General features: G+C 37.1%; 1 protein-coding gene across 9 annotated transcripts; it reads left to right on the top strand.

Annotated features, from left to right (window-relative positions):
* The first annotated feature begins 498 nt into the window (after positions 1-498).
* Positions 499-128,867, top strand: BTBD9 (BTB domain containing 9). 9 transcript variants are annotated; one of them, XM_034428028.3, is made up of 12 exons: positions 499-709; positions 3,247-3,362; positions 7,192-7,403; positions 8,485-8,848; positions 9,690-9,954; positions 11,374-11,593; positions 13,086-13,205; positions 68,949-69,058; positions 80,679-80,868; positions 87,451-87,558; positions 114,862-114,940; positions 127,103-128,867. In XM_034428028.3, the coding sequence occupies exons 3-12, from the start codon at positions 7,219-7,221 to the stop codon at positions 127,268-127,270; spliced, it is 1,809 nt and encodes a 602-aa protein (XP_034283919.1). In that variant the 5' UTR covers positions 499-709; positions 3,247-3,362; positions 7,192-7,218; the 3' UTR covers positions 127,271-128,867. The 9 variants fall into 9 exon arrangements, 8 of the variants coding, with proteins under 8 accessions (XP_034283919.1, XP_034283921.1, XP_087739220.1 ...); XR_015731481.1 differs by lacking the exon at positions 3,247-3,362 and adding an exon at positions 84,028-84,077 and having other exon boundaries at positions 588-709; XM_060692443.2 differs by lacking the exon at positions 499-709 and adding an exon at positions 714-1,020.
* Positions 128,868-220,257: the final 91,390 nt, after the last annotated feature.

The raw sequence follows: 220,257 nt of genomic DNA, 5'->3' as shown, positions 1-220,257 counted from the left end.
AAGGCTGATGATCAGAAAAATATTTTTTCTCTTAACTCCGTACTAATCTGGACCTTTAAGACCGTACCTATGTATTTTAAGGCCAGTGTGACCCTCACTACTCTATATGTTGTGAAAGAAACTCCTTTGAGGGTTGTCTCAAAAAAGAAAGAAAAAGAAAGCGCAACTGATCTTTGTTAGCAGCAATGAGCTAGTTCCGAAAACGGATAGCATAAACTATCGGTAGCATAAGCTACAGCTTAAGTTTTTTTTTTTTTTTAAATGAAATATTGAAATGAATCTCTGTTTCTTTTTCTTAATTTTCGTGGCAGTTGAAACAGGAAGATTTAGGTTTTGACCGCCCACGCAGGCGCCCGTCCGCCTGGCTTGAATTTCAGCTTTGCAATTATTTCTCCATTGATTTTAAAGAGGAAATATTTCCATGAGGAGAGAGGTTAAACACGGTGTGGCTTTCTCCTCCCCCCCCCTCCCTCCTCATTTCTTTCTCTGGAGATTACAGGACCGGCGCCAAAAAAGGAACAATCCCCACCTCTACAAAATGTGCATCTTGTAATGGCAAAGACTCTCGCTTTCGTTACCGTCGCGATGACGTCGGCGCGCCGAGCGCCGGCGTTGCCAGGGTGACGTCAGTGCTCGCGGCGACGCCTGAACGCCACGGCCGGCGGAGGAGGAAGGGGAGGGGGGGTGTCCTGCTCCAGCGCTCCAGCCGGTAAGTCTGGCGGCGAAAGGACTTGGGGGGGGGGAGGGGGGGAGTTTCCTCGGTGTTTCCCCCCCACACACGCGCTCGCGCGTAAGGCCGGCGCGCAGGCGGCAAGCAGCCATGGCCGTTAACATCGGTTCGCCGTTCCCTGCCGGGCAACCCCCGCGGCCCTGAGCATTTCTTAGCCACTCGGCGAGGTTATTTCATGGCAGGCAAAAGGGCATCCGATGGGTATCGCCAAGGAGTCGTCGCGAGCTTTTTTTCTTTTTTCTTTTTTTTTTTCCCTCCCCTCGAGGGCTCCGCCTCGAGATGTGCAGCAGGTTTCGCGTCCGTTTTTTCCTGGGGGTTGCAAAGTGGCGATGGGGCTTGGCTCATCCCATAATGAAAGCGAACGTCTGGAAATTGAGGTCTTGGTAGAAAAGGGGTGGGTGGGTGGGCGTTGTGTGCAATTGACGCCCTTTACGTACCTGGGCCTTTTAAGCCTTTTATGCTTTTGGAATGTAAACTCCCGGTTTTTTAGTTATTACTTATTGGGTTTGCGTGCAACTCTTGGTAAAAATAAAATAAAAGCTAAGCTGCAACATAAGGCCGTTCGTGTGCCAGGGCCGTATGTTTAATTAAATTTACCAGCACATAATTACAATTCCCGCCCCAAAACAACCTTAGGAAAACTATTCTAAATCAAGTAGTTAGTGATGTTGAAATTGCATTGCTCTTGTCCCCAAAATTTCTGGTCAGTCTTAGATTCTTAGACTGCAACTCTCATCCATCTCATTTAATTCAGTTGGGTTTCTAAATGAGTACATACACTATAGAAATCCACTCTTAATGCTGTTTGTATTGTACATGGTATATATAAACTCTAATCTTTGTCTCTTGTTTTCTTTTTTAAAAAAATATATGCTAAAGTTTGCTCCAATTGTACCCATAGCAGATTGATGTAATGATTGAATTCAGATCCGCCTTTAAATACTCACCCAACTATGATGCTCCCTGGCATAAGCATGTGGTACAAAATGCAGTGATGAAAAAGTGACAACAGGTACCTCACACTGTCATAATGCAAACTCAGGTCTTTCAAATTTGTTACTCAATGTTTGATGACACTGGATTTGCGTTGTGACATTACAAAACATGTTTCAGTCCTTTGCTCTCGGTAAATGAGGATAACTCATAATCAACCAAAAAGTCAAAAGTATGAGGTATTTAAAAGGGAAGCTCTTTTGATAGAACCTTTTGAATAGATTCCTCTACTTTTTGCTTTTCAGTCAGCTTAATCTATCTCATAGCGTTATGAGAAAAGATTACAGGGGAGCCGCATGTAGTATTTTGACTTCCCACATGAGAGTAGGAAATTTACTAAAGCAGTTTTTTCCCCATACAAATTATCATCTATTGTCTGTGGTCAGAGATTCTGGCTTTGGAATGTAAATGTAAATGTAAATACATTGCTGTTTACTGTTACACTCAATAAGGCATGGAGATATAGACCATACAAATTACATTTTCTTTTTTTAAGACCATGCTGTGCTTATCAATTTGTGCTCTTTTCAGAATAATTCTTGTGGTTCCCTGCTATAGGTAGTAAAAGACAACATACATGAAATAAGTAAAATAAAAATAAAGAAGACATGTTACCTAGGGAATTCTGGAGTTCACATCAACATATCTTAAGGTTACTGGTTGAAAAACACTGTTTAAGACAGTTGCCAACAGGTACTGTGTAATGGTCTCACATGATCCAGAGCATCTTTTCCCCTTTGGATCTCACTTCCCCCACCCTAAAACATTATATTCTATATTAAATGTCTATATGACATTTGCAGATATCATTTTTGTAAGAAATAAAGGTTGGGATTAAAGTTATTTTTATTCTCATCGTAATCCTGTATGATTGATTAGGCTGAAAATTATTATTAGGATATGGCAATCCAATAAGAGATGGAGAACTTGGATTTGCTGACCCATCTGAGGTAGCAAAAATGTCTTGGATCAGCCCTTTCTGTCTGTATATCTGTTTTTCCCCCCTCACAATATGCTTGAGACAATGAGTGGCCTCTTTACATCTCTTTCAAGAATTGATTATTATATATAGACAGATATCTGTGTATGTTTGTGAAAATTTGTTTGCTAAACCTATGGCCCAAATGTAAAATGTGTTTTGCACTAACTACAAGATGAAGCAAATATTTTTATAATTTTATTTTCTCTATGTATTTATTATCTCTGTATCTTCCTTCTGGAGAGCTTAAACTAGAAGGCAGCTTTCCTGAAGCCATCCTATTTTACCTTAAAGCAGATCTCTATGTGCAAATTTCAGAGAAACAGTTGGTTTCAGTTTCATGATTGAGGAAGATTTTGAATTCAAGGCTCTGATCTAGAATTAATCATATGGTTCACTCTTTCAGTTCAGAACTACTGTGTTATGTGGTTTTTGGTTTGCTTAAAAATTGTTTGCCTTATTTAAGAAGGATGCCTTGAGAACTGGGTAGATGAATATTTGTAAAATTATGGTTTTAATAAGTTATTATTTATCAAATTTACAGCCAATTGCCTAAATTTGAATTAACTGCAGACTCTGTGAGATCTTCAAAGTCAGCTCCATGTACACCACATTGCAGTAATCTAAGGGAAATCACTGTAGCAAAGTCCTCCTGCCCAGGTAGGTCCACAATGGTGTACCAGCCAAAGTTGGAAAGTGCCCTCTTGGCAGTGGCTTTTATCTGCTTTTTTAGTAGAACCCAGGAAAGGATCTTCCAGGACAGCTTGGCAATCAGTACAGCAATAGGCTATCTAGCTTTCCATATGGCCCAAGAACTCACAGCCTGCCCACTGAAAGAGCAGCCCTGCACTGACTGATAAGTGTCCCAATAAATCAGTGCCATTACCCCCTCCGATGTCACTGGCCTCAAGGCTTGATGCAGGAACTTAGACCCAGCTGAGCAGACTTCATTCTCACTTTCACTCAGCCAAATCTCAATAATAACATCAGGCCTGTCTGTTCACATACCAACAAACCATGAATTTATATGTTCTTACATTAGACAGACCAGGCATTTAATAGCAGCACCTAAGTCAGATTCATCAACCATCTGGGAGAACAGACTACCTGGTTTCCTTTGCTACATCTCCTATGGCTATGACTCTTGCATATGAGGTAATGGCATCACAGGAAATCCTTGTTGGCTTGCACTGAACACTTTGTAGCTTTTCAGGTTTTACACAGAGTTTCAGCTCCTAAAAAAAAAAAGGTTGTGGTCCACTGTTGACAGGCCATTTTCTTGGGAAATCTCTGACTGGCTCAGATAGAGAAAAGTTAATTGTTGATTTTAGGAAAACAAAAAAAATATTTTCCATCTCCATTGTACGAAAATGGCAGCCCATGACTTTCATTGAAGAAGCCTTCGTCTTGGAGTAGAGTGATTCACATAGATATTAATAAAAGCAGTTTGCTTTTATTTATTTATTATTTGATTTACTATGAGTCTGAATGGATTCAGTAGTATACAGATCTAAAGGCGAAAACCGAAATTACTCAGATTAATTTTTTAAAAACCAGCAAAATAGAAACCAGCTGAAGTACCAGGGATCTGCTCTTAAGGAAGTCTTCTGCAACTACATAGATTTAACCAAAGGAAGGATAGAATTAATGTGTAGAGTAAGTTGTTTGAAAACTCAATCACGCTGTAGATTATGCTGAAATTTAGAAGTACTTTTATTTAAGATATAGATAGTTTAATAAATAGGACATTGTATCTTAAATCCATAATATCAAATACTCTACTTTAAATTCAATCTAGAAGCCATCTAGAGACAAATAGAACCAATTTACTATTGGAATCCCATATCTCAATATTTTATAATTTATTCTAATCTAGTTTCTGAAAATTCTTAAAAGGAGCATAATACAATAAATTGAATTGCCATGGATGGCATGAAAATATATTAATAGAATAGAATTATTTTACTCATTCCTTTCCCTTTGCAGCTTCTGTTCTCCCTTCTGCTCCAAAGAGTAGTCCAACATCCAGAGCAGGTTTTGAGGACATTGAAGGGGCTGCAGAAGGAAAAATTGGTAATCTAGTTGACTGCTCTGCTGTCTGAGTCATTTAATGTTGTTTCATATATTTAACAAAATACACAATAGCAGAGTTGGAAGGGACCTTAGAGGTCTTCTAGTCCAACCCTCTGCTCAAGCAGGAGAAAACCTATATTTTACCATTTGAGATAAGTGGTTGTCCATTGTCTTCTTAAAAACCTCCAGTCATGGAGCACCCACAACTTCTGACAGCAAGCCATTCCACTGATCTAACTGAAGAAATTTCTTCCTATTTCTAGGTTGGTTTCTCCTTGATTAGTTTCCATCCATTGCTGCTGCTTCTGCCTTCAGGTGCTTTGGAGAATAGCTTGACTCCCTATATAACCCCCTATTTAACACTTGGCTCTCTCTTCCTTGTCCATAGAAAATAGGCAGAATTTGTCTATGACCTGCATTACAGCTTCATAAAAAAGTTGTGAAACAGCTATAAAAGTTATCAATGTTTTTTTGAAGATCGAAAGGATTTTAAAAACCATGTTTTGATCGAATACCTTTTTTGTTGCTGGCTTTTTGTTTGTTTTGCATTTTGTGTCACACAGAATGAACTACTTTTCAGAAAACAACATTTCACTCTACTTTGGCTTAACCAACCTTCATGTTTCTTATGAACATATTGTTCTGTATAAATGTGGACAAAGATTAAAGAACGAGCTATTTTTAAGTGGCTAAAACTCTTAGCTTTATTATCTATCATTTGTATTTTAGTTTGAAGTAATGTAAGTTAAGGTCTTATATCAAGTTAAGATCTTATATTAAATATAAGTAAAGATTTAAGAGTTGCATAAATATTTGCTCTTTGTACAACAAAATATGATTTGATTATGTAACCATAAGATATCAATATAATTGTGCATGCCTAAAATAATAGAATGGATATTCTATAGTTTTATCCTTGTGTAGATAAGAAACACTTATTGAAAATACAAATTGTTTATAAATGCGCACAAAGCCTTATTTTTTCCCCAAAATAGGAGTTTGTGGGGGGGAAGTAACTTCAAGCTACATACTGTATGATAACATGAATGGAAAAAAAGGGCAAAAGTGTATGTTTTGCAAATGTCCTGTAATGGACATAGTCCTTGAGTTATGATATTCATTAACAACAGATCAAGGTTATGACAGTGCTGAAAAAAGTGACTTACGATCTGTCCTAGAAGTTATGACCATCATACCAGACCATGGTCATGTGATTGGGATTTAGACACTTGGCAGCTGGCTTACATTTACAGCAGTTGCAATATCCTGCAGACACATGAACATGATTTGCTGCTTTCCCAGCTGGCTTCCGACAAGCAAAATCAGTAGAGAAAGACAGATTTATTTAATGGCCATGCTTTTGATGACTAGTGTAAAAATGCTTGTAAAATTGCGTTTGATTACTTGATGAATCACTTAAGATCACATTGCTTAATGACCAGAATTCCTATCCCAATTGTTATAGTAAATCAAGGGCTACCTACATTCTTTTCAAAGGTTTGTTAGAATATAAATAGTTGAGATTTCACTTTCTGTGAATGCTCTATCCTCTGAGATTGGATTCAACTAGAGCTTTACAGGAAGTGAATAGTTAATTTTGCCTTGATTAAACTTATTTCTTAGGAAAATCTTCTAATATTAATAATTAAAAATCACTCTTATCTCCGTTTCAGATAATTAATTAGACTCTGGGGAGAAGAGTTCATAAATATTCATATTCTAGCTAATTATGCATGAAAGGTTATGTTACAGCTTTCACTATTTGATTTGAGCACTCCTACATAGGGCCTAACTGATCTGCTGTGGTTACAGAATCAGTTTTAACTTGTAGAGAGTATACAATTAAGCAAGCACTATAACATAATTATTTGGTTTATTTTAATTTTTAGAAGGGCCTCTTTATATATCAACATAACAGTTGTAGTAATGATTTGATGAAAATATTGCTGCATTTTGTTTATATCTGTTATGTATGAAATTACATTGAAAAAATGATTGAAATATTTGTTTTCCCAGGCCTTAGGATAGGGCAATTAAGTTTAGTTTTTTTACTGCTACTAAGTTAATGAGTTTTGGCTTTTTCTATACAGGTTGCTTCTTTCTTAATTGTAAGTCTCTCTGAGTTGCTAAGAAATAGGGCAGCCTCAAAATTAAATTAAATTAATTAAATAATACTCTGCTTTTTTTCTAGTGGTACTTTCTACATGCATATATTTTCTCGATTTCTTTTCCCATAAGAACATTGTGAAATAGGTTGAGTTGTAAGAAAATGAGTGGTCTAAGGTCACCCAGTTAGCTTCCTTGGCAAGTCCGTGAACTTAATTCTGGGGCCTAATCCAGTACCTTTACATTTATGTTACACTCAATTTAACATTTATAATGGTTTTCTTCAATATTCTTATGCTGTATTTTTTAGGTGTAACATAAACATTTCTTGTGCAACATGAGCAACAGTCATCCACTCCGACCTTACACAGCAGTAGGTGAAATAGACCACGTTCACATTCTATCCGATCATGTTGGTGTTCTGATGAATGGGGAGGAATACAGTGATGTTACCTTTATAGTGGAAAAGAAACGTTTTCCTGCACACCGAGTGATTTTGGCTGCGAGGTGTCAGTATTTCAGGTGAAGTATAGTGTTCTATCAGATATACTTTGAATTTCTGGGTAAGCAAGATGAAATAAAAAGCCATTAAGAAATAACCTGATACTATCTGTCCAACAATGCCTTTTTTTTAATGTAAAAAAATAAAAGTACATTGCTCTGTTATACTTGACTTTCATTACATCAGTATCTCAAACTAATAGGCTACATTTAATGAGGATTGAAATTCAGAATTCTTTCCAGCAGAAATGGCTTTAACAAAACAGGAGTTAATGCTGTGAAGCAGATTATGAAATTTCCCATGTTACCTATTTGTCCCCAACTCTTTGAAATGCAAGAATCCTATAAAATTCGTTTCTGGTTGAGATCTGGTATTAAAAACTGAAAAGGAAGGCAGTTTGGTATTAATGTTTCCTTTCCTAATTCTGTTATTTTTTCTTCTTATTTAGAGTATTTTTTTTTTCTTTTTAAGTATATAGTTTTTTATGGATCAATTTATTTTTTCTTGCAGCATATATAACTTTCTATAATATCTATTATGTTGTCTAGTGTGTAACATTTTTGAAGAAAATACAATAGATTTCAGAATTTGTAAAAATGACTCCCCAAATTAATCCCCAAATCTAGAGCAATCCATTTGATTGTCTGTGATGGGTAATTTTACTCATTTCCAAGGAATTTAATTTTTTCCTCAACCTCCCAGACTACTCCATTTTTATTTGGGAAACTCCTTCAAACCTTTGAATAACTATTCCTCAAAGGCCACACACCTTCAGGGGAAGGAGGGAACATAGAGGACAAATACTGAGAAGTTCCTTTCACTAGCATAGTGTTCAGCCTTGTCTCTTGTTTTTAATGCAAAACCTGCTGCATATAGTCTCTGTATGTTAAAGCAACATATAGCTGTGCCCAGGAATCAATTGCAAGTAATTTTTAACTGCTTGATACAAGCTTCAATAGCTTCAAATCCAAACACTTGTCTTAAGAACTAAGTGTGATGATTTTACAGTGATAAAAATATCACTCTTTTTGTTTTAGAGTTTGCATGATTTTATCAAATGCAAATTTTCCTCACTTTTCTTCTTTCTCTGTGTTTGAACAGAGCGTTATTATATGGTGGAATGCGTGAATCTCAGCCTGAAGCAGAAATCCCTCTCCATGATACCACCGCAGAAGCCTTTACAATGTTATTGAAATATATTTATACAGGTCGTGCCACATTAAGAGATGAGAAAGAAGAAGTCCTGTTAGATTTTTTGAGTTTAGCACATAAATATGGGTTTCCAGAACTGGAGGATTCCACCTCTGAATACCTTTGCACCATTCTTAACATTCAAAATGTTTGCATGACCTATGATGTTGCTAATCTCTACTCACTACCTAAATTGACATGTATGTGCTTCATATTTATGGACAGAAATGCTCAAGAGGTACTCTCCAGTGAAGGCTTTCTGTCTCTTTCTAAGGTATGTCAACTATTTAGGGTTTTTTTAAAGTTACTTTTTTTAATATATTTGGAAATATTGTTGAAATGGTTGAAATAGAATTTAAAACTATTATCCAGATGTTTATTTTTCAGTGGACCAGATGGTATTCAACAATGATTTTGCTTTCCTTTTCCTGCATAAGCCCTTTCAATAATCAGTCATTCCTGGAATGTGTTCTACCTGAATAATCATTGTTCCATTTTTCAATCACAATTATTCCTCAATTCTTAATCTTCTCTGAAATGTGTTGAAACTAGGAAGATGCTTCTTGAAAAGGCTCTGTGTTCAGAAGGTTAATGTTTCTGCGCTTGCATGCAATTCTGTAATAGTTGATTAAAAGTATCAATATGTAATTAGAGTCTGCCCCAATCCAGAAGGATTCTGGATAGAGTAAAGCAAAAACAATAATAGAAACAAAACCAAAAAGAATCCACATTCTAATACAAAGCATCTTCACAAAACCAAAATAAGTTTCATTAATGGACCAGGGGAACAGTTTTGCTGCAAGTTAATTTTATTTATTAATTTTATTAATAGGATTGTATTGAACTATATGATTATATAATAGAAATGAATAATCTCATCTAGCTTCAGATACCTGAATGGTTAGTAAGGAACTGCTGCTAATATTGCTTTTATGTAGGAAGGGTAATGTTTTTATGTGGATATATGGGATGTTGGTATTATAAGCAAAAGTTTATTGCCAACAGAATTTATTAGCTCACAATGAAGAGCTTGTACTGTAGAATTCAAATAGTATAGTTTTACTTGGAGCTGACTGAGCAGTGTTATATTACTGCCATTTCTTTTTACTTTTTAGCCAGCACTTCTCAGTATTGTACTGAGGGATTCATTTGCAGCTCCTGAGAAGGACATTTTTCAAGCATTGATGAACTGGTGCAAGCACAATCCTAAGGAAAGTCATGCTGAAATCATGAAGGCAGTGCGCTTGCCGTTGATGAGCTTGACAGAACTTTTAAATGTCGTAAGACCTTCGGGATTGTTATCTCCTGATGCTATTTTGGATGCCATCAAAGTTCGATCTGAAAGTCGGGACATGGACCTCAACTATAGGGGCATGTTAAGTAAGCATTTTGATACTTGCAAAGGAAGATTTTATACATTTTTTATTACTTTTAATTTAATTTCTTTTTAATTAAAATATTTTAATTAAAAATGTTGTTATTATTGCTGCTAAACAACCGTTAACCAGCAGAAATATGTAGCCTCTGATAACTGATTGTAAATCCTAATTATATTGCCTGATCCTAATTCATCTAATCCTCAGTGAAATAGCAAAAGCTTTTTCGTTGTATTTTGGTATTTAAAGGTTGAGTCAATGAAAAACTATTCTTGTAATTAATGCTATTCTTAAGTGGGTTGGGAGTGCTACTGCATGGCGTATGTGTCACTGGAATTAGGGGAATGTTTTGTTTTCTTTTTATGGTATAACTTGAGGAAGTTGTCTTAAGGTTACAAGGAAATGGGTGGCAAGGGAAATATTAATTCTTTGACTGATTTTCTATTTATGGAATTTTGAGATATAGCCATCATTTTTTTCCAAAAATTCAAACAGTGAATTCATGTTCAATATTTCTTAATTCTAAATTTCATTAAATTAAATAACTGTAAATTTTTATGTTTGTTTTTTTTTCTGTTCCATATTCCATGTTCCTTTACTAGAATAGTGTTTTTATAAAGAGGCTGTTTTTATTCAAAAAGTAATTTCTAATTATTGATCAAATTTGATTGATTTCTCAGGAATTTGCATTTTACGCATTTTATAATTATTCAAAATATTAGAGGTTTTTAACATGATCAAAAATTATTATCAAATGTATTTGCACCTATCTTATAATGGAGCTACTCTACAACAATAAAAAACAAGGAAATAAAAAGGAAATTTAAACAAAGTGAAAATAAAATAATAGAACAATAAAATAAACAATGAAAAAGTAAAAGATAATATATCAGTATGACTAGTAAAAAAGATGAGCAAGTGAGAAGCAGAGGGCAAGCAAGAGCACTTTGACTTATACACTGTATCACAATGCTTTACAGCCCTCTCTAAGCAATTTACAGAGTCAGCATATTCCCCCCAACAGTCTCAGTCCTCATTTTACCGACCTTGGAAGGATGGAAGGATGAGTCAACTTTGAACTGCTCAGAATTGAACTCCTGGAGTGAGCAGTGAGTTAGCCTGCAATACTGCATTCTAACCACTGTGCCACAGCAAGGGAGAGAAGGTGGTGTCTGCGGTCAATCTAGCAGCCACCTCCACAATCGAATTCTCCCACTGGGTCCCCCAAACCAACTTGCAGAGCCAAGTCTTAATCAGTGGGGCTTTGTTGTCGTGACTATCTTATTGCTTTCTTGATTAGATTATGGAACTTCTTTCACTGTTCTGACAAAAGTCACAGGGTAGAGGTAGTGTATCTTACCAATCAATTGGAAATGTGCTAGAAAGAAAAAAATAAATTACTTTTCATTGCTGTTCTTTCCAGTACCAGGTGAGAACATTGCTACTATGAAATATGGAGCCCAAGTGGTTAAAGGGGAATTGAAATCTGCCTTATTAGATGGAGACACACAGAACTATGATCTAGACCATGGATTTTCCCGACATCCTATCGATGATGACTGCCGTTCTGGTATTGAAATTAAATTGGGTCAGCCATCAATAATCAATCACATACGAATACTATTATGGGATCGAGATAGCAGGTAGGTTCTAAGTCTTTTTGTTTTTCATTCTCGGCCATAAAAAAATGATTTGAGCTTGAGAACATGACCATTTTATTGTCTTCAGACTCTGAGAAATTCAGCTGGCACTAAGAAATTCAATTGAAGAAAATTTATCTGAATGGGAGTGATCTCAAGTACATAAAATCATTAAAATGAAATAACATTGTAGAATAATGAAATATAAAGACATGGTAAAAATAAGTGGGAATATTCAGTTATTTTAAAAAATGATATTAATATTTTGTTACACAGGTTCTAGTAGTTGATTGAAAGTTTCTACTTTTAAGAGTGCTTTAATTATGTTGGTCTTTGACCATAATAAAGATTGGATTTGAGAGTTCTTTAAATGCCTAATTTCACTGCTACTTTTATAAAAATATTGTTTTAAATATTTTTATTACTACTTTAATAATTCCCTATTTCGTTTTATGAACACCAGTTTGGTGTAGTAGTTAAGGTACCACATTAAAAACAGGGAGACTGTGAGTTCTACCTTAGTGGGTTTCAAAACCCATTGCTAGCAGTTCGCTATCAGTAGTGCGTGGGCATGCGCGGTGCTTCTGTGCATGCGCAGATCATTTTTGATGATGTCTGGGCAGAGCCTCCTGCCGCCGCCACTATTGGTTCGCCCAAACCGGGAGCAACCCACCACTGGAGTTCTAGTTCCGTTTTAGGCACAAAGCCAGCTGGATGAGCTTTTCTCTCTCAGCCCTAGGAAGAGGCAGTGTAAACCACTTCTGAAAAATACTGTGAAAAAACTTGCAGGAACCAGTCAGGATAGTCGCCACAAGTTAATACTGCCTTAAAAGGGTACCAAAGAGGGGGAAAGGTTTTATACTTGTAGTTTTGTGTGTCTTCTGAACTGTTTATAGAAGACAAATAGTAAATAAATGTTTTAAGAAGATAAGGATATTGATAAAATATAGTAATGTATTTGATAATGTGAGTAAGAGTAAACATTACTGTAGTAGAAGATAAACATCAAATAAAAATTATGGAAAAAGGGCTTAAAACACATCCACATGATCAAGCTGTTTAATGATGTCTATGAGCTACTAAATATTTTCAGGTTCCTATTGATTTTTTTTAATGTACAACTTCTCTGGTTAAGTTTAAATTTTAAAAACTAAAAACACAGAGAATACTTTCTTTTATATCTTAAGTGTATTAAATATTTGCATTTACCTGAAAGTGAGGTGGATTTGTTGTATGCTTAACTATCTTGCCTCATAAAATTGATGGGTTAATCAAATTGTTCATCCCTGCATTCTCAGAACTGTTGAATATATTTTGGATCTTTGTAAGAGATTACACAGACAGAAGGAAGCAAGATTAGCTCATTTGGCCTAAATATAGATTTCCCCCCCGTCTAACATTGAATGTAACATAGTGATCCCCAGAGTGTATAAAATATTGTGTGAAATTTTTAGATAGATAACGGCAATATTTTTAATTTATTTGATCTTTAAAGGTCATATTCGTATTATATTGAGGTATCCATGGATGAACTAGACTGGATTCGTGTAATTGATCACTCAAAATATCTATGTCGATCTTGGCAGAAACTGTATTTTCCTGCCCGTGTCTGCAGGTTAGTGTGATCCTACTGTTTTGATTCCATAGTATTTTAATATTGAAATAAATTGTTTTACTTTAATTGATTAGAATTAGATACAATGGTTAGTTCAGTACATATTAGAACAAACCAAACTAACATTTGAGTAGATATATTGAAATAACTTTAAGTAAGTGGTTCAAGCTGCTGATATCCTGAAATGTTAATAAAAGTAGCTTTTAGAAACATCTTATAAAATAAGGTAACTAATTGTTGCATTTGGTATCTTATAAATTAAATATTATAAAAAAATAAAAAATCACCATTATCTAGTACAGTAGTTTAAAAGCAGAAATTTTTCTCTTTAATTGTCTCCTTAATTTTCAGTCTTTGAAGAGATAGATAGTAGATAGATAGATAGATAGATAGATAGATAGATAGATAGATAGATAGAGAGGTTTCATTGCACAGTCTCTTTTCTTCAGTGTTACAATCCAGTCAAAATTAGTTACAGTGAAACCTCAGTTATATGGAACAGAACAGTCTTCCATATTGGTTAACAAGATTGTGTAATGACATCATTATGAAAATACCACCAATTGTGTACTGATGTACAGTCACTGTAGATAATATACCACTACAGGTAATAACATTCTGTGATTAAATAATAATATACACATCTACCCTTTTTAAACACATTCCAGTTAGTCCATTAAAATGCTGTTTCACTTCATATTGGTTTACATTTTGCTACTTAGGGAAAGGAAGGAGAAAGTAATGGAGAAAAATCCTGAGATGTTATGAATGGGGTTAATGAATTCTCAACGACATGAAGTTGATTTATGTGTCAGATATAAATGTGGGACCTCTGGTGGGAAAAAGGGAGTTGAAATCTATTTCTTGATCTAAACTTGGAATATGATTGTTCATATTTCTTGTGGCATTTGATATTTAAAATATGGGGAAAGGATAGGAAGCAATAAATGAGTCTAACTGAACGTAGATTTATATACTGCTTCATAGTGTTTTTTCAGCCCTCTCTAAGCGGTTTACAGAATCAGCATATTGCCCCCAACAATCTGGGTCCTCATTTTACCGACCTTGGAAGGATCTTGACTATGTGTCTGAATGATCATCCATTTGGCAACTTCAAATTTTGATTAATAAATGCTCTATCTTACATATTGGTAAATGTAATCAGAATATCAAGTATAAACTAGGTGGTATTGATCTTGCAGATGACCCTCACTTTGTTAAGGGTTAGGGTTAGGTGTACTTATCTCTGATGATCTATGCTCCAAAGTTCACTGTAACAGGGTTGCTAAAAAAGCACTAAGAGTTGTAAACTTAATTCTGCGAAGCTTCTTTTCTGGAAACATTGTATTGCTAACTAGAGCTTATAAAATTTATGCTAGACCAATCAGAGTACTGTTCAACTGTTTGGAATCCCTACCGTATATCTGACAGTACAATTGAGTGGGTTCAGAAGTATTTTACGAGAAAAGTTTTGCACTCTTCTGTACATAATAGAATTCCCTATGCTACTAGGCTCATAATTCTTGGTTTGGATAACTAGGAACTATGTCGCTTGCAGTCAGACTTAGGTATTGCATACAAAATTGTACGTAGTAATGTTTTACCTGTAAATAGTTTTTTCTGTTTTAATCGCAATAATAAGCATACGAACAACTGTCTTAAACTCAATGTAAATCGTTCTAAACTTGACTATAAAAAAATACGATTTTTGTAAAAGAGTTGTTGAAGTCTGGAATGCTCTATCTGATTCAGTTGTCTCAGCTACAAATTTTCACAGTTTTAGTTCATAAATTGACTTCTGTGGACCTCACTTCATACTTAAGAGGTCCGTTGGGGGGTCGTGCATAAGTGCACTAATGTGCCTCTCGTCCCTGTCATTGTATTTTTATATTATTCCTGTTTTTGTTTTTGTTTGACAAATTATAATAAATAAATTAAATAAATATCTGTGATAGAAGCTATGCAAAAGGATGTTAGGATAGTTTAGAAGGAATAAAGGAGAATGGACAGATAGAATAGAAAAGAATTTGTAAGATATTTATGTTCATTTATATCTGTTTTCTCTTTTAAATACGTCAAAACTATATTTGATATTGGGAAGGTATTATTTTTGTAGCATTGGAAATACTGATTGTTAAACAACATTAAAGAACTATTTGTAATCAAATGGACTATAAACTCATACATATTACTTAGCTAGAAAATTATTTATAACACTATTAAGAGGCTAATGATGTAGGTCAGTAAAAATATTCATTGAAACAGATAAAAATAGATTTATTTGTTGCATCTCAGTCTGCTCATTCTGCTGGATGGAATGCACTTGTTTGCCTGGAGTTCATGATGCTAGGTGAGAAGTTAATGCAAGGTTGCATTAAATTCTCACTACATATGACATCTTAATTTTTATGTAAATATGAGTCATATGTACTAAGAGACACTTAATCAAAGTAATCTCAGTACAGTATTCCTGAGGGTATCGTAATTAGTTCAATTTCATAGTGTCTTGGAAACAACAAAAAACTATTGCTTTTCCTTGATTTCCTTGAAGTTTCTTTGCTTTAGGCATTTGCTTTGTGTTCTTAGTACTTTTTTCTTTTCCTAACTTCTTCACTGAGTTTCCAATAATAAAATATCATTGTGATGCTAAAGAAATTCTACAAGATATTGTTTCACATAGTAACCAAATCGATAATTTATTAGTTTTTAAATGAACTCTAGAATATTTACGATAAACACAAACTGATTTAATCTGCTCAATAAATCATTTGCTGCATTATTTTGCAATATATTTTAACAGTGCAAAATTGATTTTTAATAGCATTTTGAGAAATCCAAATTAGTTTTCTAAGTTATTAATTCTGTTGTTATACTCTGTGTGGAATTTATTTTAGCAGAGGCTTGCAATAGACCAAGCTGTTTGCTTATACATGTGTTATATGTGTTTGTCATTTGCTAATAGTTATTGTATTGGGTTTCTTTTCTCCAAGTGCCAATGCACAGGACAAACTTATAGAAGGGACTACTATACTGTGCTCTAGTATTCTTTGATAAAAATGAAATTCAATCTCCAGATATTCTTCTTGTGCAAATGCAAATATGATATTTAATAAATGATATCTTACTTATATGGAAGAACCAGAATTTAAGATTGAATTTAACCTTACTCTCCCTTCTACATGTATATAAAAGGGAGATTAGACAGAAACAATAATTCAAACTATTATAATAGTTCCAGTAAATCTGTGCAGTTTTAAAGCTAATTTATTGGAGGAAAAATTTTCTTACATAGCACTTAGCAAACATTTGTGGAGCAACAGCAGGAACTATTTTTCTTGGGTTTTTAGTTTATGGATTTCTTTCAGCATGAATCATAAGAGTCTATTATGGGCAACTGTTTGGTTTATAGAAATTACTTATGCAGAAGAAACTGTGGGCAAGTATAGCATTCTTAAGGATTCACTAAAACATTCTCATTGGTGGTGTTTTAAATGGAATGTTAGAATTAGATAATTAGTTGGACCATTTTTGTATTTAAAATAGCAAGGTTCTATTTTTCTAAAAAAAATTCTCCATTTTACAGGATGACTCTGATGGTTGTATTCACAATTCAAAATGCTTGGGACCTTAAGATTGTTTCTTAAATTGAGATGCATGAAGTCAGCAGTGTAGTTGATAAACAGTGGTTTATAGCTTAATGTGATGTATGAACCCTGTCATAATTTTGGCTTCATGTACTTCCTTCTAAATATTATTATGATTAAATGCTATAGTCTTTTTAAAAACACTCTTGTATTTTCTGTTTATCTTATAGCAGAAAAAAAAAAAACCAGCAGAATTTTACCTGTCATTCATAAAACAGTAAATCAATCTCATAGTCAAATAGAACAATAATTTTCTTGTCAGAATTGGGAGGGAGAGAAAAACTGTTGCAAATCTAAATGTAAAGTAGCTGTAATAATAGTATCAATGATAATACTATTTTTTTCTCTGTGTAAAATGAGATAAATTGCTGGCATAGAAAAGCAAGTTAATATAGATGCTAGACAGATCTCAGTGTGCTAAAATTCTGGTGTTAATTATTTATATCACGGGTGTCAAACTTACCACGTCACATTGCAGTCATGTGATGTTTCACAACATTTTTCCAATTTTTGGAGCTGGGGTGGGCGTGGCCTGTGTGTGACACATCCAGCCTGCTGGCCGCCAGTTTGGCACCCCTGATTTATATCCTCCTGGATAAGCTTTTAAAATTAGTTGTTAGGTTTAGAGAATAAGTGCTAAATTAGTGATCAATATCCACATTCAATGTGACAATACAGGAAAATAAGCAAATTTGGACAAACTTCACTCTCTAATCCACTTTATTAGGTTTGATTATCAATTTATTAGTTGTGCTTCTTAAATTGTAAATCAGTGAGGTCTCTTTTCTTTCTGAATTATGTCTTTTTATGGAGTTTCATCTGTCCTACACAATGACAAGAAATTCAATTCAGCAGATAGCAAATTGGCATGTAGCCACATGGTGTCACTAAAATATAATTCAATCATCTAATGTTTTCTTTGCTATTTTGGGGGATATGCCTAATAAATTTACGAGACTCTTTATTATTATTGTTGTTGTTGTTTTATTTTTATCCCACTTTTCTCTCTCTCTCTCTCTCTTTCTCTCTCTCTCTCTCTCTTTCTTTCTCTCCCCGCCCCTTTAAATGATGTAAAACTATTTAGCACCACCAATGCTGCTACCTTTCAAAAAGACCTTGACTTTGTGTCAGAATGGTCAAAAAATTGGCAACTCAAAATTCTCTGTCTTACACATTGGCAAAAAGAATCAGAACACAAAATACAAGCTGAGTGGACCCGACCTTGTAGATGACCCTCACTCTGTCAAAGACCTTGGAGTACTCGTATCAAATGCCAAAGCCCACTGTAACAACATAGCCAAAAAGACATTAAGGTTTGTAAACCTAATCTTGTGTAACTTCTTCTCCACTAATATCACACTACTAACCAGAGCATACAAAACATTTGCTAGACCAATTCTTGAATACAGCTCATCTGTCTGGAACCCGCACTGCATATTGGACATTAATACAATTGAACGTGTCCAGAAATATTTCACAAGAAGAGTCCTTCACTCCTCCATTCACAACAAAATACCCTATGCCACTAGACTTGAAATGTTGGGCTTAGAAAATTTAGGACTACGCCACCTTCGGTATGACCTAAGCATAGCTCATAAAATCATCTGCTACAATGTCCTACCTGTCAATGACTATTACAGCTTCAACCACAACAATACACGAGCACACAATAGATACAAATTTAAAGTGAACCGCTCCAAACTTGATTGCAGAAAATATGACTTCAGCAACTCCTGGAATGCACTACCTGACTCTGTGGTTTCATCCCCCAAACCCCCCAAATTTTAACCTTAGATTGGCTACTGTTGACCTCACCTCTTACCTAAGAGGTCTGTAAGGGGCATGCATAAGAGCACCAGCGTGCCTACCGTCCCTCTCCTAATGTTCCCTTTAATTGTACTCATTTTATGTATTCAATTCATGCTTATACTTATATATATTATCTAATACGTACTCAACAAAATAAATAAACAAACAAACAATAAATAAATCTAATAGTCCTTCCCATTTCACCACAATAACAGCCCTATTAGATGGTTTGGGCTGTATCAGCCCTCCCAGAGGAACCAGACAGGAAACTCGGCTATATGAACTAATTATCAGAATAACAGAGTTGGAAGGGCATTGGAGGTCTTCTAGTCCAGCCTCCTATTTAGACAGGAAATCCTATACCATTTTAAACAAATGATGTTGGTGGTATCCTTTACTGTAAGGCTACAGTAACAGAATCTTGAAAGTTTGAAAGTAGAAATTTCCTGCTGCCACTTTTAATTTCCTAATTAATTATGGCAGATCCTTCCTAAATCTCTTCCTCTGATTGTTAATCCATTGGTGGGCTCCTCCCTTTTTTGCTTGATTTTTTCCTAGACAGCATCTCTTCTCTTTGTCCTCCAAGGTCATCCACAGATTTCATTACATCTATTGACTACAGATCACTCAAACTTTTGGTTAACAACATGGCCAAATAGTACACATTCACTTTCCCGTCAATCATCAGAAGCATTCCTTATACATTTATTCATAAATGCATTAAAGAACCATGGGGAAATCAGATATCTTTGTCTTCTTCCTGCTCCTTATTAAACTACTTGCTAAGCATTCAATTTATATCTCACTTATGCTTTATTTCTACCATATACTGCTGGTATGACATTCAGTGACAAAACTTTAACTCCATATTTGTGCAAACATTTCATAATTCAAACATTCCTCAGTGATTACTTCTCCTCCTCTTCATCATCATCATTTGTCACCATCATTTTTTTAGCATTCTTAGAGAAATCCATTAGTTTCTATTCCATTTTTTCATGCATCATTCCTTTATAGACACTCAAATATTATTTCCAGCATTCCCTTCGTCTATTTTCTTTCTATATTTCCTTAGTTTTATTTTGAATTCCATTCTTCCCTTTAGTCACTTCCCAAGTATTTTTTTATTTCCATTAACATTTTTCTACATTTTCTTTGCTTAATCTTAACCATTATTGTTCTTTTTGATCACATTCTTGCCAATTGTCCTTTTTCACTCTACAATATGTTTCATTCCCATTTTTCCAGCAGTCATTCTTTTTAATGTATTTTCATCTCACCAACAGTCTGTCTTGCTTCATCATACTACTAAACATCTTTTTAGAGGGGTTCTTAGTGGTTTTGGAGAGCTACAAATACTTCCTTTTATTGGCATCCTTTTGGAATCACCCATTTAAAATACTTCACATACTTGGCAACTCACAAAAGGAAAGTTTTGTTTGTTAAAGTTTACTCTTTAACAAACAGTTTCCATATCCTTTTTCCATTGGTCACTTTCACATTCATTTGAACAGATTAATTTTTTTCCTAATATTTTTTCCATTTGGCATTTACATTTTTTTTGTTCTGCAGCCATCAACGTTTATTTTTTGCTGTTGTTTTCTTTGATTTCACTTTTCTGACAGGACCCACATTTGACACTACTCAATAGTGATTGGTTCCACATTAACAGCTTCCTATCATACATCAAAATCTCTCTGCTACAGGTTGCTGACCATGGAGCTTGCAGAACGCTTCTGAAAGGAAGCAGTCACACTCTGATAGATTGTATCAGGAGAAAACAGCTAGTTAAGAAGACCAGCTGGGAAGGAAAAGAAAGGGGAGCTCAGATTCTTGGTTTTAAAAATCTAAGCCCCTGCCAAGGTACATTATGTGTAAGAGTTTAGAAGGAAAACCATATTGTGTGTGTAGAGGAAATGGAGTAAAAAATTTGTTACTCTTTACCATTACAGTGATTACAATACCCTGGTGGAATGCAGAGAGTTCACAAGCTGTAGGTTTTTGTACTTGTGCTTATGGTATCATGTAACAGCTCTTCTGCCAAAGCTATAGTTGCTAACACTAAGATTTCACAGCTTTGTACCTTTCATATTTCTGAAAGTCCAAACCTGCTATAAGTTTCAAGGAGAAAGAGGAGCAATGCCAAAAGAGACAAAAGCACTATTTCCAAGTGCTCTAATGCAGAATAGCACGTGTGTGTGTGTGTGTGTGTGTGTGTGTGTGTGTGTGTGTGTGTGTGTTAATGTTTAGGATTTGAGCCAATGAAATCTGATTTTTGAGAGGACTGGGAAATCAATAAGATACCTTCCCTCCTCCCCCAAGTTTCTTATTTTATTTTACAATATATCCATATCAATGTGTGAGCAGAGTGGCATCTGGGTATCATACATTTTGGTACAAATAAAAATAGTGCTATTAATCATATTTGTTACATTCCTCAAGCTTATGTAGTTCTAGTGTTAATATACCTATTTGTATTAAATTATAGACTTTCATTATTTAATTATTCAATGTTTCAATACGTTATTCCAATGCCAATCACAATATTGTTTAAACATGCATAATACCATCATTCAGTTTCTAATCTTCCCTCTTATTATTACTTTTATCTTATTGTATAAAAATGTGTATACTAATATTCCCCCTCTCTCTTACTTCTATCCCTATTCTAACTTTTAATCATGCCACCATTATATTTAAGAAAAAATCATTTCTAGCCTAAAGTCACTCCTCCAAAAGAATTCAGTGTTCACAATTTTTATATTCCATAGTTAATCAATCTGTTCCTTTAGATAATCCCAAAAGCTTTCCAGAACTTCCTTAAATCCCCTTTATGCATTCAATCTTGTATCATAGCATTCAGGGGTTTCTTTAATGAAAAAATCTTCCTTATATTCATATTTAAATCTCCAGTAGTCACATTGTAGGTGCATAAAACATATCTTTGTCAGAATTTTCCAGGATTTAAGAATATGTTATACTTTCCTTTCGTCAGCAGATGGCACTCCCAGTTTAGATTTCAATGTTAACCAGTTTAATAAATCAAAATATAGAAACAAAGTAACAAAGTATTTACCTAAAAAGTAAATAGTTCCAGTATTTTTAAAATGCCTTTCCAGAATAACACCTGCTCAGTTTAAAAGTCCAATTTTCTGTATTTTTAACAGTTTTTTATTTTTTTTTATTTGCTTTTTCCCTTTAATTCTTTTCTTTCAATTCTGAAGTTTTTCTCAAAATGCTTAGTTGCTGCTTTAGCAAACAGTTGTGAGCCTTTCTTTTCCTAGATTATTTCCTTTGGGGTTAGGTTTTATAAGAAAGAATCCTTTCACCCAGTTCCAGACAATGTTCACTAACTCCACTCCAGCACCAGTCTTAGGTGTTCCTTGGCTACCCCAGCTTTGTGGCAGCCATCTTTAGGCTGCCTCTTCTCGTCGTGGCTGAGAAGGGAAAAAAACCCTGGGGTCCAGCAGGAGAGTTGCAACTCTCTGCGGACTCACAGGGCACCCCTTTGCTTTGCCGCCCCTACAGGGCTTCTTTGGCTCCTTTTGGAGTCCACCAACGGTGAGAACTCGGCACAGGAGCACGGGGACCTGCTCCTCGTGTTCAATCTTGTTGCAACGTCAACCGGAAGTCCCGAAATCAATAAGATATCTGAAGCTGTTTCTCTTTGCTATCTCTCTTCCCCCCGCCGCCAGGAAAATACATAAAGAGTATACAGTTCTGTCTCCTGAGATTCAATTGTTTGAAAAAGCATCTTGAGATCTATAAGGTAATTAAAATGACTTTAAAGTACAAAGCAAAAATTTACTGAATGAGAAAAATATGTCCAATAAACCTGCCATGGAGACTGCAGAAACCACCCAGGTATAATCTAATGGTATAGATTAATTTTTCCTGATAGTGCTCGATTTACAAGTATAATTGAACCTGTTATTGAATTGTAAGTTATTAAGCCGATTATTACACAATCAATCTGATTTTATGACTTTTTTTAACAGCAGTCATTAAATGAATCACCATGGTCATTAAGCAAACATCACAGTCGTTAAGCGAACCCATTCTCTACAATGGGCGGGTTTTTTTGCCAGAAGCTGGTTTCCAGCAAAAAAAAAAAAAAAAGTAAATTGTGATCATAGATCATGGGATGTTGCAAACAGTTGTTAAATGTGGGCTGGTTACCATGCGATCACAAAATGTGATCACACGACCACAAAGGAGTGCAAAAAAAGTCTAACTTCAAATGGTCACTAAATAAGGAATTTAGTTGAGGAATTCTTATATTGTGAAAAATTGGGATCTGAAGTTAAAACAACAATAGTGTTTCATCAGCATGTTAACTCATACCGATGTTGCCTTGTGTTATAAAGTCCTCCAGCTGATTTGTAACAATGTTTTCTGACAAGGAAAAATAAGTTTTGAATCAACTGTTCAGTGTAACATTTGAAGTCTAATTATAAAGCTGCTTGAAGAATTAATTCACACATTGCAAATATTAATAATTCTGCAGTATGTCACAAGTTTGCAGATTTGTTATGCATTACACAAGGTTATAGAACTGATTGCTGGGTGTTGAGAGAGGTTTTTTTCCCATTTTCAAAGCCCCAACGTTATGTTTGCTGCCAGTTAGCTATACTAATCTGTCTAAATTTTTAATGGTCTAGTTTCGTTTTGGATTTGTCCATAACTTTTGAGTTTATTTTGGTATGTTTATCAGTGAATGCCATCTGTTGAATTAGTCTTTACAAAAAGAAATCCATGTATGCCCATATTTCTAAACAGATGACTATAGTTTGTTGATAGATTTTTGAAACAAACTGTATTCTGCTTAAATTCACACTTGAAGTGCAATATAGATAATGATACAATTTCTTGGTGATCATGCATATTCATACCTTTATGATAGAATAAAAGGAAAATTGATGCATATTTGTTACTTTCAGAAGCCAAATTTTTTCAAGCCAGCTGTCAGCTAGTATTATGTTTGCTTTAATTGTTGGCATGATTGAATAGCTATTAATTGTATATTGCCAGGAATAAATCTGGCTTTTTATGTTTCAGCTTGATTCTCGTGTATTTCAATGCAGATTCCTGTAAACATATTTTTTTAAACTATACATTCCAAATAGTTTGTGATACATACACTAAACATTGTATTTCTTTAGGGAAATAAATCTGGCATGCAACAGGAGAAATTTTACAGACATATTACAAATGCTTCTTTATTACCTATATTTTTTACCTTTTCTTATGGAATTCAAAGTGGCATATATGAGGACCTTTTATTTTATCCCCTCAACAACTGCAGTGTAGGTTTGACTACGGATGGTGACTGGACTTCCATAGATCTAGTGAATGTGTGAGGTGGGACAGTCCACAGACTCTGTCCAATCTTAACTACTACAATAGCTTACCAAATAAAGAGTATCCTAAATTGTATAAATATTTAAATTAATTAATATTAATTTAGTGTCAGTATGGAAATTATTATGAACTATACACATATTACTTTGTTCCTAGATTGGCATAACATTTATATTTATACTTCTGAATAATTTTGACTTCTGTCAAAAATAATATACAGTAGAAACAGTCACCATAAGTAAAACAAAAATGTCATGTTTTGGAATGTGCATTATACAATATAGGTTACTAAGGAGGTGTAAAGATTTTTTGTTAAGGCAAAAAAAATCCCTTCATCTATAAAAGTTAGTTAGCTATGGTACTGTAGTGGGATGAACATTTAAAGCTTGCAAAGACCAAGCATCCTCTATTTTGTTGTGCAACTTTTGAAGATGACTTTTTTTTCTTTTAGTTCAAGGCAAAACACTGCAGAAAGATTAATATTTCCTTGTTGCTTTCTTCTTCTTCTCTTCAGCATGGAGTCAAGATAAGTTTTTTTAAAAGGAGAGAGAGATTGGTGAGCAGAGGGAGAGTTTAGCTTTAGCACCTAATTGGATGGGGGGGCAGGAGATCAACAAGTCTCCCAGCTTTTTTTCTTTTTTTAAAGAAATGTGGCTTTCTGGGGGAGGGAGGCAGGAGGTTAAGAAAGGGGAAGGTTTTAGGAAGCCTGTCCTGAAGCTGCCTTTTATGCAGAGGCCAACTTCCCAAAGCCAGGCAAGAGCAGGAAGCTTTGCAACCTCCCAGTGGCCAGCTGATTAGCAGCCAGCTGATAGGCACAGAAAGCTCTGAAAGCAGCTGCCATTTTCACAAGAAATTGTTGGAACCCTGAAAAATGTGGCTGTTTCTAGGAGGCATGGGGAGCAGGAGAACCCTAACCCATTGAGAAAGGATGGGGGCAGAAGAGAGGCGGGGGTGGGGGTGGGTGGGCGCTGCAGCATCCCCATGGTCAATCATAAGAGCAAATGACAGTGGCTGTATAGCTTTTGTAATTTTGACACAGGGCTGTATATAGATTTTGGATATCAATCATAACTTTGAATCATTGTTAAATGTCCTGTCATTTCTCAAGAACTACCTGTAATCTGTCATGAATGCTTTCATTTGGTTTCCTGTGTTAAGCAAGAAATTGGCCTCAATATCCTTATTCAATTCTGTAATTCTATGAACATACTTTTTAAAAACTGTTTCCCCCCGCCCCCCATGTTTTGGGAAAAAAGTTTTCTTTATTAAATATTACACAAATTTTAGATGGTTAATTCATCATTTATATATTAATAAAATTCTCCTGTTTGTCTAATGTTCAATTGGGCAAAATAGTGTACCACAAGGCAACAATTTTTAAATCAATCTATCTCAAATGGGCTAACTTAAAGAATGTGTCCAAAAGATGAGACCCATTATTCCCATGGAATTGAAATTTGGCAAAGTTGTGACTGCTTCAATCAGCTTCAGTCATGTGATCATTTTCAACACTTTCTGCCAGTTCCCACAAGGAAATTAAATAAGGAAGTCTGAAGTTGTTCTCACTTCTACAGCTTTTTTGCCCATTGTAGTTTGTCTGTTAAAATAAGGAAATATTTATTTATTTTATTTTATTTTATTTTATTTTATTATTTTATTTTATTTTATTTTATTTTATTTTATTATTTTATTTTATTTTATTTTATTATTTTATTTTATTTTATTTTATTATTTTATTTTATTTTATTTTATTTTATTTTATTTTATTTTATTTATTTTATTTTATTTTATTATTTTATTTTATTTTATTTTATTTTATTTTATTTTATTTTATTTTATTTTATTTTATTAGATTTATATACCGCCCTACTCCCGAAGGACTCAGGGCGGCGAACAGCCAAGAGGTAAAACACACAGATTACAAAATTTAAAAACAGTATAAAAACCTAATTAAATAAATTTGGCCCGGAACAGATTAAAACACCACTAAAATTTTAAACAAATTTAAAATTTACAATTAAAAAGGAAGGTTAGGCCAGGCCAGCCTGTTGGAATAAAAAGGTCTTGAGGGCACAGCGGAAGGTGCGTAAATCCGGGATCCTCCGTATCTCCGGGGGGGGGAGCTCATTCCAGATAGCAGGTGCCCCCACAGAGAAGGCTCTTCCCTATCTCTGAAACAATAACCCATTGGGACATGGATTGAGTAGTATACTCTAAAAGTCTGCCTTTTCTCTATTGCCAATTCTGTTTGACATAGTTCTCAGATGCAGAAGTTCAGGATAATTAATGAGGTAGAATTTTACAATGAGACCAAAAAAATCGTGATGGCTTGAAATAAAGGAATGAAGGGTTCTAACCCATTTTCACCAAACTGGGGGAATAAGTGTTAAAATGACAAAGGCTGTTCAGCATGATTTTACAAAATGTTTAATTGCACCATGGCTTGCTAATTTCACATTGTAAACAATTAATTTCCACAAGACCCTCTTTGGAATAACAGCCTTAATACCATTTGTTCTTACTGTTTAATTATGAAGAATATAGCCTTGGGAAATGGCCACAGTTTCCCAAATAGGTACTGCACATGCAGAATATGCAGAAAAGGCTCAGTCATGGATATTTCTGAGTAGTGCTGGGAATGATTCTTGTCTTTGACCCATTGCAAGGCAGCATAAGTCATGGAACAGTTGTCTAACTAAAAAATAAAGGTTTGTTTATGCTTAACATTGTATGTAGAATTTTTCTAGCGTGTCTGTATTCCAAATTGTTCATGTTTACATCTTCTAATACAATCTTTATGGCACTTCATGTATATTTTAAATAGTTCATATTTCATGTTTCAGTTCCTGTATAATTGCAATGATGGATCAGAGGTTGTGTATATTTATATTCAGCTACAGTTGCTGAAAAAGGCCTCGCCTGCCCCATGAACAAAAATGTACTGCTCATTAAATCATTTTTTTAATAGTATATTGGAGGAATTGCTATTGATTTAATAAATTTAATAGTTCATATACAAGTCTGTGGCACAGAAGTAATGTTCTGCAGTTGAATAGCTGCAGATTAATCCTTTAGATAGTTTCTAGAAGTATCTGCAAAACTGGAAAAATCCTTTTATTGTCTTTTATTTGGGCTACATATATTTTCAGAATATTTCTGTTTATAGTCTATTTGAAATAAAATTAAGATGGCATGAACAAATTTAAAATAAATAGGGAAATAATATAACCTACCTAATGATTTAAACTAAATTCCACCTACCAATCTATATTATTTATCTTTGTAATATATAAAAATGGCTGCAGTGCTAAGGAATATATAGAAACCCACAGAACAAATAGTCATGCTATGTTATTGTATGTGAAGCTTTGCTTTAATGAGATAAAATTCACTAGAGAGGGAACTAATTACATTTAATACTTCGCTTTTTTTGGGGGGATTCTCATATTTTAAAAGATAGGTATCTGAGTTAGTTTGTTTTTATGTGTGCGCACACACGCAAACACAGTTCCTGGATTGTTAGCATGTGTTTCAAAAACAAAGATAAATATGTAGCGTGAATACATCAAAATAATTTAGAATAGAATAGAATAGAATTTTTTATTAGCCAAGTGTGATTGGACACACAAGGAATTTGTCTTGGTGCATACGCTCTCAGTGTACATAAAAGAAAAGATACATTCATCAAGAATCATAAGGTACAACACGTAATGATAGTCATAGGGTACAAATAAGCAATCAGGAAACAATATCAATATAAATCATAAGGGTACAAGCAACAAAGTTACAGTCATACAGTCATAAGTAGAAAGAGATGGGTGATGGGTGATGGGAACGATAAGATTAATAGTAGTGCAGATTTAGTAAATAGTTTGACAGTGTTGAGGGAATTATTTGTTTAGCAGATGATGGCCTTCGTGAAAAAACTGTTCTTGTGTCTAGTTGTTCTGGTGTGTAGTGCTCTATAGAGTCATTTTGCGGGTAGGAGTTGAAACAGTTTATGTCCAGGATGTGAGGGGTCTGTAAATATTTCCACAGCCCTCTTTTTGACTCGTGCAGTATACAGGTCCTCAATGGAAGGCAGGTTGATAGCAATTGTTTTCTCTGCAGTTCTAATTATCCTCTGAAGTCAGTGTCTGTCTTATTGGGTTGCAGAACCAAACCAGACAGTTATAGAGGTGCAGATGACAGACTCAATAATTCCTCTGTAGAACTGGATTAGCATCTCCTTGGGCAGTTTGAGCTTTCTGAGTTGGCGCAGAAAGAACATTCTTTGTTGTCCTTTTTTGATGACATTTTTGATGTTAGCTCCGTTTTAGATCTTGCAATATGGTAGAACCTAGAAATTTGAAGGTCTCTACTGTTGATACTGTGTTGTCTAGTATTGTAAGAGGTAGAAGTATGTAGGATTTCTCCTAAAGTCTACCACCATTTCCACGGTTTTAAGTGTGTTCAGTTCCAGATTGTTCCAGTCGCACCATGAGGCTAGTTGTTCAACCTCCCGTCTGTATGCGGATTCATCATTGTCTCGAATGAGACCGATCACTGTTGTGTCATCTGTGAACTTCAGTGGTTTAACAGATGGATCGTTAGAGATGCAGTCATTGGTATACAGAGAGAAGTGGGGAGAGCACACAGCCTTGGGGGACCCCTGTGCTAATTGTACAGGTATCTGAATCTATTATCTATATCTTGAATCTATTCCTATTCAAAATAATTTACTATAAGTTACATTTAATTCTTGAACTTGATACAGAGGAAAACAACGTGCTTGGATTCTGAATATCTTATATAGTTTAGTTGAATAATATCTCCATAAATAATAGTTTGTAGATGATAATGATCTTTACCTCTTTCGGGCTTTTTGCAGAATGAAAGAATCATAAGTTGGAAGAGACCATAGAATTGATTCAGTTGAGTCTCCCTACTCCCTGTTAGTGCTCTAGTGGATCCTATGTGGTGAATGCCATCCAGCCTCTCTATGAGAATCTCTAGTGAAGATTCACTGTGTCATGTGGAAGCTTGTTCTACTAGTTGATACAGTAGTTCATGCAGTCAGGAAGTTCCTCCTGAACTCTAAATTTATTACAGCTATTTCAAAAAGAAAAGAAAGATTTTGCATAGTAAAGGGCCTGCATTACTGGATTAGAATAAATTGGGGTTAGTATTTTTGACATAATCAATCCAGATACCACCTTTCCTGAATCAGGAATCCCTGTGCTCAGTCATTCAAACCATAGTCATGTCATGTTTGGACTGTTACAAAATGTGTCTATAAAGGATTACCCTTGAACATTCGGAAACTGCAGCTGGTGCAGAGTGTGATGGCGCGGGCAGTTTTTTGGGCCCCAAGAATGGCCCATATAACACCACTGTTTCGTGAACTGCACAGGCTGTAGTTTTGCTTCCACATGCAATTCAAGATGTTGGGAATTACCTTTAAAGCCCTTCATGGCATGGGTCCAGGATATTTGTGGGATCATCTCACCTCAGTGGGATTGGCCCATCCCACCTGTGCTAGCAGAGGAGGCAAGCTGAGGGGCCATCAGCCAGGGTATTCTGATGGGTGGTGTCCAAAAGAGCTTTCTCTGCCATTGCTCCTGTCCTTTGGAACATCTCCCCCCCCCCCAAATCAGATCAGCTCAAATCTTCCTGCAAGAGCTTAAAGATCTGGCTCAGCCACTTGACTGGGGCTCCAGTGGGGGCAGATCTTCACATTGGGGGTGATTGACAGACTAATAAGAGATCCTGCTCATCCTACTCCCTCCTTACCCATCTTTTGGTTAGTGTTGTATATTTATCTTTTTTATTATTTAGCTCCTATTGTGTATAGGGTTTGTAAAATTTTATTTTTTTGATGTTGCAAAACACCCAGAATTATATTGTGGTAACATGGGTGGTTACTAAATTTAATAAAAATAAATAATTTACATAATTAAATAGAGTGATATGCTTGATTTCCCAGAACTTGTGCAATGGACGTTTTCCAACATTATATCAATAATGTACATTTATTTCTTTTATGATGTTTTCATAAGGTATCTTAATAATTATTAGAATTCTGCTAGGATGGTTTGATGCACTAAATACAGCTTTTTGTAACCAGATTGTCAAAACAGAACAAGCAAAGCAGTTGTGTTTACTTCATTATATTTGTTTGTAAACTGATAAAACTCAAAGATTGTACAAGACAATAACATGGGAGTAGTTCATATTTTTCCCCACAGAGCCATTTTATGAGTGCACCATATTGTATAACTATAAATAAGGTAAGAATTTATAATGATATTTTTTTTAATGATAGTGCCAAACAAAGGAATCAGTTCTAAGATGTTCTTTTCTAATATACTGTATTTTTCGGAGTATAAGATGCACCTTAGTTTTTGGGGAGGAAAATAAGAAAAAAGCTAATTGGCAGGTGGATCGGCCTCCCGGAATACCCCCAATCAGCTGTTCCCAGAGGTGAATTTTAGCAACAGGAACTTTGGTTGTGAGCTCTGTGCCTTGCTATTTTTTTTTTTGTTTGCTTTTTTTTTCTGTCTCTGAAACATCTGAAACTCCGTTTTAGAAAAAACTTTTTCCCTGCCAATGAAAGCCTCTGAAACAGAGCTTCAGAAACAAAGCCTCTGAAGCTGTGCTTGGGAGTTTCTTTTCTGAAGCTTCGTTTCTGATGCTTTTTTTAGCCTCTGAAACCTCCGTTTGAGAAGCTGAGCAGGGCTATATTTGGAGTATAAGAAGGACCTAGATTTTCACCCTCTTTTTGGGGGGGGGGGAGGTGTGTCTTATACTCCAAAAAATACGGTAATTCTAGGGTTAGGGTTAGGGTTAGGGTTAACTGTATTTGTGTTGTTGCTATACAATATAATCATGTGACAGTGAAAAAGTTAAATGTTTTGCTTAAAGGATAGAAACATTCTAATAATAAAAAGGAAGAGTGAAAAATTAAATGGTATCTTTTTAGAAGACTTCCTTTTTGTTCCTTGTTTTACTCCTATGGGATTTTCTTCATAAGCACAGAATAACAAAGAACAAATACTTCTTTAAAAATCCAGATGAAATTGCTACCATGAATTCTCACGGTGTAAAAATGTTAATTTAGAAAAGGAAGGTTTTCTTGGCATGGATAAATTCAATTAATTCCAGTTGACAAGCTACGGGGTCCTCTGACATTCTTCTCCCTAATTCCTGCCCTTTTTCAATATGTGGAAAGTTATGATTTGTTACTGGTTTGCCTTTGGCTCTGGAGATCTCATTAAATGCTTAGGAAAATGTTGATATCTCTCACTTTGACACCTTTCTATTTTACCTCAACTTATGCATCATCTCATAGAAAAGAGCATAGGAAGTATGAGGATAAAAAACTATTGCATGATCAAAAATGGTGGTGGCATAATGTCTGAAATTATTTTAATTTTTTCTGGTACATTTTAAATTGCCACCAGTCAAAATAATAATGTTCTTAATTCATATGATTAAGAGTGCCCTTCTTAAGGCAGGCATGAAGAGGAGATGGCATTTGACAATTTACAGTAAGACTTCATTTGATCAGACCTGCTTTCTATAGATATTTTACATAGAAGATTTGAAAGAGTTGAATTGGCATTCTAGTGTAACTAATTACCCTACTGACTTTTATTCAGGATTAATAATAAATATGTTGATAGCATAGCATGTTGATAGTTTATATGCATTAATATACAATTAGCAAAAATATTGAGTTATTCTCTTGGTTAAATAATGCTCTTTAATATTTCTTTTTACAATTCAAAAGCACAAAAAAATATACAGTAGCAAATTACTCTGAATTGTGATTTTATCTAGCAAAATAGGATTTTAACTTCTGCCTGTACCACTGAGTTTAGAATTATAAAATGTTCTATTACTTTTAGGAAAGTTATTATAATTATGCTGAAAATAAAAATAGTATATGCCGAAAATATGATATATACCGAATGTCATGTTGTAGGGGGCATATCACCAGATTAAATAAAGTTATAGCACTTATGGCCCCTTAAATATTATTGGAGTCCATGTTTTAACTAATATGTATTAACAATAACTGCAAATGTGTGTGCACAGAGAAAAGAAAACAAAACAAAGGCATAGTCATTTGGAATTAGGAAATTAGACTGAAGATTGCTATTGCAGATATTTGCGGAGTTGTGCTGATGATGAATAATTAAACTTTATGACATTCAACAAGGAATAAGTCACAATAGTGAAAAACATACATACGATAGTTCAGAGTTGACAACAGGTACTGGGTTATGAGAATAATTGGAATTAGATTTTTTTGTCGTTATGTGGTTGTAAAGCAAGATGTCACATGAATGCATTGTTCAGCAACGGCAATGCTGGCAGTTCCTGTTGCCATCCTTAACTGAATTTCATTGATTGCAAGGCAGGGACCTAATCTGAACCATTCCCATGCATTGTTTAGCAACAGCAATGGAGGTGTTCCCAACTTGCCCCTTCCCCTTAGTCCCAAGCTTCGATTAGATAAGGTACTGCCTTTGGTGAACTCCCCCCACCTGCCTCTCCCTTCCCCCCAATTTCTGCCCTTTTGGCCACTCTGAACAACAGCATTACTTAGTAGCACTTCTCACAAAAGCACCACTAGAAAGCAGCATGCAGTTTGGTGATGCCCACAAATGATTTGCAAAAGGGTGGGCCCAGCCTTCTAGCAAGCTTTTGGAAGGCCTCAGAAACATCACGAGTGGCATCTTGAGAAGGCAGTGAATTATTTGGAGAAATGTGCATGAATGGCCTCACGAAGAAGGCCTGGCCACATCCAGCAGCTGTTTTGCATAGGGTGAACCTGGGCATGCTTCATCTGCAGCAGGTAGAAGATGGTGAAGGCCAGCCGAGGGTGGCAGGGCCTGTGGTGGGAGTGGCAGCAACTTTATGCTATGGTGCCAGGTGGCTGACAGCAGTCCAGGGTTGAGTTGTCATTCTGCAGTGGCATTGGAGCTGAAATAGAGGCCCAGGGATGGGTGCCTGTCATGCAGGACAGTCAAAAGGGCAGAGATAGAGAAGAGATTGGCAGATGGAGGAAGCTGAAATACTTCTGCAGTCATAAAAGGGGGAAAACTGTCAATTGCCCAAATTTTGATCATGTGATTGTGGTAGCAGTGCAATGATGGTAACTTTGGAGACCATTTGTTCAGTCCTTCCGTAAATTCAGTTATGGAATGAATGGTTGTTAAAGTTATTTTTAGTTGGATTCTTTGTGTTCTTGAAGGTGTTTCCTTGGGGCCTGTTCTTGTAATGAAACATTTGAAAGAAAATTACATTTTTACTACTGAGTAAAAGTAGTAAACTCAAAGATTTTCATTACACTATGAGATATGCCTTTTCCAGTATTGGAAACTTGCCTCCTTCTTATTTTTTATATTATTTTTATTTCTATTGAATGCTGCCCAGAATCACTTACTTTAGGATATACATGCCGTGTAAATAGGAATAAAAAATGAATAAATCATCATCACGGTTCCTATATTTGCAATAAGGATAACTATATGAGAACTATAACTGGCATGGGGGATTCAATTTAGCATGCTGCTCTAATTAATACAGATCAGAATTATTGAAATCAACTGTACCTGACTTAATCCTGTTGGATGTTTTTGTATATTCTTTAAGTTTGTTTGCTTTCTTTAAATGGACTGAACTATTATGAAAGTTATGTGTTATTTTCGGTTTAAATATAACAGGAGTGTCAAACTCCCGGCCCCCAAGCCGGATGCATCACATGCTGGCCACGCCCATGCCCGGTTTAGCAAAGGAAGAAAAAGTCCCGATACATCACGTGATGCCACAGTGACAACGCACGTTTGACACCCCTGAAATATAGAGTAACTGAAGCAGATCAAACTCAGCTGACTGCTGGCTATTTTCACTAATTGGGACCAGCCACGCACACAAAAATTCCTATAGTTTCTATAGTTTACCAAAATAACAAAAATATTAATATTCACCAGGTTCTCTAAAATTTCGTTTAGCAGAGATTAGTGTTTACCCAAATTCCTATCAGTGTGCATGTAATCATGAAGGATGCTGACAGCAAAAAAGGGAAGAATAATTCATACCTAACAGAGAATTTGTACCAGAGAAGAAGAAAAATTCCTATTAATAGAGTTGGTTCTTAATTTGCAAGCTGTACTTTGGAAAGAATAAGGAAACTTTTCTACTGATTATACAACTTGGAACTATAAGCTTATAAATAATTAAGCTGATAAATAACTTTATTTGATTTAATGGATTAATGGAAAAATAAGTATAGTTTCACACACATATATTAATGTGTAAACATAGGATTAGGATTTATATATATATACAGAAACTAACATTGTAAAGACTGGTTTTGCCATTAACAAACATTGAATGCAGTGGTGTTCATTGAATTCCATTAGTTGTGGGTTTACTCTATGTCTGGATGTACAAGAATTTCAACACAAAAGGCTTGTTATTGTATTTTTCACATTTGACCACTGGAGGGTGCTGTCTCTCTTCAACCTTTTTTTATTTTAAGGCTCAAATTCTTTCTTCTCTGTTCCCATTAAAGAGATAAAAGATTTATATTATATAATGTGAGACCAGTTTGCATATAACACAATTCTTAAATCTGGGTACTATTTTGAATAGCACTATAATGACCTTATAGAATATTAATTGAATATTTAATATTCAACATAAAATAATTTATGGAAGATATAAAAAACTACATGAAAATAATTTACAATAACATAATTATAGCTAATTCAGTTAAAATAGTAAACTTTTTTTCTCATTATGGTTTCATAATTAAGGTTCTTGGGTGCATAAACTAAAAGCATTTCATGCCATGAAGATTTTGTTAATTATACTTTTGTCTTATGCTCCCAATTATATACTATTTTAATTTATTTTGGTAAGTTGATTGTTTCCATTACAATGCAATTCCATTAGAGTTGTAATTTACCTTTCTTTTGGGGGTATTTATGGAAACCAAAGTTTATTTGATGGCAGATAAATTATTATTATCCAGTAAATATTAAAAAAACTGATTGAGTCAGTAATAGAAATTGCTGAATCCCATAGGATCGACATACAGTTTTGTCTGTTATTTGATGTAATAAATTCATACAGTAAAATTGCACATAATCATTCAATTCAGAATGAGTTTCTTGGAGATCACTTCTGAGTGGAAATTTATGTACCTGTTGGTAGTTAATAACAGTTGCCAATTAATAACAAAGATGTAAGTATTTCCATATTAAAATAGCTCATTTTCCCCTTTTGACGCACGATTACTACTCAAATGAATTCTGAGCTAGAAGATACAGAAATGTGCTTCAATGGAGAACTGATAATTTACAATGTTGCTCAAATAAATATTGTTCATTCTTCTCCTTTACTCCTTTACTTTATAAGGCAAGAATGTTATAGGTCTCTTTTTGAATATTTCTTAAAATGTATTCCTGCTTTAGATGCCTAATATTCACACAGTATTTCTGCAGTTTTCTTGTTTTTGATTATTTCCTTTGCAGGGGAGGGTGGAGCTGTAGAAGTTAGTAAAAATTTACCATCTTTCTGCTGACTCTTGGGGCTGATCTCCTTTAAGTTGTAGAATTCAGTCTATGTCCAGTCTAAGATTTATTGTTAAACTTTTGGCTCACTGATTATCAAAATCAGAGATTGTCAGCCTTACCAGGTAGACCAGACAGGAAATACATGGGCATGGTTTCTCATGTTGTCTGCATCCCGTGGATGGGGCTTTGCTTGTTTGCATGGCCTGGTTTCTGGCATTGGCCCAGTGCCGGTCCATGGACCGGGGGTTGGGGACTCCTACCTTAAGCAGCAACCTGTCTCTTAAAGTCTTTACCTCATACTATTACAGACATGTACAGAAGAAACCAGCCTTTTCAATTTCTGCTAGACCCTTCTGACTTAACACATTAATCTTCTAATCACATCTTGTGATTATTTTTCTTTGGTTTGGGATCCTCAACTGTTTTTCCAAATACCTTTACATACTCATTATTGTGCTCTATTTTCGTTTTTATTGATTATCTTCCATATTTAGTAGGAGTGTAATAAAGTCCCAAAACGTTGAAGTCTTTAGTGAAATGATAGCAATAACCATAGAATTAAATTCATACCAAAATTAGACTTATTATATATATTCGATGAAATAAAAAACTTACAAAGCAAAAAACTTACTACTTCATTTGCTTTTAGCATCAAAGTCATTATTGCCCAATAACTGAAATATGTGGAAATTCTTTCAGTTGAAAAAGAGTTTGCAAACTGAATATCCTTCAGGATGCTTAGAAAATGTACCTGATATAAGATTGCTTAATACAGTTATGTATAATGCAACATTAAAAAAACCCAGCAAATTATATTTGGTGCATATAGAAAGTATAGTATGACAAAGGAGAAAAGTCACAGCAATCAGTAACCCGGAATATATAGTCCATATGCAATTTATTGAACCAGTCCCATTGTCGTCACCTATGTCACCCATGAAATTTTTCAAAATCAGTTTTATGGTTATTATTGTAATGACAGAAAACAATCTTGAGGAAAACTTAACATATTATGGATAGATGGAAATATATGGAAAGCAGGAGAGATGATTAAAGAAAGTGCAAATATATAAAGAAATTGCTTCTATATTAGGGATGGAGTAATAGATGTGCCTGGATATATGTCCATTTCTAGTTGATCCTGCTATTTTCTGTTTCTTGCCACAGTGTTCTTTCAAGAGTTTCTTCTTAAATTATGCAGGTGCTTAATTTTGAATGTGAAGATGTTTTGAAAGCTATACCCATTAAAAGCTTTTTCTGATTTGAAGACTGAACTTTTAACAAGCTTGTTTGCATTGTTAATAAATCTGTGACCTTTACAAAAAACTTTGAGATCTATTAGACATGCCTTCCTATCTAAGGCCTGCATTTTAAAGTCTTAGTATATATTTACAAGATTTTTTTTCCTGATTGGACACGATGTGCATGGGATTTGGTTCTTACTTACATTTAGATGTTCTTAAAAATACCCTGCTATAATGCTTCTTTGGTGCATCCTCAGAAAAAAGAAAGTTTAAAAATATTGTTTGTGTATGTGTGCTTGATTCTAGACTTTGTTATTCTTGATATCTAATATTACCTGCCCAACTAGAAAGAATTTATGGATTATCTTTTCAAGAAATAAATTGAATTTAAAAAAAAAAAAATTGCATCAAGGAGTAGAGATGGAGGACTTCAATAAACTTGACATCTGTTGGAAGGCAGACTTTGCCAAACAGTCATCTCAAGAAATTCTGAAACTGTCTTTTTGGATTATTTTGTTTTCAGAAAATATGGTAAGGTAAAACGGGGCCAGTTATTCTTACTTGCTATTAATCAAAAACCTTGACATTTGAGAAAGAAGAAATACCACAACATTGGGGGAAATGATTATGAAAATTCTTAATTTTAAGGGAAACTCAATGTTGAAAAACTACATTTAAATCCTTTACACAAGATTATAGAATCATTTGTACAGGGAGAAGATATGCAGGACCTTGACCAGCTGTCAAGCAGGAAAATAAACAGGCACAAATAAAATGTCTACAGAACTATTTAAAATTGCAGGATAAGAGATGGTTAAAGCACCTTAAATTATATGTATACAGAAAAAAATATGGTTTAGAGATGGGAAAAAGCCACCTGTATAAAGAAGTTGCAAGAGAACTTGCAAATTATGGAAGAATTGCATCAATTCTTCATCAGATGTTTTGCCTAAAACATAAATAAAAGTTAATCTATGTAGAGAAATGTCAGGTATCTGAAAAAGACAAAATTAGATAGTTAATATGTGATAGATAATGGAGAAAAGATAATACAACAAAGAGTTTCTGCTTCATTGATTACAAAAGGCTTTGACTGTGTTGATCATGTCAGAATATGGAATTAAGGCTGATGGAAATGTCAGAACACCTGATTGTTTTCCTATGAAATTTTTGAAATAGAAAAGCTATTCTAACAATTAAATTGGAAGAAATAGAATCATTCAAAATATGGAAGGCAATGAAACAAGCATGTTTACTATCCCTATGTCTAGTTAGTATATATAGTGAATATATCATAAGAAAAGCATGATTGGAAAATATGGCAGGTGGTGTTAATAATTGGAGACTGAAACTCAGTTCAAGATATGCAAATGCCAATACTTTGTTACCTAAAACAAAACAAGGCTGAGAGTATCTCATTAAGAAAGTAAAACAAACAAAAGTGAAATCTGGGTTAAAGTTAAATATTAAGAGACAAAGCTAATATCATCTTTCATGCTTAGTGAAGTAATGCTTGATGGCAGATAAGTGAAAGTCATAGCTAATTTTGTTTTGTTACCCTGAGGAATAGATAAAGATGGACAGTGTGCTTGAAAAATAAAGAGGAGATTAATCTTGAGGAAAGCAAGGGCAAATTTAAACAAGATCATAAAGAAAAGGGTCATTTTTGATTTCTGAAATATATGCACACATACACTATTGGAATAGTTAAAGTATATTGGTAAGAGTGAGAGGAAGATGATAGATACCTTTAAAGTATGGATTTGGAATCAGTTAAGAGCACTATGCAGTGCAAAAAGCAAATGTACCAGATAAAGGTTGATTATTCCCTTAAAACACTTATCAGCAAATAAAAAGTTACTTTGATGTGAGAAGAAGATGAACTAGAAAAAGTACTATGTTTGACAAGATTGAGGGAATAAGAGGAAGAAATTGTATAAGGTGGATGGCAGAATCGAAGATGACCATGGAAGAGCATAAGACATGCTTCAGTTTGTCAATATTCTAACTAAAATATCATGCTCAGAACTGGACAAAATATTTTAAGTGTGATCTGACCAACATTGAATATAAAAGAAGGATAACATCCCAGGAGATTAGATAAGCTCTGTTGCTGAGGTGGTTTTTACAACTTGAGGTTTGTTATTTTAACCTTGCGTGGGTTTTAATCTTTGTGTGCTATCCAAAATCACTAGTGTGAGATGGGTGGCAATATAACTCAGACAGATAGATGGGGCGGGGGGAAGATGGATAGGATAGGATAGATAAGAATCATATTTTAAGATGGGTGATGAGAGCTCATATGTGGGCTCTTGCAGGAAAAGAAGTGAAATACAGCCTTTTGAATCATGCTTATATATTATTCAAACCAAAGCAAAATAAACTCTGATACATGCATATTCCAAAAGAAGTGCTAGTGCAATACTTCCTTGAGAATATTTTTTGGTTCCTTTAATAGCACTAATATTAAATTCTACTCTGTGTATAAGAGTAAGAAATAAATGCTTGATGCTATAAAATGTTTCCTAAATTACTGTCTCATCTAAAACTGCCCTTCAGAAATGATCTGTAGCTTTAATCAGAATCCTATTACATGTTTCCCAGATAATCAGATTAGGCTGTTCTTTTTTAAATTGGAAGTTGTAGGTTTCACATATCAGGATGCTGGTTTACATGGAAATTAAAACTATATTTGATATAAACATAATTCCTCTTTTATATTAAACAACATAAATATGCTAAGTTATTATCTGTAGCATAAATCAGCATCCGTATTAAATAGTGATAATGGAGAAACATGGTCCAGTATGGATGGTGGAGTAGTGGAGTACCAAGTTGGAGAAACTGGCTTATTTGTGTTCCAATTTGGTTATTAATATTCCAAAAGAAAAAAAGATGGCAAGATGTAGCAATCTGTACTTGGCCAAGATGGGGGAGATTCTTCACTCATCAAGAATCTTCTGTGTGAAGAAAGGAAGAATGAGGTTCAGAAGAAAAAAAGAGTATCTGAAAAAGAGAATGAATAATTCTTTCTATTTTAGGTCCCTGGCCCATTTTGTCCTACTGCATATTTCAGGTTCATCAATCATTGATATATTGCTCCAGTAAATTACCTCAAAGGGATTTTGATGCTAGTCTTAAAAAGGTTGTATTGATTCTGGTTTCATAGCAGCACCACATGATATTAAACAGAGGTATCTCTTTTTTATGTGATAGAATTGACTCTGAGAAGCACTTAAATCTCCATTATCATGGAGTTCACAGAAATACATGCTAGAATACCACATGAGAATTCAAGTACTGAGAACTCAATACATACCACTCATTTATTTTAGAAGCTAAACATTCATGATGCCAAAAATATTTGCTTTCTTTAAAGATAATAATGACTAAACTAGAATGAGATACATGACAAATCCCAAAAGAGCTGCTTCCTTTGGGAATCACTGTCTGAACCATATAGTTTGTATTTCAGGAATGCATTAATGTTCCCTTATTCACTTTACATGTGCTTTAATAAATCTGAATTGTGTTCTTTTCTGTCTTATCTATCGCTGGACATGGAAATTAGCTTGGTGAAAGCTAGTTTGAAGATTAGATTGCAACATACACATGTTTGTACTTTTCTCTTTGTTCCCTTATTGGTTACTGGTGGACATTGATTATGCCAATACACAAACATAAATTATTATCAGATCATATCAAAACAAGATTTCTTATTCCATTTAATTGAGGAAATGGACCTAAGGCATCTATGGATTTATAATCTCTTAAATGAAGAAGTAGATGAATTAAAAACATTGATGTGTAGCAATCTAAACATAGACCTACAGGAAAAAAATATAAGAATGGTGAATTACACATTTATAAATGCATTTTCATATAGGTTTTGTGAAGGAAATAACAAATCCAAAGCATCACTAATATATTTTCATTACTTTGGCTTCATTTCCAGACATTGGAAAGAACTTATGTGAATCAAAATATAATAAAAACTATTAGCAATGTTACTCAGGCCTTTTCCAAATTATAGAATAATACAAAGTGAATTGATTCAGAGATTCTGTAAGTATTTTTAAATTACCAGGAAGAGAGGCAATTGTAAGTAAATATAGGTGAACCTTTTCTGATTCATTTTGGATCAACATGTTACACTTCAAGTTAGGCAAACATTGCACAATCTACTTTAATACACAATGTTAAACCAGATCCTTTTAACCCTGGTTTTTTGAACAAAATATAATACCAAGTAAGGGATGCAGAACTGTCAGTTCAACTTGGTGTGATGCAAGTTTTGTGCATCATGCCACGGGCAATGTTTGTAAGAATAGGGGCATGTGTGTGTACTTTTTTGTTTATTTCATTTTTAAATGTTAATTTATATTTACATTTATTAACTTTATTATAATTTTTCATTTTGTTTTAATTTTTTAATATTGTGTAGATTTGGATTCTCTCTTTTAAACTCTTCCCAGCCATCCTTTTGTTCTCTGCTTCGGCTCCAGGGGGGAGGAAAGGGGAGCAGAAGAAGCGCTGGCTTGGATTGCAAAAGCTCGATCGCCTTCCTCTTGAAGAGGCTGCAGGGCAAACAGTAGATCTGGGGTTTGGGCGAGCTGCAGAATTCTCGCTTCTCCGCCTCCCCACCTGCCACTCCCCCTGCCACTCATGGGCTGAGATCGCCAAGCCTGATTTGGGGAGCTAAACATGCTGCTGCCACTCAGGAGGAGAACATCATCAGAAATGGGCTCTCGCAGCACCTCCTCTCTCTCTTCTCCCGAGTGGCAGTGATGCATCTGGCTCACCGAATCTAGCCTTCTGATCTCAGGCGGCAGCGGCTCTGACCTGATCCTCACTGGCAATGCTGCAGGCAAGAACCGGCCATGCAGATCCTGCTTCATGGCTACGCAGACAGCCCACACCAGCCACTGCTTGGAGCTCTGGCGCCAGTACCTGTCCCCCCAGGTCGACAGGGTTAGGGCTGGCAAGAGTTTGCGGCCACTCTTTACGGTCACCACTAAGAGAAGGGGCGCGCAAGCTACGATTTGTGGGACTGGCCTCCGCGAGGCCATTTCGGGTGGATGGCAGGTGCTTGTGGAGCATGTTCCCTCACCATTTGCCCCCCTCCTCAGCTCACCTCATGCTGTTTGCACGGGAAGCAAATTAAAACCTGCCACAATTGCTGGAGGCAGTGGCCTGGGCAGAAGTGGCAAAGCAGCTGGTTGGTGCTCCAGCACCAGTCCCCCTGCAGTGGGCCTATGTGTAGGAGCCTCCTGCACCTGAAAAATAATAAGACCCTCCTGATAATAAGGCCAATTATTATCTTAAAAAATAAGACCCTGTCTTATTTTCGGGGAAACACAGTAATACAATTAAGACTGCAACTCTTAAGTTCCCAAAGAGTGGACTAATCAGCTTGATTTGGAGAGATTCGGTTATTTTAATATGTTTCCCCAAAAATAAGACGATCTTATTTTTTTTTTTGAACCCTGATAAATAAGTGCTTGGCCTTATTATCGGGGGTCTTATTATTTCGGGGGTGCAGGAGGCCCTGGGCAGCCTATGCACTCAGAACCGGGAGTCTGGCAGAGAAAGGTTCCCTTTGCATGCCGCCATCAAGCTCCTTCCCTCCCATGGTGTGTGTGTGTGTGTGTAGAACGCGAGCGGCCCAAAGGCACCAAGACGCACAAGTGCCTGTCCCCACCCCCCATTCACACGCCTCCCAGGCCTCACCCAGGCTTCACCTTCGATGTAGGCGAAGCCGGTGAGCACCAGGTCCTTGAGCTCATAGCCAATGCCGCCAGCGCCCACCACCAGCATCCGCACAGAGGCCATGGCCTGTGCCAGCTCTCCCTGCAGGCTCCAGCTCCAGCCGTCACCACAGTGTGGGAGGCACATTCCTAGAGTGGCCGCTGCCCTGGCTGGGGTTTGGAAGCCGCAGAGGCAGAGTTTGGAGGAGAGAAAGAAAGGCTTCTGCTGCTTTCCTTGCATGTAGCCAAAAGCAGAAGCACCCTTGCATTGGGATGGGGTGGGACATGTTGGGCCACTCGGCAGGCATGAAGAACAGGGAGGGGAGGTGACGACAACGATGGGACATCCAGTCCCACGCTTGTTGCCTCCTGCACCCCCAAAATAAAAAGATCCCCCAATAATAAGGCCAAGACCTTATTTGGGGGGGGGTTCAAAAGAAAATAAGACCCCGTCTTATTTTTGGGGAAATACGGTACTCAGAAATGAATTGGGTGATTATTAGAAGCCAACATGGGTTTGTTAAGAACAAGTCATGCCAAACAAATCTTACATAAGTGATAAGTGTGCTGCAGCGGCCAATAAAGCTAATCCAGTCTTGCAGTTCTGCTTCCCACAATACAAAAAGGAAGCTGAGACCCTAGAAAGATTGCAGTGAAGAGCAACAATGATGATAAAAGGTTTGGAGGTTAAATCCTATGAAGAATGGCTAAAGGAACTAGGTAGACTTAATTAAATGGAGAGAATATTGAGGGGAGTCAGGATAGCAATCTTCCAATATATGAAAGGCTGCCACAGGGCAGAGAGCATTGATTTATTCTCCATAGCAACCTGAGGGTAGGACTACAAGCAATGGGCTGAAGCCCATCTCAGGGAGATCCAACCTGGAAATGAGGAATTTCTTGACAGAACTATTAAGCAGTGGAACAGCTTGCTTCCTGGAGTTGTGGGTGCTCCATTGCTGGAGGTTTTCAAGAGAAATTTGGACAACCATTTATCCAAGATGGTATGAGAACTCCTTCCTTGAGCAACAGGCTAGACTAGAAGATCTCCAAGGTCCTTTCCAATCCTATGATTCTATGATATGTAAAATAAACTAAACTGGGCAGGATTATGCAACCTGCTTAATTTATAGACAAGGCAGAATTCAGTGGGTTTTTTTGTTTTGTTTTTTTTGCTTGGAAAAAAACCATGAAATTTTAAATCAGAAAATGTTAGCCCATATTATTAATACGCCTACTTAGAATAAGTTTAAATCCAGACAACTGTTTCATGTACCTAAAATATAAGATATATTTAAGTAAGATATAATCAAATCTCTTTCTGAACAAAATGTATTTTAAACACTTCAGTAACAAATCATTAGCCGGGTTAGGTTCAAGTTTGTTTTAATTCTTATGTTTTGTGATAACTGCCTTGAGCCCTTTTGTTGAACTAGACAGTCTAGAAATAATTATCAAAATAAACAGATATTGCTCCCTTGAAACAAGTAGCAAATAAATGTTACAATTATGTCAGCTCTTTCATAAATTGGCTTTTAGCTTCCCTGTATTTAGTACCCTGATCTTCCCAATGTGTGCATACCCTCTACCTTTATACAGTTGCAAGAAAAAGTATGTGAACCCCTTGGGATTATGCATGAATTGGTCATAAAATGCGCTCTGAACTTCATCTAAGTCACAACAATAGAAAAACACAGTCTGCTTAAAATAATACTACACAAACATTAGATTTTGCCATGGTTTAATTGAACATAACATGAAAACATTCACAGTGCAGGGAGGAAAAAGTATGTTAGCCCCTAGCCTAATGACTTCTCCAAGAGCTAATTGGAGCCAGGAGTGAGCCAACCTTGACTCCCATCAGTATGATGATATTGGATTTGTTGCTGACAGCTGTCCTGCCCTTTAAAACACACACACCTGTTTTGGGTTTACTGGTTTCAAGAAGCACTGTCTGATGTGAACCATGCCTCGCAGAAAAGAGCTCTCAGAAGACCTACGATCAAGAATTGTTGATTTGCATGAAGCTGGAAAGGGTTACAAAAGTATCTCCAAAAGCCTTGATGTTCATGTGTCCACGGTAAGACAGACTGTCTACAAATGGAGAAAGTTTAGCACAGTTGCTACTCTCCCTAGGCGTGGTCGTCCTGTAAAAATGACTGCAAGAGCACAGCGCAGAATGCTTCATGAGGTAAAGAAGAATCCTAGACTGTCAGCTAAAGACCTACAGAAATCTCTGGCACATGCTAACATTTTTGTTGACACATCTACAATAAAGAAAACATTAAACAAGAATGGAGTACATGGGAGGACACGACGGAGGAAGCCATTGCTGTCCAAACAAAATATTGCAGCATGTTTGAAGTTTGCAAAAGAGCACCTGAATGTTCCACAGCACTACTGGCAAAATATACTGTGTACAGATGAAACCAAAATTGAGTTGTTTGGGAAGAACACACAACACTATGTGTGGAGAAAAAAAGGCACAGCACACCAACATCAAAACCTCATCCCCACTGTAAAACATGGCGGAGGGAGCGTCATGGTTTGGGGCTGCTTTGCTGCCTCAGGGCCTGGACAGATTGTTGTCATTGATGGGAAAATAAATTCCAGAGTTTATCAAGACATTTTGCAGGAAAACGTACGACCATCTGTCCACCAACTGAAGGATGGGTGATGCAACAGGACAATGACCCAAAGCATACAAGTAATTCAACAAAAGAATGGCTTCAACAGCACAGAATACGCCTTCTGGAGTGGCCCAATCAGAGTCCTAACCTCAACCCGATTGAAATGCTGTGGCATGACCTTAAGAGAGCAATTCACACCAGACATCCCAAGAATATTGCTACACTGAAACAGTTTTGTGAAGAGGAGTGGTCCAAAATTACTCCAGATCATTGTGCAGGTCTGATCTGCAACTACAGGAAATGTTTGGTTGAGGTTATTGCTGCCAAAGGAGGGTCAATCAGTTATTAAGTCCAAAGGTTCACATACTTTTTCCTCCCTGCACTGTGAATGTTTACATGTTATGTTCAATTAAGCCATGGCAACATATAATGTTTGTGTAGTATTATTTTAAGCAGACTGTGTTTTTCTATTGTTGTGACTTAGATGAAGTTCAGAGCACATTTTATGACCAATTCATGCAAAACTCCACTTAATCCCAAGGGGTTCACATACTTTTTCTTGCAACTGTACATTCTAATTTCATTTCTTTCAGGAAATTGCAATTTGTTATGATGACCCAGGTGAGCAAACTGTGATTTAATCAAGCCCACAATTCGTAATCCCTTCTTCAATAGTTATCTCTAATTTTGTTTTGTTTGTTAGTTATATCCCACCCTTCCTTCAGGCACTCAAAGTCGTATAAATAGCATTCTCCTCCCTTTTTTCCTCTATAAGACTCAAGACACCCAGTGAATTTTCTTGAATGAGATTGTCCTTGAATGACTGACTTCCATGGAGTCCAGCACTTAAATTATTAACATATGCTGGCTCTCTTTCGAAAGAGACATGTTAATACAAGCTACAATTTGACAGATGCAATACTCTTGCTTTAACCAAGCTCAAGTTTGGATACAAATATAACAAAACATACATCCAGGTAGCACTGTGAAATAACAGATTTGACCCAATGTTTTTTTGCTGATTGAGAAAAAAAATATTCTTTGCAATTTCCAAGGCTGACACTGAGAATGAAATCCCTTGTGAGGTTTTCTCAAGAAAACCCTTGGTCTCCCTAGTTGACCTCTGAGGAGGGAAAGTAAAGTGGGCGGGGGGGGGAGGGTAATCTTCAGACTTAACCAACATTCAGATTTAACCATTATTTCTCCCCTCCAAATATTACATTAAATCAATGTACTGGCATTACAACAAGCTATACCAAGCTTATATTCAAATAGCTAAAAATACATAGATATAAATGTACATGGAGAGATGTAAATTGAGAACTGCTTATTCCTGTTTCTATTTGTTTAAGCATTTCAAATAGAATTCAAGAATAATTTAGGGGTGGAATTAAATATATATGTATATATACTGGCTTAATCTAGGAACTTGTGCATTTAACTGCAGTGTTGGCTAAAGTACACTTTATATTCTCACAGGTCACAGACCTGACTACATTTCACTTTAGTGAACCAATGAATTATGATGAATTATTGGCTGTATGAACAGACAAAACCTTACAAGCTCAAACAATCCCAGATGGATTGTTGTTTTGTTTTGTAATAAAAACCAACTAACTCTATCATAGAAGTCACACTCAGCTTACTTTTCTATTTTATTCCTGATACAGTTTTGAAAACTACTTCCTATTCAATATAGGAATTACTGTTCACAAAAAAAATTGAGAACACTACAAGGCATGTGAAGCAAATTATAGGACTCTGAATAATGACCAGAATCAGAATGAAATGCTCTTCATAGCTATCAGTTCTACTCAAGATGAAAATTAACCCAGATAATTGTTTTCTCTTTAAATATATATGTTGTAATTATATATGAATAGAAACTGAAATTAAACAAACACAATTAGATCATCTATGTACTAATTCTTCAATATTATTTTAGAGTGTTACATTACCTTGAATACAGTTATATCATCCGAATAATACATTCTATAAAACAAGTTAACATGTCTTACCTCCTGGGTATAAAGTGAAAACTCAAATTTTCAACTGCTTACTTTTTAAAAAATAATTAAGTCACCGAGGAAAAACCATGACAGAAAGGTTGTCATTTGCTTTTATTAGCAACAGCAGAAAACAAGGTTCAAACACTATTAATCACGAATCATTGGCCACAGAATTCTAAAACTCTGTGGGATGCAAAAGAACATTTTTCAGATTTTTTTTTGTACCATTCCATAGGTCATGTCAAATTATTTTTTAAATATTCATATTTAATTCTAAGAAACTATACAATAGTTATTAGGAAATCAAATTTAAAATTCAGCTTTTGCTTTCACATAGATCTATATAGCTACTTCTTGCTTTGGAGTAAATATAGTAGTTCCACCTTAAATAGTCATGGAGTTATGTGCTAAATCAGTATTTATAGTTGATAATGAGATAGAATATAAATGATATCGTAATTTGTTTTCAGGCGAGTATGATGTATGGACATATTCATTATGGTTTGTACAAGAGAGATTACAGGTAGTCCTCAATTTACGACCACAATTGAGCCCAAAATTTATGTTGTTAAGCGAGACATTTGTTAAATGAGCTTTGCCCCAGTTTATGACCTTTTTTGCCACAATTGTTAAGTGAATCACTGCAGTTTTTTTTTTAATTTGATTTATATGCTTGTTAAGTTAGTAGTAGTTGTTAAGTTAGTAGTACAGTTGTTAAGTGAATCTGGCTTTCCCATTGACATTGCTTGTCAGAAGGCTGGGAAGAAGAGGCAGCAAGGGGAGCCACGTCTCGCTCCACGCGTCTTGCTTCTCCCCCGTCCCACCTGCCACCCCTCTCGATAAAGAGCCGGCGGGGAAGAGAAGCAGCCAGGCTGCTGTTGCCATTGGAGTGGAGTGGGACATGTTGGGCTGCTCAGCCGGCGTGAAGAACAGGGAGGGGAGGGCATGTCCCCCCCTTCCCCGCCTCTGGCCTCGCCTCCTCAACTTATTTTGGTTGCGCAGCAAGCAACCAGAGGAAATGGTGGGACTGGCTGCGCATGTGTGTAAGTAGTTGGTGCGGGGGCTTATTTTGCAGGGCTGGCTTATATTATCGCATGCGCTGAAAAGCCTGATTGGGCTTATTATCCGGACATGTCTTATTTTCAGGGAAATATGGTACTCATAAACACACTGCTTTTCCAGGATTTTGCAGGTATTGATGTGAAACTGATTGGTCTGTAGTTTTCTGGATTCACTTTTCCTCCTGGAGTAGCTCTACATTTCAAAGAAAATTCATTCTTAATTTCAACACAGCCAAATTATCTGGCACTGTCTCCATTTCTCCATCTAAAACTTCTGTTTTACTCCATTTTATTTCCATTTTACCATTACTTTGTTTTATATCTCCAGATTTGTTTACAAAGTTTTCCATCATCTCAAGTGGGTTTTTTTTAAAATTTTAAAGCTGTAAATTTAGTTTCAAGTGAGCCAGCTACTTTTATTGCCAAGTGGATCAAACCTTTTCTGAAGTTTATCTAATAGAATTGTTTCTGTGCAGACTGTTGTAACAACTCTTTTCTCTCCTGCAATAATGCAGCTTTGCAAGTTGTCATTGAGTTGCAGTCCAAAAGTGAAAGTCTCAAATGGGAAAAGGAAAAACAACACTCCCCTCTTTTCTTCTATTTTGTTGTGCCTTTAATACCGTAATTCTTGGCACATGACACATTTAGATCTTCATAGTTACAGTTAGTGGTCTAGTCTAGTCATGTTGCCCATATCATTTGTTTTATAGATTCCAACAACTGCCTATAGTCTTTAAAAGAAAGCAAAAAAACATTCCCACAGAATGTCTGAGTCAATTATCTAATTCAATTACAGTTTCTCCAATGTAGTTTAATAGAAAAAGTAATCTTTTAAAAATAGCAATCCCCTTTATCCGTTTTAAGCTTTCTTAGATAATCCCTTATTAAACCTTTTGCCAAATATTTTTTATATTTTAAATCTTTAAGTCATCTTTTAATTTTTTAGTCCTGAAAGAAATGAGACTCACTAAGAAGAATTCTTATCTGCTGTTAAAAAAAATGAAAATGACATTAATTCTTTCAGGAAATTGGGAATCACCAAAGTTGTTGCAAGTTGAGTGGTCATCAAAGTCAAATAAATAAAGAAGCCAGTCAACTTAGAAATTAGACACTAATAATTTCATATAATACTGTAGTTATATCCACCTTCTCCTTGCCAATATGTTACCTCCTTATCTATCTCAGATTACTGCATTTAATGAAATTAAAATATGGTAAGGACCCTCCAAAGAACTTAGAAATACCACAACACACAGTTCTAAAATCATAGACATAAATGGGATTTCAGATTAAAATTATTAAATTTTTAAATTTTTAATTAATATTAAAATTAAGATTAAATATTAAAAAGCATTAGCATTTAAAAATTGCTGCATTATTTGTCAATACATATGCATATTTTATGGTAGGACTATGATTTTCTAGGTAGAAAAAAAAATTAGAGAACCACTAGATATCAGCAAAGAGATAAAAATGTCTCTTAACTTGCTGTCCAGCAATTTCTGTAATTTAGATTTTGTCTTATTTCCTGAAGATAAAACTTTTATTATTTTTTTACTTGACATTTGTGTAGTATAAAGAATCATTAGGGTATAAAGAAAATTCCTTTATATTTATATTATGTATAAATATTTGAAGGCATGTTCTCCTTTATTTTCATTTTGTATCTGATAAAGCGTTTGAGAGATTGCCAAAGCACATTTCCTAATGCTAAAGTCTATTAAAAAAAACAAGTCGAGGAGAAAAACAATAAAGGATGAGCAACTTTATAGTACCATTTTCTTCCTTAATTTTAAATATAATCTTTATATTATACTTTCTATAACCTTGCCTTCTAGAAATCATGTTCACAATTCTTATAAACCTTAGAATTTTAAACAATAAAGAGTTGTTTTCTGCTATAATATGAAATATTATTTTATTTTATTTTTATTTTTTCCAATATATTTCAATTATTACAGCATTGTGGCTGATTTTTCATTTCAAGAAATTGTCACCTGTTTCTTCATCAATCAGCTCCTGTAATACAAGGTGAAAATTACAAGAAGGTAGTCCATCTACTTAACTTATTTTGTGTTTTAACTAACCAATTAATTTATAGAAAGATCAGTGCTGACTTACTAGAATCAAATGCCACCTTGGCATTTTCAAGCAATTAAATTCAGAGAAGTTCTTTAGTTCTTTGCTTATTTAAAGGGGCTTAATTCAGAATTAATGTGAATTGACACATATGTGAGAAAATGGTCCCCAGTGTGTAAAGAATGAGGAAGTATACCATATGTGATATTATATTCTGAATTTGTTTAAATTACACAGGTCAAGTGTGTAACACAGAAGGCTCAAGCGCCACATGCAGAGTTGAAAACTTGCAGCCTGCATATGACAACTGATTATCAACAGGAAGCTGCTGATAAACAATAATTTCTTCCATTTTCAATTAACAGCAGGAATGTAGTCTTCACTTAGACTTTGAAAAGCTTGAGATCTTAATATTGGAAGATACACTCAGGCTTAAATCCCTTTTTTCTTATAAATGACACAAAGGCATGTCAAACATTGCCCAATAACAGGTCTCCTCCACTGCAGACCTCGTCCCTCAAAATAATATTTTTAAAAGATTCAGAAACATCCCTCCTCCAGACATATATATTTTATGCCAGTGGCATCTTGTTAGGTTCTAAATAGATACTCTTCTTTTTAAAAAAATGATGGTAGTTAATTATTTAACAAACACATTTTGGGTTCTTTTAGAACTTCTGTATCTCTCAACAATCACATACGTGCCAAAAGATTGTTTCAAATTATATAAATTGTGAAATGCTGTATTATATTATTGCTGATATTTAAGTTATGTGTGATTATTTAACAAATTAATGCCAAATTTAGTAACAAATCCTGATTGTGCTGTTGAAGGATTATGAACATCAGCAAGGAATAATATAGTATTTAATTATGGAAGTTGTGCTTTGTTTTAGTTTAATTCTTAAAAAGAAAATTTGAAAGAATATTCAAAATGATTATTCCTGACCTAGTGTACCTCTTAGCATTTATAATTAGAAAATTCATATTAGTAATTTTCTATTTATTTTGAACATTCCCCTCATCTGTTGTTTCTTTTTTTCATCTGACACTTTTAGATTGTAAATTTTATTTAATAGTTTCCTCTGCTTTTAGACTTCAATTAAATTCCAAGGTATGCCATCAAGAGGCAGCTTTTTCTATTGGACATTTTTAAGCACCTGTCTTAAGAGGGATTCCTACCTTCAGAAATTGTAGAACTTTCTTTTTCTATAAATGAACATTTACCCTTCCCAAAGAATGAACATACACTTTAGCTGAGTTCCAGTTCAATCCAATTCAAATAGAGTAAATGATGTAATTGCTTCTTATGAATTGAACATCATACTACTTCATATGAAATTCATAGCTACCTTTAATTCTCTTGTCTCCCATAGTGCATTACTCATTTTTTAAATTTCTGATTTACTGATGGTTTTTTTGGGCACAAGTGCTCTTATAAGCCAGATGTCACGCTATATAGCTCTTCTGACTTGTCTCATTAACAATTTTTCTCTGCAGTAATCTGTTTCAACATTTTACTACAACATTTTCTTCAGTTCTTTCCCCTTTATTTTTTCAAATTCTTGAAACCTGTTTTTGTAGGATTGACGAGTTGGAATATAACACAGAGCAAGATCAACAATATCTCAGTAGGGGTGGGTCATTTTCTTCCTCTTTTTTGTACCAGTTCTGGATTAATTTGATGAAAGAGAATTGTTGTCAGCAATGTTAAATTCAATATTAAATCATGGTTTTTATGATATACAGAAGATAAATGGTGTAATAGATGAAAGAAAATACAGTGAAAATTTTACATTATTTTGTATAAAAACTTTACATTTCAAATTTTACCTGCTGAGCAAAATGACCAGGATGATTATAAAAGACAGACTGATAACATTGCTAAATGTTTCCAATCTCTAAAAATTGCAAAATATATGTTTGTGTGTGTGAGAGAGACAAAGAGAGAGATGAAAAGATATGTTTTGATACGTGTGTGTATAATTCCACCTCTTTTTTATTTCTCTAGCTTTCCTTATATCTATCTTAGAGTAAAAAAAACCCTAAAATTTTATGTTGTAATATTGTAAATATAAATCTACGTACAGCCATCTTAACAATTAATAGGATTTAATATAACTAAGTCTATTGCATGTAATGCTATTGGTTCTGGTGATTTGTCTACTGCTGATTAACAAGCCTTAAATATTGTATGCCATTTGTTGGCAATATAATGTTTTTTGTAAGTCAACAGTAATTAGCTGTTAGCTGCAGACTACATTGAAGATTTCAGGAATATTATGTATCTTAGTGAACTTCTGCTGAAAATAGGATAAATGATACTATAGTAAATATACATTTGGCTAGTCAAGATGAGTTGCTGAGTGTAGGAAATGGATTTTTTCCCCCTGACCAGATTCTGAAAATCAGCACTTTGAAAAGGATTGATTTTGTAGTATGTTACCTTGTACATTTTAAGGTTAAAGCTTACTTGACTTCTTTAGAATGGAGTTTTGTATTATAGTCAATGGCTCTTAGCTTTAGCTCATTCAGTGGATAATATGTCCTGCTTCTTGAGTATACTGTTCCAAGTAATGCATTTTAGCTCTTCCTTTCTCTACCTTAGAAGCAATTTATCTCCCCCCCCTTTTTCCAGGTCAACTTAAGTTGGTTCTTGATATGAAAGGAAAGCAATTTACAGGGGGGAGGGAATCATAGTGTATCTTCTTCCTAACTTACTTTCTTCTAAAGAAAAAAAAATATTTAAAAGCAAGAGGCTAATCTGTTTCTTTTTTCTGTAGAAAGAGAACATTTAAGAGCAACAGTCATCTCAATTGTTTCCATTTTCTATAGACACATAATGTATAACACGACAATTTATTTTCCATTTAAATGTAATGAATTTATGTTTCATTAGTGTGTGAAATGCCCAGTGAGGAGAAGGCCTCATTTCCCACATAATTTCTGTGTTGTGGCTGTAAATAGTAGTCTTTTCATCCCATATCTCATTTTTTGTCTATTAGCAAATAATAAAGCCTCATCATTCAATTTTAGTCAGCAAAAGTTCATTAAGAACTACCTCTATGTGTGTGTGTGTGTTTAAGTAAATCAATTACATATTCCTTTCATTGACTTTACTCAGCAATTTTCATTTTCTCTAAAAATACAAATATATCTCTTCTTCCCATATCTTATCTCGTGTGTACAAATTTTTAAAGTCTCATCATTCAAAATAAATCAGAAAAGGTTCTATTAAGAACTATCAGAAACAACAGCATATTGAAATTTAATCTGATCAGATAATATTCTACAAATTAATTTTTTATCATCATCTCTTCATCTCTACAGAAACTCCTTTGTAAGTTTAACACTTTCCTTCAATTTTAATGCTAGCTTATTGCTTTCTCTAAAAATAAAAAACATTCATTCATTCATTCATTCATTCATTCATTTATTTATGCATGCATGCTCGCTCCCCATCTCCCTTACATGGTGACTCTGGGCAGGATCCCATATCTTACCTATAAACAAATCTTTAAAGCCTCATCATTCAATCCTGGTCAAGAAAAAACCTATTAAAAGCTGCTAGAAAAAAAAGTATTCTAGTTTTTTTGTTGGTATTTTCCCCCCTAAAAGATGTCAATTTGTTTTTCAATTGAATTGTGCAGCATATGTGTTATATTAAAGATGGAAAAAAAATCTGAAGTGATTTATCGTGGTAGGATTTTTTTACATGTCAAATACCTCATTTTAACAAGGATGTATAGATTTTATATATCCACTGTATATTTTAATCTTGGTCAAATAAACAAACTTTATACCTGTTATTTTTACTTTTAAAAATCTTGATGTTTATTTCTTTTAAGTAGTATCTCAGAAACTTGATTTCTTTTCATTCTTTTCTCAGGAACTCCTTGATAGGTACAACACATCTCTTTTGTAAATCCAAAATAACAAACTTGTCCAAGACATTCTTCTTAGTTAAAATACACATGTCTAAATCACTCCTCTGATTTATTATTTGTGTGTCCATTTTAATTATTAAAATATTAACTGATTTCATTTGTAAATCTTGTATAACGTCTTTGTCAATATCATTCTTATATCCTGTCAATTTTAAATTCACATCCAAAACAACTTGATTTTCAGTTGTATCCTGTTTTATCTCTCCTTGTAAACCATTTTTATAGTAATGGACAATCTGAAAAGAAAGTTCTGTGTATGTTGTCAAATATCCTTGATTTTTTTCCAGAGTTAAAATACTTTTATCCATTCTGTATTAATGGACTTTCTTCTTTAATTATAATCTTTAGTTCTTTCTAGTTGCTTCTAAAAACTACCCTTCAAAGTCTTCTCTTACCTTGTTTTTTCTCTAATTCACAACATTTTCCCAGAGAAAGATTCCTTGCACTTAAATTCAAAATCTTCATATATTTTAATAAGATTTTAAACAAACCACAGATAGATTTATAATTATTTAAAAATATTATTTCAAGTCAATCTAGTCTGATAGTTTATTTAAAAACTTTCCAAAATCAATGTTCTAATATCTTTTCACTGCTTATTTTCAAATAAAAAAACTTTTCTTTAAGTTCTTAAACCTACACAAAACATCTTTTGCTGAGGATTGAAGGAAAATCACCATTATAATAAAACTTGTTATTCTGAAGGTTATTAGTATTTGAAAAGCAATCTACAAGCCATTTTCAGTGAAATCCTTAATCAAAGAAAGGAAGTTGGTGAACCCACTTTGTCTTTAAAGGCTATGAATTGTGGCTTGGACAAAGCTGACTCTCCCCGTGGCCAGAGCTTTAACATTTGCTGGAGACCACTGGTTTATGTTCCAGGAGTGGGAAACCTGAGAGCCCCTCTTTTTGCTGCGGTTATCAGTTCTGCTCTCACAGAGTCATCTTTAGTTCATTATGCTTTCATGGAATTAGAATTGAACTTGTTAATCTATTTCCATGAAGTATAATTTAGGATTGCTAAATTGTGTGACGACAGTGATTGGGGCATAAACCATGAATTATGGTTCAGTGTGTATGAACTGTGATTATTTAAGTGTGAAAATTTATTTTCTTCCCTTGAAAGAAAAAAAGGATTGTTGAATATTTAGAAGAATATTCTTTCCTCTAAACAGTTACAGGTGTTGGTCACCACCTTTAAAGCTCTCCATGGCATAGGAGCCGGGTACCTTCGAGACCGACTTCTGCCACCAATAGCCTCCCACCAGCCAGTTCGCTCCCACAGAGAGGGTCTCCTCAGGGTGTCATCGGCCAAGTTATGCCGGCTGGCGACACCCAGGGGGAGGGCCTTCTCTGTGGGAGCCCCAGCCCTGTGGAATGAACTGCCCCCAGAAGTGCGTAAGATCTCCGACCTCCGGGCATTACGCTGTGCACTCAAGACCCTGTTGTTCCGCCAGGCCGGGCTATCAACATAATAATTTTAAATTGGGTGTTTTAAATTTCTGGGGTTTTAAATTGAGCCGAATTATTTAATAATTTTAAATTATTTCAATTGATGTTTGTCTTGTGCTTTTAATAGGCTGTATACCGCCCTGAGTCCTTCGGGAGAAGGGCGGTATAGAAATAAAATTATTCTTATTCTTACAGCAGTGCTTTGTTATTTTGAATAAGTTTGGATCTTAAATTTAAAATTTAAATTTAAAATAAATGTTGGATTTATCTCTAAATGTCTGAAGAATGGGAACAAAAGTATTTAGTGGTATATTTTCTTGAAGTAAAAGCATACTGGTACAGTAATCCTCGCTTAATAACCCTAATTGGGGCTGGAATTTCTCTCGCTAAGCTAGGAAACATCTAGTGGCTGCAGTTCCAGTAGTCCCAGTTGTGATTATTAGGAGAGCATTGCGTCAGGCAAGTACCTCACATTTCTCCTGCCCTGCTATGCTCACCTCCACTTAAATCATCTATCTTCCCCCATATCTGTCTTTTTGGCCGCCCTACACTCTGCCACACTCTCCCTCTCCACTGGCCTCAGTTTACTTTCACTGTCCTCTTTCGCCAGCAGAGGCAGCTGCTGACCCATCCGTCATTCTTATGCCTTTCCTCTTAATTCTGTTTTTAGATCTTTGTTGCTTTAACTCCAGATTGCCATCATTTTTCCTATACATATATAACCTTTCTAAAAAACTGCTTCCATGAATATATAAACCATTTTAATTTTCAACAGTAACACACAGGCTTGTAGCTGAACATTATGAATGATTTGATAGTGAAAGAGGAATAAAGCATGACATGAAAGGTTCAGGAATTACTCAGGAATATAGCCCAGGGTAATTTTTTTAAAGTCCCTATTACATATAAAGGTCAGAAGTTTCAATGTTCAGTTTGTGAGTTCCTAACATTTACAAGGCAGAGATGTCCATTGCAATACAAAAAAGACTGTGTCTTTACTGAGAAGGACATTTCATTTAAATGGGTGTTTTTCTAATTAATATTTTTAATAATGATTCTGTTCTTTCACATATCATCCTTTCATGTATGTGTTGATTCAGCTGTGTGAGCTGTAAGAAATGTGCCCTTCATCTGGCAATAAATAGCAGCTTAGATGGTACTGAATAACACCATTTCCTTTTTTACGAAGAGACAATGAAGAATTGCCTTTTAATATCCTTGAGAGTTGGTCTGAACATGATGTAAATTGAAGAGCATTTCTCTTGCCTAAACAACTTTGTAAAGACAGTAATTACCAGATTGTGAATGTTGTTTGAGTCTAATTGTCTTAGGCATGTCAGCTCTGTATTGCTGGTAATAGCAATTGTAAAGTACCTCTGTAGAAAAGAAGATTGAAAAGAAATTTGGCCCTTTTATATCTTTGGGCCTATTGATCTGTGGTATATTTAAACAAAAACAAAATGAATAGCAAGATAAAATGAATGCTTGCCTTAATGGAGTGTACAGACAATTTTTTCCCCTCGTTTACTTTTACATTCTATTTCATAATGCAAAATGTATGTACAGTAAAAATTTCTGCATATTCTTATATATCCTCCCAATCACTGTACTTCAACTTCTATTTGTTACCAAATCTATGATGTTTATAATGTTGATATTCAGCTCCATTGTGCCTACTTTTTTAGAGTTAATACAACAGAGCTAATATAAAGGAAATTCAATTCTGAAATTCCTGTGACTACTCATGGGAAAATTATATTTTTCTTTTCCCATGCCACCCCATTAATTTATTCCGCAAGAAAATTAGAGTTTTTCCAAACAGGCAACTGATCATATGGCAAAACTTTTCTTGGTCTCTGTTGTTTTAGTAGAGATTTGCAGAAAACAGAAAAGTATTTTGCTTTCAGCTTGGGACTGAACTGCTCCACTGGGGAAACCTGTCAAAATAGCCTGAACATCATGCACCCTAAAGAATATAAATGTTCCACTATTGGGAAAATAATAGGAACTTAAAAACAAGCCGTACTGTTTTATTTATTTCACTAGGGCCACAAAAGGAATCTATTCTGAGATTTTTTTTCATTATATAACTTTTTTGTAGGGTGGGTGTGGGTTGTGAAATGGTAAGAAATTTAAATGTAAAAAAAAAAAGCTTTTAATTCTTATTCCTAAAAATGTACTGGAGTAGGAACAGGTTGCTGGACTGGTGGTTGTTGGTGCTGGGTATGAGATGGGAAGATCTTGCCCTTCTGTTCTCACTGGTTTTATGGCCCTGACCACTAATTGGCATTGTCTTCCTGTTTGGGCACAGTTGTTTATTATTTCACTGCCACCATCTGCCTTCTGGATGCTGTAGGGGTCCTCCCCTTTAAAAGTGGCATGTAAGGCAGATGGGGAATCTTACAACCTGAATGCCTGACTAGCCCAAACCTGGGAACTACCACCACCATCATCATCTGAATTCTCTTACATCATCTCATGTCCCTTGCAGTTTTGAGGTTATTGTCTATTAGTAATCTGCTATACCCCTTAGGTTGATATTAGGTTGACTTTTCTGAAAATAACTTCGATTAAAAATAAGATAAGATGTAAGAAGTCTGAAGCAAAAACAAACTCTGTAACATAGACTATCAGCCACACAATGTTTTACTGGCTTGTTCATTTTTTAAAATCTTAGATAAAGGAAGTTACTTTAAGTTACTTTAAAAAACCACAATTCATTTAGCAGACCCAGAGAACATAGAAACAATAAGTATGGAAACAAAAATCTCATAAACATTAATGCATTTAACTGATGGATACACATTAGAATAAAAGGACACCAAGTAATGGATGCTGTAGAGTTCTTGATCAGCCTCTTTATCTATATATGCTGGCTTTCAGTCATAATAAAGGTTGATTGATATTTACATATACCTCAGAAACTAATGGATTTTTGTCATAAAGATTCCTATTGTCTTTTCTAAATCTTCCAAATTCCCAAGTGGTTTTTAAATTTTAGTTGGATCAGTTCTTTCCTACTCCTGTTCACATTTCAGCGTGTTGCTTGACTCTGCTCCCCACAGAGGCCAGAACTTTTTTTCAATAAGACCTCTTTCCAGAAACATTAACACCATTGTTTCCTTAAGCTTACACATATTCAATTTGATGTTTGTGTGATCATAAATATTATGCGGCCTTGTAGATTGCAGAGGGGCAGAGTAAAGAAGCTTTATTACATCTCCTGTAATATACTGTAAGTATAATGTAGTATAAATATATGTCACAACTGTTAAATCAAAATGTTTCATTCAATAGTTTTGTTAACATTTGACACATTTTATCTAAGGAGTAAAGGTATTCTCTGCAAGAAGATACTCTCTGGAAAAATTGCATAAAAATGCAAAATTGATAACTGAATTGGCATTTTTGATTTAGTTATATTAAAGTCAAGTTTCAGAAACAGTAATATATATTTAGGCAAGATAAAAAAACCTCATTCTTAGAATTGTGGTCTATACTGCATAACATTGGGATCATAGTAAATAATTATAACCACTCCTATTACTTTATTATAGTAAGATTCCATTTGTAATGTTTATGAAAATCTGAATATATCTGCAAAGTCATTACTAATCCTCTGAAAATCTCCATTGCTTAATATTGTTTTTTATTATCACTCTAGATTTGTATAATTGAGCTTATCTTTTGGCTAAATAGACTCAACACTGATTGAATTTGTCATTCAAATATGGTTAGTTTGTTCATAACTAAAATATTCCAAGCATGGAATTTATTTGGTTCATTAGAAGATTAGGTTCTTATTGTCAGATATTGACTTTTGAAATTATTTTGTAGTATTGGCTGAATGAGAAGCTGGATTTAGTGTACTGTATGTCTGATTGAAAATTCAATTTATAAATGCAAGCATAACTGGTTAACATAGTTGACTTAATTATTTTTATAGAGAATACATTCTTTCCAAAGTATTTTCTTCTTTAAGTATACTTACATCTTGAAGACTTTTCAGTATTATAAAATATGCCAATCATTTGATTGAGAGAGCTCTTTACTATTTTTTCCAGGTGATTCTAGCTCTTTGAAACACTTTTTGATTTACAAAGATCTGTTTGGCAGCCCTATTTATCCTTCAAATAAACAGCAAATGTGATAATTAATTTAGAGTTGCAGTTAAGTACAAATAGTTATTTTGACTCCATGTCTGCAGGTTATGAGATGGCAATGCTGAGACAAAAGTGTTGATTAAATAGAGCATAGTAAATATAGTGAGGGAATATTTCTGCTGAGCTTTAGGTTAGTACTTTGTGCAACCAGCCTACTTTTTGTATTTTGTCTGGTTTTGGAGGGCAAGTCATTTTTATGAGGATTAGATTTTATATATCTTATTGAAAGCTGCAAGAGGAAATTCTTGCCACTTTGTTTTCTTCAAAAATGTAAATCTTTTTAAACAATCTTAAAGAAATTGGAAATGGGAAAACTGAATACATTATTGTTCCTTTTTTTTCTTTAAGCTTTGGGGATTGGCGTTACCTCTAATATTCAAGTATATCTATATAGCATGTAAGAGAAAGGAATCCAAGCAATCTCTTGATCCTCAGCAAATACTTGAGTTGGTAACCTAATGACTGGACCTAACAAAGAAGTTAAGATGTTGCCCTTTTTCCCAACCTAACAATCTCTTGGACGATTAAAATTAAATCCTCAGATAATCCAGAATGTAGCAGTGTAAGTAGGTACCAGTTTGCTAACCTTTAAGAGAGCATTAAAGATCTGGTTCTTCCAACAGGTACTGGCCTGAGAAGATGTGTGAAACTGCAGTTTGAGATGGAACTGTTTAATTTTTTGGGGGGAGGGGGTTCCTTGGTGTAGCTGTTTTCTTCCTTTTATTGTACTATTATTATCTGTTTTTAATTTAAGTCTTCCAGAATGTTGGTAAGTCAGCTGCCTTAGAAATTGAAAATATAAATAAGTGAATTTGGTGTACCAAGTTGATTTATTATTGATGTATAGTACAATAATAATTTAAATAAATTAAAGTATATATGTATACTATCAGAATTTGAGCTGGAAGACACATACTAAGAAATTAAGAATATAATATGAATATAACAATATTGTAGGATTAATGTATGAAAAGAAGCTATGGGAAGAGGCAAAAGAGAAAACTGAATTTGACTTTTTTTTGGTCTCTTGAAATGTCACAAAGAAAAGCTATCTTAGTGGCTTTTAAAAAAACTATCATGATACTCAAAGTCAGTGAAATCTTGGGCAACAAGAAGGATGGATGGTAAGTGTCAAACAAGAAAGGAAAGATTGAATGAACAAGAAGCTTCTAGAAGTACTTGATCCAGAAAAATATAGTGACACAAAAACAGAAATGGAGACAAAGAAGTATGTTTCTACATATGTTTGATTTGTATAGTGAATATTTATTTAAGAATGGCAGTCTAAAATATTTTTTTAAAAATTAAGGTACAGAAATGATTCATTTGGAAGAATTCATTGTGTAAATAAAAATAGAAAGTGAAAATTTTAAATTGACATTAAACAATATAAAGTCAGTAATAGTACCCAAGATTATTAATGAACTTGTGAAGATATGAAGATGCAAAATGTATTTCTGGCCACATACAAATGAAAAAATTACTGGAAACACAGAGAATAGTTTGAGGAACTATGGCTGTGACTATCAGGATCATAAAGATGCAGAGATTTATATGCCAGTAAAGATCAAAATGGTTAAGGGAATGTTTTTTCTGTTGGTAATTTCCAGTTCTGATAGCTGGATATTAAGAAAGAGTGGACAAAATAGATGCTGCTGAATTAATGGATTTGGAAATGGTTAATAATAGTATGAACAACAAAAAGTAGGAACAAATAAATCTTGGATAAAATTATGACTGGCTACTAATTTGAGATTAAGAGCTAGAGGTAACAATTTACAGAGTATGGGCATTTGATACAAATTGATAAATTGATTTTTTTGAGGGGGGCTTTGTAAATAGATGAGGAAAGGTAATAAGATGAACAGATAGGATCAAGGCAGTTCTTCTAAAAAATATCTTTAAGATTAGTGTTAATAACTGCTGGGGTAAGTTAATTGGATGTAGTTTTAAAAAATTAGGAAGTATTGAGCATTTTAATTGTTGGTATTATATTTATCTGAGTTAAATAATATCTGTGTTCATCCTTTTTACAACAGATGTATTTTTATTCTTACTGAAATTTTGATTCTCATCAAAGATAGGCAATCTGTTCAGTATCTGCCATCTCCAGCCATGTTTAAGGTTTAATTATCTTCCATCTGTTTAAGTTGTTTGGGTGGTCCTTGGAGAAAATAAAGTATATGCATACAGTTTCTCTCCATGGAATATCCCCCAAAGATGGATGTAAATTGCTTGTCTGCAGTGCCTTTTTTGATTTGGAATATCAGAATGCATTTGAAAATGCTATCTAAAAACCTCAATTTTCCATTCAGTTACACTATTTTAGATATAATATGCATCTCCAGGGACAGAAGGTTATAAACCAATTAGTTTTCTCACACTATTTCCCTTAACCATATGTTTGCCATTATAGCATTTTATTATTTGTTATCTGACAGAACTTTTTACAGATATTAACCTTCACTTTTTTTCCTCTTCACATTCCCTTCTCTCTAAGGGAGAAGGAATTTTTTGTCTTTGCCCAAATTTTTCAGTTCAGATCTTAATAAGGTTAGATATCATTTAATAGAACTTAACTAAACCATTGTAGACAGTAATCAGTAAATGAAATCTAATTGATTTTGTTTATAGTCATCTAGCCAACTAACAGTTGCTTGTATCTCTATGAATCTTGAGTTCTATTTCAGTTTGGTTTACATGTCATATATAATTCCCCACCATCCAGTCAGAGTTGAAGAAGCTTCTTGGAAGCGAAACATCTTTGAAGAAAAAACAGAAAGTTCAATTGCCTCTTGAAAAAAGCACCTTTGGGGCAAATATGACCTGGATGACTGAGAATCTCCATAGACATGTATAGTTTATAGTTGAGTAAAGAACAGTCATATGTGTGAAAGCATGTATTTTTGCCTAGTTGGAACTGTATATCTAATTGTCGTTATTTGTGCTTGAGCATGAAAGGCATACTATGTATCTTACTACCAATTTCTTAAAATATAGTTTGATTCCAATACTTTGGATGATATTGACCAAGTTTCAATTTTCTCTGAATATAGAAACTATGGAGCTTCAAAATGTTGGTTCACTTTCTCTTCTACAAAGCTTCCTTCTGAAGGGTTTTTAAGGTCTGGAAAATTCACAGGAGCGAAAAGAAAAGAACTTTGCAATTAAAGATATGTAACTATACAACTATTCCATGTAATTTTTGTAGTTTCTGAAGGAAAAAAGGAATAATTTTAAGAGAGAAAAATGTTCATTTTAAACGACAGAATAGTTAATGAAGTAGTTATAGCTTGGTGCAGAACAGAATCCACAGAGGAAAAAAGAAAAAGGAATGGAAGAAAATCACAGTATTCTTTAAATAAAGGAAGAATCCCACTGAAGCACAACTCTTGAAAAAAAATTGTGGTAAGCCTGTATTAGAAAAATTTTTTCCAAATATTCATAGAAATACAAGCATTAAAATATTAATGAAAATCTAATTTAAAGAACCTATTTTCAAAAATCTGTTCTTAATCTAAGCTTTTCAACATTAGTAGCATGGCAAATGGGCGTTGGTCTTACATGATACGCCCTTTCTGTGATAGGTGGCAACGGCAGTCACGCCTGGGAGTGACACTGCCTTGCTCCAAAGAGACCGAGTCTGCTGTAAAGTTCTTAAGTCCCGCCTCTTCCTGTGTGGTCCAGTTTTGAGACGAGGTAGATCAGCAGACTGTTGTGTCTGGAAAATTAGAACATACATGAGATTGACACCCACCCCCATGCCCGGGAACGGCCCAACAGGGAGGGGCTGACTGCCATGCCCACCTGTCACCGAAAGGGCATATCAGGTAAGACCAACGCCCATTCTCTTGACGGTGGGCACAGCAGTCACACCAAAGCCAATGTCCTATAGGGTGGGATCAGGCCGGACCCGGGAAGCAGTCTCCAGATGAACTCCTTGTAACACTCTCCTTCCAAATGTTGCATCAGCCGAGGCGTAAGTATCCAACCGGTAATACCGGATGAACGGAGTAGGAGAGGACCAGGTGGCCGCTCTGCAAACTTCCTCCAGGGGGGCCCTGGTGGACCAGGCCGCTGATGTGGCCGCGCTCCTTTGGAGTGTGCCGTAATATTCCGGGGAACTGGCAAGGCCTGGACTGAATACGCCATAGCTATGGTAGCCCTGATCCACTGTCCAATGGCCGAAGAAGACAGCTTGGCGCCCATGGAAGAGGGCTGGAAGGCGACAAACAGGGCTTCTGTGCGACGGAAAGAAGATGTGTGGGCAATGTAGATCTTAAGGGCTCTGCGAATGTCTAGAGTGTGCCACGTCCGTTCTAGTCGGTGCTGAGGAGAAGGGCAGAAATTGGGAAGAACAAGTTCCTGCGATCTGTGAAAGACAGAGTTGATTTTAGGAATAAATGCCGGATCCAGACGCAGGACCACCTTGTCCGCATGAAAAATACACAGATCTTGATGGACCGATAGGGCCACTAATTCTGAAATCTGGCGGGCTGAGGTTATGGCCACCAGGAAAGAGACTTTGAAAGACAGAAATTTGAGGTCCACCTCCCGAAGAAGTTCTAAAGGGTGCCTAGTGAGTGCTGACAATACCTTGGTAAGGTCCCAAGTATGAAACCTGTGTATGACTGGAGGCCTGAGGTTTGTAGCTCCACGTAAAAAACTGCGAATCAAAGGATCTTTAGACAGCGATACAGCTGATGAGTAAGACAGAATAGATGAAAGCGCTGATACCTGGCGTCGTAGAATATTCGGAGAGAGACCTGAAGAGAAACCGTCTTGTAGGAAACCAAGGATCTGAACAATTGATGCTGATGTGGGAACTAGTGCACTGCCTGCACCATTTGGAGAAAGCAGTCCATGTGGTGTCGTAAATACGAGTCGTAGATCCTCGTTGAGAGGCCTGAATGGTTGTGATGACATCCGGGGGAACTTGAGCCTCCGTCAAGAGGAACCGCTTCATCTCCAGACGGCTAGCTGGAAGGACTGTGGATCTGGATGAACTAGTCATCCTTGTAGTAGAGACACTTGACTGTCGGGAATCCTCCAGGGAGGGGCCACTGACAGGGACACTAGGTCCACGAACCAAGGATGGCGAGGCCAATGGGGGCCACCAGTACCATTTCTGCCCCCTCCCTGATGAGTTTCCGGACCACCTTGGCTACCAGAGGGAACGTAGAGAAGGATTCCCTTTGGCCACGGATTGCGTAAGGCATCTATTGTTTCCGCCCCCAGAGCTGGGAAACGTGAAAAGAAACGGGGTAGTTGATGGTTGACTGCTGAGGCGAACAGGTCCACCTGAGGATGGCCGAACCTTCTGGAAAGCTCCTGGAATAGATGAGGGTGTAGGCTCCACTCTGCCGGGTCGATTGGATTGCGGCTGAGGGAGTCCGCTTGAACATTGGACACCCCCAAAATGTGTTCTGCCCTGAGAGAAATTAGGTGGGATTTGGCCCAGAGCCCCAGCCAAAGAGACTCCTGGAGAAGAACTCGGGAACGGGTCCCTCCCTGCCTGTTTATGTGTGCTTTGGCAGTGTTGTTGTCCGTGAGGACTAGGACATCTCTGCCCTGGATCTGGGCCAGGAATCCCTGAAGAGCGAGGAAGATCGCCCTGAGTTCTAGGAGATTGATGTTGAGGTTGCATTCCGGAGGGACCACCTGCCTTGAATCATGTGTGTCTCCAGATGAGCTCCCCAACCTACTAGGCTGGCGTCCGTCGTTATGACTAACCATTGTGGTTCCAAGAATGAGCAAAAGCCTTTCTCGCTCCAGTTAGAGTCAATTAGAAATAACAAAAAATAAAATAAAATAAAATAAAAAAGCAGAGTAAATACTCTAAAAATAGTAGAGAAACTACAGACACGACTGTCCCAGAGAAGACCGTGTCAAAAAACTGGACCACACAGGAAGAGGCGGGACTTAAGAACTTTACAGCAGACTCGGTCTCATTGGAGCAGGGCAGTGTCACTCCCAGGCATGACTGCTATGCCCACCGTCAAGAGAATAGCGCTGAAGTTAAATTATATCATCTTCAAAGAATATGCAGCAAAATCCTAATTGTATTCTTAAAATGTAATTCCTTTTATATAGATAGCTGTTGATTTAATAACATGTATTTTCACTTTGGATGATAAGAAATTATATTCTAATAATTTTGTGATTTTTTAAAATTCCACTGAGATATTGTATATTACTTTGCTTGGGATTTTTCTGAACATTTATTAATAATCTAATTTCATTAATATCTGGACTCATTCTCCCATTAAGAACAAGAGGAGCATAATGATTCAAGGTTAATGCTTGTAGAAAGTTAAGTCCTGAGGGCAAAAGAGACTTCTTGTCTTGATTTCTGCAATGTGCTTCACATAAGGCTGCTCTTGAAGAGCATTTGAAAACTTCAAGGTGCAGAATGCAGCAGCACATGTAAATTGTATAAGTTATTCATTCCCCAAGCCCCTTAGTCTGCAGAAACCTGCTTCTGAGTTGCATTAGTAATTTAGGTTATAATGTTTCCTTCCTGCTTTTATTTATTTTTATTTTATTTTTTTCAATGCTTTTGATTGTTTTCATTTTATATTCATTCTGTTTCCACTCAAACACTTGTTAAGATGGATGGCCATATAAATTGAATACATACATACATAAAAAATTTAATGGGACATTATTTTCAAGAATTCCGTCTGGGTTTGCAGTGGTATCCGGGAGTTAAGTTCACAATATCTTTAGCTATATAACAATAATAAAAACCAAAGGTTTAGCAACAAATAATAGGGTTTTACACACATAAGCCTTTTGTTGGATCTCACATATAGCTAAAAATTTGCTAAATATTTGTGATTCTTCATGACAACTATGGCAGAGAGAGCTGCAGTTGAAAATTTAAAAAACAGCTTCTAGTAAAACTTTTAAACATACACAAAATACAGTGTGCCTATGTATATAGGAGGGGGGAGAAAAAGAGGGAGCATATTTATAGTATGGAATGAGAGTAGGGCCAGTTAAAAAGAGAAAGGTTTTTTCTTTAGGTGAGGAGGATTGATTTATTGTCTTTGTCTTTGATTTATGGAACCTTTCATTATGATGAAAAAGAGGTGAATAATAACATTTCTTTGTGTCTACAATGAAAAATGGAAGCATGCATCATTTTGTAGTTTGATACGAGTGTGTATAATGGGCATATTAAAGGGGTTGGGTTAAATTGCCTTTTCTCTGCTTGTTTTTTGGTTTATAAAATTCAATCTGGTAACAAGAACAAGAATAAATTAAGGTTTTATCTTTAAAAAACCTCTGCATCTTGCTGGCTTATATTTCTCTTACGAGTACGTCTTTAAGGTTTCTAGATACAATATGGAACATTATAAAGTAGAACATACATATATGCCTATCACACTGTATTTGTTGGAATAAGCAACAGTATACAGACAAAAAAAAGCTAATGGTGAAAGGTGAAGATAATTAAATAGAATTTATGCCAACAATGCCAACAAAATGTATTGTATTTCCCTTTTTCCTTACAAACCATCCATGCTTCCATTGGGTCCATAAACTGCTTCATATGTTGCCTTCTTTAAACTTCTCACCTCTGTCCATCCCACCACAAATGTCTTAGTCTTGTTCTTCTCAACCCATTCACTCTCTTCCCCACCTTATTTCATATCTAGATCATGGTTTCAACATTTTTCATGCCACAGGATACATTTCATGGGTGGGACATTTGAGTCATTAAACTGGAAGTCCCATGACATCAAAGTTCCTGGGACTTGGGAGGGGAAATGGAGTCAATCCACCCTGGTGATATCATAGAGGTGGGGTTCTGGCTGTGGATAACTTCCTCTCATTTGCTTTGGTTTGCTGATTTGGCACAGCCATAACCTTTTCATGGCACACAAATGTTCTATGGCATCATGGTTGATAACTGTTCTAGATGGTTAAAGCATCATTACAGCTTTTTTTAAATGAAATTCTAGAATATTCTGCTCTTCAATCCTTTACAAATTTAAATAGTATTTAAAGAATATTATCAATAATCCAATATTGCATATCATATAGAGTTAGTTTCTTTTCCTCGTACTGATTGGTGTGATGATATACTGAATTATAGTTTTACCTCATTCCTGGGGTAAGCAGCAGTCTCCTTTATTTTTTGATTTGCTTGCCTCATTGGTAACTAGAGTTTTTTTAAAAAATCTAAATTATTGACCTGCACTGGCTTACGTTTGATTCATCAGAGGCCTGAAATCAAGTCAGAGAAAATAAGCCTCCCCCATCTGATTGATAATAGACAATCTAATTGTTTTGCCCAATCTTCTGCATTTAGAAGAAAAAGAAAATCAAACCAACCTTTTCACTTTTTAAAAGGTCATTCTGCAATATACAAAGTTGTAGAATGTTCATTTTATGCAGATAAAATATCAAATATCAAAATCAGAATTTTGATATTGTAGAACAATAGGCTGAGCTGAAAAGCATAGCATTTTATTCATAAAAAGCAGTTACTCAGCTTGAAAACTCCAGTAACAATTTGCAAGAGATACGACAAATATTTGAAAGTAGGTAAAAATCTTCAGGGTGAAGTGGCTCTGTTTGTTTTAAATAAATCATTTAGTTATAAATATTCTTTATACACTAAATAGAGCAAGAACTTTGCTTCTCTAATATTATGTAATTGTTTTCTTTCTTTAATATTGTAAGTTTTGATTCATTTTTATTAAGGTTTTCCCTAAAATGTTTGTTGTGTTGCTGTTGCTGGAACAGTACAAAAAAATGGTTTTTGCCAAGTGCTGATATTATCCTCCTTACTAGATGGGATAGGGGTGTGGGTTGGAAAGGAGGAGATATTTCTCATATAGCTGGAATATTTATTTATGCACTTACTACAAGCCTGTTTTTTTTTTCATTCTCTTGGCACTTCAGTCTCTCAGTACAGAAATAAACTGATCCTTGCAGCATTAGTAAAGATCAGCGCTATGTTGCATATTTCATTCTGTTGATTTTTGTTTTGTTTTGTTTTGTTTTTACTTACAGGTATATCAGAATAGTTGGAACACACAACACAGTAAACAAAGTTTTCCATATTGTGGCTTTTGAATGCATGTTCACCAACAAAACCTTCACTCTTGACAGAGGACTAATAGGTAAGTGATATGAATGGGAATTATATTACCAATGATGCACTTTATCAATTGTTTAAAAAATGTACCCAAATCAAATTAACCTTTATTATTCCTTGTAACTCACCATCCTTATGGTGGTCTTTGACTTTTACTATAGTCAAAGACCAGCATAAGAAGGGTGAAGTATAAGGAATTTAAAAACATATAAAATACAAAAATGAAATTACTTAAGCTAAAAAAAATATTTTAAAAAACCTTTTAAAAATCTAACAGAACAGATAAAAGCAATGAATAGACCTAAAATATGACAAATTAAATCTTATCTAGTACAAATAGTACAATAAACCTAATATAAAACACTATAATAATGGTCTAGATCAGCGGCTCCCAATCTTTTGGGCACCAGGGACAGGAATTTTTTTCCCCATGGACTGGGAGGCGTGATTTCACATGTTACCTAGATATTGCACATGGGCAGATGAAGCTTTGCTAGCTTGCCCGGCCAAGTTCCTATTGGTCTGTGGCCCGGGGATTGGGGATCCCTGGTCTACATGGTTTTAAAACTGCTTTGTCATCTTCTGACATATTTTGAGTACTGCTATGGAGTACTCCTTAATGGTATCACGTTAGATAGCAAATCTTGCCTGAATTCAAAGGGCTGTTCAAAGGGCTGTTCATAGAGATCAATTGTTAACCAGTAACTGGTTTGCAATTGCAATGAACATTTGGCATAAAACCGAAAAAGAGAGATTTTGCCAATGCAAGAAGCCTGGAAGAATGTGCAGCACTGGCAAAACTAATATTTTTATAATCAAGCCATCTTACGTAAAATGGTTCTTCAACTTTTGCAATTTTCCAGAATCATTTTATCAATCAAAAGTTTCTTTTGTACTGATGCTTTTCCTTTTATTGTACTGGAAGGATGTTATTTTCTTCTAAATAATCTTGGATGTTGTCTGCTATAATGCCTGTGAGTATTTAAACCTTGTCAATGAAGATTCTCAGTCATCCAGCGAGAATTGTCTGGAAATTGAGTCGTGGCAACTGGACTTATTTTTCTGTTGATTCAAAATGTTTTGCTGCTTATCCAAGTAACTTCTTCAGTCTGAACAAGTTGGTTTGGGGGATTCCACATATGTCCTCCAGGGTGGTTTCATTTCTCACCTAATGAATAGGCTTGTTAGGTGAGTAGGCAGAGAGTTGTTGGAATGTAAATGTTCCAAATCCTAAATCCTTTCCTGTAAGTGGGTTGTTAAGTGTGGCCTCCATGGTGAACCTGTGAAATGGTCTTAATCTTCCTGAAGACTGATGAAAGAACAGCATAAACAAGGGGGGACCATGGCCTCTACCTCTATTGAGGGAAGGATTTTCCACTTTGGCATAAATGGATTCCTTCACTCCTCTCTTAAACTGTCTATCTTCCCTGTCCTAAATTTAGGAGTTGGAACATTTACATCCCAACAACTCTCTGCCTACTTACCTAAGAAGACTATTCAGATTAGGTAAGAAATGAAACCACTCTGAAGGAGTGGAAGGAATATATATGGGGTCCCCCTGCTAGTTTGCTCTGAAGAAGCTACTTGGATAAGCAGCAAAATGTTTTGAAACAAGAACATATTTAAACATTGTATATAAGCATGTTATGGCCTATAGTTTCCTAGTGTTGTCCCTTTGCTAGTTTTTTAAAACTAGATACATTTTGTCAATTATTAACCAACTGCTGGTATCTGCTTTATACAGTTCTTCATTAATCTGTTAGCTATCATTGGATGTAACTAGTTAGATTTTTGAGCCTAAAGCCATGCAATCAATTATTTCCAAGAGATACCCAGTTTTTAATCCCTTTCATTTGATTTTAACCCTTTCTGCTATTATTATTAGGTCTTCCATTAGATTTTTGCTACATTCATCTTCATCCAGCATTATTGTTATAGGCATATTGAGTTTCCCATCGATCTTTCCAAACTGGATTGTTTCCTTTTTGTTTGGTTTTCCATTTTCAGAATTTCTATTGCCATTTATATAGAATATAGAATCGCCACGGGTCTGTTTATTGTTGTTGTTGATATTCTACTATCTGGTGTATTATGATTTGATTGTGGTTGTAGCATTTTATATACCATCCAAACTGACTGCTGTGAGATGGACAGCTATGTAAATTGCTTAAAAGAACAAATGAATGAGATTATTTGCTCAGAAAAGATCTAAAGTTCAAAAAATGTACAGGTTTATTTTTTTGTATACAAAGATAATGAAAGGTATAGAAAAACATTATTTTATCCAGAAAAGAAAATTACTTTCTTAATATATTTATGTTTTGCATTCTGAATATCTATGATATGCTGAAGAATAACAACATTTACCAGATACATAGGCATGAAGAAGTGCTAGGAAAATATCTGAACTGAATAGCTAGGTAGACTAGGCGTTGCTGATGAAAACAGAATACAAAATAAAAGGTGAGGAGGAAAAAGGAATATGTTACATCTCTCCATTTCAGAAGACAAATTGAACAAATAAGAAAAGCAAAGGAATCTGGGCACGGAAATTGGGTTTAGATTCCAGACTACAGCAGAGATAAAATTTTTGATAAAAAAAACAACAACCCTCAACAATAGTTATATTGTATAACAATATAACAATACAGTTTCTTGTATAAGACCAATGGCAAGAAAGACAAAGAAATAATACTAAGCAGTGCTTCATCTTAGATCCAAAACTACACTTTTGAAGGAAGCTACGCATTCCCCGCCCCTCCCCCCCCAAAAAAACAGTTGCAGACACGTGTTATATTCACATCCTGAATGTGGTGAAGTATCTTTGGAGAATTTTATTCAAAGCACTGCAGAAACCTGCAAGAAAGGAGAAGGGTTCCGTGCATATAATATATGTAGCAATGTAAAGAAAACTATAAATGTATATAATACGAGCAAGGATGTTTTACAATAAAAAAAGCTATGGAGAGGAATACTGTAGTGTATGATGTTGGTGTAAATGAGTCCTCATCTTAAAAAACATATATACATATTTTATTTGGCTTATACTTTTTTTTACTCTTTCTGTACTCTATATAGCAATGTTTACTTTCAAAATTCTGGAAATCTCTTTTGTGGTTTCCTGTGGTCATAGCACAATAAAATGTGTGGCCTACAGATACTGGTTAGAAACTTTTCCACAAATTGGCAAATAATTTCATTCTGTTTTGTTTAAACTCTGCACACTCAGTTTGCTTTAGGGAAAAAAATAGGAACTTGTTAACTTTAAACAATTGAATAACTCTTTACCACATAAAAAGTTTGATACAGTGTTAAAAATACCATTTATCATTTGTTAGCTATTTTTGGAAGGCAAAGTTTAGGTTATATGGTTACAGGCACAACTGAAAATCTCTTATCTTTTCAGGTGCCCAAATTATAACCTCTTTTTATGTTAGTTCCATAGTACTCTGAGAGACAGAAGAGTGAATAATGGTTGCAGACCAAACAGTGGCTATAAAAAATGGAATGTCCTTGAACATCCTCTAGAGAAAGTTGTCTAGCACTTATGAATCACTAAGGCTTCATTTGCGTATCTTTTTGTGCCTGGGAGAAATGGTTTAAAATGTGGAAAAGGACAAAGTGAATAAATGCTCATTTCTCCCTTGCTCAGGAGTGGTTTTTATAGAAATCATTTAAATGTCCAACAGAAGGAAAAAGTCAAATCAATTTCTTAGTAGCATTACCTTGGTGTTGTAAAATATTGCTCTATCTTTCACTTAGTGAGGCATTCTTTGAGCAATTTAATGTCTTCTCTATATGAAGCTGTTGCCATTCAGTTCTCTTTTTTCCTTTTAAAGGTCTTTCCAGTCCATGGTTGCATTTTTTTTCTTACATAAGAGATTGATGGAGTGAGTTTGTTACTGACACATACTGTTGCATTCAGATAGTTATACACTAATCTTTTCCAAATTCTGGATTACACAGTCTTCTTCCAAGTTTGCTATCAAAGAGCTGATAATACTTGAATAGCATCTCCTACAACTTTTAATGGTGGATGCTTCATCTGTGTCTGATACTTTCACATTTGATTTATTTGCTGATTTATTACCTCTTGTACTTCTACTCTTCAGTGTTTCTCTAAATGTATAATCCTTTTTGTAAAGGGATTACATGTAGTCCAGGGGTGGGTTCTACTTACCTTTACTACCAGTTTGCAACGGGCTTGTGCGCGCTCGCTTCACTCGTGTGCATGCCTTGCTTCTGCACATATCACTTCAGATGAGGTCAGGGTCAGTGGACGGAGCCTCCTGCCGGTTTTACTACCGGTTCTATAGAACCGGTCTGAACTGGGGTCAACCCACCACTGATGTAGTCTTTCCTTCTGTCTTTACGTTCATTTGCCACTGTTTCCTTCTATAATTATTCTTGAGTATCCCTGCCTTAGCTGTAAATTTTTCCATAATTCTTCTAATCCAGGGGTTCCCAACCTTTTCTATACCCCGTACTCCTAGAACGCTTCTGATATATTCTCGCACCCCTTACAAAAGTCAATAATTATATGCATATAATTATGCTTATACACTATAATTTTGAAACTTCTAAACCCAAGTTTTCACACGCATACCCTGTAATATCATCTCGCACCTCCGGTTGGGAACCCCTGCTCTAATCTTTTTTTAAAAAAATATTTTTTAATTTTATTGTTATTTTTCTTTAATGGTTGACATCCTTGCTTGAGATAGCTTTCCATATCCTTCTTGCTTAAAACTGGAAGTCTTGATTCAGTGGCAAAATATGCTTTTTGTTTCTCAGCATATTCATCTTCTCTTTGTGTATGTGCATGTGCATGTGTGTTCATGCATATGCTATCATAGTAAACTGTTTTGAAAGCCAGTCAAATCTTTTTGTATCTGAATTAGGTTTAGGGTTTTATTTTCCTAGATCAGTTTTCATGAACTGTTGTAAGTCAAAGACTACCTGTACTTTATTACTACACCTACTCTCTTTAAACTTTAATCCGTGTATTTAACCCTAAGAGCCTAAGATCTCTTCATGCATCTGAAAATAGTAACTGGATTGCACTTTTCCTTTTATTTTGAATTATGCAATCTATTTGATTCCAGTCATATTGATTTCATGTGTAGAATCTGCGTTGATGTTGCATGAAGTATGTATTATTGGCAATAAAACCATCTTAGTAAAATTCAGTTAACCTATCTCCTATATTGTTGCATTTACCAAATCATTTTTTCCTATGCTTCTAGAATCCTCCACTTCTATTTAACAACTAAATTGAGCTCAGAAGAGGGAAGCTTTAAGCAGCAGTCTGAATTGCTGTGCCATATCAGCTTTCTTTTCCATTATCTTGTATTAGATAGTCAATCCCATGTTAGCTCATGTTAGAATGCTGTATCAATTTAATAATGATGTCTTCTCCATTGTAACAATTTCATTATCTCAGGGTGATTAGTGGTCTTCCTCTGTCAGTTCTTAAGAGTGATTATCTCTACTTTTTTCCATTTATTCTTCTATCCAATTACAACCAGTAGTATTGAATTGCCTCTGATTTAGCAGTTATCAATATTTCTTCAATTTCTGATTTCTGCCAATTCCATATAAAAGAATGTGCTAAAGGTTAATACAGTAATTATTTTTAGTTTTTAATTATATAACAAGAATGTCAATTGCTTTCTCATATACAGAAATAAACCTAAAATAGATATTGAGGGTAACAGCTTAGACTTTTATCATCATAAAATTGTCAGACATTGTGGGGAAACCCTGTGCTTTTCTGTTCACATGTAAAGCATAAAAGAAGGTTCAGAATGTGCACAGAACATTCGATAGCTTATGGAATTTATAGTTCAGCCATTGTCTAAAAAGTGTCCTTTCATTAGTATTTTCTTACTGTATTTATTTTATTTATTTATTTATTTATTCGATTTGTATACCGCCCTACTCCCGAAGGACTCAGGGCGGTGAACAGCCAAACAATAAAATAACATAGACATAAAAAATTTAAAAACCAGATAAAATCAAATTAAATTATTTTGGCCCAGACAGATTAAAACACCCCAATAATTTAAAAACAGATTAAAATTTACATATTTAAAAGGGAAGAGATTAGGCCAAGCCCGCCTGCTGGAATAAAAAGGTCTTCACAGCACGGCGGAAGGTGCGCAGATCCGGGATCCTCCGTATCTCCAGGGGGAGCTCATTCCAAACGGTAGGTGCCCCCACAGAGAAGGCTCTCCCCCTAGGGGTCGCCAGCCGACATTGTTTGGCTGACGGCACCCGGAGGAGTCCCTCTCTATGAGAGCGTACTGGCCGGTGGGAGGCTATTGGTGGTAGTAGGCGGTCCCGTAGATAACCAGGTCCTAAGCCATGGAGCGCTTTAAAGGTGGTAACCAAAACCTTGAAGCGCACCCGGAAGACCACCGGGAGCCAGTGCAGCTCGCGCAGGAGAGGTGTCACATGGGAGCGCCACGTCGCTCCCATTACCACCCGCACGGCCGCACTCTGCGCCAGTTGGAGCCTCCGGGTGCTCCTCAAGGGGAGCCCCATGTAGAGAGCATTACAATAGTCCAGGCGGGAGGTGACGAGGGCATGAGTGACCGTGCGTAACGAGTCCCGATCCAGAAAGGGACGCAACTGGCGAATCAGGCGAACCTGATGAAAAATCCTCCCGGTCACGGCCGTCAAGTGCTCTTCTAAAGACAGCCGTGAATCCAGGAGGACGCCCAAGTTGCGAGCCCTCTCCGTGGGGGCCAATGATTCGCCCCCAATAGTCAGTGATGGCGTCAACTGCCTATATCGGGACGTCGGAAACCACAGCCACTCGGTCTTGGATGGGTTGAGCCTGAGCCTGTTCCTCCCCATCCAGATCCGTACGGCCTCCAGGCACCGGGACATCACTTCAAGGGCATCGTTGGGGTGATCCGGGGTGGAGATGTACAGCTGGGTGTCGTCAGCGTACTGATGGTACTCCACCCCGAAACCACGGATGATCTCGCCCAGCGGCTTCACATAAATGTTGAACAGGAGAGGCGAGAGGACCGACCCTTGCGGCACCCCACATATGAGGGGCCTCGGGGTCGACCTCTGTCCCCCTGTCAACACAGACTGCGACCGGTCAGAGAGAAAGGAGGAGAACCACCGCAACACAGTGCCTCCCACCCCCAACTCTTCCAACCGGTGCAGCATGATACCATGGTCGATGGTATCAAAAGCCGCTGAGAGATCTAACAGGACCAGGACAGAGGAGCACCCCCTGTCCCGAGCCCTCCAGAGATCATCAACCAACGCGACCAATGCCGTTTCCGTGCTGTACCCGGGCCTGAAGCCCGACTGGAACGGATCCAGATACGTCGTTTCATCCAGGTGCTGGGGGAGCTGTTGCGCAATCACACTCTCAACAACCTTCGCCACAAAACGAAGGTTGGAGACCGGACGATAATTTACCAACATTGCCGGGTCCAGGGAAGGCTTCTTGAGGAGAGGCCTCACCACCGCCTCTTTCAAGGCGGCAGGAAAGACACCCTCACCCAACGAAGCATTTATAATCCCCTGGAACCAGCCTCGTGTCACCTCCCGAGAAGCCAGCACTAACCAGGAGGGACACGGGTCCAATAAACAGGTGGTCGCGTTCAGTCTACCCAGAATCCTGTCCACGTCCTCAGGGGTCACAGGATCAAACTCATCCCAGATAACATTCTCAAGACCTGCCCCAGTCCCTCCCCCTGAGACTACCCAGTCGGAGTCCAGATCTTCCCGAATCTGAGTGATTTTGTCATACAGATACTGAACAAAATCCTCGGCTCTACCCTCCAAGGGGTCCTCCCGCGCTTCCTGGTGGAGCAGGGAGCGGGTCACCCTAAACAGGGCGGCCGGGCGATTATCTGATGACGCAATAAAAGCAGCAAAATAGTTACATTTCGCTGCTTTTATTGCCACTAGGTAATTCCTAATATGAGATCTTACCAGTGTCCGGTCAGATTCAGAAAGACTGGCCCTCCAACTGCTCTCTAGGCATCTTTTCCGGCGCTTCAACTCCCTCAGCTCCTCAGTGAACCAAGGAGCTAAATGAGATCGGCGCTGGGTCAGAGGCCGCAAAGGCACGACTCGGTCCAGAGCTCCAGCGGCCGCCCTATCCCAGGCGGCCACTAGGTCTCCAGTCGAGGCGTGTGCCAGAGCCTCAGGGAATGGCCCAAGCTCCATCTGGAACCTGTCAGGTTCCATCAGGCGCCTGGGGCGGAACCATCTTACCGGCTCCGCCTCCCTGCGGCGGGGTGTAGTGGTTCGAAGGTCGAGACAAAGGAGAGAGTGATCAGACCATGACAAGGGCTTGATGACTATATCCCCTATCTCGAGATCACTCAACCACTGTCCAGAGACAAAAACCAGATCCAGCGTGTTTCCCCCCGTGTGGGTAGGGTCATGAATTAACTGGGTCAGGTCCATGGCTGTCATGGAAGCCATGAACTCCTGAGCCACCTCTGACGCCTCACCCACGGACGGCAGGTTGAAATCCCCCATGACCATAAACCTAGGGGTATCAACCGCCACCGCGGCGATGACGTTGAGTAGCTCAGGCAGGGCTGCTGCCACGTGGCAGGGAGCCAGGTACGTGATCAGCAAACCCCTCTGAACCCCGTGACCCCATTTCACAAGGAGGGATTCACAGCCGGCCGTCTGAGGAACAGTGGCCTCCCTCGGTCTCAGGCCTTCTTTAATGATAACCGCTACCCCCCGCCCCTCCCCTGTGACCTTGGCTGATGGAATGCGTGGAAACCTGGTGGGCACATTTCAACGAGGGGAACCCACCCCTCCTGGCCCAACCAGGTCTCCGTAATACCTGCCAGGTCCGCACCCCCCTCCTGAATAAGATCACAAATGAGGGGGGCTTTATTTACTACGGACCTGGCATTGCACAGCATCACACATTGCACAGTATTGAAATAAATATAAGAAATTTTAGTCAAATAAAATCCAATTATTGCAAAAAATTTCAGTAAATAATATTTTGACTTTTAAAAAAAAACGATTGTCAAATTAGAAAATAACTAAAAATATATGTCTGATTTTTTTTCCCTTTTGCTCATTTCTCATTAGGTATTACTGAAGATATATATTTATGTATACTTATATATATGTATGTGTGTTTGTGTGTGTATATATATTATATACATATTTATATTTTATTTATAATATATATATATATATATACACACATACATACATATATGTGTGTGTATATATGTGTGTGCGTATATATATAATTTTATACACACACACACACATAATTTTAAAGTCTTGTCTTGGAAATAACATTATTTTTAAATGTTACTGTGTCATAATATATTCAGTCTCTTGGCCACCTGTTGCCTGATACGGGCCAGAAAGAATAATATGAAATTTATCTACCTATTTTTATTATTTTGAAATTTTTATTTATTTATTTATTCAATTTCTATAACCGCCCAACTCAACCAAGTGACTCTGGGCAACTTATAATTCTAAAATTATAAAACAATTTTAAAAACATTTAAAATAAACATTTTGTTTCCTTCTATGGTGCATTTACATTAATATGGATTGTTTTCCATTCTAATGGTACATTCAATTTGTGAAGAAGTATGTTCTACAAAAACAATATATAATAAGATATAATTCATATTCTGTTTTCCATCTTATAACCTGTTACATATAATATTTAGTTGAAGGACAAAAAAAACCCTCTTAGAAGCAAGACAGTGTTGTTTCTGGTAGTGCATTTTTATAAACAAAGTGACACAGATTGAGACAGAAATACCATAGGGAAAAGCCAAGGGAACCAAAAACCCTGAAATGCTTCACGGAATGACATCCCTTCCAGATGGTGTTTTTAATACATTTATCAGATGGATATGAAAGACAATAATGAACATTCAAAATGGGGAGTGGCAATCCTCTCTTGGGAACTGAAACAGCAAGATACCTTCTGTGTGCTGAAATTATTTGATTAATCTCTAATATCCTATTGTATAAAATAGCGCAGCAAGTTTTTCCTGGCCATGTATTAAGAAACATCGTGGACAATATTACTCATAAATAGTCCAAAATAACATTTTTAATAAATATAGTTTGTTTTCATATAGACAAGAGACTAATTAAACAACAAAAGCAAGTTTTAGGAACACTTTAGAATCAAAACACCCCTCATCAAGTTTGATTGATTAAATTCATTTATGAGTGAAATCCTCTTAAGGTAAAAGCTGTTTGGAGTAATGGTTAAGGTCCCAGTCTAGAGCCCAGGAGACTGATGCTAGGCCACCTTAGGCATTCCCCAGTCAATCTCTCTCCATCAACTGACCTCACAGGGTTGCTGTTGTGAACAAAATAGGAGAAAATATTGATACGTTCCTCACCCTGTCTTATATATGCAAAAAAAGAGAGGATAATAAAAATAAAAAAAAATCTTCAGGTATATAACATCAGTTGAAAATGTGAGAAAAATGAGTTAATAGATGATTAATTATGCTACATCTTCTGATCTTGAATTTTGTTTCTAAAAACTGCACAAATAGGATGTATGTGTAACTGCATTAGAATTAGAACTGCAGAAAAAACAATTACTACCAACCTGCCTTCCATTGAGGACCTGTATACCGCACTAGTCAAAAAGAGGGCTGTGAAAATATTTACAGACCCCTCGCATCCTGGACATAAATTGTTTCAACTCCTACCCTCAAAACGACGCTATAGAGCACTGCGCACGAGAACAACTAGACACAAGGACAGTTTTTTTCCCAAATGCCATCACTTTTCTAAACAAATAATTCCTTCAACACTATCAAACTATTTACTAAGTCTGCACTACTATTAATCTTCTCATCGTTCCTATCATCCATCTCCTCCCATTTATGACTGCATGACTGTAATCTTGTTGCTGGTATCCTTATGATTTATATTGACTGTTTCTTAATATGATTTGATAGCTTATTTGTTCCCTATGACTATCATTAAGTGTTGTATCTTATGATTCTTGACGAATGTATCTTTTTTTTATGTACACTGAGAACGTATGTACCAAGAAAAATTCCTTGTGTGTCCAATCACACTTGGCCAATAAAGAATTCTATTCTATTCTATTCTATTCTATTCTATTCTATTCTATTCTATTCTATTCTATTCTATTCTATTCTATTCTATTCTATTCTAATGATACTTCAGATGCTTAGAAAGTAACAGAAGAAGGACTGCTTAACAACCACACTTACATTCGGGCTGTGTCTATTACCTGGCTGGTGTGATGGTTATTGGTCTCTTTAGTTCTCTCCTTGACAGCCTATTTAGCCTCATCTACTTCTTCGAAACAATTTTTGATTAAGGATTTTAAATGCATAATTCAAGTATGTTAATGACAGTAATTGTTACAATATGTCTAAATATTTGTTTGCTGAATGTTTTGTTGTATAACTAGTTTGAAGTTAAAAGATTTCTGGCCTTCACTGATACAATTCACTCATTGCTCATTCATTTTTAATCTTGCCTCTGAAATGTATCCATGTTTTCCTGTGTGTTAGCAACATTTTTGCTTATTTTTATTCTTCCCCAGATAGAGAAACTGATGGAACTGAGTTGCCTGTGCCTTCCTTTGATTTCTTTTGTATTTTAATTTTCAGTTCCCACTGAGAATGTTGCAACAGTTGCAGATTGCGCCAGCGTGATTGAGGGCGTGAGCCGTAGCCGCAATGCTTTGTTGAATGGAGACACAAAGAATTATGACTGGGATTCCGGGTATACATGCCATCAGCTAGGCAGTGGTGCTATTGTTGTACAGCTGGCACAGCCATACATGATTGGATCAATTCAGTAAGAAGATTTCTTTTTTCATGTTAAAATAGTTCAGTAATGCATGCCTCCTGATAGCTGCTGTGAAAAGTTCATATTTTCATGCACTGATAGTGTTCTTAAACCTAAGTTGGAGAGCAAACCAGTCTGTATATGCATATAGACACATTTGATATGAAAATAGTGACATAACTTGAGGGCAGCCAATTTATTTTGTGCTGAGAATAGCATCAGAATCAGAATGCCTCCAATTTGTTTTATTTTATATTGCTGTGTGATTTTTACATCTGCATAGCCTTGAGCTGATGAAATTTTTATTTATCTCCTCAAATTTATCTATGAGTCAGTGTGAACAAAATGAAATGTTAATGTGTTAAATGAGAAAAAAACCGTAGAATAAATTTCCTGGGTATCCATGAAGCTCAGTATATAATTTCTGACCAACTGCTACCTCCCTTCTAATTGTATTTTTTTTTCTTTTTTAGTTTTGATATGGGGCAGGTTGGAGGAGGATAATACTATTTGTGGGATAAGACCAAAGACAAATATGTGCATTGCTTAGAGGTCTTTGAGAAGGAAAAGGGAAAGTTTCTTAAAGATATGTGATAAAGGTTTGGAGACTACTGCAAAATATTCAACTCTAAAAAAGAATTTAGGATTTTTCTCTATGTTTAAGTCATTATAATCCTTTAAAAAACAAAATGGTTTCACCATAGTATATTTGTGATAGAGAGGCATAAAGAAAAAAATCCTTATGATAAAATAAAATGCAAGGAAAAATAAAATGCTTTCTTTGTTTTTAGTTTCTTATAGTTTGATATTAGAATGGTGAAGATACGAGAGGCACTTACATAAATGAAGGACAAAATAATGTTTATATTTCAAAATGCTTGACACTGAAAATATATTCATAAAGATGGCATCCTTCAGATGATTTGCTACACCTTTTTTTTTTTTTTTGTGACAGTGGTCATTGTACTGGCCACATTGACCTTCAGTGATCCCAGATTTGCTGTGTCTCTCAGCTCCTGGAAATGGTGCCAGATCTGCTTTTCTTACTGCACAAGATCAACCTTTTCACTTGGCAGTAATATCATTTATGCATTAATGATAAATAACATATTTGCTGAAAACAAAATACTGTATTCTAATAAAACAGTCTTAACCTAGTTGTAAAACATGATCGTGGAAATATTGTGGATTGGGACTGTTTTACAGCCTCAAAGCCTGGATGATTCATAATCACTGAGAAAACAATGGATTGTTGATTGTACCAACAAATCTATAAACAGAGATATTTTCCAAAGAATGGAATATACTATCAAGGTCTGAACTGATCTCAGGAATTTGGATTGGGGACAGTTCTTTTCTTAATTTAATTTACATTTTTCTGAAACAGCTGGATCATGACAAAGACTTCTACATTTGCTGTACTGACCATTATTACTAGAAAACTCCTCATTCCTACTGCTGCTAGAGGCCACATATGGCTTTCTATCAGAGTTCTTCCCTTCAAAACTGCCTACAAATCTGGAAGCGAACTTTATTGAACACAAATCAGCCCTGTAGCATTTTATCTATAGCTTCCAGCCACACTGAAAGCAAATTCCATTTTCTACTGCTCCTTCCTAATATACCTCCTTATGCAATTCTGCTCCACCATTTCCTCCCAAATTGAAGGAGAGAAACAGTTTGAAGTGGAGTATATTTCAGATTGTCAGTACAGGAAAGGCAAATTGGAATATCTGATTCATCAGAAAGGGTACCCAGGTACAGAATATTCATGGGAAATAGCAGATGATGTACATTCCTCTTCTCTATTTTGGCAGTTCCATTTTCAGTGCTCTCAGAAGCCTATATCACCTGGTGGACTGAACACTCAGAATTCATCTCCTGCCAACATTTCTGTCATTGACTGGGAAGAGGACATTGAAGGAGGAGACATTTGAACAACTACCAAGAGAGAGACAGTATCAGTGAGATGGAGACTCCTAGAATGGAAGAGAAAACCATGACAAAGAAATACAACAGAAGAAATATCCCTCCATTTCTGCTGACTTTATCTCTTCAGACAGAGAGAGAGGCAAAATGCCCAGAAAGGAAAGAGAGTTCATTAGCTTCAGCCAAAGAAGAAGAAACCAAAAGAGCAATATGCTGTCCATCTATCCATGATCAGATAGAAGCATCTGATGAAAGGAAAGGGGAGGAAACAACCTCTGGTGGCATAAAGTATGAAGTTAATAAAGCATGGACTAGTGATCTTCCAGCTAGACAGAATTTTTCTATAAAGACTAAGAAGCTCATCTCCTAATCTCAAGATCTAATTTCACACACTGGTAAAAGCAAGAAGAAAATAAACCTTGAATTCAAATTCTGGAGGGAACATATATAAAACTTGATTTCTGCACATATATGGTTTGTGTCCTGTCTGCAATAAAATAACTCACCTAGCATTGTCATGCTTGGGAACCACTGCTATAAGCAATGACCTGATTGCAAAATAAAACATCTGGAGAATCAAGATTTATTGCTGGGCCTGGTGTGAAGTCTGACACACTTTACTAAAGCACAATTAGCACATACAATTTCAGAAAGAATTTCAGTGGGAGATTAAAATGTTGCATTTTTATCTTTGATACAAAGAACCCTAGGGATTTTTATCATTATTCACAAAGGCAAGAAAATGCAGTTTTGAAAGTATATAATTTATCTTAAAGCAAAATTATTGAAAAGATTTATGTGCTTAAGTATTCAAGAAACATTATTGTAGGGTATTTTCTCAGCATCTCAACTTGCCTCTTCAGAATAATTAGAAAACATTCAACAGAAATAAAGAAACAGACAAACCTGCAAGACTACTGGTCCAAAAGCAAACATTTAAAAGCAGGACCTCTGACATGTGTAACATTTTAAAATGCAATCAGAAGGTAAATTGAGTCTAGCAGAATATTAGAAATTAGAAATTAGAATTGCCAAATTTCACTGATGAAAAATATCAATAATACAAACAGTCTTGCACAAACACACTCTTGGTCAATCACACATATATTTTAGGATGGGATAGAAATATTATGCTCAATAAGCCATAGTATAGAACTGGGATTATTAACCAAGGAAAATTAATTTTATGACTACTCTCATTTTTAAGGTATAGCTCTTGTGCTTGACTTTTTTTAACAGGTGTACATGTTTTCCCTTAAAGGAATAGGCTCAGAGAGGCTTTCTAAAATGTGAGTGGATGTTATCCCATTTTTATTAGAGTCATTGTTATTTATTTTAATTAATAAAATGTAAACAAGGTTGCTGTTACGAATGCAAATGTTTAATATTCTAGATATTGATGAAAGTGAGCTGTGCTGATAACAAAAGCTGATAACAAAAACCAGTACATTGTACCATTTCCGAATATATGTGGAAATACATCCTTCTGCCCCCTTTTATTTTCTTTTGACCTTAGCCTATCAGTCACATTATAAGTTTGCTTTTTCAAGCTCTTTATTACTGTAGATTGCTTTCCTTTGAAGTTTTAAGAAATTTAGCCACTGGATACAACAGTGTATATTGGAGAATATACAGTTACCTATAGTGATAGATTGAAAGGGCAAATAATGCATGTTAAATTGTGAGCTATCAAAGATGGTGGAATTATGTAGTGTTTTTGCTTCTTAATGAAATAACATTTTTTAAATGTAAAGCATCAGATGAATAGCCATGATAGTTTATTTTGCAAGAAAGAAAAAAAAAAGCTATACAAAGAGAATCTGAAGTTCTAAAATATTTAGCATGGCAAAAGCTGTTTATACCCTTTTCATTTATTAGCTGTATGTTCCATCTTTCCATCAAAACAAATGTTTGATGCTGAACATAATAAATAGATAGTATTATGCACATTGATCTTAATGAAGGAATAACATCATTCAGAAATTTGTAGAAAATAGTTTAATGTACCACAACATTCCTTTGAAAGATGCAGGTGTTCGTTTAATTTTTGAGCTTGTGAAAAGTTAATATATTTATTCAGCCTCTATTTAACATTTAATTGAATTGTGCCTGAGTTTAGGTTTTGCATTCTATTTTATTCATTTTATCTATTTATGTTTTACAAATTACTCATTGTTAACCATGTGTGGCGTCTTTTATTGCTCTCTGAGCTTAACCCATGCATATACACACCTGCCAACAAGGAAAACATTTCTTCTACTTCTTCTTCACAAAAATTTAAGCTATAATAAATCAGTAAGTTTTAACCTGTTACAAGACACTTTATACTCATCATGACATTTTGGAATAAATTGCATTTTTTACCTGACTGAATATTTATAGTCTTACCCAATTGGCATACTTACAAGAAACTAAAAATAGCTTAAAGCACTGCATACATTATCTATCATTTTGTTAACACTGGATAAATATTCTATCATGATCAACCATTCTGCTCTTTACATCAATGTTCCATATATGCCTAATCTTCTTGTTCTGAGACTGTCCCCTGCTAAGTTGGTTTTTAGTTAAGGTATTAAGCAGCAAAATGGTATTATCTACCGATGTTTAGTTCAAAATAATTGATTTTTTTTTTTTTTGTATAATACCTGTTACTCTGACAATTTGAATCAAGGAAACTGCAGAGTCGCCAGTTATAAAAAATGATTTCATTGGAAAATCTAATTAGATTATTTCCTTTTTTACATGTTTTTGTTTCAGTACTTGTAATTCTTCAAAAGATTTATCCCATAATTAAAACTTCTGCATTGATTTACAGCTATGTTTATAAGCTCAACACACATTCGAGATTCTGTCCTTAAATTGACAGATTTTTTAATAAGCAAGTTAGCTACAGTTTTGCTTAGAGCAATCAAAAGACATTTGTGCTAAACAAAAAGCCAGTGAGTGAGAAAGCAGAACTTTAGATAGCTGGATGTTTATTCTAACCAAATGTGGAATACTGCTTTGGGGAGTTTTAATGGAATCAGCTCTGAATTTTTAATTTGCAGAAACTCAGCATTAATGAGAACTAAAAGTCTCTTTTTTCAGAGTTCTTTTATTTTGGCTCTTAAAATTATTTATTAATAACACCCCAGGTTTATATAGAGGGTTCTACAGTAGATTTTGGAAATCTTGTTTGCCCAGTATATCAACCTAATCAATATTAAAAGATTTACAGTTCTGAAGAATGAAGCTTTTTCTTATTTTTATATCACATTTAATATTTTTATAAAATAAGCCCAGTTCGAAATCAGTGGTTATTTTCTTTCAAACAAATAAGTTTCTTTCCTTAAAAAAAAATAATGCACCAACTTTTACAACAATCCTTCAGCATTAAAACAAAGCATTTAAATAGCTAGTAGTGAAGAATGAAATGATTTTGTAGAAGCAATACTTTTTTCAGCAGTTGAAAACAAACATGGAGACTCTAATGGGGAGGAGGTGATTCATCATATAAAATATAAATAGTCTAAAAAGATTGTTATCCGCCAGTGCAAACAACAACTTTTTTCATAGGTTTTAATTGATATATGTTCATTAAACTTCAGGTGTCTGTTTATTCAAGCAATCATTGTGCTCTAAACTTAAAAAATAGGAAATTCCAGAAGATGAGGGAAAGATGTTCTAGCAGTCTAATGAATAAATTATGAAAGATACTATGGTTAATAATGCTGATAGCTTTAAAATTCATCTATTGCTATTTATATTTCCAAGATCTAGAGAAACATATATATATTCCAGTAGTCACAAAACTCATGCATCACAATCAATCTGTTAGCCACTCTTTCTTTCCTAGAAGAAAATTATCAAATTATTTACCTTTGGGGACTGGGAACATAACAGTATTTGGAATTCTGAGAAGATCTCAGGGCCATGTTCATAAAAATGCTGCCAAGAAACAAGCCGGCTTCATTTTAAAGCACCTCTTATTAATCCACATATATACAAAACAAATTGATAAATTCAGTGCACAGTAGTTGAAAGATTTTTTTCAGAATTACTGTGAGCTAGGAAATCTGAAGTGGAATAATTTTAGAAACCCAAATTATCAAAAACATATCCCTACTACAGGTAGTCCTCAACTTACAACAGTTCATTTAGTGACCATATAACAGCACTGAAAGAAGTGACCTATGACCATTTTCTACACTAATGACCGTTTCAGCATCCCCATGGTCACATGCTATACATTTGGATGCTTGACAACTGGTTCATATTTATGACGGTTGCAGTGACCCAGAGTCACTTGATCACCTTTTGCGACCTTCTGACAAGCAAAATCAATGGGGAAGCCAGATTCACTTAAGAACTATATTTCCAATTTAACAACTGCAATGATTCACTTAACAATTGTGGCAAGAAAAGTTGTAAAATGGGGAAAAACTCACTTAACAAATGTCTCACTTAACAACATAACAGTTGGGCTTAATTGTGGTCGTAAATTGAGGACTACTTGTATTTGAAAAGCTTACCTGTATATTTAAATTTTTGCTCTTGAAAATTTAAAGCTAAATAATACATGTTATTTATGACAAATATTCTGCAATTAATTTAAAAACTCAATTACTAATACAAAATTCCATATAGAGGTGACATTTGAATTATTTATCTGCCTTTCAGGTTACTCCTCTGGGATTGTGATGATAGGAGCTACAGTTATTACATTGAAGTTTCTACAAATCAGCAACAGTGGACCATGGTGGCTGACAGAACAAAAGTTTCTTGCAAGTGAGTTTCATTTAAATATCTCAATGCCTAGATCAGAAAACATATAAATAATAAATAAAATAGAAGCTTTTGTATTGTATTGTACTTAGGCCAAGATCAAAATTAAAAATTAAAATCTTGTGAAAGAGGTTTCATTGTTATTCTATAAGCATTCATCCTTTGAATCACAATAAAGAAGGACATTTCTGGTGAATCTAGTTTAAAAAGTAAAAATTTAAACAAGGAGTGTTTAGTTCTATGGGTTTTTTTAATGTACTTTAATGTGTGATTGAATAATGGTATTCTCCTTCCTTGCTGCTTCCTATTTGCTTAATCCAGCATTGATGAGCTAATCCTTTGTTTATGGAATTAGATTATAGTATAAAGAGTACCTGCAAAGTCCCAGCAGGAAAAATAAGACAACACCATTTTCAGCAAACCTCTTTGATCAGTGAAAGTGCCAAAGAAAATAATGAGAAACAATAGAGAAGAAAATGAAATTCAGTATACATGTCAGGAAATGCATTTGATAGTCTAGTCAAGTGTGAAAACTTGTTTTCAGGTCTGCATATGCTGCCTTTGGTTGGTTTAATTGTATTTTAATGTAGTATTTTTTGTGTAAATTAATTATTTAGAATCAGGGCCTGAAATGACAGGTTATTCTTAAAGCCCTCTACCTTTTTTACTAATTCTCAAAATGCTGGTGATGGAAATGTTGCTGTATTTATTATCTTCAGAGAGGAAGCTTGCTGTCTTCTTTAAATGGAAGCCAATTAATGCATATTGGCCTTGTAATTGTCATTTTAAATGCTGCATACAGGTTTAAAAAAAAGTCCCTTCTGGAAAAATTCTGTTTTCTCAACACAGCGTGACAGTAATGACATGGATTCATGTTCTCTTCTCTCTGAAAGGGCAAATATTTCTGATGTTTGGTTTCTTGGCTCTAATAAGAGAAATATGTGCTGCTAAAAAATTATAGAGGAAGATACTAAACCTATTTCATACAGGAAGAGTAAAGTAAATAAATAAATTTGAACAATAACAAACATAAAAATAATCTGAATCAGTAAAATCATTCTAAATCTGCCAACCCCAAAGGCTATAATAATGTCTGAAAATATCAGGATTGAAATTATGTTGACCTTCTTAGGACAGAAAGTGATCTTTCACGTGAGCAATGCACTGAAGTTGATAAATCAAGCTTTTAAATTTTCTTTGCCCGTTCTCAAACATACTCATGGTTGTCTGTAAACTTTCAGACTGTTCCTAATCTTTTTAAAAAATGCATTTTTTTTCTTCCATTCAGTTGTGTCCCGTTCACAGAGACTGCTTGGACTCCTTGTAGCTTTCTTGGCAAGGTTTTTTTAGAAGTGATCTGCCATTTCCCCCTTTCTAGGGCTCAGTTGGCTTTGTGCCTAAGATGATTCACAATCTCAGTTTGTGGCCTGATGCCTTAATCATGACACCAAACTGACTCTTATTGTAATTATATTATCTACATTAGATCAATCAAAATTATTCAACTGATCCTTTTGATGCCTGATTGTTTACTTCTGTAGAACTGGAGTGACAACTTTTTTTGTGTGACAGGGCTGCCTTTAAAAAAAAACTGCTGAGAGAGAAAATAGTGGGTTGATAACATTATCAAAGAGGATATCCAGCCCAATTAACTCTTTTCTTAGGCTTTGTTTAAAAATATAGGAAATGTTAATAGGTTCATCTAATCTGTGAGAGATTTAATGCAACTATATAACTTGTTTTGTTTTTCCCCAAATTTGAATGCAAATTTGATCCAGTTTTTTCAGTGGCTTTATTGTAAGTCTGACTGGGGAGAAAAGAACTGTGGACTATCAACTTTGCCCAAGTCTTTGTATACATTTATAGTCTATATTCAAGTATTTGGTTTTTCAGTTTTGCAGAGACTAAAATCTACCTCTGTTACATTGCAGTCTATCCAAGTGTACGACAAAATAATTTCCTTTTAAAATAGTCTAACATAGACTTAAGGATATTACTTGCTATTGTAACAGATGATTAGCACTGATGAAACCAAACCCCATACTGATGGATTACCTCCTCTAGTGGTTTCATGTAGAGGTTGAAAAGGAGAGGCAGAAGACTTGAGCTCTGGGGCACCCCCACATTGCAGGGGCCTAGGACTCAATCTTTCCTCTCCTACCAACACTGACTGGAGCTTGCCATGGAGTACAAATGATGACCATAATACAGTGCCTCCTATTCCCAACCTCCAAAGGCAATCCAGAAGGATACCATAGTCAAAAGCCGCTGAGAAATGCAGAGAGTCCATCTCTGTCCAGAGTCCTCCAAAGGACATTGATAATACAATCAATATGATTTCAGTTCTGTGCCCTATCATGACTGTGAAGGTCCAGATAATCCACTTCATCCAGGGCCCTTTGAAACTGTGAACCAACCACCCTCTCAGCAAATCTTAGAAGATTGGACACTGGACAAATATTATCCAATTTTGTGGATATTTCATTCCATGATCATGTTCCAGATCTGTGCTTAAAACTGAATATTCTGTGTATGGAATGTTAGAGCAGAAAAAGGTTTTCATGCCCCTAATAATAAAAGGCTATCTTCCAAATAGCAAACAGAATTGGCTTTTACTAGGAAGTCTGTAAACTGTGCTGAGTGTTGATTTCACAGAAATTATTATTGTTAGTACTTATTTTAGCTATTTGCTGTAAACCACTCAGAGCATTATGGCTATCGGGGCAGTTTACAGTTTTAATATAAATAAATAATTCTCTGTAGCAGAGTTCCCCAACCTTTCCAGCTTTGCAGACTGGCAGGGGAGGGGGGAGAGAGGGGATAGTTCTGTACGAGCGGCCAGCAAGCGCGCAAGCACAGTTCTATTTGTGCAAGCAGTGTGCACGCTCGCCCACAGTTCACACAAATGGAGTGCATATGCACATGTTCGCACATCACTTGCGCAAGTGTGGATGCGTATGCGCACGCTTGTCTGCAGTTTCCACAACCTGGTTGCAAACATTTCACGGCAGCCCAGAGGTTGGGGACCCTTGCTCTGTAAAACACCTTTTAAAAATGCACCTTACTTTTGTAGATAAATAAACATATTCTTTCTCTAGTTTTAATATCAGAATGCTGTAATGTTTATTTATTTATTATAATTTGTCAAACAAAAATGAGAACAAGAATAAAAGAAAAAAATACAATGACAGGGATGAAGTCATTGTCATTATTTCATACTTAAGTAGATTAAATCTACTTAAGTATGAAATAAGGTCCACGGAAGTCAATTTGCGACTGAAACTGTGAAAATTTGTAGCTGAGACAACTGGATCAGGTAGAGCATTCCAGACTTTACAACTCTTATTACAGAAATCATATTTTATACAGTCAAGTTTAGAACAATTTACATTGAGTTTAAAGCAGTTGTTCATGCGCGTATTATTACAATTAAAACAGAAAAAGTCATTTACAGGTAAAGCATTACTGTGTACAATTTTGTATGCAATACCTAGGTCTGACTGCAAGCAACGCAGTTCTAAGTTATCCAAACCAAGAATTTCGAGCCTAGCAGCATAGGGCAGTGGTCGGCAAACCACGGCTCATGAGCCACATGCGGCTTCGACACTCGTGATGCCCTGGCCGACTGTGGCTGAGTTGGGAGCATGTACACGCGCAGGGAGACCCTCCTCAAGCGAGCGCCAAAGCTCAGAAAAGGTACACCCAGGGTGGGCAGCGGCTTGCTTAAGGAGGGTCTCCCCACGTGTGCGCATGCCCCCGGCTCAGCCACAGCCAGCCAGGGCATCACGAGAGTGGGAGGAGGAGGAGAGTGCAGGAGAGAAGCTCCCCTGTGCCTACCTTTGCGCTACATTTGCACGTAAAGCAACCTTTGCTTCCTGGCACTTCAGACTGGAGTTCGCACCCACCGCACTCAGCCGAAGAGCTGCTGGGGGTGGGGGATGAAACAGCAAGGCAATGGCCAGAGCATTAGTGCAGAAAAGAAGTCCCATCCTGTTAAGACCCTCCTAATCGAGCAGCCACTCACCCCGCGGGTGCCTTTGCTGTGCTTTGGTGCTCGTTTAGGGAGGGTCTCCCCGCCCATGCACACGCTCCTGGCTCAGCCACAGCCATCCAGGACATCACAAGAGGAGGGGGAGGAGGAGGTCGGTTACCCGAAGGGAGGGGGAGAGACACACAGAGAGAGAGATGGGGGGAGAGAGAGAGACATAGAGACACATACAGAGTGATACATAGAGAAGGGTGAGAGAGGGGAAGAGAGGGAGAGATACAGAGGGAGAGAGACATGGGGGGAGAGAGGGGGAGATAGGAAGAGGGGGAGAGAGACAGAATGGTTTTGTGGCTGGATAGGTGTGGCTAGGGGGGTCATGTGACTGGGTGAGTGAGTGACATCGAGTTGGCCACGCCCACCCAGGTTTTGTGGCTCCGGTGTGTTTTTTTTCTGTGAGAAACGGGTCCAAGTGGCTCTTTGAGTGTTTAAGTTTGCTGACCCCTGGCATAGGGAATTCTAGTATGTACAGAAGTGCGCAAAACTTTTCTCGTGAAATAACTTCTGAACCCGCTTGATTGTACTGATGTCAGATATATGGTGGGGATTCCAAACAGTTGAACAATACTCTAAGATTGATCTAGCATAATTTTTATAAGCTCTAATTAGCAATACAATGTATCCAGAAAAAAAAGCTTCGTAAAATTAAATTTAGAACTCTTAGTGCTTTTTTAGCAACACTGTTACAATGAACTTTGGAGCATAGGTCATCAGAAATAAGTACATCTAGGTCCTTGATAAAGTGAGGGTCATCTGCTAAATCAATATCATCTAGTTTATACTTGACATTCTGATTACGTTTACCAATATGTAGGATTTATTAATTGAAATTTGAAGTTGCCAAATAGATGACCATTCAGTGTGTGTGCAGGTTTTTTGTTTTTAATTGGAAAAACAAAATGAGGGAAAAATACATAGCGATGAAAAGAAAATAAACCAGGGACAAAAATAATGGTGAGAAAAGAAAACAGCAAAAAATAATATAAAATATTTGTACAAATAAATTACTATGTTAGTAAAAACACAAAGGCTAATAAAGTTATAAGTGCGTTGGATAAATGTGACCTTCATTGTAGTATTTCCCAGAGTTCTTTGTTATTGTGTTCATTTTTTAGCCAGAGCAATTATTTATAATTTTAAATACCCCTGATCCACTTGAAGATATGGTTTTCCAGTATTTTATAAAGAAAATTGGCAGCTAGCAATAGAAAGTGAATCAGTGTATTAGGATGTACCCATTTATATATCTTAGGAAAAACAGTCAATATATCAACAGCAAGATCCTTTAGTTTAGGAAATACTGTAGGGTTGCCAATTTCCCTCAAAGTCAAATTATTTGGCTTTTCATAAAATATGATATTGTATAAGATAGAATGGTAAATTAAATAATATCCTAGAAGAAGGTGTTGGCAAGACTGTTCATCAAACAAAATTCTAAGGACTGAAGCCATGAAGCCATTAGAGACAATCTGAGTGAACGTTTACTTTTTATAAAGCTATTTCCACACCATCAGCAAAATCTAGACACATTACAATTGTTTCATATGATCAAAATCAGTGTACTATCCAGACTTTGATTGGTTTGTTTTACGAATTATGTAAGTCATAAGAAAAAAATGAAAAGAGATTTTTGTTTTGCCTGATATGTGTGTGTGTGTGTGTCTCTGCATGTGTATGTATATCTATGTATGTACTTAATCTCTCCCCTGGGTCAAGCTGATGAAGGGAGGAGGACTTGTGGCTCAGAGGTTAATACAACTGCCTAACATGCAGGCAGCCCAAGTTTGAATCCAAGTAAGGGTATGTCTAGCTGATAAGAGCTAAATAGCTTGAAATAGATCTATACTAATCTCCTTTATTTCTTTATCAGCGAAATATGCGTGTGTGTGTGTGTGTGTATGTATTTATTTATGTATGTATGTATATGTATTTCTGTTTAGCCAGGTTCTTCCTACGTAAACCAAGATTTTTATGCAGCCCAAAAATTCATATTATTGTAGGAAACTATATGCACGGGATAAATGTATGCATTTTAGAAAAAATAAAATTTAGAAGAATATGCATGATTAGAATGTGAAACAAGGAATAGTTACAGAGATAGTACAATTATGGATGTAAACCACAAGATGGGGTCACTGTAACATCCAGAGCTTACAGTATTTAAAATTTAATTCACTTTCATTTTTAGTGAAATTTGCTAGAAAAGAAAGACAAAAAAAGTATTCATTGCATGAAATTATTGCAAAACAAAAAACAAAAACCCCACCTTTGGCAAAGTTAGCAGCACTTTAATTATGTGATTTTAGCCTCACCTGAACTCCTGTTAGCCAAGTTAATTAAAGACTAAGATTTTCAACTATATCGTAATCAAGTCCAAATATTATTACAAGAAAGGAAACCTTTATAGATGTTTAATAAGGAGCAGAGATTCCAGGGAAAGTTTCTTCCATATTTGAATGAAAAATAGAAGATAGCAGTCTGAAAGTCTAGATACAAATCTAATTTCCTGGAAATACTCATCTATGAAAAGAAAGTGAGGAAAAGTGTTAAAACAAAAATTAAATAGTGCAGTCTGAGCCCTTCAAATAGAAAGTAAGCAAAATAATAAAATCAGAGTGCCATATAGAAGGGGAGAAATTCAAAAATTATATTTGTGGAAGGAAGCCTACATCTATTTAGACATGCTCAGAAGACTAAGCATTCTGTCCCAAAAGACTTACTCAGGGGAAACTTGATAACAGGATTAAACCTGAAAAAATAATAAATTTAAAGTAAGAAAATATTTCTTTTCTTGAATAGTCAGCCCAAAGTCTCAAGGGCCCAAAATAGAAAACATTTTTAAATCCTAAGAGGAGAAAAGATAAAAGGAAAAAAAGGGGGGGAAAGTTGAATCCTTATAATGGGATTCAATTGTTGGATTTTTCTGGTGATCTATTTGATCTATCATTGTATACATTGGTTTGTATTTCAAATAAACTGTCACCAAAGGCTAAATGGGATAACAAACCCTGTAATTTTCATTGTATTAGTAATTGTAGTTGTGTGCCATACACCTTCATTTTTGGCCCTCCATCAAAAGCACCTGCAACATCCACCACTATCCTGTGGTCAAAACTACTGAAGCCCTGCTGTTTTTGTACATATGTATGATGTCATGGTACATGTTCAAAAGGGAAAGAGCTTGCATCGGTTCAGTGCAAAGCTGCTTTCATCTTTTGCACCTCCCTTCCCCTCCCACATTCCCCTAAAGTGTGTGGAGTAGCCCCTGACATCTCCAAAAAGGTGTTGCTTTGTTTAGGATACACCAGTTCCAGTTTACAAAAACAAAAAGTGACTACCCACCCAAACCTTTGTACCTTGATTTTGAAGTCAGTTTGTTCTCTGACATTTCTCCCTACATATCATTCTGTTCTTTAAGTTCAAGGAGAGGACAGCTGATGGGAAGCTTGGAGAACAGCTGCTTAATAGCTGCATATCCATTCTTTAGCATAAACCAGACAAGAGAACCAATCCCATGTAGGTCAGCACTATTTTTATTGTAAAGCTTTAGTAACAGAATCTTGCAAATCTGAATGTGCTTTCCACCTCCCTCCCTTTATCTTTGAATGAAATGAGGAGGGGTTTTTGTGAGACATTTATTGAAGGCCATTTCCTCTGCCCTCTACAGTGTGTTACAATATTGAAATTTCAAAGCATATAGATATTTAAATACAGGTAGTCCTTAACTTATTATCATTTGTTCAGAGGCCATTCAAAGTTAAAATGATACTGAATTAAAGGACTAAAAACTGGTCCCAATAGTTGTGACCACTGCAATGGTCTGTAGTTATAAGATCAAAATTCAGGCACTTGCCCGCCCACCTGCACTTACAACCATAGAGGTGCTGCAACTCCCCACAGCCACCTCTCCCCCCCACCTATCTATGGCTTTTTGACCTTCTGTAGTCTATGGCCCCTGCTGCTCTAATTGGACTTTCTTACTTCTGCTGCTGACCAGGCATGCCAGCCAGACTTTCTTCCCAAGTTCATGCATACATTTTCTTCATGAGAGCTGGAGAAGATGGCTTCATGTGGACAGTCTTACAAAGGGCCAGGGTAGGCAGACCTTGGAAGCAGAGATAGCGAGAAGATGGCAAAGGTGGCAGAGACCTTGGAGTGCAGAGTGGTGAGGGCAAGTGTGACTGGGCTGGGGAAGCTTTGGTTTCCCAGGACATTGCAACTTTGTTTGGCATTGCTGGGGTGTGTGTGTGTGTCTATGACAAGTCACCATGGCCAACTCATCATAACCAAGTTACTGAGGCCAATTCACTGCAGAATAACTAGCCATGGCCAAATGCTGTGGGACAACTCACCATAGGACAAGGACAAGTCTTACACAGGACAAGACTTATACTAATATCAAAGAAATGGTGAAATAGAAATCCAAATCTAGATATATTGACTACACATCTATGGAAGTTACACCATTTTTAGTCCTTTGTCTACAGACAGCCACAGTGAGGTGTTTTTTGTTTTTTGTTTTTTTGTATATACAGTGTGCTCTTTCCTTTCCATCCAAATAATTGAGAGAAGGGCTTAGAACTTTAAACTTTTCCTTAGTAACAATTTGTCATGCCATATAGTGTAACCTTATGGTTAATTTCAAAGAAATATCAAATTCTGGCTTTGGAAAGTAATTTTAGTTAGTGAAAGAAATTTTCAGAAAGAAATCTAAAATTAATGATCATTTTTGCTATGAAATGCCCCTCACACCAGGGGTAAAATCCAGCAGGTTCTAACAGGTTCTGGAGAACCAGTAGCGGAAAGTTTGAGTAGTTCGGAGAACCGGCAAATACCACCTCTGGCTGGTCCCAGAGTGGGGTGGGAATGGAGATTTTGCAATATTCTTCCCCCAGGAGGGGAGGGAATGGAGATTTTGCAGTATCCTTCCTCTGCCATGCCCACCAAGCCACACCCACAGAACCGGTAGGGAAAATTTTGGATTTCACCCTTGCCTCACACCCTTGCCAGACCAAATAAATATATAACACAGTTAAAACAATCCATCCAGCTACATTTACTTGGAAAATGTAGTGTACAAAGTTTATCTTCCATTTGTTATAAATGTTATAAATGCTTAACATTATAATGTTAAGCAATGGGATTTCTGAAGCTGAATAACCATAGTGAAGTTCAAAATGTTAAAAAGTTTTTTTAAGTGGTGTAATACATCTATTTAGTAACTGGATTCAGCATTTTCCTTAATTCATATTGCCATTTTTAAAAAGCTAAGGTTGCACTGCTAAGGTTGAACCTCACTGCTAAGGTTGCATGAGTCTTAAGTTTATACAACTTCCTAGTCTAGCAATAAATTATTGCTGCACATAACTTAAAATATAAATTAGTGCTTATAGATCAGTGGAAATTCACGTAATATGCTTAGCCATTAGAACATTGAATATTCAACTTTCAATTCTGTAAACTGTGGAACATATGGAATTTTTCATGATGAATGAAAGGAGATATAGTTCATTATAATACATTAATTCATTTGTTGTAGGACATAATTTTTCTTTAAGTTGCTAGTAAAATAAAAAAACCTCACTGTTTATATATTATTACACTACTTTTGTCTCATTCGCCATGTACTGTTTATGAATTTAGACATTCATATTTCAAGATTTCAAAGAGTGCTTTTAGGCTTTTTTCATTATTTCATAGCTTTTATATTAAGTAAGACCCATTCTGTCATCCATATACAAGGTTCTTTGAATCCTGGCAGTGTGTCATAACCTAGAAGTAGAAAATGCAGCATTTTGTTTTAGAAGTCTAAACAAAATTCATGAGCAATTATTATATTTGGCTTTTTCCAGATCTGAGAAAAGTAGTACCTAGTGATTTTTGGAATGATTCAGCTTGCAGTGTTCTATGGAAGCTGACTGAGTCCAAAAATTTAGAAAAGGACATGTTAAGAATCAAAATTGATTTGTTAAAAAACTTACAGAATACAGTAGTTCTACCATTGCTGAGCTTGGGTACTAAAAAACCCAAGTCATCAATTACCTATCCCCTTTAGGCAGAAAAGCAGAATACAATTAAAATGATGATAACGATGAGGGGGATGACAACAACAGTACAGTATTCCTCAATATTCCTCAATTTACAACCACAATTGGGATTAGAGCTTCAGTCACTAAGCAGTGTGGTTGTAACACAAGATGTCACCACATCAGGTGAGTTTAAATTATAAGGAAATTGATTTTAGTTGAATGGCAAAAATTATTCAACAATGGAACAGGCCTTGAAAGGTGATGGACCAATGGTGAACTGTAAAATTTGTTACTACCAGTTCTGTGAGCATGGTTTGGTGGATGGGTAATGTGGCTGGGTGGGTGTGGCCACAGCTGAGCTGTGTGATCATCAGAGGCTTTTGTTTTTACTTTTAGAAGCATTTTTTCGGCTGAAGAAAAAATGCTCTTAAAAAAAAGTCTCTGATGATCACGCGGCTCAGCTGGGCATGGTGGGGGGGAGAGAGGGGGATTTTTGCTACCGGTTTTCCGAACCACCCACCGCCATCACTACCGGATCGGGCGAGAGCATTTCACCCCTGTGAGGGACTCTTCTTCATTGGAAGTATTTAAACAGAGACTGGATCTATCAGAAATGCTACATTAATGATTTTCTGCACTGAGCAGGATATTGGACTAGATGATTGCCGAAGTTCCTTCAATTCTTACATTTTTATAAGAGTAACTCAAGAAGTATCTTAAGCCAAATATAATTTCCTCTAATTATTTTTTCAAGCACCATGAGAATATTAACACATGATTTTCAGAATTAGGTATATCTATGTTTGAGTGATAATTTAATAGTTAATGACAGTTGTTTTATAACCATAGAAATTGCACAGTATTATCTGTTAAATGAGAAACTGGGCAAAATGCACCCAGATATATCAATATAGTACCACTTGACTATGCTCTCTTGTTCTAAGAAAAATATTTTAGAGAAGTTTGTCCTAATTGTTCTTAGAGCATTAAAAATAGAGAGAACTACAGATAATGCATATCAATTACATGTAACACTCTTCAGAACACAAAAAAAATTATTTCCAGTGAGGATTGATATTGAATTAGTATCCATGAAGGAATGGGGGCAGTATTGCAGCACAGATTGGTGGCCAGGTGATGAATTCTGCCTAGAAAAAGACAAGATTATGAGACAGTCCATTTGCATTCCTGAGAGCTGCTCCTAATGATTATATTGCAGGAACTGAAGTTTTTATGATTGACTTGTGAGTCAAGCAGTTGGAGTCATTTTCAACCAAGCTCACAGCTGTAATATAGACTATAGGGACATAAGGTTCACCAGGCCTCATTTCTTAATCACTTTCATGATTAAATAGTAATAACATTTAGACTTATATACTGCTTCACAGTGCTTTGCAGCCCTCTCTAAGTGGTTTACAGACTCAGCATATTGCCCCCAACAATCTGGGTCTTGATTTTACCCACCTCGGAAGGATGGATGGTTGAGTCAACCTTGAGCCTGGTGAAATTCAAACTGCCAAATTGCAGTCAGCCGGCAGTCAGCAGAAGTAGCCTTCAGTACTGCATTCTAACCACTGCACCACTGCGGCTCTTAAAGCTCAGAACATCGTTTCTGAAAAGTTACAAACACACTAAGAGGCCAGACTAAGAGGCCAATAAGATTTTGGAATTAATTATGAGAATCCTTCCTGTGGGAAAATGCTGTTGTTTTGAATTCTTAAAAAAAAAAAAAAAAAGGTTAGGATTAAAATCTTGTCCAAACATGTTTTTTTTAAAAAAAAAAAGAAAAAGAATTCAATCTTTACTTCCAGATGGAACGAAAGATTACAATTAAAAGATTCATTTAAAAGTACAGCTTTTGTAATTTTAAGCAATGAAACAATTGACAGCTTCCTAAAATCAGTTTATTTTTTTCATTCTTATGCAATAGTTTATATCCTAACTAGAATATTGATTGCTATTGAATATTGAAAATCATAGTTCATACTAACTGCTGATGTAAGTCTTATGAATCTTTTAACATCACCTATCTGACATAATGCAGTTCAGATTGTACAGTATTAAACTATTGATTCATTCTAGAGAAGCTTTTACCAGTATAAATTAAATACATGAATCATAGAAATAAAAAAAAAAATAAAGGAATTATTAGGTCTTCAATTTTTCCCCTGTGGGGTTACTGTGAGATTATTCTATATATTTCCTCAAGTGATTTTATCAGTCCGGCTTCGTAGGTCTCTAATGATACGGCTTTCATTGCTTCCCATGAACAATTAAATCATAATTTAAAAGATAGCCACATTTTCTCTCCCCCCCCCCCTCTCTCTCTCACTCACACACACACACACACATACACACACACACATTGAAAGATATTATTTCAGGGCAATTCACTATTTTTTTCTTTTCCAGCTCTTAACAGCTCCTGTTCCCTTTTGTATTTTACTTGCTAGAAATGAACTTGCATATCTAGTACCATTGATACCTCAATAAATGGTAACTAAATTAATACTGTTTTATTCACAATTATTACAATTTAGTAATTATTTTGAATGATCTTTTTTTTTTTTAATTTGATTTATATGCCGCCCTTCTCCGGAGACTCAGGGCGGCTTACAATGTGTTAAGCAATAGCCTTCATACTTTTGTATATTTATACAAAGTCAGCTTATTGCCCCCACAAACTGGGTCCTCATTTAACCTACCTTAGAAAGGATGGAAGGCTGAGTCAACCTTGAGCCTGGTAAGATTCGAACCTGCAGTAATTGCAGGCAGCTGGGTTGATAACAGGGTGCATTAAACCACTGTACTACCAAGGCTCCTAGGTAAAGGAGACAAGTTCCTCTATCAGAGTATAATGATAGCTCCAAATTTAAGAGATAAATCTCTTATCTGAAAGTACAATTATGGCTTATAGCTGGTGCAATCTTTCCCTAATTCCTTTATTTCCTTTTTGTGGTTTTCCTCCTCTTAATGATTAACTACAGTTAAAATATATATCAGATATTTCATGTTAACACTAATAAGGACTTTAAATCAGAATCTGAAGATACTATAAACATCAGGGTCAATATAAAATATTATAATTGTGTGGAGAAACATGCAGCAGATTGATATCCAAGTGCTCTTTGAAGCATACTTTCTTGGAAGTAACTCAGCCACATTTCTTACTAGTTAGGTGGTTTTGTTTCTTAAGCTTGTCTTAGCAAGTAGGTAGAAAAAGAATTATTAGCAAACTGAATTCCTGCATATTTGCTAAATGTGGATACTTATTTATCTTTTGAATTCACTGACAGTTGTATAACCTGCTGTGTCTCTTAGAAGTTTGAAATATCATTTAGGCAGTTTATTTGACTACACATATTCACACCCATATACACACACAGAGTATACAACTTGAGTTAGGACCAGTTGGGCTTGGTGAATATTACTAAGAAATTCCAGCTTGGTTAATACTTGGATAAGACATCACTAGGGAATGCCAGGACAGTTATCTATACTTCAGAATTGAAAAGATATCCAGAAGAAAGCAATAGCAAGTCACTTCTGAATTCTGTCAAGAAGACTACATGAATTATCATCTTCCTAGTGTTATTCCCACAGGTGCAGGGTCTGTTTTTTGGATCAATGAACACCATCTTGCCTGATCAAATGCACCATCCGAGTCATGTCTGCATTTTGACGGATTCATTGGATGCAACAAAAAAACTGACCGGCTGGCTTGTCGCCTGGGCTTGATATCAGAAGAAGATTACATGAATGTGCCAGAAAATAACCAGTTGTTAAAGTTGACTTGCTTCACTTTTTAAAAGATATCATTTCAGATAATTATTGGATTTCATATTTTTTTAACTGAATATACTATAAATTAATAATATTTACTTTTATTTATTGAGTTATATAAGGAGCTATGGGCAGTAAAGAAAAGTGCATATAAAAATAACCTAACTAGGTGAGACATTTCCTAACGAGGTGAGACATAAAGACCTTCATAGACCTATGCCATGAAGGTCTTTAAAGGTGATAACCAACACCTTAAATTGGACCAAAAAGGAAACTGGAAATCAGTGTAGCTTGTGGAACAGAGATGGTATGTGGCCACCCTAAGGGCCCCAAGAACTGCCCACATGGTTGCCTTCTGTACTAGCTGAAGCTTCTGGATACTCTTAAAGAGTAGTCCCATGTAGAATGTGTTGCAATAGTCCAATCATGAGATGACCAGAGCTTGAGTGACTAAGCACTGTCAAAATCCTGGAACTGGGAGCTCCATTCACCCAAGCCACTCAGTCTTACCAGGTTTCAATGAAACTCTGTCATCCGCCATCCAGACTCTCACTGCCTCCAGGCACCACAAGACAGCAGTTTATTAAAATATTGGCAGTTGTGGGGGCTACAGGGCTGAGGGAATTGCTGATATCTATGTCTTGATCCTTTTCAGCTATCAGAAATCTTCAGTTGATAGAGAAAAACTCAGTAGTTGGATTTTGCTCTACTTTTTACACATTTTCTTCTGTTTCATATTTTAATATTTCTATATTTTCAAGCATGATAACTTTATAGTAAAATGCTAGGAGCTCAATCTAGATTTCATTAAATCTTTTTGATAGATTTTCTGTTGCAATAAATATGCATTGTCCATTCTGACTTATTTCTATTGTAAATCACTGAGCATAAAATGTTGTACAGATTTATACAAAAATCCCCTCATTGATTATTATAGTTCTTATTATAGTTAGAAGTATAAAATGATAGCCTCACATTCATACATGGTAGGTAGATATTTTATGAGTAGAGTCTGAATCATATAAGCAATCTGTAAGAATATTTCCTGTCTACAATATTATGATAACACCTTAATCAGAGTGAGTATTGGAAAAAGCCAAACTGCAAAATTTGACTGAGTTAATAGGGCCTTGGATGATAGCTCAGCATGGGCTCATGTTTTCCTTAACATCTAAGGATGAGGAAACCAGAGTTATCTTTAGGGGCCCAAAGCAGAGTTGGCAGCATCTGTCATTCCCTATGTTGCTGAATTCTGGTTCCCATCAGCCCTTCCCAGCAAAAGCACATGGAGAACTATACATTGCCCACTCTTTGGCCAAATGGCTGATTGTCTTTATTTAACAGTGGAGATTTGAAAGAAACATTATTTTGCTGATCAAGTATCACAACATTGAACTTATTCCCAAAGTCATATTTTATTCATGAAAGCTTTGTTACCTCTTTCTTGCAATTCACAATTAAAAATAAATTATAGCTGTTTGCTTACCAACTTATTTCTTTTTCCCATTTTCTGATTGTAAGTCTTTGGGGCAGAGAACTGTTGGGATTCCTTCCTTCCTTCCTTCCTTCCTTTCCAAACTTTCATGCTGTATATCTGTTATATTGAAATAATTTTCTGGGCTGAAAACGTGAAACATAAAAGTAAGAATATAAGGCCCTAGCAGGTTTGTTTTGTACAGACATGACAATATTAACATCTCACTAAACAGTACTTCACAGTTGTACGGTAAACAGATAACCTCCGGTATTTCATTTTAAGTTAATCAATTTCTTACTGTGTTTGACTGGTTGAAACATAGACAACACCTTAAAAATAAATATATTTAAATAAATTAGATTGGAGAAACTAAATATTATTTCATTATTTGCAGTGTTTTGCTAAAGATCGTTTCTTTGGTCCAGATGGAAGAAATAATGTATTTTGGAATACCATAATATTTGACATATTAAACTTTTTTACCTATTTTGGAGCTAAACGTTTTTTTCTTTTAAAAAGTGGAAACTTTGGTCCAAGATAGCTGTGTAAATTATGCTACTTTTTTCAGAACACTTTATGATCTTTTGACAGCTTATTTATTTATTTTGACCTTTGAATTAGGATGTGAAATTACAGTGATTTTGTCCAATTTCACTGAATAATCTACTGTATATGTGGATTCAATCTGCATTATTATATTACAGTTTGCAATTTCAGAGATGAAATGGTTAAATAATTATCCATTACAATTATTGCAGATAAGTTTAAATTATATATTTCATGATCTTAAAAGCTTTCCCCTGTGGTGATGCATATTACCTCATGTATTTCAAAGGCAAGCTATTATCCCATCCCCTCCATGATTTGAAACTGCTGTTTCGTGAATGGCTGTGTGAGTGATTTGGCAACTTAAATATATAGAAGGTTAATTTGACCCAATTACCAAACATAAAAAAGCCTAGAATTTTTAACTTGGCTGGTCAAATATGTTCATTATATCTACTGAGTATCTATTCTAGAATTTTCTTGAATATGGCAAAGAGTAACAGTTATTCTTTCATTAAATGATGCAGGATAAACTAATATAATAAAAAAAATGTTATAAGAACTTTGCTGGTGTAAATCTGGCACAACACAAAATGCTTAGGTTTCACCAACAGTTTAGCATTTTGGAGTTTCGTATTCCATAGTTCAACTTAGCTTTTAATTAAAAATCAAAATGGCACTTTTAAAAAGAAAATTCAGGACGAACAATAGTAATCCTATTAAGTTTTCAATTCTCCACATTTTGAATTCCATTAATTTATCTCAGCAACATGGAGACAGATTGTTTTTTTTTAATTGGAACAATATTGTTTTTGCTTTGGGTATTTTGCCAGAAGATCACATTTTGCTCCCACTCATCCTCATCTTCTGCCACCTCCATACAGCACATCTCATGCCCTACCAAACCTGCTCTACTAATTAAAGGACTCTCAAGAGCAGACTTGTATCTATGCAATATAAAAGACAAAAGACAACATTAGTTGTGCAAACAAAAGACCAATTGTGGAATATTGAATGGAAGCTATAATTAGGGGAGAATCACTGTGACCAAAAGTAGTACAGAGGCCTTCTGCTCACCTTTCACCCACTCTAACTTTTAGCGACTTTGTGTGAAGCAGGCTTTGTGTGAATTTCTTTGATGCCTTAATGTTACTTTATACTTGACAGAACTATAACAAAGATTGATATTCTAAATAAATAAATTGTAAGGGAGTTTGCTTTCCAGACATTTGGAGTCACTTATTCTGCAAATAGGCATAAACCTCCTGGCTAATAAAAAGAAAAGAGGGAGACAGAGATTTCTTCTTTACTCATCTTTTCTAAGCAGCATGCTAACTCTTGAATATGTTCTTGTAGTTTTTGCAAATTTTAAAAAACATTGCTATGTTAGGGTTAGTCTGAACATAACGTTTCCATCATTCACCCTTCTCTTACCTTCCAAGGTTTATCAAGAGGTATTTTTTCAGCAGTGTTTACTTAAAGAATTTTTACCTAAAGATTGAATATAAGATCTTATGCATTAAAAACATGTGTTCAACATTGGGCGACACAGCTTCTCTCCAGAAGTCATTGCTACATCATTAAGAACCAAGGTTGAAGTAGATTGATACAGGATTTGTACAGTAGAATTCTCTTCCTGCTTTCCTGTTTGATTTATTTCATTAATATGAAGACAATATTAATATAAAAAGGCAATTTCAATAGCACTTTTTAAGTTGTAATTATTATTACAGATTAATGACTGATAGTTTTATCCCTTTAACCTTGATTTATCTGAAGAAAACCTTCAGAGAAAATTAAACAGAAATGTGAATAATTCATTGGATTTATATTCTGACATTTTTTCCGGGAGCTCAAAATTTTCCAAATATCAATTCTATAAGAAATTTGAGAGAGAATAGCTGGCTCATCTAATGAGTCCTATTTTTCTATGAGGATTTGAGCTTTCTTCTTTCTAATCCAAGACCAATACTTTAATCACTTTAGTAGCTGATCAGTCGAGTATTTAAATGCCAAAAGCATTTAAAGTTTTAAGGAACAAAAAAACTTTTATAGGGAACTTTCATCCTTGATAATTTTATTCTTTTCTGCCTCCCAAATAAAACAGCAGAAAGCATGAAGATTACACTTTGAATTGACTGGATGCACAGAGCCACGGAATTTCTTAGTGACAGCTGTTGCTGTTTGAAAGATGAAAGTATTTGGCCCAAGAGTCTGTTTATGTGTTTGAGCAGAGAAAGCAATATTCATTTCAAGGAGCTCTGAGACAGACAGATTCTGAGAAAGAGAACGCAAGGGATAATTATCTAAATTATGTTCAGGCTATTATTGAAGACGAATATAGTTAAAATGTAATTAAATATGACGGGCTCACAGGATGCAAGCATGACTTTGGAATGCTAATCAACAATTATAGCTCTCCTTGGGGGACTCAAGCAGAACAAGAGAGTTGGGAGGGATGGCTGAGGTGAAATATGGAGTATTAAATAACATACCCTAGAGCTGCAACAAGGCTAATTTCTTTTAAAAGATGGAGCTGTGGCACTGGGGGACTTGTGCTGGTTGTGCATCATGCAGTCTTGCCTTTCAGGTTGAGGACCCTCATATCAGCATAGGCTCTGGATTGCTGGTCTTGTTGGCAAAGTGTAAGCTCAAATGAAAGTCCTAATTATACACTTTTGATTTTTATAAGTATATGTTTTGGAGGTTCACAAATCCCAACAGATGTATATTTTTGATCTTTAGGATAACATCTTCATTTCTATTTTCTTCTCTATCATTTGTGGTAGAAAAAATAATCTATCGTCCATTGCTGTTTTACTAAACTTACTACACTAGTTGCTTACTTGTTATTAGCTATTCCTGGAAAAAATAGCAAAGAGAATTATTGACACAAAGGGATATTGAGTTGTATAGTGCATAAAACTACATAATGGTTTCTATCCATTTGTAAATAAACTCAGTTCAATCTTACAGTTCAGTTTGTAAATGAAAAGGTTTCATGAACACAGTGAGAATACATTTAATACATCTCATTCTGTGTTTCTAGCACATAGATATTAATAGTTTATATAACCCGAATTCACTTTTGCTTTTTGTTTTTACATAGACTCTGGAAAGACTCTAATTCACAACACCAGGAATTAGAAATCTCTCATTTATTTTAAGTAGTTCAGGTGTTCCCTTGAATATTTTTACATGCCACCCTGAAAGACAGAATTGTAACTCTTCATCTATTTATTTTAAATAGTTTCTTTTAAATAGTCCATGGATGAATACATTTTCCTTCTTACTGCATAAACATTTCTAATTTTGCTAATTTGTATGTTAGTATTTCCCCTAGAAAAGTACATTTAGAATGACATATTGGAAATAAAATAACTTGTTCAGATTTAACTGATTGACTCAAAGATAAACAATTAAAATTATAATCCCTCACTGTTGATTTGTAATTATCTAGAGTATATAAACTTGATAACCTGTAGTTAAGAGCTAATCTTCAGGAGTTGTTTGACTGAAAATTGTCTTTTATCCTAAATTAATTATGCCCCACAAAGCTTTCTTAGTTAGAATGTATATGGCTCCTACTACCTATCAGAGATAGAAAACGCTCAGTTAGAATTTAGATAAGCTTCTGAGCACCTCTGAGTGCTTTTTATGAGAAGTACATCTTTGCCTGCACTCCTTCCTCTTCCTGGGTCTCTCCTTCATCTACTTTCCCTCCTTGTTGTGGTGTTCTTTCCCGATCTCTCTTCTGTTTTGCTTTGATATTCCGTCCTTCCTCTTCTTTTTACCATTTGTTGCTTCAGCACCCAGACAAGAGGCAAAAAAAGGAACAGGAAGAAATAAAGAAGAAACAACAGGAAAGTCAATAAAAAAAAAAAAATGGAACGGACTTTAAAAATACTATCTGTAAATGTTAATGGACTCAACTCACCATCCAAACGACACCAAATTTACAAAAAAATTTTGAAACAAAAATCAGACATTGTGTGCCTCCAGGAGGTACATATAAGAAAACAAGATATCAAATATATACAATATAAAAAATTAGGTAAAGAATACGCTTCATTGGCAGAGGAAAAAAAAAGAGGAGTGGTGGTACATATCAAGGAAGGAATAGACAGTAATATGAGGTATGTGGATACAGAAGGTAGGATAGTCATGGTAGAGCTAAATCTTGAGCTCAAAAAGATATTATTGGTAGTAATATACGCCCCAAATAGTCAACAATTAGAATTCTACAAAAAAGTGCATGAGAAAATTATAGAACAAAAAATGGAGAATGTCTGTCTGATTGGGGATTTTAATGCTATCGTAGATGTAAGAAAAGATTATGAATGTGGTCAGCAAAACAAAAATAAAAAAAATGTATTACCTAAAACCTTTATGGATATGGTGGAAGAGTTAGATATGGTAGATAGCTGGAGATGTCTTAACCCCGAAGCAAGAAATTATACATATTATTCGAATCCGCATAAATCATGGTCAAGGTTGGATATGATTTGGGTTAATAATGGAGATAGAAGAAGTAGATATTTTACCAAATAATTGGGCTGACCACAACCCGATAATGATGAAGTGGAGAGGTCAGCAGAGAAAGAAGAATAGATGGACTATGAACACACAGACACTGCAAGAAAAAGAGTATAAGAATTACATAGAAAAGGAGCTAGAATGGTTTTATAAGGAAAACACAAAGCAACACACTTCCCTACAAAACCTATGGGATACAACCAAAGCATATGTAAGAGGCCTCACGATATCATATAATGTAAAACGGAGAAAAGAGAGAGAGAAAGAATATAATAAATTATTAGAAGAAATTCAAAATTGGGAATGTAAATTGCAAAGAAACCCAGGGGATGAAAAAATAAGGTTAAATTGGTTAACAGCAAAACATAACCTAAACATATTAGAGCAGGGGAAATATGCAACAGCATTGAAATATATAAGACAAAATTACTTTGAAAACGCAAACAAACCAGGGAGATGGCTGGCGTATAGACTGAGGAAGGAAAGAGAAAAAAGAACAATTCAGAAATTACGAGATGATGAGGGAAGGATTCAATGGGCCCTAGAGAGAAAAAAGGACATAACAGTCCAATATTATCAAAAACTGTATGAAAAGGATATAGTAACAGAGGAGGAAATTGAATATTATTTAAAAGGGGAGGGATTCCAAATACTAACAGAGGAAGAAAGAGAATTATTAGATAAGGAGATTACGATGGGGGAGCTAAAAGAGGCACTGAAGAGGCAAAAAAATAATAAAACCCCGGGGACAGACGGTTTACCAATAGAATTCTATAAGACATTTGGAGATCCATTAAATGGAATACTGTTAGAAATATATAATGAGGCCCTAATGGAGGCAAAACTACCCAACACATGGAAAGAAGCATATATTTCCTTAATACCTAAAGAGGGGACAGATACCACACTAATAAAAAATTATAGGCCGATTTCTTTGTTGAATACTGATTATAAAGTTTTCATGAGCATAATTGCCAATAGGATGAAAATAATATTACAAAATAAAATACACAAGGATCAAAATGGTTTTCTGCCTACAAGGCAGATAAAAAACAATTTAAGAATAGCATTGGATGTTTTAGAATATTATGAGGTGCATCCAGAGAGACAGGTAGCACTGATCTTTCTGGATGCACAAAAAGCGTTTGATCAAGTTAACTGGCAATTTATGAAGCAACAAATCAAAAGTATGAATTTTGGAGAAAGATTCACTAAAATGATAACATCGATATATCAGAATCAGAAAGCATGTGTCTTGGTGAATGGTGACCCAACAAAATTCTTTGGAATAAATAAAGGAGTAAGGCAGGGATGTCCACTTTCCCCTTTACTATTTATTTTAACATTGGAAAATTTATTAATCAGAATTAGAGCAAATAAAGAAATTCAAGGATTAAAGATCAAGAGAGAGGATTACAAGGTCCAAGCATTTGCAGACGACCTTGTCTTTTTCGTAGAAAACCCATTAGAAACAACCCCAAAATTAATAAAAGAGATTGAAAAAATTGGAAAGGTAGCAGGTTTAAAAATTAATAAAGAAAAGACAAAAATGATAACAAAAAACATGATAACAAAACAAGTAGAGAAATTAGTAAAAGAATCCGGTCTGCAGACAGTTAAAAAAGTTAAATACCTAGGGATAAATTTGACGGCCAAAACGACAACAATAAAAGAAGACAATTACGATACTTTAGTCCAGAAATTAAAGGAAGATTTAGAAAAATGGGGGAAACTAAAACTGTCTTTATTGGGGAAAATAGCAGCAATAAAATCAAACATACTGCCAAGACTCTTTTATTTATTCCAAACAATTCCAATAAAATTAGATAAGAAATTCTTTGATAATTTGGATAAAATAACTAAAAAATTCGTGTGGGAAGGGAAGAAATCAAGAATAAAATTGAATATACTACAAGATGATAAAAGTAGAGGTGGATTTGGACTCCCGGCATGGGATAAATATTACAAGGCTGCCAGTTTATTATGGATTAAAGATTGGATAACCTTAGATAATCAAAGATTGCTAAATTTAGAAGGGCATGATTTAATGAAGGGATGGCACGCCTTTATATGGAGTTCAGGAAATAAAATATATAAACATTTTAATAACCATACAATTAGGAGATCTTTAATTAACACATGGCTACAAATTAAACAAAAACACTACATGAAAATTCCCGGCTGGCTATCTACTATAGAAGCAATAACTCACCCCAACATATCAAAACAAAAGATTCTAAGATACAGGGAAATAGTAGATGTTCAGGGGAAATTGAAAACTAGGGAAGAGCTCAAAGAACAAGGAATAGGAATAGACTGGTGGCCCTACTCGCAAATAAAAGTAAGATACAGAAAAGACCAAGAGGAAGAAGGAATAGAATTAAAACAAAATCGATTAGACAAACTATTAGAATCAAAAGAAGGGAAATTAATTTCAAAAATCTACAAATATTTACTCGAATTTGATTTGGCAGAAGAGTTGGTCAAAGGGCAGATGATAGCCTGGGCGAGGAACATAGGGCATAATATACAATTAGAAGATTGGGAAAGAGCATGGGAAGATAATTATAGAATGACAAAATCGGTATCATACAAAGAAAATCATTATAAAATGTGATACCGATGGTATCTGCCACCCGCAAGGTTAGCAAAAATGTATCCAAATGTGAACCCGGCTTGCTGGAAATGTAAAAAAGCGCAGGGAACTTTTTATCATGCTTGGTGGCTTTGCCCAAAAATCAAAAAATATTGGAACAAAATAAAAACATGGATATTAGAGATAACAAATCACAAAATTGAATTAACACCTGAAGTCTTTTTACTCGGCATGATCAATAAGAATATTAGGAAGGACATAAAATACCTAATACTCCACATTATAACAGCGGCAAGATTAGCGTTGGCACAACTCTGGAAAATAGACCGTTTGCCAACTGATCAGAAGTAATACAGAAAATCTATGTATGCGCAGAGATGGACAAATTAACCCTAAAATTACAGGACAAGGAAGATTCAAAATACTTTAAAATATGGAATAGCTGGTACCAGTGGATAAATCAGAGAGAGGGAATGCTTAGAGATGAAAGTGAGGAGAAATTAATGCAAATAAACAACTGCACTGTCAGAGAGATATAGAAGGAAATAAGTCACTGTGCGTATATATATATATATATATGTATATATAACATTAGAAAGTAGTTGATAGATGAAGTTGAGCACTATATATGTATAGTATATGTACTTGTAATTTGTGTGTTTGATTAAGAAAAACTTGTTCAGTTTTTCTTATAATTGTTTTAAATGTCTTTTTTTAAAAACGAATAAAGTTTGTTTGTTTGTTTTTTTAAAAAAAGAGAAGTACATCTTTGCACTTTGGCATTTTAGGAGCCATAATTCTTGTGGTATCCAATTAGATGGGCATAATGCCAATGTCTGTATATGCCGTTTTCTTGTGCAAATTGATTCTGTTCTACTGTATTCTAGTATTAGGTAAATAATATACTAGAAGTTCCAGTATATGCTAAGAGACTTTATCTTCTCTTTAATCTTTAAAATATTATATGCTTGTAAAAGGGCATAATTATGTTCTTTTCTACAAATGTCTACATAAATTCCCCCCTCCCTTTTTTTTTTTTTTTTTTTTGTAATCACAGATTTCAACTAGAAGTAGTTTTGTAGTAGGTGGAGTATCAAAAAGCTATTTTTTTTAAATTGGGCTCTAACTATAGCTGATTTTGTAGTTTCCTATCCCAAGAAAAACAAGCACCAAAAATTAAAAAAATGATAATGCAAGTCAGTTTGGTAACACATCTGGACATCAGGCTAGAAACAGAGAGATTATGAGTTCTAGTCCCGTTTTAGCCAGGTGAGTGACCTTGGGTCAGTCACTTTCTCACCTCTACGATGTAAGCAATGGCAAGCCATTTCTGAAAAGCTTCCCAAGAAAACTGCAAGTAGAAGACCAGGCACACTCACCAGGAATCAATTTAAGGGCCCTAGAAATATTCAGGAAATTGAAATTAATTTAGTCATATATTAGAGTAGATGTATGGAAATCAGTGTGACATAACTAATTTACATGTTTGCTCTGTGTACAACAGCATCCAATGTGCCTAAGCCTTTTCTATCCAGCTAGATGCTTTTCTAGCAAATCTGCTAAAATTTTGCCTTAATAAACCAACACTATCAAAGTTATGTTAGAACTAATATAGAAAGGCATTATAAAGTACACCTGTTGCTGGACTGTATTCATGTGATTTTGCATAGAGGAGAGCAATTTTTGTGGGCTTGATAAATCGACATTTAGAGTTTGAAAATTAATGAGTAGTTATGATTGGCCTCTCCTCTTCCCTTCTCTCCCTCAGGCTTGCCCCATAGATCCTCTCCTCTCCCATTCTCTTCCTCAGGCTGGCCCCACAGAAGCCTCTCCTGTCCTCTCCTCTCCCCTTTTCTCCTCTCCTCTCCTCTCCTCTCCTCTCCTCTCCTCTCCTCTCCTCTCCTCTCCTCTCCTCTCCTCTCCTCTCCTCTCCTCTCCTCTCCTCTCCTCCCCTCCTCTCCTCTCCTCTCCTCTCCTCTCCTCTCCTCTCCCTTAGGCTTGCCCCATAGATCCTCTCCTCTCCCCTTCTCTCCCTCAGATGGGCCCAATAGATCCTCTCCTCTCCCCTTCTCTCCCTCAGACGGGCCCCATAGATCCTCTCCTCTCCCCTTCTCTCCCTCAGACGGGCCCCATAGATCCTCTCCTATCCCCTTCTTTCCCTCAGACGGGCCCCATAGATCCTCTCCAATCATAACTACTCATTAATTTTCAAACTCTAAATGTCGATTTATCAAGCCCACAAAAATTGCTATGGGGCAAGACTCCCTCAGACTTGCCCCATAGAAGCCTCTCCTCTCCCCTCCTCTCCCTCAGCCTTGCCCCACAGAAACGTCTCCTATCCTATCCCCTTCTCTCCCTCAGGCTTTCTAGCCTCTTCTCTCATGAGGCTTGCCTCACATAAGCCTGTCCTATGCTATTCCATTCTCTCCAGAGTTATTTTCAAGTTGGGAAGGGGAGTAGAACATCTAACTAATTAGTATCAGAGCCTGTTATAACAATTTAGGAAATACTAATGCTCTGATGGTCATTTCGAAAAATCCTTTCTTAGTGAGCACCTAGAAGCCAAGAGGAACATACGTGGCAAATTTCAAGTTTGTAGGCTTTACGGTTCTGGAAATTTCGTGATTAATGCGTCAGTGGTTTTCGCTTTTATATAGATAGATTAAATTTCTCCCTGGTGATGTTGATGTCCGGAATTTATAAAAGTGGAATTATTTTCTGCTTCACTATAGTTCTGAAGCCCAATGGAATTAAAAGAATAAGTATGTGAAAATGTCATAAAAAGTTTGCCTAGATCAGATCAACTCTTTCTCATAGTTTTTTGCTATACTGTACAATATTCCACCTTAAATCTTGGCTATATATGTAACCAACAGCATTGCAGTTCTTTCAGTGTTTTTCTTTTCTTTCCTTTTGCTTTTTAGTAGTATATAAGTATCTTTTGAATGCAATGCTATCCAAATGATAACCTCCTTCAAAAGTTCATCAAATTGCTTTAACTGTCTTATTATCATTTCTTTGATTATATTAGACTCTATTATGCATAAAGTTTGTAATTTTATCTTCAAATTGATTTCAGGAGAAAAGATAATCCGATTATATATTAATCCAATGTGTCTACTGTTTATAAGGAAATATTCAAATCTTCTTTCTGTTTCCTTCTTGGAGAGAAGAAAGAGGTGCCAAAAATTATTTGGGTAAAGGCATGGTCATGAACCTTTTCCAGCACCATAAAAGAAAATAACATCGTGTTAGACTGCAACAATTTAAAAATCATTATGTTAGGTCCTTGAGGTACTGCAAGTTCCACGTTGCTGATTCCTTCAATATGAGTAATTATATTCTTTTTGCTAATAAAATTCACATATTATGCTAAACAGTAAACACCGTTGGTTTCGATTTAATGTGATACACAAACCCAGTTGTAGTTTGGTGTGGAAAACACGCAGTATTGTAATTTAGAATTGTAATTTAGAATTGTAAGAAAAAACACAGTTCTTTCCTAAAATAGCAGAAGAAGAGGAATCTAGAAAGTCCTAGCTTTGAGCCCCAGAGGAATAAGGTAACCCTACCTTTTTGCCATAATTATCATTCCTGTTTGAAACTTTAGGTTTTCAAAAGCCAGGTGCTTTTTTAGTATTACATAACATAGATCCTGCTAATTATTGATCCATATTTATCTCCAGAATAACTAGGTTCAGTTGAAGAAATCTGATTTCTTCCATTTATAGCAGTTAAAAGAAAAGGCACTTTTATGTGGGATAAGAAATTTTTTACTTCCTACCTCTTCTGAGCAGTTATTAGAACCATAGAAATTCTTGTTCTTCTTTCATTTAGTTATTCCTTTATTTTGCCAACAGAATGTGGCAACTGCCAGCATTTCAGTTGCTTCCACTTGTGAAACCTGACATTAGATGAAGACGAATGCCATATGCTTGAAGTGATTTAGTTTTGCTTAAATGTTTCAGTATTTCTTTTACATTGTTCTCATATTTTATTTTCCAAAAATACAGTACACTAATATACACTTACCTGAGTACAGATGCATTGCTCTTTTGAATTTTGTGTTCTATACTTCTGACTTGAGATGATTTACTTTTCTGCTTTTATTTATTATATAGCTGTTTGTTTCCCCCAGAAAGGTAATGCTAGCATTGAACAGATAAAAATAAGTGTGCGTACTAATGCAAGAATATGTTGGATCACTATAGAATTTTTTTTTACATTTTATTAAAAAACAAAAACAAATGTGCAGTTGTTTTAATTTTCTGTATCCCTTTTCTTTCTTGTGCAGATCTTGGCAACTTGTAAATTTTGATAGACAACCAGCATCTTTTATCAGAATTGTTGGCACTCACAACACAGCTAATGAGGTAATGTAATAGATTAAAGTCTGTGGCATGCTGAACACTGAGTTATAATAACTCAGTTATCCTTACTCAATTATCCTTACTCAAGATTATACAAATATTAACTTCTTTCTGTTTAAAGAATCTAGTGAAGAAGAAAAATACTTCTTTTAATGAAAAGATACAGAATGTATTGGGGATTGAAAATGTTTCCTGCCAGTGTAGGGATATATATAAAATCATTGAATGTATGTATATATGCGTGTATATATATACATAACACTACATAAACTTCTTGAAAAAAGCTTAAAAAGCCAAAAAGCACTGGGTTAGAGATGGATTGGCATGGATAAAATTTGTCTATGTGGTCTCTGAGAGTTAGCATTGACATGCAATATTGCAAAAGTGATGCATCACCTGTGTAATTTAAATTTGAATATTTGCATATTGAGTATAGAAAATCTCCAGGAGAAATAATTTACTATTAAAGTTACAGTGAATTGATCATCTACTTAGTGATAAGCTAATTTAATAGGAAGCACCCTACTCTCTTTATTCTTTATATAAGTGTTGCCAAGGATTCCATTCATCTTCTCAGAATCAAGTCAGAAAGATGAAAGGATCTGAATATGAGTAACTGTAATTGGGTGACCACAGCAGATCAGATATTTTGATGGCAAATCAAGACAGAGGACCTGCAATGGCTGAAATTATTTCAGGAATTCTTCAGAGTTTGAAAGTTAAATTTTGTTTTTCTTTTGCCTGCTGCCACAAGCATACCAGGATATCTGGAGATATCCTAGCTGCACTAGAACATTTGTGGGTGATATTTATGTCCTCTTTGTGCAGGGCTTAAAAGGGGGCAGGTTTGGCAGGCAGATTGAGATGGGGATGGGGGCTGCTTTCTTGATATGCTAGAGAATATTGTCTACCAAGAAAGCAGGATGATTGAAGATGCTGAAAGAAAGAATAAAATGGAGCAGAAGAAGATATCAGAACTAGGAAGTTCTGAACACAGAACAAATGGTGTGAAATGACCTCAAGCAGTTTCCAACCCCTGAAAGAGAGAAGAAAAGTTGGACAAGTGAACAGAACAGCAGGAAAGCTGGGATGCCATGAAAAGGAGTTGTGGAGCAGAAGTGCTGAAGAGGGTGGTCTAGGTGCTGACTTTTCATAGAGTGGTTTAGAGGGGAATGTAGTTCAAAACAGTAAGCAAACCTGGAACTATTTTTCCCCCTCATCCTGCTTTCTAGCAAATCTAAATCACGTGGCACGGCTGTCCCCCCCCCCCCGTTCTACTTACCTTTGCAGACTCAGAAAAGGCTTCTTAATCCTCCTTTTTCAGCGCTGTGTGGTAGTGCCTGCAGTGCGCCTGTGCGCAAAGCGCATGTTTGGCGTGCATACATGCGTGAAGCAAACCAGTAGCAGACTTCAGAGTATTTCACCTCTGGATTATACCATACCTGGAGGAATCCAAATTTTCAATGCATTTTTTTTTCTAATTTGATTTATATGCCGCCCTTCTCCGGAGACTCAGGGCGGCTTACAATGTGCTAAGCATTCTATAAGTTAGCTTCTTTGAGGTACCTTGGTTGAAAAAAAATTGCCCTAAGGTGCACCATTTTGCTCATTTGAAAGTTACAGGAAAGAGAGTTTTAGTAGTATACATATTGTTGTATCCTAAACCAGGGGTCCCCAATCCCCAGGCTGTTGCCTGTTTGAAACCTGGCCACAGGAGAGATGGGCAAGCGTGCGCACACAAAGCTCAGTTCACGTGAGTGAAGGACGCTCACATGTGAAGCTCCATTTGCGTGAATGGAGCTTTACGCACGAGCACCCACCATTCAAGTGTCCTCTGCTTGCATGAATGGAGCTTCGCACACAAGCGCAAACACCCTCCGCTCAAACATGAAACTCCGTTCGCACAAGTAGAGGGTGCGTGTACATGCACTTACCACTCACATGCCCCCCTCCCATATTGGGCCAGGCTGCTAAACTGGAAAGTTTGGGCATTGCTGTCCTAAACCATCTTAGGCTGGCTTTTGGGAAATATGTAGGTATATATTTGATACGAAATGTATATAAAAAATATGTCTGTACAAAAGATCACAAGGTAAATATTTGATAAGAAAATATATAAAAGAAGATTCAAAGGAAACTCATCTATCTGAAATGGATAACTCGATTCCTTCTTATTTGCTGATGTTTCAGATAAATCTTTTAAGCAATTATTTTACAAGTCTTTTTTTAGCAGTGAATTGATTGTGTGGATGCCCTGTTATGGTAAATTAACTTTATAATCTTGCACATGATTTTGTTTGTTTTAATCTAAAACAGAATTGTGTTTTACTAAAAAGAAAGGTATTCTTTACCCAATAGAAAGTTAAAAATGAATATAAGTATTTAAGATCCCAAAGAGATATATGCCCTGAGGAATATTTGACAATATATTTTGAGCTACAAATATTCTTCCGTATCTTTGGTTTCAAGCTACATATTTATTCTCAGAAGACAACTTAACTATAGATAAAGACACAGATACAGATGTTTCTCCAGATGAAATCCTAGGCTATTTGGTGGAAAGTGTATCCTGTAGGACATTCCTTGTCTTCTATTCAGTTTTTATTGTGTTTGGTAGTAAAAGATGCTTTGATCTTAGAAGTGCTTGTTCATTGCTCCTAGAACCTGTATGCTTTTGCATATTTTATTTTTGCATATTTTATTATTTTTTTAAGCTAATTAGAGCATTCTATTTCCAAGATTGCATCCTTTTGACTAAAATAAGAGCAGATAGATTTTCAGTTGTTGCTATCTAGGTAAGGTGTGAATTATACTGAAAAATAATTGAGGAATGCCATATTTTTTGCTATCATATTTTCACTTATATAACTGCAGACACCAAGAACTCTATAGACCCCAGTATGATTCAGGTAAAAAAACAAAACTGAAATAAAACTATATGCTCAAGTGTCTGAAAAGTAAAAGTATATATAAGACTAATATGCATATCATTTTAATATTTCAGGAATTGAAATTTAATTGATGCAGTATACCAATTCTGTGCTATTCTTATTTGAAAAATACCACTCAAGTATAAAGATGAATCCCTTGAAAAACCTTGATCAGATAATTCTAAAATCACAAATCTATTGTATAAGACTAATTGAAGCCAGTTTCTTTGGTCCTTCATTTGATTTTTGTATTCTCTGTGCAATTGGACTTATCATACATAATAAGCTTCTTAGTATATCCCAAAGATGCTTTTTGAAGAGGCAACTGGACTTCCTTGTTTTTTCTTTGAAGACGTTTTGCTTCTCGTCCAAGAAGCTTCTTCAGTTCTGACTGGATGGTGGGGAAGGATTTATACTCCTTGCAGACAGCTGGTCATTGACAGCTGGAGGTGGCCTCAACAACTCTCTAAAAGAATGCAAATGACCAGCTGTCTGCAAGAAGAATAAATCCTTCCATTCTCCACCATCCAGTTAGAGCTGAAGAAGCTTTTTGGGTGAGAAGTGAAACATCTTCAAAGAAAAACAAGAAAGTCCAGTTGCCTCTTGAAAAAGCACCTTTGGGTCAACTATGACCTGGATGACTAAGAATCTCCATAGACCTATTGGGATATATGAATTGACTTTATAGTTTCAGTGAAGTAGTGCTAGTTGTTAGCTATTAAAAAATTTCTGTTTCTTCATATTTTTCTTGCCTGTTTAATACTAGTCTGCTTACCACCTGGTGTGTTGCTTTTAATAAGAAGCTTCAAAGACTAAAAAAAATTGTGATTATTAAATGAGATTCTTTGATGTTGCCTTCTTCCTGCCCCCCCCCCCACCCCAGTATGTTTCTGGAATATTAGTTCATATTCCTGTGGCATTTTCAGTTTTATACAAGACAACTGTAAGATTTTGTTAGGCTATTAATGATTTGATTTCTTGATCACTTTCTCAGCCTGATTTTGATTTCTTCAGTATCTCCTTTGGGATATGCACGTCAACTTTTTCTGCAAACTCAGTGGCAGTAGCAGAAGTTGATTGAAGGTATAACATTGTATACAATCCAATTCTATCTTCCAACTTAAGTCTTTAGATACTTAAATACCTTATGGGAAAGTGTGTCTTTGAATGAATTTTTGACTCCTGGCGATTACCTGGACAAGTCCCTACAGTTTCTTGGCAAGGCTTGTCAGAAATGGTTTGGCATTGCCTATTTCCTGGAGCTGAAGAGAGAGGCAATGGTCCAGATGCCTAAGACAGAACTAGAACTCAGTTCATGGTCTTGGTTTTAACCTGATTACTCACCATTACACTAAACTTGCTTTAAATATATGTTGTTGTAGCATAATTATTATTTCTTAATTGCTTGGGAAATGCAGATACTTTCCAGCTGTTATTTATCTTTCTCATGTAATCTGTTGTCATGCCTGATAATAGTAGCTCATGTTTTATTTTTCATCTTGGATTCTTGTTTGGAACAATGTAGACTAAAAATGAAGATGCTCTCAAGATGAATTTGTCTATTGATGACTGTCTGGACAAATAAGTTTTTCTTGGCAAGAATAAAAGGAGGTTTGCAACTGTTTTCTCATAAGATGCTTTTCAATTTCCCATCGTAGCCTACAGGTCTGGAATTCCTTGGCTGTTTTCCAACCGTGCTTAGCTTCTGAGCCTAAATGAGGTTGGGCAGGTACTGTTGCCTGCTCTATATCTTTGTTTAGTTAACAGAATTGTTTCTCTGTTAATTTCTTGGGGGTGGAAGCATACACATTGTACAATTCCATAATATACCAAGAAGATGTTCACATATTTGAAAAGGCCTGTTGAGTTTCAGTCTTATTTATTTTGTATCTTTCATTACTTTGATCTTACAATGTTTGTTCCAATTTTCTACAGCTTTTCCCTTGTAAAAGATTATTGTCTCATTAATATTCCTCAAATTCACTTAGTGCTGCAATCATTCTTATGTTCTTTTTATACTTAGGCTTTTTTTCCTGGTTATTCCTGTAAGATTTCTTATAAAAATTTAGAACATTGCTGACTTAAAACTCAGAAGACATGTTTTTTATATTTTGCCAGATTTATTTTCCTATATATGTTGTTTGGCCCAAAGAAGATTCTTATATAAGATTTACTCTAAAGCTGATATTCACTGTTTATTTTATGATTAGTATCTGCTGAGTCTTGTAATTGTTGAGAACTATATCACAGATGTACATGATCTGTGACCTTTCCAGTCTTTAAAATTTCAGGTCCTATAATTCATAAGTGATTTTCAACTCCAGAGTTTTTGGATGAAATAGATATCCCCTTCATTCTAGCATTAGGCTGAGTTATGGGACTGAAACAGTTTTATTATCTTGGGTGATAGACCTTGACTGATGAACTAGATTAAGAATGTGCCCCCATTGTCTGAGTTTTGGAATATGTTGCTGTCAACTAAATATCTTTCCTTGCTGTCGCTTAAGGATACCTTTGAAATTGGCACTAGACTGAATATATAAGCAAAATGAAAGATTTAAAAATGTTTCTCCTTGACATGAGAGGGCAGCAGTGCTCCTGATCAAGAATAGCCTCCAAGCTCTTGCCTCTCCATTGGCAACAACTCTCCAGCTTTGAAATTGTGTTTCTTGTGCTCTTCCTCCTTGTTCTGATCCTGACCCTGGATTGACATTTGGACCAATTGATGCAATTCTCTGGCACTTGGACCTGAGCTGTGATAACTCTCATAGCCTTCCATCCGTTTATCTCCGGTTTGCAGATTGTTGGAAGCTCAAGTTACCAAACAGGTTACAAACTCTGTGAACTTTCAACCGTGCCTTCCTTTCTCCTTTACTTGCTCATACACATATATGCACCATGTCCTTATTCCCGCCTTTGCTCACTCATGCCCATCAGTATCCTCATTCCTGGGCCTCCCAGCATTTGCACACAGACATGTACCATCAGTGTCCTCCTGTGGCCTCCCTGCACCCATACATATGTACACACCCACCAGTGCCCACTTTCCCCTTTTGCTCAGTCATACCCTCCAAGACTCTCCTTCCTGTGCCTCCATATCCTCCCTCCTCACCTCCATGCAGTCACACATTTGTACACACCCACCGGTACCATCCTTTCCTGGGGCTCCCTATGCTAATACACATATGCACTCATCAGTGCCTTCCTTCCTGGGCCTTCTTAGAGCCTACTGGCGGCACAGTCATTAGAATGCAGTACTGCAGGCTAATTCTGCCATCTGCCAGCAGTTCAATCCTAACTGGCTCAAGGTTGACTCAGCTTTCCATCCTTCCGAGGTTGGTAAAATGAGGACCCAGATTGTTGGGGCAATATGTTGGCTCTGTAAACCACTTAGAGAGGGCTGCAAAGCACTATGAAGCGGTATATAAGTCTATAAGTGCTATTGCTAGTAATATCTTCCTTTTCTGGCCTTCTGAAGCTTGCAGCGTTTGCACTGCAGCACAACAGCTCTCAGCCCCAATTTGTATGCAGCCTGTTTTTTCCCATTCCTTGTTGCTGCTTGTCAGGGAATTCTTCCACACTTCTCACTTCTCATCCCATGAGGTTTGGGGTTACTACAACAACTAGAACTGCCTGGATTGCTGTGGTCACATTACAACATGCTTTAGGACCACATTGCTCATTGATGGCAGCTATGGTCCCAATTGCTATCTGCAACTGAAGGACTACCTGTTTGCTACTTAAAGTTGCAGGAGTAAATTTGACGGCTTTTAAATTGATTAGAGAAATAAATAGCAATGAATATGACCTTTCAAGCCATAAATACTTCAGGGCTAAAATTCCTGGGAGACTTCAGATAATAAACCTAATTCAGCATTAATATGGATGTTATTTTCCAATAAGCTCGCTGATATTACATATACAGCTTATGAGTTGATATTTCCTCTGAGAGAGAAAATTGTTTCTTGGGGATGTTGGTTTTCAGTGTATCGGTTTGAAATAGATATCTTCAACTGATTATTTTGTGTGATTAGTGTTGCCTTTCTGTTTATTAGGATATATTTTGTTGTGATAATTTTATTACATTTAGTTAGTTATATGAGAAGTTATTATTATCTGCCCAGAGCAGGATCATTTTGGAAAGGAATTGCTAATATATTAAATACTAAAATTGTGCTGAAACAGCTTTTAGACCTTCAGATTTAACTATTGATTGTGCAGCTTTTCCCATGAAAAGCACTCTGGTTTGAGATAATTGATCAACTTACTGAAATTCAATTCTCAGATTGTGATAGTTAGAAAAACAGCAGCAGCTGTTAAAAAAAATGAAAATTGTATTTCGCAAAGTGTCTTCAAAGCAACAGATCCACACATTTGGAAATGAGACATCACTCAGATAATTGAAGGAAGAGCTGTAATGTAAATACAGATAGGACTCGTTTTCCTTGTGCTATTTCTCTAATGAGCATGAGGATCCAGGCAGAGATGGAATAACAAGAGTAGCATATTCAGGCAGCTCTCCAGGCCAAAATAATATCAAATATAAAGAACCCCAAGTCAGATATATTTTGACACACATTCTTGAGTAATGGAACAGCCCATTGCTATTGGACTTTAAAGAAGTATCTTCAAGTACTGAGCCTGCGTGTCTTTTTGAACAACCAAACATCATGTCTAAAGGTGTACTGGTTTCATATGTATGGTCAGGCTTCTGGATTGTGATGTAGAGCATACAGAGACAGTATGACGCAGGGGCTAGTTATTACTTGAATATGTCTGGTCAATGTTCAGTGACACTTTAAAAAGCTACCGTACTTGGATTTTTGGCTGCAGCAAAGATGAGAAAACAAGGAGAAAGTATTCTAATGCTTGAAAAGGTGATGTTACATCAGTTATTTATTTTAGTCCTTTCTTCCAGAGAGATAGCAGTCAGCTAAAATCATAAAAAATTCCTATTTCTATTAAAAGAGGGCTGGAGATAATATTTCTACAATTCACAGTTAGAAATAAAGTGACAGGTCAGGGTATTTACTGGTTTTTTTAACTGCTTGGATAATATTTACTCATTTCCAGTGTTATTCTGTGAAATTAATTGGCATTAACTATCAGATCAAAGAGGAATGTTTTTTAAAAAAACATTTTACAGAAGAAGATTACAAAGTAGTGTCATTGGAATGATTCCTTCTGGTGCTTTACAAGAGATTTACTTGTATTTTAAAACATATGCAGAAAGATATTAACATATAGGATATTATTAGTTAATCTGTTTCTGTAGTGGTTTAAAAGGAAAAAAAAACTTTTCTAAAAAATTCAGCATCTTACTCATCAATCTAAAGCAAAAATCCAAACAGACTTGTTATAACTGTTAATCATAAAAGTGTATTACATATTTCTCCCCTTAGGTGGCAATTTTATTCAACTAGTAGCATTTTAACCCCTTTTTATCATTCATATTCAAGTGGTATTAACTAAATTTCAAGTTTGGTTAATACCACTGGTGGCACTAAAGTTCTTCAAGCCTTTATAATCTCACTCCAGTGGCACATATTATCCAGTTATCTTTTCAAAAAATATATAGAACAAATAGCAATCAAAACTATAGTTTTAAGTCTTTGACAAATTATCTCTTACAAGATATATCTGTTGCCAACGAAGAGCCTGAGAGATAATTTTCAAAGCTTTTGTTCAGTGACATGTTCAGGGAATTACTGGAATTCCCATTTTTCAGTGAGCTAAAGGCAATAGATGTGCTTCACATACCTATTTAAAGTCTTAAAGTCTTACAGATGAGATCAAGCTGAATCTGAAGCCCCAACCAACTACTGAATTAACAGAGCGCAGATGTGCAAAACACCACCTATTTTATTTCAAAGTAGGCACAAAGGTAAAAAGGGGCAGGTTTCTATCATGCTGTGTCAAATAATTAAAGATGGTAAAATGTCTTTCCATAAGTGTCAACCCTTCTAGGTTGACGGGTTGTTGTTTTTTTGCATACATTTGAGATTGCTTATTAAAACATATTTGCACTTGATTTGAATAAATCAAACTTTGTTTTTCTTTTCATTCAAAATTCTACCACTTTTGACCAGAGCCAATACTGCTGTCAGTGGCACAGTGTAGAAATTGCTACTTTACTCTACAGGTGTGGATAAAGATTATTATACCATGGAATACAATTATCTGTCTGCCATAGGCTGGTGATGGTAAACCTTTAAAAGAATTCACTTTTAAAAAATATTCATATAGTACATTTTACTCTTTTGAACAATTCTTGTTTCAGAGAACATTTTCCACATTTAAAGAGAGCACTAAGAAAGATACTTTACTGAGAATATTAGGGATCACTAAATTCTCATTCTCTGCTTAATAAATATGCTTGAATTCAACAATTGACACTGTTACTGTACATGGTTGGAGTCTTCCCTACTAAGGAACAAACCATTTTGCAATTTTGGATTCTTTTAGTATAGCACCTTACATTTAGTCATATATTTAGTTAGTTTAGTTTACTTCATTGTCATTGTACCTCGTACAACGAAATTAAATGCCATCTTCAGTGTAGCCCAGGATGAGACGGATCTTTAAGAATGTTTTAAGAATGTAAGTCTTTATTAGATAAAGAATTGATATCATGTCGAGCTTTCCCAGAGTTGTTGCCAGCTTTATAAATAGGCTATTAAACCACAGCTATGAAATAAGAATTATGTTTTTGCAGCCCAATATTTATTCATACTTAGAAATTCAGTTTGGACTATGAATTAAAGTGCAGTTTATGTTTGCCACAATTATCTAATTTTTCTGTCAAAATTAAATAATTGAGACAGCAAAAATACAGCATATTAAAACAATATTTTAAAACTTACAAAATCTATAATTTTACAGCAATGAAAATTAAAGACAATGCAAATGCATCAGCAATCAGAAAAGTATTGTAAGTAGACACATCTGGAAAAATCTGATGGAAAAAAATAAGTACCAGTTGTTTATGATCAAGTGAGTAATTGTGAAATTCAGTCAGCTTTGTATGTTTTCATGGTATCAGTATAGCAAAGGAAATAGCCATGACGAAACATCAGAAATTGTGATCACATGACCACAGCTTGCTGTGATGATGTAATTGTGAACTAGGCACTGAATGCTCAAATTTTAATCATGTGAACCAGGGGTGAAATGCTCCCGGTTCGGACCAGATCACCTGATCCGGTAATGATAGCGACGGGTGGCTTGGAGAACCAGTAGGAAAAATCCCTGCGCCCCCCCACCCCATGCCCAGCTGAGCCGCACGATCATCAGAGGCTGTTTTTTTTACTTTTAAAAGCATTTTTTCTACAACCTCTTTGGCCGAAAAAATGCTTTTAAAAGTTTAAAAAAAAAAAAAAGCCTCTGATGATTGTGTGGCTCAGCTGGGATCGTCAGAGGCTTTTAAAAGCATTTTTTCTACAACCTCTTTGACCGAAGAGGTTGTAGAAAAAATGCTTTTAAAAGTAAAAAAAAAAAAAAAAGTTGGCCACACTCATCCAGTCACATTACCCCCCCCACACACACACACATACACACACACATCAAGCCATGCCCAGAGAACCGGTAGTAACAAATTTTACATTTCACCATTGATGTGAACACAAAAATGCTGCACCGCCAGAACTTGGAGGACAGGTTGTAACTACCAGTTGTTCGGCATGGTTGTTTGAACAGTCACTAAATGCATGATCATTAACCGAGGACCACCTTTAATCACTTAGGCTTTTGTAAATTATAGTCAGCTTCATCACATTTAGGGAACATAGCCCTGAGATATTGATCAGAAGGTTACTTTTTCCCCAAATAATGGTGAAAAAGTTCTCATATAAATTGAAAAGAAGATGCTGCTGAAAACAAATTAATGACTGCAGACATTGTTGCTAGAAAATGTGGATGTTTTTGAAGATTGGATTTAAAAGAGAGTGTTTAACATTTTTTGTAAAGCCCAAACAGAGCTTATACTTCACTTCATAACTTTTGCTTGCTTCATAACCATCCAGTTTTGTTCCCTTCCTTTGTTATTTCTCTCTGATTCTATCACTATCTTGGGGTTTGTTTGTTTTTTCTGTTTCCAGAAGTACGGAGAAGAATGGCTGTGTACTTGTAGCTTTATGTATATCACTGTGAATTTTCTGTGTGTGGTTATGATTGGAATATGTGATGGGAAATTAGTTTTATAAAGGAAGTGGTTTATTGTATGGCAATTGATTTTTATCAATTATTATTCTTTCCATGTATTATTATTTCTCTTGTTTTGGACACTGGTTTCTTACAGTTATATGTAAACACATACTAATAGGTTGTATGTACATTTTTATTGTGAGGGAGAAAAAGATCAGGATTATTTCTAGATAAAAGTGCCCCCCTTATGTTAACAAGTTGGGAAACCTGGCTTTGCACAGGTTTTGTATTTGTTTGTTTGGTCTACTTTTCCTTTTTCTAATAGATCATCTTAAATTCAGGATGATCCTTCTAGATCCGTGATGGCGAACCTATGGCACTCATGCCTGAAATGGAATGCGGAGCCATGTCACCTGGCACATGCGGCACCGTCTATTCCTCTTCCAGGTTTCCGGCGCGCATGCGCATGTGATGATCAGTTGGCCTTTGTGCCTGTGGCCGTGCCAGAAACCAGAAGAGCTGGTCTTCCATTTTCCGGTGTGAGCATGTGTGTCAGGCAGCTGATCGGCGTGTGCACATGTGCGGCAGTAACCGGAAGACTTGTTGGAAACCGGAAGTACCTTTTCTGTACCTTTTACCCTCTGGGCGGCTCCTCTTCCTGGTCGCGGCCCTGACGAGCACACAAAGTGCTCCCTTTGCCGTGCCGAAAAGGTTCGCCATCACTGTTCTAGATACTGAGGCTGTGCAGCTGTTCTGAAGGGAAGAAAGTTTGCAAGAGTGCCTTATATAGCACTTTGTCCTAAAAAGTTGCAGTATAACCTGGGGAAAGTTATGTTTTATTTAAAGAGCTATATACATGCTCTTATAGCTCTGAAACATTTTTTCTCATCAAAGTGTTGTATAACCATGTATTAAATTACATATTGTTGTTCAGGGAAGGAAGCGAATGTGGCCCTTAGTCGGGGGAGAGGAATTAAATAAATTAAGTTGTTTGGTCTGTCTATATGTTCCATGTTTATGCTAGATGCAAATCATTTAGATCTACCTACGCTTGTGCTTTTATTGTAGTAATTTAAGTTTGTTGTTCTTTCAGGTATTTCATTGTGTACATTTTGAATGCCCATCCCAAAACACTCTACAGAAGGAAGAGACTAATGAAGAAGATGCTGGCCCAGGTGGACAGCACCTGGCAACCTGCTCGCCTCAAGCTTCAAGCACCAGTTCTGTGCATTCTCTCCCAGGATCTGTTTCATATCCATAATTGCAGCAGCAATTTTATGAGAATGGAGAAGAACGTTTGAAATCTCAGTGCCACAAAAACATTTTTCACTTTTAACCTGCAAGCACCTCTTCACTTTCCGAATGAACTTTTCAAGGGGATCATAGTATCAAGCAGCCAGAGGTGCTTCGATTTATAAGGCTGCCTGAAGACAAAACTGGGCCACCACATTGCACTTTCCATTGATTAAAATCAGAAGTATGGGGGGAGAAAATAGTCTTTCTCATCAAGTTTCCTATTTGTACCCTACCTCTTTAAACCAAACCAAATCAGATAGAGCAGAAAGAAGCAAAACCACATCATTTTGTTATATAAATAGGTTGTGTATACCATATCAAAAAATATTATTACATGTGCTTGTAAAAGGAGTATTAAAAATGAATCTTTTTTGAGATGTTTATTAAAAAAAACTATGGAAACCACTTTTTATTTAACTTATTCTTAATCCACATCCTTTGTAAATTATAAACCATTTTCACACTGTGTTTATATTTATACAACTAAATTTCTTTCCTTGTTTTTTCCCATCATATTCTGATAAAACTTTTCCTTCTTTATCATGGCATATGTGGTAACTCCACTTGACAGATACATCTATCTGATAGTTGGGCATCTAATAATCTTACTCCATTATTCTGTTTGACAGAGAAAAACCCTTAAAGAGATTGTGCATAAAACAATTCAATCCAGGGATACAATATTGGAATTTTTAACTATTTGATATGATGTATAAAATTGTCACTTTTTATCCCTGATTACCTTGTACCCAAGAAGAGAGATGTATTGATCCTGTTAAAAAATATTAAAGTGCTTTAATTCCAGCAGCAGGGATCGATAGGTATCTCCAAACATTTCTTTTCTTGAAAAACTTTTTTTTTTTACAAATATTGCAGCTAAGCTTCATGTGTGGGAATACATTGATAGCAATTTATATTTGGGCTACTGGGTCTGGGCTGCAAAAAGCTGTCATCACAAGATGGCAATAATGAGTTGTTATCTGCATTTGTTTTCTGCCATCTAATGGTCATTCCACATTTTGCGCTCTAGATCTGCTAGATCTAATAAATATTTTACTGAAATATTTGTTTTTAAAAAAGCACAATAATATTCCAATATGATTTTAAAAGAAATCCTTCTGAGACTCTTGATAGAATCGTCATATGCATAGATTGAGTTTTATGGTTGGATTTTATTTGCATTTGAGTAATTTGCATTCAAGCAGTAGTTATTCTTTGTACTTTAATCAGATTGTTGGTTTGATTATTCTAAAAATGTTCACATGTAGCATTCTCTTATTTTTTCTGCCTCTTTTCTCATTGGGGGGGAGGTTTAAAAAAACTATACATTTGCACATGAACATCAATGCCATTAATTCATCCTGTTAGGAAATGAAATGCATTTGTAATGAAGTTTGTGATTCTGGAGAATATTATTGTTAATTATTTTTTAATTTGTGTGAAATAATTTGGTGCAAATTGTTTTGAATATGGTGATCTATAAATAACTTTGCAATAGTTAAATGTAAGTACTTGCATTCTGCTAAAAGCTGTTTATAATAAAACTGAGAATTAGATCACAATTATGATTGCAGATCAATAAACTAAAAAGAAGTTTTTCATCTGCTATTACATAAACCAATCTGGCAAAAGAACTGCAGTATGAAATACAATGCCAACATATGTGTTTAGTTAATGAATGAACAGCCCAACAACAATTGACATCCGTACAGACTGGAGAATGAAACCTTTTGGTATATCTGCAAATGGGCAGTTGTGTATCTGTCCAAAAACAAAAAGAAGGAGTAATGGAGTTCTCGGTGCTCTCTAAGCTTGGTTGTTTGCTTGCAACCATTTCCTTACCCAACTAGGTAACATCAATTTGAATTCTTTAATGCAGGGGTTCCCAACCCACAGTTCGTGGATCTGCACCAGGCCACAGCCTGCGAGAAACCAGGCCATGCAATCAAGCGAAGCCCCATCTGTGGGATGAAGGCAGCACATGAAACCACACACCACTCCGGTCCACAGAAACATCTCTCCACGGAACCAGTCCCTGGTGCCCAAAAAGCTGGGGGCTACTGCTTTAATGTTATCTACTTGAGTAAATTAAATGTCTGTAATCAAACAACCACGTTTAGGGAGCACCAAATACTCCACAATTCAACCTTGAACTACAAATAACTTCTATTTGAAAGAGTAATCCTTATCCTGTTAATGCATGTAGATAAATATCATATATTGTTAAAATTGGGCAATATCTGTGAGACTCTATGCTAGTCTTTCAAGGAACCCTAGTAGTACTAAAACCAGGAGGAAGTGTTGATTTTAATAGTCATCTAGAAATGTCTTTAGTTAAGTGTAGTGAATAGGTTTGAAATAGATTGTTAACAGCAATCAAACTGATTCTGAACAAGGGGGTTTCCAATCTATTTAAAGTCCTAAAGCTGCAAATTTTCCTTTCATTTTCCTCTTTAATAGAATTTTTATCTAGGGCCTTCCTATGAAGACTATATGAGATATAGTGATTAAAAAAGTACTGCTTTCTCACTCAAGCAACGCAAGTTTCTTATGTATGATTTAGAGATAGAGATAGAGCTTAAGGATAGGCTGCAAGATAGTCCTAATCACTTTACAAAGCTGAAATGTATTTATTTGATTTATAACCTGTATTTTTCTCCACACCAACACTAGCACTACCTTATCTGATCAGCACCATCATTCTCTAATCTGAGTTTGTCTTCATTCAGCCCATGGCTTCCTTGAATCTCAATCTTGTGAAACTTTTAGAAAGTCTTGTGTTAGTTATTCATCTTATGAAATCACCCATGAAAAGGGGCAATATCACATTTTCAGAAAAGCAAGAAAAGAAAAAAAAAAGCTGCTGATGCTGGATCTTTAATCTTTCTGCTGCAGTTCAGAAATAGGATGTAAAGATCAAACCTCAAAAATTATATTGATTCTTCTTATGGTTGCTTTTAACTGACTCCCATATCCTCTAATTATTTTCTATAGCCTCATAACATAAGCATTCCCTTTATGAAATGATGTAATAAGATGTAATATATCATCCTCAGCAGTGACTGCACACAATTCTTGCTAAAATGTGTGCAACTTGCAATTACACCAATCTGTTTTAAGAATGGATACATTTACCCTATCAATATGCCTTTTCAATTGTGATTTTCACTGATATAAGTTATTTCATCTTTGAGCAGAGGCTTTTGCCCCCCCCCCCAGCCCCCACATACACAGCATCTTCAGAGTGAGGGAAAAATACAATTACTGCCTATTTTCACTTAACACTAGGAAACCTTTTAAAGTCTATATCCATAATGGAATGTTTTCTTCCATATTCAAACTGCTTTTTTGAATACTTCCCACAATTTTCTTTTTAACAGTTTGGTGATTGAGCAAGAGAGTTTTTCACAGATAAAGACCTCTTAACTGTTTATAAAAGCTCATATTAGTGCAAGCTCCTGTGAAATATAATTAGAATAATTAATGAATTATGAAAGTGCCACGGTTCATTTTTCTGGAAATTCAGTTTCAAATAGTACTTTCATCCTCATGGTATCTTTATCAGAGATTGAAGAGCTATATTTTCTTTAAAGAAAATGTCTTGCAAATAATCTAGATAATATTTTGTACCATAGTTAAATTTCTAGAAATATGTGGCGCAACAAAAGTGGCCTTTAAAAGTTGCTAAGAAAATTCATTTCTTTAGCTGAGCAGAAATTACTCAGTTCTCTGGTTTAGCCATACTTAAATTATTAAAGCACAGGGAAAAAAGCATTTGTTTTAATAGTATCTGATTTAAGGAAGAAAAAACTAAATGCATGCCTGCTTTATTCTGAACAATTGTGATTTTTTTCCCTCATGGCTGTAGACATTTAGCAGCATCTGCTTATTTCTTTTTCCCAAGCTTCCAACTCTAAACAGCAAACACATATACAGAGCCCACAGTGGATTAAGCTCGGAAAACAAGTATGCTGAAGCCATTTTGTGTTTTATATTTAAAAAGATAATAATATGGAGTGAGTGGAACAGTAACAACCTCAAGAAACAATTCCCTGGGGAAAGACAACCCAGCCAAGCACTGCAATAATGAACAAATGAAATTAAAATATCAGCAACAGTATAAAAGAACCAGGAAAAACAATCCCAAATTAGTCAAAATTAAATCTGCCAACACGATAAAAATGTACAGGTAGTCCTCAGGTTATGGCTGCAGTTGGGATCCATATTTCCATCGCTAAATGATGTGATCATAGAGCAGGATGTCACATGAGCAGATCAGTTAACAATGGCAATCTTGGCAGTCCCCATTGCTACAATAATTCCAGGATTGTCTGGGTGTTCAGCAGGAAGAGGAAGGAGTTCCAAACAAGTGTGGGGAAGCTGCAGGCAGATTGGCTGGAGGCACAGGTGAGTTGGGAATGACTCCAGGTGGGTGCTATAACATATGGGTGGGTCAATGGAGACCCTGAGTGTGATAGAGCACAGGTGCCCGGGGGGGGGAAGTTTCAGGTGCACAAGCTAGCAGGGGTGTATGTTGCTATGGAGTACAAGTTTCCTGGGGCTCCTTGGGAATAAATGCAGCTGGAGTTATTTACCTGAGTGATTAGCAATTTTCCTTACCAACTTCCCTACTGATTTTGCTTGGAAACCAGCAGGGAAGGTCACAAAAGATGATCATGTGACTGTGGGATGCTGCAACCATCGTAAGCAGAAGCTGTGCCCAGGTGCCAAATTGCAATTCATGGAGATGCTGGGACAGTCTTAACTTAGAATGGTCATTGAACATGTGGTTGTAACCTGAGGACTAACCGTAAACAAAAGACATAAAATGTACAATAAATCCAGAAATCATTAAAACATCTAAGGGATGGAGATAACAAATATGAAAGGTTTGGGAGAATGGGTGACTAATTTATTGTATTGTGGAAATACTTCCAAATAGGGATCACCTGGAAGAAGACATTTCTCTTAATTACGTTTTGGATTGCGGAACAAAGAAAGGTTCTCTTGGAAATTGGCCTTAGGGCCAGGATGGCCATCCTGTGGTCCCAATGCTGCATGTGGCCCCTAATTGCTTTGAAATACTCTCACACTCCCAATGTTTGGAAAGAATGGCCATGTTTAATGTGACAGAAAACAAACAAAATAAATTAACTGTACACAACTTTTATAGTACATCAAATTTCATTCTTATCCAAATTCAGGACCCATGTGCCATTTTGTTCATTGATTTGGAGTGCCAATTACTTCATCACAATAGGTCAAGAAAGAGACTTGAGAATAAGTAAAATCCAAATCTCTTTCATTATGGGAGAACCACTCTTCCTGTCTCAGGCTAAGGGAGTGTCAATAAAGGATGCCTCTTTCTTTTCCAGACTGAGCTTCAGTTTATTCATCCTCATCCAGTCCATCAGTATAGCACATACATAGCCTCATCTGCCTTCCAGAGAAAGAGAGTTGCCTGCAAAGTACATTCCTGAAAATGATCCTGAAAATGACCTACGTATAGCAGATGAATGTTTTTTTAAAAAGGCAGAAGATGAATGGAAGAAAGTAGGAATTGTTGAACACTACACCTTATGGAATTCTGGGAGCTGAAATCCATACATCTTAAAATTGGTGAGGTTGATACATAATGCTGTAGATTGGGGAGAATTAACAGGAATGGAACATCCTATGTGCTTCTTAATGGAAGGTAATTTTAGTACAATGAGCAAGTTTGCTCCAGTGCCAGAACTTAATTCTTTGACTTTCAGATATGATTCTACAATTGGAACACACAAAATGCAGCTAGCAACTTAGAAGAAGACAACATTAGAAATCGCAGTTACTTTTTATATTTCTCTCAAATGAGTCTGATGAATGAACAGTGGATGCAGGTAGCAAGAAAAAGCAAATAAAGACATGGAAAGTTTTTTTTTTTTTTAAATATTCAGCTTGGAAACAAGATCTACTGTATATCATGCAGTTCAGGTTTACTGGATTTTTCTTCAGCTCTTTCAATTCAATATTTGGTTATTTTAGAATCCAGGGTTTTCTGAGGATTGCTTCTGACAAAGATCTGTTTCTAGGCTGAAATATGTAGCTTTCATATCAAACATTGCTGTCTACCAGTATTAGTTCCAAGGCCTTTTATTTTCTGTTTGGAGGCTTTTATTCCTTTCTCTTTGTCTATGAGTGAAGCACTATTTGGTTTCCTTTTCAGTATGTTATAATAAAATAACTAGGTAGCACTGAAAATACATACATTGATCTGAGGAAAAATAAGTTCCCAAATCTGTCTAATATGCTGATTTATACCTCTTGACTACCTTATGAGGTGAATATAGAGAGATAAATGGCATTGTCTGCTATTTTGTGTTTGGCACTTGTGTATATCTATTTTGATATCTAAATTCCCAATTCACTTTTGCCAGTAAAAACCTTGAAATGCAGGAAGATGTGCCACTGAAGAAGGTCATGAGGACTGGGAACAATGTTTATCAAAATATCTTGACATTTCTCAACTGGATCTGTTCCCAGCCCAGCCCCCTTCAACTCTTGTACAAACAGATATATGACTGGAGATTCAGAAACAGGCACTCATTCCCCTCAAAAAACACACTTTTTTTCTGAACCAAATCAGAAATCATGTCCCTTTTTAATTCTTTATTTATTAGGTTCAGAGCTTCAGAAGTCCTTTAGAAGCTCATACTGTAGTGCCCTATACACTCTAGGGCATGTCAAATTTTTCAACTTTCAATTTCCACACATTAGGGGTGCTCAAAAGTTGTGACATGCCTTGGGGATTGTAAATATATTTTGGTTAATTTAATATAATTTAGATGTGCTTGGCAAGTAACTTTTTAACATTTTGTTTGTTTCGTATACAGCATTACATCTTCTCATTTTTGCTTACAGTAACCATCTAACATTGGTTGGGCTGAGTGATTAGTTCAAAATCATCCATTAAGTTTCCATGGCAGAAAACAGACTTGAATCTGGCTGGTCCAGCACATTAACTGTAATGTTGCACTGCAATGAATTTCTAATGGACAGCGTTTGGTCTAAAAAACTAAAGAATGAAATGCAGGTTTTGGAAAATATTCAACTACCTCTACAGAACAAGAGTTCTGAAAATTAGAAATTCTCTGCATATAAAACACATTTGATGCAACAATAGTTGATACAATCTTCAACAAAGAATGTTTCCATTTTCAGGAAATTTGAGAATTGGCAAACTTGGGAGAGAAAGGTTGTTGCTGCCTTAAGAGACATATTTTAAGAGACATGTTTGCTTGAATGAGTCCATTCTTTAAGCAACACCTTTATTTTTCTGACTCTTACTCTATCAAATAGCAGCCTGGTGCTGTGAGGGTACAAGGTCTGAAGGATTTCTGAATTACTTTCAAAACAGAATAGACCGATTTTTTCTTGTTGCGGTTTTTTTTTTTTTTTAAGATGAATAGTGTCTTGTATTTTTTGTTGCTGGAATTGTGGCCATCAGGAAGTGAATTGCAGTTTTTCTATAGCTTCTTTAGATTACACCTTATCTCAGGAAATAATTTTAAATAAGCTTATCACAAGACATTTTTCAAATCAGTGGGTTTAATAAAGGCATCTGAGGTGTTGTGGGAGTTTAGCTTTCCTTATTTTTAAAATGTTACAATAACAAAAGTGTGGTGTTTTGTTTTTTTTTAAAAGTCAGTACACTATTTATTAACACAAGGTATGTTAACTGACATCTGCAACATTTTTACTGTCTTGTGGGAAAAAGAATATTGCCTTGTTTCCACTGGATGACTACAAATCTCATCAGATGGCAGTTCACTTTCACATCACTCATACTAATTACTCTCATTTTTATTTCTTTAAGCTACGTGAATGGTGGCAGGCTAACTGAAAAAAAAGCACGCTAGCATTAATTTGTATTCTCTCACTATAGCACCCCCAAACAGTTTCTTTTTGTATTTTGTAGATGTTTTAGAGTGTATTCTTTACAGAAATCAGATCAATGAAGGTATTAGCTCAGGGATCAGATAAAATAATACAGCCAGGGACAAAAGCTACGTAGTTGGGGAAAACAAATATGGGTAAAGAAGCTTAAGAAAGTGGTTGTTTCCACAGAGGGATACCTATGGCTGTAAGCATTTATCCACTTATTCTCTGTGACAGAACCATAATACTGTCTTGTGCTTGTGTGAATATAAAATGAAATTAAATTTCATATAAAATGAAATTTTAAAAAAACCCAGAGTTGCCAGATTCGTTTTATTAATCCCAAACCACAGACCAGTTCCCTGAGGTGCAAATTAGTGAGAGAATACAAATTCATATTAGCATACTTTTTTTAAAACTACCCTGAAATCTATGGAAATGCTTTCTTACTATCTCTTATTACTATTACGCTGAAAGAAGTTAAAGTGAGGTGGCATCTTGGAGAACTGATTTGTGGCTTGAGATTAGTAAACCAAATCTGGCAAATCTGGTTTTTTTAAATTTATTTTATATTCTTAATATTTTGGCAGAGTCACAGAGAAGAAGAGGAAAAAGGCTTACAGCCATAGGTGCCACTGTGCTTTTTAGCACTTAGGTTTCTAAGTAGTTTGAATAATCATGACTAGGACCTTCCTTGATTTATAGCAGTGGTCCACAGTGTTTAAGGAAATAGAGATGTCACAAATGGAAAGCTAGGCCTATAGAACAAGTCATTCTGAAATCTTAAAGATCTATGGTAGTGAGGTAAATGCAGATGACAATGCATATATTAACCTATAATTCTGGTGAGGTAAGAGCAGAAAGAAAGTCAGTGCAAACTACTAGGAGAAGCCAATTTCTTCTCATAAAAATACACTGTCTTCCTACCTCAAACCCCATGCAAATCCAGATCAGTGTCATAGATGCCAAGCAGGTTTGGCTTGTGTGAAAATGTGCCTCTTAAGAGTGGTGATACTATTCTTATTTTAGGGGCAAAATTAACAGTGCATGATGAAGGAATTGTCCTGAACAGATAACCACAGTTTTCTATGAGAAGATCAATCAATTTATATGCTTTTTTTTTTACAATAAAAACTATGACATTCAGATCTGTTGTTTTCTGCACATTCCTGTTCAGATTGCCTTTCTCAGTTATTGCAATGAGAACATGAGACAGAAGAAAGTGATAGTAGACAGTCTTCAGAATTCCAAATTTAGACCTATAGGACACTCTTCTCTACCCTGTTTCCCCGAAAATAAGGCATCCCCTGATAATAAGCCCAATCAGGCTTTTGAGCGCATGAGCTAAAATAAGTCTGCCCCCAAAAATAAGCCCTCCCCAAAAATATTTAAACACAGAGCTGGAAATCAGGTAAGATGGCAAGAGGAGTCCCATCTTGCTCCATGCACCCCAAAATAATAAAACCTCCCCGAAAATAAGGCCAAGCGCTTATTTCAGAGTTCAAAAAAATAAAAGACAGGGTCTTATTTTCAGGGAAACATGGTATATAGATACTCTATATAGATAACATGAAGAGTAGTAGGACATGATTTATAGGAGGAATTGTTGATAAGATTTAAATCAAGGATAGGTGACTTGGCACCCTTCAGATGCTTTGGATTTCAGTTCCAGTCTCAATGTTTAAGCAATGCCAAAAAGATCGTGGAAGTTGTAGTCCAAAACATCTGGAGCGGTGGTGGGTTGCCCCCGGTTTGCACCAGTTATATAGAACCGGTAGTAAAACCAGCGGGAGGGTCCGCCCACCGACCCCGGCGCACACGGCCCCATTGCGAACCGGTAGTAAAGGTAAGTAGAACCCACTCCTGACCTGGAGGTCATCAGCTTGCCTGTTCCAAGCCTCTAAGAAAAATAACTTTAAAGACCTATGCACTGTTAAAGGTTGCCATGAGATCTATTAAGCTGTTAAATAAGAAATCAGAGCATTAGCTCATGAAGTTCATGAACTTCTTCTGTCTACACTCAGAGTATGCAAAATAAACAAAATGAGCACGGACTCTTAATACAGGAAAGCAAACACAATTTAATAATTGTGTCTGGTGGAATGACTTCCCACGACTGGCATGTAGCCACTGAAGGATATAATTTGTTCCAAAGAAAGAGAAACAGAAGTAAGGGTGAAGGATTTTGCTCTGTATTGTAGAAGTATCTGCTGTAATTCTGCTCAGAAATCCTGCTGAATGAACTTGGCAGTAAAAAGCATCAGAGTTAAAATATACCCATTTTTGCCTATTATTGTCTACCCAACCAGGGAGAATGTGCTTTTTAGAAAAAAATAGATTTTTCAAAAGGCTTGAAGTAGTAATGATCAGATGAAAGACTAGTTTTGCCAAGCATAAACTTTCTTGGAATTTTCTATCATGTTAACAAGTCTCAGACAGTGGAGAAAAGCTCAAGAGGACCTGCTTTTCTCATCTAGATATTAGCCACTAGGGAAGAAGAAGTCAATGAAATGGAAGCATTGAGAGAAACTGACTGTGTAACTCTTGACTTCTTGATTTTAAGGAAAAATAAAACTAAATATAAACAAATGAGTCTCTGAGGTTTCAGAAAAGCAGATTGTAATAAGCTCTGAACAGTTATACTGTAAGTAGGATTTCTTGGCAGAAAAAGCTAATGGGAAAAGGAGCACAAAATTGTTTGAAACTCCTAAAAACAAGATGGGAAAACTTAATTGTAAGCAATCCTAATGAAGAGGAAAATCCGATGGCAGCAGAAAAAGTCAAGTGGCTGTACAAAAAAACATTACTGACAATCTGAAAACAGAAAAGGACACACATAGGAGGCCGAAAGAGGAATAAGGAAGAGGGTACAAATAAAGCTTAGAGGTATAATCAGAAAGGCTGAAAACCAGAATGAACTGACAACAAAGGATATTGAGAAAAATGAAAAAAGTTGCAAAATGTTCACAGTAAAAGTAATAAAAGAATCAGTATACCAGCTACTAATTAGAATTGTGAAATGTTTACAAAAAGTCCACTCTTGTTTTCACTCAATCTATGCAAATACAGGTGTTTCACCAGGCATTTGTGAAAAACAGGACAAAGGGGGCAAGATTTAAGTTTGAGATTGATAGAAACATATATTTACTTTGAACTGATTTACAATTCTAGTTTCAAATGAATTACATTCTAGAAAATTGAAGGAAATTGCTCATGGTCTGTCTGAACTTGATGTGTAATCTCTGAGAAATTCTGAAGAATGCATGAAATATAGAAGAGGACAAAGGGGGAAAGGAGCAGCAATGTAACTGCAAACCAGACAGTCTGACATCAATATTTGGAAAGTTTCTGGAGGGGAACAGAAAGCAATCATCAGTAGACACCTTGAAAACAGTGTGATCCATATCAGAAATAACCATGGATTTGTCAAGAACTACTTGACAGACTAACCTTGTCTTGTTTTTTGATCAGAATGATGCTAGACTAGTAAATATATTTTGTTTTCAGCAAGCCACTTAGGAAGTAATCCATAGCATATAATTGTCAAGTGAGCTAAATGTGGATGGATGGCCCAAGGTTAAAGAAGGAACGTATCTGGTTCAAAAATGACAAAGACCTCATCAGCAGCTCTTCCTCAAATGGAAGGGATGCTCATCCTGAGATACCATAAGGTTAAGTTGTGAGTTTTGTAAATTTTGTAAATTTTTCCTCCTTAACATCAATGAGCAAGTATATTTATAAAATTTGCAGATAACACAAAATTGAGTAGAATAATTAAGGCCCAACAAAACTGAAATAAAAGTTAAAATTATTATTATTATTATTTATTGAATTTGTATACCGCCCTACTCCCGAAGGACTCAGGGCGGTGAACAGCCAAAAGATAAAATACATATAATACAAATGTTAAAAAAACATTAAAATATAATTAAATAAATTGGCCCAAAGAACAAAATTTAAAACACCCCACATTTACAAGACAAAATTAAAATTTAAAAAATTTAAAAACAGTTTAAAAGAGAGGTTAGGCCAGGCCGGCCTGCTGGAATAGGAATGTTTTGAGGGCACGGCGGAAAGGGCGCAGATCTGGGATCCTCCATATTTCGGGGGGAGCTCGTTCCAGATGGCGGGTGCCCCCACAGAGAAGTCTCTCCCCTTGGGGGCTGCCAGTCGACACTGTTTGACCGACGGCACTCTAAGAAGCCCCTCTCTATGGGAGCATACTGGTCGGTGAGAGGCTACTGGTGGCAGAGGCGGTCTCGTAGATACCCCGGTCCTAAGCCATGGAGCGCTCTAAAGGTGGTAACCAAAACCTTGAAGCGCACCCAGAAGACCACCGGGAGCCAGTACAGCTCGCGCAGGAGGGGGGGTCACACGGGAGCGCCACATCGCTCCCATAACCACCTGCGTGGCCGCATTCTGGACTAGCTGGAGCCTCCGGGTGCTCCTCAAGGGGAGCCCCATGTAGAGAGCATTGCAGTAGTCCAGGCGGACTACTTAAAATGCTTTTAAGATTAGGGAATGGAGTGAAAAACAATAGATACAAAATGCTTCACTTAGAAAACAAAAATCAGACACCCAGATATACAGTGAGGATACTGGGATCTGGTAAATAATACATTTGAAAAAAGTAGGAATAAAGGTTAATTAGAAACTGGATATGATGTGACTCTAAAAAGGCAAATTCAAACTGAAGCCTCAGAATTAAATCACAGAAAACAATAATTCCACTTGGTTTTGGGTGGTTAAATTCCATGACAAAGATTATGCCCAATTTTGAGCACACACTTTAGGAAGAATTCAGACTAGCTGAAACACTTTCAGAGATGAGCATCAAGAACTGAACTGTAATTGAATCTGGGCCGAAGGAACTGGGAATGTTTTAGAAAGAGGGAACATGATATACCAAAAAGTTATTAGAGAAGATGATTCTTGATCCTCTGTATTCTCTGCCCTATTCTCTATGCTTCCAAGGGGCAGGACATGGAAAAATGGATTTAAGTTATAGGAAAGGAGATCCTAGTTTTCTAATAGCAAGAGAAATTTGACTGTGGAACCAATTACTAAGAGAGTTAGATAAGCCAGCCTTTCCCTGAGTGAAAGAGACTGGACTGCCATCTGTCATGCATGCTTTAATTTGAATTCCTACTTGGAAAAAATTGAATTTAATGGTGCAAATGACCTCTTTGATGTCTATGATTTTACCTGGCATCGTGATATTTGTAGTTTAGAAGTCCACACCTGACTATTTTACCTGCCACAAGCTTACTTATAACTACCCGTCTGTCACATCATCAGTTTATGGAACTGAATAATTTATATACTATTGTAAAAATGACACTAATGAAAGTGTACCTGCAGCTCTAGCATAATGTTTCCTAACTCAAAGAACTTCCTCTTTATCAATCTGTCTTCACTCCTAACTGCTTCTCATTTTCTGTTTCTACATATACTGCACACATTTTGCTCTCCTTTGCTCTACCTGCTCCCACCTCGGCTTTTGATCACACTTTCTATGAGCTTCTTTTGAAAGATGATAACATTATGGAAATTGAACGCTCCAGCTGTTTGTACTATATCTGACTGTTATGTAGCTCTCCTATGCCATTCCTAATTAAAGAGGAAATGTCTACCAGAAGTTCCCAAACCTAAAGTTTATGAATTCTGAATCTTTGCCCATAGTGCCATCAATTAAACTCTTGCCAACTTTTGATTGCACGCTCCTGGGTTGTGCTTTTGATTTCTCATCACTCAAATCAACAGAAGAAGGTTTACCTGAACATTATGCAGATCAGTACCTAGAAATATATTTTTTTCTACTGTTATAGTCTCTAGTGTGTGTCCAAAAAAAAAAAAAACATGGGATGGAAAAGGGCAGAGCACTGGAATACTTGACAGGCAGACTTGATTGATTGATTGATTGATTGATTGATTGATTGTGTACAATCAAGTCAATGTTGGCTCTTAGTGACTACATAGATAGATTTTCTCCATAGCAATCTATTTCTAATCTGGTCTTTCAGGTTTTCTAATGGTGCACTCACCACTGCTGAAACTGTGTGTATCCACCTTGCTGCTGGACATCATCTTCTCTTTCCTTCCACCTTTCCCAGCATTAGAACCTTCTGCAAAAAGCTAGATCTTTGCATAATATGTCCAAAATAGGATAATTTGAGGCACATTATATTAGTAGGCCTGATAATGTGTGCCTCAAGTGAGAACTCTGGGTTGATTTGTTCAATGATCCTATTGTTTGTTTTCTTGACTGTCCCCAGTATATATTTATTTATTTTATTTTATTTTTAAAAAATATCATATTTATTTTTATTTATTTATTTTATTTTGTTGAGTACATATTAGATAATATATATAAATATAAGCATGAATTGAATACATAAAATGAGTACAATCAAAGGGAACATTAGGAGAGGGACGGTAGGCATGCTGGTGCTCTTATGCACACCCCTTATAGACTTCTTAGGAATGGGATGAGGTCAACAGTAGACAGTTTTAGGTTAAAGTTTTGGGGGTTTTGGGATGAGACCACAGAGTCTGGTAGTGCATTCCAGACATTAATAACTCTGTTACTAAAGTCATATTTTCTGCAATCAAGTTTGGAGCGGTTCACTTAAAGTTTGTATCTATTGTGTGTTTGTGAATTGTTGTGGTTGAAGCTGAAGTAGTCATTGACAGGTAGGACATTGTAGCAGATGATTTTATGAGCTATGCTTAGGTCATACTGAAGGTGGTGTAGTTGTAAATTTTCTAAATCCAAGTCTGGTGGCACAGGGTATTTTATTACGAGCAGAGGAGTGGAGGACTCTTCTTGCGAAATATTTCTGGACACGCTCAATTGTATTAATGTCCGATATGCAGTGCGGGTTTTTTCAGAAGTCTTCTCAAACACTGAATTTCAAGCGCATCAATATTCTTTCTATCCTGCTTCTTCAAGCCCAGTCAAAAGAAAAATGAAATGGAATAGAGCAGAGTGTCTGAAATCCCTGATAGGAATACTTTATATGCCAACACTTATGGATAGGAGTTATTTTTGATCGGTCTTTCGATAATGCTCAGCCAAATGTCCCTGGAAAGTTTGCAAGGCAAACAAGATCGTGCTTGCTATCTTCTGCTACTTTACCCTCATTCAGTCGGGTTGCTTTCTTAACCATCATGGCAAAGCCACTGAGAGGTTTCTCTTTGAATATGGTGTGGTCCCCTTTAAAAATTGTAGCAATGATGTCTGATTATGGATTTGGTCCTTAGTGCATTCTGTTAAATGAAACTGGAAATTTTAGTCCCACCTTAGGCATGAAACCAGCTGGGTGATCTTGGGTCAATCTTTCTCTCTTAGACCCAGGAAGGAGACAATGACATATCACTTACAAAAAGCCTTGCCAAGAAAACTTCAGGAACTAGTCCAGGCAGTCACCAGGAGTCAACACTGATGTGAAGGCAAACACAAGATGCAGAGTATACTGATTGGGGAATGCTGGAAGTTGAAATCCACAATTCTTAAAGTTGCCAAGGTTGGATATCCCTGCTCTAAATTCTAGGAGTCTGCACTTCTTATTCTTCATCTGTGGGAAAGAGAAACTGAGGTGCTGAGGCAACACCTTGAATTGAGACTAAGAGGACAGTTGACTCGAGGCTGACATACACAGATGTGGAACCATTTCTTTTCAGCCCATGATTCACAGTGCTTGGTGAGATCAGAAAAGTTGTCTTCTTTCTAATAGTTGCTTTCCTGTTGTATAAATGGTGAATGGGGTGTAGTGTATACTTCTGGCCAGCTGAAAAGTCTGAACATTTCTTTTCCTTCCCTCCTTGTTGAAAAATTGCGGTGGGTAATTTCCAAGTGTTTTTCTTTTTTCTTTTTTCTTTTGCACCCAGTACAATCCCTAGGTCTAAATCAGAGCAGGCATAACCAGCATACAGATCAAATATCAATCCCCCCCTCTATTCAATTGTGTCTGATTCTTGGAGACTTTTCTTTTAATATGATAAAGTGAAACAGCACCAAAATAATTTATTGGCTTAAAATCCATACATACAAGTGCATTATTACATTTTTGAGCTTTGATTTGAGAAAGAAGGGGAGAGTCCAGGAACTATTGGACCAATTCAGTTTGAACCCTCAGTTTAAACTTCGTATTTTAAACTTGATTTCCAATGTCAAATCTTCACGCTTTTCCATTCATTGTGACAGCAAAATGCTGTTATAATCACCAATCATTGTTATGATTACCAATAAGTGGTGATTTCCTATGTGGCAGAATATGTTTATTTAGTCAATTATTAGTCAGCTTTCCATGAAAGATACTCTGAATTTGAGCTCAGTTTTCAGGAATTATAGCCTCTTAAGCAAATTCCATTATTTTTTTCATTTCTTAGTGGAACTGGAAATGATGCTTAGGCATTATTGCCCCTTCTGAGGAGATAAATTCTGTCAAGTTTCATATGAATAGGTTCAAGGGTTTTATCAGCATCCAACCAATATTGCTATGCAACATCATGAAAAATGCTGCTAGATATTTGGCTAAATTGAAATGATGAAAAACTGGCTCCATTCCACAACCAAATCCAATAGCTTAAATCCTTTAACACCATGAAACCTTTAACACCATGAAACCTTAACATCTGCCTATCATTAGAAAGACTCGATAGATTGACAAAAATGTCAAATCTGGTCTAACCATCTTGCTGACTGTGCGACCAACCATAATAATCCCTTCCACGGATAGTCCCTTGTTGTGAGGAAGAGTTTAATGATACTCTAATGAGGCTGAAACCTATGCTGACAATAGTGTATTCTTTCAGAAGGATCACCCACACCAGACCAGTCTCAGTAGAAGAATTAGTCTAAGTATTAACCATCAGTCCAGTTACTATGGTGACAACATAGAAAAAGAATCATATGCTGGCTTAGTGGTTGCCCAGGTCAACAAAGACCATGTCAGATATTAAGAGTTTCTGGACATGGCATCTGTAGTAAATGGGCAATAGGACTCAGAAGCTATGGCTGGGTAACTAAAGCTTAGCACTGTAGGATTATTGGTAGAACAACAACTACTGACAAGGCAAAAGTATATTGTGTTTGAAAATCATACTATTACCAATTAGTTTTGTTTCTACTTGGAAACCGCTTTTGGACTTTGTGCTTGAGGTGGAAAGAAGTTAAATTTTGATTTTGGGTTTTACTAATTATATAGGTTTGTTGATATAGAAATGGCTAGTATATGTTATCATATAGAAGTAAAAAGTTGAGGCTTTATCTTACTATCTTATTCAACCGCACCCAAAGGAATCAGAAGTCAACGCCTTTCTCTTTTTTTTCCCCTTTAGCCTACACTTTTCTCTCTTCCCCCTTTCCTCCCTTATTTTCCCTTATTTTCATTTTCTTTGTACTTCTATTTTATGTTTTGATAAATTAACAAAATATTAGGCATGGACAAAGAAAATCATACTATCATGGCCTGTTGTTTTAAATCAGGCCCAACAAAGAAGGGTTGCTTAAAGTGAATTTTTGAACTGTGGAAAGGAATTTATTCAGACTCAAATATCACTCAACAATTAGCAAATCAAAGGAGATTCATTACCAAAAATAAAATATTTGGGGATGCAGATTTGGAAGAAATTCTGAAAAATTGTGAAAATGGAAGGCAGAATTTTGTAAGTCTGAATGTCTTTCTTCCCTTCCTCCCTTTATGTTCTTGAGAACTAGGGGGGGAGGGGGGGAGGGAGGGAAGTCCTATCTGATATACTTTCTCAGCTTACAGTTCTGCCCTAAACTCATATTTTTCTTTTATGACTGTTGTCTTAGCTCTTTTCCTGTTCCTCAAGGTTATTTCTTCTACAGCTTGAGAAACACTGTTCTATGGAATCTTAACATGAGTTATAACTATCAGATTTAGAGTACTACTAGTTGGCATCAAAGAATTAGAGTTTATTTCACTTTGCTGCCATCTAACAAAAATCTGGATCTTTGCAGCCCAAATCCAGTAGCCCAATTGTCACAAAGATTTCTGTTATGCCTTCCAATCCCTGCAGTTTGATAAACATACGGTGGGGAGGGGGTGGGGAGGAAAGGTGAATAGCAGACCAGGAGATCATTAAATAAAGATCTTATGTGAGTAAATACGTACTGAAAAAGTGACTCCATAATTAAAAACACTGATAGCTAGTCAGGATGAATTCTCACATGGGACATGCTGTAACCTCTTGATCTGATTCAAGTCAGAAGAGGCGTTTGTGCCTAACTAGTTAGCAGAGAGCCATCTTGAGAGTCTCCTAAGGCATCTGTGGTGGGTTTTCGCCCTGTTTGTCATTCAAGGGTAGAAAATTAAGCATCAGAGTAGGACTGAAAACATGCATGGAGTGCAAATATATTAATTTATGAACTCAACCTTGATTAGTTTCTTATTACATATAAACATTGCAATATAAACATTGCAATCTGAATTTCCTCTTCTTTTCCCCCACTTCAGTATAATAAATGAAAGTCTCAAAAACTACACTTGATAGAAATAAAAATAACCATGAAAGAGTCTTGAGGCATCTTAAAATCTCACCAATTTATAACAGTAATAGTTTTCATGTCTGCTTTCATGACTCTGTTTTTCAGCAAAATGAAACTAGTGAACTAAAAGAGATTATACTATTGCCCTGTAACTGCCCCCAGGTCCATAGCTTCTAAGTTATTTCTGATCTGAGCTCTCCAGCTTCCTTGTTTTCTTGCTTATTGAGCAAGAAAGGTCAATGGTTAAATTCTTTAAATCAAGTCCTATTCTCAAGTGATGCTTCTCCCAGATAGGAATTAGACAATCACAGAAGCTAAAAAGAAAGCAGATCTAAGCAGCTCTGGGATAAAACATTAGTTATGTGTTCCATAATAAGAGACAGTTTATTGCTGGCTTGTAAATCTGAAGGACAAATGAAGCAGTGGATGTTTGAATCTTTTACAAAACAGGCTCTTCCTCCTGGGTTAAAGTCCTTAAGGGATAGAAAGGTAAACTAGCATAATTTGCACCACTGTCATTACTAATGCCTATTATATCTCAGTAACAAGGCTAGGATGGGGTGTTGTCATTAAAGTTTTAATATGGGACAAGTTAAGGGCACTTGTCCCATATTAAAAATTTAATGACAATACCCCATCCTAGCCTTGTTACTGAGATATAATAGGCATTAGTGATAACAGTGGTGCAAATTATGCTAGTTTACCTTTGATAGAGATACCCATGGTTTCCCACCAAGCATCACTAGCCAGCAATTGCTTCCCTCAACATGGGTCTGGGTCTGGATCTAGGGCTGGGGTTGGGGATGGGGCAAGAGAGGAGGCAACTTTTGGCAGATAGCTGGACAGGAGGGTTGAGACATTGTCAAAATATGTGCTGGTTTTCCCAAGTATATTGCATGAATGTATTCAACAGGATATAGTGTTGTTCCTTTTGGACATAATATGAAATTATGCTATTCAGGAAGAGCATTGCAGCTTGTCCCAAAGGTGCTTTTCCAAAGGCAACTGGACATTGTTTTTCCTTGAAGACATTTAGCTTCTCATCCAGTCAGAATGGAAGAAACTTCTTGGATGAGAAGTGAAACATCTTCAAGGAAAAACAAACTCCAGTTGCCTTTGGAAAAAGCACCTTTGGGACAACCATGACTTGGATCACTGAGAATCTCCATAGACAGCATTACAGCTTATTAAAAAGATACTTGGATTCTCTTTGAATGCACCTGCAGAAAACACACTAACCCCAACTTATTTGTGCAGGGAGAAAGGGAGGAAGAAAGGGTGAACGAGTCCTTTCCTTGTCCTCAATGCTCTTCCAAACTGTCCTACGCACTCCAACACCAGTCTGGAAAATGTTTACTTTTCTTTCTTCTATCTCTGTGCAAGAGTTACCTATCACCTGGATTCTTTCAACTTGCAGCCATCCTAAAGAGAATGGCCTTCAAACCTCTAATTGTGAAGAGGGGAAGGTTAGCAGCAGGAAGGTGAAAACATTCCTTTTAAGCTTTGCAACTTCCTGCAGGAGGAACCCTTGCTCTTAGCCAGAGGTCTTCAAACTTGGCAGCTTTAAGACTTGTGGACTTCAACTCCCAGAATGCCTCCCACCCCTAACTCACAGTGCCTCCCACCCCTAACTCTTCCAACCGGTGCAGCATGATACCATGGTCGATGGTATCAAAAGCCGCTGAGAGATCTAACAGGACCAGGACAGAGGAGCACGCCCTGTCCCGAGCCCTCCAGAGGCTGTGCTCTCCTCCGATGCAATAAATGCAGATGCTGGTTTGCATACTTCACTAAGGATGATGTGTGGAGAGACCAGTTCAGATTGTTAGTTATCTGCACCCCCAGATACTTAATACTGTTGACCACCTCTACAGCTGATCCTTGATACTGAGCGGAGTATAACTATGCTGGCTCGTTCCAAAATCTACAATGATCTCCTGATTTTTCCTACAAATCAGGCCAAAATAGCCAAAATAGCAAAGTGATGCTATGGAATCAAAATTATGGGGATATATCAGCCTAAAGTGGCCAATATAAACTGGCCATATCCGACTCCCTGACCATATCATCTCCAGCACTGTTGATGAAACATTATAGAGCATATCCATGTCAAGATTTGTGTCAAAAAACACCACTTTAGCAGCACAGCAGCTGTAATAAAATCTGTCTCTGCAGTGGGTGGGAGAATAGAAAAGGTGTCATGAAGGGGACATGTCCTTTAAAAACAATTAGCAGGACATCTTCATGCTACAGTAGGCATAACCCACCTATCACTTTATCACTTTGGTGTTACAGTATATTATTACACTATTGCTATATTTTGGCATGGCACAACAATTGTTGGACGATTCTAGGAGTTTCCTTCCTTCCTTCCTTCCTTCCTTCCTTCCTTCCTTCCTTCCTTCCTTCCTTCCTTCCTTCCTTCCTTCCTTCCCTCAGTGGAGGGCCTTAGTGGTGAAATCCAATTTTTTTTACTACTGGTTCTGTGGGCGTGGCTTGGTGGGCGTGGTGTGGTGTGGCTTGGTGGGTGTGGCAGGGGAAGGATACTGCAAAATCCCCATTGCCTCCCCACTACTGGGGGAAGGATATTGCAAAATCTCCATTCCCACCCCACTCTGGGGCCAGCCAGAGGTGGTATTTGTTGGTCCCCCGAACTGCTCAAAATTTCTGCTACCGGTTCTCCAAACTGGTCAAAATTTCCATATCAGTTCTCCAGAACCTGTCAGAACCTGCTGGATTTCACCCCTACCTTACCTCCTTTCCTTTTTAGCATTTGCATGGCTGCCCAACTCAAATCACCTGATCTGGGCATTTCAAAATCAACAACAAAAGTAAACTATAAAGGAAAACAACACATAACATTAAAAACCAACCAAAACAGTAAAATAACAACCAGAACTAAGATATACTATTACGTCACCCATTTGGAACTCTGCTTATCCTCATCCAAATGACTGAGGGAAAGTCTTGGCTGCTTTTTTAAATCCTGCAGGATAGAAATGCTATAGGATGCTAGAAAGAAAATGTCCAAAGGTTCCTGTCCCAAGTATTCTATGACTCCTGCTTAGAATAGTTAAGGGGAAATACTCAGAACTTTAAGTTTACTTTCCAACAGAGAACAAAATTCACTTGAATGAAGGACATATTTTTCTTTCCAACCCAATGGAATATTATGGAAAGAGCTCAGGGGTTGTCTGTCTACCCATTTCTCAGCAGGATAACTTTCAGGGGGAAAAGTGAACAGGATGGAGCCAGTTTGATAAAGGCATAGAAATAGCAAAAGAAATATCATATGTAAAAATGGGCCAAAGAGAACCAAGGACTACAAACAAACAAACAAAAAATCTGGACATCCCACCTCATTCCACCTCTTTAAAGGAGGTCCATACGTAAGCCCTTCGTCTCTCCTGGCCATTTGTATGATTGCCCAATTCAGTCAACAAAGCCATGGCTGACCTTGGGCAGAGCTGCTAGCAAGAGGACAAGGAGAGTTCCAGTAGCCTGCTTTCCCTACCTTGTTAAGCCTCCAAGAGCCTGAGGACTTGCATTTTTTTTTTAATTTTTGTTGGCCACTGGACAACAACACAAACATGCTGAAATAACCCTTCCCATTATATTCTAATTGAGTTGTTTTGCTTCCTTGATGCATCTTATCATTTGAAATATTTAATAATACTTGAAAACTAAGATCATGGCTCCTGGCCCTCTCAATTCTTGGCAAATAGATGGGGATGAAATAGACGTAGTGACAGATTCCTGGGCTCCAAGATCACCACACATAGGGACTACAGCCAAGAAATTAAAAGATGCTTGCTCCTGGGGAGGAAAGCTATGGCAAAGTTAGACAGCATACTAAAAAGCAGAGACATCACCCTGCCAACAAAAATGTGTATAGTCAAGGCTATAATTTTCCCAGTTGCAATGTATGGCTGTGAAAGGTGGACCATAAAGGAAGGCTGAGCATCAAAGAATTGAGGCCTTTGAACTATGGTGCTGGAGAAGAGTCCTGCGAGTCCCTTGGACTGCAAGGCGATCAAACCGGTCAGTTCTAGAGGAGATCAACCGTGACTGCTGTTTAGAAGGCCAGATCCTGAAGATGAAACCGAAATACTTTGGTTACCTAATGAGAAGGAAGGACTCACTGGAGAAGAGCCTAATGCTGGGAACGATTGAGGGCAAAAGAAGAAGGGGATGACAGAGAACGAGGTGGCTGGATGGAGTCACTGAAGCAGTAAGCATGAGTTTAAATGGACTCCAGGGATGGTAGAGGACAGGAAGGCCTGGAGGAAAGTTATCCATGGGATTGCGATGGGTCAGACATGACTTCGCAGCTAACAACAACAATAATATTTGAATGGAGTGTCTTTCATGTGTGGAGACCAGGACAATGGCTCCCTTTTATAAAAAAAAGTCTGGAAGGGGATTATAGAAGCCATTGCAGAGACTCATCTCTCCTTGTGTCTGTTTTTCACTTACGTGTTCATGTGTGGCAGGAACGACCCTTTATAAAACTCTTAAAGCTCTTCTTATTTAACAGTTGCTGGGTTTCCTTGAGTGTGTTGTTTCTGTTAGATCAGGCGCAGGGAAAAGAAGACGTGACCAGCTCGATACATTTAGTAAGTTTATTGCAACAGTAACAGACTGGCGCTGCGCTGCCGGAGTTCTCCTTATATTCGCTCCGGCAGACGCACCACCCCTAAGACAGCTATTCAAATTTCCCGCCCGAGGCTTGAAGCCAATCTGGACAGATGTCCTTATAAGGACATAACAGTTTCCTCTCTTGCTCTGTGTTTGACTCTGCGTAGTTGTTTTAATTCTTAGCTAGGTATATACTATTTATAACCATTTTTGTTTGATTATATTATATTTATGAGCTGATCTATCATGGATTTTCTTGGTTTTCATTCTCTACGGTTTTCTTGCAATGGAACAAAACCATGACTTAACAGAAAGGCAAGATATTAACAAAATAAAGGAAAAAGAAGGTTGCTTGCTTGCTTTTTGTGGACACATTGGCCATAGGCTTATCTTGTCAGAGGTAGTGCATAATGCAAATGTAAATGCTTAAATATTGTTAAAGCAAAAATCACAATAACAGTCATTTGCACAGTCTGCCTGGATCTGCCTTTGGATAGAATGTAACTGTGATTGTGAGACATGATATTTTCAAAATGGGTGATTTTTTTTCCTTCCTTGGTGACATATTGCTGAGTTGGGTTGAAACAGATAGGATAAATAGCTCTATTTTTGCAACGAAATGATCGGGTGGTTGGATTGGGGGGAATGATGATTTCCAAAAGGATTTTTGTCCTGAAAAGAACTCAATCCCTCTGTCTAGCCCCTCAGGGCAATCAAAGTAAAGTTTTGTTCAAATCAAGCTGTACTCCTAGTGACCTCATAAATACATCCATATCTTCTTGGCAACAGTATGGAAGTTGGCTTGCTATTGCCCTTGACCTCAATGTTGTTATTTTTTTACTTCCAATCTAGCCTCAGAACTAGTATTATTTGAAGGTCACCCACTGAAGTACTAACCGAGCCTGACTCTGTTTATCTTCCAAGACAGAGTCCTATAGTTATTACCTTCTGATAAGATCTTATAGCACTAGGATGATCCAGATTATCCAGTCTCTCAAACACCTCCAAGTCAACAGTTTGCCTGATGCTTCAGGATATCACTGTGTCCTCATTCTGACTGTGTCATTTTTCCAGCAAAAAGACAAACAAATGGATAGTACAGTTATTGATTTCTGTTGGCCTGGAAAGAAGAATGGTAGGAAGACAGGGACCCCTCTGCTATGGGATTCATTTATGGCGTGCTCTCTCCAAGGAGACCTGAGCATCCTGAGTCCTCCCCAGATACTCTCTTTCCAGCGTTCATTCCTCAGGTAGTTTAGGCTTTCAATTCTAAAATTTATAGAGCAGCTTAAATGTCCCGCTTTGATATCATGATGCATTGGCTTTCTGTTTTCTGCTCTGATATTTTATTGATCAATTTTGCAGAGTCTTTCTGCTTTTCATGTAATATTAACAGATTAGTGGTAAGCAAATGGATGCTAGAATCTGTTTCCTTCTCCATTAGCCTGAGAGCTATGGACTGTGGATCAAGAAAAGCCTTCCTGTATTGATTTCCTGTAGCAGAAACATTCAAATTATGAAAATGGAGGTACCAAAGAGGTCATCTAATCCAATGCCTTATCTCAGTCACAGGGACCACTTCACTAGAACATGTCAGGCAGATGTCCATCCAGTCTCTCTTTGAAGACCTCTAGCAAAGAATTCATTACTTCATATAGCAGCCTCTTCAACTGGTTGGCAGTTTATAGTCAGAAAGCAACTCCTAACCGCTGTTTTGAACTACTTTCTTCTAGTATCAACCCAATGGTTCTGATCCTGAGCCCTGGAAAAACAGAAAATGACTCCACCCCCATTTCTGGTGTCAACACACCAGATATTTGAATACCGCTACTTTTTAGGTTAGTATCATTTGACTCTTCCTCATAAGGCTTGGCCATTCCATAATGAACTCTGGCAGCATACCCTCAACAGTGCTGTGCTTTTAGGTGCTTGTGCCAATAAGCCATTTTTCCTCCAGTTTGTCCTCTAAATCTCTGCCCCTTCTAGAAGAAAACAATCAGAAAAATAGAAACCCAGATGAGGCCTAGATAAAAGGAGAAAAGGGAGGGGGGGGTTAAAAGGGACAAAGTGAGATTATTATAAAAATGTACACAAATGATGAAATAAAAATGGATATTAATCAAATAAGATCTTGAAATGAGAATAAAGACAAATAAAAAATTGGGGCTGCCCAAATACCATTCTAGATTGAACTGAAAAGGGAAACAACAAGAGAGAGAGGAAGGAGTAGAGAGAGAAGAAGGGAGAAGAGTGGAGAGGAGAGGGAGAGAAAGAAGAAAGGGAAAAGGAGAGGAAGAAAAGGGAGAGAAAAGAGGAGTAGAAGAGAAGGCTAGAAGGGGGGAAGAAGAGAGGAGTGGGGGAAGGGAAGGGGAAGTAGGAAAGAGAAGGAGAGGAAGAACGAAGAAAGTAGGAGGAGAAAGAGGAAGGAAGAGAAGGGGATGAGAAGAAGAAAGGTTGTGGTAAGGGTAAATGGTAAAAGAGCAGCCCCGAAAAAGTAAAAATGAAAAATGAAAGTTAAAAGATAAGATGAATGAAAAATGATGGATAAATGACTGTACATGTAAATGTGTTTTTGAGAAATAAAAATAAAAACTTCTTTGAAAAATTTTTTTGTTCAGTTGTTTCGTGGAACACTAGTATAGATACCAGGAGCTCAGTGCTGCTGAGGGAAGCATGCCAAAGCCCCTGTGACATGCCTAGAGAGAACATGAGAGCCAATTTGGCCTAGTGGTTAAGGCACCAGCTGGGTGATTTTGGGCCGGTCACTTTCTCTCAGCCCAATTCACTTTACAGAATTGCTATGGGGAAAATAGGAGGCGGAAGGAGTATTAGGTATGTTCTCTGCCTTGAGTTATTTATAAGAATAATAAAGGTGGGTATTTTTTTTAAAAAAAGGATAAACTTCAATACTATAGGCTAATAAGAGTTCTCACTGAAATGGAGTCTCACCCTTCCTCCCCTCTCCCCCCCCCCGGGTCATCCTTCATATCCAAAGGGCTCTTACACCCCAAGAGAGGCTTTTCAGGAGAAAGACAAATCACTTTGAGGCAAAGCAGGAGAAATTTTATTTTCGCAGCTTCTTTACATTCACATTACATTATATAATATGCAGAATATGCCAGGCCATGGACAGTTCCTGAATTGGTGCCTACATAAGCAGAGGGCTAGGCTTAATGTGTGTGCATGTATGCATGTGTCACACATACATGCACACACATACATATACTCACGTATATTGATGGATGGAAAAGAAAGATGCTTGCCCTGGGCAAGGTTGAAGCTGTCAGCTGGCAGTTTGATAAGTCCATCTAGTTTAATGAGGCATTAAGGTATCACTGCATCACTGGGACAAATTAACATAATTGATGTCAGCATTGGAGTTTGAAGAATGGCTTGTTATCAAGCCATTTAATAATCCAAACATATTAGTTTTCTGCCTTAGTAATTGCTGGGTTAGAGGTGCAGGGTACCCTTTAAAAAAACATTTCCAGGCTTCTAGAAGAACACCCCAAAGCCATCCTGTTGCAAATTGCATGGAGGGTAAATTTTGGACGGGAAAAGATGTATTGTCAGTTAAGGAAAGGGACCTGTGACATTCTTGCTTCCTTCCCTCAAGGAGGCTGTGTACCATGTGCCCTTGCAGGTGCCTTCTCTTTTCCCATTTTCAGGATCTCACAGGACAGACCCTTCATCATTCCTCTTCCAGTGACAGCACTGGAAGCTAATAGATCTCACTAATAGCAACTGCAAACTGACAGCCATCTATTAATGTTAAAATAAACTGGCCAAGCAATTCTTTAGAAAGTTTTCTATTTTGAATCTATGTACGGAAAGATTTATGGCCTCTGGATTGATACTGATGCTGATGGTCATGTTGATTGTAAACGGAAACAGTGTCAGGATTTTCTTGTTGTTGTTGATTTGTTTTGGGGGGAGCCTCCTAGTGAGTAAAATATTATTGGTCAAACTTTCCAATATAACAACAGCAGCAACAACAACAACAACAATAATAATGCTGGCAGCAACCCATATCAACCATCAGTGCCAGTCAATAATATTTGTGATTCATCTTTAAATGTTGAGTTGACTGAGTTTCATGTTTGATGAATAAAATAATAATAATAATAATAATAATAATAATAATAATAATAATAATAATAATGTTGTGTAATGTAGCTTTTGGAAAGATAGATGAGGATTATTAGACCTGCCAAGCTTTAAAGCGGGTAGAAGCAGGATTTTGAAATTCTGTACCATTCTATTAGACCCATATAAGTAAGTTAGAACTTCTATGAGGTGAGCTACATTGCCATAAAACTAAAGAGTGGTTTACAGGTGAGTCTTGTTATCTCAGGTTTTTCATATCTGCAGAGGAGAAATGGGGAAGATCTCACATCAAGGTTTTCATGTATCTGGAGTTCTGGCCTTGACTTTTATTAGTTCATGCAGGAGAAAATGGTGGGTATGTTTTGCACTTGCTTAAAGTATATTTTTGAAAAGTTAGGCTTAGGTTGTGTAATGGATTTGCTCTTCTTTGTCTTCATTCAGTTTCAACAGTTCTTGCCTGGGTCATGAGCCTCCAAGTGGTTTTGAGCAGGTTGATGATAACAGGTAGAGCTATCGCAAAGACACGCTTCATGTGATCATCATAATGAGCTTCAAGAAGTCTGTGAGAAGCATTTTTGTCCAATGTTGTGACTGACAATGCTATTGCAATAATGAGAAACCAGCATAAGCCTCCTGGTATGAGCAGAGTGACTATGTCAGGGGTGAAATCTAAAATTTTTCCCTACCAGTTCTGTAGGTGTGGCTTGGTGGGATGTGTGTCCTGTAACTGAGTGGGCATGGCCAATTTGATGTCACTCATAGCCATGCCCACTCAGTCACAAGACCTCCCCCACCAAGCCACGCCCACAGAACCTGGTAGGAAAGCTTTTTAAATTTCTATTCTGTTGCCCACTTGTCACCTGCCTTCCCTTTGCTTTGGGTCAGGGCCCAGGGCCCAGGGACGCGCTATTCCCTGGGGTCCTGGAGCTGCTGCCCATTTCGACCGGGTAGGGGAATGCACCATTCCCCAAGTCCGGCCTTGCCCCAGTTAAAACTGGGAAGTAATGACTTCTGGGCGGGTGGGGGGGGGACCCTCCAGCCGCCATCACTACCTGTTCTCTGAACTATGGCCATCATCACTACCGGATTGGCTGATCTGGTCCAATCTGGAAGCATTTCAGCCCTGGACTATGTCTTTCACCAGCCAAGACATGGCTCCAAAAAAGGCCGCCTGTCACAAGGAAATCACATGGAACCCTATGACTGGGTTGACCCACCAAGGTGAAGGAGAAGCAAACACATTGTTCAAATGATCTCAATGGGAGGAATAAAAAAAATGACCACAGAAGGAAGAGAATAAATATGGGTTCTAGAACCTACTCCTTATCCCCAATTCCCATAGACACAAAGTCTTATCATTTTTGTTTTCAACTCAACAGCACCACATTCAAATCAGGATTTTGGAATCTAAATTTTGTACTTGATGCTGGTTAATAAGGAAAAATCACAAACAATGGTTGGTGTTTGTTTTGTTTTACATTTTAATCAAATAGGTTGACATTTGAAGGTATAAGTAGCTTTTTTCCAGAGGGACAAAACTTTGCCCAGTACTGAACTTGGGATTTAAAAGTACTTGAATTTGAGTCTACCCTTAGTTTACATTTCTCTTTTTTCTCTTGAGCTTTCAGCATGAGTCCCCTTGTAAAGGGGACTCATTGTCTACTTTATCAAACCTAATTTGAATTTTGTTTCCAAAGTGAAGAAATTTAGCACTTTTCTCTGATAAAATTCATTCTGCTTCTTTTCTCCAATTTTTGAAATAGTTTTGAATTTAGTCTTCTAGGGAATTAGCCATTCCATTCAATGTTGTGTTGTCTACAGATCACATACTTATACCCTCTAGTGCTTCATCCCAGTCAGTAATAAAAATGTTGAAGAGTAGTAAACTCACTAAACCTCATTGCATACCATCCAGTCTAACTTAAGTAGACTTCCAATAACTGTGCCGATTAGATTATAACAATTATATGGTTACTGTAATCTCACCTGTTTTATATGAAAGAGTCCTGTTATGCCATTGATTGTGGGCTGACAGATCTCTATTTTTGTTGTTGTTGTTGTTAAATTCATTCCTGAGAAGTCAGGATGCTTCTAGTCTCCAAGCAAGTTTCATTCTCTGGTTTCTTAAAAAAGCCATTTCCTTCAGGTTCACCTCCTCCAACTCCTTCTGTTCTGTTTCACAGACAGATAACTTGAGTGCAGCGCTGATGATGAGGCATCCCTTTATGCGATAGATTTTTATTTTTATCATAAAAGCTCTAAAAACAGAGCATTTTACCTCACTTAATCATTTTGACAGATGACAATACTAAGTACCATTTCCAGACAGATGACACTCGACAGCTGACAATACTAATCCTGCAGACGCTTCTTGCAGAAGATACTTATTGTAAAAATTGACATCTATTGCACTAGGATACTCATAACCCATTTAGCAGCACCAGGGTGTGCAGCATCCTTGATCCAAGGTTTCTGCTTTTTTGAAAGTCGGGCTTTGGTGAACCAGGCAGATCTTTTGTGTCATCTTTTTCCCTGAAAATGCTGCCAGAAATTGTGATGTATAGGGAAGGCACAGATGTTTGCTTAATGGATGTTTCCCCCAGGGACTTCTGCTAAAAGTTACTAGCGGAAGAGGAACATGTGTGCATATATGTGTGATTTGAATGTTAGCTGTGCCTTTTCTTAGTGCAAGTTTACCACAGAACAAGCAAAGGTAGCCACAAACTACCCACAAGGGTCCTAAAGTAAACAACACAGAAGTTTCACTTCCCTTTCCAATTCAAAATTACATTTCTTTCTAAAAGGACATTGAGATTGGAAAGGAACATCCAATTTAAAGCAATGCCATTGCAATCTTTTATAGCCAAATAGCTAATTTGTCCCTTTGACTTCAATAGGGCCCTAATAACAACTACACTGAATGAGCTCAGGACAAACATTCTTAAAAAAAAACAAAAAACAACAGACCTAGCTGATTTTAGAGCCAGAAATAGATCCTCCCAAAATGCATATCTGTGTTGTGTGCTATAAAGATGATCTATACGAGAAGGACAGGGGAAATGAAACGGGTTTTTTTCTGCAGAACTAGCAAATTTCTGTCACATCAGTTGTGGAATTTTTGTCTTTTAATCATATCATATTATTGCTTTCTCTGCTTAGGGGAATGAGAAGACACAAGATTAAAAGCCCAAATCAATGATGAAACTCACTGGATGTGTTCTTGATCAGTCACGGACCTCCTCACAAGGTTATTTTGAGAATAAAATGGAAGGACAAAAAAATGTGTGTCTCCCTCAGCAGGAGTGTAAAAAGTATGATCCATAGATACCCTGCAGTCTGGTCCAGCATTCCCCAAGATGCCACCACATCCTCCAACTTCTTCTGCTGGAACACATTTTTTTTTTTAAATTTGATTTATATGCCGCCCTTCTCCGGAGACTCAGGGCGGCTTACAATGCGTTAAGCAATAGTCTTCATACTTTTGTATATTTATACAAAGTCAGCTTATTGCCCCCACAAACTGGGTCCTCATTTAACCTACCTTAGAAAGGATGGAAGGCTGAGTCAACCTTGAGCATGGTAAGATTCGAACCTGCAGTAATTGCAGGCAGCTGTGTTAATATCAGGGTGCTTTAGACCACTGTACTACCAAGGCCCTCCTACATATACTCATAGGAAATTCCTGGAAGGTTGACATTCAGACAAATCAGCCTTCAATAGATACATACAGACAAACCACATTTACACACCATTCAAAAGAGACAATAAAAAACCGACTAGGACTCCTCTCTCCAGATAAGCAGTGATTATTAATACAAGCAAGCAGAAAACAAAATTCTATTCAATGGAAAACCACACCTCGACCAAAACAGGGAGGGAAAGATACTATATATAAAGAGAAGGCAAACCCTACTTTTCACAATGAGGATGTTAGTAGTTCAGTGATGAAACATCTGCAAGCAAACAGCCAAGCTCAGCAATCACCAGGAACTCCACACTTACAAGAGCCGTGGTGGCACAGTGGTTAGAGTGCAGTACTGCAGACTTCTTCTGCTGACTGTCAGCTACCAGCAGTTCGGCAGTTCAAATCTTACTGGCTTAAGATTGACTCAGCCTTCCATTCTTCCAAGTTCAGTAAAATGAGGACCCAGATTGTTGGGGGCAATATGCTGACTCTGTAAACTGCTTAGAGAGGGCTGTAAAGCACTGTGAAGCGGCATATAAATCTAAGTGCTATTTCTATTGCTACTCACTCATCTACCTAACTGCTTTCCTACCAGCTGCATTCATAATCAAGTTTCCTGCTTACCTGTCTTCTTTTTCAGTGTTTTCCTGCTTATTCATTCCTCTACTCAGAAGCTATCAGTTTGGGCATCTTCTCTAAAAGGAGAGGGGAAAAAAATGGCAGCTCTTTTTCTATCAGCAGAGGGAATTGTAACACTAAATTTCCTTTTTTCAGTCCCATTGACCCTTTTGCTAATGGACCTTCCCACCCATCCCCATCACAATTTTTCTCCCTTTTGAAATTGGTTAAAAAAAAAAACCCTATAAAAACTATTGTAAAAACTATATACAGGTAGTCCTTGAATTACGACCATAATTTATATTGCTAAGTGAAATATTTGTTAAGTGAGTTTGCCCATTTTACGACTTTTCTTTCCATAGTTGTCAAGTGAATCATTGCATTTGTTAAATTAGTAACATGGTTGTTAAGTGGATCTGGCTTCACCCATTGACTTTGCTTGTCAAAAAGTCGCAAAAACTTGATCATGCAACCATGGAGACGCTGCAACAGTTGTAAGTATGAAAAATGGTTATAAGTCACATTTTTCAATGCCGTTGTAACTTTGAATGGTCACTAAACGAACTGTGGTAAGTCAAGGACTACCTGTATTCCTCCATAACCAATTACAGCACTTCATTAATAATGAGAACTAGATCACTAATGAAAACAGGATATCTAGCGCCCTCCACTGATGAAGCAAAATTTACTGCTAATGTAAATGTGAAAACATTCAGAGAATGGGCCCTACTCATTTTGGGTGCTGTCTATGTCCATTTTTTGAGCATAGCTCTTAACAAGCTTGACAATTCATGTGAAATCTGAAATAGCTCACGAGTGGACCGAAGTTGCACATAACCTAGAGAGCGAAATGTAACATTTATATAATTAAAATCCTTCCCAGTGCATCTTTCCATCTTTTACTCTAACTCACGTGATTGGATGCCAACAGGATTGGAACAAAACAGCACCATGAAGAAACTAAAAAGAGGAATCTGCAGGATCAACTAAGACCCAAGGTATGTGAAATGCAAAAGAAAAGGAATCAGCCCCACACAGTCAGTAGTGGTAGAAATGATTGGTCTGTTGACACCACTCTATATCAGGCACCGGAAACTTAGTCTCTTCCCAATAATTTAGATTACAATTCCCACAAACCTTTTACTTTTTGGGTGGATGGACAAACCATAGGCTCATAAGAGTTGGAAGAAACTTAGAGATCTTCTAACTCCAGGGGTATCCAAGCTTGGCAACTTTAAGACTTGTGGACTTCAATGCTTAGAATTCCCCAGTCAGCCATGCTGGGTGGGGAATTCTGGGAGTTGAAGTCCATAAGTCTTACAATTGCCAAGCTTGGATATCCCTGCTCTAGTCCAATTCCCAGCTCAGTGCATTTCTGACAGTTGCCCATCCAGCCTGATCTTTAGAAATATAGATGATGTATCCTCCCCCTGGAAGAAAACTTGGTTCGTTCTAAACAGAAGCCCCCTCAACAGAGTTGTATGACACTGAAATATTTGCTCACATGTAATTAAGAAAAGTTTACATGCTTCACTTTACTGAGTCTACTGTGCTGGTTTACTGAATTACTGCCAAAAAACGCCAATAATTTTAAAATCTTATCCCCTTTCTATGTGCTACTCTGTCTGGTCCTCAAGGGATTGCTTTCTGGTGTAAACATATGCTCAACAGCCCTGTATAAATTGATCTTCCCACCATCACACTCTAGCACATGTATGCTTCTTCCACAGGTCATAGAATAAACATTGTTTCAGCCTGCCTGATGTTTGCCATATGTTGACGTCTTTTGAGATATATTTTCTCTCTTGATTCCGCTGATATATTCAACATCACTATCCCCATATGGTATTTTGTAGCTGCTGCTTTTGTGTATTCCAGTGGGAGTTTGTCTTTTGCCTTTCAAAGGTTCATTGCAGAGACAATCCTTGGTAGAATAACACCGTGCGCCTGGTTCATCTAATTATATTCCCTTGTTAGGGATGCATCAGGGGTTTTGTGTTAAATTGCTGAAGGTTTTAAAAGCTGAACATCTTAGCAGCAAAAGGTACAGAAGCGCGAGAGAACAGAAGGCTCCCAACATTGAAGAGATGCATTTGGATCTGATTGAAAACAGGTTTATTTATTCTCCCATTAATTACCATTACTTCTTTCCAAGTTCTCTCTGTTTAGAGATATCATCAAGAGAAATCCCCCAATAAAACACCCTTGGGAACCATCTGCTATTTATCTATCTACTTATTTATTTTTGCCACAAAACACTCAGGAAGAGTTGCTACCCGTAACGTGCTTACAAAAATGTCCTCTATAAAAGAGCAGACCTGATGAAGTGAAGAGAACTGTCTTTTGCAAGTAGGAAAATAATGGATCAGGGGCCAACGCTTATCCTTTCCTGCACTGCTATCTGCTTGTAGCTGCTCCAGAGATTCACTTTCTAGAATGCTGGGCTTGCACATTTCCTTGATTTTTGTCCACCTCAGGGTCTTGCAGTTTGCAGGGCCTGCAGTGATATCACTGAGTTGGCTCTCCAAATCTTTTTAGTGGCATGTGGAAGTTGAAACGGTTACAGTGGAAAATAAACATTTTACATCTCATAAAGGGTTAGCTCATATATTTTGCATCTCTTTGCTTTTAAAATGTTTTTTTTTAATTTATTTACAAACTTTCAGTGTTCTCTTGGCAACCAAAATAGGGCTGAAGGTCATATGTGGCCGTTAGCCTGCCTCCATTCTCCTAATCTTCCATCCATTATCTTGGGATTTAATGGGCAATTGAAGATTGATACTGTTCACAGAACTACTCCTAAACCCAGATAAACTATCCATGATTTTCTCAACGAGGATGGCACTTACCAGAATACCATTTCTCCAAGATACCTGTCTGCAGGAAATAGCCCCATTTCTTCTGCAGCCATAATATTTTCTGAATTAGAAAGGATACTTTAAATTTCATTATACCAATAAAAGCATCACTGTCCATCATGGTTTCCAGTTGAGAGCAAACCCAATGCAGCTTCTTGGAGAAAGACAAGGATCTAATGTTGGCATCTGAAGTTTCCCTCAGGGTCAGAGCAGCAGTAGCTGTCCTGAGGAGATTAAAACACGTCATGATCTAATTATCCTGTGAAGAAATGCAAGATGTCCTATAATTAAATAAAATATTGTGGTCGAGCATGAAAAGGTTATTGTAATTTTATATTTCCTGGCAGCTGAATTCTTGGTATTTTCTTAGTTTGGTCCTTCAGGGAAGGAATGAAGTAGCAGCAGCCTGCTGAGGGTGTATGACCTCTTGCTATTAATTCTGATAGTAGAAAGAGAGGTTGTGTCCACAAGCTTGGTTAAAGCTGATGCAGCAGAAGAGAATAACAGCTATAAAGATTGCAACTCAGGCTGGCCAACAACTGTAAGACAAAGGTGCCCAAGGAAATATTCATCATCTAAAGAACTTCACAATCTGAGTGGCATGTTGAATTATTGCAATGGTTTGTCCTTGGTAGCGATTTTGCTGGAGCTAAGTAAAGCTGCAATGGAAAATGTTGGCTTGCTCACCCTTCTGGTGGAATGGCTTATTGTGACATCATTTGCAGCTGAAATATTAGGCCCAAATAATAAACAGGGAAGACTCTCTCCTGTTTGTCCATAATTTATGAGTTGTGTATATTGCACCTCTTTGAAAAGATCGCTCAAGGCTATTAGGTGACATAATGAGAAAGGTTAATTTGGCACAGTCGGACCAAAAGAAAGACCTTTACATCAGATAGTATGACATTTAATAAAGCAATCAATGAAACATTAGCAAGATTGTGTTCTTCATACATTTTACAATTGATTCCAGGTAATTTTTATAGCTTGCAATAAACCAAGAAGCTCATACAAAAATCAGGGAAAAAAATGGCCAGGCAATAAAATGCTATGCAAAGGAATAATAAAAAGTTGATTACCTATAAATCAGTTTGCTTCTGTTTCAATGACTCCAAACACAGAGCATGGAATTGGGATTAAATGTACAGAAAGCATTCATCTGAAATTTAGGCAATTATCATAAGAAAAGAAGGTAACCTTGGTGCTAATGCTGTCAATAAGGGATGGGTTTGTTTTTAATATTTTTAACATTTCTTATATGTAGCTTTTATTAAGTGACCCTGTTGCCAAGATTAAGAAAGAGTGATCAAGGTTATACCCTCTCTCTAGCCACATGGTATTTATGTTCCACAATAAACCAACTCAACCCTCCTCTCCCTTGACAATGTTTGAACCCAAGAACTTTCCTCTTCCCTCATGGGTCACCAATCTCCTAGGTGTCCTTCCCACAAGAAATCTAGTTTGTTTCCCAGATTTCTCTACAAAGCAACAACAAAAAAAGGTGTGGGGATAGACTGCACTAGGCTAGGAGGGTAAACAGGATCTTCTCTGTTCTCTCAACAGCCTGAATTTTTAACATTCTAATTTATAAGTACTTATGGAGAGTTTTTTTTTTTACTGGCTCTTATCCTTTTCTTTTTTTCTCCATTGAACAGTACTGATATGAATGGGAAAGTCTCCCCATTAAACACACTTTATAGCAACTCTATCAAACTACAAGTTTCTTGCTAGATAAATGTAACTCCTTACAAACTCTTGGCTGCTGCTCTTGATTTTCATTATCTAGTAAGTCATCTACACTTTCTTTGCTTGCATTACAAACCATAACTTTTTCTTTATCCAGTCCTCCATGTCTCATAGCTTGAGGGTGAGAACCTGTGAGCTCATCTTGCCTGGAATAAAGGTTTCATAGGTTTTATATCACTCCACTGCATCAATATTTTAACATCAGCAAAATACATATTACTAATTATATCCATTCACAACCAGAAGAAAAAGAAATCTCAGACAATTCCAAAATCTGCAGGAAGCTGCCCCCTGCTCCAGTTCTACATCAAAGAAAAAAAATTGAGAGAGAAAAAATACTATTGAGGAAAGGAGAAAATAGACATTAATTTATTTGTTTGGAAAGAATGTACGGATGGCAAGCTTGAGTGAGTAACTATAGGTGGCTAATAGCAGCCCAAAAGCCAATACAAAAATAGAGGAGAAAAAAATGCCATTAACATCAACAGTAATAGCATACAAGAGTCACACAGTGACAAGTGACTCACAGTCCCCTAGATACCAACATCAAGGCAGAGAAGGCAGGTTTCCTGGGTTCCACAAGATGGTACTGTTTCACAGAAGGGAAAATTTTGGTCCATTTTGTTGGATCTGGTGGGACAGGTAGACAGGTCGAAATGATGGAAACTGTGAGGTTCCTTTATAGCATGTTTAGATATAGCCCTGATTTTTCCACAAGGCTAATGTTAAGTTCAAGAAATTGACTCCAGGAGAAGCTCCAAGTCTTTACTGAATCCTTTTCTCATTCCTGTTCAACACAGATTACCCAAGTCTGCTGCCAAATTTCCAATCAGACATTTCTGTCACCTCCGTGGATCCAATAAGAGTTCAAGATTCAAATTCAGGTTTATGGCTATGAACAAATGCCTTCATTGAGTTACTTGTATTCAGAACTAAAGGTATTAAACAGCAACAGCAACCTATAAACTGATTCACACAGGTTCATAAACAAAAAGAATTTACCAACCCTAAGTAGGCACCCAGGTTCACAATACCCGTGTCATTTCCTTATTTCTCATGGCTGTATTCTTTTTGATTAATTTATGGTACCTTTGGGTTCCATATATAACCATATGACATACTCAGTTCTATGGAATTCTTCATGCTGTCTGAGCTTGATGTTCTCTGAGTTTGGTGATTTTCTTGCAGACATTTCATTACCAAACTAGATAATGTCATCAGGTTGTGGGCTTGCTCTTATTTTTATATACTAGTCAGTGGCTTGCCTGATCTATGTTGGTGGAAGTGTTCTTGGTGGCTCCATGACACTGAATTCTGAATGCAGTTTTAGGCCTGATCCAATGCATTGCAGAAAATATAACAGGCTATAGAAATTTGTCTGTGAACATGCTCACTCCATTCAGTTTTCCTCTTTTTTCTTTAGTGGATTAAAATTCTAATTCAGGAAGATAGGCATATTCTCTAGTGCAGTGATGGCTAACCTTTTTGATGTTGTGTGCCAAAAGTGGGGGGAGTACGGCGGGGTCATGTGCGTGTGTCCCTACACCCGTAATTCAATGCGCCTTGCCCCCTCATGCATGCGCACATGACCCACCTGCGCTCCCCCAGCTTTTGGCATGCGATGGCCCGGTGGGCTCGGTAGGCCTGTTTTTCACCCTCCCCAGGCACCAGAGGCTTTCTAGGAGCCTGGGGAGGGTGAAAGGGTCCTTCCCCATCCCCTGGAGGCCCTCTGGAGGCCGGAAATGGCCTGTTTCCCAACTTCCGGTGGGCCTGAAAATCAGCTGGCCAGTGTGCACATGCTGCTGGAGCTCAGCTAGGGCAACGCTCGCATGCCCACTGATATGGCTCTACGTGCCACCTGTGGCATGCGTGCCATAGGTCCGCCATCATGGCTGTAGTGCATTATTACCCTGCATGCTTATGAGCAAACCTGGAAAATCATGCTGCTCCTGGGTACACATCTATAAAACAGGATGGGGTATGTAAACTATATGCTTATTTTATTTCTTAAAATACCAGAGTGCCCTTTGGCCTCTTACTCTTAGGAAAGTAAAACATGTGAATTCGTTGATGCTCCCTGAGCATGATGGGTTTTTTTATAGGCATTTCATTACCAAACTGGGTAACATCACCACTGCAACATGTAAAACATGTAAGCAGCCTCAAGACAGAACAGTGTGATCTAAAATTATGAAATATGCCTGTGTATTGTTTAAGCTCCAAATTTGTATTCTAAGCCCTATATTTTTGAAATTAAGCAGTAGTCTTGCTGTCTTGCAGCATCTGGTTATGGAAGCAGGAAAACAGGGAATTGTGGACAAAAGACATTCATTGTTCTGGCCATACAAAATAGATTTAAGCCTTCTTGTTTAGCCAGTTAATTCACTGAACAAAACACAAAGGGGATAATTAAGCCCACCTTCCTCAGAGAAGCTATTTCCAGCAAATAGATGCATTTGCATGGATCTATAGGAGTAATGCAGCAATATCTAATAACAAACAGTTGCTTTGTGGAAAATAATTTCAAAGGAGAAATATATCAAATAGGAGAAGGAAATTGATATAAATGTGAAGATTATTCATAGTACAGTTGCCTGCAAGGCTGAATTGTCACCACCATCCTGTCTGCTTCAAAATGCTTGTATCATAAAAAAAATAAAATGTTGCAGAGACTATTATGAGCAAGAGCAAAATTGTCTAGCCAGCCTTCCAATGAAGATTTTGATCACCGAGAAGTGAAAATAATGAATTTTTACATTGAAATTCACACCGCACTGAACTGCAACTGGAAGCAGCAGTTAGGTATGAGATATGACAGCTTTCCCTGAGACCATAGCTGACCTTTAGATGAACAGAAATCCGCAGCTATATTACTGAATGCTTTATGAAATGCAATATAAAAAGAATAACATGCCTATTTTTGCCATTCATTTTATATACTCTGAAAATTTATCCAACAAGATTGGTTTAGTCCAAAGTAGTTAAAAATAAAGTCTCCTTCAGACCAAACCCGGCTTTTCTCACTTTATGGATACATCACATAGTTTTCTTGGTGACAATATTAAAGTGGCTTATTATTGCTTCTTCTGGAGTTTGTTTTTCAACTTCCCAATCCAACATGGTATTTTTCTGGGTGATATAATACAAACCAAGGTCAAATTCTGCTAGTTTTTCCAAATCAACCAAGACTACTTAGATATATAAGCCCAGGAATCCATTAGAATTAAAAAGGTAAATATAGTGAAAATATCCCAAAGATGCTTTTTTTCAAGAGGCAACTGGACCAGGGGTGGGTTCTAATTTTTTTTACTACCGGTTCTGTGGACGTGGCTTATTTTGTGGGCGTGGCTTGATGGTCATGTGACAATTCTTTTGGATTTAGCAGAGGTACTGGTGTACCAGGCTTTTAACTGCTTGCAGAGCTGTACCGGTCTACTCGTTTATTTTGGGAGGCACTGGTCTATCCATTTATTTTTGCAGGCACCGGTCTACTCATTTGTTTTTGGAGGCACCGGTCTACCACCACACTGCCTTTTAACACTGATCAGCTGTAGGGCGGCCCTTTGAAGCCCCGCAAGAGTTTAAACAGTTTTTTTCCTTCTAGCCGATCAGCTGGGACTCAGGAGGCAGCAATAGATTGGGGTTGGGGCCAAATAAAAGGTAAGAATAACAGTGGGGCGGGGGCGGGGGGCGGGGGCGGGGGGGCAGAACCGGTTCGGTGATGTCATATTGTCACTGCTACCGGCTCGGCGGAACCAGGCCAAACCGGGAGGAACCCACCACTGAACTGGACTTTCTGGTTTTTCTTTGAAGACATTTTGCTTCTCATCCAAGAAGCTTCTTCAGCAACAAAACAACCAGTGCATAAATGCTTGGCACAACATAGGGGAACAAACCCATCAGGGTTAGATTCAGCAGTCCACCTGCATTTAAAAGACAAAGGCCACTCTTTTGAAGACAACAAAATCCACATTTTGGACAGAGAGAATTGCTGGTTTGAAAGAAGAGTAAAAAAAAGCCATCTTTGTCAAAATTGAACATCTTTGCTGAATTGAAAACTTCAACAGAGGGGGAGGGATATGACATCGTCTATCTCCAGTCTAGAACACAGTCCTTTCAACAGTCCCAAGGGGTGGGTTCAACTTACCTTTACTACCGCTTCACTCGCACACACGCTTCTGCACATGCACAGAACCTTCTGCGCATGTGCAGATTGTCCATGATGATGTCCGGGTGGGTGGGCGGAGCTTCCCGCCACCATTACTACCGGTTCGCAAGAACCAGACTGAACCAGGAGCAACCCACCACTGCTCTACACCCATGTGACCCTGACAACACTGATTAATCTCCAGGTGGCCTCAATGACTCTCTAAAAGAATGCTAATGACCCACTGCCTGCAAGGAGTATAAATCCTTCCATTCTCCATCATCCAGTCAGAGCTGAAGAAGTTTCTTGGCTGCTGAGAAGCCAAACATCTTCAAAGGAAAGCCAGAAAGTCCAGTTGCCTCTTGAAAAAAAGCACCTTTGGGATAACCATGACCTGGATGACTGAGAATCTCCATAGACATTTATAGTCAAAATATTTAACTGAAGCAGCTATGACTCCTTTTATTTCTGGTTCAAATCTACTGTATTAATGAAACAATAGCCTATCCAATGTCACTTACAAATAAGAGCAAGGTCTTAGGAAACCTTAATCTGCTACTTTCTTCAAAATCATCTTCCTAAAGCTGTCCTGAAAGGAAACACAAGAATCCTGTAACTACTCAATAGTACAGAATGTTGGTTAAGTGGGTGAGAATAGAATCAACAACTAGGAAGATTACAAATGGAATGTAGTGGCTGGAAAAGAAGAAAGAATTCGGAAAAAGAGAGATAGAACGACCATTCTTATTTTCTGGATGTGTTTGAGATTTCCAGGACACAGTGAGAAAATCTTTTTAAAAATGCTCCGAAAGAGAGAATGGAATTAACTGAAAAAATACATATTAATGTTAATATCACTGAAATAGGCACAACACCCTTCAACACTCAAAAAGATTTTTTTTAAAAAAGGTGAAGGGAGACCTAAATCTGGATTAATTAAACATGTTCAATGGACGCAGAAGGTTGACAGGCTGGGGGAGGAGGGTTGCAAAGGAATGGAAAATGCTGTGGCTTGATGCTCTTCTGCAAGGATATTGTGGGTGATCAGTGATGCCGATACCAAATACATATTAAAACATATTTCGTGGTCAGCGAAATCATCATTATTCTGTAAAATTCTGACAATATGAGATGTCATTCTCACAGGATTTCAGGCAGAAACATCACCACCTCTTGATAGGCAATCTAATGAGATTTGGGACATTGTTTTTTTTAAAAAAATAAAGTTATTTAATTTTGTAGTCATGCAAATAAATATGGATTCCTATATGCCTATATGCTAACCGGTGTCATATTGCTGACTGGTTGATATTGTGGTCTTGATGGACAGCATAATGCACATGGAAAAGGAAAGGGAGGGGAGCACGTGAATAAAATAGCTGAAATGCTAAATAGGACTATTCCCCAGATAATATTTTACTGAAGACCTGATTCAAAGGAATTGTACTGGGCTACTTAAGTCTAGTGCAACTCAGATCTCATTTTACCCATGAACACAAATGTTAAGATATGAGGATCTAGCCCAAGAAATACTCAGAATCAATGGTATGTTCCAATCATATTTATTGAGTCAACTTTGCTCTCTTACAGGTACAATGCACCCCAGTACCTCGTGTATGTCACTTAAGTACTAGGGAGGTGTGGCTAAAGGTAAGGAGGAGTTTGTGGGAAAGGTGAGGGTGTGGGTGTTAACCCTTACTGTACCAAGTAGGAGGTGGTATTGGAGTTAGGCATTTATATGTGACAACAAATCCTTTTCTGTATTCCATAATGCTAACTTGGAAATTTTCTTCCAGTAGAACCGTAGAAGAGTTGGAAGGGATCTTGGGAATAGCTGGTCCAATCTCACATTCACTGCAGAATCTGCCAAGTACCTCTGACAAATGACTGCCCAATCTCTGTTTCAAGACCTTTATCAAGGTTTCCATTTTATAGACTGCTCATCTTATTTTTCTTAAACAGCAAAGAGAAAGTACCCGACAAAGTTGAGGAGCATACAGGATAAATTGCATCGATGATCCTTTAATCAGTGAGAGAAGATGAGAGAAGAAACCCAAGATCCAAAGCAGTGTTCTTTACACTGGCTAGGGAATTCTGGTAGTCGAATCTTCAAGCTGCCAAAAAAGTTGAGAAACTTTCTAGAGCAGGGACCTTCAACCTTGGCAACTTTAAGACGTGTGGACTTCAACTTCTAGAAGGAGTTGACTTCAACTCTAGGAATTGAAATCCACAAGTCTTAAAGTTGCCAAGGTTAGAGACCCCTGATCTAGAGTACTGTATAAAGGCATAGAAATGCAGGAATTTTGAAAGGTACCAAGGATCAGGACCAGTAACTTTGATCATGCTAATCCTCTCAATAAAAAGCAGGTTGTATAAATGTAATAATCATCTTATCTAGAAGGTTCTGTCTACAAACAATCCATGGCTTATAAAATATCAAATGGATATCCATAAATATTTTACCTCAGTTTATACTAGCCTTCTCCAAGTTAAGTGTCTTGCAGAAATCTGTTTAATTGCTTGTTTATTATTTATTCCATTTAGACAGCATCCATCTCCAGAGAGACTCCAGGCAGCTCACGATAAAACCATAGAGGTAAAAAAGTACAAGATGAATAGAATTACAAAGGAAAAAAAGAACAAAATAAGGGGTGTTGATATCCAATGCATAGAAACCTCTCATCATCATAGCCAATAACTGAGAGAGGTGTGCAGTTTAGACATTTAAAATATAAACAAATAAATAAAATAATTAGAAGTCCAAATCTTACAAATCATACATTCAAAAGATACTAATGTTAGAGAAGTTTGGCATATACTAAAGCAGGGGTCCCCAACCCCTGGTCCATGGACTGGCACCAGGCTGCGGCACGCCAGAAACTGAGCCATGAAAATGAGCGAAGCCCTATCCGCGGGATGCATGCAGCACACAAAACCATGCCCCCTCCAGTCCATGGAAAAACCTCTCTGTGGTGCCCAAAAAGGTTGGAGGTTGCTGTACTAAAAACATCTCCCCGGCCAGACTGTAATTCTTCTTGAAGGCCATCATCAAGAAGAAAGTAGATTGTTAGTCAGATTGGGTTAAAATCCAAATCAGAGATGGAGGCAAACCTTCCTAACTCCTGCCACCTATCCATGCACAGATGAGGCTCCTTCCACTACACTTGTACCTGTTTTGTTGCTCTATCTATGGAGATAGAAAGGAGAAACAATTTCTCCTCCTTTCTTTTGCTTCTGTTTATCCTTGATGCCAGATTCACAGGTAATCTCATTTTCACAGGACAACTAACATGGGTCAATAACTCTCTCTCTCTCTCTCTCTGTCTCTCTCTCTCTGTCTCTCTGTCTCTCTCTCTCTCTCTCTCTCTCTCTCTCTCTCTCTCTGTGTGTGTGTGTGTGTGTGTGTGAATGAATGATAGAATTGGGGGAGAAATGAAGGAGAGAGAAAAAATAACTTACTTCCTCAGCTGTTGTTGCTGCTTCCAGAACCACAGTAAAGCTATGTGCAGTACTGGAAGTAAAGGAGGTAAAATGATGGATTAGTGGGCTGAACTAGATCTCATGAAAGGAGGATGGAGGACAGGGGTGGGTTCTACTTACCTTTACTACCGGTTCGCAACAGGGCCATGCGCATGCTCTTCTGCTCATGCGCTGAAGCATTTTGATGACGTCGGGGTTCGTGGGTGGAGCCTCCTGCCGGTTTTACTACCGGTTCTATAGAACTGGTGCAAACCGGGGGCAACCCACCACTGATGGAGGAGAACTATAATTGGGTCATCACAGTTATGGGCTTGGGAGTACATATAAAAGCCGCTCCTTGAGCTCAGGTTGGAGTTCTGTTACAATGGGAGATAAAGTTATATTAAACCTTAGCATCTTCTCCTGTAGTCTATGGGGATAACTAAATGTATGCATTTACTTCAGGCTTCAAAGGGTAAGAGTTGGAGATGCTAGATTGCTAATTGGTGACATGGCCCATAACTTCGCAGTACGGTTGCTCCTCTATCAGACTGTGATGTCTGATAGAGGAGTGACTCTTTACAGAAAGCAAAGCTATGGGTCATGTCACCAGTAAGCAATCTAGCATCTCCTCAGAGTGCTCTTTCCTCGGACATCACAGTGCTTGAAATGTGGGAGCCTTTCTTGGCCCCTCATTTTGCAACCCAATGGCCACCGTGTCCTGTTCTGCTTCTAACTAACCTTCCTGCACATTCAGACCATAAGTGGACTGGTATTGGAAAGCACTGAATCTAGTGGCAAAGTAGCTCAGCGTTCACAGCCATAAATCCTGGAATTCTATGCTAAAGTTACATTATACCCTCTGCAGCATTACACCGTAAATCAGAGATGTTTCAAAGAAGTTGCAGCATCAGCCACTTGCCTGTAGGCTTGATATTTATGGGTGGCAGATATGATCAATGTGCTACCGCCACGGCTCCAGTGAATGACAAGATACCATTGAAGGGTTTGCATTATTTTTGCTTTGGGCAGTCACTTGTGGCTCCATCAGTGAACCCAGGTCAAAGAGGCTCCAGATAGGCTGGTATGGGAAAGAATTTGCTTTCACTGGAGCTCCTGGATCATTTCATTACTTTCTTGTTTAATCTTCAAGAAAACCTCTTATCTGATTTCCTATCAAAGCCTTTGTATATATACCAGGCTGGAGATGAATTGCTTAAAATGCCAAGCAAGATCAGAGAGCTACCATGAAGGCAGAACTGTAAAAGCTGTGATCAAATCAATATCCATTTTAGCAAGGGAGGGGAAAAAAAAAGAAAGAAAAAAATTTAAAACTCAGACAAGCCGAAAAATGGTAGCTTTCTGCAAAGAGATCACGCTATTCAGTGGAGTTGCAAAAAATAAGTTTTATTTCTGTGGGCTCTTTGCTCTTACTTAGCCCCTGAAATCTTTGTAACAGTGAAGTTGATGTTTATTACTTCTGAGGGGAATGGCCCAATCCACCAAGAAAAGAGTGGGCAAAATTTGCACCCCAGTGGCTATTAACTAGAAACCAGAGGCTGCACACATGCAAGTGAATGCATATTCCACAGATGGGTTCTATTCCCATTTCAGTTCACATGCCCACCACACACGTCTTCTAGTCTGAATGCTGAGAACGGTGGAATTGGTCCAATTGTGAAGGAGGGGAAGCCATGTAATAATTTTCCAGATATCTGAATATGACATTTTATTTTTTTTTAAAGAATGAATGAGCTGGAAAGGATCTCGGAGGTCTTCTAGTCCAGCCCCCTGCTCAAGGAGGAGAACCAGTGGTGGGATTCAAGTAATTTAACAACCGGTCCTCTGCCCTAATGATTTCTTCCAACAACCAGTTTGCCAAACTGCTCAGAAAATTAACAACCGGTTCTCCCGAAGTGGTGCGAACTGGCTGAATCCCACCACTGAGGAGAAGCTATACCATTTCAGATAAATGACTATCTAGACTCTTCTTAAAAACATCCGGGGATCGAGCACCCACGATTTCTGAAGACAAGCTGTTCCACCGGTTAATTGTCCTCACTGTTAGGAAGTTTCTCCTTAATTCCAGATTGCTTCTCTCCTTGATTAGTTTCCAACTATTCTTTGATTATGTGCCATGAAGTCAATGTTGACTTTTAGTTATCACATTGATAGATTTTTTTTCTGGGGCAAAATTTTGAAAATTTGAAGGTGATCATTCATCTCTTAATTAATTCTTGTTTCATCTAATGCATACTCCAACCAGATTTTCTTAAGGGACTAGATCTTCTTTTGTTAGAAAATCTTCCATTTCTATTTATAAACAAATATGTAAACTGATCCTTCTGATTTCTAGTTACAAATAAATTAGATATTTTCCTGCATTGTTTTTCTACTAGTTCTCATTCCATTTCATTCTCGAATGAACTTACTTTAGAAATTATTTCACAGATGAAATTTTAGAGAAATTTTCCCTGGAGGAATATAGGTAGTCCTTGATTTACAACCATAATTGAGCCCAAAATTTCTGCTACTAAGCAAAAGAATTGTTAAGTGAATTTTGTCCCATTTTATGAACTTTCTTGCCACAGTTTTAAGTGAATTACTGTAGTTGTTAAGTTAGTAACACGGTTGTTAAATGAATCTGGCTTCCCCATTGCTTGTCAGAAGATAATAAAACCTGATCACATGACCCCAAGACACTGCGACAGTCATAAATACAAATCAGTTATCAAGCATCTGAATTTTTATTGTGTGACCATGGAGGATGCTGCATCGTAAGTGTGAAAAACAATCAAAAATCACTTTTTTTAGTGCTATTGTAACTTCAAATGGTCACTAAATGAACTGTTTTAAATCAAGGACTACTTGTAGAATATCATTGTACTTGTTTAATGATGAGGTGATCAAAGATTAGTGTCTTGTCACTCAACAGTCACCTCTCCAGTGATTTGCCTGGTTTTTTCCCCATTGGAGAGCTATTTATATATATTTTTTCTATAAAGGTGGATAGCAAGGAGGAATCCTGAATTTATATTTTTTTCAAAAAAAAAAAAAATCAGAAAACTTCTTCCAATTGCTCCACCTACAGATTTGAGGGAGAATTGTGAATGAAGTTTTGTGCCTTCTAATACAAATAGTCACATATAACTAATGGAGCTGGGATGACCATCTAGATGTTGATGAATGGTGATCTGTACATCTTTGTCCATAAAAACACTTTTCATTGTTATCCTGCTCCTTTGAGGAGTTTAAATTTTATTTTCTCACAAAGTGGCCTCATGTGGTCTACTTCTGAGCTATACTTTTTCCCTAAAGTGGGAAGAAATAAGGTGAGCGTTGAGCTTTGGACACACAAAGTGATACATTGAGAACTGAAGTAATGTTGCCCCCTATAATCTTCTCATACCTTTTCTTGGCATACACTTCTAATCCACAGAGAGTTTAGAGAAATTTCATTAAATTTACTGCTTATTTATATTATAGCGGAGTCTCTTCCCTCCTATCCATCCAGGTTTTTTCTTTTTAGGGGTAAACCATGAGGAAATCTAAAGCTGATACCCAAATCACAGCTGATCTTTTATTAAAGGTCCCCATCATTAAGGATTTTGACTAGTTACTATTCCATCTGTCTATCTGTCTGTCAGTCTGTCTCTAAGTTCCTTTTAAATATAACTGATTTAGAGCTGCCAATATGAGTAAGGTTCCTCAAGGTTACCTGCGCTAATTAAAATGCTGCATTTGACCATGCCAAAGAATTTAAAATCAAGATACAAACAAATGTTGTAATATGGGGTAATCTTGCTTAAGTGCCTGTCTCTTACCCTTCATTTCTCTCATTCTTCACAACTGTCACACAATATTCTGTGATCTGTCAGCCCTCATCAAACTGTTTTGCTCATAGTTTTTGTTTCTGTTATTTACTAATTAATCTTTACTTCTGAAAGATAGATTATGGAAAAAACCAATACTTTTCATAGTTTACAGATATCTGTTGGCTGTCTTCAGAATGTACCTCTTAAGATCCAGACCTTAAATTTTATTTATTTATATATTTATTTCTATAGCTGCCCACCTCAAGACAAGTGACTTTGAGTGATCAACAGTAATAAAATAATTAAAACAATTGCAATATAGTACAAAAATACTTTTATGTCAGTCAAGAAAAGCTAACATCATAGATGTCAATATAGCCAGGGAAACAGGGCCCTTCACAAACTTGGGGCCACAGGCTCAGACACATAACCAGATATTCGTGGTTTTAAGAAAGGCCAGCAGGGTTGGGTGTTCCTAATCTCTGATCAGAGAATGTTCCAGAGGGCAGAATAAGGCACATCTCCTAGTCTCTGCCAGCAGATATTCTTTGGTTGGCAGGACCCATAACATGCCCAATCTGCCAAACTGAATTGGAGAGGTAGAAAGATCTGGGAGAAGACAATATCTCAGTGATCCTAAATCCTAAATGGCTTTTAAAAACCATTTAGAAAGAAATAGATTCTAGAGCTGCATTTCCATCTCAAATGAGGAGCAAACAAGATGGGGAAACTGCACTATAAATAGTCATTGCTTAGTGTCTGCAATTGTTGTGATCCGACAGCAGCCTGCGGAGCTGGCAGCGGAGTCGGACAGTGAGGAGACTGGGGAGGAATATGGGCCAGTCCTGGAGTCTGGGGAAGGCTCGGACGAGGGCTCTGGGTTGGAGGCAGAGATGGGGCCAGGGCCATTTGGGAGTTATGCACGGACTCCGGAGCCTCCAGAGTCGGACATCAGAGAGACAGAAGAACAGGAGGAGCCTGCTCCTAGTGTGCACATGCGCAGAGCTGCCAGAAGGCAAGAACAGTTAAAACAAAAGAGACAACTTGGGAGTAAGGCCTGGAGATAATTGGCCCCTCCCATAAGGCTTAAAAGAGGAGCAAAGGCACGTGGGCCCTTTGCAGGAAAGCAACATTGTTAATTCTGTTCCCAGTTGGCATCTCTGTTTGATTCTGGACTCCGTGTGGCTTTGCCAAGTAGGTCTTTGGCAGCGTGTCAAGGGAGATAAAGATTGGTGATTATCCCGAAGGACTTCTCCCAAAGGACTTTTTGCAACTAATTGGGACTCAGCTGTGAATGAATGTAATTCACAGCTGTTGCAATAAAAGAGGTTTTTGGAACTACTTGTGTGTTTTAATGACTCAGGAAGCCAAGATCACAACAGCAATTGTGATTGGCAGCTCAGTTACAGCACTTACTAAACAGAAAATCACATGATCATCATGGGCTTACGACTTTACTTTCCATTTGGTCATTAAGCAAACCACCAGTTCATTAAGCAAAACATTGTGTAACTGTGAATTATGGTTTTGTTTCTGCCTTCTGTGTTAATTCTGTTTGGTTTTTTGGTTTTTTTTTTTGCAAGCTGGTTGCAAAACACACACTTGATGATCACACAATCAGGGAACACTGAGACAGTAGTAAATGTGAGGATTCATTGCAAAACTTCAATAGTCAATGAGGCAATCAGTAAGCAAGGACTAATTGTACTTCAACTTGTGTCTACTATGTAGCTGCTATCCTACCATCATCAGGAAGAAAGAAGGCAGCGTCAACTACCATTAAAAACAAACATAGGAATGGAAACCAATAGACATGAATTTGGGTTTCACTTCCCAGCATCCTTCATCCAGCACAGTCATTGCTGAAAATATGAGGAGTTGAAGTCTACATGGTTGCAGAAGGGACTATATTATGCCCTCTCCTGACCTGGTAGCTTTGAGCAATATCAGAGCTGTAAGTTTCAAAATTCAAAAAACGGCAGATTGAAGAAAATTGTATTCAGAGTGCTCTTTTAACATAATTGGTGCTAACTTTGTCATTAATGATTATTAACCAATGGCTGTGAATCAACAAAAATTAATTTAATGCCTGGGCAGATTGGCTACATCTGCTATCAAAATTGAATGACAAAAAGGTGGAATACCTTCCCTCATATATGATCTATTAGTGGGAATTACTAGACACATAAAACCAAACAAATTAAAGAAAGCTGCTCATGCAATAGTATCTGCAGCATACAGTAGTAACTCCAATGGTTATTTCATTAGGCTGAAGGAGTATTCTTTCTTTTTTTCATTCCTTCCTCTTTACTGTTCCCTGAAATTCTGCCTTTCAAACTTGTTTTCCATTTTCATTTTAATACCCTGGTAGTAAGAGTTGAAATTGCTACACTAGGAGACGATCAAAAGAACCATGACTAACCTTCAGGTGAAGAGTTGACTAGCTCAGTTGGGGATTAATCTTTCTTCCACTCTTCCTCCCAAGAAAGTAAGCATATCTTACATGGGAAAGGGGACCAGAACAATCACTGTGACTCTAACTAAGGTCCTCTTGATCATGAGACATGGAAGGGCTGATGCTCAGACAAATACACAAAGGTCAATTCTCCAGGTCGTAAGCTACCATGGTGCACCAGGAGTCCTTAGTAACCCAGGAAGTTGTGATTTCTTGTCAAAGAGCATGGAAAATTTAATTCCATGATCTGACTGATCAGAAACCCAAGAAAGCAAGCAGCTGGTCAGTTTTATTCCTCAGCAACTGGCAGACAGGTATACAAAGGTTCCCCATGGGCCACCAAACCTACTTTTGATAGACATATTGATAGGCAGCATTCTGGAGGCAGGGTGAACCTAGATGAGGAGTGTCCAACCTTGGCAACTTTACGACTTCTGAACTTAAACTCCCAGAATACTCCAGCCAGCATGGGAAATTATGGGAGTTGAAATCTACAAGTCTTGAAGTTGCCATGGTTGGATACCTCCTGATCAGAGGTGGGCTTCAAAAATTTTAGCAAGGGGTTCTCTGCCCAGTTGCTGGGTGGATGTGGCCATGGTGAGCATAGCTTAGTTGGCCTCCTGCACCATGATGGGGTGGGTAGGTGGGGGCATTTTTGCCTTCCCCAGGCTCTGGAGGCTTTTCTCGAGCTTCCAGGAGGGCAAAAACAGCCTCCCCAGGCTTCGGAGGCCCTCTGGAGGCTTCTGAAGGCCCATTTCCAGTCTTCCTGAACTTCTGGTAGGCCTGTTTTTTGCCTTCCCTGAGCCTCCACGTGCACCCTGCACTTACCTGCATCCAAAACAGGCTCATGGGGACTCCTGGGAGGGGCGGGACAGGGTGGGTGGGGCCAGCCATGAGTGGGAATTGGGGGTTCTCCAAACTATACAGAATCTTAACTAGAGGTTCTCCTGAACCCCTGAAAACCCCCAGTAGCCCACCCCTGCCCCTGATCTTCATGCTTCAGAGTGCAAAAGAGCACAAAGAAAGTACCTGCTTGTAACTTCTTAAGCAGATCATCTTTGTCTGGGGACCTCTGCAGCTACCTGACAAGCCTGGAAAAAGACATCCTAGGAGGTATAGTCAGTTGTTTATGCTTCTATGCACCTCGTAACCCCTTTCCCCCCACCTTTTTGCTGGGAGCAACGTTTGGAATAATATGTGGCTTGATTGCTATCACTTTAAAGATTGTTTGTAAAAGCAATTGCCTCCCTCTAGCCTATTTCTAAATAATAAATAAATGCATAATTGGACATTGAGTTTTGAATGTCAGTTCAAATCACAGCAATGGGAAAAGCAGGAAGTAAAAATAATTAGGAAACAGGGTCTCATATAGCAAGGATGGGCAACCTTCTTCTCTTCAGGGGGTGCTTTGAATTCTATTTTAATTTTTTAAGGCAGTCTGTAAATGCAAAATGGATGGAGTGCAAGTGAGTAAAGCAGATATTTTTCAGTTTCCTGAATTTTTAGAGAGTTTTAGAGAGTTTTCTGAATTTTAAAACTTATTTTCAAGCTATTTTAGGTGACACTCTATAGTTACTGGGTTTCCCACTTCAAAGGGGCAAGAAATTATGCTGGTTTTGAGAAATGTGATTAGAAGTGGGTATTATAGAAAAAGGGGGTCAGGGACTACATGAAGCCCATTTCCCTTGTACAGTACTTTCTAGAATCAACCCATCTCTCCTAAATCTTTTGCTTCAAAAGGTCTTTCTAGAAGACTGGTAGAAGTGAGTCCAGCATTTTGAGGACCATTGGCAGAAAAATCCCTCTCATTCACGGGTGAAATTTAGCAGGTTCTGATAGGTTCTCGAGAACCGGTAGCGGAAATTTTGAGTAGTTCGGAGAACTGGCAAATATCACTTCTGGCTGGCCCCAGAGTGGGGTAGGAATGGAGATTTTGCAAAATCCTCCCCCCTGGAGTGGGGTGGGAATGGAGATTTTGCAATATCCTTCCCTTGCCATGCCCACCAAGCCACAGCCATAGAACCAGTAGTAAAAAAAATTCAATTCCACCACTGCTCTCATTTATTGATTGGTAATATTTATATGATCCCATAATGACACAAGGTTATCAGACAAATATAATACCAAAATAAAAATAATATTAAATTATAATAATTTGTAAGACATAATATAATATAAAGATAAGATTTTGTATGACAATAGGGTGCAAATAGAGAGATAGCCATCTACCTAGGGGTTATCCATCTCTCTACTTCTGACAGAGGCACTTAGGGGAGAACCTCTGAAGAGGTTCTTAAAGCTTGAGTATGTACAGTATGGGAGAATAAAGTACCTTGAGTTATTCCTTCCAGGAGATGTAGCCCATCACAAATTCTTCCTATCTAGACTCATTGAAATGATTGGGCCCATGTAAAATACATTGTTTTCTGAGTTAAACCAAGCTCTTATCTTCAGACTCTGTTCACTCAATATTAGACAGAAGATTGGGCCCACATTTGTAGGGCCCAAGAACTTGTCTATAAGCTGCCTTCAATAATCAAGAAACCTCCATGCTTATGAATATATGGAAAAAATACATTAAGGGCTGTCAGTGTGAGAAGTTTGTTTCTTCTAGCGGATGCATAGAGAATGAAGGTTGCAAGTTATGGAGATGGTAAAGTCTCATTGGTCAAACATGGCTAAATCGTATCACCCACTGAAGATGAGTCAAGTGGTTATAATCCTGTTTTCCCTCCTCTCATTTAAAGAAAATAGGCATAGCATTTTGGATATTTCTGATTTGAGCATAGAATTGTTAGCTGAGATGGCTCGCTTCAATGTTGTTGCATGGAAAGATTGCTGTGACACAATCTGGTTTTTAAGAAGCTTGATTAAAGAGATTCAGTCTTATGGTTCAGCAGCTGTGATGGAGTGTTGAACCACCCTAGGAGTGCAATAGCTACATTTCTCATGTAGAAAAATTAGGATACTCAAATATTTAGAGGCAGAAAAAGTGACTTTCATCTGCTACTATCACATATTTTCCTTCCTAGGAGGAAATCTCAAACTACAAGGAGAGCAGCAGTCCAGATAGTTCTCTTTTACTGCTAACATAAACATCATCAGATAAACTCATTCAGTAAAGCAAGGAACAGGCTATTAAAATTAATAAGCAATGATCTCCTCGAAGCAGCTGTGTTGTCGTATTGCCCATTGCCAGGCGAGGGAGAGTAGCATTTTCATTCCAGCAATGCTTTTAAAGTTTTTATCTTGAAGTTTTTCAATGGTAGATAACCAGTGCCTATTTTTGCCACTGAGATTCCATTTGAAAATAATTGATTCATTTATCCAACTCACTTAAATCTCTCTTCTTTAATAAAGGAAAGAAAAGTACAGAAATGCCACCTGAAGATACTAATATACTTAAGTTTTTACAGTAGGAGTGGATGGAAAACCACCATGCCTCCTGTTTTGCTTTTTCACCCCTATTGCTGTCCACGTTTCCTGTGCATTTGACTCACTTCATCTTTTCTACATCTACTATGGGCAGCAGTAGGGTTAAAAGCAGTGGTGGGTTCCTCCCGGTTCGCACCGGTTCGCAAGAACCGGTAGTAAAAGTTTTAAGTAGTTCGGAGAACCGGTAATAACATTGGCTGGCCACACCCCCAAACCGGTCCCCGGCCCGGTCGCCGCTCGCTTACCCCACCCACCTCATCAGAGGCTTTTTTTTTTTTTTACTTTTAAAAGCATTTTTTCTACAACCTCTTCGGCTGAAAAAATGCTTTTAAAAGTTAAATAAAAAAGCCTCTGATAATCGTGTGGCTCAGCTGGGATCGTCAGAGGCTTCTGAAAGCATTTTTTTCTGCAACCTCTTCAGCTGAAGAGGTTGTAGGGAAAAAAATCCCTTTAAAAGCCTCTGGCGATTCCAGCTGATTTGCCTGATCGTCAGGGGCTTCTAAAAGCATTTTTTTCTGCAACCTCTTAAGGTTGTAGAAAAAATGCTTTTAAAAATAATAATAATAAAAAAAGTTGGCCATGCCCACCCAGTCACATTACCCTCCCAAGCAACACCCACAAAATAAGCCACACCCACAGAACCGGTAGTAAAAAAAATTAGAACCTACCCCTGGTTAAAACTACAGTGGATGCTGTCTTGGTCCACTGAAATGTATCATTTATAGCTGCAGACCTATAGGTAGAACATAAAATGCTTATTTTAAAAAAGGTCCTTTTGATGTTAGATTATCTTGAAGCCTCAAATCTGTTCTTCCTTAAGTGCAAAATAGTGGGAGATCTTTCAGAGTCATCTTTCAAAAATAGCAATAGCAATAGCACTTAGACTTATATACCGCTTCGTAGTGCTATTACAGCCCTCTCTAAATGGTTTACAGAGTCAGCCTATTGCCCCCAACAATCTGGGTCCTCATTTTAGAAGACTTTGTCAACCTTGAGCCGGTGAGATTTGAACTGCCAAACTGCAGCTAGCAGTCAGCTGAAGTAGTCTGCAGTACTGCACTCTAACCAGTGCGTCACCTCGGCTAGTGAATGGACAGGCCAAACTTTTTAACTTAGACTCCATTTACTCTGTTCAGGTATTGATCTCACAGGGAGATCCTGATTCAAACCTAAACCAAAAATCCTAAGGGGAAAAAAACAGGTTCAAAGCCAGAATCAGCTTCAAAAAAAGAGTTAAATTCTTGTCTTCTACTTGCTTTTGAAAATGAAAAATTTGCAAGGATCTTATGTATTTAAAACTATAAGAATATTATATATATGTGGAATGCAATTGTCTTAACAGCAGAGGGAACCAGGAATCAAGCATATATAGTGGGCGTGAGGCAGGTAGAGAGAAATATAATACCATTAGAATTACTGAATTGAAAGGAACAATACTGGGGAACAGCGTATGCCAAATTTGACACAGCGTGTAGCATCATATTCCTTAGGGTACTTATTTCCACCCCTTTATAAAAAAATGAACAAGGAATTTTTTCAAAGATAATACCAGAAATATTTGTCTGAGGATGCAGAGAAAAGGAAATTGGCTTCATATTGTATATTTTAGAACAGTGTTTCTCAACTTTGCAACTTTAAGATGCATGGACTTCAACTCCCAGAATTCTCCAGCTGGCTGGGGAATTCTGGAAGTTGAAGTCCATGCGTCTTACAGTTGCAAGGTTGAGAAACACTGTTTTAGAGAGAAAAGACCACAAAAAAATAAATAAATCTGTATTTCCTTATGCTATTGCTAAAATTGGTAACCTTTTTCCACCTGAATAATTATCTGCTAAACTCTTGTCATTGGCTATATGACTTTAAGATATACACTTATTGTTTAGGATCTTGTTCAAGGAAACAAGGAAATCAGAGGCAGCCCTTCAGTTGTTCTCATTGGGGACATAATACATTAGCTCTCTACCTTTCTAGTGTTTTTAACTTTTCCCTAATTTTGATGGTGCTCCTGAGGTCTATTGGCTGCAGTGTGACTGCTTTGAGTGGTAATCAGAAGCATGTATAGCCAAGCGAGATTTCACAAGGCTATCAAAACATATGTTGGCATACCTGTGCGTGTGAGACATTACAATACAATCTGAAAGGACTCCAAGTCTGCATTCTGATGCTGCGATGCAAATTTCATCACTCTTCTTTGCATCTTTTCTATGAGTAGGGATAGTAGCTCTACTTTTCCACTATTGCCACAAATGAGATACATAGGCTACAATGCTATATATTTCCTACTGCCAAACAGAAAAGAAAGTATTGGCAATTCTTTACTTACTGTCATAATTGGGAGCCGAACCTCCATCTCTAAGTGAAGCAGTTGTTAAATGAGTGGCATCCAATTTTATGACTGTTTTGGCTGTGGTCATTAAGTGAATCACCCAATTGTTAAGCTGATCTGGCTCCCTCTCCCTAATTTTGCTTGTCAGAAGCCAGTTAGGAAAGCCAAAAATGGTGATCATGTGACCCTGGTCACTGCAACCAACATAAATACATGTCAGTTGCCAAGTGCCTAAATTTTGAACCTGTGACCATGGGGATGCTGAGATGGTCATTAGTGTGAGGACTGCTTGTAATTCACTTTTTTAAAAGTAGTGTTGTAATTTCAAATGGCCATTAAACAAAAGGTAAATCAAGGACTATCTGCAACAAGAAAACTCAAATGCAGTCAACAATATCAGTGTGCTCTGATATTGAGCTCTTCCCTTCCCATTCTTTAGAACTATTTAAATGTGGGGATCTTTAAGCCTATATCTCATAGCTTTGCAATCTGTATCCAGGGTTTTTATTCAAGAAACCTCCCTGGTGGACATATATTCTTCTTCTTCTCCGGTAACATCGAATTGTTAACTAGGGCATACAAAACCTTTGCCAGACCAATTCTCGAATACAGCTCGTCTACCTGGAATCCACACTGTATATCGGACATTAATACAGTTGAGCGAGTCCAGAGATAATTCATGAGAAGAGTACTCCATTCCTCTGCTCCCAATAGAATCTCTTATGCCACAAGGCTCTAAATTTTGGGCTTGGACAATCTAGAACTACGCCGACTATGGTCTGACCTAAGCGTAGTACACAAAATTGTTTGCTACAATGTCCTACCTGTCAATAACTACTTTCGCTTCAACCACAATAATACATGGGCAAACATTAGATACAAACTCAAGGTAAACCACTCCAAACTCGATTGCAGAAAACACGACTTCAGCAACAGAGGGGTCAATGCCTGGAATGCACAACCTGACACTGTTGTTACATCCTCAAACCCCCCAAAACTTTAACCTTAAACTGTCTACCGTGGACCTCACCTCATTCCTAAGAGGTCTGTAAGGTGTTGTGCATAAGCGCACCAGCGTGCCTACCATTCCTGTCCTAATATCCCCATTTATTCATACTCATTACCTGTGTTCATGTCCATGTTTATACTTATACCTGTTATCTTGTACATGTTTGACAAACTAATTTTTTTAAAAAATAAAAAAAATATGGGGCTTCCTAACCAACTTGCTCAGACTGAAGAAGCTACTTGAATAAGCACTGAAGCATTTCGTACCAACAAGAAAAGCAATTCAGTTACCATAACACAACTTCCAGACAATTCCACCTGAATGACTGAGAATCTTCATCAAAAAGTGTCTGGGATGTGTTGGAATACGGTCTCAGCAAACAGCAGAAAATGCAGGGAATATATTTTTAACAGCTCTGTGCTGAACTCTACCATTTCTGGGACCAAGATCTGGCTAGCCAAACTGAGCTGCTTCAGGAATAACTTGAAGAGGCAGAAAAATTACTTTCTGATCTTGTGTTCCAGACAAGATCAATGTCCTGGAAATCATGATCCCCAATGTATACCAATGGTGGGGATCTTCATTAAGACATATTTAAGCAAAACATGAATTATCTCTCTTTGATCACAGATGTCCCCACATAATGCCTAAACACATTTTGTCATTCCATGGACACAGACGATAATGCCACCTGTGCACTGTGCACCACTCAGCTGTGGTTCCAATCCCTGAATATGCTGGTCTCTGGCTCTCCAGGAGGCCAGTCATGCCATTTGGGTGGCATGAAGGGTCTTGCTGAGGCAAAGTGTGGCCATTCCATACACCCCAGCATTTACAGGGTGCCACCAATTGTATCAGATGTCTGACAGAATGCAAGTGGTCCACAGCCTTCAAATATAAAACACACCATGAAGGAAACTGAGGCAGGAGTGACCCTAGAAGCAAGGCTAAATAGCTAAATAACTGAATAACTGAAAGTTATTTCAAGAATTGCTGAGATAAGGTGCTTGAAATGATCTTCTTTAACCAAAAGGAAATGCTAATTTTTGCTTACTATTTTTAATAATTAATCTGATGCAAAAACAAACAAAAAATAAGTGATTTAGAGGGCCTTTGAAGAATCCCTGGGAAGTGAAATGTGCTGAACCGACTGCTTTGCCAGAATTGTAAAGAGACCCTGATGCTTTTTCTCTCCCTAAAGCTCCTCCTTGCCCCTTCCCCACTGGGAAGCTGCTTTTCAATCCATCTCTCCTGAGCTAATGTAGCCTAAATATATTTTTGTACACCTCATGTACTGATAGCAGCATTAATGCATTTTAGCAGCCACCATTTCTAGTTATGAAGTCACTTTGGCTCTAAATGATCCAGATATCTGCCAGGATTGAAAACCCATTTTGCTATTTCAGCTGTGACTCCAAGATAAGGCAGGTGGTAAACAGATCTGGACAGGTTTGTTTGAAAAATACACATACTTCATTTTGGGGAAACATTCAGGCTCAATTTGCCCTTTATTCACCTCCCTGCTTCTTCTGCCTGGTTAGTAACACAGTCTTCATGTTTCTCTTTCCAGACCTGATGCTTTGGGACTGGGCAAACCAGCTGCAGATGTCCTCGTAGACAGGTGAGGTCTCAGGTCACCAAGAAAAGTGGGGATAGGTGCTCAAGGCTGTTGAGATGCTGCTTGACAAACTACTTACAACTCAGGATTGATTCCTGAGTGAGTACATGTACCTTTTTCTGCAGACAGATCACAAATTCCATGATGGTGTTAGCTTTTTCACAAATCATTTTTGTAAGTTTCAATAGCAATAGCACTTAGTCTTATATACCACTTCATAGTGCTTTCCAGCCCTCTCTAAGCTGTTTACAGAGTCAGCATATTGCCCCCAACAATCTGGCTCCTCATTTTACCCACCTTGGAAGGATGGAAGGCTGAGTCAACCTTGAGCCTGGTGGGATTTGAACTGCCAAATTGCAGCCAGCTGGCAGTCAGCAGAAGTAGCCTGCAGTACTGCACTCTAACCACTGAACCATCGAGGCTCTATAGCACTCAATAAAGCCTGTGACCTAGCACTGGGCGGGGGGGGGGGATTCAGAAATTCAAGCTGCTGGGAATTGCAGATTCTATAGATGAGTCAATTCATCTGCAGAAGTTCAGCACATCAAAGACATGAGTTACAGTAGCAGAACCAGACACACAGTTAACCAACAGGGTAATTATTGTCTAGGAACTCCAATTCCGCCTTCTATCACTTTATCTCAACAACCGGGTGGTGTGCCATAAAAGTGGCAGGAACTAGAAAAAGGTATCCAGGAAGGAGTGCTTTTATCTTCAAAATGCCACTGAGTCTCTATTAATAACATTCAGTCATTTGAGTCACTGTCCTATAGCAGTTATCATCATTTTGCTCAAGAGTCATAAGTGGAGATGGAGAAATAACTGCCCATTGCATCCATGCTCTACTCACACTTCCATTAGTGCCCTGGTTTGTTACATCCACCTTGAGATTAACAAAACAGGGAGATTGGTTATGGCATGTAAATAGACAATCATCCCTAAGTGTAGAAAATGGCTGTTGCAGAAGCTTTCATTGTTTGGTCACCATCATCCTGCAGGTATCTTCCTAGGATGATTATGCTGCAGTGTCAACAGGGAAACCAATTGCCTGCATTGGTTCAGAAGCAAGTCCCACTGATTTCCCCCTGAGTTAAGTGAGCATTGCTACCCTAGTTCAGGGACAGAAGGGCGCTATTTGTCAAAATGCTATTGGCTGGCACCTCAACCAAGCCTGTATAACTGCACCAATTGGAAACTACTCAAGAGAAGGTAAATACCTATTTTTCAACATGATGAATGGTCTTGGAGGGAGAGGAAAGTAGGGAGGGAAGATGTTACCTATTCCAAGACTCTAAATACATTATTTAAGCATGCAACCTGTTTATGTTCTCTCCAAATGAAAAATTAATGCACCAGAGGCTCTTTTGTGTTTTCACAGGAAAATAAATATATTTGGAAACTTTTCCCTCTTGAAGAACAAAGAAAAGGCCTTTCTGTTGCCAGTGTCAGAAATTCAACTATCAATCGTCTTCCTGTGCGAAAAGGGGACAACTCTATTAATGAGTAGCCAGGTATTAACATAACAGAGCAGCCCCATTAATCTCCTGAGCACTGTAAGGTGCTGACACAAATAAGCTGAAGCAAAGCTTTGTTGTTTTACTTTTTAATGGGAAAGTGAAACAGCAGTTGTAGTTCACCCTTTATTATCAATTGGAGCATGCCAAAGACTCTCACTAATGCTGAACGTTTGAGCCCAAAGGCCTAAAATTAAAACCTACAAGTGTTTTCAAGTAGACACACCCATCACAGAATTAACCTTGAACTCTAATTTAGAAACGAAGAAAACAGTCTGATTTTATTCAGGGCTGAATCTGAACAAGATTGGCAATGCTGGTAATGGATGCCTCTTGTTGGATATTATAGACAATCCAAGCATGACAGAATGAGTGCTGGGCCCTGAATTTTTCAACATTGTTGGTAGTGACTGGATAAACTTTCTCATTCGGCAGGATGATTAATAGCCTAGAAAATAAAATAAAATTCAAAACCTTCTTTGTAATATTGGCTGAAAAAAATTGTATGACCACTGTAAGAACAGACTGCTGGAGTAGATGGACCAGGCACCAGATCCAGCAGGGCACTGCTTACATTTTTAGGCACCAGCCTAAGGTGCCAACGTTTAGGAAGTGCCAATGCTGCTCCTCCTTCTAAATCAGTGTTTATCAACCTTGGAAGCTTGAAGATGGGTGGACTTCAACTCCCAGAATCCCCCAGCCAGTGCTGCTGGCTGGGGGATTCTGGGAGTTGAAGTGCACCCATCTTCAATCTACCAAGGTTGAGAAACAGTGTTCTAAATCATTCTAGAAGTCAAAGTCTTTGCCTCAGCAGAATATGACCCCATCAGTCAATGAGGGTCTAGGGGTGCCATATACTCTTGAACCAGCACTGCCAACTGTTGTTGTTTTTAACCATTTACTTGTGTCCGACACTTGGTGAGTTTAGCAACTGCTCTCCATGTTGCCCTGTCATGCATAGCTTCTTTCAGTTGCTGGATGTTCAACTTTGTATCAGATTTGATGTTATCAAGCCAGTTTGTTTTTTGCTTGCCCCTTCTTCTTTCTCCACCTGCCAACAGGAGGGATAAATTTTCAATTTTCCAGTTCTTCAGATTCAACCCTGGACTGATTTGGATTTCTCTCCTAACTGCTATAATGGAAGCCAAGCTGAACTCTGTGACTGGGATGTTCCTCTCCAAAACACTTATAATAAATACTATCTTCAAGACCTTAAAGTAGGGTGAGAAAGTTTTGGCCCTCCAACAATATTTGGGGTCAATGTGAAAATAGAGGTGCAAGAGGAAGCTATTCACTTTATTGGTTACAGAATGGTTCCTCATTCTGAAAAGGAATGCACAGTTCAATTATTTAAGTGAAACAAATGGATTTTTCCTCCACAGAGAGATGTGGAGAGAAAGATAGAACATCAAGGAGAGGAGGGTCCCAATTGTTAGACCGGCTGTGGCAACTGTGTTTGTGAGCCTGTGATGATAGCCACAAGGGTCTCGTCTCTTCTGTTTCCAAGGCCTTCTGCTTCCACCTAATTTCTTATTTATTGCATTTAGAAACTTATTTGGCTGACTCTGCACTTGCTGCTTTGGTACACCTTGTCCTCTGTCATGCGTCTCATACATTTTAAAGACAATTTTATTAAAAAAATAAAAATAAAAATAAAAAAGCAGGCGAATTAAATAACACCCTGTCCAGGCTTGGACTCAGAAAAGGAGATTTAGGGGACTGCAAAGTGTACTTTGAAGGAAGGTGACAAGGAAATGTTTGTTTCCTTTCTTTGCTAGAATTTATTATGGATCCTCAGATATAAGTGCCGATTTGGGACAAGGCAAGGGAGACGTCCTTTCAATTAGTGAGCTGTCTAGTTTTTATGAACTCTGAACCTTGGGCTAAAGAGAGAGTGCTGAGCAACCTTACCATGATACACTTAATATGCTTAACAGTTATTAGTCTTCTCTGCAACCCTTAAAGATTATTTGATTTTCTCTGTCACCCTAAGGGTTATGTTATTTAGTTTCTAAATGAAATTCTAGCAAAGGGATGGAATCTGGTCTTTAAAAAACACAGGCAGGGCTACCCTTAAAACAAATCTTCCTGTGCACAAGGGGTAGATTTCAAAGCAGCTTTCCCTAGCCTGCTATCCTTCCGAAGTGTTGGGACTATGACTCCCAACATTCCCAGCCAGCATAAAATTGTCGTCTTAACGCTTTCAGAGATGTCACATGGGAAAAGTCAGCTCTAACACTAGTCAGCATCTTCCTTAAGTATTAAACCTAGGTCTGCTTCAAAAAATAAAACTGGTGTGAGAGCCTTCTTCAATATTTATTACTTTTTTATTGCAAGTACTAGCTGTACCCGGCCACGCGTTGCTGTGGCTCAGTCTTGTGGGTATACAATATTTTTTGACTGAGTGTCAATAATTTCCCTCTGTAGCTCAGGTCACACGTACTTTGCCTCCGTCCCACCAGTGTTTTCACTCAGTCGATTGGATTCAGACCTGAGTTGCCTTTCTCTATGTTTCTTTTTGGACTTTAACATCGCTTAATCAATTGTTTTGTTGGACTTTTACCTATTTGGTGCTTGTATTGGGAGAGCTGCGCATTGTGGGATTGGTGGAGGCCTCTACCTGGGCTGGCATTGGTGAGTTTGCGTTCCTGGGGCTCTGGGACGGTGGGCGCCGACAAATATTTTGAATCCAGCAGCCATCCGGAGGTTTGTCTTTGGACGCCTCCGAGGATACTTTGCTGCAGGTGTAAGAGCTGGTTTCCAGGCTTGCCGGTATAACAGTCTTCACCTTCGCAGCTCTCCGCACCACAGGCGGCATCAGGGTCCCTGCCAAAGGTACAGCATACTCCGTTAGTCGGGAGGATGCTTCGTGGCGGTTGACATTTGCCGCCATTTTGCTTGTGGGTTTGGCGGCGCTGGCGCTGAAGGGAAAAGACCCGGCTCATGCCTGCCATTGTGGTGCTGCGATGTTAAAGTGCAAAAAGAAACGTAGAGAAAGGCAACTGAGGTTTGAATCCAATCGACTGAGTGAAAAGACTGGTGGGACGGAGGCAAAGTAGGAGTGACCTGAGCTACAGAGAGATATGGCACAGCTCAATTCCAACACAATTCCAACGCACAAATAATTAAATCAAAATGAGAATAAATTGAAATCTATGAAAATTCAATCTAACAATGTATTGTATTTTTATTTTTATTGAATAGCCCGAAGGCCTTTTCAGAAAAAAAAGAGAGAAAGATAAAGCAAACAGTTACAGAAATAACAGTATAAAAATATATGATATATGGCATTAAAATTTAACAATATTGAAGTTCAATAACTAAATTTCCAAAACTAGATAACCCAAATAAGATAGCTCCTCTCTAACTCAGCTCGTCTTTCTTACAATCAATGAAATTCTTTTCAATATAACTGGCTCGTATTGCTGTCATCCTTTTAAGATAGCAAGTGATAGCCCTTACCAGGGGAGGAGAGTCTGCCTTCAATAGAAAAGTTAATTTATGCCTTACATTCCAGTGGGCAAATTTATTTATAATTGGGGACAGATATTGTTCTCTTACTTCCTCATACAGCCTACATTCAAATATTATATGCACCGTATCCTCCACGACGTTTGCCCCACATATACATGTTCTTTCATCATACGGGATTTTCCGGTAATGGCCGAATTTAACGTTGGCATCTAAAAGTTCAAATCTAAACTTGACAAATAGCTCTCTCTCCACTGATGGCATTTCTAGGTGTAAATATTTTTCCAGGGTGAAAGTTGTTTTAACTGCTGTCAGAAGCTTAAGGGAGTGATTAGTTGAAAGAGTTGCCATGTCCATTTGCCCATGTATATCTTTAATCCATTGTTTAACTTGCTTCAGTGTGTCGCACAACGGGAACCCTACTCCATATCGATTCAATATTTCTGACAGCCGAGTTAGCCAGGAATACCATTGAGGATTTGAAATCTGTTGTTCCTCTAGGCAGATTTTGGGAAGTCTGCTGGCTTCCATCTGAATCATTTTTAGCCAGTAGGCTACCGCCCTAGTGATTGTGTAGGTGTGCAGTGAGAAATGTCCCAATTCAGCTCTAACGGCTGCCGCTGAAGTGGAGTTGTTTACCCCCAGCATCCTCCTTAACAAATTATTTTGAGTTCTCTCCAATATGGGGGCCTCTGTAAAACCCCAGATTTCGGCACCGTAGAGCATAATCGGAACAAGTTTAGCCTGAAAAACTTTACGAATTGGTAAAATCGAGGTTGGTTGAATACGTTTACTTAATTTGGATACAAGGCTTGCCCCAGCTCTGACTTTTTGAGAAAGGTATTGATGGTGCAGCGTCCAACCACCTGCACTGGAAAAAACAATTCCAAGATAGGTATATTGGGTAACTTGCTCAATCTTTGTGTCATTGATATGCCAATTATGCTTTTTATTCTTATTGCCAAAGACTAAAACTTTTGATTTAGCTACATTTATAGTCAAATGGTTTGTAGTAGAGCTTGGCAAGAAGTCTCCTCATCCCTATTTGGGTTCTAGAAAACAGCACTAAATCATCAGCGTACATTAATACATTAATAAATCTTGAGCCTATTTGAGGGCTTCCAGAACTTCCAGCTGCGCTGGGATATCATTTATATAAAGGTTAGGGCCCAGCAGGCAGCCCTACCTCACTCCTCTGGTTGTCGGTATGCTGTTTATTGAGACCTCATTTGCTGCGTATCTGACTCTAATTGCCGTATTAGTATAGAGAATCCTGATCAACAAAATAAGTCTGGGATCCATCCCCATGCCTCGTAGTTTCCTCCACAGATGGTTCCTATCAATAGAATCAAATGCAGCAGTAAGGTCAATAAAGGTGATATACAGCTTTTCCCCCTGGATCTTGTATTTATTAATTAAATGGGAAAGGACAAAACAATTGTCAATGGTAGACCTACCCGATCTAAAACCTGCCTGCTCATTTGCCAGAATTTCCTTATCCAAGCACCAGTCCTCTATTTTATTTAACAGATGCTTCGTATACATTTTTGAAATTATATTGAGAAGGCTGATAGGTCGATAGTTAGATGGGGCAGTTCTGTCCCCTTTCTTGAAAATTGGAAAAACTATAGCTAACCTCCACCCTTCAGGGATTATCCCTACTTTATCGATATAAGTAAACAGTGCTACTAGCACCGGTACCCAGAAATCAATGTTGGACCTAAAGAGTTTCGGAAGCAGCAAGTCCTCTCCGGGGGCCTTCCTGGCCTTTAAGGATTGGATTATATGTTTAACTTCAGTAGAGGTAATTGGTGTCCATTCCGGACAGTTCCTTAATTCCTGCTGGAGAATATCCAGTTGCGAGACATTTGTTGTATTGTTACCATCAAATAAAGCAAGATAGTGCTTCTCCCATTTTACTGCTGATATATCAGTGTCCATGAATGGGGAACGTTGTTTTAATATACCAGCTATCTTATGCCAAAAGATCGTAGGGAATTAGGATTTCACTGCCATTTCTACCTCTTTCCATATCCTGGTATTATCGCAACTTTTCTTGTTTTTCAGGAGGGCTTTGTATGCTCTCCTGAGTTGAACCATATTTGAATAATCACCATCCTGTCTGGACCAGTTAACTTTCCTAACTGCGGCTCTTAGATTTGCCCTCAACCTATGGCAATCGTCATCAAACCACTTTCTAGAGATCCCATCTACTTTGCTATCATTCTGGATCATTAAGTTCTTAAGAGTAGAAGTTAGTTCTATATAAGCTGTTATTGGGGTATTGTCTCCGGGGTTAGATTGGGAAATTCCCCTAGTTAGCTGTCTGGCTTTGTCTGTGCCTACATAAGTGGTCACAGATTCAACATCAAGTCTGTGCCAATATAACCTTTTGTAATTATAAACCCAGGCGTTTACTAAGGTGTCAATTGCCTCTCTTAAATGAGGCCTAACTTCTGAGGAGAATGAAACCAGAGCCGTGATGGGAAAGTGGTCACTTTCCTCTCTAAATATAGCTCTTACATCTGAAAAATGATGTACTAAACTAGAGGAAGTGCAAATATAATCTATAGAGGTTTTGTTGGACGAGGAAGTATAGGGATATATATACCCATCACTCAAGCCACTAAGTACTTGCATATCATTCATAAACAGCAGAGAGATTAACCTCTGAGCATATTTATTGGCCCTCTTGTCCATTGAGGACCAGGTGAACTCATTATAAAAGTATCCAGTTGGTACCAGGCCTCGCTTAGCATAGCTCTTCATTGAGGGGCCTAGTCTTGCATTATTATCTCTGGCTAATATAATTTTTGCTTGGGGAAAGCGTCCCTTTAATGTAGCTAATACTGAATCTAATTCATCCCACAAGTCCCTTCCTAGAAGGTGGAGTGAAAAAGGAGCGATATATACATTAATTAAGATTAAGATTAAGTTAAATATCACAACAGTTTATCCTCCTTCGACAATTGTAGTTAAAGTAGGCCTTAATGATGGTCTCAGCCGAGGCACCACGGAGGTAAAAACCAATCTCCTTTCTAAACAGCGGCTTATCTTCCACTCCCACTTCTTTGCTATCTTCAGTTTTCAGAATTGTTTAAATTGTTTAAATTATTTCACAGGGAAATATTTATTTATTTATTTATTTATTTATTTATTTATTTATTTATTTATTTATTTATTATTCGAATTTCTATACCGCCCTTCTCCTTTCGGACTCAGGGCGGTGAACAGCCAAAATAAAAACATTTATACATAAAGTACGATTAAAAATAGATTTAAAATAATTAAATTTGGCCCATAGTTTAAAATTTATCAATTTAAAATCCATATCAAAATTTAAAACCAACCATAAAATCATAAAATCAAGAGAGACCGGCTAACTGAAAGAGATGAGTTTTTAGGGCCTGACGAAAAGTCCGGAGGTCGGAGATCACTCGTATCTCTGGGGGTAGATTGTTCCAAAGGGTAGGTGCCACCACAGAGAAGGCTCTCCTCCTGGGGGTCGCCAGCCAGCATTGTCTGGGCAATGGCACCCTGAGGAGGCCCTCTCTGTGGGAGCGAACTGGCCAGTGGGAGGCTATTGGTGGCAGAAGGTGGTCCGGTAAGTACCCTGGCCCTAAACCATGGAGTGCTTTAAAGGTGATCACCAACATGTGGGAGAAAGAAACTAAAAAGAAACTAAAAAGCTGATAGAGTTTCATTAAAGCAGGCCTACCGGGAGCGTCTGCTTCCTCTCCCCTCATGTAAATGTCTTCAATCTAACAATGCAATCGGAAACATTCAAATGGAATCGTAAAATTTGAAATTTTGAAATTGTAAATGGATTGTAAATCGGAAATATTGAAATGGAATCGTCAAATATTTAGTATAACGTGTGTTGCTTTTACGTCCAACAGATGGCGCTGTTTTTCAAAACAACATGTTTTTACCTGTCACAGGTGTGACATCTATATCATATAGATATATAAAAACGCGTGCGTATTCGAATGCAACGTTGTGTCAAAATTTCAAAGCAATCGGTGAAGAACTTTCGGAGATTTAAGATTTTGAACAAACGAACATTTACATTTTTATTTATATAGATTACCATTTATATCCCAACTCCCACTCCAAATTTTAGGACAACATAATTAGTTTCTCACCCCATTTACTATTTATTTCTCACAAACATTTAACTAAGTAGGTTTAGATGAGAAAAAGCAAGAATGTAAAATTTCTGGGATATGCTCTTGACATGTTAAAGTAGAGCTGTTGTAAAACCAACCTAATTATGCTTTTGTGAGACAGAGAGAAGCAGAAATAATTATTCCTCTCTTCCCCAACCTAAACAAAATGATTATGGCAGGGATGTGAATCTTTGCTAAGAAACAGAACACAGTTGATGATGGATTGAATATAGAAGAAAATTAGAATGGGGAAGAAACAAACAGCAACAAACTGCTTTAGATTCTTTCTAGCTCAAGTATTTATTACTTACTTATTCAATTTATATATTGTCTTCTGTTAAAATAGAAAATAGCTTAGAACATAAAACAACACTTGCAAAACCATAAAAATAAATACAAGTAGTCCTCAACTTATAACAGTTCATTTAATGACCATTCAAAGTTACAATGGCACTGAAAAAAGTGACTTATGACCATTATTCACACTTATGATCATTGCAGCATCCCTATGGTCACATGATCAAAATTCAGATGTTTGGCGACTGACTTGTATTTACGATAGTTGCAGTGTCCCAAATCATGTGATCATGATTTTGCTGGCCCCAATAGATGAGTGCCTGAATATAAAGCACCTCCTAGTTTCAGTGTTCAGGCAGATTTAGAATGGGAGATGAGGTGACTGAATGGTCATTGCTTTATTCTGCACAGAAAGCAGGCATAAATAACAAGCAAGACAACTTATTTTTGCAGAACTGGAATGGCACTTTGCAATCCTCTCATTTGGGCCACAGGTGCCTTCCTGCGTGAGGTTTAATGATGCAGTATCCAAAGTGTGTGGGCTCTGAGAACATAGCCACAGAAAACAGGGAACGTTTGAGAAAAATGAAACTGAACTTCATAAACAACAACGGTCAGAAGAAATAAATGGCAAGCATCTCTCATTAGAGTGATACATAAGAAAATAATTTTTCATTGATGACAGGTCAGGAAGAGGAAGAGGAGGTGAAGATGGTGGTAATTGGGGCTCTTGACTGGAATGAAAGTCCCAGGAGAACAGGAAGTAAGAAGATATAGTTACTAAATGAAACAATGATTGAAGGAGGAGAAGATAACAATTTTCAAATAGAGAGCTGTCATAATGAAGATGGAATATACTGCGTGGTTGGACAAAGCACAAGAAAGAATTGATTTAGGCTGCAGTGTGGTCAATTTAGATTAAATATTGCTAGAAAATGTTGAAGGAGCTATCTAGGACAGTTGAAAAATTATTGTCTACAGACTGTAAAGGAAAAACTCACACTTATATCTCGTGAGTGAAGTCAAAGACAAACCTGGAGGAGGACTTTGTCAAAAATGCCTAGGAATGAGGCATCAAATGGAATAATCCTGGGCATTCCTAGGCATCCTCCTCCAGATTTGTCTTTGTACAAATCTTATGGGTACAAATGTATGGGTCTTGCATGTGTAAAGCTCAATGGAAATAAGAGTCTCACATATCTGTTGTGCCATGTCCTTTTGTGAAGGACATAAGAAAGGTCATACAAATAGACACGCATGAAAGATGGGTACATGACACTCAAAACAAAGCAGAATGCTTTTTTTCCTTGTAGGTTTTAGTTTATGCTGCATATAGAAATATATCAGAATGAAGATTCTTCAAAACACACACAAAAGGATGGTTCTGTGAGAACTACTATATATGAAATAAGGCAAGGCAAATGAAAAAAATACAGGAGGGAAGACAAAAGTCCCATTCTAAAACTGGTCAAGTCAGGGGTGAAATCCAGCAGGTTCTGACAGGTTCTGGAGAACCGGTAGCGGATATTTTGAGTAGTTCAGAAAACCGGCAAATACCACCTCTGGCTGGCCCCAAAGTGGGGTGGGAATGGAGATTTTGCAATATCCTTTCTCCAGGAGTGGGGAGGGAATGGGGATTTTGCAGTATCTTTCCCCTGCCACGCCCACCAAGCCACGCCCACCAAGCCATGCCCACAGAACCGGTAGTAAAAAAAAATTGTATTTTACCACTGGGTCAAGTTTTGTAAGATGCTGAAAAAGTTGAGAACTTAGTTCTTCGGAATCATCTAGGATCATGTATTATTCATACACTGGGATTCCCAGCTGAAATTCAACTCTACCATGGTTGACAGTTGCCTAATTATCCATGAATGTGTGAATATCTGAAACCTTAAGTTATGAAAATGAACTGAATTGCATTCCTGCATTTACTTCTATGTGTCTAAAGAAAAAAAGTAGTAGTACAGTGAAAGTGTTATGGAGGTCTCTGTGGGACATGTCTAAAATAGTTTGTATGTAAAAGCTGGTATAGTCCAGATGAGAGCATGTTTGATGGATTAGCAAATTTTTCTCCACTGGTCATATGTTGTTTCTGGTTTTGGCACTACTATTTAAGAAAAAAAAATAGTTTGAATTGGAATTGATCCAAAAAGAAGAATTAGATATAATTAATGGATGAGAAACCAAGACCAGCCAATGCAACTAAGGGAAAGGAACATGTTTTGCCTTGAGAACCGAAGGAGGAGGGTATATATAATATGACTTTTCCAAGTGCTTGAAGAGAAATTACAGATCTGCTCTTTATCATCCTAGGGTGCAGGTTATGGAACAATGGTCTAAAGTTATAGGAAAGAACATTTCAGCTGAATGTTAGGAAAAACACTGTAAGAGCAAAAGCTTTTTGACAGTGTGGTACTAATTACTTAGTAAAGTCAAGGCTGTACAACCCTGGATGTGACAGGGAGGCTTCACTTTGGATCTCTGCCTTGAGCAGAGGTTTGGATCAATGAGCTAAAATGTCCCTTTTTAGCATTATGAATCTATTCAAGTCAAAGCCAAGTCAACCCCCTAAAACCTGTCACATTATTTTGTCACCTGAGGCAGAAAATGCCATAGTTCCTTGACAGTAGAAACATAACTGTAATAAATTATATAGTCTACAATCTGTTGTTTCCTGATATTCAAAATTTGTGATGGCTGCTTAAATGTGAAGCTGTCAGTCTCCATGATAAAAACTATCACCAATAGGCATATATGATGAATATACATTTGATACCTTGAAAAGAAAGGAAAAGGTGAGACGGAGAAGGAGTCACCTTTCCTGAAATACTTACCTGAGCACCATCTATCTTCCATAGCTCCTACCCATCCCATATAACTTGGCAGCATTGACATATTCTAAGTCCCCTTGATTAAACAGAGATACCTGCTGCGGTTTATAAAACTAGAGTAGGTCTTGTTTTATCCAAGCACTAAAGAGTAAATGAGTTGAAGATTAAGCTTCAGGAGTTTCTGAACTCCAGTGGAATTGCTTGATGGATGCTTTGGCAGTATCACTGCTGCTAAGACCTCCCTCCATCCAAGTGAGAGATCTGGCTGGCTGGAGGTTGATGAAGATGCTTTGTGGAGAAGGTGCTCAGTATGCTGCAGGCTCCCTCTTGCCATTTCTCATTTCATTCTGAGTAATCAATTGGGCTGCTTCTGAAAGGTTGTTTACGACCTGTAATTTGTATAATTTGATTTGACAGTAATTCCATTGTCATTACATTTATTTACATGACACTCTTTTGCCCTATGATTTGCTCAGTCTTTATCTCGGTGGTTATCTCTATTATTTATGTATTTGTTTTGTTATTATTGCTTTTCATAACCATCAATTGCTTTTTCAATCAAGAAATCACAACAGAAGGACGTATGTAAGATTAAGTCTTTCATTTCTGTATCCCTTTAGGACAGTGATTGAAGCGCATAGGGGAATTTTTATTGATCAGCCTAGTCAAGCCAACTGGTTATCGTACAGTCAACTATTCCTGAATTGAATCACACCAAATTCTTGGTAGAGGTTTACTAGATTCATCACGGCCCTTCTCCATTTCGCTTTCTTCTGAAATCCATAGAGAAATAATAAAACAAGTGGTTTTCCCTTTGTTATCTTTCACTTTCTAAAATTGCTTGATTAATTACTAGATTCCATTATTGTTTCAACGGGGGTGGGGGGAGGTAAAATATTTTAAATATTTTTAAAAGCCTGATATTTTGCCTATTTTCTTTTGTTTCATCATTGTGTAAACTATTCAATATATAGAAATGTTTTTTCTCCAAAATGCATTCCATAGGTCCTCATTCCCAGAAATACAATTTGCAGTTTTGTTGGGAGAACAGAGAAAACTTTAGTTTGTAGTCATCAGGTCCAGCTGAAATGGAAACTTGATATTTTGTGTGGAAATAGTGATAAATAACAATAACAATAATGTTCATATTCAGATCCTAATGAAACAATATATATTTAAAACAATTATAAATTTATTATTATTCCTGAAATATTGTTTTAATCCAGCATCTTTTGTCAACAATGAATATTATATAATCATGTCAAGTGGCACTTTGATGTCTATTTCATTAAAAATTAAGCATTGGTAGCTAGCCATCCTACTAGCAATTAATTGTTCCTAAAAATCCAGTATAACTTTGTTCACTAATACCAGTGACCAAATTTTTTGATATGGGACTCTTATCTTTAAAAAAAAAAAAAAAGACATTACAGGTCACAGTAAAACAACTAAAGCAAGAATTTTGGAGGGGAAAAAAAACCATGCCAAGAAAGAGCAGCTGCTAGATTAGTAAGATTAGTAAAATACAGGAAATTTTCATATTCAAAGTAATAGTTTTAAGTTTAATAAAAATCAAATTAAAGGTAACTAGGTTAGTTTTTGTCAGATAATTACTTTTCTTCTTTTTATAATTTTATTACATTTTGATAATATAAAATACAAATGAAAATAAAGGTAGTAGGGAAATAGGGAAGAAAAAAAGGGGGAAAAGAGAACTATGGGGTAAGGCGGGAAAAAGGAAAAAAGCATTAACTTCCAACTTTTTTCAGCACAGTAGAATAAAAAAAGTAAGGTTCAGCCTCACCCTTTTATTTTTGCATACTTAGCATATTAGTCATTTCTATAACAACAGTTTACTTTGTTATAAACTAAAACAATTTTTCTGAATGCAGCATCTGAGACTGTGCGCCTAATGAGGCCCTTGACCTGGAAAATAATTTCTTACTGAATTCTTACTGAAGAGAAGAAAAGAGGCTCTAGATAATCCATCAAAACATAAGTGACAATGGAAGTGTAAATAACAGAATCCAAAGGATGAAAGACCAGAAACCAGAAGCATATGAACAAAACATAAGCAGTCATACTGTATTTAATCAATCCCATAAATTCAGCAGCAAAAATTCCAGTTGTCAAGTAACTACATTATTCAGAATCAAAAGATCATGGAACTGAAGTGCCAGAAGAGATTACTCAGTGTGAGTGTTCTTAACCTTTTTGTACCTTGGACCCCTTTGAGAGTTTGGTGAAACTCCTTCTTTACTTTTTACTTTTACTTTTATTTGATTTATATACCGCCCTACTTCCGAAGGACTTTAATAACACAAAGTACATATAGATCACAAAAGAAATGATATAATTATGCTCAAACACAATATTAAACAAAGAAGAAATATATAATACAGATAGTCCTCAACTACCTGTATTACTTAATGAACATTTGAAGTTATGATAGTTTCCCAAATGTTATGTCTGCTGCAGCACCCCTCAAGTTCTTCCCCCCCACACACACACAAGTGACCACAGAGACTCTGCAATGTGCCCTCCACTACCCCTCCCCCCCGACTCTTTGATTCCTCACTGGCACTGGCCTACTTGGCTATCCCACCAGGGTCTACATGCTCCTCCGCACTCTCCATCACTGATTGCTCACTACTACTACAGCTAATGCTGGTGGAGCTAAAGCAAGTGTCTAGTGAGAAAAGGAAAACCAAGAATTTCATCAGTGTTACTTTTTATTCAAAAAAAGACCACCTGTTATAGGATTGTGCCATGTGGCCCAGTAATAGAGTGGCCTATCCTCCTTCCCCACCTCGACCTTCTGAGTTCTGGAGAACTTCAAAAGGTAAGTGTGCAATTATGTAATTGGCTGGGGTGGGGATGAGGTCTAAGTGGTTGTGAGAGCACCAAAGAATAGACAGAAATCTAGACAGTGGGATTGTCTTTCTTGGGCTGAAACGGATTGGCTAAACAAAGATCGCACAGCTGGCTTCAGGCGTAAAGTGGGACTAGAACTCATGGTCTACAAAAGGAATTTTATTTGATAATTTACGTGCCTAAAACAGAGATACAAAACTTTACCCTCTTTAATGCCACAATTCCTAAGTCTAGGGAAGTATCTGTCACTTAAGAATGGAACAAAAACAAATCTCAAAATTGGTTTGTCTGTATCTTCTCTGCAATAGATTAGGAGAGATTATTATCAACGGGTTAATCTCCAGGCTGGGCCATACCAATCACTAAAATGTCAATCATGTCAAAATTCCTCTTCTAAGTGTTTCTTGTTCTTCCAAGTGGTGCTTATGGCAGTTTCATCATGATACCGTCTAAAAATAATGGTAAACTGTTCTTTGAGTCCCAATGACTTCATTAACACATCCTGATGATTTCATAAACACATTGATGGCATTTTTTCTTGGCAACAAGAAGTGCTTTACATTATTTTACAACTTTCTAGTCCAGCCTATAGCTGTGGATCTCCTGCGTGGTTGCCCATACAAGTAGTAGCCATGTCTGGCCTTATTTAATATTTTAGGATAAGCCAAGATTTGATATATACTCCCATCTAGCTTGGCTAAAAACTTTCATTGAAAAAAGAAGAAGAAAAAACATTAGCGAGACAAACTATGCAGAGATACCAAACCACGCAAAAAGGGAAATTTTAAAGGGTATTATGACAGAATCCATCTTAAAGAGCTACAATCTATGACAGTTTAGGCAACAGGTTTTTTCCCCCAGCATATAATTAATAAGTGGTAAAGAGAAACCTGGGCATTATGCTTCAGCAGTTAAATAAACTGAGTCTGTCAGCTAGAAAGCTGATAGCCTTGGTTCGAGACCAGAGCAATGGGATGAGCTCCCGTTCCTTGCTGTAGCTCCTGCCCACCTTGCAGTTCAAAAGCATGTAAGTGCAAATAGATTAATAGGTACCACTTAAGTGGGAAGGTAACAGCGTTCCGTACATCTTTGAAATATAGCCATGTTGGCCATTTGAACATGAAAATGTTTTTGGACAATGCTGGCTCCCTTGGCTGAGAAACAGAGATGAGCACTGCTCCCTAGAGTCAGAAATGACTGGACAGGGGAAACCTTTACCTTTAAAGATGAACCAGTTTTAAAGAGCTATATTTTCTGAGGAATGTTGAACTCAAGACTCTTGGAGTTTCCTCCTTCCCTTGGGCAATCACATGGCCAAATATTCCCCTCAAATGTTTTGTTATATGTAAAGGTAAAGGTTCCCCTCGCACAGATGTGCTAGTCATTCCCAACTCTAGGGGGCAGTGCTTATTTCCGTTTCAAAGCTGAAGAGCCAGCACTGTCCAAAGATATCTCCGTGGTCATGTAGCCGGCGTGACTAAATGCCAAAGGTGCATGGAAAGCTGTTACGTTCCCACCAAAGGTGGTCCCTATTTTTCTACTTGCATTTTTTACGTACTTTCGAACTGCTAGGTTGGAAGAAGCTGGAACAAGTAACGGGATCTTACCTCATTATGCGGCACTCGGGATTCGAACCACTGAACTGCCGACCTTTCAATCGACAAGCTCAGCATCTTAGCCCCTGAGCCACCGCATCTCTCATTTTGTTATAATGCCCCCCTAATACTTTTAATCTTCAGTGAGATGGTACTAAAGTTATCTATTACTCTTAACAAAGTTTAACACAGCTTGAAAACACAGCAGGCACAGGTAGTTTTGAATAAGTTTTCACTGGAGGGGAAGGAGCATCCCTCTTCAGTGCTTACAAATATTCAAAAAGAAAACAACAACAACAACAGCAACCCAGGGATCAGCTTGGCTGCCCTGTCCATAGGCAGAAAAATGGGCATCTGTGCATACAAAGTCACAAAACCTGCCCATCCCTGCTTTATCATTCATGTTTTGAATGTAGCATATTTGTTCTACACAGCATCATTTTCTACATCTGCATTTCACTTGCTGGAATGAGAGTAGTTGCATCCACACTAGAACGTGCAGTGCAATCTAGATGATTATACTATTAAGTTCCTCTTAGCATTTAGAAACGCTATAAAAATGGAAGGACTAGTTTAAAAGTGGGAAAAAAATTAATATTCCCCACAGTGCCCAAACGTGCGTGCCATGTCTCCCTATGTTATTTTATGTCTGCTCAAAATGGATGGCATAGACTGCGGTAGCTGCAAGGGCAAACATGATTAGTTAATCAATAATAACAGCAGAGAAGCTCACAGTAACCAAATATACAAAGCAATTTTGTATTTCATAATAGTCACACAGCCATATACAAGTGATGAGCACTACAGAAATTGCGATGATGAATGTACTTGTATGAAAGTGTTCTTTGCCACTTTCCAGAACGGCAGTGCAGAGGACAAAGTAGCTAAATCATCTGTAGATGGAGCAACTGAGCCAGGATGATGAACAATGTAGCCCACAGACTTCACAAAAAGAAGGCACAGGATTCAGAATTGACTGAGTCCAGTTATAAAAGCCAATTCCCAATTAACAGTGAAGCTTTTGCACCAAACAGCTGTAATTCAGAAAAGCTTCAAAGTACAACCAGTGCCACAATGGAAACTTCAGATAAGAGTACTCAAAAAGAGAGTTTAAACTCAGTTTGGTTTCCTCTGGAAGTTTTAGAGATGACAACTTCTGAAATTCCCAGTGGTCAAAACAGGGTGAAGAGGGACTGTAATTGCAAGAAAACTGGAAGTCACCAGGATGAGAAATGCCAGCTTTAAATGCTCCCTTCAAAGGAAGTGATTGGAGAAAGCCATTCACAAAGTGATTCCGTGTTCTCTGTGGTCGCACCGACCCTCTGGAATGGGTTGCCCCCCCGGCTCTGGACGGCCCTCGACCTCCGCACCTTCTGCGCCGACCTAAAGACATGGCTCTTTCAGCAACTTCCCTGATCTGCTGTGGATTTTAACTTGGGGATTTGGGGATTTTAATTGGTTTTTAATATTATTTAATTTTTATCTATTGTCGGGTTGTTTTATTGTTGTGAGCCACCCCGAGTCCTACGGGAGAAGGACGGCATATCAATCTGACAAATAATTAAATAAATAAATAAATTTCATAAGAATCAATGCACAGCTTTGCATACTAAGGTTTATTATGTTTTCTGAAATAAATCCCCCAGTGTATAATATCTTTGTGTAGGAACAACTGCAGTTAACATGGAAAAAGAAGTGGAAAGCATCAGCCATTCATCTAAAGACAACGGAAGGCTCCAAAAACTATCCAGTGGACATTTTCTAATATTTATTTATTTATTGAGCGTATGGCATGCAAAGCCAGGGAGACTACGACATTACAAGTCCTGGCAGCTGACAGTCACCAGTTCATTTGTTGCATATCTAACAAATGAATATAATTCTAATAATTGTGCCTCTAGTGAATTTGACTTATAATGAATGAACTATTGGGACATTTCACCCAATATTGTTCATTCAGGCTGGCAGTGACCCTGCAAGCTGGTAAGCTAACATTTATTACCAAAGATTCGTTTAACTGGAAATGCCAAATACTGAACTTTGAAAAAGATATGCAGAAGGAATATACTCTACCAATTGGCTCTGATTACCCAAGATTGGTCAAGTGCAGGCTAAATCTTTTATTTTTCATCTTGTTGATCTGAGCCTGAGCTGCTTCCCATGGCAGGATAAACACACAATAATCTCAACAAACATAAACTAAGACAAACAATGGGAACCTAATTTCCTGAAATAGATTGAGAGGATACAAAGGATAGTATTGATACACATCTGATTAAAACTGGCCATTAATTTCAACTCTCTTCCCCCAATTCTTCTTTCTGTATACTAAAAAAATCATTCAGAGAAATACAGTGAAGAAGAAGATAGTACTGTATATAATGGAAAGACCTGAATAAAAAGTTTGGCATAAACAATGTTCTTAGATGTTTCATTCCTTTATAAACATTCTGGTCTCTGAACTGCGTATTTTCTGAATAAATCTGTTTATTACTATTACTATTATTATTTGTTGAATGAAAAAAATGGCATATTGCATTAAATTAAAAATAGAACTGCAAACAGGCCCAATTTGATCTCGGTGGCATCTCTAGCATAGTAACAAGAGTAATTCCAGCAATTAGATGTTAATTGATGTCTGAGTGGATCTATTCCTAGAAACAGCATGACCGTGGAAGGCATAACTAACATCATTAAACATCATCACGGCCCCTCCGGGCTTAGCAGGAGCAGAGCTGGAGAGAAGGTGAGTTACTCACAGAGATGCTGTATCCAGGATAAAGCAATCAGGAGGAAGATGGCATGGGAAACTTGTCCCAGAAAGACTCATACAACAGAGGTCTTTCCTATGAGCAGTTAGACCACATTGGGCTGTTAAAAATGTTCTGTTAAAAATACAGAGACAGTCTCTCTCTTCCGAGCATAAGTAACTTCTCTAATTATGCATGCCCTTAATCAGTTTCATAAACCTTTTGGCTATGATTTAATTATTCTTGCTACGTGCCTGGTTTTGTTATTGGGTTCTGCAAGAATAAGGAGGAGGGGAAGAAGGAAGACCATATACCATGCCATAAAGCTAAGCCTTTTCTGAAATATCAGGCACTGAAAAAGACATCAGGAGATGCTACCCATGATACCTTTGCATCAAGCTATCTAGCTTTATTTATAGAAATAACTGTTATCATAAAAGCCATTTCTGCCTCTTTGGTAAGAAGGACATTTCTCACTGAAAGGGCAAACAAAATCCAAAATAGGAAAGGAGAAACATCAAGAGAAGCAAGACCATTATTCCAGTTACCAGTAGACTTTGGATTTCTTTCTCCCTCGACCCTTCCCCAAAATGGAATCAAAACAAGGCCTTGGGCTAATGCAGATGTGATGAGACCTGGTTTATTACAACCTCAATTTTGTTCGGGGCTTAATTTATCTCCTTTTCTTTTAGCCAACTGGGGATTGGAAGCTCTGCTTCTGTTTTGATTACTTACAATAGATTGTTCTGCCTAACTTGACATACAATAGTTAATCTTAGCTATGGACCAACAACCTAATGTTTGAAAAAAAAAATTCCAGGCAAGCTATTGTTATCATAACTGGGATTGTTTAAACAATAAAAATGCAGGATAGCATTTTTATTTCATTACCTTGTCGCATTCCATTGAAATGACAAGCTAAAGGGCATCTTAAATGGGAGAGAGCACATTTCTCTCTTCATTGATGTAAAGAAAGAGAGGAGAAAGGGAGAAATATGAGAAACTCACAACTGATTGTGGTTTATCATAACATCCAACCAGTTCACCAAGAACCCTCATGTTCTGCTGAAGTACAAAATGTCAAAAACTTCCAAAAGGGGCCAGCTTGCCCTCTAACCCAGAGGTCTTCAAACTTGGCAGCTTTAAGACTTGTGGACTTCAACTCCCAGAATTCTCCAGCAAGCTATGCTATGCTGGCTGGAGAATTCTGGAGTTGAAGTCCACAAGTCTTAAAGCTGCCAAATTTGAAGACCTCTGCTCTAACCCAATCTGGTGAGGACTAATCTCTGACAAGCTGAGCTTTAAGAAGATTGAAAAAAGAAGTCAAAAGAGAAGGAATTGACTTGTTTAGCCATTAACAGGTTACAGTATCTCAACCAAAGGCAAATTGAGGCACAGAAGAAACCTAAATAGGTGCTGCTCTTAGATAAACACATCTTGAACCATAAAATTACAGTGGATTAAAAGACATTGATAGACATACAGAAGTACCTCAGTAGTCATCGTTAATTGGTTCCAGGAGGCTCAATGAGTACAAATAAATTTTCCCCATAAGGAATAATGTTGTGAGCCACAAGGCAGCCAACACTGACCAGTTCTAGCTAGTGCACTGAGTACCAAACAAACAATGAGTACCGGGAGAAAATTTTCACATCAAAATGCATTGAGAACCAAATTTAATGCATTTCAAACCAGTTGACTACCAAGGTGCCGCTGTATATGCACTCTTTATTTAGTCATGCATTTAGTCTTTATTTAAAGGAGACTTTGTGTAAGAAAGGAATGTTTCTTAGGACTAGGTATCTCTGAAATATCAGGAGGAGACCATTTCCCAGCAGATATTTGATCTTAGGCTTCTCCAAACCTAGAACGGGAAAGAGAACCTAAGGAGATGCTGTTTTTAATATCATAAAACTTTTTTTTTAAAGGGGTGTACACTGTTCCTTCCTTCCTTCCTTCCTTCCTTCCTTCCTTCCTTCCTTCCTTCCTTCCTTCCTTCCTTCCTTCCCTCCCTCCCTCCCTCCCTCCCTCTTATTGTTATAGTAACATGCCCCACTGACTCTGGGTGTTGCTTTTCATAAAAGAGCAAAGAGCAAGGCAGATGAAATATCAAGTAGCTGATACAGTATTTGAAACTTAAGCACTACTTCCATCTGCTGTATAGATTTTCTCAATGAGAAAAGAACAACAAGAAAAAAGAATACCTCAAAAGGGATATAGCTTCAGATCAAAGCGCAACTGGATGGCATGACCTCTTAGGACATGATAAATTCATGGATAAGATCTATCCATTCCAATGTACACAACATTGTTAGAAGTCTCATTTTTATAACATTTAAATGCCAATTCTTCTCTCCAAGGAACTTAAGGTGTTCACTCCTCTTATCCATACTACTCCATCAATCTTTGGATGGGGTGGGGGGAAGTTTGCTATAGCTGTCTTTCTGATGATGGATTGGTTTTATTCTTCTGAATATGCCTCCCAGTTTTATAACATCACAATGTATAATTTGTTATAAAATTTGATTTGTTATTGTTGTTTTATGCATTGGGGTATTGTACACCACTCAGAATTCGTTGATTGTAGTGGGCTATAAATAATAGACATAAAAATAATAATAATAAATGAACTGGTTTGACATAGTATGAATTTTAGGTCTAAGGTCATCCACTGAGGTTCAACCCAGTGACAGGACATGAATTATGATTTTCTTACAGTATTTACCACATTATGTTGGCTTGATTATTAAGTCTTTTCAGTACACAAGGGCCATTATTAAAAAGGAATATGACTTTATTGTGCACATTTTATTGGGTTTATAAACTGGTCCTGCACATTGATAGTCTCAGTGTATATAGCCTCGTATGTGTTTTCATATCTGTATGTAGGGGAGCCACATTCATAATATAAAATACTGTGGAACAAATTTTACTTAGTCAAGTAGAAAGACTTTTAAAAAGTCAAAGGTGTTTTAGATTGTTGAGCCAAAGGACTATTTCTTGACACTGAATATTATCTATCTCTAAACCAAAATCTCCTTGGTCTGTGAAAGACTTTCTATGCGATGTTACTAAATTTTCTAAACTGTGATTCCTGCCAAACTCCTCTTTTCTTAGTGAGAAATAATTCTGCAACTGGCTTTTTCAATTACATATTTTCTGATATTCTACCATTCACAGTTGGAGAAAGTGTGATGTTGCTCTAAAAGTTTAACTTTTTATCACTGTCTTGTATATTTTATTAATGCTGCATTATTTTGTGATCTTAAAAATAAGATCACAAAATAAAAACAACATTTAATATTTTAAAACCATCTAACTTAAGCATTATATATCTAACTTATATGTCTAACTTAAGAATTACTGCATGTCCTTCTACTGTAAACTATTAGCTATGGGGTTGCCCTTGGAGGAGGAAGCTCTGGGTTCTAATTCACTCTCAGCCAAAGCAGCTCAATGGCAATTTAGGGCTAGCCATATTCCCTTAGTCAACCTGTCTCACAGGGCTCTTGTTGAGATGGAAAATAGGAGAAGGGAGGACTGATTAGATCACCTTGAGTTCTTGAATGAAAAGGCAGGATATAAATCTAAAAAATATGGATAAACATATGCATATATGGATATGATATAGTGAACGCGGACAAAGGTAAATGCAAGAGACCATGGACCATCAAAAAAAGGAAGGTAACAGCTACTTCATGTTACTGCAGAAGAAACAAACAGTTGTTGACCCATCAACTCCTTGGTATATCTTAAATAGACTTTGAGACAGAACCCCCCCCCCAAAGATGGACAAATCAGTGCCTGTGAATTTGAGGGGTATGTACATGGGTCTAACTTACAGTTTTGTTATTTCTTTGCTTAGAATAGATACAGAAGAATGAGTAAAAGCCCAATTATTCCACTAATTCATTAATTCATTGATTAGTTCACTTATCAGTGAATAACTTGTGTCTCTCTCCCCCCCCCAATATTTTGTTGTTTTTGCTAGAAAGGAAGTGTTAGAAAGCTGGAATTTTCCATATTTTCTTCTGGGAGGAGAATTTCTTTGGTAAATGCTTTATTTAAAAAACACACACATATTAAATCACCATAGTTAGTAACTTAGTGTTTGGGAAGCTGTCCACTGTGTTTTAGAAATAAGGCTTCATTGTCTAAGATGTTCATGAAAACTTCAGCATTACATCCCAAAACCTTTGAGCACTTAAAAATGGGACTTCCTTCTGCTGCTGGAGGCCACCATCCTGTGAGTCCTCTGCAAAGGGTTGAAGAATAGGGTCACTTAATATGGACCAAGGAGAGAAATATCAGTTAGGTTATCAGGAAGTGATGCTCAAGTTGGTGTACAAGCAACACAAAACTGTCTATATAAATCGGGCAACAATTTGGTTCAAACTGAAAGGGGAGGAGAATCCTGGTTCAGCAAATTAATGTTGAAATAGATTATGGAGAACAAAGTCATCAAGAACAGATATGGAGCTAAACAAGTTCTGACTTGGTACAGTGTAGTACAGACCCTGTTCATGATGATTTCGATCTTATGAGGACATCAGCATCAGATGCCAAACTGAAAGGCACCAATAGAGAGCAAAGCAAAATTGTACAATAAGAACTGGCCTCACTACTCTCTCCAAAAGGGTATATTCTTTCTTTAAAAGCTAGTCCTGCCCTAAGCCAATTACTGTTTGTTAAAAGGGCTTCCTCTTTAGCAAGTACGTTTAAAGTTAAATAAATATTGAAAATGGGCTGAATTATTATTACCAGTACTTTCCCATGTGGCAAGGGGTTCTAGAAGATACTTTTCAGATCTCTTGACTGTCATATTCTTAATATGTCATAGATCTGTCCAGGGCAGTTAGACATCACTGTTTCTGAACATAAATCTAGAGCAAGGGTTCTCAACCTTTTCTTCACCATGAACCCCCTTATTGTGGCCACGGAGCATGGTCATGGACCCCCAAGACTTAACTCAAGATTTAAGTCATAACACTTCCCCAGCTGTCGATGGACCACAAGTTGAGAATCACTGATCTGGAGCATTCCTTAAATGCACATAATGTTGGTTAGAGCTTGGAAGGGTGCTGTGAGATCCTTAAATGATAGATAAGTGACTTTCTAAGAAATATATCAGGATTGATAGATTCACATTTATTGTATGAAATTATTTTAGTTACTCTGTAATAGATGCAGCAAACCTCAAACAGAACCCACTTGCAGTTCATTTTTCTCTGCATTTACAGAAATACAGATTTCACTAATCAGTGAATAAAACACAGGGACAAACATTCAGTCACCACAGAGCTCAAAGATCAGTTGACTAAAATTCAGAAAGAACTGAAACATAAGACAGAATGAATGCATGAACGGATGTGAATCACTTCTTTCACTGCACATGCAGCTGGAAGGACCACTTAATTCTAGAAAGATTATGGTACATATGAGTCAGGCAAAATTATTTTTAATTATGATTATGAATATAAAATAAGAGGGAACTCCCATGGTTGCATCTGTCTTTTCCAAAGTTTTGGATGTGGCTTTGGGGTCTCTATAAAAATTAATTTTTAAGGTGGCAGATGGAGAAATTATAAAATCCCATTAGAATTTAACCAAAATAATTTAAACCTAAATTAAATCACTTTTTGTAGTGTTCCCACATCACATTACTCTATTCGCACACTTTTGGGGGGGGGATGCAAGTCTTAGCATGTCGACTGTGGCTCCTGACTTCCCCCAACAAATTTGGAACCCCTGATAAGATTGTAGGATTAGTTCACAGACTGATAAAGGAGGTATATAAAAATATCTAGGAAACTCACTTAGAATTGTTTTGATTGCAGTGACATAGAAATAGGTTTAATAAATAGATAAGTAACCAGCTGTGAGATTTTGTGCTATCAGTCAAAAGACCTGCCACTGTGCTGATTCTCAATAGGAAGAAGCTAAAAAAAAAACAACCCTCTCCATCATGATGCACTTGGGGGAATGTATTCGTTTTTGGATGGGAAATAGTTCCATTCGGTGGTGTATGTAGGGAAGTCCAAAAAGTCAAGCTATCAGCCATAATCGTGCAATTGAAGCCCCATCCTTTTTACATGTGCCATGTTATGCATAAAAAAGGATAGGGCTTTGATCATGTGGTTGAGGCCACAATTTTGATTTTCTGGACTTCCCCATGCTGTAGTCCTCCCTGGTTCACTTGCTTGAATTTTTGTAACCCCATCCTTTTTTTCCCGTCAATAAATCTTGCTAAAGAGATTGTAAGATTATCTTGCTGGAAAAAGGATTATGTTCAGTTAAACAGATGCTGTTTAATCTGGCAGAGACAATGAGATAGATAAACAGGGCAGTGAAAGAAACAAGTTTCAGACTGTGTATATATTTGCAGGACTTTTTTGTCTAAACTGCAGGTAAACAATATTTCAACAGCAGGTGTACCACTGCATCAGCTTCGGCACTGACACAGATGCAGAATGCATTAATCTACCAGTCATGACTTTGTACATATCTTTAGTTAGAACTGAGAGTTACTTTGGTCTACATAAATCCACCTACTTCTACTGAATTATTTAAAGTATTATTTTAATAATTCCACCAATCGTATCTTGTTTTTTATTACCTGGGGTGCCTTTGATTTTGCAAACATTTCCTTTCGTAACCTTCTTGATAATCCCATTGCAGGCTGACAGAAGGAACCTATCCTCAGATTCTACAAAAAATAGGCCAAATGAAATGTTGGATAAAACGTCCCCAAAATATACTGTGGTTCTAAAAATATGATAACACCATTTTTAGAATATTTAAAATCGGACTATGCCACCAACCCTCAAGACTGAGATAGATTTAGCTAACAACTTCCCAGTGGCTACGTATTTCAAGTTGTAAAAAAATGGCAACTTGACGAAAATGCACTAATACTTTCAAACCAACATGCCATTAACAAGGGGAAGAAAAGGAAGTTTGATTGCAATTAACAAAAATCTATTAGGTTAGTTCAAAATGCATTGCTTTTACTTCTGCATGCTAGCTTCAGCACCAGAGATTGATTAGGCTGGCACAATTTGAGAGTGTGCAGGCTATTGATCTCCATGAAAATATATTGGTGAAGACAGAAGTGGAACTGATTAGACAACAACAATCTCCTCATTGTGTATTTGGAAAAAAATGCTAAGCAAGGAGAGACTTCCGGTGAGTAAATGGCAAACTGACATCCTGAAGACAGTGGGAGACATTACGGCCAAAACTGGCTATTGGACTGCCAAATTTCTTTAGAGAAAGGAGAAACCTTGAGGTTGCCCATATATACAACTGGTTTTTTTTTTTACTTGAAAACAGCTGGGAATTGCAGAATTACATTGAACGTATACCCACCAATGTAGCCTTTTGTGGACTTAAGGTTGAACCAAACCTCACTTTTTAATTACAGTTTTTTTTCCTACTGTTTTTTAAAGGTTTTCTTCAATCCTTAAAAAAAAAACGATTTAACTATTTATTTATTTATTTATTTATTTATTTATTTGTTTGTTTATTTATTTTAAATTTATATACCGCCCTTCTCCCTGAGGACTCAGGGTGGTGTACAGCCAGAATTAAAAAACATAAAATACAAATATTAAAAAACAATTAAAATATATATAAATTTGGCCCAAAATTAAAAATACAAACCAATTAAAACATTTAAAATTTCTTCTTAAGCCAGCCCGGCTTGCTGGAAAAAGTGGGTTTTAAGGGCACAGCGGAAGGCACTAAGGTCTTGGATTCTCCTTATCTCTGGGGGCAACTGATTCCAGAGGGTAGGTGCCCCCACAGAGAAGGCCCTCCCCCTGGGGGTCACCAGCCTACATTGATTGGCTGATGGCACCCTGAGGAGGCCCTCTCTGTGGGAGCGCACGGGACGATGGGAGGTCATCAGTAGCAGCAGGCAGTCTCGAAGATAGCTAGGCCCGATGCCATGGAGCGCTTTAAAGGTGATAACCAGCACCTTGAAGCGCACCCAGAAGACCACTGGGAGCCAGTGCATTTCGCGCAGGAGCGGTGTTACATGGGAGCGCCATGCTGCTCCCGTCACTACCCGCGCTGCTGCATTCTGGACCAGTTGGAGCCTCCGGGTGCTCTTCAAGGGGAGCCCCATGTAGAGAGCGTTGCAGTAGTCAAGGCGAGAGGTGACGAGGGCATGAGGGAATCCCGATCAAGAAAGGGCCGCAACTGGTGTATCAGGTGAACCTGACAAAAGGTCCCCCTGGTTACAGCTGTCAGATGTTCCCCCAAGAACAGCTGCATATCCAGGAGGACTCCCAGATTGCGAGCCCCTTCTGTGGGGGCCAAAGACTCGCCCCCAATAGTCAGTGATGGAGTCAACTGACTATATCGGGATGCCGGGAGCCACAGCCACTCAGTCTTGGAAGGGTTGAGCTTGAGCCTGTTCCTCCCCATCCAGATCTGCACAGCCTCCAGGCACTGGGATATCACTTCAAGGGCATCATTGGGGTGGCCTGGGGTGGAGATGTACAGCTGGGTGTCATCAGCGTACTGGTGGTAACTCACCCCGAAGCCACAGATGATCTCGCCCAGTGGCTTTACATAAATGTTGAACAGAAGGGGCGAGAGGACCGATCCCTGCGGCACTCCACAGATGAGAGGCCTCGAGGTCGACCTCTGCCCCCCTGCCAACACAAACTGTGACCGGTCGGAGAGAAAGGAGGAGAACCACCGCAATACAGTGCCTCCCACCCCCAACTCTTCCAGCCGGTGCAGCATGATACCATGGTCGATGGTATCAAAAGCCGCTGAGAGATCTAACAGGACCAGAACAGAGGAACAACCCCTGTCCCGAGCCCTCCAGAGATCATCAACCAACACGACCAATGCCGTTTCCGTGCTGTGCCCAGACCTGAAACCTGACTGGAACGGATCTAGATAAGATGTTTCCTCCAGGAATTGTGGGAACTGTCGCGCGACCACACTCTCCACAACCTTCGCCATGAAGCAAAGGTTGGAGACAGGATGGCAGTTGGCCAATATTGCCGGATCCAGGGATGGCTTCTTGAGGAGAGGCCTCACCACCGCCTCCTTCAAGGCAGCAGGGAAGTGGCCCTCACTCAGCGAAGCATTGATAACACCCTGGAGCCAGCCTCGTGTAACCTCCCGGGAAGCCAGTACCAACCAGGAGGGACACGGGTCCAGTAAACATGTGGCCGCACTAAGTCTCCCCAAAATCCTGTCCACATCATCGGGAGTCACAGCGTCAAACTCCTCCCAGATAACTCATAACTATGAGTTTAAGGCTTTGGGGAAAAAAATTCGGGGGTGGAATATGCAGTAAAAGGGTGATTGCAAGGCTGATTTTAGAAAGTTTTAAACTGATAAGATTTTGAAGATTGACAGATGGGGAAACAAATATATCAATGGATCTGTTGAGAGATCAATGAATATTAAATTAATTTAATGAATATTAATAGTAATCAAACCAAGTTTGAAAGAGGGGTAGAAGGCCACATATATTAAAATTGAACAGCCCTTTTTCAACAGAGTAGGAGGGAAATATCTCCTGTCTACAGTCCTTTCAGCAGTACCAAGAAGGTTCCACACCCATTTGAACTCTGATTCAGATGACTCTGAGGGCACAGATAAACCCCCAAGGATTTAGCAAGAACTCTCAGAAAGCTAACAACTGACTTTCAGAGTGCTAACAAACAGATGACTATTAAGGAATATAAACCCTTCCATTCCTCACCATTGTCAGAACTGAAGAGGTTTCTTGGATAAGAAGTGAAACATCTTCAAGGGAAAAACAAAGAAAGTTCAGTTGCCTTTTGAAAAGCAGCACCTTTGAGACAACCAAGACCTAGACGACTGACAATCTTCATAGACATTAAGTTCAGAAAATACTTTTAAAGCTGTCTTTTATGATAGAAAAATTTGATGTCATTGAAGAGGAACAAGCTACACTGAATAAAACTGAAATCACTTGTCTTACTGCCCCTCTGTTCCTCCTCTCAGGACAGCGTCTCTGGAGATGTTCAGTAGAACCACATGTATAGCATCTCTTTGCAACATTAACTCTTTCAGCTACTCTGCTGGGATCCTGGACTTTTGCAGATGCTGGTTTGTGCTGAACGCTCTCTCCTCCCTTTCCTGGTCTCCTCTCCAGCTGTTTCTGCTCCTCCTCCAACAACCAACCAGTCAAGTACGCCATCCAAACAAATGAAAAAAAGATGAAATAGTAGAGATACACAAAGGTGAAATGTTGGATTTACAAATGAAATTGTTTAATGATTTAACAAGTAAAAAAGATACACAAATACTAAAGTGATGTGGATAATACCTTTACGCTGGATTTACCAAAGGAATTGTCAATGATTTTGTGAAAAGAGACAAGGTGAACACGAACCGTGATGGGGATAACCATTTAACACTGGAATGGTAAAAGCGGTAACTCAGAGATGATACGTCAGAGGTGCCAATGATTTGGAATAAGAGACAAGGAGAATACGAGTAGTAATAAAATGTTGGGACATTGTTTGAGGTGACAAAAAAAATTGGGAGAAAGAGAAAATAATATAAAATTGATTTTTTTGATCAAGACTAAAATAAATGGGATAAAATAAATCTTGGATAGTATTTAATGGATTTTTATTAAAGTCTTTGTTTATTTGAAGATAGATGGGGTATTTGTTTAAATCGAAAAAGGGATTCAAATTGGGTTTATTAGATACCATTTATAACAGTTGTGTTGCTTTTTCTGATAACCTTTAATGGACTTTTGCTATTAAGATGGAGTGATGAGGCATTACAGATTGGTTTATAGAGAGGAGGGTAGGATATGGGATGAAAAGATTATTGGTTTTATGATGGTAAACTGTTAATGTTGATCATAGAATAGATGCTCGGGATGAAGGGGAAGGGTTTTTTTCCTTCTTTTTCTGCACTGAATTTTCTTTTTAAATTATTTTTATATATTTTATATTGCATAGATTGTATTAGTTTTATCTGCATAACATAATTTTAATAAAAATAATATAAAAAGAAAAATTGCCAAGCAATATGATCATTCCAGAAGTGTTAAGGGAAACATGTTTGTAGATATCCATAACCCATAAAAGCAGAACATCTATTTGCAAGCAGCTGAAAATGTTGCAAACCCTCACAGATTTTACAAACTTTGCTACCCAGGCAGCTATTCTTGGCTTCATCATAAAAAAAAAGGAGCAAAGGAATAACCAGCCCACCACCTTTCCCTTTCTTATGCAAGGCAGCCCAATTTGCATTGTGAGTGAAGGACATATATAGCGGAGGGTGCCAAAACCCAGGTCTTAAAGCCATCTGACACACACTAATACTGTCCATCATCTGAGACCCAGATATAGCTCCTTGCTCCTAGGGACCTTGTGTTATCCAGGTTTCTTTATTACTGTCATTGTAGACATCAAGAAAGATAGATTGCAAAAATTGGGAAAAATTGGGATTGCAAAAATGGGAAAAGAACCAAGCCTTGCTTAAATTAGTAATTGGTTTCATTTTGGATAGCAGGGAGAAAATTTTTTTCAGCCATGCAATTTCTTCCCATTCACCATTTTAATCTTCACCAAATTAGCGGTTGTGCTGTGCAATAGCAGCCATTGGCTTCCCTGGGATTTGTCTTTTTTTTCCCTTTAGGATGAAGAGTTCATAAAATACTAATCTTACGGAATGTCTTCTCTAGGGCTTCCTTGTCTAAAAAATAATGATTCAACATAATTAGGAAATCCCATTGTATCAATTTGCAAAATCCACTGGTTAAATGGTGCAGCTATGAAATAGCTGATGGAATCTACATTGTGGTGGGCAATCAGATCTTTCAGGGTAAAATTCCCACGTCACATCCTGCCTAATATCTTCCTACCAGCATAAGCATCACTTCAGTTTTTTTCCTTCAATTTTCCCATCTTTAATAAACAATCTTCCAAAGTATATTCTTGCTCTTTTTGACTATTTATGTATAATTTGTAATCACACATTCCATTTTACCTATTATTTACTAACTACCATGGTCTTTGATACATTTCATATAATCTAACATCTGCTACAAATCATGCAGCTTCACAGATATTTCTCTTATGGTTTTAAACTTTGAGCTTCAACTCTATGGTTCTACAAAATATTGCATAATCCGAGCTTGTTCATATTATCTTCTGCTTTCTTTAAAAACACACATACTGATTGAACTTTCTTCCTCACATTCTCACATTTTAATGACTTGCTGCAGAGCAAAAATCCAGTTTGCCCACTCCCCTACCCAGCACAAGCCTCATTGTATTTTTTCCCCATTTTTTCTCATTGTCACCTCTCATTCCCTTTCTGTCAGTATTCTGACAAATACTTTTCCAAACACAGTTGACAAATAAATCCTCCTGTAGATTTTATATTTGCTTTGGTTGCTACTTTTTAACAATTCTTACAAGCACTCGCAAAATGGATTCCTTAGAAGGAAGAAGATGCTCCTTAACTACATTTCTGGGAGCAAAACTAACTCTCTGCACAATATGGTACAGACCAAACCCACACTGCCTTTTAATCAAGAACACAGCTACTACAGAAATGTACAACTATAGTTATTGCCATTCTTGGTGAGCAGGGATGATATTAAATAAGACACATTGAAAAGAACTACTTATACATATTAGTTACATTTGAATGTCTCAACATGCTCCAATCAGACATACTCATTCAACCATCAAGCAAATCTTCATACAAAAAGAGAAAAAGCTTTCATTCCGCCTTATGAAAGACAATTTTAAAATCAAAGGACGTGGAGGAAAAATCTTGGAAGGTTCATAGAGCTAATTTATGAGCCTTTATGGGCCTGCCCTTGATTTATTTGTACTTATCACTGCACAAAAGCAGTTATTTTTAAATGATGGAACTAGAGATCCCAGGCAAACAAATATTTCTGAAAAGTGGTATTACTTTTTACATTGCTCCTGGAGAGAAGAAGCACTTTAGTGCCTCTTCTATACAAAGACGATTCTAAAGGGCAAGACAAGGTTAAGAAAACTCAAGAGGGAACATCAGAGCACCATGCTGTTGAAGTCTCTACAAGCCCAGAAGTCTCTACAGCTCTACAAATGTTCTCAATGCCTTAATGAAGCAATTCATTGGTTTGTTTTTCAACTTTCAAAACAGAATGGTTTAAAATTGTGACATTTGGTAGAAGCAAAATGTTTTTCCAGAGAGGTAAGAAACATTCTTCAACCAATTCCTCTTTACACAGCAAAATTGCACAGGTCATTTGCTAATGGAAGTGGGAAGAATCTCATACAGGAGAACTAGGGAATAAGATGACCTGCTGGTTTCACCAAGAATATAATTTATTTTGACCAAACACAAGAAAACCCATTTGTGGATTTACTTTCCTCTCAAGCACAAGCATCACAAATTCAATAATAATAAGTTTCTTCAATTGATTGCTGGGGTAAAGATAAAAGTCATCTGAAGCCTTCCCAAGCCCTGACATTACGTGGAAATTTTAACCACTCTAGGGGAAAAATTTAGTTTGAGGTTACTAAAAGCTGAACCAAAAACTTCTTTTTATTTAACACAAAAGCAGTGAACTTGCTAAGAAAAGTAGCTGAAGAAGATAGTATATTGAAAATAATGGCAATGTCCCAGGTTCTCTAGTGGACAATAGGAAGTTACTCTCTGCAGATTCTATAATAATTTGTTTTCAGTTTTGCCTTAAAGGAAAGTTACAGAAGCATATTTTGAATTATTTGCATCTCACTCAGAGATGAAGCAGTAAGTCATGAATTTTAGATTTAAAGTTAAAAGTACAACTAGAAACCTTCTACAGGGTCATCCAGTTATAGAAGTAAAGATTAACCTGTTGTCTAACAACACTGGTCTATAAATTTTGGGAAATTAATGACCTCCGAGATAAAATGTGTTAATTTTACATATTTTGATTAGATGAATTAGAAAATAGGTGTTAAAGGTGCTGGTTGGCTAAAGTTTTCAAAATACTTCACAATGAAGATGTATACACTGGCGAGTATATTTGCCTGTAAGGGAGGGAGGTGTCTAATTATCATGATGCCTCATAACTTCTCGACAAAGTACGGTAGAAGAATGAAAATGGTACCACATGGAAGTATATAAATTTATCTTCACTTTGAGAACAGCAAGACTATGAAAAACACGTGGAAAATTTGCACTTGGTGCAAACATGTCACTGAAAATTCACTTCTTACATTTGCATTTAGATATTTCCCTTTGAACTGTGGGGCAATGAGTGATGAACATAGGAGAGATTCCACTGGGATATCACAGGCATAGAGAAGAGATACCAAGGGAAATAAAGTCTGTCCATGCTTGCCAATTACTGTCATGCTTGCCGATTGCTGGAATCTCCCCAGTGATGATCCTACTGCAGTTCACAAGAGAAAAGCCAAAAAGCGCAGTTTACATACCGAATAAAGACGGAACCTTCTTGTTTAATCTGACGTTAGAGCTTGTCACTTTTTCATGCAAAAAGCATGAAAACCCAATAAATGAATAGAAAGTTATGTTATTGGTATCAATAAAAAGATAAATTTATAATGATTGGTGTGGCATGATTCTGATTGCTATATCACATTTTGCAGAAAAGTTGTGGAGCATAATCACATATCCCCCTCGTAATTTTGAATTATTTTGATGCAATTTTGACCTGAAGCTGTATCTTGGAAACTGGAGCCATTTAATACTCAGGACTTAATTTTCCTTTATTAGTGACCCAATTATGGTTAAAATTAAGTTATTTTAATTTCTGAGGCTTTCTCCTTGTAGACCAGTGCAACAGTGGTGGGTTTCAAATTTTTTTACTATCGGTTCTATGGGTGTGGCTTGATGGGCATGGCAGGGGAAGGGTACTGTAAAATCTCCATTCCCATCCCACTCCAGGAGAAGGTTACTGCAAAATCCCCATTTTCTCCCAATCAGCAGGGACTTGGGAGGCAGAGAATAGATGGGGGCGGGGCCAGTCAGAGGTGGTATTTACCGGTTCTCCGAACTACTCAAAATTTCCGCTACCAGTTCTCCAGAACTGGTCAGAACCTGCTGAAACCCACCTCTGCAGTGCAATATATAACC

Source organism: Pantherophis guttatus, chromosome 1, assembly GCF_059756535.1.
Source record: "Pantherophis guttatus breed Tessera chromosome 1, ASM5975653v1, whole genome shotgun sequence".
NCBI classification, from domain to species: Eukaryota; Metazoa; Chordata; class Lepidosauria; order Squamata; family Colubridae; genus Pantherophis; species Pantherophis guttatus.
Note: the sequence above shows the minus strand (reverse complement) of the source record. Positions and strands in the feature narration are given on the sequence as shown.

Excerpts from the sequence above, each read along its gene's own strand:
- BTBD9 (XM_034428028.3), top strand. The coding sequence starts at position 7,219 with ATGAGCAACAGTCATCCACTCCGACCTTACACAGCAGTAGGTGAAATA. Across the intron at positions 9,955-11,373 it reads CAACTATAGGGGCATGTTAA|TACCAGGTGAGAACATTGCT; the intron begins GTAAGCATTTTG and ends TGTTCTTTCCAG. Across the intron at positions 87,559-114,861 it reads AGAACAAAAGTTTCTTGCAA|ATCTTGGCAACTTGTAAATT; the intron begins GTGAGTTTCATT and ends TTTCTTGTGCAG.